Here is a 238,462-nt window from a genome sequence, read left to right as displayed (position 1 = left end):
GCGGAAGAAGATGATGATCATGAAAAGATAATTTCATGTGAAAATTACTTCGAGCATCGATTTTGACAAAATAAAAGTTCTAAAGATAGAACTGTAAGGGAAAAAAAATTTTTCGAATTTTTTTTATATTCTAATCAGTAATTTGGATCAACATAAGGCAATTTAATTGATCACCAACTTAATTCTGATCCAAGTATCTAATTAATTTACAATTAGTATCATCTAATGATTAAACAATTGATTATGATGAAGATTTAATCATTTTGAAAATCAGTTGTGAAAGATTTGTGATTAAAGTTGATCGCTAATTGTTGGCTTGATTTAGATTGTTGATCTCTTCAATAATAACAGCTCATCGAGCAATCAGTTAATTGTTGTCCAGAGTAAGTCAAACAAGTTCATCTTAAGGAAGAGGAAGACAAATGATGACTTTTACCTGAAAACCCAGGTAACCTTGACATGGAAAAGAAGAAAGAAAATTTCTCTCTCATTGTTTATCTTCCTAGAAGATGAAGATGATGGATAAGGATGATAAAAGTTCTAGGGCAAATGAAAGGCTTTGAAAGTTAATTGTATTAGTAAATCAAATTGTTATATTTAACTAACCCTTCAATTAGAGTTGAGCAAAGTTTTAGCATCTTTAACTGATAAAGGATAATGAAGATGAGGATGATAATCATCTTGAAAAAAAAGGATAATAATCTATGTCAATGTTAATGATTAACTAATAAATCTTATCTCAATTAACTAATATAATTAACTCAAGACCAATCAAGTTACCTAAGAAATTAAAATGAACCATTTTCAAGAGCATTTGTTTATTATTGATCAAGAGACTCCCGATGTCTTTTCATCATCTGTGAGGGAGTAACACAAGAGTGAGTATTAGTGAGAGAGGAATCCAAGTTATCATCTCACCCATTTCTCATCTGTCGCTGTTTCTCATAATAAAGAGAGAGAGAGAGAGAGAGAGAGAGAGAGAGAGAGAGAGAGAGAGAGAGAGAGAGATGATGAGAGGAAAAGGCTGAAGATGAGGATGAAAATTACACATGCTTTCACTTCCGTTGTGAGTTACTTGTGGTTAGGAAAGTAACTATTTCTTTAACAATTAACTTGATCCGGTTCGTGTTTTTTGTTTCTTCTGTTTGATGTTTCATGAATTTTAATTGCTCGAAAGAGAGAGAGAGGTTAAAATTTACCTTTGTCAACGATCATTGATTACAATTAACATTAATTAGCATCGCAACTGATTATGTCAACAATTGGGTGAACAAGGGAAATCCATAAACAATATGGAATCAGTTGATTGTGTAAAAGGTGTAAAGCGAAACGAAGTTAAACTTAAATGATTACCTATTTTTATGCTGTTTTTTTCTCCTTCATCATGATGAGAATCATCATCATCTTTATAAATCCATAGTCGAAATAAGGTGAACATATTTGAACAACTTCCGTTGAGCAGCGATTGATGCGAATCCAACTTCCGATTATTAGATGTTAAACTTAAGTGTTAACATATGAACATACATAAAGTGAAGATGAGAAAGATGATGACGATAATTATCATAAAAAAGAAGAAGAAAAGAGAAACTTTCGGTTCTAATTTGGTCTTTTTCTAATATACAAGTTCGATAATCTTTTCGGTTCTATGAGCTTCACGGTCAACAGGTAGTCCCTCAACTCGAAGGCCAAGTTTTCATCCGAACTCAATAGTTAACTTAATTTTGTTCAATTCGATGACTAGGAAACTGTTTCTCAGCCATTTTAAAGCTGCTCTTCTCGTAATTAATATTCACAATCAGTTGTTACCTTGTTTCCGGTTGTTAGTCTAAAATATCATAAACTTAATCATCTCGACTAATTAATAATTGATATTCTTCAGCATTGATTTGTAAAAGTTAACGATAAATTATCAATTTTTATGAAATTCAAGTTCAATTTAAGCTACACGACTTTGATTGTTCATCGATGTTTTTTTTAATTGTTATGTTATTGATTTCTAGTTGAAGTGTATTGATAGATATTTGATTGTTAATCCTAATGATTAGTGCGACAATTGATAACTAATTAGATTGTGATTGTAGGAATTTATATAAATATTATTAGAATTTTTTCTTCCTCTTTTACTATTAGTAGAATCTACGTTTTTTTCATCTTCATCATCTGTTCAACTTTCACTTTTACATCCTCCTTTCATCGTTATCTTCATCATCTGTATCATCATCTGCGATATCATCTGCATCTTCATTCTCATCTTCAGAATTTTTCTCTTTCTCTATTCTATTTCCTTCTGATCTATTCTGAGCGCTCATCGTTTTTTACTTCATCAAATCAACTTCCGGAGGCTCTCTAAGACTTCCCACTCCCACCTTCTCCTCCTCCTCCTACTCTATCTCCCACAGTCTCTCTTGCAATTACATTAGACTCCATAAAGATCATCACCATCATCATGTATTTTCACCGGAAACAGATAAGCAGCAAATTAACATGGACTTTTTTTTTCTCAAAACGCAAACAAAAACAAACATCAACAATATCGGTGACAAGAGACAAGGTCATTAATTATATTGAATCAATGGCCTTTAATTGTCACAATTAGATAGCAATCGGTGTTGATGAGACTGATAATTTGTATCCACGAGGAAAAATTGAAAAGTTGATCATGATAATGATCACAATTAACTAACCAGATTGAAAATTTCACAGTGAAAAACATGGTAACCATTTGTATTTGAAAGCCACTGGTTCGTTTGCTATTCTGATGATACAATTGAATTGGTTGGACTTTGTTGTTGATGTTACCATTTTGTGTCAACATTTGTCAACTTCCGGTCAGCATACGAGAAAAAGTAAAAGAAAAGAAAGAAAAAATAATAATAAAAGATGAAAAAAGCTTAAGGGTGAGGCTGGAAACCTTTGGTCATCGAGAAAAAAGCGAAGAAGAGAAAGAGAACAAAAAAATTCTAATCTAATCTTTTGCTTCTCATCCTTTCAACTTTATCATATGTTTCCTAGTATGATGATGATGATAAACAAATGTCATCCTGATAATAGTTGTACTAAAACAACAATCGTCTATTTTGTCAAATAGACTGAATTTAACATAATTTCAACAATCAAAGAAAAAATTATCAACAGTAATTAATGAAAAAAAGTAAAAAGATTCTTTAAAACAAAAAGCATCCTCATCACTTGGGTTTCCATGGCAACTTGAACCCTTAACATGAAAGTCTTTCTTAAGTAAACAATTTCATTTCCTCAGGGCATCAAGGCTCAATGTTTCATCATTCTCTCAATATTATCCATCTTATCATCAAGTTCATCAGTAATAATGATCAATAATATAAATAATACAAGAGAGAGAGAGAGAGAGAGAGAGAGAGAGAGAAGGTAAATAATTTATTACCTTTGGAAAAGCAAAACTTATTGGAGAAAATTTTCTGATTAATGTTTTTCTTGTAGCAATTTCCATACACTTTTGTGTCATTATTTAAATTGCAATCAATTTCTCTGATGATTTGAATTAATAATCAACAGCAAAAATTTGTCATCACAGTCTGATAATAATCCAAAATTCATCCAATGATAATTTCCCAACAGGATTAAAAGCATTACAATTAAACTCCCAGTTCTTTGTTTTTTTTTGTTTGACAAAATGCTAGAAAACAGCCAAGAGGGCGACACCATCTGTCAATTGTTTATATATATTCATATGTCTATATGAGCTCGAAAATCCCACCCGGTCAATACCCACCACCCACTACCCACCATCTTCAAAGGTTCATGTTATGGGAATTAAATCCAATTATTAATCATCACTTATCATCATAGTACATTTAATATAATAAATTGGATAATATTACAAATCCACCAGCTAATATATGATAACTCATAATATGAAAGAGGAAAAATTTTTTTATCCCTAATCACAATTAACCAAATTGTTACTACATGATGATTAATTTAATCACATTTCCTTTGACCCTTGTACATGTAATATTAGATAATCATTAATTGTTAATCCATTGACAGATGTAAATTGTTGATCAGTTGATATTATTACAATTCCCATGTTAATTTAGATACAAGTAAACACGTGGCTTAATCATTAATCTAATAATAATGTTGATCAATTGATTGTTAATATTTATTATAGTTAAGATCAATATTGATTATTTAACAGCAATTGTCCGATTGTTAAGTTTTAATTAGACTGAAATTGTTGTGATACTTTTTAATCATCACCATTATTTCAAAGTTAATTGTCTTCATGTTTTATGGTTAATTGTTGATAAATTTTGAAGCGTTAAAATTGATCATTGATCCATTAGTTTGACGATAATTTTGTTTTCATGTTATGATTAGTTTGATGATTGATTTAATTGTAGTTGGATTCAACCTGTTGTTTTTTCAAGGGTTAATTGTATTAGTTTAAATTTAAAATCAGTCTGATGATCATTTGAATACTTAATAGTTGATAATTAACTGAATTCTCATGATAATGATAATGATGGTGAGAGAATCTGAACATTTCAACAATTCAATCATGTTTGAAACTGAATCTTCTAGGTAATTGTTAAGCTAATTGTTGACTAAATCAATGGATTGAAAATTATACAATAAACTAACAAAGTGTTACCTGTGATAATAATAAATCTTAATGATGATCAACATCATCATCATCATGTTGAGATGATTAAGTTGATTGTTACGATGAAAGAAATGCTTAAGAATGACTTAGATTCTTGAACCGGAAAGTGAGGTAAACTATTGGATAGAAATCGTGATCAACAGTAATTAAAATTTTCTATGTATTCATTTGCTGTTTCCTTTTACTCGGATCACTTGTTAATTGTTGTTGTTAAGCTTCAATAATTAATTGTAATCATATGAACAAATATTCAAATTATCGGGTAACAAAAAGGCAACTAAACTTTACCTCAATCTTTTTCTGTATCAACTCATATTTCCATAAATGATTCTCATGGATACCAATTAACTGTTTCCGATTTAATTACTCACACAGAAATCACATTCTGCTAATTATAATCAACTAATCAACTAATTATTGTCATCAAGTTCTCGAAAAAGTCAACTAGCTCCATCTATCGATCAGAATATCAACTGAAGTTCGGTGAAAATTTTAATTGTCCAAATGATCAATTAATTTTTTTTTCCATTTTGATTATGATTAATAATTAGCGATTGTTTTTTTTTTGTTTAATTGTAACAATTTATTTTTGTCAATAGTTGAATCATTGGCTAACACATTGAGAAGACAATTGAAAAGAGGAAGGCCTCATTAGCGAATTGGTAAATTTGTATATTAATCAAACTGAATTAAAGTTAATTATGATTAAGAGAGAGACAATTTGTTTGTTTTGTTTAATTTGTTTCGCTGTTGAATATTACAATTTGTCACTAATTAATTGAAATTGTTTAATTTAAATGATCGTTGTAATCAATGAAACAATTAGTTTACAATTTGATTTCATTTAAATCAACTCGCAATTTTCCTCACACATTCAATTGAATTAATCATAATTAAACAATTAATTAGTTTAATTGTACAATCACTATTATTTATTATATATATATATAGTATTTCATTTAATTAAAAGGTTAATCAGTAAGATGAAACAATTAACTAGTTTTTTTTTCTTGATTGTAATTCAGTTCAATTGAGATTTACGATTTGATGGATTTGTTGATAAACTTTCAAAAAAGGTAAATTGATAATTAATTAATTGTGATGATTAAAGATGAGTTTGTTGATGATGATGAAGATGACGATGATTGGAAGATTATGATAATCATGATTTAATTGTGAACAATTTGAAAATGATTATGAAACCATAGGAAGAGTTAATTATTTTAATCCAAAAGTTGATTTTAAAACAGATTGATAACAATTAAGATGATTTCTGGTAATTAATAACAATTTATGATGATGAAGATGATGATTAAAAACCAATTACAGCTGATTAATGAAAATTTATTAATTATATTGTATATCAGGCAGTGAGCAGTTAATTGCATTGCAATTGATCAAATTGTTTTGAGGTTAATTGTTAATCTCTCTCTCTCTCTCTCTCTTTTAATTCAGTAATTTAGTTAATCAATCAGTTGATTTCCTTTAATCTGGTTTCATGATAATTATGAGCGAGTTGATTTATAAAGTTTTCCAGGACTTTTGCTTGACCAATGTCCACTTTTTGAATTAAAAAATGTCCAAACTAACGAGAGTAAAGTAATGACTTAATTATAACAATTTAATTGTTGTTAATGAAGATGATTAAAGATGAAAATTGGCCATTGTAATAGATTTCCAGACAATTGCAATTTAAAAAAAGATTTTCTCAAAGCCAAACAATTAAATTAACAATCAGCAATCAGTTTGAAAATGTTGCACAAACATCAGCAATTACAATTAAAGAAAGAGAGAAATTAAATTAAATTTGATTCGATTCTTTTAAACCAAACTTTCAATTCAATTTGAATTAAAGTTAAAGATGAAGATGATTAAGTAGATGAAGATGAGGATGATGATGATGGAGATAATCAATTAAATGGTTAACAATTAGCTGATCATCTTTGTCGTTGTCGTTAGTTGTCAATTTGATTGAGTTTTTTTTGTTTTGTTTTTGTAATGTAATTGAATTGATAATAAACAGTATTGGCTTAATTGTTTGGCAATTTTACCGCAAGATTTGATGATTAATTGGTTGGCATTGTTAACAATTTAGAATCAATTACAATTACTGGCAGAGGATTAATGTTTTCGTTTCCCAAATGAAAAAAACATTTAATTACTAAAAAGTTTTCACTCCATAGGCTTGAAGGCTTGCCATTAGTAAGTAAAAAAGCCACAGGCAAACAAATAGGATGGTCGTAGCCGCTTTCCAGGCCATAGGGCCGCCAAGCTCACCGCCGATGATTACCCAACGTCGGAGTAGTAGGATAGCGCAACAAAATCCGGCACAGATACAGAAAAGTGTCACCGAATAGGCAAGATCACCAGGGTCAACTCGGAACACTTCACCGTGCCAAGTGTGATGGGCAGCGGCGATGAACCAAGCGATACCAATTCCAAGGAAAACGTTAACTGCATTAGAACCCGTTACATTACCAATCGACGAATCGGCATATTTATCATTTATCGCGGCGACTTTACTGGCAAAAGTATCTATTGGGGCGGAAAAAAAAGGTTACGATCAACTCTGGACAAGAAAATGTGACTTAAAGAGTTAAAATCTTCAACTGACCTGGTACACTAGTACCAAGAGCGACAAATGAAATGGCCGTTAGACTGTCCTTTAAACCAACGGAGCAACCAAAATGGGAAGCACAATCACCAATAATTGCGGTCAAGGCACCAATCACAATAATGCTTGTTACGAAACAGGCCCAACCACCCCAAATATCTGTAAACATATCAAGGTCAAGGTTAATTCTGATAATAATCTTACTGGACACTGGTCAGTTTTATTTTTATAATTACCTGTGGGTGGTACAAAAGCAAATAATACTTTCCAAAATAAAGTTATAAAGTGCATAACATAATCTGAGCAAGAGGGCATTTTTTGTTCACCATCATCTTCACCATCATCGTCACCTAGTTGCATGATTAATTAGATTGATTTAGTTGAATATTAGCTGAGAGATTAGTAATATATCAGATTAAATCACTTACCTGGACTCACGGTTATCGCTTCGACAAACTGATCCCACCAAGATGAGGCTCCCATTATTGAGGTACTATTTTTTTGGAATAATTTATCAACAGTATTCTAATAATGGAGAAGGAAAAATTTTTGTTATTTAATTAGTTTAGTTTCAATTTTTCGACTTTAGTAATCAGCTAATTACCTTAAATTCTTTACTTTCTCTAACTCGAATTTCGATTTTCGATATTTCTCCTAACTTTGGGCGACCTTGCAGAGCGATCTCTTTCTCTTGGCGTGATAATGTTGACTTTGGAGATTCAGGTTCATCTATTGAATCAAAGATAAAATCAAAACAATCAATTAATCAATAACTTAAATATCTTCTAACAATCAAACTCACCAGATTCCAAAATTGGTTCACCCAATTCAATGTAAAAAACTTGATTTTTTTCGTAACTTTCATTGTCTATTATTTGAATGTCAATAAATTTACTATTTAATTGTAACAAAGAGAGAGAGAGAGAGAGAGAGAGAGAGATTGTTATTATTAATCAAATCGTTAAACTTTTCCGTTGAAAATTAATTTTTATTTCCATTTAATCAAAGAAATTGAAAAGAAAAGTTGATAATTCTATCACTAGATGGAGACTGTGTACAGAACTTTCTGTTAAGTTTACATTTTATCATTTCTTTTTCACTCTTGATATTTTATTGAATAGATGATTGTTTTTTAAAGAGATGTTGGGGATAATAGAGTTGAAAAAGAGATGATAATGTGTTCCAAGAAGGATAAATAAGCACGAGTTCATTTAATGTTCGGTTCAATGGATGAGTCATAAATCGAAACTCAAAAATTTTCTTCCAATGAAAATTCATTCGAGGAAAAGAAAAGAGAGATGAAGTGATGAAGAAATAACGGTAAAACGTGAAGAGAGAAAAGGAAAAAAAGGAACAGAAAATTCTCATCAATCAACAATTCATTTCTCGAGTTTCGCGAAAAAAAAACAACCAACCAAATGTGAAACACGAAAAGATCATGTTATCGAAAGAGAATTGGAATCATTGATAAAGATAAATAGGAATATGAATATTGGATAGATAGAGAAAAGAAAAATGTCAAAGAGACACTTTGATGGTTTCGATTAGAACTTTTTTTCACTTCGCTTTTAACTTTAAATTTCGAGATTAATGTTAAATTGATACGAAAGAAAATGATGATTATGCTTAAGATGAAGATAAGAAAAGATGATAAATAAAATGAAGAATGGTGATGATGATAAAGTGAAAAGGATAATCAGACAATAAGAACTTTATTATCAAGAAGATGAGAATCAACATTGTAGATGAAAATGATTAGGATCCAATCGGAATTATAATCATGAAAAGTTTGCGAACTCAAAGTGATGATGAGACAAAACTACGATGGAAAAGTTAATCTGAATTAATTGAATCTACTAGAAAATGGATGCAATTAATGATGAAGATAAATTGTTGGCTGATAAAACAATAGTTTCTCTTTGAAATCCAATTCCAGTAAATCATCTGATATCTTATTCAATCACAAGCCTCTAATATCAATTGACCTAGAAAACTAGGACAGTAAAGATGATTATTAGGATGATTGTTTATCGTCACCATGATTATCATCATTGTTGATCATCAGATCATGATAATAATTCATTTGAAAACCCAATCGCTTGATTAACTTGAAATTAAGAAAATCATTTGTTTCCAATAGCAAGACAATTGTATCATCGTCCAAAATTATTAAATTAAATTAAATATAATTCAATTACTTTGATGATCTTTTCTGGTTATTTCATCATTAAATTAATCAAATCACTAATTGTTGAAACAAACTAACGGTAAACAATTATTATTATTATTAATATCGTTAATCATCATCTAATTGTACTAATAATAAGCTGATTACGATGAGAATGATATTACTCTATGAATCTAATAGCTGTAAACGCTAATTGAATATTAATTATGATAACAATTAGTATTAATTATCTTTAGACAAATTAAGTGGGAGGAAAAGTAGTGAAAAAAAAAGTTTTTTTTTCCTCGAAACAATTAAATCGCTTGATTGTTTAATAATTATATTAACAGTTAATTGTTGTACCATAAATGAAGATAGTTAAATGATCATTACATGAGCAATTAAATTTTGTCAATTTTTAATTGTTTGTATGGTTTCAATGTGACAATTTCAATACAAAGTCAATAACAATTAACAAACATCCAATGTAGTTGATTAAATTTCAAAATTCTTGAAGGACTATCAACCTTTAATTTGTATTAACTGTTGAAAGTTTAATTATCACAATTAACAGTTAATTGATTATGACATTGAACACACCCAAGAATTAAATGAAAATATCAAATTGCCAACTAAGGAAAAAAGTTATAATAATAATCAGATTAAGAGATAATCATAATTATAATCATTAAGTAAATGAATTATTTTCAGTTGGACATGAAAGTTGATCATCAACTGATTGTAAGCTGAAACAATCAAGATAATCAAAGATAATTAATGTAATAATAACCAGCAATTTACTGTTAAGTATCATTGATGATAATTATTACCAATAGTAGATTATTATTATCATGAATCATTATCATTGATGTGATGATTAAGTAAATGATTTTAGGTCTCAATTGTAAATCAGATTTAAAATCAATCTCAATGGTGAAACTTTATTAATCATATTGAAAGTAATTCAATCAGATTGTTGAAAAAGTGTCAACAATTGAGTTTTATATTGTTTAACATTTTACTATATTTGTTAACTAGATGATAAAATAATTCAATCCAATTTGTAAATTGTTCAAGTGATTTATGTTTCAATGATGATAATATACTGAGATGAATTAATATCATGGAAACGATTACATGTAATATACATCAGCCATTTGAATATGAATATACAATTTCAATGGACCTCTTGAAAATCATGATGCAATTTATCATGAAAACGATGATATTAATAGTCATCATGACTCTGAATAGTTTCAACTGAATTTAAAACTATTTTTTTTTATTGTTCCCATTCACTGGTTATTATTATCATGCTATTAACAAATTGATATCTTTTTGATTACTGTGATTAAATATCTGAATGAAAGTTAGTTAGATAAAGACTGTTAATTCAGTTATTAAATGTTGAATGAATCATTATTACAACAATTGATCATCAATCAATTACTCTGACAATTTAAATGGTTATCTCATTAGTAGACCATGAAAAATATCAATTTCATTTCATGAAACATTTTAATTATTGCCTGTATATTATCATCAAAATTGCTATTAATTAACTATTATTATCATTGGAATTATAGTTGATAATTAATTGTTATCAAAATCGTTAACTGATGCTCATGATAATTCATTTGGTAAGTTGATTGGTGAAATTGTGATATATTCATCGCTATTATCAGAATTATCAGAATTATTATTGCAGAATTTGTCTCTCTATTCATCTTCTCATGATGAATAAACTATGGTGAGTTATTAATTTCTTTTGAGAATTTAATTCTTATATTCTGTTATCATATTTTCTTCCTATTCGCCTTTTTAGTTTCCATTGTTCCAATTGATTCCAATTCTGAATAAATCATTTGCTTGAGTGGTAAAAAGATAAAGCAATCAACAGAAATGTTTGAAACTGGAAATATTTTCAAGTTACAAACAAATTTACATACAATTTGTAATGTAAATGCAAAGAAATATATACAATTATCATTCAACTATTCAAAGTAAGAATCAGATTTTCCCTGATTAGTTCAGATTCCAAATAATTGATTCGCTGAATAGAAACAAAAGTGTGATATTAAATGAAAAGATTCACTTGATGAGCTTTACGAGCAACGAATCAAATTGACCGCCTTTTCCAGTCAATTTCAATTTCCACCGGTTAAGACTCAGCTGATTTCATGTGTTTATCTGTTATAATTTTAGAAAATTGAATCAAAATTTCGATAATCGTACAGTGATAAACAATTAACATGAGAGAAGTTATCTCAATGTTATTCAAGTTTCTCTCCGTGGAGATTGAAATTTGAGCATCACCATAATGAGTAATTACCATGTACATCCAGTATTAAGGGCATTTGACTCATGAAACAAAATCATTCACCATGAGACTAATGAACGACAATGTTCAGAGTTCATGATGATGGAAAGAAAATCGTATACACACAACAATGTAACCGATTTTTTTGCTCATCTCTTTCGTAGAAGGAAAAAATCTCTCATTCAGAGCGAAACGAAAGGTAAATTTTCTGGATGAAAGTGAGAAGATAATTTTGATTAATGAATCACCCTGAAGAGAGATAGAGATAGAGACAGAGACAGAGTATGGAACTGAAAATCCACTTGTAACATGAATATTTAGTCTTTTTCATAGTTGATTCAGTTGTTTTCATGATGAAATTTTCTAACATTTTATATATTCAATTATTTCCAGTGACATGTATTCAAATTATAATGGGAGTAAATGGGTGAAGGAGCAAAAAAGAAATACAATTTTGTACAATATCTTTCATTAGATTTTAATCTTGACACAATAATTTTTTTCTTCTTTTCCTCGTTCATTTTTTATTCTGCTCATGGTGAAAAGTGGGAAAATCATCTAAGCTAATTTGTCTATCATCCAGTGAACCAACAACCCACCACCAGCATTCATAAATATAATGAATTCAGCAGAAATTTTCATCAAATGATTGATATTTATATTATATTTATCATGTGGATCATAATCATCATCATCATCCTTTATCTTTATCATGAAAATGTTCAATTTCACCTTTATCATGAATCTTGTTCCATTTTTTTGTGTTCCTTTTATTTCATCGTTCTGATTAAATCATAAGCTTGAAAACCCCATGGATCAGATAAGTGGAGTGGGTGAAAACTTGAATGAAACATGAAATTAAGATTCTCCAAGATTTTGATGGATTAACCAGAACAAAAAAAATAAACCATCAGAATAAGGAAGTAAACAAAAAATAAGATTGAGAACATGAAACATATTAATCTGATTGGATTTATATTAATGAATGAAAATCATCATAATAATAATTACTGAATGAAATGGAACTCAGGAAAATCGTATATTAATCTTTGTGATAATAATTTGATGCTGTAAATGAAATTCATCAATTCCAAAGGATTTAATTTCCACCCCCTCCGCCCATTGATCATTAACATTGAGTATTAATAATTGGAAGGCGTAACTGAATTAACACAAATTCCAAGTGAAAGATAATTATAATCAAGATTCCAAGATTAATCTTTTCCGTATTCTATCATGAAGGTTTGAGATGAACGAGAGAGAGGCGGAGAGAAAAAAGTTCTGATATTATCGAAATGGACTGAATTCAAAGGAATTAGAAAGTTTTGATCTAATCTCTTGTTTGTTTGGTTCTAATTTTTTTGCTCATCTTAATTTAGTTAGTCAATTAACATGTCCAACTAATCAACAAATTGCAAATTAATCAGATAACAGATTTGAGCTTGAAATTTGACTTTGATTGGCAAGACAATTAGTTAACTATATTGATAGAGTAGCTTTTAAATTCATGATCATTTTCATGGAGAAAACAAAAAATAGTCCAAAAGTATCAGGAATTTACTTTCCAACCTTGAGATTGATTTGATGTTAACAATTAACTTTGAAAGGAAAAAAGTTCATATCATTATAAATTTTTCTACATGGTGTTTACATGGTAGGAATTTATTTCTTCTCTCTCCATTTTAGCCCCAGTTCTGTAAGGGATTCATGATAAAAGTTAACAGAATCTGATTAGTAATAAACTTTCAGAAATCAAATATAATCTGATTACTTAGGAATTCAAAAGTTGAAAATCAAATTATTTGAGAAATAATTTCAACTTCTTTCAGAATATTTATATTTTCATGATCATCTCATGGAGATAATTATTTCACACCAAGAAATAGATAGAGATAAGTTTACAATTGAAGGAAGTTGCAGTTACTGGAGACTATTTTATTACTCTAATCATGATAATTGATTTAACGTTCCATTGATTGTAATCATTATTTTTAATTTCATTTCGACTTAAAATAAAGATTATCATCTATTATCTCTATTGTATTAGATTCTAATCAATTCTCTCGAAACTTTTTCCTCTTCGTTCCCATGTAACTTTCTCCATCTTTAACATCTATCTAAATGGTCTCGATTCAATTTGGAGGTCAAAATGATGAAGATGAAAATGAGGATAAACATGAAGACGATAAAGGGATGATAAGAGATGCTAGATAATGAGCCATGCAATGAAAATAACATTAACATTCCTTCATCTTGGAACTTTTTTCCTCTCATCTTCTCATCTTCTTTCCTCTTCCTCCATTGTCTTCGTATTTGTTTTACAATTATCATCTTCATCCTTTAGCTTCTCATCATCGTCTTTAACATTCCAGACTTGATCTTCTTTATCAAGAAAAAGAAAACCAGAAAAGGAAGAAGAAAAAATAAGAGATCAGAACTTTTTTCCCTCTTCGATCTTTACTCTGTATTCAGAACTTGACCATCAATAGTTGACCATATACACTTTTATTTATCATGACGATTATAATCAAAATTCAATCCCCTAATCTTATTTTATTTACTTGATCAGTTGAAGTAAATGTGAAATTGATTGATGATAAATAATCACCAATGATGAACCAGAATCCAACATGATAATATCACCTATCAGGGTGATAATGATAATAATAAACAATATTTAGCTCAAAGTGACAGTTATAATATAATGTATTGATTACACACACACACAAAGAAACTTAATATAATCAATTTTTAATATTAATCACATTTCAATGTAAACAATAATGATCAACAAATGATGATGACGATGGTTATGATTGTCAACTAATTGTTATCATCAAGAAAAATGTCAACTAATAATCAATATGATGACCATCATGAAAAACTGAACATGAGGATAACCTTTATGATATTTCCCATGGATGGATTGATGAAAAATTCTGAATCTATTATTATGATTCAAGTCTATTATATTATCAATTCTTGAAACTTTAATAATAATGATAATCATCTTGTCACCATTCTGATCATCACCATGAAAGAGCATGATTTATTCAATGAATAGCAAATCATCAGAAGCGTTGTATCAAAAAGTTTTCAGAATACATCGAGTGTAGTAGTTAGTTTATCAAAATGGAATATTAAATTTAGAACAAAAGAGAAGAAAGAAAAAAAATTCTAAATTCAAGTAATATATATTTTCCAGGGTGGGGGGAAGTGTAAACATGAGAAAATATCAACCAGAACTTTTTTACTTCTCTTCGAGTAATATGATGATGATGATAAGGAATAAGAACGAAGGAGGAAATATTTTATTCGATGAAACTTATATGAATCCCTTTTATTCAGAATATGAATAATATTCTTAGATATTCATGATAATATTCAGTTTGGTTCTGGTCTAGAGAATAGACGATTCTCATTTTCTTTCATGAGCAAATCTATTCTTTCTCATGAAATCTCATTCTCAAGTTATCGTTTCTCTCAAGCCTCAAGTTCAAGACGTGTATTCATTTCAATACAGAATAAATCATGAAACATATTTCATTTTATTTCCTTTGAACTTGAAACATCCTCTTTATCTTACTCAGCTTTTACCTCTCCATGATAATCATGGTAATCGTCATCATTATGGGTCCACCATCATCATCATCATCATCATCATGTTAAGGATATAAAATTCTGATTCCAATTTGAACCAATAATTTCATTCCCTTTTGATTCTGAATATGAAACAATATGTTTTTCAGTTGATGATAAAATTGAACATTCACTCAACATGATCATCATGGTTTTGTTTTCTTCCAAGATGAAAAAGTTCATAAAATCAACCAGGGTTATCAGAACTGAACATGAATCTATCTAATATATTTTTACAAGCAAAATTATATCAACTGTATTATTTGGCGTTTAATTGTTTTCACCTAATTGAATCAAGTGAGAATTAAATTATCAGAGTAATTTGAAACATTGTAATAATATTCATCATAATTGTGAGCAAATAAATGGGTTGAGAAAATTTCATCTTCTTTGTTCAGTTGAGTTGAGTTTTTCTTGCTTCTCATCTGTCTGAAGATAACTGTAGAATCCTATCAAGTTAAATTCACCCTGAAATGATTGATTCTCATGAATTGTCTGTTTATCGGTCTGGTTCATATTATTCAATCTGATTGTTAACTAAATTGCAAGTTCAATCTTCATGTAAAAATTTATTTTCCAAAAAGTGAAATTCAATAGAAGGAGAAAAAAAAATCTCATGTTAAAATGCTATGAAAAGATAATAATATTTATCGTGGATCATCATGAAAAATATTTCATTTCTGAATAATCATTTTTATTGAACGATCCAGGATGAAAATTTGCTTACAGTTGTCGATAAAAGTTTATGAACGACATGTAATTCAATATAAAATTCAGATTCTTAAGGCTACAAGAGCTGAGATTTTTAGAACTGAATTTATCAGATTAACGTGTTCAGAGTATTTATGACTCATATTTTCAGTTCATTTCGTTTAATTAACTGAATATCATGTTAGTTTAATGGGTTAAGATTATGATATTTTCTAACAAAAGGTTGACTATTAGGGGACGGAAAGTTTTTCACCATGGAAACAAAACTCAAGATGAAAGATAAACAGAATTGAAATTGGGAGAGGAAAAGAAGACACAAAATATCAGTTATACTTTTGTTCATTGTTGATGTTTATACTCATAGTAAATAATAATAACAATCATGATAATCTGGATAGTGTAGTGAGTAAGTTCAGTTTAATTTCATAGTTCGTTTATTTTTTCTGGACTGAAGGTGAGCTAAGGCAAAAAAGGTTAGATTATCGTTTTGTTGGATCGAATCTGCTTCAGGGCTGATACATTCAGTTAGAGAAAGGTAAATATAAGGATGAGGATAAAAAGAGAAGATAAAGGTGAGAACAAAAAATTGATTCTATTTACAGAAACTGTCAACAAGAAAATAAGAGAGAGAGAGAGAGAAATTGACTCTCCCCTGTAGATCAGTTTGCATGGAGATCATTGAATTCACACAATGTTTATCTTCTTTATCATCTTCATCTCCACTTCCCACCATTACCTGTCATCTTTCATGACTCTCTCTCTCTCTCTTTCTCTCTCTCTCTCTCTCGTTTCATCTTGACGATTATTTGATCTTCCAAGCAGCTCATTGATTGACTTTATTAAAGTTATACAATGTCACTATAACCCCCTCAGGCTATTTGACTTTGTGCCAATCTGATGATGATGTTTATCAGAGTGTCGTTAAAGTGAAGGCGATTAAAATGAAAGTGACATTTATTGAATAATCAATTGTTTGTTTTTGTTTTCATTTTCATCTAATTCAATTTTCCCTGATCCAAATTAATTGTGTTTAATCATGATAATTATGAAATCCCACCAGAAGATAAAATTAATGAAATTCAATTCAATTCAATTAATTGATCGATATTATATCAAAATAAAAAATCCCGATGAGTTTACAATCATTTATCAAATAGATTTGACTTTGAATTGTTACAACAATTATTCATAAGTAAATACATTATCCTATTACAAGTAACAAACAATCAATTTAAATTTAGATGAACAATTAATTTTCATATACTATTAACAAGTGTAAACAATTAACAACTAATTGATTTGTTGGTTGGTGATTACAATGTAAATGTTTCTCAATGAAAATTAATGATGACCAAATTAAATATTGACTCAATTGTTCAAGTTGACAGTTTATTTTTTTTTACTTCCATGATAATCTCCTGAATGATTGAGTGTTACAATTAACTTTTAATCATTTTGATTCAGTTTCAAGATGATAATGATAATATGAGTATGAGCTCAATCAATAATCAACAATTAAGTGTTTACAATAAACTAATAATAATCTCAAAGTTGAACTTTTGAAAGTTTATTTTCTTGTAACGAAATCCATGTAACCGTATTTTCAATGAGTATAAAATTTTCATGAGAATCAGCAGAATCTTGAAAAAGTTGATAAGTTTCAGAGCATTTTTCTATCACTTGGAACATTATCTAATAATAACAATAAAGGTAACTGATATCATGAACTTTTCGATTAGAACCAATTCTGTCCGAACAAAGTTTCCAGTGGAAACTGAATTAATAATAGTTGATTTAATAAGAGAAAAGTTTTTTTTTTCGTCGATTTTTGTTGTTTTTTTTTCTTCTCCTCAAATTCGAGAAATGTTATTACTATTACATGGACAATAGAATGAGTCTGGTCAGCAATGTTTTAATATGTTACGATAATAGTTCTGGATAATAGATGAGGAGGAAAGTGGGTGATGTGGGTTGGTAACTTGTCAGGTTTCGAGGAAAATTGTTCGAGAGTGAAAATGTATACATATAAGTTTTTTTCCTCTATGAATCGAATGGGGTGAAAATAAAAAAGTTCTCAAAAATTCTGGTTATCATTATAATGGCTCTGAAAAACATCATGAACCCTCAGCATGAGCATCAATGGTAATGAGTTACGGTTTCAAATTCAAAGTTGTTCAACGATTTATCATCATTAAAGTCATCAAATTGATCATCATCATGAGCATCATCATCATCTTACTCATAATCATTATGATGATATTAATCATGATAAAAATGATAATAATAATTACGTTAAGTGAGAGCGAAAAAAAAATTGCAAAATATTCAAGAGAAAAGAAGATGAGAGAAAAAGTTCCAACTGAACTTTTCTCTTTCGTTTCTGATAATTTCAAGATAATTTTAACTTCATCGTAATCATTCATTCGGTAGATGAACTTTCACCCTGATCGATAATAATTAGACGATTTATGGAAATTTTGCGGATTTGTTGATGAGAGAGAGAAAATGTTACTTACCTTGTCTCATTGTTTTCGAAAATTAGTTCTCCATCATGTAGGACGAAATCACGATCATGACGAGCTGTTCCTTCAATTGTTTTAAAGGGAAGTATAACTTGCCCTCTAGCACCGGACACTCGGTTTACTTGAATGGGACAAGGTCCAACTGATTCTGAGATTTCAACCAAAGACTCTTTGAATCCAAATACACCAGAATGATCATCATCCAGAATCATTACCGTTGCAATCGGCGGTGTATCCAAATGTAGCCTAGGCCAATCCTTGTCTCCCTTTCCCAATTCTCGTCCATCATTATTAACATATCGAGGATTTGACAATCGACAGTAAAAATGTTCATCTTCCTCGAAAACATCATCGTCGATAACATGAATCGTTACCTAGAAAAATCAATTGAATCGTAAAAATTATTATCATTTCCAAAACAAAAAGTAATAACAATCGACTTTCCAAAATCCAATTAAATCATGAAAAACTAAATCTTAATCACATTTTGATTGTAGTTATTAAATTTTCACCGAAACTGATTGAACAAAATTCAATTGTTTTGTGTACATACAGTTGAATAGAATAATTTTTTATCCGATAAAAAGTTAAATCGTCAACGATGTGAATCAAATGTCTACATCAATACTAAAGTTACAGGATCAATAACTGTCATTTATTGATTGTTTACCTTGATTGTTAGCACGACAATTGAGTAAACTTGCAAGCAAGTGATGAATGGATTGGGTGACTTACCTGTTTCTGGATTTCTCCAGGAAAAAAAACAATCGTCTCCGAAACACCAATATAATCAGAACCGGCATTTGCTGTTCCATCCTCGGTGGTAAAATCGATGGCGATTGACCGAGCGGTATCACCTTCTCGATTAACGGTAACGTAAAAGTGACCAACATTTTCCATGACCGTATAATGAGCTGGATCGAAAAAAATTCTGATCAAGTTTTCATCCTTCTTTCCAAGTCCATCTTTTTTATCTTCCACCTTTTCCACTCTTCTCTTGACCATAGCCGAACCACCGGTCAACTTTTTGGTAGCCTAAAGGTACCAAAAAAAGAATGGGAAATTAATTGAGTTAACAAAGCTTAAAATGGACAAAACAATCAATGGAAATAAATTGGATCGATAATAACATGCAAGTAAAGAAACAATTCAAATGTAACAATTTACTGATTGTTCATTAACTGTGATTATGATGGTGATCAATTTTGTAGAGACTTAAGCTTAATCCTTTACATTGTGAGTTTTACTAATCAAAGTTAATTGGTTAGATTTTGATCACACATCTAATTGGAGGACTGGTAATGTTTTGACATTAAATTGTGTTACCAGATTAATGAATTCAAGTTAATTCGTAACTTAATTGTTCATCATCATGTTGATTACCAGTAGATTCATTCTGATCATAATCAGATGAAAACATCTAGATCTTTTTGTGTTTCATTATTACAACAATTTGCAACATGATGAGAAAAACTCATTGAAAGAGAAAGACAGATAATACTAACATTTAATGACCATGAAAGTTAAGGACTAATGTAAATGGACAATGGTCAAGATATGTAACATGTAATAAGTATTTGGGATAAGATCAAATTTTGTTTCTTTTTTGCTTTCAAGATTAACAACCGGACTTTGGATAAACAAAATCATCAAAAGAATCATCATCATCATCATCATCATCGGGATGAGATGGAAACTGTGACGAAGAAAAAACGATGACCATGGAAAAAGTTATTCCATGAATCTAAGAATCTGTACGAATGAGAAGAGAAAAACAAAATGGAGTCGAAAATGAAAGTTACATATTCCATCATGGTAATGGTTATAAATCTAATCAAGATTTGGAACTTTATAGACAGTAAATTCGAAAGAGAAATTGTAAAGATAAACATGATAAGAGAGAAAGAGAAATTCGAATGAGTTGAGTTTGTAAATGAATTTTTTTCTTTTTGGCAGAACTTTTATTTTTTTTTCTCGTCCCTTCATGTTGACATTATTCCAAAATGATGAATTTAGGTTATCCATGATAAGGTTCAGTCTATTTTCAGATTTTATCTTCATGTGATTATCTTCATCTTCAATTGTATCTCCTAAATTGTGTAACTTTACCTTTGAAAAGATTCCACCATGATAATCATCATCATCATGTTGGAAATTATCATTTCAATGAACTAAACTTGAAGTTCTAGTTTTTTTTTATATCCAAATAATATTATCAATCTGATACATTTAACTTTGAATTTAAAGTTAATGATAATCATTGTCAATTTGATGACCAGCGGATTATAATGATTAAATTGTTGACCCATGAATGATTTTTAGCTTTTAACAATTGGGATTAACTAGAAAATTCAATTTCCATTTTCAAAAAAAATTTAAAATTCTACATGGAAAAAGTTTCCATGATGATCTTTCAACTAAATATAACAGAAAATATCACAATTGATATTGACAGGATATGAGATAAACTTGTTTATATTGGTGACTTTCAATCAATACTTGTTGACAGATTATAATCATCTTATCATCCTCATCATCTTCAGGATGAGGATGATAACTATTAATATCATCATGTTATCATCTTCATCTTCATCTCCATCAATATGATGAAAAATGATTACAGAAAATCTTGTTTTCGATAGATATTTTTTTCCTTTTCTTTTAATTGAATATACCTTTGATATCTTTGATTAAAAATGATTGTTGACATTGATTTAATTGTTTGGATAACAAATTGTGATCAATTACAATGAAATCTAATATATATCATTGGGATGAACGGAAAATTTGATCAAACCAATCAAATGATTTAACTGGAAACCAATTAAATGATTAAATTGTTTAACTGGACATTGAATTTAATTGAATCACAAACTTAACAGCTAAAAATGTTTCTTCACAATTAACAATCAACAATCATTTAATTGTAGGATTGTTTTTACCTCTCCAATATGAGAATTAATTAAACACAATCAGTTGATTGAAAGTAATTTATAAATAAGTTTCCATACGATTGGCTAATATGGTTGAACGATTTTCAAAATCATCTCAACAATTTAAATCACCTGACAAATCATTAGAAATCAAATAACAAATCAAATCAAATTAATTCAGTTTATATTTGAATAGCAATTGATTGATCAACTGTTGAACCAAATCTATTATTATGATTAAATTATAATCTCTGTTAATTAACTTGAATTGGTTAAATAAACTGATAATCAAATTGTTGATAAGTTTTGATTGTCTACCAAATTTTAATAAGATGATTATGATCAATATCTTGAGGATAATCAATATATCATCTTCATGATAAGTATTGATATTTTTCAAGGTCAAGTGATTCTTGAATTAGTCAATACGAGAGATATATAAGAATCATGGTGATAATTCATTCATGAGGAGCCTGGAAACTCATGGACAAAGGTGATAAATAGTAGAGATGAAAATTGTGTTAATCATTATCATGAAATTCATGGTTGAAATCTGAAGAGTCTCTTGGATAGTATTTAAGTTAAAACTCAATAATATTAATCAAGATGAACCATTCTGAAAGTTTCCATCATGAATTTACCATGGAAAAAAACTCAGAAATGATTGATGGATATTATCATCATTCATATTCACATCTTCATCTTAACCACACCGTCATTATCCCTTTTTTTTATATCCATCAACTTAATCATCATGATAAAACTTTAAACCATCACTCATGATAACCTTAGTTAATAATGATAATTGATACAATTTAATTGTCTATTTAATATTGGAAAAAAATTTCCAATTTCCCGCCAAAAAAAATTCATTTTTCAAAAAGTTCTGATGAGAAAATCAGTCCTAGAATCGCTTCTGAATCATTATTCTCGATTCATCCTGTCTACCTTTTCTCTACCTGTTCCCGCATCTTTTTTCACCTAAATTGTTCATTTAATTTTCAATTGAATCTAATGAGTGTGAGAAAACAGATTATAACAATTTAACCTTGTTAAAAATTCATCATGAAACTTTTTTTCATTTCATGATGATTAATTAATCGGTGAGCTTAATACAATTAAAGCTTATTAACTTTCATTTGTAATTAAGTCACTGAAATGATTAGTGAATCAAGATGAGGATGGAAAATGTTTCAAAAAGTAATTCATTTTCATGATTATTTCCAGTGATCATCATGTTGATACAAACTTGAAGATATTATTGGAATAACTTGTTTTTGGAATAAAATATTTCACCTCATCCTTTTATCCTCATCCTCATCCTCCTCTTCATTTTCATTCTCAATTTAGACCTTGACTGTTTATTGATAACATTTTCATCTCTTCCAGAACTATTACTCATTCAGTCTCAGTCTTTTTTTCCATGGTGATTCCAAGGTAAAAGCTCATCATTAACTTTAGTTTTCCACAGATTGAAAATAGAGAATAAAAAAAAATTTCAATTCAATGAGAAAATTTTTCTTCTCTCCAATCATAATAATCATCATCATGGTCATGTTAACATTATCTTCATCTTATTCCATGTATTCACTGAATCTATTCAACTGAACAGTTTTCTATTATTATCGTTCCAAGTGTCTCCCTTTGCAAAGAAGTGAGAGAAAAAAATTCAAAATCTGGGTCAACCATTTGAACGAGAAATAAAAAAAAACAAATCACCGACAATTTAAAGGTAACCAATTGTGTTGACCAGTGGTCATCACACTTGGAAATAACAGTTTCGAATCAATTGAATAAATTGACTTTTCCAATATCTTTTCAATATGACAACACCCAAAATCCTATGAAAAATCCCTTTGACCTATTGATTGATTTTTCTCATTAAATTTTTCGATAATTTAAATGATTGATGTTGATTATCATTGATTATCGATTCATTTTAATAATATTAATACCTGGGAGTTGGGGAGAGAGTCAGAGTTAGATGAGATTAACTGAATAACCAAGAAATCGTAACGATAAAAGTGAATGAAACAAAAAAGATAATCAATCTTGACTTACAAAAGAATGAAAAAAAGAGAAAATAAAGAAAATATATTAATGGAAGATGGAATATTAATATTACTCATAATTTTCTGAATCTTTAAGAATCAGAATTTTCCCTGAATCTGGAATTCATAGGATCTTCCAACTCAACTTTTCTTTAATCATTATATGGTAAACGATAAAATCGTAATGTCCAGTTGATTGTTTCCTTGTTATTATTAATGTTTTTTTTTCGAGGTCAAAAGTCAAGGTTAACTTTATATTAGATGAATGGAAAAAAAGTTCTGAACAATATGAATCATTTTTCAGAATAAATCGTTGAAATCAATTTCCGTCCACTTTTGACCTTCCTGTCATTGTTCATAGTTGGATAATAATCAATTTCATCAAATTGTCATGAAATTTATTCTCTCTCTCTCTCTTTCTTTCTTCTTCTTCTTCATTTCTTATTCCTTGTTATCATCGAGAATTGAAACTCGAATTGCCTCAGGGTATAAACTGAAAGTAAACATTGGAAAGTTAAGAAATAGAAAAAGTAAAAAATACTTCTAAACTTTCATTCTGAATAATCTGATATATTTTCAGTTGATGGTAAATAAAAAAAATTGATACTTGTAAATATAAACCATTCATGTTACTTTATATTAGTTCAATTCTATTCATGACCATCAGGAATTAGGATTCGATATCAATCATATTATTAGTTATCAACTTGCACTTATAACAAAACTGAATCAACACTTAATCAACTTGATTTATTGATTGTGATGAAGATAAAGAGAGAGAGAGAGAGAGAGAGAGAGAGAGAGAGAGAGAGAGAGAGAGATAATATCAAAGTAATTTCTTAACTCAATGAATGATTCATGTAAGAAGCTATTGAGACATGATAAATAATTCATTGTTGATTAACATGAACCAATAAGTTCATTGGGTGTGAGGGCTGAGTGAATGATTAAGGTAAAAAAGGAAATTGTTGAAACAATAAGATAATCAGATGATTAAGGATATTTGCAATAATAAGAATCAACTAATTGTATATGACAACTAATGGATTCTCAAAGATAAGGTCATATAATATATGTATCGAAAATGATTTGAGAGAGAGAGAGAGAGAAAATCAAGTTTTACCTGAAGACGATAAAAGGCTCGACTTTTAGGTCCACGATTTATTATCTCTTCTCTTGCCATGTACTCAATATCTTCCATTGGTGCTTCAGGGTGTTTTTTCGAAGCTCACGAAGTATTCCAATAAATTCTCGGCGATGCTCTTCAAATTCTTTGGCATCTTCATTAACCTCAATATCTTCATCGGTCACTTTGAACATTCCACCATGATGATGATGATGATGATTCGATGAGGTGTTTACAGTTAATCCACTTTGATCATCAATATGATTTGAAATCATTTTATCTCCCATTTCAACATCTTCCCCATCACCACCTTCACCCTGTACAATTACACCTCGTCTATTCATACGGTAGTTTTTGGACAGGTATTTGTAGATTAGAAGACGACGATCGGCAATCCAAGCGGTTAACACGGTGGCCGGGAAGAAGGCAAAAGTAAGAAAGGCTTCCCACAGGTCAACAATTCCAGGTGAGATAACGGATAGAATTATAAAAAGCCAAATGTAGGCGAAAACTGACCAAACCATGGTAACAAAAAATACCCTTAGGTGTTTAATTTTTTTCACTTCAGTTGAGGGGACAACCCAAACACAAACAGCGATAATGACAAACATATTAAAAGCCGCTGAGCCGACAATTGTTCCAGGTCCAAGTTCACCGGCCTCATAGTTTTGTGCATAAACTTCAATAATTGATAATAATATTTCGGGTGCCGATGAGCCAAGAGCCATAAGGGTTAAATTGGAAACTGTTTCATTCCATATACGAACTGAGATGACTTGATACTCTCCGTTGGCCTTTTTTATTTTAACATCTCGTTCCTGGGAAGTGATCACCTCAATAGCGGCCATAAATTTATCCGCTATAATGGAAACACCAACAAAAAGGTAGACAAGGCTAAAAAAATAGAGTAATCCTCGGACGATCACATCGCCGCTGGAAAGGTTTTCCAATGGCCGCCAAACGGGTAAAACTAGGCCATCTTTACAGCTTAATCGATGGACAGATGAGGTTCGATTAGAGTAAACATTTGATGATGAAGATAACGATAGATCTGAAGTGAGTGAGTTAATCGATGAAGGTGCAATTAATAGGGATGAAAATGATGATTGAATATCTGATGTTGATTCAAATGATGATAATACAGAAGATAATAGAGATAAAGATGAAGATGATACTTGTTGTTGGGATGATGATGTTGAAGATGATTGTGATGGTGGTTGAGAAGAGGATGATAAAGGTGAAGGTGAAGATGAAGGTGAAAATGATGAAAATGATGTGGGATCTAAAGTTGATGAGGATAAAATTTTATCATCTAATTGTTCACGTGAAGAGATGTCGCTTAAACTATTAGGGTCAATATTGATTCCAATGGCTACTTGTTGTTGTCCATCAGCTGATTGACCCTCAATTGATACAGGTAAACAAATTAGAGTAATTAACAGTAATAATGATAATGAAGATGATAACAAAAGGCTTCCAAATGGTTTTAACGTTTTAATTACATGTTGAGTTAAATTGATTAATCCAGATGATTTCATCATGAAATTATCGGAGACACGATTAATTGGATGGTCGTGGTGATGATGTTTACTAATTGAACACAATTCAATCCTATGGGAAGATAATTAAGGAATGTAGAATCAGTTTAAATTGTAATCAATTCATTTCAAATGAAAATCAAGATTCAAATGATTAAATGGTCACAGAAAAAAAAGAGTATTAATAATTAAAAGTACTTTTAATCGTTGGTTAAATTGAATATTAATCTAAATGGTTAATTAACGGGATTTAGTTGAATTTTTTTCTACTCCATATTTGAACATTTAACATTGGAAAGATGGTGAAGACGATTAACATTTAAATGAGTTCATGAAGATGAGCATCTTCATCTTCATCATCATCATCATCATCATCAGCTGATTATAAGTAAACTTGGATCAGTCTCTAGATTTAAATGTTAACATAATCAATTATTGGACGAAAATCAAATGTTAAACAATTGGCGCCTTCTAGTGAACCTTAATTGTAATTTAATCTCAACAATTTACTGATTGTTGGCTCATCTTAATCTTTGACGAAACTCTTATTTCCATCAGTTGATTGTAAATGATTTAATAAAATCTATCTGATTGTGCATGTTGATCATTTAAACTAATCAATTGATTGATAACCAACATTGAATGTTAATCAGCAATTAAAATCCAAACTGATTGTTTGTTAATTAAACTAAAAGTCTTCTCCTTTTTTTTATTATTATTTTCATTAAAAAAAACAATAGAAAACGTTTACTATCATCAATGTTTAACAATTAACTCTGTTAATCTTTATATTGTGTCTCTATCTTAATCATGATTATCTCAACTGAGCTAAAATACAATCAAGTTGATTGCTGATCAACAAAAAAGTTCAATTAATATTCAAGTGGTTTAATCATAAATCAGAATGATTCTCAATTGAGATAATTTTGTTTCCCAATTTTAGTTCACGTTGTTGCCGATTTACTTGATTGTTTTTTTCTTAATCACAATTAAATCAACTGATTAAAAGGTGAGAGTAACATTTCTCATTCTATCTCATTGGTGGTAATTATAAATTGAAGGTGAAAAAAAAAGTTCTGAGCTCACAAGTTCAGACGGTATCGATTACTTTTTTTTACCATAAAGATCAGATGAGTATCATGAATCTCGGTGAAAAAAGTTCTGATAGCTCAGAGATCGTCTCTTGATCTGTGTATTGCTTTTTTTAATGTTACTTCTTAGTCTTTTAATTCCAACCCTTATCATGTCGTGGAGGAAAAAGTTTTCCCACTCTCCTCCTCTTCTTCCTCCTCCTGTTCATCTATTTGTTCACAATCTCAGTCAAAATGAACTTTGTTCAAGTTTCCATGATAATGATAGTTGAGAACATGATCAAAATCAATTGGAAGGATATATTATATCCTTATATCTATCTTGATGATGATCTTCATCCAGAATTTACCCTGCAACTCATTTTCTCCTTCCTTATATATATATAAGTTTCTCATCACTTTCATGGTAGTAGTTTTTTTCTTCTCACTCTAATCTGTGGGTGTGAAAATAGGTTCATGATAATTTCTCGTTGTGTTCATGGAACTGATGAGTCTGGAAAATTTAAATCAACTCTGAACTTTTTTTTCTCTTCTCAACTTTTCATCATGAAATTTGAACAAAATGTATCAAGTTTGTTAGAAAGTTTAAAAAGAGATCGTAATGAAAAAAAAGTTCTGTGAGAATAATCTATCTGGTTCAGTATTAATTATCTAACAATTAACATGAGAATCATGTAAGAATAGAAGGAAGAGAAACTTTAAAATTCTCAGAATTGGAAATGTTCATAATTTCATGGAAAAGATAATACATTTCGAACTTTTGATTGAAGAGAATTGGTTTTCTTCTTTCTTTTTTTCTCCACCATTAAAACTTACCCAGTGCTGAGTTTTTTACACTTGGACAGATAGACATTCTCATCTGGTTCATCATCCAGTTGGTGAGAATTTGAGTTTATAGTTGAATCTTCCATGAAATGGAATCAAATATTTTCAAAACTCTGACAATTTCAGTTGATAGGTTTTATCATGATTCCATGGACATTGTAATGCTCAGCCCAGATCGAAAGTTAGATCACATCAGAACGAATCAACTGTGAGAAGAATCGAGAGGAAAAAGTTAAAACGCTATTTATTTGTATTTGCGATTGGAAATATTTTAAAATTCTGAGAAAAAATCAGCATACTGGACATTGAATAGTGACCATTTTCCAATGAATGACAATCCATTATTTACACTAAATTAAAGTTCATTTATCATTTACTATAAGAAATCTGAGAAAAGAAAATCTTTTATCTTCTTTTTAGAACCTTGTTCATTCTGATTCCATCATCATGAAATTACCATGGTTTTTATTTAACTTTCTCTTGGTTGATTTTGAAATTCTATTCACAGTAAACATTTCACTTTTTCTCATTGAGATAATCGTCATTATGATTACATCTAAATTGGAATTGGATTCATTATTTAGATTAAGTTTCCATCTCAATATCTTTGACCTTCTTCCTAATGTGGTTTCCTCTTTATCTCCATATGAATGAAATCAGATGCCCATGAAATTTTCATTTTCCCTGTTAAGATTCACATTATGAACCCATAGAAAATCATAAGGTAGAAATTCAATTCATCATGTACATAATCATTTCTTTTCTAATGTTCATGATAGAGGGAGAAGAGGAAAAGATAGAAAAATAAAAAAAAGTTCATTTCGATTAACAATGGAAACACCAGAATTGATTAAGATCAATTTACACCATGAAGCAAGTGAGAGAAAAAAAATCCATGATATTCAATTAAAATGGAACAGAAGATTTTGTTAAAGAAAAATAAAAGTTCTGAACATTATCATAAACCTCGAAGATTTGAATTGTAAAGATAATCAAAATGATGCTCAAAAGTATCACAGTTAACGCAATAATCAACAAAAGAAATCAAATTATTGACCTTAATCAAATTTAGTTGGATTATATTATCTCTATCCTTTGAGAAAATTCAGACAATCATTCAGAATTATTCATCTTAGTATCATCACCATGACATCAGTTCATGATAATATTAACATTCAAATGATTTAATAAAAAAAGTTGCAATTCTTAACCTTGGTTTGTATTTAGAGAAAAATTTTTCTTTGTTCAAATAATCAAATGCTCAGTATTTGGTGCAAATAATATTATCACCATGATTATTGTTGTTATCATTATGACTATTGTGATATTTATTATGATTACGTGAACTTTTTTGATTCGCTGAAAAAATAAAAGTTCAAATACTTTCGAAAATAAATAAAAATGAAAAATATTTTCTTTTTTCTTCAGCTATCTCCATGAAAATGTTATCTATTTTCATGAGAGGTTTTTTCTTCTTCGTATTATCATTGTTACTATTTGTAAACTAGCAAATTTAATTCAGTCATTCGCTGATAAATAATGTTCATTTGTTATTGCAAATCTTGTTTGCATGTTCTATAACTGAATTCAGTTCTAAGTCAAGTTGTTAAAAATGTTTTCAATTGGCAAGGTAAAGAGTTGAGTGAATGTTTAATCAGAATAATCTTCGAAAAATTTTTCGTTTCACTTATAACAATCGTTTCAAGAGTTATGATCTAAATACAGTCGTCCCAACCAAAAAGAAACAGTTTGCAACGAGCAAGAAACGGGGGTGGGGAAGAATTTATTACACTTGTCTTCCAACCTAAAGGTTATGACCTCTACAAAAGCATGAAATAGTGAATAAGATGAGTGAATGGTTAGGTTGAAACTGCAGCAATGGATGATTTAGTTGATAAAATTAAAGAAAATTACGATATCGATGTTTGCCAATCAACTGTACGTTGCAGTGGAGATATAGTGGATTTCATTTTCTTCAGTAGATCATTTGTACCTGTTAGAAGGAATACACCTGGATTGAAGGATTATCGTTACAATTATGCTATTGATTTTTTACGATTAGATACTAGTGATCGTGATAAGAACTTTTTCTTAGATGAAACTGGAATACAAGTTCATGCTGGATTAAGATACGGTTGGTCAAAGCAAGGTAATAGAGCTAATCTCGGTGTTGGTGCTGTTCGCGATAAAAGTTTCTCAATTTCCGCGGCAATGAACCACCTGCAATTGTTTTTCTACGAGTGTAAAGAAACCGCTTACAATTCAGCAAGTTTCATTGAGTATCTTCAACAATTCATTCAATTATTGAATATCGAAGTATTCGAAACAATTACATAAACAGTATGTTTGGTTCAAAAATTATCGCTCTAGGCTATCAAAAATTCTGCGGGAATGGAATAGACTGGCCACCTTATAGCCCTGATTTAAACCCATTCGACTTTTTATGGGGATTTTTTAAGGATAGAGTTTATGCTCATAAACCAAAAAATACTAGAAAGTGCAAACAAATCTGCGGTTAAAACTATCGATAATGATATGCGGAATCGGGCATTTCTCTCATTTGTAAGAAGGCTTGTATTTTCTGCAAACTCAAATGGCGGTCACTTTGAGTACATCAAACATTAACCGCAAAGTGTTAGCAATCGTTCTGTTGAGTTTTTAGCACAAAAATCGGCAAAGTAGAAATAAAGATGCCACTCAAAAAAGCCACATATAATTGTCACCCTGTACGCTCAGGTGGCAGATATTCAACGAAGCTTTGCTAATGACGAACCAGACTCTCCTACACCTTCGGCGCTGTAACTCAAGGTGTTTGTGTCACAATCGCACCAGAGTTATGTGAATTCGAAACACCTAAATATCGCGATGAAATGTAAGTACTTGATATTTTCTGTAATTATCTTCAGAGAAACAGTTCGGACTATTCTTAAATACCAAGTCTGGAAAAACTCAATCACAACATTACCTGAGCTCAAAAATGCCATAATCTCAGCTTTTAATTCTGTCAAAAAATATACTTGTAATGCAGTAATTCAAAACGTTGAAAAACGGCTTACTTCGGTTATCGGTCGCGATAGAGATATTTTTGACCCATAAAATAATTTAAGCATACTAGCAAATGCTCAATGCAAAATTTTGGTAATATTATGGGGTTCATAGCAAAACGCACCAAACTGCCCGCGCTGTAGTTTTTTTTTGTAAAGTAGGTAGAGACACTAAACCTTGTATTTCTAACAATTCAAGTGTGCTCTTTTTTTTATGAAGTTAATTTTTTTTCTGCATGATGGATCGAATAAAATTAATTGCAGAAGCTACATCAGGCTATGATCAACGTCTAATTGCTCGACATTACCTCGCTCTTGGTAAAAGATTGGTTGAAACTCGTCAAAATCTACGGAGGGATGGCCTTAAGTGAACCTACACTGAAAAGAGTGTCTAAAAATAAGGAATGGCAACGCTGATATGAAAGACTAAAGAGGAGGTTAAGGATCCTGAAATTATAGAACAACGTGGAGTCTATAGAGGCAATAAACGCATCGAGACATTGGTCTTTGAAGGTCTTATCAGCAAAATTTCAAATTCCTAAATCAGCCATAGGCAAATATATTGTCACAAAATTAATATTAGATAAAAAAGAATGATTAAATGGTGTGTGATCAAATCAACAAACAATTAAAAAACTAATAAATTCAATCATGATTAACAATCAGCAATTAATTATTGATTGGTAATTAAGATAACGATGATGAGAAAACAACATGAGAATGTTGATGATTATGATGAAACATGATGTTCTGGTGATGATGATGAGAAAACAAATGATTATGATGATGATAATGATAATGATACTGTAATGATGATGATGAGATTGTGGTGGCTATAAGTCACCATCATTTCCATAATCAACAACAATTAATTGTGACAATTAATCAATCAACAGTAATAGTCAACAGTACAATCAACAGTAACAATCCACAGTAATAATCATCGTTATCATCGTCATGAAACCATCATCATCATCGTCGAGGTTGGTTCTTTTCCTTTCTTTCTTTCTTTCTCCTTCTCTTCCTCCTTAAACTCATTGTCGGGTAGTCCGATAATTGAGTTTATCCTTTCCCTTTTCTTTCGTTCTGATCGAGATCGGGAGTCCGATCTGGTAGACTGACTTGATGAGTTTCTCATTCTTTTTCTCTTTCTTTTGGTTCTCTTTCTCTCTTTATCTTTTCGAAGATATTCCATTATCTAAGTGATTGAAAGATTGGATAAATTGTTTGATCGTGTAGAACGATCGATAATGATCAAGTTCGAACCTGACCTCCCCACAGATATTATATTCAACTCTTAATCAATTAATTGACATTCTTAATTGTTAATCTCGATCTTAATTGTTATTCCTTATTATTAATTATTCGATTATTGTACCAAGGTGGAGGAAATTAATGATACCGTTTTCGGAATTTTTTATTTAAGAATCAGAATATTCAAGAATTATGAAAAATTGTGAATAGAGAGCTGAAAGTCTCAACTTTCGAAATAAGTTGAAAAAATTATTAAAAAATCAGTAGTTTTGTTAATTAATTAATTTTTCTAAAAATGTCCATTTTGAAAAATTTTAATTTGAAAAGTCCCATAGACTTAACATGGAGGAAAAGTTCAATTTAACATGTAAAAATTTTCCTCTTCAACTTTTCCGGTTTTTTGTATCCTTTTCTATGTTAAAACTCTAAAAAATTTAAAAAGAGGTAATTGCACTAAATGGACAATTGCGAGGATATTATTTAATTAACGAAAAAATTAATTTCAGATTTATTAATTTGACATACGAGAGCAGCATAATAATCAAAAAAATCATTTCTATCAATAGTTTTCGAAACATAATTAATTTTCAAAATCGGTATCATTAATTTCCTCCACCTTGGTAATCCTCTTCATCTTAATGTAATCTCAGTTAATTAATTATTCTCAGGTGGTCAATTTGACGATTAATTCTCTCTAATTCTCCCGAATTTTCCGAGAAAAGGTATAAAAGAAAATAGTTTCGATAGAATTGATAAGAGAAGAATAATTATCATTAACTCTTAACCCACAAAGTCCATTAATTATCCTGTTTAACTTTATGTATTGTTTTATTATTCACTGTGTTTCGACATTAAAGTTCATTTAATCAAGAAGATCACTTTCTACTTTCAACATTGTGCTCGTCATAATTTTATATGACAGATGTAAAATGATTAAAGGTGAATAAGGTGAGAGAGAAAACAATAAACGTTAGTTTATTTAAACAAAATTTTAATTAAAATTAAAACAAAACAGTCGACAAAGCACAATTAGCAAAAACCGAAATCAAACTTTTGTTCAAATCAAACTGTTGTAGATGTATTTTCAATCTGAACTCTCTTTCTTTCTTTCTCTCTTTTATCCTCAAAACCGAACAAAAGGATGGGGAAGGGAACATGCGTTTAAGGTCATGGCAGATGGTTACTCGGATAAAGGTCATAATTTAACATTAGGGTCTGACATTAACTATCGTCAGTCCAGGGTCTGACAATAAATTATCATAAAATTTGACAGGTTTGACTTAAATGAGGGTAATTTATGAGGTTAATCTTTATCGTTGTATTCACTATTTTACCTTATTTGATGTTCTTAAAGTTAAAATGATTTAACCTTAATCTCAATTCTGAATGCTCATCCATTTACTTTTCTTGGAAACATTAAGTTGAATTACCAAATTTTTTACACCTTTTCCCAGGCCTTACAATATTCGCCAAGAACTGAAGATGCCTAAAAGGCTTGGTAAGTGGGTGCCCCATCTTTTGAACGATTTTCAAAAGGAAACCCGTGCCATAACATGCCGATTGAATCTCAGAACACTGGAAGATGATCTAGATTGCCTACAAAAAACTCTAACTATAGATGAGACATGGGTCTCACTATACATGGCCCTTATAGAGAACAAAGGAAAACTTGGGGGCGAAGCGATGAACCATTGCCCGAATATGTAGTGCAAAATATCCACGGGGAAAAAAGGATGCTAATAATGGCAATGGATATCAATGAAATTGCTTTCTGGCGGATACTACCCCCTAGATCTACTGTGAATTGGGAAGTCTATAGACAATTCCTTATTGATCATATGCCTACTTGGATGAACAAAAACAAACATCGACGACCCTATCTGCTTCATGATAATGCGCGACCGCACAAACATAAAGAGCTTGTGACATTTCTAGAAAAGAAGGGTGTGACTGTTTGGCCCCACCCCCTTATTCTCCTTACATCTCTCCTCTAGATTTTAATTGTTTTGGCCATTTGAAGAACGCTCTAAGAGCTATCAATTCCCCTGATTGGAATCAATTTGAAGATAACTTAAATAATGTAGTTCTTAAATAATATAGTAAATAATGTAACCTCAACACCAGGGGGCTTATGGATGGGGTAAGTAAGCTGCCCAGCTGATCTCATCTCGAAGAATGATGAATACTTGTAACACATACAAAATTTCATGAAAATGTGACCAAGTTATAAGCAAAAACTCTTGGTTCGTTTTGCTAATATATCTATTGTTTTCATAGTTATTAAGCAACAAAAACCGTAAGTAACCGCTGCGCCACCCAGTACTACTGACCAATTTTTTGCCAAAAAATAACATTATTTCAAGTAATACTTGATATAAAAATTCATTTGAGATAATCATAACTATCTAGAAAAAATATTTGTTGCATTTTTGTCATCGAAAAGGAAAACGAATTTTTCTGGTCGGTACATAGTTTAACTTAGAAGCTTCATGGACCAGACTGGAGCGGTCGGAGTGACCAGTTAAATCTTATTAATCAGAAATTGAAACGTAAATAGCAAAGATTCGGAAATCATATAACCTTTTTACCATTTTCTCAAGATTAATTCACTGTTTCTGAACCTGAATCGGGATTAAAAAGACGATTCGTTAATAAAGATGGTGAAAGAACAAACTTGTAGGGTTCGAAACGACATTTACGATCATGAATACAGAGAAATTCAGTTATTTTGCACATTTTCTTTTGCAATTATTCAAAATTTGATGGCAAATAGGCTCCATGCTTTGTCTATGGAAATTTGCTCGATACTTGTTGTTTGGTACAGTTCATGATAATTCAGCACAGAACTCATTTTACGAACTTTTTGGTAACAAAAAAGTTCTCCATATTTGCAAAGCTGAATTTAAGTTTCGTTTGACTTGCTAACTTTTAAACTTAATTGAAAAAAATTCATTTGTGTGGATGAAGGCATTCTTGATGTTTTTTGAAATAAATCAAATTTATTTAGTGAATTTTGAGATTTTCCCATCATCGTGATAAGAATGACTTAATGTGTGAATTGACCTGAAAATTCAGGATCAGAGCCTTTCCATGAATCAAGGAGAGGGATTGAGACACAAAGAAACAAAAAATACGCAGATGTAGAGAACGAAACTTAGTTTTCGATGGATGAAACTGAATTCAATTCATAGAGTAAAGACCATTGAAATATTTGGAAGGTAGAAAATTGATTTACAGTTATAACTTGATACAAGACGAATATAGGATAGTAAAGGTAAATATTACACACTTTTAATTCAATAAGAATCTCATGGGGAATATTTGATTTTACTCTATGAAACCTTGCAGTTATTATCTTGTGTTCCGATGAATTGAGAACTTTTTTCTCTTGTTGATTTAACTTTTACTTCTTTCTAAAAAAGAAACAAATATTCCTCTTCAATTCTCAGGTTCTCCCATGAGGCTTTATGATTTGGTTTTTGAAACAAAATTCAGAATGAAGATGTTCATCAGCTGACATAATAATCTATTTACATCATGAATGATTATTTGATCAATGAAAAGTAGAATACAATTTACCTGTAATCAGATTATCGGGTTAATTTGAAAAGAACGAAAAATTTTGGATTTTCATCTTTGTTTACAATTTAATAGTATTTTGATTATCATCATGTTAGAGAGTTGGTTTAGATTTGCCACTTCTGTTGACTCGAAAATGCTGAGATTAGTTGATTGTTTCTCAGAACTTTTTTCACTCCCGATTTTCTTATTTCAATATTTCTTTAGAAGCCTTCAGGTTAATTTTTCATGTTCGAAAACTCAGAATTATGTTGTATACTTTGTGTCTTCCGGGTTATGATCCTATGAACGTATTAGTATCGGTTAAATGGTCTCAATGTTTGTATTGTATTTTCTGTTTATATTCTCGATCAAAAGATCAAATTTTTCATCATAATCTCTCTGATGTTTTTTGCTTCGAAATTTTTTATTCTTTTCTCTTTATTTAGAGAAAGTTTATCATAAAGAATGGAGAAATATTCAGCGAAGAGATTTGTTCTAACTGGGAGTGAATTCAGAGAAATATCAAGAAAGAGGAAATAAGTATAAAAGGTAAATAGGTTTTTGCTTCTCAATAAAGTTTTTACCACCATCACCTCATCATCTGTTTCATCTTCCTCCATCTCTCAATATTGGCGCTCGAATAAGATGATGATGATGATGATGAGGTTGAGGATGAAAGGGAAATCTAAGTAAGCTTGGAGGTTGGCCTAAAGGTTTTACTTGAAAATTCCCATGGGAATCTACATGGTACCAAGAATCATATTTCATGGCAATAATGGTTGTCGTTTCTGTACCGATACTGATAGTAGAATATATTGATAATTCTGTATTAAGAAAAGTTCTTGTTTCTTCTTGGAGGGAGAGAGAGAAAAGATGGATTTTCCAAAAGGGAGAGAAAGATCATTCCAATGCAAAAGTAATAATATAAAGATGATGAGGATGAAAAAGAAATTCTTTTTCTCTGCTCAAGATATGACCAAGTTTTTCGTCTTCATCCTAATCACCGAAACCTTGTTTTCTTTCATTCTCTTCAACTACGATATTATTATTTTGGAAAAATAGCTCAGGCAACTAAAGAATCGTAATACACTCATTTTACTATGGAGAAGATGATGAAGATGATGATGATGAAAAGAATGATGAGAAAATAAGAAACAAGTCAAGAAAAAACGAGTAGCTTCATTTATCAGAAAAAGAGAATAGGGAATAATATTTTCTGATAGGGACAGAACTTTATCAGAGTAAATTATATTTTCACCATTATTATCATGTTCCTTGATCGATAAGTTTTTATTTACTTTCTATCCATCTAACTTTCATTTGCAATCGAATATAATTCAATTGTTATTGTTATCTCATTGAGGTTTCGATAACAATATTTGGAGAAACATTTTTTTTCCTTTGTTTCTATTCCCAATTCTAAGTGATAATTCACAATTAATTATTATTATAACTTTTCTCATGGAATATTAAATTACGTTATCATGAGAGTTTACATTGTTTACGAATGATCCTGATGATCTTGAGAATGATAATGATCAAAAGTAGCCAGAATATTTTAAGTGTTCGAACTATTTAGAAATTTGACCTAAAAAGTAAATTTTTTCTCTTCGAATTTTCATTTTCTATTTCATCTAAATTGTTCTAGTCTTGATACTTTTTCTCTGTTCTTTTAAAATGACAAGAGCTGTTTCGTTCTTCTCATGCTTATAATGGTAATGACGATAATTTGAAGTAAATTATCAACAATCAACTGATTTTGATCGGTTTCATTGTTTGGTAATAGTTACAATCAAATGTTATGGTATCAAAAAGTTTGATGAAAATAAAGTTTATCTTCATTGATTGTTGTCCATTTTTGACCAGAAAACCAAACTAACTGACCAAATGGTTTTCTTTGGATGGACTTTATATATTATCACTATTAACTTTCATTGTTAGGAAAAAAGTACAAACTTGATTGGTTGAAATTGGTTAGAAAATTGAGTTTACTGGATGGACAATAATGGCCAGAAAATAGTGTCGCAAGTAGATATAATTATAATTAATCATTTTCGATCAATACTAATTACAGGTTAGTCAACTTTTAGTAAATTTTCTAGCAAAAAGTTAATTGTTGTCATAGAGAAAACTTTTTAAAAATAGATTCGATTCTGTATTAATTAGCTTTAATCATCTAAACATCAGAATGATTATCATGCTGATTTTCATGGGTGAAAAAAACTGAATAACAATTTAGGACAAGGAAATGATAATGGTTGATAATATGTTATATGAATATGATTAGTGGTCTAAATTTTTATCGTAATAATTAATTATCATCATTGAAAGTCAGATGAACTTTTATCATGATACATGAAGGGAAAATCTCTCAGTTGTCTTGCTAACGAACCATATCTATTAGTACATTCGAAGCTTTTTCTTTCTTTTTTGCTTCTTTCGAAAATAGAAAAAGATGAAAAAAAGTTCTAATAATGATAATAACTCGACTGATGATGATAATGAAGGTAATGATGATAGAAGATGATAAAATATAAACATGATTCTTGTTTTGTGTGGTGATTTAACTTGAATTAAAACTGAATTGTCACTTAATTGAGCATGAAAAATACATTAATATTTGTGTTTCTCATTTGCTTGCATGAATAACCTGGATAATCATATTAATTGTAATTCTGAAACGATGAAATAACAATCAGCCGGAATTACTATCAGAATTGAAATTATTTGATGATCTTCCGATTTGAATTGAAATTTATAATCAACGGATGATGAGGAGATGATCAATTGATTAGTAATTTGAGAAAATTTTATTTCTTTTGCTTTTGATTATTTTTATAACAATTAACTAACTCGATTCGTTTGATGGATTCATCTTGAGCCATGATTATGGTTAATTTAATTTCAGTCTATTTTCGAAAGTGATTCTGATTGTTTTTTGAGTTTGTTCTGAAAAATTCAGGATCCATGATGTTAAAAATTTATAATTCTGGTGAAAACAGTGAGAGGATAAGAAGTGGGTGAGGTGGAATGGGAGAAAGTGTTCAAGAAACTTGACACGAAAACCTCTTAATCTTGAGGAGAAATTTTTTCTTCCATTGAAAAATATTATCATTTATAAGCATCATTCTGATTCTGAGATGATTATGTTGATGAAGATGATGCGTGATAATATTCACAGGAACGAGGAAGATAAAGAGATAAGGTAACACACAAGAGATGATGAGGTATCATGAGGTGGGGAGTAAAATGATGTTGATGAAGAAGGAGGTTGATTATGATTGAATGTCATGATAGAAAAATGAATTGAACCAGAATTTATCATCACCATGATAAACTTTTGTTTTCTCACAGCTGATCAAGTGTTACCCATAAAAAACAAGAGCTGAGCTCAATTTTTGCCTCTTCCAACTTTCATCAGCAGAAACAACTCAACAACAACAACAATTAGCCAAACTTTTGAAATAAACTTAATCAACATTAATTAGTCAACCTTGGAATCCAGTAAATTAGTTCAATGTTATTCCAAATACTATTAATAACAATCAAAAAGCCTGAACATTTAAATTTAATCAATTCTATCATCATATTATGTTTGGTAGTTGACATTTTTTATTTTTGCCATCAAAAGTCAAGACAAAAGTTTTGATTGTCAAGGCGTTTACTTGATTATTTTTAGAGATTTAAATTGTTATTCTTGATTGTTACCATAGAAATGAACTTGATCAGAATCTTGATCATTATCATGATCATAATATGAATCATTTTCTTTTGGGTGTTACAAATGAACTTATTCAATCCATTACGATGATAATGGTTGCCTGATTTGTTTTTTTCCCTCTTCACATCATTATCATGAGTCGTTCATAAATAATATCATCATGATATTAATCAGAAAAAGATTTCATCTCATTTGAAATTCACCAGAATGATATTGATTATCTTTCCTGATTGATAATAGCGTCTTTTTCCCGATTTAAGATTTAAATTTCATTCCTTAAATTTGCTAATAATTTCTCAATGAAATGGAAACACAAACATTAACCTAAAGCTTATATTCTTTGATTAAATTGATTGTGAAGTAAATTTCAACTGTACGATAGTTAAATTGACCATTAAGTTAACTTTAAATCAGCCCATTTAATAGTAACCAATTAGCTTTAATTGAATGGTAGATTTGAATAATCGAGCGCGAAGAAAAAGTTAAGCTAAAAATTTTTTTTTTCTTTCATTAGAACTTTTTTATTTTCCTTTTCAGTTCTAATTCTTGAAAAGATTTTCTCTTCCGGGTAGATTGACAGTCAACAAAAAATGTTCACCATGTTTAACATGATGTCTTTTTCAGTCGTAACTTGAAACTGTTATAATAATATTATCATGAGAGTTGAAAAGACTGAACAGTTTTCATGACGATTCAGATTCAAAGATATATATAATGAATGAAACATTTTGATTCACCTTTGATGTGTTGATGTAATAACAATGTTGTTGTTGAACAAATTGTAACTGTTTTTTTGCTTGGGCCTTGTTTTCAATGTTAACAATAACTGTCTCTCTATCATTGTCATCGTTATCATCGTCAGAGCAAAAAAAAGAGGAAGACAAATTGATGAGAAACCTTTTGATGGTGAAAATTACCTGAACTTTTTGAATAGTTGTCTTGTTACATTGAAACTGACTCATTGGCGGAAAAGGAAAAGGATGAAGATGAAATTTTTCATGGTGATGAAAATGATAAGCAACAAAAAAGTTGAATGGAAACTTTTCCACAGATGATTTAATACCTCTGAATGAATTTCTTTTCATTATTATCTTTTAGAGTTAAGAAAAGATATTGAATAGTAAAAGATGAAAATTGAATAAGATATTGGGATTCATCATGAGAGATAAAATGTTATCATGAAACAAGAATTTGTATCAATGTAAGACCATGAATGATGAGAGATTGGGTCAGAAATGAAAAACTAACGATGCAAAAGGATAATCATGATGAAAATATGAAGAGAAATAAATTTTATCATTTTGATTGTTATCACCATGATGATGATGAGATTTTTGAAATGGCAGGGGGAGATGTGACATAAATTGGGCTCCCATGGGATAGAGAAGATGAATTAAGACTCAGGATGAGAATGAGGAAGATGAAATAAAATTGAATGTAACATTTAACTCTCACTGAGCAATTTGATGGTATCACCATGAAAACTCATGATACTGGAAAGCGGGAATAGTTTCATGGATATAAATCGTTTTCGATTCTCACTGTTTTTTGTTTCTTTCGACAGAACTTTTTTTTTCTCCTTCCAGAACTTTGAAAAGATTAAAAAATGATGAGTAGCAGATGATGATGATTATGATCAGAATCTATCATGTCTTTTTCCTTTCTGATTTTGACATTTTCTTCCCATTCTCTCTGTAACTATTTCCAATCTCTGATAGCTCACTGATAGAAAAATCTTTGACTCCTCGTCCGATGGACTTTTCTCTCTCAATGATTCCGGAAGAAAAGGAGATAATGTTCAGTTGACATTATTTACACCACCGTGAGAATAGAAATCTGATGATGTAACAAAAATGAATTTCGAAGCCCAAGATAAAAAGAAAAACTCGTTCTTTCATCTTTCTTTGAGCTTGTTTGCTTTTATTCCATGAGATGGATCATCACAGTTCTGTAAACGATTCCAAGTCATCCATAGATTTCAGGGTTACAACAATTTCCACCCATTAAGAGGTTTAGATTTTTTTTTTCTTCAAGTTCTTTACAGAATTTTAAAATGAAATTCTACTCTGGTATAAGCCTTTCCCCTTCGACCCACTAAAAGTCATTTTCATGTCTTTGTTTTATCAGAGAAAGTGGAAACTTGGTTGGATAAAAAGTCAAACGACTCTAACTGATTGTTTGTATATGAGAAGATGAAGTTAAAAGATCACCTTATAATGATGAATTCTGAGGATGGAAGATGATGAGACTCGGATGATAATGGAGAAGAAAGGAAATCAATGGGTGGGTAAGATTGAGATTCTTTCTGGTGAAGATACAAAGAGTTGATTCGATATTAAATCGAGAAGCAAAAAGTGAAACTCATGTGGGAGTTAAATTCATTCGCATGGTATATATCTCTCTCTCTCTCTCTCTCTCTCTCTCTCTCTCTCTCTCTCTCTCTCCTGTACCATTCGAAAGACTCTGGGCCAAGTATGAATTCATATTATCATCAAAGAGTGAACATTAATATAATGCTTATCATCTCAATTTTTTTCTTCCCTCCAACTACTTTATCATCACTCTAACTATTATCTTCTCTTTGTTCAGCATTCTCATGATAATATGACGAGAGAAGTTAAAAAAAAGAGAATAGAATCTGAACTAAGATTTTTTTTTCTTTTCAAAATCATGTCAATCTATCATGGATTCTTAATATAATGGTATTCAAATGAAAATCTAATACATGATGATGAAGAAAAATAATGAAATGAGGTGACCAAGCACATGGAGATAAATGTCAACCCTTTGTCATGTATTATACTGAGAAATCATCATGACAATGAACAGGTAAGAATAAGAAAAGTTCATGATTTGTGTTGGAAATTTCTCTCTCTCTCTCTCTAGTTTCTGCTCTTGAAATTTTCATGATTGTTCAACAAAGAAAAGATGAAATTCTGTCATGAAACCTTTTCTCATCACCATGTAATGAACAGATGGATATGGTGATAGGGAGAGTGGGAGTTTACAAGGGTGGGCATGAAAATGTGATATTAATATTTGATGATATTGTAATAATAATAAGTTATTATTATCCAGGTAACCATGATAATACTCATTACTTTTCAACCAGAATTAATGTTTCAATGTATAATAATAACAATCAACTGAGTCATTCAGTCAATCAATATTGATCATAAGATGGTTACAATTTTATCTCAATGAACTTGTTTCCATTTACCACCCTCTGAGTTATATTATAAATCCCGAGCTCTTTCAGAATCAATCATGATGATCATGAAAGTGTTCACCAGATTAGTTATTCAGTAAATGAATCAGATCCAGAAAAGGGATTATCATTTTTTGTTGCTTCTATTAATACCTTACCAACGTTTTCCCTCCCACTCAATTTTCAAGCTAATTCATGAGTTTTTCATGATAAAATATCTCATCAACTATTCAATGATTCAGTTTGATTTTGATTATCAAAATTTTTCGAGAAAAAATTTCACTTGTATTAGTTTAATTACCTTCATTGTGATCAATCAATTGGATCTTTTCCTCTGTTAATTGTTGCTGGTTGTTATTAACCCGTAATTTGATTGATTAACTGATTGTTTATCGTAATCAGGATTAGATTGTCATTTTTTTCCTCTTGATTAACAGCGTCTCATGATTAATTGTTGGCCACAGTTAATTGTATCCAAAGCAGAGCAAATTAAAGTCCATTAACTTTTTTTTGCTTCCCTGTTAATCGTTATAATTAAAAAAAAAAGAGTCAATTATTAAAAATTAAGGTCAATGGTTATTGTTAATTGCTATTCATTTGATAAATACAATTAAGCAATTGTGCTATTGATCAACTGTAATTACGCAACGATGATGATACCAAAATAATAATTGTAACTCTGCCACTAATTGTTGATAGGTTACTGTTTTTAATTGTAATTAGTTGATAATAATTATGATCAACTGAAAAAAAATAAATTATACTAAATTAAAATTGATCACAATCAACGAGTTTACCATTAATTTTTGTCTATATTATCATTAAGCTAATTACAATTTACTAATTATTACGTGACCCGGTGAATCAAATTAATGACGTTAAACAAAATTTTCAACCGCAACAATTAACTAACCAGATATCATTTAAATGATTGCCCATTAAGTTAACTACTCAGCTGATGATTAGTAAAAGTTATCGGTCAAAATTTGGGTGGAAATATTTTTCGAAGTGAAGAAAATAAAAGTTCTGAATTCAGTGAATTGTTTTTTTCACTTGGATTTAAAATAAACATGATTCCAAGTTGTTTCTTCATGATAAGATGTATCATGAACAAGGTATTCATGTTTAATCATGTGAACATAAACTCTTGGTGAAATTGTTCATAGATCATGTTACTGAATTTTACTTGAATCAGGGAACCGAAATGTTGGAAAAAAAATTGATTCAATTCTGAGGGAATCGGTCAGGGTGAATTGAGATGATAATTAAATGTCAGATTATGATGAAAAAGTGTAAATTGTGATAAGCTTGATGATTGAATTAAATCAAAGTGAGTTGAAATTTCATGAGTGGAATTGATTTCAAATGTTCAATATGATTTTTTTTTCTCGTGGTTCATTGTATTGTCTTTATCGTTTGATTTGATCATCATGACGATGATCAACATTATAATAATGAACAATTAAAATGCTGAACACAAAGAGATTGGGTGGTGAATAGTTGCCACCCTGATAAAATATTTTGGAAATGTGATCAGAATTTAATCATTCCCTGTATTTATTATTAGATGAACTTTTTAATATAAATCACAACAATCAGCGGAATTGTGATCAACAATTTGTTGTGATATCAATATGAAAAGATTGATAAATTAGTTGATTGTTGTGATGCACAATTAGTTTTGAAGATGGTGATTGTTGAGAGTCAATATTTTTGAATAAAATTATATCATGATAATATAATAAGATGGAAATTCTGAAAATTTTTTCTCATACCTTTGGATTGAGGAAGAAAAAAATTCTGGACTCATGATGGATGCTGAGAATGTATTATCATGATGTGAAAAAATGATGAATATGAAATGAAAATTGAAGAGATAAAAATATCTACAACAAGGTGTAAGGTTAACTTGGTAACTCAGACCTTTTCTCAGGTAAACTTATTTGAATTTATCATGAAAATTAACATGAATTGAAAAGTGTTTGGGTGGGAAAAGTTATCAAGAGAGTGGAAGTTAAAGTCCACTTTATGTTGATGCCGATAATAATAATAACATGATAAAGCTTTCAAATATGAAATAAATTATTACCCAAAATCTATCAAGTGTATTATCATGAAAGTTACTCAGGGCTGGGAGAGATTGAAGGTGGAAAGTGGGTAGAAAAATGTAATATTCAGTAATTTTCATATTCTTTCATGGTGAAAGAAAAAGATTGTCATTCAGATTATATTTTCCTCTCTCTCTCCCTCTCTCTCTCTCTTCATTTCTCTTTCTACCTCATCTTTTTATCCAATTTCCATCATTACCATTAATGGTTTGATTCGGTGGTGGAGGTTGTGGTGAGGAGAAAATTTGAAGGCAGACGGAGAGAGAGAGAGAGAGACAGAGAGAGAGAGAGAAGATAAGTGGAAGATGAGATTGATGATGAATTTCATCTGAGAGTCTATGAATTGAATCCATCACATGAATCATGATCTGAATTTGAAAACTTCTTAATCAAAGAAAAGTCAAACTTTTCTAACATGAATTTTATCATTTCAATGAAAATAATTAACTTTAATTGTGGACAGTCAAATAATCCTGATTGCCTCCAGTTTTATTATTTGTCATAATTATTACCACCACCCTCATAAGCCCATTTTGGTTATCCTTTTTATAACCACCACAACTTTCATCATGAATAACTGTTAATGATAAAATATGAATCATTGTCATTAGTTAATTATCATGATTTATTATATGATTTAGATGTAAACAATGTAAGTCTATTCAGTTTTCTCAATCATGTGTCAATTCTGGTTAATATTAATGTTTATCATCATAATCAACTTTAATTAACGTAAATCATTCAGCCAATAACCAGAATCAGTTCATGATTAACCCTGAATTTAGTTTCTCTTATTATTAATTACAATTATTATCATTATTATTAAGATAATTAACTTGATGACTTAATATTATTTCTCATTTTCACAATTAATATCCGATTATTAATGAATGATTTAACAATTTAAAATGCAAAGTGAAACTAATTGTAAACTTTAATCAATTGGATATTAAAACTATTACAACATTAATTAAATTATTATTTTAATTTGATTGTTAATGTTGATTTAAAGATGATAATAAATTGTTTCCTGGCTCAAGATTTATCATTAATTTAATCCAATAGTTAATGATGAGCAAAAATGATTAACGAGACTATTATATTTACTTGATTAAGAGATGATTTAATTTTATCATTGTTAATCTTTCATCACTTTTACTAGATGGTCAAGTTAATATCACAATCTAACTGACCATTACATTGATGGTATATAAAAGGTTCACCTTGTACATTAAACATTGTGTGTCCATTGGTCAGTTGTTTACACTTGGTTTAATCTGATGATGACCATTGAAACTTGTTAACTTGCTTTTAAAAGTTTTGTGTATTACATTTTTGTTTTTACAAAGCTTATTATCAACTAATTGTTGATTGTTGATTGTTGATTGTATACCATTGAAGTTGATTGTTATTATTATCACTGTTTAAGGGAAAAACAAAATCAAGTTCAACTCTCAAAGGTAAACAATAAAACATGGAAACAATTTACCTGAATCGGTTAAATTAACTTGTAACATTAATTAACTTGTTTATTGTTAACTGTTAACTTATTATTATTATAATAATAAACTATTGAAATGAGGAAAAAGTTTACCGTTATCTTTTATTATGATTACGTTATTTGACCAATATCATCAATTTTATTGATTTTTCATAATGATAATTGCTGTTGAATGTAATAATAAACAATTGATTATGATTGAGTAGTAATAATTAATTGATTGATTGATTCTGGTGCATATAAGTATTGGTCAAGTGATCAAACTAATTGGTCAAGTGAGGATTAGTGACTTTTATCCTTCCTTATCTTGCCAAAAATATGAAAACATTTTTTTTTGTTTATTGGGTTAAATTGTTAATTCTGATTCTGATTCTGGTGATTACTCTGATTTTTACATGATGATAATGGTTGTGATGATGTTAAATCTTGAAGATGATGTTTGTTGTTGTTGTTGTTTTAATAATGATTAGCAATATGAGAGAGGGAGAAAGTCATGAAGATGATGGTTTATGATGAGAATCATAAATTCAGTCTCAGAATGTATTCCATGAGGAAATGCAACTGAATAAGCTGAAAGTTTCATCATCATCATTCCCCCTGGTTTTCTGTTCATCTTCCATGGAAAGATAATCTTCTTTGTGATCACGTGATTAGAGTTTGATAAAAGGTAATGATGACGATGATGATGATGATGATGATGGCAAGGGAAGAAGATGATTATGATTATAACTGAGATGTTGTTGTTGTAGATTTTGTTGAATCAATCGATTGAGTCTTTTCAGCTGAAATCTCATTTCTATGGGAATTTTTTTTCTCATCATTATTATGCTTGTAATTCTGATCATCATCATGATCATCATCGCTATTACTATTGATTCAGGTAATAACGATAATCAGAATTGTTGGTTGGATAAAAAAGGTTAACAATATATTTTCAGTTTCCAGTAATTCAAATTCAAACATTTTCCATCCTCTTCATGGTTCCATCATTTTCATCACCATAATACTTCATGATGATGGGTTTTCCTTAAGATAACAATTTTGATCATCTTCAAAAAGCCCTTGATTATCATCATCAGAATCTATTATCCCCATTAATCAGTTTGATTCAGTCTAATCAACATTCAATTTGAAATACTTCAACTTGTTCACCTTTACCATCTCATCAGTTTAAATGAATGATAATCTATTATTCAATCAATTGTAATTAACGTGAAACTTTGAAACTAATCAAGTGATTGTCTGAATAATGTGAATGGATTATGATTAGAACTTTTTTTCGATCCCTTCACCTCCTTGATTCAAGTTCTCGAATATCTTTTCCTTTCTTCTGTTGCTCGAACTCGAAAAGTTCTAACTTCTTAATCAGTGATGTTTCCAAATTTTCATTCAATCCAATTGATTATTTGTATTCCAACTTCCCTGTTTATTTGGATCGTTTATTATCATTACCTTTTTTTTTACTATTTCTGTTTCCTTTCAGTCAACATGATAAAGGTAACATGGGATAAGGAAACAACTGAATTAAATTGAGACTCTAAATGGTTGTAACTGTTTTTTTTTCTCGCTATTCCAATGATAATGGTTTCTCATTTTCATTCAATTGTTTCTATTCACTTCTTTGGGTTAGATTATTTGCTTTATTTTCAAAGTTCATCCCTGAAATCTCATGATTTTCATGGAGATTCTGTCACTTTGTTATCCTGTTAGTTGATCATCATCATCTGATAATGGGAATTACATTCATAAGGAAAACAAAACAAACAAACAGGTAAACAAAAAGTTCTGTCGTAACATTCAGCTCAAAACTCTCAATCAACTTAATCTGAAATCATGATAATGGAAACTAATCATCATGATCATTCAGTAGGTATACTGAATAAATTCAGGGAGGAAAAGGAAGAGATAAATTTTCTGGATTCAGAATCAATGGTTTGGTGAAAAAAAATGAGGTTAACTTGAAGTCTACTGGTTAGTGTTGTTGTTGTATTGGTGGTTGGACTTGCAAACATGATAACCAATCATCCACACCCACCATCAGTGAGTCAATTCATGTTCATGATGAATAAAAAGTTATCAGCTGATTGAATGTTGAATTAATTTAGAATGAAAAAAAAAAGTTCTGATCCAATAAAAATCTCAAATCAACTGAAAATTTCCACCTCTTTACCTTCCCATTTATCCCTCCCTGGTAACGAGAAAACAATTTCTATCAATAAGCTTTTCATTGATTGATATTAGGACAATTCGATTGCAATTTAATTACAGTTAATTGTATTAATCAATTTAGATGGAAAAGTAAAAATAAAAAATTTCGAAATCGTTTTTTTTTTCGTTTCTCAATTTTAACTGTTAATCTCAATGGATTGGTGGCAATTCAAGTGATCGTCATGATGGTGAAACATTTTCATCTTCCTGAAAAATGGTTGAAAACAATTAATTAACTTGTGCCTGTTATAGTTTATCAGATTATCATCAACAATTTAATCCAATTCTCTAATATAATTACATCAACATTAATAAAATCAGTAATAAAATGGTTGGTACATTTAACTGAAACCATCAAGTGAAACCGTTTAACTTTCATCATCATCATCATGCTTCATGGTCATCATGTTATTTCATGGTCAGTATTTGTTATCATCCGGATAACAGAGTTTCATCATCTTCTCAGTAATGATTTACTCTTTAATTCAGAATCTCATTTATTTATTATATGTTCCATGTTTTCACTTCTCTTATATTCTGTTATTGTTCAGATTCTTTATTCTGGTTTACTCAAGATTCAGCTGATTTATTTATCACTCTTGTGACTTTTTTTATCATGTTTACCTTTTGATAAACATTGACACTGTCATGGTGATGATTATACTCATGGAAAGATTTCTGATAACAAATTAACTTTTTTTTATATTCTTGAGACTCATGGAAACTCATATAATATTATATATACGCTTTCTCCTTGATATTAGAAGCAAAAGTTCAGAGCTCAGAACTTTTTTCCTTCTTCTTTTTTTTCCAATTGGAAAAATAATCTAGATAAATTGATGATCATGATGATGATGATGATTCAAGGATTCAGATAGTAGATTTCTAGATGCAACAACAACTGAATTAGTTTATTTTAATGATGATTCTCATGATAAATCAATAGGATTCAATTGAAAGTCACTTTTCAGTTTTGATAATTTTTTTCAACTCTACTGTTTGATTAGTGGTTGTAATTTAATCATGTTTAATCTGAAAGTATTGGAAATTTAAATTTATAATGTTGTACAATCAAAATTAATCCAGAATGAATAATTTTATCAAACGATAAGTTCAAAAGTTCATGAATAAAGTTCATTCATAATCATTATGATGATAATATGAAAATAACACTATGAATAAATGTTGAGCATTTTATTCATTGCAATTGCAATTGGAACTTTTTTTTTTGATTGTGATTAAATTTTTGATTACTTTAGATTAACATAATACTAAATTAATTGTATTGCTGCAATAAGGTATTTTGGTTAAACAATTAACCAGAAAACCAGTTATTATTATCAATCGAAACAATTAAATAGATTTCAAGTTGGAAACTGTAAAAGTTAATTGATTATTTGATCTGATTGTTGGAAAGGAGATAAACAATTAAATGATAATTACCTTGATTTTCAATTGATTAGATTGGATATTTTTTTTTTCATGATAATAGGAATGGGATTTAGATGAGTAAACATTTGATTGTAACTGTTTATTGCGATTAATTGAGTTGATTTAGTTTGAGATTTTTTGATTACAAGGTGAGTTAAGGTGGACACTCGGTTATTCAGTTACAGGGGAGATGCAAATTGTTGAGGTTTTTGAGTAAATAATTGATTCACTTTCTCTTGACCAGACTGAATATTAAGTTACATTAATGGTGAATAACAGGAAATGGATACTTATCTGAATCAGAACTTTTATCCAGAAACTTTTTCAACATTCTAAGTGCATCTTGACATGCAAACACTTTAAGGTTACCATGTTTATCATGATGATGGTGATGAAACTCTGAGCACCCAAGGAGATTATAATATTTAATAACTTGAAAGTTTTTCTTTCTGGAGAAGTAAAAAATTGTTTTCTTTTTCATTTCGATAAATTTTCATCATGATTAACTTGGTGGAAAATTTTCTCAACAAAATTTAAGATTGATGACTTTTCATAGATTATATTTTGATCAATAATAATATCAAATAGATTGCTTTTTATTTTTAATTATCAATGATTGATTGATTAGTAACAAAAAAAATCATATCGATCTGTACAATCATTATTACAATTGATATTGGACTTTATTTTTAATTGGTTGATAACGATTCCGATGATGATATTAGTTAATTAGTTTCCTTGATGATGGAAACATATGATCCAAGGTTAATCTGTATAATTAATATCATTGGAAATGTCGAAACCATTTTATTGATTAACAATCATGCTTGACAATTAGGTTACATCATCAGTAGGTGACATTATGTAACTTGAGGTGTGTTGAATATAATTATTAATATTACTTATTGGTGGGAAAATTTTTCGATTCGAATTTTTTTTTCTCTAAATTTCGAAAATTTTCAACCTTGACCCCCTTATTTTTCCTGGCTTTTTTCAGAATTTCTTCCAATCCAATGAAATATAATCCATGATAATGGAATCATGTTGTTCAATGAATACATGGTGAGGATTCGCATCAAGAGGGTGGGATAAAAGTTTCCACCGAGTAAAATGTTTTTCCCTGTTACTTTTTTCTTCTTCATGGAATTGAATTTTCTGTGAGTAAATATCATGGAAATTATTGAACCTGAAATAATTTATCGATCACAATTCAAGAAAAATTTGGACTGACGATCGATCGATGATCACAATTGGAAACAAAGTCCAAACCTGATTAAGGACATTATGACATTTTCCAATCCACTTTTTCATCATCATTCAGGCTCCACGATTCGGACATCATCATGATCATCATGTCTATCTCATATACTGGTCAGCCTAATGTTGACCATAAGCCTAACTGATTCATCTTAAGTTGATGATGATCAATATTTTTTTTTGTCTACATCAGAATTACAATGACGATGATTAAACTAAATACTCAATAGATCAATGTCAACATTGAACAACTTTATTTCCACTGGGACAATTTTTAGATTGACAATCAACTAATCCTGTCAGAGGATCAAGACAATCTCAAGGTAGGATATAAAGTGGACAGTGTCCAAGAAAATATTATTATTATATCAGAAAATGAAGATTAACCCGAGAATAAAAAAAAGTCCAATATCATTTAATAGAAAGTGTAACCTCTTATTTTTAATTAAATATAAACATCACTCAATAACCGCTAATCCGATTGTGATTAATATGATTAATCACTGATTCTATTTATGAGCAAGACCAATGATAAACAATTAAAATGTATCTTAATTAACTTGTTTAAATGTTTCAAGCGTAAATCAAGTTGTTGTTGTCATTGTCATTTGTTTGTGTCACTATCATGTTACAAATTGTATCTTATAAATAATCAACCCATTAATTGTGTATAATATTTAATTCATTGTATAAAAAAGACAACTCATAATAATCAATTTAACATTAATCTAAACCTATCACTTTGTTGTTAATATGATCATGATTAACTTTAATCTTCATAAAGATTAAGCTTAACCAGATTATCATTTTAAAAATAAAATGTTACTTTTATTGTGAAAATTGGGTGGAAAAAAAATTTAATTGTTAACTGTGGATGAAGATTAAGTATCAACTCTGATAATGGAAAGTAATCTAATATTCAAATGGTGATGATAATGATTAACCTGAATTCTTGAATGCTCATGTCACATGCGGAAGTAAAACTAACAATAACATAGACACTAAAATTCTGGTTATTGGGAGGTGAAGGGAGAGATGATGATGATGGTATTGATAGAAAAGTGAATATATTTTCTTTGGTTGATTTCAGCATCTTCCATGTAGAATCAGAGCAAATTCCCAGATGAATATTGAGTGAACGCCAAGTCGTGTTTCCAAAGTGATTTGATTTGGAAAAGGATAGAAATGTAGAGAGAGAGAGAGAGAGAGAGAGAGAGAGAGAGAGAGAGGAAGAGGATGCAAGGTGAATGGAAGATGAGGATGAGGATGAGAAGAAGATGAATATAAAGACTATGGAGGTCAAAATGAATTAGATAAGTTATCTAACTGAACAGGGAGTGAAATAAACACCACCCTCATTGTCTAACGGCTCATTAGCTACTCAAGATAAGTCAAAACCTTCAACTTGTTAAAAACTATTTTCCCACTTTCCATCCTCATTCAGTTTCATTATGAATACATGATGAAACATTTTCCTCATCCTTTTTCATACTCTTCTCTCTCTCTCTCTCTCTCTCTCTCTCTCTCTCTCTCTCTCTCTCTCTCTCTCTCTCTCTTTATTATCCACTCTTCATTATATCTCTTCCTATTAAACTACCCATTAAAATGATTCCATGTTCAACAAAACCCTTCATCAGGATCATCATGTATAATATTGTGATATATTGTTTACTAATATACATATCAAGTGAAACTGAAACCGGAAGTAATTCTAAATCAGCATCACCATGTGGTATTATCATTTTCATAGATATACGTGTATATGGGTGTGTTTTTATCATCTTCATCTTTCATTTAGCATCTTCATCCTTTTTTTTCATTGAGAAAAAAAATCTAATCAACTTTGGTGAAAGTTTTAATGGATTAATGTATTTACCTCAAACTGTTAAACTCAAATTGAATGCAAAAAGCTAAATGGTTTTATTACATTATCATAACAATTAACTACTAAGCAATTTTATCAATTGCTGCTTTTTCAGCTCATTGTGATCAAGGTGATGATGATAATGATGATGATGGTGATGATGGTGATAAGGATAAGACCTACTCTTTATGTTTATACTCCTTCATCAGCATCATCATCATGATAATTTATCTGACAATTAATGTCTATTAATATGGTGAAAAAGATAAGATCAATAAACTACAGGGAATCAAATTTGATCCAATTGCTTTTTTCTTTCCAAGGTAATCATGATGAAGAAAAAAAAAGATGATGATGAGAGATGATGATGATTATATCATGTTGAGGATGATAATGATCATCATGGGATGATATTACTTGCTAGTATTGATTATGGTTCCCAATCTTAATCCAATGATGAATGTGTAAGATGATCAAACGGAAGGAGGAAGAAACAAAAATACATCTAACCTTTGATAGTGATTAAGAGATAATCTGAAATTGTATTATTTCATTAATCTGAAATTCAGCTTCATCATGAAATTTAGATCCAGGAAAATGAGATTACAATTATCATTTAGTGTCACAATAATAACATTCAATCAATAATATATGTCAATGTTATTACTTGTCTTCTTTTTTTTACATGAAACTTGAATTCATCATGAAAATTGATTTATTTTTCAATCAATTAGTGATTATGATTGATCACTTTTTCTAGCTCATGATTGAGATACTCAATTCGAGGACTTTTTCAATTCGATTGTTGTGCTCAACAATTAGAATGGACAATATTTCGAACAGGCCAAGAAAGAAGGATTTTTCTCCATGGAGAATACTGAATGATATTCTGATTCCATGAATTCAACTGACTGAAAAGTTCATTTTTCTACTTGACAGTCATGAGGATTCACGAATATATTAAACTCTGGAAATTGGGAAAGAGCTTTAACTTTGAACAGTTCGAAAGTAAAAAAAAAGTCGGATAACTTTTCTTCTCATTTTCTTTATCTATTGTTACCATGAATTTTCAGGGAGAAATTTTTCCATCATGAGATATATTTGAATATCTTTACAAAAAAATAGATTGAAAATTCTGGTTACCTTTATTATCGTTTCCAGGTTTAATAAACAATGAGATATAATGATGAGAGAGGAAATGGGAAACCCGGAAGTCAATGAATTCTGATCAGTTGAAGTTTTAGTTTTCGATTCTGCATAAACATTTAATTTGGTTCCAGGCAGAATTTACTATTGTCAAGTTAATTGAATCAACCAGAGAGTAAGATAAATATTATCATGATGATCAAATTAAAATGATTAATTGTCTTGATGCTTTTCCATGATGATAATAATATCTCATGATGATTGTGATGAGTATACTTTGAATACTAATCTGATTTAAAACTGAATCACACTCATCATCAAGTTTATTGTTTATCATGATGATAAATATCCGGTAAGATAATTTGACAGTTAATTTTTTTCCATAAAATTAAAGCTCTTTATCATGATCAAGATGAAATTATTACCATGGTTAAGATGAACTGAATTAAGATAATGAAACAATTGACTGGAAGGGATTGATGAATAAGATGGACAATTATGATCCGAGTACCTCGATTATGTCAATCATAATTAAATTAACTCTCTCTCTCTCTTTAATTAGAGCTTGAATTCTGTTGACTTTCATCATGAAGGTTGAAATAAAATCCACCTCATGAATTTCATTTCCACCCTCACAATTGATTCCTTCAGGTAACTGTTTCCATTCATGATGAGAATGATTAACTCGATAATCAAAAAATAGATTCTTTTTTTCTTTCATATTAAGTTTTCTGTTCAAGGTAAGTTTAATAATCGCCTCAGGCTATTCTTGAACCGATGAACACTTTTTCCTCGGATAAATTTATCTCTCGTGTTGACACACGACAAAATTTTCATGACATTCAATAACTTTCCATCTCATTTCCATGCTAATGATGTTTAATTGTTTTAAAATCAGTTGATTTCTTTAATTTGATTAACATTTCAATAGATTAAAATTTCATCTTGTTTCCTGATTCAATTAACTCCCAATTTATTGAATCTTTTCACTGAGTTTCATGAGATAAATATTATATTAACTTTATTTCATTTGATTAACTTAATTACTTGAAGGTAATTTATTAATGGTAATAATAATAATTGCTAACAATCAATGTGATTTAATTACAATCATTGAAGGAAATTGGGTCAATCAGTTACATTGAAAGTTTATCTTGATTCATGATGAGACTTGAATATTATTATGATTGTTCATTGATCATGATAATTAATCAGGAAGATATTTTGTTAATTATTGTCACTCTTTCATCTTTAGATGCTGATTAATCAATTTGACTTTCTTTTTCCTCCATCATTGTTGTTAATTAATTGTTAACTTACAACAATCAGCAAGAAGAAAAAAACTCAGGTAATGAACAGAGAAGTAGAAAAAAATTTACCCTCAGGGCTTTTCGCTCATTAATTAGTGAAACTTTTTGATTGTGATGATAATCAAAACCGATTCAACAATTAAATCATTTCATTGATGAGTAAACAACAATAATAAGGATCAATGATAACCTAATAATCAACGGTTACTATGAGATTTACAGTTAACAATTAAATTTGATTATTACTTTTAAATTGATTCTTTATTGATATTTATCATATTATGATGACAGTCAATTGCTAAATTGTTATTACATTAACAGTTATCAATTATTTTCAATTTAAAAGATATAAAATTAATAATTTTAATCATTGAACAATATAATCTGACAATTTAATCATGATGATTATTTAATTTGATAATTTAATGTCTCTCTAAATGGGTGTGATGATTAATAACTATTTTGGGACAAAATGGTTTTGTCAATCCATCACATTGGTAAATGTTAATCAATAACAATTAACTCATTGAAATGGGAAAAAGTGAAAAATCAATTGTCAAATAGGTTTGACAATTTAGAAACAATTAGAGACAAAAACTACAATCAAGAGGTTTAATTTGTTTTTTAGTTTCATCTGTGGCTCTTGATTGTAATTGTAACGATATGATTGATAATAAGTTATTGATTGTTGGTGAGTAATTGATTTATATGCTTTTTTTGTTATCCATTAACTGTAACAATACAATTAAATGTAATCATGGGGATGCAATTAAATTATTGTTATTGTTATCAATTGAAGGGTAAACTAGGGATGGGTCAAAGTTGAAAGTTCTGAGAGTTCATTGAGTGAGATGAACATGGGAGAAAGTGAATGAATTGGAATAGAGATGAAAATGGAAATGAAAATCATCGAGAACGAGGTTATCATTATGTTCATAAAGATGATCAGAATGATGGTGATTATCATCATCATGGATTCAATTTAGTTCAAGGAATATATTTTTGGAAATTCATTGGGAGGGAAGAGAGAAAAAAAATTCTCTCTTATCATTCATGTTCCCCTGAAAGTTTCACAATTTTCAATTCCTAATCCAAGATAATCAATCAATTGTCTAATAATATATATTTTCACTATTTTGACAAGAGTCTGGAGCAATCAACTGACCTCTTGGTCTTATCATGATATTATATCTGAAATCCTGCTTCTTTTTTTTACTTGACCAGAACTTATCTCGTAAACAGTTATCATTTGGTTGCTTATTTCAACTGGTCAAGAGTGGACACTTTGGCTTAGGTGAATGAGATAAAAAAAAAGTTAGTCTTAAGTTTTTGTTATCTTTTTTTTTACTCTTGTTTGTTGTTGTTGTTGTTTTTTGTTTTGAGACTGGACAGTAATCATTGTAAGATATTATCCTTTTGGGTCAACTCTTCAGTCTAACTGACCAGTGAGGATAAAACTGGTTCGTGAGTGATAAGATGTTGTTGTTTATTATGTTTCAAAAAAAATAAACGAGCTTTAGTTTCAATGGCCTGTTAATATTGTCACAAATTTAATTCGGGAAGAAAATAAATGAAGAGAAACGGAGTAAAGATGAACATGATGAGAGAGAAAAACACAAACAATAATTTATTTAAAACAAATTCTTTAATTAAAACCGAAATTTAAATACACTAAAATCAGAAATCAACTGAAACCAAAGTCTTAACATAAACCGTTGTTCGCATACTTACACTCTGACCTCTCTTTCTTTCTTGCTCTCTTTTATCCTCAAACCAGACAAAGGAAGGGGAAGGGAACATGCACTTAAAGTCACAGCAGATGGTTACTCTGATAAAGGTCATAACTCAGGGTTAGGGTCTGACATTAATGATTGTCAGTTCAGGGTCTGACAATAAATTATCATACAATTTGACAAGTCTGACTTTAATGAGAGTAATTTATGGGGTCAATCTTTAACTTTGCGCTTACTATTTTATCTTATTTTATGTTCTTAAAGCCTCAATGATTAAATCTTAATCACAATCTTGATGACCATTCGTTTACCTTTTCTTCGAATTTCTAAGTTTAATCCACAACTTTAATGCCTTTTCCCAGGCCTTACATCTCTCTCCACCTTGAAAAGACCGAAGTCCCTTTCGGACGATTGATTTTCTTAATTCTAAACGTAAGCCTGACAATCTTACAATGGGTCTGACCATTAATCGTATGGTCTGACACCGTCTGAAATAGTACTTAATCTCATGACAAGGGCCATTTCATCCCAATTACACAAGCAAACCATTTACATCATCGACAAACATCTCTCACGTTTAATTATGGTGTCAAATTAACAATTCTAACAATTTCCTGATTAATCCACTTCAAAATTCGCGCACTTTTTAAATTAGTTCCAACTTTCATTAATAGGTGGCGCCACTTATGTGGTCAACCTCTGACCACAGGTCACTTCCATTTCCGTGTCAGGTCACTTCCATTGTCTTTGTACTCTCTACATTAAGTATTGATATTTTTGCCTCTGTGTTTTTTTTTAACAAAATGTCTGAGATCTCTAAAATGTTGGATAATCTAATTGATTATGTTGAATTCAGTGATTTACCAGAACCAATTGTATCCCTAAAACGTTTACCCTCTGATCAACTCAATGGTTATGGTCCTACTCCTGACCAGTGGCGGGTAATACTTTGCGATAAACTAATGGATTTCAAACAACATCGTTACACATGGTTATGGAACAAAATACAAGATAACCAGGATTTTGGTATTTGGTTTGGTTTTGATGTCACCAAGGAAGATCTGGTGTGCAGATTTTGCCGAAAAACTATAAATTTTCGTGAAACAAAACGTTGGCAAAATTTGGCAGAACATCTGGGCTATAACCATGCAGAACAAATACCCAATTCCAGAGGAATGAATCAAAAAGCGACTAAAGCCTGGCTTCGACAATTTTAATTGTTAATTTAAACAATAAAATCATTTCTTTTTGAACAAATAAAATAAAAAATTTTTTTTTTTTGATAAGATTAACTTGAATTTGTTTCCCTATTCATTTCCTTTAACCTCTTTCTTTCCCAGGTGATTCTTTGTTATGATCCATACAGATATCGATATCGGATACGGATCCGGATCCTGGCTATTTTAACCAAAAGATCCCTGTTTTAACGAAATGTATTATTTTTACATTAAATTGATTTAATTCAGGGTCTGACTATTAATTAATGATTATTTCAGTGTTTTTAATACCAAATAGTATTAATTAAATTAAATTAAGGATATATAATTGATTTTAACTTGAAAAGAATTATAAATTGTAACAAAATAATTATTTTTGGCTGTCAGACCTGGTCTTTTCCGTCAGACTGAGTATGTCCGCTTATAATTTCAAGAACTGACAATTTTTCTTTTTCTTTAATGATGATTTGAGATATAACTGATGGTGTTTACGAAGGATTCGGAACTAATTTCATATTATCTGAAGAAATATTTGAGGTCTGATTTCTCAATACTAGTGGTGTCAGACCTTGAAAATTGGTGATGAATTTCGTTATTTATTATTTTAATATTGATTGAGATTAAATTGAGTGATTAAATATGAGTAAAACTGATAACCTGAACTCCTAATGACTTGAATTACAAAGGTCTGACGGTGAAAATGAGGTCAGACCCGGATAAATGAAGCGGTTAGCTTTGGGAGACGGGGAGGGTCGACTTGATTAAGTTTTAGGCTTGAGGAAGAAGAGAGAGACTCTTATCACATTCATCGATAAATTCAACTCTCAGACCTAAACATTCGAAGTTGGGTTCAGTTTGTACAATACAATTATTTACATCCAAAGGGATAAATCCTTCAACAGTTTCTTGTTGATAACCCAAAAAAGGTGAACAATAATCAGGATTTAATAATGAATTAGGAGTGAACTTATCTTCCGTGATGACATTGGTCTGATGGATTTGCATTTTTCCTAAATCTAACTTCACGCTTGCGGCTTTATTAAAGTTGTTACCAAGTAATAAAGGATAGTTGAATTCATCGGTGACAACCAGAAGATTGGTCCAAACTGACATTGGTACTCCAGAAACTTTAATTAAACTTCGAGTTTTTCCAAGGATCGGGAGTTGATGCCCACTAGCCGATAAAACACGAGGTCCTTCATATTGTCGAATCAATTGTGGCTTTTCGATTGATGAAATCTTGGCGATTGAAACTGCTGAACCAGAGTCAATAATACACTTCACAGGTCTGTTATCAATCCATGCATCAGTAAACACATATGAGTCCGATTCACTACTCATATTATTCACTAGTGAGTTATGTATTTTCCGTTGAGGGTCTGAGAAGTTTTTCTCATCACTTTTAATGATTAATTCTTGAATTAATCTTCTTAATTCGGTGATTTCCTCTGAGGGGTTAACGGTCTGATCACCCTTTTCCAAGTTCTTAGCATGTTCACGGAATTCATGAACTGTCTTAGGTTTAGCGGCATAAAGAGATGATTTTAAGGTGGGTCTGACACCTCTAAATAAGTGTCGAAGTACCTCATTCTCTTCCATTTTACTATTTAATTTTAAACACAAGTCTTTAACATCAATAATATATCGAGTAACAGGTTCATGGTACTCTTGTTTTCGATTGTTGAGTTGTTCGATTACGAAGTCATCATAAGAAGAGGGAAGAAAAGTCTCTTTAAAGATTTTCACAAACTCAGACCAAGTGATTTCCTTGTCGCCAGACCGATTGATGATTTCCTGCTTATACCAGGACTGAGCGGTATCTTCTAAATAAAAACCAATTCGCGATAACTTTTCAATGTCAGACCAACTGTAAAACTTGGCTAAAGATTCAAATTTGTCAAGAAATTTCAGAACTTGAGCGGAAATACTTCCATCGAAATATTCAATTTTTGGACCCCTTGGTACAGCGACCACATTGGGTTTGATGTCTTTTATTTCATGATCGCTCATGATGAACAGCCGTTCAAGTGAATCTTTTATTGAGTTAACGCTTATAAAATCTAGAGATTTTGATCGTAACATAAACGATTAGTCGTGGAAAACCTATTAGTTTACTTAACGTTTTAATCAAGAATTTTATATGGAGAAAATGAATTAATTGTTTTTTTTTTACAAGGTTGAGACGTTTCGATTGAGTATTGTCAGACTTTCCAGTCAGACTCGCTTGGTCAGACCGAGTGTCTTAATTGTTCACAAAAGATTAATTAGAGGTGATTATGGGTCAGTTTATGATTTCTGGATGAGAGTTTTATCCAGAAGCAACAAATCTAACAGAATTTTTAGATTAATGAGGCGATGAAAACACAAAGAAAATCAGGGTGTGGCACTTTCTAGTCTGTTGTCAGACCAAAACTGTTAATACAAACACAAATAAAACAAAGATGTTTCACACCAGATGATCACAAATTTCACTGTTAAGAGAAAGATTATAAAAATTCATAAAGAATTAAATTGTCAGAAGAAACACAAGTTCTGGAGGCTTTCAATTGAAAGCTCTCGGTGGGACCTCCATTTTGTCACAAATTTAATTCGGGAAGAAAATAAATGAAGAGAAACGGAGTAAAGATGAACATGATGAGAGAGAAAAACACAAACAATAATTTATTTAAAACAAATTCTTTAATTAAAACCGAAATTTAAATACACTAAAATCAGAAATCAACTGAAACCAAAGTCTTAACATAAACCGTTGTTCGCATACCTCTGACCTCTCTTTTCTTGCTCTCTTTATCCTCAAACCAGACAAAGGAAGGGAAGGAACATGCACTTAAAGTCACAGCAGATGGTTACTCTGATAAAGGTCATAACTCAGGTTAGGTCTGACATTAATGATTGTCAGTTCAGGGTCTGACAATAAATTATCATACAATTTGACAAGTCTGACTTTAATGAGAGTAATTTATGGGGTCAATCTTTAACTTTGCGCTTACTATTTTATCTTATTTTATGTTCTTAAAGCCTCAATGATTAAATCTTAATCACAATCTTGATGACCATTCGTTTACCTTTTCTTCGAATTTCTAAGTTTAATCCACAACTTTAATGCCTTTTCCCAGGCCTTACAATATGATGACCAATCATTATGATGACAATAAAATTTAATAATAAATGATTGTAACAGTTAAAACTAATTATCATAGAGAATTCAATTCCTAAATGATATTAACAATTGAAAGAAAGATATTATTATTATTATTATCATTATTATTATCATCATCATGATAAGTAAATTGATTGAAATAATATGTACTGATTGTGATATATTGATTGAAATGACAATCGTTGCTGATGATGATTATGATTCTGGTTTTGATGATGAATAAAAGTAACCAGAAAATAACCAGATAATAAAGTGACTTGAATAGTAATTGGTATCACATGTAATAGTTATTATAATAAAGATGAAGATGGAGATAAGGATGAAAAGGACAATGAACATCATCATCATCATCATCATCTTCTTCATCCTTATCTACATGATGATGGTGATAAAATTTTCATTGAAAAGCAACATTTAACTAACTAATTCACATTGATTCACATCTCTCAGTGGGTTACCTTAATTTTGGTTACGATATATTTAGATATTGTTATTATATTACCGTTATTATTATCATCATCATCATCATCATTGTCACCATTATTATTATTGTGTATCCTCTGCTGGAGGTATTCACTATATCATATGAGAGTTTAATGTACATCGATTGATTTAATCATGACAATATAATATTATAACTAAATTATCAAATGAATCTGAATAATGGAACCTCAAATAATAATAGTTATCATCATGTTCATCATCATGATTAACATTGTTCACGTTTTCAAAATGAAAAGTTATTATCATTCATTCATAGATATTGGTGATTAGTTAAAGGAGAAATCATTTATTCATTTAATTCAGTTAATTTTGATTTTTTTTTCTTTCTCTCTATTCGCAATTAATCACTTTCACTAATTAATTTATTCCTTCCATACATGATGATTATACCTTGACAATTTAATTTAGTTACTGTAGTCAATTGTGTTTCTAATTTGATTTCTACTGTGGCGGTTAATTGTGATTCAATATTATTATTATTATCATTTAAGATTTCAGATTGTTTCTTGATTACTATGAGATTATAATTGCTTTTGATTAGCAATTTAATTAGTTTTACTTAATTTGGTTTCTCCTGTTTTTTTTTTGCTTGTTCATCTTTACTATTGATGATTAACTTGATAATCAATTTAGTTAATAGTTTATGTTTGATCAATAAATTAATAACGTTGATCATGATTAAGATATTATTTTTAATGAGAATTAGATTAAGTTTCCTTTTTAATCATAACTAATCAATAATTTTGTTTACTTTTTAATTTTCATGATAACTTATTGATTCAGTTGGAAGCTAATTTGTTGTTAGTTGATTTTTTTGTGCCAACAATTGATTCAGATTTGGAATACAATTATAATTGTTAACAATTGTGAATAAAGTATGATTGTGATTCAATGTATGATTTAAATTTGGTTCATTGTTAGTCAAGTAAATTGTTACATTGTTGATTCTAATTGTAATTCTTGATTCCTGATTCTGAGAGGAGATTATTTTTTTTTCTGTTACATCCCATTCGGAAATGAATGTTTGTCAAAGTCTATTCTCAGTGTTTACCATGAACATTTTATCATGAAATCCAATTGAAATTCTGAGTTTCCAATTGAATTTGGAAAGTTACTCCATTTAAAAAGGTTCGGTAAACATTTACAGTTTTTAATTACAGTTGACAATTTACTTAATCGTAAGGAGAGTTTAAAGTTTCAATTACTTACCTTGATGTTAGAAAGTAAATTTGATTTTTGAATCAATTTCCGTTTCTTGATTACTTGCAATTGAGAAACTTAATTGTTGAAGTCACTAAGGGATAAGATGATTAGTTAACACACACACAATTTGGAGTTGATTAAAATTCTGATGCGCTTTTATGGAGTTGATTAAGATTATTGGTAAACTTGGTTGTGGGAATGGTGAATATGATGATTAGTATTATGAAGGATGGTGAGAGTTGATTAAATTTTAGATTTTCATTTATTTTTCTCAATTCGGATTTATAACATTTTCGCAATCATTTATCATGGAAAAGATGAGAAAATATTGATTCACAATTAGATGTTAACTGATGTTCACTGAACTAATTTAGATTAAAGACCAATGGTACACAATAAATACGATCGACGAATTATTCTTCCAGATTTTTATTACAATTCGAATGCATTTTGTTGGCAGAAAGAAAATAATTCCAACTCTTTTTTTTTCTTGGTTCGATTTCATCTCTTCCACGCATATGACTCACAATTGCGCAATAGAATCGAATAGATTCCTGGTTAACTGTTATTTTCTCTTTTTTATTATATAAATTATGTTAACAATCAACCGGTGATAATAAAAGTAACTGGAATCATACGAATCATCTAGCGACTCTACGATTAACTAGAATTCAAAATTTGTTTCTCAATAGAAAAACAAGTCAACAGTTTGAGGGAAAAAAGAATCCGCTAGATGGAAGCAGCGAGAGGGAAAAAAATTTTTGTTCTCTCAAGTTGATTAACTGATTAATCAAATTAAAATTGACAATTTTAATCACGTCAATATCGACTGGTTAACACTTGGCTTGTTATTACGCGAATTAACATTTAAATTAGTCTAAGTTCTTCTGTGTCTGAAGTGAATCTTCCGATGAATGATGATTTATGAGAGAGTTGAGAATAATTTAAGTTGCTTAAAAATGGGAGTTGAAGATTTTGCTAATTAACGAGAGTGGGAAACAGTTAATTGAGCTAATCATCAGGACTCATTAAAGAAACTATTTATACAATAATCGAATAGATTATAGAAAAATTGAAAATAGAAAGTAAAGAGAAAATCGTTTACATCTAATGTTTATACTGTTGATGGTTTGAAAATGTTGGTGTGATTATGAATAGTCAAAGTTAATCAAGATTGAAGGGAAATATGATCAACATTGAATGTATATCAATAAATGGATCTTTATTAACTTAGACAATATCCATTTATTTGCTTTGCTCAGGCTTATCAAAAACAAATGTTAAACCACATTTTCCACAGTATTGTCGATCGAAGTGGCTTGCCATGAAAACACCGGCTCCACATTTATCATTGGTACATTCTCGTCTTAACCTATTGATTTTGCCATTTTCATCGACCTGAAAAGATTAAAAAAAAATGATTAGATAGAGATAACAAGAAAGGTTTAGCCAAAAGGCTAAGGGAATGTCGCTCAAGTGTGGAAAAGAAAAGCTAAATAATTTGGTGATTAGAAAATGGAAATTTAGACAAAATTGAATTACCTTGTAGTATCTAAGAACAGCTAATTTGACCTTCTTTTTCTTATGCTTGTTTTTCTTTGGTGTGGTGTAATTCTTCTTTTTCCTTTTCTTAGCACCACCAGCAAGACCGACAACAAAGTTTACAGTTGAACCCTCTTCGAGAGTTAATTCTGAAATAAGTTGCTCTTCATCAAGAATCAAACCACCAAAAACTAGGTGACCATCCTCCTCAAACGAAGAATCAATTTGTGTTAATTGATCTAATAAATCTTCAATCCTGTCAGTAGGTTCAACAGTCAGGGTCAAGGTTTCACCCTCGACATTTTTGACGAAAATTTGCATCTCAATGAAAACCTAAAGATCCCAAGCTTGGACCTAGAATAAGAAAAAAACAAGAACAAAAATTAATAAATAGAAGACAAAACACAGAAAACAAGAAACAAAAAAGATCCAACACATCAAAAAATCAAACCCATTCCAATGTAAAAGTAAACGATAAACCAAAAATAAACCGGAAAAGAAAAATTCTCAAACCCAAACACAAAAACCGAAAAGTAAAAACCAAACAGAGAAAAAACAAAACTGCCCAACCGATTATCAATATCAAAAATTAACTCACCTTATTCAATTGGAATCCAGTAAAATATTAACAAAACAATTAAACACTAAAAAGAATAATTTAATTTAAGTGAATCAATTCATCAAAAACTGCAAGAGAAACAAATGTGTGAATGGGAAACGGAAACCAACTGGTAATCCATCGTTCTAAATGTCACACTTTTCTCCGAATTGGCCAATCAGAGAGAAGAAAAAAGTGTCGCCATCCAGCGAAATTCTAAACAACCAATTTAGTGAATTTTTCGAAAACCAGATGCCGGTAACTGAGAATAGAAAATATCACAACATTGATTGGGAACATGCTCTTTATTTGAGATTAGGTTTGTTAAAGGTTAAGTTAGATTTTTCTCTTCCTTTAACTGAATTAGTTTTAATTTTGATAATAGTAAAAATAATTAATCTAATTAGTTTACTTTGTTAACTGATTGTTTTCTTTTGTTCTTCTGCAAACTGTTTAATTGTTTTCTTTTTTGTTTTTCTCTTCTCTTCTGCCTTTTGCTAGAAATTTTTTCTCTTTTTTTGTGATTTGTCTCTTTTCCTTTTTCATTAAGTGTTACTTTTTTTTTCCTTCTTCTTTTCTCCCTTTACCTTTGTTACTATGGCTCAAGTGGGTCCCTTATTGGTTACCAAGATGAGTGGTTTTGATGAGAAAATTGAGCCACGTGTTGACGAGGAAAAGGGTATCGAACAGAATGAATCATCATCAAGCCAAAATGGAGAAAGTGAAAGGTCAGATAGTCCGGCATCTTCTTCATCTGTAACACTATCATCGTTATCTGCTTCATCGAGTAACAATATAAACGGTGAATTGGTAAATGATGAACATGGTGATGATGATGATGAACATCATGGTGAAACTGTTGTTATCGTTGAGCCTAAAGAAAAGGAAAACAACAGCAATAATAATAATAATATCAAAGAAAATACTACAACTACAACTACTACTACATCAACTAAATGTACAGAAAATTCTGAATGTACTTCCGAAGTCAAATCTGATGTTATCGAAGGTCCATTTTTTGGACAATTAAATGGTCATTCGGCTGAAGAACCTGTTATTATTTATCAATTTGAATTGGCTCAATATTTATGTGGTCGATTGATTGGTCGAAGTGGACATTATGTTAATCAAATAAAAGAAAAATCTAATGCCAGTGTTGTTGTTAATCGTCATCCACTTACTCCTCTTTATAAAATATGTAGCATAGAAGGTGAGTTGATTTTATTTTATTCTTCTTTTTCATCTCTTTCTCTCTCATTAAGATTGCGTGGCTATTTTTAAGTCTTTGAGAATTTTCCTTAAAGAATAAAAAAGAAAAGGTTGTTACATCTTATAACTGGCCTTGGAATAGGAATCACTAATTCTCCCAATCAATAAGTGTTCTTTAAGTTTTCTTCTTGAAGATCAGTCTGAGAATTTACTTGATTCTAATTTATTCTATTTCATTCTATTCTATTCTATTCTATTCTATTCTATTCTTTTCTTTTCTTTAAACAACAGGAACTAGATCTGAAATTAGAAGAGCATTGCGATTGATTCGCACTAGATTTCCGATCTATGAATTTCCTGAAGTTACATTGCAACAGATTAATGTTATCAGTCCATTATTACAAGCTTGCCAAGTCACCGTACCTCAATCTTGTCAGGTAAGAGTTTTGTTTTTTTCTATCTCAAAATTAATTGTCTTTGATTATCATCTATTGTACACATTGTATTATTATTCCTAATTATTTATTTAATCATTATAACATTGATCATATCATCATCATTTTTTCTTCTTCTTCTTCTTTTACAATAAAAACAGCTCCATCTTCCAGAGGGAGTCTCATGTGATGTGATATTGTCCAACGTGGTTAACGCTGGACATATTTTCGTTCGTCAACCAACTCATCCAACTTATCCATCGTTAAGCCGGTTGGACCAATTCATGAATGCCACATACTCTGTTGAAACACCGCCAGTTCTTGCTCCTAATCGTTAGTATTTTCTCTCCCTTTTCCATCATCATTAATATTACTAAAGGAGAATTAAAAGTAAATACGGAAACGGAATCTCCCTCAAACTCTATATATACAATTGACGCAATATTCATGTGATTTTTTCTCTCTCTCTTTTCTCTCTCTTTTCTCTTTCTCTTTTTTAGCTGGTGATATTTGTGCTGTTAATATGTGCAGTGGATGGTACCGAGCGATGGTAGTCAATGTTTGGGATGATCATGAGGTCGAAGTCAAGTTTGTCGATTATGGTGGATATGCTCGAGCACCGATCTCATCTCTAAGGCAGATTCGTTATGATTTTATGTCCCTGCCTTTCCAAGCATCAGAATGTTATCTAGCTAATGTTAAGCCGACCGATGGTTAGTAAATTTTTTATTTACTCTAATTTAGTAATTTATATTTATATTTATATTATTATTATACTAATTTTTATCTATTTTGAATGCATTTATTTCACCTTTACAGAAGATCAAGGTTGGTCTAAGGAAGCTAACGTTGTTTTTCATGATCTCGCTCAAGGACAAATGTTACAAGCTAAAATTGTTGCTTATGCTGATGATGGTATACCACTAATCCATTTACACAAAATTCAAGGAGCTTCGGTAGGTTCACAACCAGTTCTAAACCATAAACATGAGAAAACAACAAGAAGCTACAATAACAACGACATTATAAATAGATAGCACAAGCCTTTAACTTTCTAATTGTCTGAAAACACAAAACGTACAAGCAAAAGCATTGAGACAGAAAATTTTTATTACCTCACAACTTTGTGGTCATTTATTAGTCTATTATTGTTACATTTTGATTCTTCTCGTGTCTGTTATTTATCTCTCTTTCTCTTTCTCCTTCATCACCATCATCATTATCATTAGTATCATCATCTATTTCTTACTTATATTGTCATCTTTTTCTCCTTCTCACCTTCTCCATTTTTTCTTTTATCTGCTTCATGGAACATTCAGTCGACTTTTTCTTTCAACAACCAAATTGAAGAAAATTTTAAGTCTGCCCTGCGTTTTTCCATCGCTTCAATGAGCTTTTCTTTTTTTCACTTTTTATACTCTCTCTCTCTCTCTCTCTCTCTCTCTCTTATTGCTCCATCTTCTCTCCATCGCTCACTCACCCAAGATCTTTTTTTTCTTCTTTCTATCTTTAAATCAGAAAAGATAGACTGAATTCTTATATTTCTCTTTCTTCTGCTCTCACAGTCAATGTTACAGGTAAAAAAAAAGGTACACAGAAATAAATAAGACCTAAAGATGCTCATCCTTAGGACTGGTTTGTCTTGCCTTAAGCCAGGTTAGGTTGACAGCCTCAGCTCAATGGAAACAGAAAATCTAGTTGAACAAGTTACAACGTGCCCCTAATGCATTAATGATTGAGCATTTTCATCTTTCTTTCCCTTTTGTCTTTCTTTCTTTTTCTTTTCCTTTCTTTTCTCTGTCTTTCTCTGAATTACACACACACACATATTAATATACAATCTCTATGCGTTTTCATCCCATGTTTAAAAACAACTTTTAATGTTATTTACTGAAAACGTGCTCTCTCCTTTACCCTTGTATCTCTTTCCCTTGCATCAGCTATTTCCTTGATGATAATGTTGTTTTCTGTATATTCCTGATTATTTAAAACTAATACTCTGGTTTAGAGGGAAGCAAATTGTTCATTTAATTCATTCTCTTCATCGATGACCAAATTGATGATGAGAAATGATAAATATAAATTGATTAGATTCCCTTTGAGAGAGTGGTATATATGTTATACTAATATTGTTACAGTTTTACTTGTAATGGTCTTTTTTTTTGTTGTTGTTATTATTATTACCTAAAAGCAATTAATCACTTTTCAATTTCTTTATTTGTTCGGCTTCGCTAGTATCAATTACTGATTGATTCAACAATTACGATTTCCTGATTAATTTACAGTCCACTTGCAATGAATTTTTTTCTTCCACACCTTTTTACTTTGATTGTTGTTTTCCCAACGATCTAATTTTAAATCTAATTCGTTGATCACTCTGGACTATTGATTCGATATTAACAACTAACTTTTTCTTTTCTTTTATTATCAACTTTTCAGAATATCTTCATTAACAAAGAACTTGTAAATCGTGGATTAGCACAATGGGTCGAACACCAAATGTGGGAATAATCATATTATGAAGAAAACAATCCTTAATAATTAACCGAAGACTGAAATATGATTTAAATGTTAAAAAATGTCAATCATCAATCATCAACAATTAACCGAAACTTTGATCATTATTCACATCACACCGACATCACTACTAAAACCAATTAAAGAGATGAAGCAAAATTATAACAATTTAAATGAAGAAAAGCAAATGGCAAACATAAAAGTGGAAAATCAACTGTTAGCAAAAAAAAACGTAAACTCAACAACGAAACACCTACAATATCAAGTGACGACAATTAATTGTTCAACTTTAATTTAAAAGATCTGAGCTGAAGATGAATCACTGAACATCTTTACTCTTCTCCCTTGTCTGATTTTCCTCTTATTGTGGTGGTTAAAAACCTGAGAGGAAGAAGAAGAAAAAACTTCATAGACTCTGATCGTTGACATTTTCATCACTAACCAGGGAAATTAATCATTCACCAGCATGCGCATCGATTTATAACAATCCAAATTGTAGTAAAAATATACACATATAAATCAACAGAAACATGTATATTTCTGCTCTATCTCTCCTATTATCTCTGCCTTGGAAATTAATTACTATTCAGCTCTTACCCCCATCATCATGATCATCAACATCATCAACAACACCACCACCAATAACCACAGTCTTACGAGTATAACAAAGGATTACGATTGATTAAGAAAATTGGTCGCAAAAAAAAATCGAAACCATATTAGCCTGTTGTCCGAATTTTCCCTTAAAGTGTCTTCGATTTGCATTTTCCTCATTCACTTTAATATGCATACGAATCCATCTCAACACCATCAATGCAACAAAAGCTCAACCTTAAAGAAAGACTTTTGAACCATCAAAATTGATCCTCTTTCCCTTAGTAATTTTCTGATTTCTCTTATTTCCTCTTTGTTGCTTTTTCGCAGAAAACAGCAACACAAATATTAGACTTCGATGATTACCAGGGGAAAAACAAAAGGTTACTTTATATCAATAAGCAATCTAATTAATCAGCAGGCTTAATCATAATTCAATCTCTAAATCATAATATTGATCGACTGTAAATACTTTGAGAAATTTTTTTTGCTTCTTTTTTTTTTGGTTCAACGACATAACTAAACTTGATATGTATTGTTAGTCCATTTTTACTTCTCATGAATAATTTTGGCTCTAACATTATGATTATGCCTTCTTTCTGACCTCCCTGGTCCCTTTTTCACAATTAACTTTTCACCATCTCTCCCTCTCCCACTATTCATTATTTTTTCTCCTCAATTCATATTATATTATTTTTTTGGTCTCTAATCTGATCCTAATCATAATTGAAACACAAAGACTATCTAATGTTACTCTGGTATTAATTATTATCTGTGCTATCATTGTAATGGCTATTTACCTTGTCCCTCTTTTTTTCATGTAATCATCATTTCTCTCTCTCTATCTTTATCTTAATTGTAACTACAATCAGTCAACAACTTTGATCTACAACCAACAGCAAAGGAGTAAAAGCCAAGGAAAACATCACATCTAAGCAACACTCAACTCGAATCACCATCAAACTACAATAATTTAATTTTACAATTTGGATGATTGGCAGAGGGAAAAGCTAATCAATTAAGGGAGATGTTTAATTTTCTCTAAATTGACCTAATAGTTGTAGATTATATTTTCTTCCTTTACTTTTTTCTCTCTCTCTCTCTTTTCTTGATTTCTTTTTCTTTTTGGTTTGTAGGTCAAACTTTATCGAAAATCAATCGATTTATGAAACAAAAAAAATCATTAACAAAAAAACGACTATAAAAATTAATCTCTAATTATGTGCCGATTATATATTGTCAGTTAATTATAATAGTATTTGGATATTTTTTGCTTGGATAATAATTTAAAAGTATAAATATAAATTAAAAAAAAATCGAATTGAAAATAATTCTAATTACTGATTACAAGTTTGATTTCTCATTTTTTTTCTAATTCTCTTCTCACAATTAAACCATTGATCGAATTGATTGATTTAATTCTGTCTATTAATATACATGCAATTCATTTTTAGGCTAAACAAAACTTGATTGTAATCCAATTTACTTAATAGTAATCAACTGATCCTCTAAAACATTATTAGCATAAGATTAACATTGGAAACAATGTTAATTTAATTGTTATTGCCAAGAAAATTGGAGATTGATTTTCTAAAGGTAACAATGTTTCATTGATTAATCAGATTCATGTTCCAATTAGATGATAAGTGATTGTAATTAGTCAATTGTTTGAGTAAAAAAAAAACCATGCTGGTTAAATGCAACATCATCAAGTCTGTACTGAGAGAGTCTGCTAATTGTAAACAAGTTTTTAGATCCATGTGGTTGAATGAAGAGCCACTGATTTGATTTGATTCGATTTATGTGATTAGTTGATTCAATTTTCTAATTTTAAACAGAAATAAATGTTTTTACAACTATTAAGAATTAGAATTGATTGAAAAGAAGATTTTGATTGATTTAATTAGTGAGAAAACTATTGTTTTAGAAAAGAACTGTAATTTTATTGTTACACTTTTGAGTATATAAGGGAGAGGAAAATCTATGGAAAGTTAAGATCATACTTCAAAGGATCATTTCTATAGTATGATTGGGACGATTCGTTGACAAAACGAAGTCCAACTCAGCCACGATGAAGATTTAAGGAGCTTCTTCCTGAGCGGGAAACCGAGTGTTCACCATTGACTTCGGTCTTTTGGCGACTCTCATTGATGACCGTTCCTGCCTGGGGTAACATCCAGGTGGGAGGGGATTAGCTCGATCTGAGTGGTAACACCATAAAATATAATTCAAAAAGTAGAAAGCATTTCAATCAATCTAAAAGGAATAATAATTTTTTTTTCTTTTGATTTTGATTTTCCAAATTGGAATTTTAAAAATTAACTCCATCAATTAGATTCTTATTATGATGATTCTTTCTTATTTCGAAATTAATGTTTTGATAGTTTTATGTGGAATTTTCAATAATTCGATTTTAGTTTTTGAGCTTAAAAGCTCATATTTTGTTTAATTGTTTCTTTTTTCTTTGCATTAGTTAAGGAAGAGTAGGAAATCTTATTGTTTAGGACAATTTTAAGAGAAAGATAAATAATAGAACATGATTTATGAAATCGAAAGAGTTTGGAGAGAGAGAGAGAGAGAAGGCAATTAATTGAAAGGTAATTTTTTTAGAGGGGAAGAAGATGATGATCACGATGATGATGATAGTAGTTTAGTAGTAATAATAATAATAATTAATCAATAATTATAATATTAAAGGTTTTGCTTTTATGTATAAGAAGAGTTAATCTCAATGTTTAAACCATTTTAATCCAAATAATCCTTTCTTTTTAACTCTTTCTGGATTAGAATTGGATCTAGAGTTTTCTTTTTGTGATGAGCTATTTTTATCATCATTCCTTGAACTGTAATTGTTTTCACTTCTATTACTTGTTGTTGATATACTGTTATTGTAACCGGTCTTTTGGGAGGATGAGGCAGAGGAGGAAGATGGTGATAGTGTTGAGTCAACCTTATCGAAAGGAAGGTCAACTTTCTTTGGATTGTCTGATAGACCGAGGCCCAATAAAAGACCTTCATGAAGACCTGGTTCGATATCGTCGTAGTTTAGGCAAGATATTCTAGATTCTAATAGATAATCTTCTCTATCTAGATATCTAGTTAATGGACTTTCTTCAAGATATAAGGTTGACCATCTTGTTTGTGGATATGAAGTTGATTGGCTATAGAAACCAGATCCATGGTGGTTAGATGAGAGTGGAGGTGGTGACATTGTTGGCTTTATTTTCCCTATTGTTGTTGTTGTTGTTGTTGTTGGAGGTGATGGTGATGAAGTGGTTGTTGTTTTTCTTGTTGTTGTTGAGGTTGATGACAATATTGGTGGTGATTTTTGCATTCTGTTTGTTACTATCACTTTAGGTGGTTGAGAAAGTTCAGTAAAAAAAGGATGAGCTCTTATTGATGGATATGAACCAAGGGTGAAATCATCTGAAGCTCCTAGACGTTCACATGGATCAACGATGAGTAATGATTGGATTAAATCTTTAGCTTGTGGATTAATTTTATCCTCTGGAAAAGTTAAATTAACGGCAAGTATCTTTTGAAAGATGAGGAAATCTGTTGCATCATTAAATGGTGGATTACCAACTAACATTTGATAAATTATACAACCATAAGCCCATAGATCTGAGCTTGTGAATGCATTTTTGTATTTAAGCATTTCAGGTGATACATATTGAGCTGTACCGACAAATGAATTACTCCGAGAGTTACGCTTATCATTTTGTTCACGTCGCGATTGTTTCAATCGCTTTGACTCGTCCTCTGAACTGTTTATTTCATCTTTAGAGATTTCTTTGTTTTCGATACCATCATTGTCATCAGTCTCTTTATCATTATCATTATCATTAACATGTTCTTTTTTTTCTGCTTCATCCTCCTCTTCTGGATCATTTTTATCTGATTCGGTTAGTCCATTTTTAATTGCTTCTTTACTTCGAGATGAGGTTATCCTTTTCCTTTGATTAGAATCACAGTTATAAGGTTTAATCGATGTCGTGCTTCCTAAAAAAGCTGATCCGAAATCGGTTATCTGAATATGTAGTTTTTCATTTAAAAGTAAATTCTCAGGCTTTAGATCTCTGTTTGATAGAAAAAGAGAGAAAAATAGATTAGTATTCAGAACAAGAATTTTGATAAAATAAGTTAAGGGTTAGAAAACTACCTGTGTATTATTCCCAATTTGTGGAGATACTCCAAGGCAAGTAGAATCTGAGCTGAATAGAATCTGGTACATTCTTCGTTGAAACCAGATAATTTATTGATGTATGTCAACAATTCTCCTCCTCTGGCAAAACTGAGTCCAAAAACTAGAGTAAAAGTGGAAGAATAGAGAAGAGAAAATAAGATATCAATTAGTCAATCAGAAAGGTAGTTAAAGGAAAAAGAAACAAATGTCAGGGGAGAAGAAAAAAAGAGAAACAGAGTAATTATATAGATGGTAAACAGAGATAGACACAAATAGATAGAATTGAGGATATGATGATGGTGAAAGACAAAAGAAACAAAATCGCAAAAGAAAATAACAAGAAACTCACATAACCGGTAAGCGTCTTGGAAAGAGAAATGCAATCTGATGAAATAGGGACTTGAATGTAAATCCAATAGATTTAGAATATCTTTCTCCCTCATGATTGCTTTATCCTTTTTCTCTTTCAAAAGTTGCCTTTTCTCACAGATTTTGATTGCATACTTTTGTTTGGTGTTTATATCAACAGCCAAGGCCACCATGGAAAATGAACCTTCCCCAATTAGACCGATAAACTTAAAATCTTTTGCACATTTTTTTTTAACCGGAAGATTATTAGTAGACTGTGAATTCGGTGTTAATGTTTTATCTGTTGTTGTTTTTGTTGCTGATGAAGATGATGATGGTGATGGTGAAGTTACGGTATTATTAGTAGAAGTTATTGTTTTTGTGTTATTAGAAGATGATGTTAACAATGGAGGTGATGATGAGGATGAAATGACTGCTGTTGGTGGTGAAGATGATGAGTTATTCATTTGGAGTTGTTGTTGTTGTTGTTGATTCTTTTACTTGTGTTAATTTTGAGAAATTTTCAAATCAAATTCTCGAAAGGTTTTTGGTTTGTAGAGATTGAATTTAAAGGGCCAAAAACACTGGAAAGAAATTACAATTCATATAGAAACAGGTAAGCCGGTAAAGGTGAAAATGAAAGAGTAAGATGAGAGAGAGGTAAGAGAGATAGAATTGATTCTAAAATAGAGAAAGAGACAGATAGAGAGAGAGAGAGAGAGAGAGAGAGAAAGAGAAAACAGTAAACAGAAAACTGTAAACAGAGTGAGAGAAAGAGAGAAAAGATTCATTCATTCACCCATAATAGAATAAGAAATCAGATCAAAGCGAAGCTGATGAATAATAAAAGTAAAGTAAAGCACAATCAGAAAACGAAATTAACAAAAACAAAACACTCAAAACTCAAACTTATCAATTATAATAGAAATTGATTAATCAATTCAGAAACAAAATGAATTAAATGTAAAGATAGCGAAGGTAAAGCCAAGTCAATGGAAGCCGAAAATTGGCTAGAAAAGAATAAACCAAAATGAAGCTTAAAGTTGACAAAGATTCTTTTCTATTCACTGCAAAACAAAAGTGAGAATAAATCTCTCTAAATAATAGTAATTAAAGTTAATTATCAACGGACGAAATTAAATTAAACAACAATAATTTAAAAATCTCAGCGAGCAAACAACAATCAGCTTAATAGTATCTTTGGATCGAGTAAAAGTCAAAAAGATCCATTGGATCAGATCTTCGATTAATCGATTAATTTGTTTCCGATTGTTAAACAAAAACATTTTCATTTTTATTTTCTCAAAGTTTTGTTTAGTTTATCAACTTTTGTTTGTTTTATTTTTTTTTCACCCATTTAAATGAATTAGTAACAATTAATTTATTTTTTATTGTAAATTTGTTACATTCATTGGGTAATCAAGAAACGATGAGAGTTTACGCTTATCAATTTGATTACTTTTCCTTAAAACCTTAGCTGTTTATCTTGTACCTTTTTGTTTGTTACTCCAACTTTGGTTTTTTTTTGTTCACTATAATTGAATTGATTCATCATGGATTTAACCAAAATCACATTACTCTTTTTGCGATTTGTAATTTTCAAATTGTTTCTAACAATTGGATTTGTAATTTGTGACAACAATCAACAGTGTCAGAATATTACCCAATGTGAACTTCTAGAAAACACTTCTTGCTTGGCTGTTACTTTACCTTATAGAGCAACTAAAGTTGGTTATTTTGTTGGTGGTAATTCATACGACAATGAATACAAAGTTAAACAATATCTTGCTAAATGGAGAGTCTTACAAAGTGTACCTCGTTGTTGGACCTCATTACAATCATTTCTTTGTACATTATACCTTCCCAAATGTGATAATGATCGTGTTCACTTACCTTCCTATGATATGTGTAACTCAGCGAGACACAATTGTAAATTTATCGAAATGTACTTTGGGTAAGAATCAAATTGATTCCATCTTCTCCGAAACTCTCTCTCTCTCTCTCTCTCTCTCTCTCTCTCTCAACCTTCTCTGCCTCTTTCTCCATCTAAACCTATCATTAGCTTGAGTATTTAATTTCCATTTCTTATTTTTTCTAATCTGTTTTTTTTTCTTTCTCTCTTCTTACAGACATGATAATGTGCCACCATTTCTCAATTGTAGCCAAAATTACATGAAGTCCAATTGTAGTAACGGTTATCAAGATTTGAAGTTCAATTCTTTCTCAGCAAAATGTAAATATCCATTAACACCCACAGATGACAGCAATATTTGGTACCCAGGAATTGATGGTTGTGGTTTACAATGTGATTTATCATTAATATCAACGGAAGAACAGACAAATCTTCAAAATATCATTTGGTATGGAGGTTTAAGTAGTTCACTTGTACTTTTTATTTGCTTTTTCACCTTTCGAGTTGATTGGAAAAGTGCTGATCGTTATCCCTCGGTGGCAGTTTATTACCTCATTATTTGTCTAATCTTCCATAATCTTGGATGGATGATACAATTTTTTATCTCAAAACAATCAATCGTTTGTCGACTTGACAATACTCGTCGATACAGTGAATCTTCATCACCAGGATCTGCATCATGTCTCATTGTTTTCTTTCTCATCTACTATTTCTCAATTGCTGCCGCTATTTGGGTCGCTGTTTTATCCTTCCTATGGTTTCATAAACTTAAAGTATCAAACGGTAATTTCAATGATCTAATTGAAAGGAAACGTCAACCCTTTCATGTAGCTGCTTGGAGTGTCCCTTTTGTATTATGTGTTATCATCATTTGTATCAACAAAGTTGATAGTAGTCCAATGTTGGGTATTTGTTATGTTGGTTTTGACAATCCAATTATGAGAATAACTTTTGTCCTAATACCGATAATCTCATCTATTTTAATCAGTGTCTTCTACTTAATTAAAACCATGCTCGCCTTGATTAAAGCAAAATCAATTGCTGTCTCTCATCTTGATAAGAGACGAAAACGTGACACCATCAACAGATTACTCTCTAGATTAGGTAATTAATTGCAACAATTTACTTTCTCTTTTTTTTCTTCTCGCTTACAATTCACTAATTTTTTCATTTTCTTTTTCTCTTGTTCTTTTTTTTTCTTTTACCAGGAATCTTTTCGATATGGTTGATTTTAGCCTTAATTGGAACTACTTATGCTCATATACTAGAATACTTGAGTTCCGACAAATGGAAGCAAACTCTTGACAGTCGTGTATTGTAAGTTAATTTAATTGTTCCTTTTGTTTACACTTTCTTTCAATTTATTCTGTTTCCTAATAATATTTACTAATTACCGTGTTAATTTCAATTATTTTCAGATGTGCATTAGATCTGATACCTGTTTTCGCCCCAAGTAGAGCAAATGAATGCGAAACAAATGTCTCATCACCGAGTCTGCTTCATGTAAAAATCCATCTAATCATGGTACTAAGTTCTGGTTTTAGTATTGTTATTTGGTTACTCACTCGAGCTTCGTGGGAGGCATGGAGAAGATTTTTCCTGAAAAAATGTGATGCATACATAATCGGCCGCTCGGGACGTAAACACAAGATGCTGGCTAAAGCTTATACTTGTGGTAACGCTGCTATTTACAATCAAGAATCACTTCATGGTGATCCGGTTGATATGAATTTAACCTCTGCTACTTCACAAGAAATTTCAACTGAATGGGTTAATAATTTACCTAAATTTATTCAACGACGAGCAGCTATAGTTAAACTTAACAATGCTAATCATTATCTACCTCGATACAGAAATTATACCAATAATAATAATTCATCAGCCTCAGAGATTAGTATGCAACAAGGAATGTCTATTGGTTCAATGGTATCTAATCAGCAATCACTTGATTCGCAAGTTAGTAATGATGGTACCATTTATGATGCACCAAGACATCAAGTAAGACGAAAAACTAAATCTGAACGTGTTCGTCTCTCCTCTCGACTTAATCATGCTCTTTGGAGGCGAAGAGGAAGCGACTCATCAATACAAAGTAATAATCTTGCAGTTGTCGGTAATTTGGTCCGTCAACATGAAGGTGTAACTCGAGCAACAAGTACCGGTGATTTACAGTTACCCGGTCCATCAATATTACCCACTGTGTGTAACTATCTACCTCCCACTTTTCCCTTACCTGCACCATCATTTCCACATCCTTCCGGTTATCCTGTTATTTCACCCACAGTTTCGGTAATTAGTAGACCGAGAACTGAAAAACCCTCTTCTAATCATCCCTTTACTCATGGGATGTCTCAACAAGGAGATTCACTTATTAATCCTTTACAAGAGAGACGACGACCCGATAGTCGTACCAATGGACACAGTGTTAGTCCACCAAATGACCGATCAGCATCACAGCAGAATCAAAATCTAGGAGTAGGATATCTTAATTCATTTAATTGCGCTGTGCCCATGTCAGGTCAACCATTAGGCTCTTTTGCCAATCCAAATCTTTTGGTCAACGGTTGTGGTCCACCCAATGGATTACCCAATTATTATGGTTTCCAAGCTCGAACACCATTCGCTCAACACCAACAACCAGCACCATCAATCTATAATTATTATCCATCAATGGTTCCTTGTGCACCTCCATTCACAAATGGTGTCAGCAATTTAGGTGATTTAGCTCGTGCTCGGGAAGCTCTTCTACCCCTTGTGACCGGTGTTGACACGGGAAGTGAAAACGGTGATTCCCTTTTCAGGCCAATAATAATCTCAGATTCAGAAGGTTTTACCGATGGTGGTTTTGGTCCATCAGTAAGTCGTCCTGCCAGTCGTTCAGCTCATCGTTTTGCTAAATAGTTCAACTTTTATGCTCAAAGAAAAACACTTCAAATCAGACAATCAAGACAAAGAAAGTGATCAAAGATATTGGGATAAAAAAGCAAACACAATCAAGTTGATCAACTTTAAACGCTCAATTAAATTAACCAGTGCTCAAGAAAATACGACCAGTACTTAATTGTATTCATCCAATTTGTGTCTTCCTATTCAACCATCAAGATCTTTCCTTTTTGTTTAATTCTTCATTTAATTTTATCGTATTAGATTGATATTGTTTGAAACATGAAATTGCACCAACAATTAACTGTTAACCATGACATTAACAGTTATTACATAATTAAACATGATAATGTCATAATCATGTTAAAAATTTTGTTTTTTATCAACATCCTATTTTTAAATTTATATCTCAATTAATATCGTTGGTAAATTGTTTCAACATTGTCAAATTAACTCAGACAAACCATTTTGTTAAATTAGTTGAGATTTCCGTTTATAACTGCAATCTAAATTTAAACTAATTGTTTGTCAAGTTAATCAACTTTCAAAAAAACTGCCTTAATCTTTTGTCTCTTTGATTCCCTAATTTATTGTTTAATTACCAAATTTAACTTAACAACTTTATCAATGATCGATGTTTCCAAAACGAGTGAACTGTATTCAATTTAATTAGTATTTAGTTAATTGATTGTATTCATATTGACTTGTTAGTTTTACATTTAATTTTATCAATTTTAACTATTGGTTAAATATTAGCAGAAAATAATTGTTAACAATTACAAATACTCACAAGTCAACAAACGTTTGATTAACTAAATAGTAATATTAATTATCCTTTTCAAAACTGTTACCATACATGAGAATAGACCAAATAATCAAGGTTAATTGTGCCTTTAATTTGCTAAGTTTTTTTTTGTATAAATTTCTATTGATTAATGTACTTCATATTTATCGCAATTAGTCTTCTAAATTTAATCATCTTGATTAATTTTCTCTCATTGTATTACCTGGCGAATCCTCATCATCTCCATCATCACTGATTTTCTCAGATTCTTGATTTAATTGCTCTCTCTCTCTCTTTCTTTCTGTCAATAAATTTCTACCAATTACTTGTAATTAAATATCAGAGTTTTTGAATCGCGGGCCCATGGCTATCTCTTTGTTTTCATTAATACAAAACTAATTGAATTAATAGTTAATCATTTTATTTGGTTGGGAAACACAAATCAACAGATCAACTGGAACAATTAACAAGAGTAATAATAGATTTTCAGAAAACTTTGAGGAAAAGTTGATTTTGTCTTTCAAAGTTCCATAGATTTAAATTGTCTCTGCCAATCCATATCTATTTACGATACCAAGTGATCGAGTTTCATTCGTTTTAATTGGGATATTCTTTAATTACTGATGATTGTAGTTGGACTGAAAAGGAAATTCAGAACAACCCGATAGAATTTTCATCTACTAATATTTAATTCTATCTCATTTAATAAAGAAATCGTCTCAGTGGTTGAATTCACTGATTTTCATCTAAATTATGTAAAAATGATGAAACAATTTAATCTTTCATAACAAATATCTAAATGATAACAAAGGATAACCAAATAATAATGATGGCCTCAAGTTTATGGATTGACGTTAATCTGATAAATCCTCCAATCATTGGAGTCAAATTCACTATCCATATTTGTATTGTAAACGGAATGATTAGTAATTAACAAAAGTTAATTGTAGATTAGTAGTAGATAAAAAAATGGATGCACTGAGCCACGAAAGAGAACCAAAATAAAAGAGAGATAGATTAGATGAAATTCAGATTCTCGATTCCAATTATTGTAAAAATTAATATTATCATTTAAAAAGATAAATGAATATCAGTTAATTATTTTATTTGGAATTTGAATTTGCTCTTTGAAAAAAGCGCCTTCAGATTCACCGAAATGTAAACAATAGTTTTCTTAATCGGTTTCATGTTCATGGGATTTCAATTGATTTGCTTACTTTTGATTTCTAATTAAATTGTTACCACAATGAAAGCGATCGTTCAAAGAGTGGCCTCAGCTTCGGTGACGGGTAATTGTTTCTTTCTAAATAAAATGGTAGAAATGTAGCAATTAATTGAATTGATTTTTGATTCTCTTTGATTAGTTAACAATGAGATCATTTCTGAAATTGGTAAAGGAATTTGTGTTCTCGTTGGTTTATCTAGAGATGATTCGGTGGCCGATGTTGATTATTTGTAAGTTTTTTCCATTGTTTTGACTTGATTGTTAATTGTTTTCACTTTATTTAGAGTCCGTAAGTTGATCAATATGAGGATATTTGAAGGTGATGATGGTAAAAAGTGGAACCTCAGTGTTAAAGATAAAGGTTACGAAGTCCTTTGTTGTAGTCAAGTAAGAGTTTTTTGATTCTTTCATCATTTATTAATTTCTATTGATCTTTTTATTTTTATTCCTTCCTCAATCACTAATTTAGTTTACCTTGTATGCTTTAATGAAAGGTAATAAGCCTGATTTTCATCAGTCAATGGCACCAGATAAATCTCGTGAATTGTATCAACTTTTTGTGGACAAAATGAAGCAAAATTATAAACCTGATCTAGTCAAAGGTTTGTTCAAATTATACATCCTACTGATTAAACAAAACAATTTAACTACAATTGAATTAATCCTGTTTACAGAGGGAAGATTTCAGACTTTTTGTCATGTGAATATTGTCAATGATGGTCCTGTAACAATTTGCTTGGAATCGCCTAAGGCCAAAAGCTCAACTGATGAAATTAAAGATAATGATTCTTGATGATGATGATTCCAAATTCAGAATTATATTAATTCAATCATCATTTTGTACTTTTCAAAGTTCATCACCAATCTCTAATAGTTAAACAGACAAACCTCAATATGAAATCACAACAATTTGATTGATTAATTTTCCGTAATTTCTAAAACAAAATGATTGATTGTGATAAAATTGAAATGAAAAAATTCCGATTGACATTTTTTTCATATTTCGCGCGAAATTGTAAACAAAATTTTCAACTAACAATTAATTGATTATTAAACCAATTTGAACTTTACTGATTTAGAAAATCGATGTTAATCTAATCACTGAACTTCATTCTAGTATTAAAATTAAAATTTTCCCATAAATTGTCGATTCAACGAAACTTTAAAGTCCAAATTTCTAGAATTTCAAACTTTAAGGTTAAAGAATTAAAATTTTGATTAATTATCAATAATTAGATGAAATGGACGATAAAATAATTAAATTTAGAACTTAAATTGTTTAGATTGATCAAGAGAACGATAAAAAAAATTGAATCACAAATTCGACCTTAAGAAAAGCGATTGTTAATCAACATCAACAATTTAATTTTCTTTTCGTTTTTCCTTCTGTTGATTTTTTCTTTTTTTTCTTCTCTGCTTTTGTTTACATTTTTTTTTCTTTATTCTCTCAGTTTGATTTTCACTCTCTCATCAACAGTTTTATTATTTCTCTTCTAAATGGTTTTATTTTTCTTTCTAATCTAAATTGTATTGTGTTTATTTCTAAATTTGAAGTTAATCACGTCATGTAACAATCTGATTATTTGATTAACCATAAATTCATATCTCAGTGAATCTGTTTTCAATTTGCTTTTCTGTTTTTGTTGCTTCTTCAGCTGAGTTTCTGTCTGTATTTTCCTGTCTCTCTCTCTCTCTCTCTCTCTCATTTACTCTCTTTTAATCTCCCTCATTCATTTTATTAATCCATTAATATGATCGGGTCAAAACATTTAGTCTCCTTCTTTTATTTAATTTGATTGTTCACTTTTTTTTATGTTATATCATCATCACAATCAATCCTTACTCTTGCTGATGCTTTTGTTTTGACAAAAGGTTTAGAGTGACAATTAAAAAGGATGTCCGATTCTCGTCTTGCTGGTGATTGTCAAGTTAATTGGACTACTGATTTATTAGGAAATTGTTCATTTCTCTTGTTTATTATTGTTACTAATTTCACCGATTGTTAATGTAGATCATTTTTTGACAATATCTCTTTCCTTTGTCTTCATTTGTCTCTCTTCTCATTTCTTCCCTCTCATTTCTATCTATCTCTTTATCTTTCTTTTTTTCTCTCTCTCTCCTTGTATATTTTTATAATTCATTTGAAATTTCTTTCTGAAACCTGGTGATTCCTGTTGATTTGGTTAACATATTTTGTGTCAATCGAAAAGCCAAATCAAAATGTCTACTCGATGGAGTAATGAGAAAGTAACTGCTGAACATAAAGACATCGAAGCTGATGTTATGTGTATCCATTCAATGGGTCGTTATATTGCCTTATCCAATCCAAGGAATATTTATATTATCGATATTGACAATCCATCCAAAATCGCCCGATCAATTGCCCGATCTTCCAAATGGGATGTGACCGCTTCCGAATGGAGTCCACACCAAACCAGCCTCCTAGGTCTCAGTTATTATCAATATGTTGCTGTTTATTCATTTGCTGGTAAATATCAATGACATCGTCGGATCATTGACTTGACGTTAATTCTTCCTGTCACCTAAAAAAACTATTAGTTTATTCATGTTTATTGTTGTTCCATTTCATTAATTTCCATTTTTCTTCTTTCGATAGATGTTAATTCAGATAAAGGGATTGTCAGTGATACCCGAAGATTCCAGCGAAACCCTGAACCTGAAATATTGTTGAAAGGACATCGACGAGTTGTGACCGACTTTAATTGGGCTCCGTTCGATCCTAACATTTTAGCATCATGTTCCATGGATACTTTTGTCTATGTTTGGGATCTCAGGGAGCATAGGAGACCCTGTTTAGGATTTTCATCCGTTGGTAAGAAATTATTTGAGGATAATGAGGGGGAAACAAAGAAAATACTAAAAAGAATCAAGGTTATTTTGTTACTATGGGTCTTTGTTTATCCTTCTGATTTTGTTTCCATTTCTATTTCTTAACCACTTTATGATCTAACAATAGACAAATTATCCTTTTCTCTGCTTCAGTTGGCCCGAGTCAAGTCAAATGGTCCAAATCGGATGAGAACATCATAGCAACAGCATTAGAAGGTGATATTAGAATTTGGGATAAACGGGTAAGCAGAACAGAAAAGAAAGAGAAATAGATCTCAAATAGTTTTATCAATTTATGTTTTTAATGATTATAATCAAATTGTTATGTTTTCCTTTTGCAGAAAGTTGCCAATCCTGTTCACTATATTTCGGCTCATGATCAACGTATCCATGGACTTGATTGGAATCCTTATAATGGTTCACAATTTGCAACCTGTAGTCAAGATTGTACAGTAAAATTTTGGGAACTTTCAACTGTCGGTCAACAAGATCCGGTCATTTTATCGACAAAATTGCCTGTTTGGCGAGCTAAGTTTACCCCCTTTAGAAATGGTCTAATCACGGTTGTTGTACCTCAACTTAGACGAACGGGTGATATTAATTCACTTTGGTTATGGAATACTAATAATCTCGAGCAACCAGTTCACTCTTTCTTTGGTCCAACCGATGTAGTTATCGACTTTGGTTGGCGTTGGAGGCCAGATTTGGGTGCTGCCGATCTAGTCACTTGGTCCAAGGATAGTACACTTCGTATCTGGTCTGTTGATAAGCCGATTCTTTCGTTATTTAATGAAGTTAATCAAGATGATTCCCTTGAATATTCACCAGCTGAGGAAGCTGAAAATAGGAATATATTTATTTGTAATACAATTAACACTGTTCCCCAAGTACAACAAGAGAGAAGCGACTCCATCCGACTGATAGACGATAATGTAGTGCAATACACAACGAATGCCGATCTGATTGACCGGGGTAATACCCCTGATCGTGGGAAAATACCTTTATCGGATATAAACAATTTAGCCAAATCCAGTGAATCTAAGGACGTTGTCATTAATTATAAATCAAAGTCATTTTCACCTTCATCAACTAAACCTCAAAATTATAAAACATCAACAGTTGAACCAATTTCATCTGGATTACTCACTCCACCTGATCTTCAAGAAGAATTTGCTCTTATGAATTTGGACAATTATCAATTTACTAGTTCTAATTTAAGAATTGAAGACTTTAACCCAATCAAGCGATACTGTATTGTGAGCGTTGAAACGGCTTTCAAATCTGGTCTACGAGTTAAACTTAAAGTGACCTTTCCAAACTCTTATCCCAATGGGATAGCACCAACATTTGAGATTCTCGATGAAGGTGAATTGGAGAAATCAAAACGAAATGAGATACTACGTATTCTTATCAACACAGCATCGAAACAAGTTAAACAAAATCGACCTTGTTTGGAATATTGTTTAAGAGATTTTGCCGCTTCTTTAGACCGAAAAGCTCATCTTAATGTTAGTTCACTTCCAAACAATCCAACCAACACTTCAGAATCAGATTATTCAACTCTCTATGGTAGTTTCCACGATGCTCAGGTTCCTTTTCCTAAAATTTGCGGAGGTCGTTTTTGTGGAGCTGATTTATTAGTTTGTTTCGGGAAAATGTCCTACTTTCAGCGAATCAACGATTCCAATGATCATACACCTCGAGCTTTGTCAGATCTTTCTGCTTATTTACAGACTAACTATCGTCCTCTCGCCCCAATGCCAGTTAAATCATTTGATTTCGGCTCGTTCAAAGACAATTATTCAATATCATCATTCCCATACTATTATGGTGATGACTTGAAATTCCGTCGATTTCAATCCCAAGGAAAGGAACGTTCCTACATATCGTTAGCGTCGATGCGCTGTGGTCCAATAACGATTTACAATGCATCCGAATTGATGCCTTGCAGTCGATCTCTAGCAGAAAAGTATATTTTTAATTATCAAAGTAGAATTGAAATGTGTAAGAAAAACGCAATTTTGGCTCTTGAAGAAAGTCGTAAAGATCTTCACCAAACCTGGAATCTTGCGACACTTTCTTGTGATCCAATTCTCGCCTACACTTCTCACGATCATCTTAACATTGACGCTCCTTGGGCAACTCATCCTTTTGGTCGGAAAATGATTCAATCACTAATCGATTATTATCTTAAAACTATGGGCGATGTTCAAATGGCCGCAATGTTATGTTGCGTTTTCTCATCTCGATGTGAAGTTTGCGGAAAAATGGGCTGCCTACAACGAAACTGCTCTTCTGATTACGACTCAAGTCCCAGTAGTTACGGAGTAAGTTAATTATCCTTTCTAACCTACATCCAATCAAGAGTAATTCATAAATCAATTAACATTTATCCCCATCATCAACTAAATCATAATCTTTTCTCAATCTTTGCTTAACTTTAGCTGCCCAAAATTTTCAGAAAACTATTGAAGGTATTGAATCTTAAACTGATTCTACTTTTATTGATCAATTTAATTTCATCGATTCTATTTTATTTTCATTTCTTTTTTACTTCTTGATTGTAATTTAATTCTGGCGATTAACTGATTGTGCTTTACTTTACAGCCTGGTGAATCGCCATATCACACAATTTCAGGACAATCAACCTCAACTACCACACCGGTCGTATCAAAAATAGCTGATGAATGGAATATAAGTAAGTTAAAGTCGAGAATTTTTTGATTAATCAGATTAACTAATTGTTCATTTTCTTGATTCTAAATTTGCAGTTTCAGCGATAAAAAACTTCAAAAGAAATCGTTCAAACTCTTGGAGTGATTTAGGTGAAAGTGAAGCTCCCTCATCACCTTATTTTATACTTAATTCAAATCGGATGAACGAGATAAATTTACTTCGAGATCAACGGGAAATTGAAAAGACTCACATGTTTAATAAAATGTTGGATCCACAATTAAACCTTTACTTTGATTGTATCAAACAAATTTACGGTGATTTGTTACTTCGTTGGGGTTTACTTGGTAAACGAGCACAATTAATGAAATTTGTTCAAGAAAATTTTAACTTTCAACAAGATGACTCTTCTTTACGATCAGTTAATTTTGCTTCAATTTGTCAACATTGTTCAGTCAAGTGTTCAACATCATCTTCAAGTCAATGTAATCAATGTAAAAAGTTAAATCTTAATTGTTCCCTATGTAATATATCTGTTCGTGGTTTAGTCACTTTCTGTCATCTCTGTGGCCACGGTGGACACACCGAACATATATTCAATTGGTTCACCAATAACGATAACTGTCCCACTGGATGTGGATGTAAATGTGTTTTAGAGTAGAAAACAAAAACTAATTTCATACAATAACTACAAAAATATTCCCAATCTAATCATGAGAACTAAATTTATATTAATCAATACCAATGATCAACTATCATAATTATGATATTTTTTTTATTCCTTTGTAAAAACTAGCACATTTTGATATTAAAGAGTATCACTAACTTAAAGTATAAATGAAAAATTTTCCATTCTATCCTATTTTCATACTTAATATCACTCTAAACAATCAACAAACAATTAAGGAACAATTAACTCGATTCGAGAATTTTTTTTTCAATTCTATACACATAATAGTCGATAGATAGCAGCACTGATTTGTTTTCTTTTTTTTCGAGATTTTTTTTTCTCATCAACATAAATATTTACCTTTGGTGTTTTGAATGTTTTCTTGATTAATTAATTGTTTTTTTCTTTTCTTTTGTTTTATTGGAGTTTTAAGTTGATTATATTTAGTGTATTTAGAATCAATTTCAATCATGGTCTCACCTGGAGAGGAACTTAATTTGGAGAGTGATATTAAAAGAGCAGTTGAGTTACTTGGGAAGCTTCAACGGACCGAGTATTCTGTCTGGATGGGTTCCGATGTTGATCAGAATAAATTGGCTGCTCTTCAGAAGATTTTGGAATCTGATTTTTTCAATGCAATTCGTGAAGTCTACGAACGTGTCTATGAAACTGTCGACATCACTGGTTCACCCGATATCAGAGCCTCTGCTACAGCAAAAGCTACGGTTGCAGTGTTTGCTGCAAGTGAGGGTCATTCTCATCCCAGAATTGTTGAACTACCAAAAACTGATGAAGGTTTGTATTTAAATCTGACTGATGAGTTAATCTGGTCCTTGATTCAATTATCACTTACCTGTGTGTTTTTATCGTTGTTTTTTTCACTCTCTTCTCATTGAATTTCAGGTCTTGGTTTTAACTTGATGGGTGGAAGGGAACAAAATTCACCAATTTACATTTCACGAATCATTCCTGGTGGAGTTGCCGATAGACAAAGTGGCCTAAAACGTGGTGATCAGTTGATTTCCGTCAATGGGGTAAATGTAGAAGGTGAAGATCACGAAAAGGCTGTTGAACTTTTGAAACTTGCCCAAGGAAAAGTGACTCTGGTTGTCCGATATACACCAAAAGTATTAGAAGAAATGGAAATGCGATTTGACAAACAACGAATGGTTCGTCGAAGTAAAAATTAGTTACCAAACATTGACCATTAGCGCGATTGAGACCAATCAAAATGACCAAATCTGATTAATTCCATCATCCTCGCCTCTCATCTCACGTTTTTTTTATTAATCACCAAATCCACTGTCACATCAATTCTTCCAAGTGAATCAACGTGAATCAATTACCTTTACAATTAACTCATCCTCCTTTTCGCGTGTATAGTTAATTGTCAAAACACTTCTAGATTAAAAATCAAATTTTCTAACAATCTTTTTCTCAAGTACGAACCTTAATTGCGTGTTAACCTTTTGTTTCTACCAAAAGATGTACAATAAATTATTCTTCACAGTAATTAGATAACAATTACTATTTATAGTTACCTATTGTTCATTGTTAATAACTGAATTTAAATTGATGAAAAAAGACCAATGTAATTATTAGAATGGTCTCATAATTCATTCATGCAAATCAATGGAATGTTTAATTCATCAAATTACATCTGAACAATTAGATGAAAAATAGACATGAATTGCAAGCAATGAAGAGAATTGATTAATTATATGAAACATGATTAAATTATTCTCATCGATAATTTAATGTACATACCCGGAGATTCTTGATGATTCGTTTGATGTTTGTCTCTAAATCGACTAAATTTCCTAAGTAATTAATTTGCATGGTAACAACACTTAATGGAAATAGAGAGTAAGATTTTGATAGTATATTATTAATAAACTATCGTTAATAGTTACTATTTAATAGATGATGATTAGAGTGAAAGCCTCACTCACTCAAGGAGGTTGTGATGAAATTAGAAACACAGAGAAAAAAATTAAGTTAATCAATAACAACAATTCATAATCTGTTCTCACACCACCACCTGATTGAGTGAGGAAGGCTTGATGATGTTGATGATAAATTGAATCCGAATGTTGAGAGAAAGAGAGAGAAAAAAATAAAAAGCCAAAGATCAACGAATGATTAAGTTAATTGCGATACTACTGTTGTGAGAAAACAGTTAGATTGATTCTCATGGTGAATATGTATTGAGAGAAATAAGAGAAACCATTGACAAGCAAAGATAATTAATAAACATTTATGATGATCATCAATCGAAAAGTGGAACTGTTGAGAGAAGAGAGAGAAAAACAAAAATTCAGATAAGTTAATTATCTTATTAAAATATCAAGGTGAATAGAAGAAGATAATTAACAAAGGAGAACAATTAATAATTACCCATAATTGCGACAGAATAATCAGACACCATTTCACTGTTGAGTTTCCACTTCTGATAGAAGATATAAAATGAAGACTATTAAAGATAAATATAGAATTGTTTACATTAAATTAGTAATAATTAAGTGTAAAGATTGAAATTACATTTGATTAACTTAAATTAGAAGATGAGAAGTTAAATCACTGAGAGTATGGAAAAGATAGAATCAAGAATAGGAGATGAAGAGAATGTGAAATTAATGAAGTGAACAAAACCTCGGGTTGGAACAGGAAAAGAACCCAAAAGAAGAAGAAGAAAAAAATAACAAGTGAATTATTATTCTAATCGTTGATGAAAAAAGGATAATGACATGGATATGAATCGATAGGAACTATTCAAATGTTTAGGTGGGATCATCATGTAGATTAAACATGGAGATAAGATAATCGATTACAAGGTGTATTCACTTTAACAAAAAGCTAAAATTAACCAAATGATTAGTGATTAGGATGTTTATTGGTGGGAAACACAACCGATGAGAATCAAGTGGAGACTGAAAGTCGAAGAGACAAAGAGAGAATATGAGTCAAGGGGGAAAATGACATAGAGAATAAAAAATTAGAGGAACAGGATTAAGATGTTTATTGGACAGTTGAAATTAAGTAAATTTTGGTTTGCAAGGGCTTCCTCTTTCTTCTGGATCATCTCTCATCATCATTCTAATCATCATCCTTTTCTCTCTCTCTCTCTGTTTTTTTCAATCTCATTCTCTCCCCTCTCGATCGGAGCAAGAGCAAGAGCAAGGATTTAAAAAGTGATAGGCGAAGAAAGATGGTTAACATTTGGAAGAGAAACTATGGAAGATGAAGAGAAAAATAGAGAGAGAGAGACATGGGTGAAGATGATGAAAGGAAGAAGATGATGAGATGGATGATAATAATACACAGAGAGATCGAACCATGGTTTATGAACAGAGAGTAAAGGGAAAGTCTGATGGTGAGAGAGAGAGAAAAAGCTGAAAGTACTTTCAGGAATAGGAGAGGGAGAGAGAGAAAAAAATTGATACTAACTTGTAAGGACTCCATAGACACCGAGAAGATGAAGATGAGGATGAGGATGAGGATGAGAAAGCATAATGATGATGATGTATCACTAATATTACGAAGATGGTTGTGATTATGATGAACAAAAACTAATGTCAGATACATTTACAGGTTTACTGACTTACTAGAGATTTATTGAGATTGGGATAAAGAGAGAGATCGGATGATAAGATAATAGAATAAATTAATCTTTTCGCTTGGCATAATGAAGAACAACAATTAAAGATTGAACAGTTAATTAGTTGATGAGAACAAATAAAAAAAGAAAAACTGTAATATAATCAAACCAGAAGAAAAAAAGAAAAAAACAACAAGACTATTAAAGAGAAAACAAAGGAAATGTTAGACTTGGTGGAAAAGAGAAAAGAACAAAAATTGTTAGAAATAAAAATATTCTTTTCTAAAATTGATATTCTATTCCATTCCAATAAAGGTTGATTTTTTCTTCTCTTCCAAAGACAAAATGAACCTCAGCAAGATTGCCCACTGGTCAAGAGAAAAAGGTTAAAAGTCAATCACTGAATTACTTTTGTCCGCAGAGTTGAAAGGTAACATAAGTGATTAGAAATAAACAATTGAACTATAACTGGATAAAAAAAGGATAAAGAATCAATTTTGATTGTTGGAAGCACAAGGGAACGAAGACAGAGTGTGAAAGAGACGAAGAAAGAGGAATTAGGGTGAGAAGAGAGAGAGAAAGATGATAAGAAAGAAAAGTGAATAAGTCGATCGATAATCAGCCTTTTCTATGGTTACTTTCCAATTGTATTCGATAGAGAAGAGGAAGAAGGTCAATTCGAAGAGAGAAAATGGAATTGATTAAATGGCGAATTTAAGAAATCGAATCAAGGCTCAGATTATCTTCTTCTTCTTCTTCATCTTTATCATTTTTTTCTTTTCATTGACATGAGAGACAGAGAAAAACTCACCTAATTGTATATTCTCTTGATTACCGTTATCTTTTCTTCCATTCGGTTAATTGTTATGGTTTCTTTTTCCATTCTCATCTAAATATCGAATGGAAAAATATTCTTAAAGTAAATTGGGTTTAAATGTTTTCCTTTTTGTTTTGAGAAATTAAATTGCTCCCAGAAAGGAAACTAATTGTTAGTTGATTAGGTTAATTGGGAGTGAAGAAAAAATCAAGTGAACATTTTTACGAATAAACAAATTAACTGATTGTTGGGAATTGATTGTGGTTCCATCTTTTGTTTATTGGAGTTTCTATTGGAACAATTAACTTAATCATTATTAGGGAAAAGTTTTACTATTCGGCTCGATAGAATCAAGAAAAGTTAATTAACTCAATCGAATGATAGTCTTTCAAAAGCTTAATTATTGTAAGAAAAATTCGAAAAAAATTAAATCGAATGTTTGAAATGATCAAAGTTTCGATTTGTATTTGAATACAATTCAAATTTGCTTCTTGTAAATTGCGAATGTAATTGTATTGTAATAATTGGAATAGTTGATTGTAAGGATAAGAAATGTTTTATTTTCATTCTTAAATTGAAACGAACAAAAAAATTCGATAGTAATTAAGTGGGTGGGAAGAGGTGTAATTGTTTTCTATTGTTTTTCCATTTACAATGAACAAAAGAAATGAGGAAGATTTTGTTTAGATTGAGATTCACAAATTAAAAAGATAAAGAGAGAATATAAGATGGAACCTGTTCTGATTTAGATAAATCAGATTGAATTATATCACAGAGCAATTAACAGAATCTCTGATTAACTGCCACAATCCACAAATTAGAAAAACTTGTTATGTTATCCATCTGATTTTCAGTTTTACATGGTATCAACTTTGTAATTTGGAGCAAAGTTTTTTTTTGTTACAATTGTGCTTAGTATTAATGTTGTATATTTGCTTGACAATTTGTTGATTGATTGGTTTTGACTAAATTATGTACAACTAAACATTGCGTTTCGTTAATTTGTTTTTCATTAAGAAATGTGTGTAAAGGTGTTTGTGTGTGTGTGTGAGCTGAGTAAACTCAGTGGCAAAGGAAAAGAGATTGAGAGTAAAGTTGCATTAGTAGTAGATGTTGATGAGAATGATGAAGATGGTGATGATTATAAACAAAGAAAAAAGATAAATTTAACTAGAAGAAGATGATGAGAAAGATGAAGACAATCGAAAAGTATTTGTAAATAAGAAATTGACGAAAAAATCTTTTGACAGTTATTGTTGCTTGTGTGTTTTTTGGCATGTCTTGAAAGGTGATGAATGATGATGAGAAAAAGAGATTCTCATTTAAATTTCATTTATACGTATTAAATTAAATGTGGATGAGATGAGATAATAGTTAAATTATGAGAGGGATAATTTATGTTGCGTCATTGAATATTGGATTGGTGATTATTGTGAATTGATTGATGGCATCCAGTAAGTAGGGAAACTGCATCTTTCCTTGTGACACTAAGAAGAGCAGCATTTGATGATTCAAGGTGATGTTGTCCTTCAAATTTGGCTAATTCAATTTGTGATAGAATTAAAGATTGATTAAGTGAGCCTCGATTAATGTTATTATTCACTTCACGCGCTCTTCTTTCCGCTGCAGCGCAACTAAGAACGATTTGAGCCTCGAATTGATGCCTTGGATTTGTTCTCATTTGTTCCATATGATTTAAGAAATCTGAAGAGAGAGAGAGAGATTAATGATCAGAATGTTGCGATTATAATTTCAACTGAATTGGAGGAGGGTGAGAAACAGGGAGTATTACCTGAGTGTGTGGCAAAATTAATATTGCAAATGGTACATGTTGTGAAATTGTTATTGTTGAATGATGAATTATTTTGTGTTAAATTAAATGCATCAGCATGAACTGTCGATAAATGTTTACGAAGAGATCCTTCATTGGAGTAGCTTCGACCACAAACTGGACAATAATGGACTGCGGGTGGTGGTGGATGTTGATTTCTCTCTGTTTAAGATGTGGTTGAAGGATGATTGTTTTGCAAATGCAATTTTTCATTAGAATGATTAATAAATTAATTGATGTATGAGAAAGAAAGGGATAAAATAGAGAAAGGAGATTACTTATTTAGGAACTTAAGTGAAAGTAATAATAATTATGGATGAAGAATAAAAATCTTTAAGATTTGTATCTTTAAAAGTCAAGCATGTGAATCATGTTTGTGTGTTTTTTAACTTAGAATAGTTGATTACTTGAGTTTTCGTAATTAAATTCGTGTTCCTCTCTCAGGTGATTGATCAGAAGCTGCTTAGATTGGTATTCAACTGAACAAACGGGACAAATATTGCTTGTTGGATTTCTATGGGTACCAGATCCTTTTTGCTGAAAAATCGTGAATAAGAAGCGCACAGGTCAGAGAGAAAAATTAATGACAAGTATATAAATTATCATGGAAACAACATTATTTGTTGATGATAATAAAATATCAACAAAACAAAAGAGCTTAAAGATAATGGCCTCGACCAGAAAAGGATCAATAAACAATTTGGACAGTTTGTTAATCGGATGACGATACACACTAAGAGTAGAGTTGAATAAATAAACAGAAATGATAAAAACTAATGTACTAAGAAGGAGAGAGAGAGAGAAAAAATATGATTTGAAACAAGAAAAACATTACAACACGGGTTGAAGAAGGAAATTGAATAGTTCGACAGGGAGAGAGAGAGAAAATGATTTTTACCAATGAAAAATCATTCGGTTTAAAATGAGTGAAAATGATTGATTGATGGCGAAAGGAAAAGAGTGTTCATTGCATAGCCATAGGTCCTTTTAGTAAAATAAATCTTCAATTATCAAAATGTTTTCGTCAGTTAAACTGTTTGTCCAATTATCCTTATCAAAAGGTCTAAGTGAGGCCAAATATCGATAATATCGGAACGAATCTTACTTTACACTTGTGGGTTAGCAGATTTGCTTGAGCTTTGAAACCCTTTCTGCAAATAACACAATAGTGACACTTATCCCGATCCTTTTCCATTTTTTCTTGGCTTGTCATGTGAGTTCTCATGTGTTGCTGTAAATTACTCAATTGAATAAAGGTACGTCCACAATCAAGATTCGGACATTTATAAGGTCGCTCTCCTGGGTTGGAAAAGAGAAAGTATTGAAAATAAAGAAGAAAAAACATTAGAATCAACGATGAAAAAGATGAAAAAAAACAAAGAATAAAATGAATTGAAATGAGGTGAATAATGAATGAGGCAATAATCATCTGTTAATTGTTTACCTGTGTGTAGCCTTGTGTGCTGTTGAAGATGGCTTAATTGTTTGAAAGATTTATCACAGAATTGACATTTATAAGGTTTCTCTCCAGTATGGATTCTCGAGTGTTGAGCCAATTGGTGGCTGGATGCAAATGATTTAGTACAATTAGCACATTGATGTGGTTTCCGAGAACAATTAACATCAGATGACATGATGAGATGTTTGTTAGAGTAGAATGAGAATTGGCACCGATCTCCTACTTATTACTTTTTTTCTCCCATAAACACACGAACAATTTTTCTATCCTCTATCTCTATCTCTATCTCTCTTTCTACCCAGTTTTAGGTTTTAACTGGTTATCTTCTTGTGGATAAAATGGTAAAAAAAATAGAAAGAAGAAGAGAAGAGAAAAGAAAAGAGAATAGAAAAATAATTCTCATCAAAATGATTCTCCGTCCTGATTGTTGCTGTTTTTTTGTGGTTTGAGATGAAAAGAAAACAAATAAAAAGAAACAACTGTTCACAACCAATGAAGACACAGAATTCAAATTTCAGGGGTAACCCAATGATCGCAATTAACTCCAAGTGATAAACACAGAAAAAGATGAAGAAAAGAAAATCAAATTGACACAAAAAAGAGAGAGAGAGAAAGGGAAGCAGAAGAAAATACAAGCCTAAAAAACTGGTTTTCTAAAAAAGAAAAAGAAGAAGTAAAAAAGAGAGAAAAATAGAAAGAGATGAAAATAGAGAGAAAGAGAGAGAAAGATGATGAGAGATGAAAACAGACAAGGAAAAAAAGAGAGGGAGAGAAGCTTAAAAAAAGCAATTCTCTTGTTTCTCTCTCACTCTCACTCTCTCTTCTGGAAGAGAAAAACTCAAACATGAGTTAATATTTTTATTAAAAAAATTCTCTTTTTCTATAAAAATCTTCTTTCATTTTCTTTTTGTAGAAAAGAATAACTTTTTGTTCTCTTTCTCTCTTTTTTCATTGTTAACGGATAAAAGTACAAACCTAATCGCTGAATTTTGTTTTAATTACTAATCACGAGTAAATCAAATTGTTGATTGTTAATCATTGGTGAACCAAAAATAAGTGAATTTAATTGATCCCTTGCTTGGTTGTAACATTTTCATTTGTAAATATATGAAATGAAATAATCAATGTTTGTATTGTGATCGATGGAGATCAACATGCTAATTAGATGATAATTAAGTGGAATCACAGTTTAAATCACTAGTAATGGTTTTCCAAATTTCACTAGTTTGTAAGAACAATTAATCACATTTTCATACGTTTACTTTTAATTACCTTCATTAAGAAATTGTCATGATAATTGAAAGAAACTAAATGTAAACAAAGAAGATGACAAGAGAAAATAGAATCAATTATCTTCATCATCTTTATTATCTTCTTGTTTTTATCGACATTGAGAGAGAAAAAAACTCACCTAATTGTAGATTCTCTTGATTACCGTTATCTTTTCTTCCATTCGGTTAATTGTTATGGTTTCTCTTTCCATTCTCATCTAAATATCGAATGGAAAAATATTCTTAAAGTAAATTGGGTTTAAATGTTTTCCTTTTTGTTTTGAGAAATTTAATTGCTCCCAGAAAGGAAACTAATTGTTAGTTGATTAGGTTAATTGGGAGTAAAGAGAAAATCAAGTGAATCTTTTTGCAATTAATAAACAAATTAACTGATTGTTGCGAATTTAAATTGATTGTGGTTCCATCTTTTGTTTATTGGAGTTTCTATTGGATGGAACAATTTAAATTTCCAATCTGATTTTTTTAACTCTTGTTAATTCAGTCCAATTAATCTTGGAAATTTGTATTTTTTTTTAATTATTAAAGAGCAAATTGTTGGAGGTAATAAAGTGTGAAACATATTTATATTCATGTAATGGATCAGCCATTTCCATTAATGTTTGATTTGTTTTTTTGTTTAGTTAATTTGCCTTAATAAAAGCGATGATTAGAAAATTTTTATAATCCTTTCTGTTTAAGATTAACATGGTTTTCACTTGGCTGCCACCACTGGTGTTAAATTGTTCTGACCAGTAACAGAATTTGTTCCTTCATCTCCTCTTAATTGTGGTGGACTTCGAACTAAAATATTTCCATTTTCCAACATGGCCGATCTCAGAATCAAAGCTTTCGTTTTCTTTTGCCATTCTTTTCCCATGTTAAATGCTTTCTCAAAGGTAACTGTCCGTTGGTCAACGTCTTTAGCGTAAAGTATTTTATTGTGGGAATCAATACGAGCCTGTTTGAGAGAAGGAGAAAATAAAACAATTTAGAAATGAGAAAAAGATGATTAGGAGAATATCGGAGGAAAAATGTCTACCTGAATTTGTCCGTCCAATATGAGTTGCATCAACTCATTTTCCAAAGCATTTACATTAGTGTTAAATGCTGAGGCCATTTTATTCATATCGGCTGATAAGTAAGGTGAAAAGTATTGTACCAATGCTAGATTACGAATCATATTGTAGAGTATTTTCACATGTGGAGCGAGATAAATGTCTAATAAAAGATTATCCTTCATTTCAGATAATATGGAAAGGCAAGTAGCATATTTAGAGTCGTAAAATTTGGAGATGGCATCTCGTAGTTGAGGTTCCAATTCGAGGAATAATTTAAACGATGAACTTGAGATAACCATTTTGTAAAGATCATTCCTGTTGAAACTAGCAAGTGCACAAAGTCCTCCGTAAATGGCAACATTATTTGGACCTAAAATCTCCCAATAATCTGGTGTGAAATGATCAAAATTAGCAGCTAGGAAATGTTTAGCGGCTGCGATATACTTTTTATTAGCCAAATCAGCTAAACCTGCAGCACAGTTAAGCTTTGTAGCTATGGGACTATTGGATGAATATTCTGGAGTTCCTTCAGCTTTGGATACATAGCTCATCACATGATTCCAATTTTGAGCATAAATACTGACTTTAATCACATTCAAGCACATATTAACTACATGTTTACCACTGGTACAATAGTCTCTTGACCTTGAATAACTTTTCAAGGCATTACTTATGTCACCCATTTTAAGATAATGATCACCGAGATCGTCATGACCACGACGAACACTTTCCTTTATAGAATTGGCTTTATAGTTTTTAAGATCAGTGTCAAGCTTTTCTAAATTACTGGCACCTTTTTTACTTCTTGATTCAATCCAACCAGAATCAATTGGACCAATAATGTTCTCAGGATTTGAGCCTTGTTGTTTAAGAGCTTCAATAAGGCGACAATAGATTTGAGTGTATAAGGTTGTATTAAAGGTTTTCTCTTTAATATAATTGAGAGCCATTTTAAGAGAATCAACTCGAAGGGAGACACAATGATCGGCAATAAATACGAGACGTTGAATTTTAGCCAAATCGGTGTAACAAGAAGCATAACTTTCCAAGTCAAGGGTTGGATTGTCGACCAGATAATTGGAAGAATAAGCTGTATCATTCCAAGTCGAACCAATGTCACCACCTTCAGCAGAACTTCCATCATCCATTGGTAAATCCAATTGCATGGGTTCAACGTTATTAGATGTCATCTTAATTAATTTCAATTAAATTCTCAAAACCAATTCAAATAAAAACAGAGAAAAAAACATTGAAGAAAATAAAGAAAATGAATATCCCAAACCAACCACCAGATGGAAGCACAAAAAATTCTAATGTAGCTTTTGCCATCTTGTGTTACATTTGTTAACTAGAAAAAATCTCGAAATCGTAACAATTTAATTGTTCAATCTGATTTTAAGATGCTGTAAAATACTCTCATATGAATACGTTTGACCACAAATGTCACCTACAAGTCTCTTACGAAAGAAATAATTATGAAACCATTTATTCCAATGTATCGGGGAACCATTACCGTTGATGGAAAATATTTCATTGATATTGACAATTTATTGTGTTCCTTTGAAAACCCAATTATTGTGGACATTAAAATGAGATCAAGGGACAATAATCAAGTTAAAATATATGCAATTAAGAGAACAATTAAGTTCCTCATCAAATCTCGGGTTCCATATTGAAGCAATTAAGGTGAGCAACTTGAAGAAAAACACAAAATAACTTGAAACACAATGTTAAAGTTTAGGTCTTAGCTAAGAATTATCTTTCTCTCTCTTAGCTTCAATTGAGACGACAGAATCAAAACCCTCTACAATCAAAAACTTTTCCTGAGTGAAAACTCGTGATGAGGTGGAAAACGTTTTCCATGAGTTTCTTCCTACTCGGCGGGACCAGTTAAATGCTCTTGCTGGTCAAAATTCAATCAATACACGGATCACATAACATGGGGCTCTAAAGGAGTTTCGGCCGGTTAATCTTAAATTATTTGCAAATGTTTCTATTATTTATAGTATTTAAGATCATCATTTTTGATAAATGTACGAAGATTAGTTATTTTTGCTTAATAATTATAAATTCTTATCATTTCTAGCCAATAACTTCAAATTTTCGAAGAAAAATTGACAATTGTTTCTCGATCAGTTTTAAAAACGTTACAGTTTTTATTTTTCGATGATTGATTTAATCGATTTTTTAATTGTCTAATATTATTTCTTAGATTAGTAAGCATCGCTTTAATTATCATGATACACTTTTTCTTTTTTTGATTACGATGAGATTTCATGAGTAATTCGTGAGTAATTCGTAAGTTTCATGAGTTTTAATGAAGAGAGAGAGAGAGAGAGAGACAAGATTTTTGTAATAATTAGATGAATAACTAACTTAATCCATATCGAATCGCCTTGTTATTGTAAGAGATACCTCGACGTTCAGCAATCTCCATTAATAGACGGGCAATATCGCCCGCTTTCAACTGAGCTTCCGGATATTTTTTCCATTTTTTGCCACCCTTGTATCGAACCTTTTCCTGCATTGAGCCACTTCGTAGCTTTCGTGATTTACTCTGACCATTTCCTGCTCTTTTACCTTCCGATGTTATTGTTGTCATGATAAGTCCGAAAGGTTCACCAGAGGAGGAGGAATATGATTGTAAAGGTGAAGATGAGGGGGATGAGTGTGATTCTTGAACATGGCGATAAAGTTGGTCAACATTTCGCAAACTATCAGGAATAAATGTCGGAAAACCATTGGCGTTAATTAGATAAGATTGTCTTGAATCCAATTTATCATCTATCACATTATTAACTGATTCCGAAACTTAAATTATCGAACAACGAAAAAGACAAAAAGTTAATCATTTGCTTTAGAAATTAAAGTCGATTATTCAACTTACCTGGATAATCAATCGCACCATCCACCTTGTTGGTACACTCAAAGATTTGGTAAAACAATAATGTCAATTGGAAGATACCAAATGAGTACGATAAGTGTAAGGTCATTTTGCCGAACCAAATGAAAGAAAGGGGGGAAAAGTGTAACTTTTGGGAAAATTTAAAATTTTCGAATCACAGAAATGTAAAGTTCTAATTCATATCAATATCAACAATACAATTAACGAAATGAAACAATTTATTAATATTTTTCCATGAGATTTGAACAAACTGTTTAAACTTATATTGTGTTAACGAAATGTTTTATCTTTGAATCTGTTTGATTGTTGGTTGATGATCACAATCAAAAAGTGACCTTAACGATTTCGACGCATGAATTTAAAGACAAAAAAAGTGAGAGGTAGAAAATACTGACCATCGGTCAAGGAAGATTTTTATTTTTAGTTAATCAGACTAAAGGACTAAAAGCAAGAACGAGAAATAGCAATTTTGGACAATTACATTTTCGATGATTAAAATTATCGGGAGAAAGGTTTTTCTTTTCTTGACCACTCAAAGTAAACTCAATCATCGTTTTATTTAATGGTAAAAGTATAACAAACACATCAAGTTAATCACTTTAATAATTGTTGACATTGGTCATCAAAAGTAAAGGTCAACCCTGTAGAGAAATTATTTCTTCCACTGTGTCAACTTTTACCGTTATCTTTTCACCTGACAAATTATAAGTTCACCTTAAGGTAATATTTACTCAGCTAATTCTTGACAAACTTACATTGATAATCCAATGGAATCAATTGTTTCGGTTAATCTTTGTTCACAATTGTTTTACTGATTAATTTTTCTTTTCATTTTACTACTTTAATTAGACACAATTCTCGAGCTAATCAATCGATGTCTCTGAACAATTAGCTTTCTAACGAAACATTTTCATTTATCATTATTTTCCCTTTTAGAGTTCTCATAATTTAATAATGAATAGAGTAGTTTATTGCTGCTTTTGTTTTAAGTTTCAAGTTAAAATCTATGATTTAATTTGATTTCATTTCAATCAACAGTCAATTTTATCAGTCTAATTGTTTTTTGATTTTATTACGAGTCAATAAATTTCAAGATCAAGGTGATTGGGTCAAAATTGAAGCTCCGTTTTTTTAATGTTAACGTTTTTAATGGTTTTTAAATTGTCCATCTAACAATTATCTTCAATTTGAAACACCTCAATTATTATTAATAATGGAGACTTAATTAAGTCTCAATGAAAGGAAGAGATGGAAAATCTAATCATTTATTTTTACGCCAATAGGCTAATGCTTTGCACTTTTACTCTTTCTGAGAAATGAGACCCCGAGGGCACTGAACTGACCGTTTAATTGACTTGATTCATTCCTTGAAATAGTGGATCCAATTGACTTGTTGGTTTGTTTCGAGTTTTAATTTCTCTTTGTTCGTTTACGAGAGTTAATTCGGTAGACATATTTAATTTTGGAAGTTTAAATTTTCCAATAACAAGTAACAAGTACTCATCGAGTTTTCATTTCTTATTTTAGTTAACTGATAGATAATAATTGATTGTTAGATGTCATTTGATGTCCGAGAAAAAGTTACTCTTATTAGGATGAAGATAATTATTGAATAATCATGGAGCCATAAAGTAATAGGAAAACGAAAACTTTATCAACAATTAGATGTTAGCATAAGCGTTTGGTTTTCGATCTCAATTCGGTCGGTAATGCAATCGCTTTCGAGCAAATCCTGAATCTTTTATTCAAATATTTAGAAGGGTTCGAAGCAGATCAGATCTTGACAATTGAATCGAGTTTCTAGGACTCATGGTTAACGGGAAAATCCAAAGCAAAAGTTGCTGAATTTCCCTCAAGCAGAATAAGAATTCAGGTAAGTAGCTCCATCTATTGGCGATGGAAATAAATATTCACCAGTTTTTCTAAAATCGTTGAAACAATTAACGAATGTTTGATTTAATTGTTCAATAATTAACTTATCATCATTTGTCAATTAAAATTAATCTATTTAAAAGTGATTGACAATCTTTACTGTCAATCTGGTGATAAATTCTCGACCAATTTAAATTTAATTCAACAGTTAAAACGAATCTAATCTTTGTCAATTTCTATTCGATTGATCAATTCACAAATTTTTCTCACCTTTTCTATATTTATAACAATTACTACATTTTATTACTTCTTTAACTTAATTAAAAGTGAACATTGAAACAACAACTGTGATGATGATTACGTGATTAATTAAGGGAAAAAATTTCGCAAAAAGTTAATCAACATGAAAGAGAATTAAATTCTTTTCTTGTTGACATTTTCATCGATTCAATATGGAGGAAAAATCAAAGTATCGATATTCTATTCGATCCTTTTGGTATCTTTTTCTTCTTTGTGATTCAACAACAAAAGCAAAAATTTTCTTTCTTTCGGGTTTCATTGATTAGAGAAAATCATCTGTGATTTAAAATCCACTTTTGGTTTTAATTCTTTTTAATTAATCTGAAAGTGGACTAATTTACTGTTCTCTCTTGGAGAATATTTTCTTTTTTCCTTGTGTTATTTCAATCGATCAATTTGATTGTGAACTATTTTTTTTTTATAGAAACAAAAAGAAAATTGGAAAATGAGTCACGAACGAAACTTGATTCGGAAAGCATCTCATTCTGAAACTTGGTATACCTCATCAGAAAGAGAATTAAGGTCACAATTGGACAATTGGCTGACCCGAGCTGGAGAAAGTGTTTATGGTCCTGCCAGGGCGATTATCGCTCCACACGCAGGTTACCAATACTGTGGTTCTTGTGCTGCTCATGCATATAAAGAAATTAATCCAACCATCGTAAAGAGAATATTTATTCTTGGACCTTCCCATCATGTAAGATTATCTGGTTGTGCTCTTTCTCCAGCCAAATCATGTAAAACCCCGTTAGGTGATCTAAAAGTGGACCGAGCTACTTACGAAACACTTTACAAAACTGGAGCCTTTGAAGAGATGTCCCTTGAAACGGATGAAGATGAACATAGTATTGAGATGCATTTACCATTTATTGCCAAAGTAATGGAAGGACATGATTTCCAAATAGTACCCGTGATGGTTGGTTCATTGTCTAGTGAAAAAGAAGCTTTGTATGGCCGATTATTTGCTCCATTCCTTTCAAATGAAGAGAATTTTTTTGTCATTTCATCGGATTTTTGTCACTGGGGATCCCGATTTAAGTATCAATACTATGATCCTTCTTGGGGAGAAATTTATCAATCCATTCAGAAACTTGATGAAATGGGAATGAAAATAATCGAGAAAACCTCACCCAAAGAGTTTACCTCTTACCTTAAAGACTATGGTAATACCATTTGTGGCCGTCATCCAATAGGAGTTTTACTCAACGCTATTCATCATTTAAACACCAATGAGAATCACAATATAACAATTAAATTTCTCAACTATGCCCAATCAACCCGATGTGTCTACAAACAAGATTCATCTGTCAGTTATGCTGCTGCTTCTATCCGATTTAATCGATGATAATCAAATCAACAAATTTCATACAAATTTACAAAAACCTAAAGTTCAATAATGTGACCAAAATAACCGTTACCTTATTGAGATATGAGATACAAAAAAAACAGAGCTCAGTCTTTGATTTCCTTTTCTACTACAGGTACTTATCATTAAATCAACTAACCATATAAATAGCAATGGTCATCATAATCATCTTTAAATCATCAACAAAAAAGACCATAATAACAAATACACTCACATACAAATCAACTTTAATCCAACTGTAATAAAGAACCAAAAACAATAACTCAACAATAACAAAAAGAAACATTTTAACTTAAGTGCCTGTAAATGATTAATATTCAACGGAAATAATATAAGAAATTAATTTAACCTTCATGGAATCAGGTCTTTGGGTGAATGAACAATTTACTGTTAACAAAGAAGAAAAAAATAGAAAAAAAACTTCTTTTACTATTTTTTTGTCGTCGTTCTAATGGATTAATTTGACAATAGAAACAAAAATCAACAATTAACCAGATAGAATTAACCTTGATTAATTAGGTCCTTGGGTGAATGAACATAAATCTGATAATAGCAATACCATTTAATTGTCACAACCCAAAGATAAAACCGTTAAAGGTACTAAATTATTGTACGGAAAACACCAATAGTTTTCATGGTCTCACCTGGATCATCATAATCTTAATCTCTCCCTCCCTCTCACTCACTCACTCTCCCTGATTAAACTCAAATCTAATCATTAAAAAAAGATTAATGAATTCAAGGTGGACAAGAAATTCAATATCACCAAGCACGTTGATAGTAAACATAATTATCTTCCCAAAGATTGAACTCACTTTTCCTCTGGTAATTTAACAAACAATTAACAAAACGAAGAGAGAGAGAGAGAGAGAGAATTAAAATAAATTAATTTGATACTTTTCTCCAGGTAAGTGATTAATATATAAACCAAATTAACAGACGTCATTTAACCAGTTTCGTTGATCGGATGTTGTTGTTGTTGTTGTTGTTGATTTGATCGCATGTTGATTGTTAAACTAAAAATAAATTCACTGATTAATGTTAATTGGAGACAATTAGAAAAAGGTAAACAAAGAAAAGAAAGTGACCAAGGTGAATACGTTTTCTAATATTAAATGAAATTGTCTCCTCCTTTTTTCATTCTCATTTTCCAATTAATATTAATACTTTTTTCATCTCTACTTTCTGTTGATTTTCAAGTTTACTCGCGAGAGAAACATTAATCTGTATCTTTCTGCCATTTCGTCTCACTTTCCCTTGTTAATTTAATTCTCTTCCATTGGAATAATTTAAAAATCTATCGTAATTAATTTATATCTTTTCCATCAATTTTTCCATCAAAATGAAACATCTCTTCGTGTTTACAGTTCTCAGTTTTCTCCAGCCATTAATAGTTCATGCATCGTTCATGATGATTCTTACATTTCTCCAAAAGGTTCGTTCATGGTTTGGAATCGGTGACACTGGACCAAGAATAATTGACTATCCAATGGCTCTATCATAACCCTTGACCCTTTAACCGTTTCTCTATTCCAACAAATGACCTTTTCCTCTCAACGAACCGGTGAATCGATCATCAAACCGTAACTTTGTCTTTCAATCTCAAAGCTCATTCTCAGTCTCTCTCTTGTTTACCTCCATTGGAGATAAGTTGATGATGAGAAAATCAAGTCAATGACATAAACTTTTTTTCTTCTTCTATTCAATTAATTGTGTGTACTTATTGTTTGTTTAGTTTAATTAATCGACAATTGATCTCACAATAGTTTCCTTATTCTTATTTAACAGTCAAAAGTAAAACTGACCATTAACGTCACCATTAAGATTGACCATTGATGACATTTCTCTCCATCAGCTTTTACTATTTACAAATGTTTATCTCATCATTTTCTATTGTTGGTAATTAACTAATTGTGTCGCTATGGATTCCAGTTTATGTGCATCATACAAATATTAGGAGAAAAAAAATTATCTATTATGATCAATTTGTTAGTGACCTACAACTTTTGTTGTAATTGTGATTTCCATTCATCATCAACATGTTAAAACAATCATCAGTCTCATCATCGGCCAACAATCAACTAAATTAGTTAAACAGGATCAACAACAACAAACCCAACTGGTTATTCAACAAAAAGCAACAACAACAACACCTTTACGTTGTTAGGATAGAGTTTCAATCAACATTGAATTTCATTGTGTCGCTCAAACAATTAGCTGATTTTCCATCGATAATTTCTATCACAATTACAATTGTCAATCGACAATAGATTTGTAATCATTTCTCTCTCTCTCTCTCTCTCATTATCTGTGTATATATTAATTGACTCTCGATATCATCTATGTTTCAGATGATTAAATAAATGGGTGTGATGAGGATAAAATAATAACCTAATGATTTTCCCTGTAAAAAACTTGGTCTCACTCAATTGAAAGAACAACAATCAACTAAACCATGGAGTTAACGATAACAATTAACTAATAGCGATGGAAATTGAATCGACAATAAATTTTATATATTAAACAACAACAACAACAAGAGTAAATGTGATCAGCTTTGATGGAAATGATTAACCGATTTTAATCTGTAATTCATATGATTACTATTCATCAATTCACTTGTAATTTATTAATTATCATCATTAACTTTCATGACTAATAACAATTATTTTCATTTTTGTTTCCCTGTTTGTATTGATTATTTTATGGTAACTAAACAAAAACTTAATTTTCTATCAAATAAAAACTTTTATATTAGTTAATCTTGACAATTGCGAAGGTGAATTAAGAGATTTTAGTTAATCATCGTTAGTTAATGATATGTTATTAGTGAAATAATCAGCAAAAAGTAAGGGAAAAAAAGACAAAACAAAAAAAGATAAAGTTGATGAGTCGATGAAGATGAAGATAAAACTGATGAGGATGAAGATGAACAGGTAACTTTTTTCCTTCTTTCTCTCTAATTGTTGACCAAAAATGACATGAAAAGTGACAATTTACCATCATGATGATGAGAAGAAGAAGATAACAAACCTACAGTGTGGCTCTTTATGCTGAAGTGAAGTTTAAAGTCACTTGGACGATCGCGTTTTTAAAAGGTTCGAACTCTGGTTGGAAGAAAAAATGAAAAAGTTCGAGCCGATCAATGAACAGTCCAGTGAACTTTTCTTCTAGGTGGTAAAAAGATCTAAACCCACATCACTAAGAATTAGCTGTAAGGTTCGAACATTTATTCTGTTCGATAAATTGTTTCGCAACGAACGTGCAAGTTGATCTTTGCTCAATCAACAATTGACTCGCAATTGTAAGTCAATCGAAAAGCATTTGATGGATTCTAAGGTTGGCTCATGAAATTATCTTCATATTTACAATCGCTGGTGAGTTTCGGTTCGTTGATTACTTTAGGTCACCGATTTCGTAGGGTCGATAAAACAAATCCACTGATTCAAAACTAATATTCAAATTTAAAGTTTTTCTTTCACAATTATCTCAATATGAGCTCTTTAAGAGATGATAAAAAGTGAATGATAACTTAACCATAATACAAGTGAACAATTAAAAATTGATTTCAAACAAATTCTAAGGTATTCAGATGATTTATTTGATTCACTTGATAATCTCTATAAAGTAATCTACCGATTTACGATTACAATGAAAACACCCTAAGGGCGATTGTCACCCGGTAGAAGCCATGATTATGTTTACAAAGTTAATACAAGTAAAATTCAATGGCAGAAATGGACGGTGATATCGTTTAATCATCATGGTGATTAAATTAATTCGGTTAGTAGGAATTGGAATGAGATAAGAATGATCAGTTTGAGAAAGAGGGAGAAGATGATAAAACTTAAGAGCATAAATGTATATATGTGTGTGTGTGGATGAGAAAACAAGATGATGATGACGATGACGATGACGATGAGAAAGAAGAAAAAAACTTTTTGCCAGCGAGAAAGAAAAGTAAGAGAAGATAAATAAGAAGATGAAGAGGGAGGAAAGGGAGAGAGAGAGAGAGAGAAAGGAAAAAAAGAGAAATAAAATTTTCAGTAAGAAGATGAGGAGGAGGAAAAGGTCGTTAACATGAAGAGATGAAGTAGCTAATGTGCAACTAAACGTGAAAAGATGTTGGGAAGAGGAAGAACCAGTTCGTATGATGAAGACAGGGAGGGAAATGGTGGTGATGGTGGTTGGAGTTGAAGATTAGTTGACTGAGAGATGAGGAGTTTCTTGAATACAAGAATTGTTCATGTTTACAATCAACTGATTGTGTGTGTGAAAGAGGATGAAGAAAATGTCAACATCATCAATTACATGTAATGAGATGAGATTTTCTGTTCGCCTCTTCGCATGAAACAATGAGAAGAAAATCTTGTTGATATTTTTGTTTTTCTTTCTTTTTTCAAATTTTTCTGTTCTTTTCCATTTTAAAATCAATTTTTGTCCATTTAAATTCAATGGTAATTGTTGTTAATTTGATGTATTGGAAGGTCATTTTCAGGATTATCGTTTTGGTTTTACAATTTTCTTTATAAATTAATTGTTTTCATTTTTTTATCATCAGCTGAACTTTTCAAGATTTTTCCATCTCAATGAAATACTTTGTGAAAAGTTGATTTGGTTTTAAGTATTTCAAAGGTTGACAATTAATCCATTTTTTTTGTTTCATTTTAAATGAAATTTACACAGTTTTTTAGTTTGGTTTCTTTTTTTGTTCAATGAAAATAATATTCAATTGATAGGGAGAGAGAGAGAAAGAAAGAAGATAATGGATAAAGTTGTGAATGATTGGGTGGGTCATTTGGTTAAGATGGAAAATGAACAAACAGATATTCGAAATTGTTGTTTCAAGAATTGATTAGAAGAGAGAATAAAAGAAAAAGAGAGAGAGAGAGAGAGACTGTTGTATGATTCGTCTTTTAGAGTTGATGCCAAATCTTATTAGAAGGGAGTGAATAATTTAGTTGATTTAACTCCAGGCGATGATGAGATGAGACGATAAGTTTATCTCGCAAATTGGTGCAAATGTTGTAATAATTTTCTATTTTTTTCTTTCTCAGAAAAAGATTGATGCTTTTTCTTCACAGCAAAAAAAAGTGAAAAATATAAGAGATAAAGTCAAGCATATGTATAAAACAACAGATTAGAAAATGAGTTTTTTGTTGTTGTGTGTATGATGAATGGTGTTGATAGTTGTGTGTGTGTTTGTTAAATGTTACGTGTGATGATTGAATGAAGGAGAAGCGTGAAGAAAGAGAGAGAGAGAGAGAAAAGTCAAAATGATTTAGATTCCCATCAACGGATAGAGCTTTTTGAGAAGATGTTGTGTTTGGTGGTTAAACTGATTTTCCAATATATATTTTTGCATTTTTTTAGTCATGATATTGTTGAATTTAAGGTAATAATGATTAACGTAGATTAGTTGATAAAGAACGACAAATGATAAATATATGTTAGTTGTCTAAAGTTGATTAATTTGGAGACATCAATCGATTCGAGATTTTTTTTCTAATGATCCATTGTCTTCCAGTCCATCACCATCACTAGATGTTATCTCTTCCAAAGGTCTTTTTATACTGTTACTTGATACAACCAATCCATCAACCGATGAACAAACGGTATTACAATTAATTTCACTATCAATTTTATCAATCTTTTTACAATCATCTCCATTACTATTACTAATAACAGAGTGGCCATTGATAATCGATGAGCTTGCATCACCTTCGGTAATATCCACTGGGACTGCTACTTGATGAGGTGGTAATGGTAAAGGTGGTAAACAAGATGAGGTTGTCGATACATCAGAAGAGGTAATAACATTGATATTAATGTTATTACTGTTCATGTTCATGTTCATGTTCATGTTCATGTTACTGTTACTGTTATTCATATTATTCATATTGTTGTTGGTGTTGTAGTAATTACTCATATTGTTGATGTTTAGAGTTGTGGTTGTGGGGATATTCAAGGTGGTAGTTGTAGTTGTAGATGCCGATGATGATAGAGATGAAGATGATGATGAAGATGAAGAAGTAGTAGTGGTAGTATTATTATTAGTACTAATCATTGAAAGGTTGGTGGGTCCATCCAAAGTATTATCGGCTGTATTATCTGTTGTACTGTTATTCAAATCATCAGAACTTAAATTTGAGTAACTCAAGTTACTACTATTATCTCCATTTGTAATTAATTGTTGACGACAATTATCATCTCCTCCTCCTCCTACAATACATCTCATCACTTCTCATACCATCTTTACTATCCTCAATACAATTATAAGCGCTATTATTATTATTACTATTACTACAATTTCTGTTGTTATTTGTAGTGTTGTTACTCTTGTTAGTCATTCTATTAGAATTGGTTCCATTATTTTTACGAACCTCATCTAAACTTCGACTATCCTCATCTTCCACTTCAGAAGCGTTAGAAACTCCCAAAGATATATTGGAATCTTCGTCTAATACTTTGTCACCATTTCTTCTAGAAGTAGATGTTGTGGTTGTTGTTGTTGTTGCTGATGTTGTTTCTGAAGACGATGCTGATGCTGAGACTGATGTTGCTGATGAAGATGATGATGATTTAACATGAGAATCACCATTGTTTTTACTTAAATTTTTTACTTCAACTTCATCTGATCCTGTTTCCTCTATTTCATCTTCCAATCCTTCAGGAGTAGGCATGTTATCCAATAAATTAAGTTTCATCTCTTTAATCCAATAATGTGTCCATAAAGTCAATTCTACCTTGTGTGGTGTCCATTTAGCACTTGGATCTATTATTACAATTAATTAATTAATTAAATAGAATAATAATAAGTATTTAATATTCTAATTAAAATACAAAATAATAATATTTAGTTAAATTGAAATGACCTTTAAGATACACTCAATTCTGTATTCACTATAACACTTATATAATAAATGGTATGGAAGCATTTTTACCAGAATTTATTCCGGTTCAACTTATCCACAAATATATTAACATTTCAATCACTGAAATATTGTAGTAAATTAATATTGCGATGATAAGAAATTGATTATGATATTTACCTGCAGCTTGTAGCCTCTCACAACAGGCTTTAATTTGGTCAGCAAAAGCCATAAATTCATTGATGGAATAATTTGTATTCTCAATTCCTGGTACAGAGACTAAACATTCATCTGCCATGAAAGGACAAATCTCTGGGAAACAAGCACATAGAATAGCTGAAAAAAATCAAAAAGAAAAAACATATAAAATCACCCGTATCGATTATTTTTTACTTTCAGCATAAGACCAAAAGTGCTGAGTTACTGTTACTTTGTAATATTTTCGCCGATAATATGAAAGAATATCTATGATGAAAAGCGAAAAATAAGATAAGTTAGTTACCTGATGCCGTGGCAACACCAATTCCTTTAAGGTTAACAAGGGCGGAAATAGCGCCTTGGAGATTCGTTGGACATTTCTTAAAAGCTTTGGTGGAGGCTTGTTTCACGGCGAGTTCAGTGTTTATCCGAACCAGATCCAAAAGACCAGCCCGATTTTTGGTTCGCAAAAATTTCCACTTAGTAATCTGAACCAATTCCTCATACCTTACATGTTTATCTTTACGCGACTGTAATATTTTCGGCAATTCTTCTTGATACCTAAACAAGAAATAAAACCGGTAAAATTGATTAAAACAACAACAACAAGAAAAAACGAAAAAAAAATCAAAGAGAAAAATAGAAAAAAGAAACGAGAGAATATATAAAATGGGAAGAAAGACAGAGCAAGTTAAGAGAAAACCAAAGAGAAGAAGAGAAAAAACCCAATTTAGACAAAGAAGAGAAAGAGAAAAAGGAAAGAGAGAAAGAAAGAAAAGAGAGAGAAAGAAAATGGAAAAAGAGAAAAAGAATAAAACAAAAAGACTTACCAATCATCCAATTTAATCGCATCTTGAGGTCCACTTTTTTTCGATCCTCTGGTTACCTGAGCTCGAATCTTAAACACTTGTTTGTATTGTGACAAAACAAAAAGCCATTGATCACAATTCGCTTTAGAAAAAAACTTAACCGTAGAATCGTTAATAGAAGCAGCCATTGGAGCCATCATAGAGTAGAGACTAAAAAGAGATGATCATCATCCAAACTGATTTTCTCTTCTCTTCTTCTCTTCTTCTCTTCTCTTCTCCTCTCACTGAAAACCTGCTCTACCGGGTGGGTTACAGTTTCTCTCAAGCCCAGCCTCTTTTGGATGCGTAAACAGAGTGGATTTTGAGTGGAAAGAGAGAGAGAGAGAGACAACATACAGTCAACACGAAAGAGAAAAACTCATTTTCTATTCTATTCTACATTAGAATGGCTTCCATTGAAGATTCTTCAGTCAAGTTTTTTTCTAAAGCGAATTGTGATCAATGGCTTTTTGTTTTGTCACAATACAAACAAGTGTTTAAGATTCGAGCTCAGGTAACCAGAGGATCGAAAAAAAGTGGACCTCAAGATGCGATTAAATTGGATGATTGGTAAGTTCTTTTTTTGTTTTATTTCTTTTTTTTGTTTGCCATTTTTTCTCTCTCTTTTCTTTCTTTCTCTCTTTCTTTTTTCTCTTTCTACTTCTTTTTCTCTTTCTATTCTTTGTCTAAATTGGGTTTCTCTCTTTGGTTTAGCTCTGTCTTTCTTCCCTTTTTTTTCTCTTTTTACATTTTTATTCTCTTCTCGTTTTTTTTCTATTTGCTCTCATTCGTTTTTTTTTCTGCTTCATCGTTTTTGGTTTTTGCCTCTTTAATCAATTTTACCGGTTTTATTTCTGTTTAGGTATCAAGAAGAATTGCCGAAAATATTACAGTCTCGTAAAGATAAACATGTAAGGTATGAGGAATTGGTTCAGATTACTAAGTGGAAATTTTTGCGAACCAAAAGTCGGGCTGGTCTTTTGGATCTGGTTCGGATAAACACTGAACTCGCCGTGAAACAAGCCTCCACCAAAGCTTTTAAGAAATGTCCAACGAATCTCCAAGGCGCTATTTCCGCCCTTGTTAACCTTAAAGGAATTGGTGTTGCCACGGCATCAGGTATGAAAGCTTAATCTTTTCTCCATTATTCTGGTTTATTTTTTTTGTCCTTTCGAATTCATCATTTAATTGTTATTCGATTGTTACGAGAGATTTTTTTCTCAGTTTCTAATACTATCAGTAAAAATGTTAATCAATTTTTGCTGTCACCTTTCATTGTTTGACTATAATTCTTGATAGAAATCTTTTCGCGATCGATTGGTTGCTCAGTACCGGTTATTTAATATTTTTCTTTTTGATTTTTTTTCAGCTATTCTATGTGCTTGTTTCCCAGAGATTTGTCCTTTCATGGCAGATGAATGTTTAGTCTCTGTACCAGGAATTGAGAATACAAATTATTCCATCAATGAATTTATGGCTTTTGCTGACCAAATTAAAGCCTGTTGTGAGAGGCTACAAGCTGCAGGTAAATATCATAATCAATTTCTTATCATCGCAATATTAATTTACTACAATATTTCAGTGATTGAAATGTTAATATATTGGATAGTGGATAAGTTGAACCGGAATAAATTCTGGTAAAAATGCTTCCATACCATTTATTACATAAGTTTTATAGTGAATACAGAATTGAGTGTATCTTAAAGGTCATTTCAATTTAACTAAATATTATTATTTTGTATTTTAATTAGAATATTAAATACTTATTATTATTCTATTTAATTAATTAATTAATTGTAATAATAGATCCAAGTGCTAAATGGACACCACACAAGGTAGAATTGACTTTATGGACACATTATTGGATTAAAGAGATGAAACTTAATTTATTGGATAACATGCCTACTCCTGAAGGATTGGAAGATGAAATAGAGGAAACAGGATCAGATGAAGTTGAAGTAAAAAATTTAAGTAAAAACAATGGTGATTCTCATGTTAAATCATCATCATCTTCATCAGCAACATCAGTCTCAGCATCAGCATCGTCTTCAGAAACAACATCAGCAACAACAACAACAACCACAACATCTACTTCTAGAAGAAATGGTGACAAAGTATTAGACGAAGATTCCAATATATCTTTGGGAGTTTCTAACGCTTCTGAAGTGGAAGATGAGGATAGTCGAAGTTTAGATGAGGTTCGTAAAAATAATGGAACCAATTCTAATAGAATGACTAACAAGAGTAACAACACTACAAATAACAACAGAAATTGTAGTAATAGTAATAATAATAATAGCGCTTATAATTGTATTGAGGATAGTAAAGATGGTATGAGAAGTGATGAGAGATGTATTGTAGGAGGAGGAGGAGATGATAATTGTCGTCAACAATTAATTACAAATGGAGATAATAGTAGTAACTTGAGTTACTCAAATTTAAGTTCTGATGATTTGAATAACAGTACAACAGATAATACAGCCGATAATACTTTGGATGGACCCACCAACCTTTCAATGATTAGTACTAATAATAATACTACCACTACTACTTCTTCATCTTCATCATCATCTTCATCTCTATCATCATCGGCATCTACAACTACAACTACCACCTTGAATATCCCCACAACCACAACTCTAAACATCAACAATATGAGTAATTACTACAACACCAACAACAATATGAATAATATGAATAACAATAACAGTAACATGAACATGAACATGAACATGAACAGTAATAACATTAATATCAATGTTATTACCTCTTCTGATGTATCGACAACCTCATCTTGTTTACCACCTTTACCATTACCACCTCATCAAGTAGCAGTCCCAGTGGATATTACCGAAGGTGATGCAAGCTCATCGATTATCAATGGCCACTCTGTTATTAGTAATAGTAATGGAGATGATTGTAAAAAGATTGATAAAATTGATAGTGAAATTAATTGTAATACCGTTTGTTCATCGGTTGATGGATTGGTTGTATCAAGTAACAGTATAAAAAGACCTTTGGAAGAGATAACATCTAGTGATGGTGATGGACTGGAAGACAATGGATCATTAGAAAAAAAATCTCGAATCGATTGACATTGGTCATTAACTAACTCAATCACAACTAATCACTATCACACTCTCACCATCATTACCCGTATTCACACATGAAATTTTTTTGTCTTTTCTTTATTCTATTACCTTATGTTAATCATTCTTTACACATCTTCTAAATTTATTAATACATGTATCATTACTAAAATGCAAAAAAAAAGGTATAACGGAAAACAAATCAACTTCACTGTCCACAAACAACAAGGACAAAAAATCAACTTCGCAGCAACATCGCAACAAGTGAAGAAACTGCAAACACTTACAACCGGTTAATTGGTCAATTTAAACCAACTAAAATCATAATTGTGGTTCTCTGAATATATTTAAACCTTTTTCTTAAACAATCAAATTGCAGACAAACCAAATCAACTGATTGTGTTGCTTATGTGTTTTGTGTAATCAATTCACTTTTTTAATTTCTCATCAACTATAAAGGAAACAAAACTAAAACGATCATTTGTTCAGAAATAGAAAAATGAAAATGAAATAAACAATAAATAAACCAAAAAGAATCTCAAATTTTCACAATCATTCTAATCATCAACCCAAAATGATTCTCATTTATCAAACTTTTAATTTTCTTCTCGTTTACCAAAATGTTAATTTACTAATTTGTCAAAAAGACAATTGACTTTAATGTCAAACTCGGAGAGACTCAATTGCTCATAAAGAAAATTTTTCCAAAATCATTTACCCAATTTAAAGAGAGTAACAATTGAGAATAAAGAGAAAATGAAACACGATAATTACAATTAGAAATGAAAAGGAGAGAGAGAGACAATTAAAATTCAATGTATAAGATGCATATATTGCACAACAATCTCTTATAAATTTTAGCTTACAATTATTAGATATTAATCGCAATTTGTATTGTGAAATTTTTACAAAAGGAGGGAGAGAGAAAAATATAAACAGCATAGGTCCAAATATAACTCTGTCATTTCTTTGTGTGTTATGTGGTTTAGTTTTTTTGTTGATTTTTATATATATATATGAATATGATGGTTGTGTGTGTTGGTGTTGTGGTGGTGGTGGTGGTGTGTGTGTTTATGTAGTTTTTGTATGATAGGGGAGTGGGTAGTATGTAATTTTGTTATGTGTGTGTGTGTGTATGTTTGTATGTGTGTGTTTTGTTTTAATGTAATGTGTTGATTTTGTTTTTCTCTTTGTTTTAATTCCATTAAAAACGATTTCGCATGTTTTGGTTAATTGTTGTCCAATTGTTGTCTGCGTTAATTTGATTTATTTACATTATTTGTTGGTGTTGGTTTTTCTTTTAATTCATCCATTTACGGCAATTAGGTGCTCCACAGAGACAAGGGATCTTAGAGGCATCATCTTCCACGTCAAAACGATAATCATATGTTAACTGTAAATATGATGATTGATAATTAGTTGATTAGTTTACTATTTAAATTGTTTGATTTTTTTTCTGTGTTAATGATGTTTTTTTTCATGTTACTGATACTAACCTCTTCACCTCTTGCTATTTTACGACTTGCAATGATCAGGATTTTATTTTCTCGGTCAATTTGAACAATTTCAGCGACACAATTTGGATTACAGGAGTGATTAATGTATCGAGCCAAACCGCCTCTTAATGTGGCATCAACAACACGATTCTCGTCCAATCTGAACATATAAACACCTCGACGATTCTGTAAGATAAAAGGATAAAATTAATTTAAATGAAACAATCGAAATTCGGTAAGAGTTTAAGCATTTTGTTAACTAGTTAATTGTCTTACCTGTGTTTCATATAATCTCTCGTTTCTCTCAGCAATTTCATTTCTTATCAGCTGACCAATATACTCAATGATCATTGTGTGTTTTTCAATATCTCGAGCAGCATAAAGACCAAGTCCAGCTATTCGAGATCGAGCAAGGTAAACATTGTATCTCCATTCAACTTTCATTTTCTTATATTGCTGAGATTTTGAGTGGAAAAATTGTTTGATATATGGAGACTGTTCCTCGCAACAAGCCAGTGATGATTGTAAAGATGATCTAGTAGCTGATCGTGTTTGAAGGGTATGAACACGTTTATAGGGAACTAGAAGACGAGGTTCCGTTCGAGCACAACCAGTTGGATTGATGGGTAAAGGTAATTCTAGTAAATCGGATCGAGTGTGTCGAAAATTGTAGTCACTTAAACTATCAACACCAGGTAATGATTCTAAAATTCGAATCACAGAATGTTCTGAAAGGCCAAAAAGATCCTCTCCGGTAATGAATTCGGTGAAAACTTTAATTATACCTGCATCCTCTCTGATCTTAACAATTGCCGATAAAATGTCTTTCCAAACAGATTTAGGTGAATCAGCTCGATAAACAACCTTTTCATAACCTTCCTCTTCAACCTCGACAACAAACTCAGGTCGCCCATCCTTTTCCTGGATCATGCAAATGTATTTACAGCGTTTGGTCAACTCTCTCATGCTCCAATAAAACCTATTGATCTTGTAACCAACTGGATAAATGGCGGTCGGGCTATGGAAAGAGGATAACTGATGTGGTAATAGTTGACCAATGTTTAAAAATACTAGACTTCCGATTCGCATCAAGTTTGTTCCATCAGAATTGATCATTCGAGCCATTTGTTTATCCTCATCACGATGAACATGAACTCGACGAGGAACAGTAAAACTTTCCATAACCTCTTTCTTTTTGGGAATATGTTGTGGACAGTAAATTGATTTGTCCTTGTAAAAAATGCAACGATCATCAACCGCACATGGAAAATGGTAAACACTTGTACACTTTGGTTTAAAGCATTTCAATGATGCACCCACTTTATGACACCTTATACATTCAGTTGTTATCCCTCGTCGACAAGCGGCATCAACGTTAATCAAAAATCCATTACATGTTTCAAATACTTCGGGTGACCAGAGGACACAATTTAAATGAACCCATTTACCAACATCCATGTTCAAAAGTCGAGCACTTCCGTCAGTTTTACCATCTCCATTGAGTTGACACAAAACACATTTACGAACATCAGTTGGTAACACTTTGGGTCGATAAGACATATCAAAATTTTCTTTAATCTTTGGATAAAATTCATTTGAATTCTCGGGTTCCGGTCTTTTTGGCTCTTCGAATAAATCAGATTTCCAAAGTTTGTATCTAACTCCAAACCATTGTTTAGATTGTGTCGACGATCCAGCTGATGATGATCTACCAGGATCTTCCTCTGTCCACGGTCGCCGTTTACCGTCTTTCTCGGTTGGTGTTAAAGATGTTAATTGGGTGGGTGACATTGTTATCGAGCGACTTTCTCCCTCATTGATTTCATCTTCCTCCATCATTGGACTCATTGGTGGTAAAATGTCCATTGGTGTTTCATGCATTAATTGGTCATCGCTAATTGATTGATCGCCCCAATGACCTACAACGGGTCCTGCTTCTTTATGTTCTGATTGGGAAGCAGATCCATGGGAAAGAACAAATTTCATGTAACAATTTGTACTACAAAAAGTGATCTCCTCTTCGTCTGAATCTTCACGAGCTGAGGGTGGAAAGTCGCTAAGCTTTTTCTTAAATCCAGTATTGATAACAACAACTTCACAGAAACGACAAAATTTCATATTCTCGCCAAGAATACTGTCCATATCAGCATCTTCGTTTCTATTGCTATTATCATCTATACAATTATCTTGTTTCTGATCAGATGAACATGGTGATGTGGTTCGATCAACAACTTCCCAACGTAAAGGGATCTTAATTTGAAGCATATCAGCTACTCGTGATAAAACAGATTCAACATCATCGGAAGAGGATAAGGTCAAAATAACAGGAATATTTCCCGAATCTGGAGATGGCACTAAAGGGGCTCGAGAGGAAGAAACTTTTTTCCTATTCAAAGCAAGAGTATCTCGGTCAACATTTTCCTTGTTCGGATCAACATCTGAATAACAAGGCGAAAGTCTGTTGATGATTGAATCACTTGTCTTCTCACAAAGCGGTTGACTCGATGAAGATTTGACAAGTTTCAATGGGATCGGTCTTAATAAGGGTATTGAAGGGGAGGCTCGACTTTCTTCATTAGGTTTATCCTCTTCGCAATCCTCGAAAGCTGGTAACACTTTGAACCAACAATCAGACTCTTCGTAAAGACAACATTCAGGGGACGATGATGATATTACACTATCAGGACTATCACAGTCTCGAATCAGTCGTTGAGTTGATGAATTAATTTGACCAAAAATAAATTGAGATCCTTGTAAAGTATTGGATGAAAATTCTTGACTGTACCAGCTACGCTCAGATGAACGATTTTGTGGTAATGATGATTCAATTAAAGCCGATGTTTGTCCGGGAATTAATTTTTTCAGACTTTTAGTTGAATAGTGATCATGGTTACCTGGAATATAAGCTCTACCATAGACTCCTTTTAAACTTGATTGGGATGCATTAAGATCACCACTTCCTACAATTGGACAAACATTGTAATTTGGACTAATTTCAGGCTCTTGTACCTGGACAGGCTCTAATTTTCTTAATTGAGTCATTAAATTTGATATGTATAGTTCGTAGCTTTCATCATTTCGATTAGTTGATGATTTTCTAGATCTCTTTTTGGGTATTCCTCCTGGTTCATTTACTTTAGACTCTTTTCGTTTTCCTGGTCTTTTCTTTTTCGGTTTAATCTCTTCCGGTGGAGGAGTCGGCTCTCGTTCTAGTTGAGCCCGTCGTATATCAAGAGATGATACTTTTTTCTTTGTCACAGTCATCGGACTCTGAGGTATCTGTTGTTGTTGTTGTTGTTGTTGCTGCTGTTGCTGTTGCTGTTGCAATTGCGGTTGTTGTTGTTGTTGTTGTTGTATTTGCTGTTGCTGAGGTGTTGATGATGGCTGAGGTTGAACTTGAAGTTTTGATTGAATTTGCTGTAACTGTATCTGAGGTTGGTGCTGTAAATGTTGATGTTGTTGCACTAAATGTTGAAATTGGTGTTGATTAAATTGCTGCGACTGAGGATGTTGAGTTACTTGTTGTGGATGATGTTGATAAGGAAACGATTGTTGTTGTTGCTGCTGCTGTTGCTGTTGCTGTTGTTGTTGTCCCTGTAACTGTACTTGAGATTGTTGCTGTAGTTGTTGAGTTTGCAACTGCTGCTGGTGAAGCATGGGTTGTTGAGGTGGCTGTTGATTTTGATTTGGTCTTATAATAAGCTGTGGCTGTGGCTGAGACTGAGACTGAGGTTGAGGTTGAGGCTGAGGCTGAGGCTGAGGCTGCGGTTGTGGCTGTGAAGCTTGTTGAAGTTGCGGTTGAATAGATTGCACTGAAACTTGAGGTGGATGTTGGATTTGAATTTGTGTTTGTACTTGTGGTTGAGTCTGTGTTGATGGCTGTGGCTGCGTTTGAGGTTGAAGTTGAATCGGTGGTTGAGGCTGAGGCTGTAACTGTAGTTGGACTGATGGTTGAGATTGTGGTTTACGTTGAAACTGAGTCAATTGTTGAGATAAAACAGTTTGATTTTGTGAAGGTAATTGCATAGTTGGTACCGAGGTCTGTATAAGAATAGGCTGAATTTTGTTAACTTCTTGACCAATTGAAATATTTACAATTGAAGCTTGGGTGGTAACAGCTTCACTTGTTGGTATTGAAGGAGTTTTGGTTTCTGAAATCGGAATCACTGGAATAGGTTTTGGTTTGAGTTCGAGAGAGATTTCATTATCTTTCGATGATATATTGAATTCAGTTTGATCCGGCAATAAGCTTGAACTACTTGAACTCTGGGAATCAGCAGACTGACAATCTTTTAACAACTGTTTCAACAACACATAACCCTTGGAGTAAGTTCGGTTAGGGCCAACATTATTATTGTTACTTGATGGGTCAGTAACTTGCAAACGATTATTAGTAAGGTCTTTACTAATATCATAAAAAACTGGATTAACCTTGGTTGTAGTATCAGACTTCAAAACTTGGTCTTCTTTTTCCTCTTTTACAAACCTCGAACTGTTTAATGTATCAATAGTTGGTTTACTTTCAGTTAATTGAGTGACTGTTGGATTAGTTAGAATGTTAATCTCAGTTCGAGTAATAGTTGTTTGATTAAATTCGACTGGATTATTTTTATCAGCTGGGAGATGATTCAAAGTCTAAATAAGAAATAAAAAGGAAAAATTTAAAAATTTAAAAGAAAAATCAAATGACAGAAAAATTAAATAATAAAAAACTTACCCTGTGCAAAGATTCATTTTGAGTTAATTTGTTGTCCACATTATCAATATTTGGTTTTTGATTGATTTTGATTTCAGTTGAATTTATTGTTATTGAATTGTTTTCAGTTGATTGTTGTTGATTAGTTGATGTTTCTGTTTTAACCAATTGAACATAATTCACGTTATTGATCATATGTGAAGTCTCTGGCTTTTCAACCTTAGAGTAGATCTTATTTTTATCCAGTAAAATTGATCCTTGGATTGAGTTGATACGATCATTTGAACGAAGAGTTTGCTCTAAAAAATTACTTTTCACTAGATCAACTTTCTCAATCTCCATTGGTCTTGGTTGATCAGAATTGATCATCTCTTGTTTAATCTGATGGTCAATACGATTAACCATATTAGTTGATGAAACCAAATTAGAAATATCATTGTGATGAGATTGGCTAAGCTCTTTTGTACTCGATGTTTGCAAAGGAGATTCATGTGAAATATTTACAACATTAGTCGATTCAGCAATTAACATCACTGGTTCATTAACAGATTGATTATCTTTCATCAGCTGCTTTGGCATCTCGTTTTGATGATCACTATCAATCTCCATTGGTGTTTCAAGTTGTCCCGATTGTTGGTCAACATTATTTTCAATTTTAGTTGATGAATCTTTAGCATCAGCCTTTGGATTCAATGGATTTTGCCCTGTTAATGGATTCAATCCACTCGATTGACCTTCTTGATTGATACCATGTTCAGTTGACGAAGTTTTCTTCTCAATTAAAGGGTCATTAACAGCGTCATTGTCAACTCCACTTCCTTGTTCTTCAAAATGTAACTGGAAAGATGTTCGTGCCTCTCCAACATCACTCGAATCCGTTGGTGTAGTAATCACAGTTGCATTATTAAGTTGCTGTTGTTGAGAGTGACGTTGTGTATGTTGGTGTTGAAATTGATTTTGCTGCTGTTGTTGTTGTTGCATTTGTTGTTTTTGTTGTTTCTTGACAGCCTCTAACTTTTTCCTGATGCTTTCTCGCTCAGCATTTATTTTATCCAAATCAGCTTGATCGGTGTCTGACAGTTCACTGCCATTCTTTTTTCTTGCTCTCTGACGAGCGTTTATTGTTTTCTTTGCCTTTAATAATCTCGCTTTCTCGGCTTCAAGAGTCTTCTGAAGTTCAGCAAGAGTTTGTGGCTGCTGCGGTTGCTGCTGTGGTGGTGGCTGTTGATTATTCCATTGATTACCATGAAATTGGTCACTTGGTGGTTGAACATTTGGTTGGTTAGTAGGTGGCCCAGCATTTGAACCAAAGGGATGAGACTGTGGTGGATTCAACGTTGGACTTTGAAGATTAGTATTCGGTGAGATCATACCAGGCTGATTAATTGGAATATGATTCATGTGAGGAGTCTGTTGACGGGGGTTCTGTTGCATGGCATATGCACCAGCCATTCGAGGAGGCGGTGGTCCTTGGAACATCATCACAGGGTGACGTTGACCTGGATGGCGTGGTCCTAAATAGTGTTGTTGTCCAGCTCCTTGGGGAGGAAGTTGTTGATGTATTTGGGGCATTCGTGGATCTTTATGAACCTCTGACCATGGATGTTGTTGTGGTACTTGATGACCGTAGGAAGATGAAGGCTGAGGAGGTTGTGGTGGTGGTGGTTGAATATTTGGTGTTATCAGTGAGTTTTGTATTAATGGTCCAGCTGTAACTGTAGCTAAAGTGTCATCAGACAATATTTCAGCCTTGAGTCTTTCAAATTCTAAGTCACTTAATAAAGCATCACCTTGGCCAATGAAACCATCTCCATGAGGAGCGGGCATTGGACCAGAGGTGGGAATTTGAGAGCGAAGTAATCCCGATCCAGAAGCAACAGGTTCTTCCATTGGTGGAAACCCATGAGACTGTTGTGGACCAGCTTTCGTGGGATAAGGTGGAGGAAGTGAACTGTTTGATGTTCCTGGATATGGAGGAGGTGGTGGATGCATATTTGAACTTATATCAGTTGATGTTGGAGGAATGACCACCAAAGAGGTATCAAGTGATTTCATTGTCTCTTCTTTGATTAGATTGCCACTGACTGAAACACTCGTTTCATCACTAGATTTTTTGTTCTCAGACTCTTTTTCACTTGGATTAAATTTACCTGGACCTTTATGATCCTCATTGTCTGCTTTAGCTTTCTCACCATCCTCGTCTTTATCACAGATTTCATCAAAATGTTCATCGAAAATATTATTTTTACTTCCTGCTGCACCTCCAATAACTTGATCAAGCTCTGGATCAGCATATTCTAAGATATTAAAATCATTACCAAGACCTAATAATTCATCATCATCTAAATCTTCAGGAGCAGCATCCTCTTCATTAAGAACGGATTCTTGTACATGTTTGACTAGTTCGATAGTGAATGGAGTTTTAACATCTTCTTCAGATTTAGAAGGAGACTTGGTGATGGATGCATCACGTTGACCCGTCGAGGGCACAACTTGAACTTCGACAACCCTATCCATTGAAACGATTTCCCCTGGATTGACGGCGGCAATATTGGCACTGTTTTGAGATTGCTGATTAAATGATGAGATATTTGCCTGGTTTGGAGCAAATTGAGGATTTGTAGCTGGCTTTCCAGTCGGAGAGGGAGCAGAGCTACTGTTAGCACTGTTTGGTTGGCTGAAACTGAAATGTTCAGTTTGAGGTGATTGGTGATGGTGAGGAGATTGAGTTTGATTTGGCCGCATAGCAAGGGAGGGAGAAGAGGGTGAACTTGGTGGTTGTAGAGGAGCTGGGACACGTTTCATTCCTTGCATTATCTGCATCCTTTGCATTTGCAATTGATGAGAAGTCATCGGGCCCATTTGTGGTCTTTGCATTCTAGCCCATTGTTGTTGTTGCTGTTGTGAAGGTGGTCCACCTCGAACCATTTGTTGTTGATGGTGTTGTTGTTGAGGGTGTAAATGAGGGGATAAAGGTTGTTGTTGCTGTTGTTGTGGTTGTTGAGGGTAAGGTTGTGAAGAAACCATAGGAACACGAACACCTCTTGGGTCTGGTCCTCGTTGCAAATGATGCATTCGGGGATCACCTGGATGTCTGAACACTTGATAACCAGGATTAGTGACCATCCTTTGTCTTGGAATAGTTCCTGGTGGAAATGGTGGTCTGAATCCATCGGTTTGCATCCGAGGAGATTGAGGACCCAAAGGCACATTCATAGAGCCATAATTTGCTTGTTGCTGTTGTGGCTGTTGATGTTGTTGGTGTTGTTGCTGCTGTTGTTGTTGTTGATGTTGGTGTTGAAGTTGCATCTGTTGTTGTTGGTGTTGTAACTGTTGTTGATGTTGTTGTTGTTGCAGTTGATCATTCCAAGAAATGTTATTTTCTGGCTGATCAGAACGAGGCCTTTGTTTTTGAAGTAAATCACGATTTTGTGCCTGAATATCATTAGAATTGTCTTGATTAACTGGCCCAAAAGACGTCGGAGTTAAAGGTCCTTTATCAAAACCATGAGGTGAGGGCATTGGTGTCATTGGTTGTTGTGCATATGGGTCAATAGGACTTTGAGGGGCTGGAGAAGACTGTGAACTTCCTGAATGATGTCGCTGAGCACCAACTGGTCCTTGAGTAGCTATATGAGTTGGAAGATGTGAAACTGGTCGTGGAGTCATCGGTTGATAGGCATATGGATCTTGAGGAGCATTTGGCCTTGGTGTACCGATTGGACGAGCGTAAGGATCATTCATATTAGATGCTCTTGGAGTAGAAACTTGCCTAGAATAAGGATTATTATTATCATATTGCTGTGGTCTTGGAGTCATCGGAGGTTGAGCATAAGGATCTGATGAAACGGACGATGAAACATTTGGTTGAGATTGATTGAAATCGGGTTGTTGATGAGAACTCGTTGAAACTGATGGTGACTGAGGAGTAGTTGGCTGTTGTGAATAAGGATCAACCCGTGAAGGTGTCATTCGGTGTGTTGATGATGGCGAATGCATTGTTTCATTTACTCTAGATTGTTGTACTTGAACAGATGGACCATGGTGAGAAGATGCTTGGAATCCAGGCCGTGGAGTTGCTGGTTGGTAAGCATACGGATCTTGAGGCATTTGTGGCCTAGGAGTACCCATCGGCCTGACATAAGTATCATTCATAGATGAAGCTCTTGGTGTAGGTACTTGTCTTGAATAAGGATTATTGTTATCGTACAATTGTGGTCGAGGTGTCATTGGAGGCTGAGCGTAAGGATCTGATGTTTGTTGAATTTGATTAAAGTCTTGTGAATGTGCAACACTTTGTGTTGTTGCCGGAGACTGTGGAGTGGCAGGTTGTTGGGCATATGGATCAGAAGACCGAGATGGAGTCATTCGGTGTGTGGAAGGTGATGGTGGATGCATTATCTCTGTACTGCCTGGATGATTAAGCAGCGGTCTGTTGAGTTGATTATGATGAGGACCCATTTGTGGACCTTGTCTCGGTGTTGGCGGTTGATAAGAATATGGATCTTGTGGAGACAGATTCGATCTTGGTGTACCGATTGGCCGAGCATAAGGATCAACCATAGATGGTGTTCGTGGAGTGGAAACTTGTCGTGCATATGTATTATCAAATTGAGGTCTCGGTGTCATTGGTGGTTGAGAGTATGGATCTGATGGTACTGATTGTACCATTGTCGCTACTTGAGACTGCATGAAATCAGGTTGATGAGAGCTCACTGAAATTGAAGGAGACTGAGGTGTGTTAGGCTCCTGTGAATAAGGATCCGAAGATCTTGAAGGTGTCATTCGTTGAGTGGGAGTTGATGGTGAGAAAGAATCGTTTCCCATTTGGGGCACTTGACCAGCAGTAGCCATTGGTGATTGAGCAATTGGTCTTGGTGTAGACGGAGTTTGAGAATATGGATCAGGAGTTGGACAAGACTTATTTGTATTCGGCGAGAAAGGACTATTAGCAGGAACAGGAGTACCGGGTTGCTGAATGTAAGGATTAGGATGATGAACAGGTTGTTGTTGTTGCTGCTGTTGCTGTTGTTGTTGTTGTAATTGTTGCACATTGGATTTGTTATTGCTCGAATAAGTTTCATTTAATTGAGGTCTTGGTGTTGGTGGTTGATAATTGTCTACCAAATTAACACGAGGAGGATACTGATTAGCTGGAGATGATGGTGCACAAGTTACCCCAGTTGGAAGGTGTTGCATCAAAGATGGTCGATATCCTTCTGGATGAGAGTTTCCAGTTGGGAAAGCGATTCTATTAGGATCTATCGGTGGCCTAACTCTAGACACAATTAGAGGACTCTTTTGAGGTCCAGTTAAAGGCAGTCTCTGATGTTGTCCAATCATCGGACTAGAGGGTGTTAAAGTGGTTGATCTAATCAAATTAGAGGAATCATTTGTTGGAGCAGTTGAAGTTACACTAGGATCATGTTGTTGACCGTACGGTTCATCTCCCGAAAGACAAAATTGTTGATTACCATCAATTTCACTAGGATTCTGAGGCAGATAAACTGAGTTATTATTTTCTTGACTTTCATTACCAAAACTATTAGTTAATTTATGATCATTATCAAATGATCCCGGTTTCTGTACAGTTAATAGTGATTGTTGCCTCTGTTCTTGTAGTAATTGTTGTTCTTGCATTTGTTGTTGCTGACGAGCATTTTGCACTTGTTTCCATTGCATTTCTTGATCGCTTTCACGACGAACATTAATAATATTGTTAGGCCTTTCAAAAAGAGAAGAAAAAACAAAATAAATGTTAGTCAATGTAATTAAATAAAAGTTTCTCTTCGTGTAAAAAAAGAGAGGAAAAATTAAAAACGTGAAAAATTGACGATGTTGCGCATAAGAAGATTTCATACCTATTATCTTTGTAACTTCCCTTATTTTGCTCTTGTTGAGCTTTTTGCGCTCGATTTTGGCGATTTTCTTTGGCCTTTTGACGAAACGGAGATCGGTTTTCATCAGACAATTGGCGCCAAAATTTGAATATTTGTTTATGACGCTCATTGCTGTCAGGATAATCCTTTTTAAGATCGGGATAATTAATGTTGGCATATAATACAGCTGAGATGGTTGCATTTGGACCAAGAGCTTCTTCATCTTCTAACTTTTGTAATTTCTGTTCTTCCTCAGTGGGAGTTTGCACTTTGGATGGAGGTGGTGGCACTGGAAGCTGTTGAGAAGATATTGCTCTGATTTGTGGCTGTTGTTGAAGTTGAGGTTGTTGCTGTACTGGTGGTGGTGGAGGAGGAGGAGGAGGTTGAGGCTGTGGTCCAGGGAAAGGTGGTCGAAGAGAAAATTGTGATTCCACTACTGGTGAATTGTTTCCTGGTGATTGAAGGAATGTATTTGCTGGCATCCTGATGGGTTCACGATTAAATGTTGTCGGTCTAATGGCCAGAGTTGAGGGTGACATTTGTTGTAACTGTTGCTGTTGCTGTTGTTGTTGTTGCTGCTGTTGCTGCTGCTGGAGTTGCGGTTGTGGTTGAGATTGTGGTGGCATATGATGGGGTAATTGTTGTTGTTGTTGATGCTGAGGATGTTGTCCATGCGGATGAGGATGCTGTTGATGTGGATGAATCTGAGACTGTGGTTGAGACTGAAGAAGTTGATGAAGATGTGAATGTTGAGGTCGAGGATGAATGTGCTGTGAATGTTGTTGATGAGGTTGAGGTTGTTGCTGTAAAATTTGTTGATGTTGTAATTGTTGCTGTAATGGTAATGGTGGAGGAGGATGAGGAGGGTGAGGGTGAGAATGAGGATGTTGTTGTTGTTGTTGTTGGTGATGATGTTTAATTTGATTAGATCGATCAACGATCATTTCTACTTGTCTTGGCCCTGTTGTATCTTTGACTGAAGTGACAACAGAGTTATTAATTGTTGTTGGCAATAAAGATGTAAATGAAGGAAATTCATCGATAATTTGATTTTGGTCATTTACAGTAACTGGGGGTTGACTTAAAACACCTTGAAACACATCTTCAACGTCTTTACTATCCATATGGGGTAATCCACTATCCACAACAATTGTTTCCAAATTGAAATTGGTATTTAATATAACTGAATCAATACCATCAACTTTAGAATCATTAACAGTTTTATCTACAATTGGAGTATCACCGAGAACTTCATCAGTTTTATCGAGATCATCATCTTCATAAAGGATATTCATCAGTTCGTCATCCTGTGGAAGATCTTGAGGTAACAATCCATTCAAATCATCGTCGTCCATTGTTACTGAATTAGATGCATCATCAGACGATTTACGAGTTTCACTTAGCTTAACCTTAGTGAAGGGTGACTTAGTTATGGGAGTATCAGAACGATTTAATGTAACCATTTGGTCGTTTGTTATTCTAGTTGAAAGAGATGAACTTTCATCAAGTAATGGTGGACATTTAGAGTTGATACTTGATTCTGGCACCGAACTAATTTGGTCTGATACGTTTGAAGGAGGCTCTTTACTTGAATCTAGTAAACCCTTTCCAAAAAAAGCTTCTTGAAGATATGAAGGAAAACTGTCATGAAGTTGACTCTTTTTCTTCATTCTTCTTCGTCTTTTAGGTTTTTCACTTTGTATTCCACTTGATTCAAGCTCAGCTGGAGCATTTTCAATTGCTTCACCATCATCATCCTTACTCCAACGGGTACGATTTTTAACACAGAAACCACCAATTCCCAATCGTTGAATTTTCCTCTGTCTCCCAATTTTCTTCTTATCATTAGCGTCTAATAGATCGATCTTACTGGAAGAACCATCTTCCGTCATTTTAAAATCTTCATTATCTTCATCTCTACCATCTTCACCATCTCCACTTGCCAGGTTAGCTTTACTTGATCTTTTCGCTCTCGGTCTTTTAGGTGCTTCTAATAGAAGAGATTTTATAAGCAACATGCCGCCTTCAGACAAAGGTACACCATCAAGGTTAAATTGACTTTGATATTTGTTATTATTTGACTTTAAAGCTGATGAATTTGCAGATGATTCAGTAGAAGGCACCAAAGAAGCTTGAGAAGAAAAAGTCGATGATGCATTAACATTTGGTACCAAATCACGACCTGTACAAGATGCATCCTTAATTGCATTTGATGAAACATTTCCGTTAACAAGAAATGGTATGGACCCATTATTATTATCAAGAGAACTGGCCAATTTACCAGAGACGGAATCAACAGAAGAACGAGGCGAAATTAAAGGAGATGCGCGTGAAACATTGCCTGTTCCTCCTAGGCTACCTTCAATACTTAAAGCTCTAAGTCTTTTCGTTGGCATTGCATTGAGTTTAAGAGCTGGATAGAAGTTTGTAGAAAAAAAAATAAAGATACAGATAGAGGAGAAAAAAAAGAAAATTAGACCATTAGATATTATGAAATATTTATATTCTTTTTAAAAGAAAAGGATACATATGAGATGGATACTTGAGTGGAATATAAAAAGAGAGAGAGAGAGAAAAAAAGCAATTACCTTGTAAATGAGCGGATGGTTCATCTTTAGGGCGACATAATATACACTTATAACCATAATCTGCGGCACCTTCACAATCATCTTCATTGCTCATCCCATCACATTTCGAATGTAACCATCTACCAAAATAAGAGAAGAGATTTTATAAAATTAAAAGTTAGTTAGCTATTGACAATATGAGGTGATTAAAAGGAGGAGAGGAAAATTAAAAGCAACATAGGAAAAGGTAGAGAAGGAAAATAGAGAGAAGAGATAGCTAGAGATAGAGAAAGAGAGAAAGGCAGAGAGAGAGAGAGAGAAAGAAGAAAGGGAGAGAGTGAAAGAGAAAGACAGAAGAAGAAGAAGAAGAGTCTAAATGAAAAGAAAAATATCAAATTAAATTTACCGTTTACAGTGAATACACTGAATTATGAGATCATTTTCAACATAATCTGCGTAACACACTGGACATGAAGTTTGACTACTACAAGGGCCACATTCGGTATAATTTTTTTGCCACAATGAATTAACCCCGGGAGATATGGAACCACATTTTATACACACTACACACCATTTACACTTCCATGTCCCGACTGGTATATCATCCAAGGGTGGATCGAGGCAATATGTATGGTAACTTATGTCACACTCATCACAAAGTAGTAACCTACCTTCATCATTAGCTTTGCCACAGCCTTCACAAACAGTACATTCAAGGCACCTCCAACCTTTACTTAATATAACCTTAGTTACTTTAATATTAGCACAATAAGGATGATAACACTGACCACATTGAGAACATATGATTAACCATCCTTCTTCACCTTTACCCAAGCTTCCACAGATAACACATAAATCTTGGGACAACAGGAATTCATCCTTAACTGAACAAAAGACCATATGATTTTCCATTAGGATTCATGTAGTGATCTTTAGTTTTTTTTGTTTAAATTTTGATCAACTTTTAGAGGGTCTTTAAAATCACTGAAAAGGTTGAGCCTTTGATAATCACAAGTTAATAATAATATCAATAATAATATAATAATTATAATAATAATAATAATATAATTTTTTCTTTTACTCTCCCTCGCTCTCAACAAGAAAAAAAAAATTTTTGTATATACACACACACACTAACTGGTGACACTTGCAATCACTCAATTAAAAAGGGCCGGCAGGAACCGTCCGGTTCACATGAATTACAATCACAACAACTTTCTTCCATCATGGTAACTCATTCTACAAAATATAAACTGACAATTAATTTAATTAGAAGTAGATTAAAAAAATTAATTCACAAAATCAAAATTGAAGAAATTTGCCCAATGTGTCGGCCATCTTACTTTTCAAGAATTATGTTTACTTACCAGCGACATCTCTCTTCGTATTGGGTTACAAAAATTCGAAAACTAACGCCATCTGTCGGTTGGAAGTTCAACTGTTCTGGAGATTTTTCATTTTTCGATTAATTTGATTTCCATTAACAATTAAATTTAATTTGGTTTACCTTTTGTATTTTTCTCTCTATGGTCATTTAATTTGGAATATCAATGATCAAATTTGTTGATTTCATTTGATTTCGTTTTTGGATTGTTGTTTGTATTGACCAATTACTGACCGATTATTGTTTGGGTTTTAATTTGATTGTTTTTTTTTATGTTTTGATCAACTTAATTGTTGATTTTTCTTTATCAATATCAACCGTTGAGTTAATATGTTGATGTCAATTGATGATGTTATTAAAATATTTTTCACAATCATTACAATTTGGATATTTATATAAAGGTAAATTTGACTTTTCATTTTTTTTTATCAATTCTTTTCAATTTTTGTTCAATTAGATTCCTTCATTTAAGTTGATGTAATGGTTTGGGAAAAAAAAGATTTTTAATTGTGTTTATCAATTGATTTGATTCCCTTTTCTTTGTTTTATCCTTTGGTTTTTTTTATATTCTTTCAGGTTCCTTAAGGCAATCAAAACAATTCGTCTAGAAGATATATTATTGAGATGAATATGTTTTCTTTTTTTCTCTCTGGGAACAAGGAATAAGCCTGAGCTTTTCTTATCATGGAATTGTTAATTGTTGAATCTTTGAGTTGAACTTTTTGCATCTTTTTGATTGTGTTTTTCTTTTTTCTTTTATCACATGTTTCGCAGTTTCGCTAATCTTTGGCTTAAATCATCTTGCTCTGAAGCGGCGATGCTTGATTCACCAATACTTGCAGTTTCCTCTCTTGGTAACTCCATTTTCAATTCGATTCTAGATGAAAGATGAAATAGAAATAGGAAAAGAAAATGATGATTAGATAACTGGATGGAAATGACTCACAATCAGTGAAATTATTTGATGACTAAACTTACCCAGCTTCTTCGGCAACTTGTTTCATCAGATTATCGACATCATTTTGTGGTACTGAAAGTGTTGTTGTCGAGCTCATAGTATCTTCCATGACGGATGATTGTACATCAAGATCTTCAAATTGTTTCTCAAATTTATCCATAACGGAAGATATTTTTTCCAAATTCATACTTTTCATGGCAGCGTCCATCGCTTTAACAACACCGGTCATACTTTGAGTTACTTTTCTAGTGGTCAGAGCAGTTTGTACACGACTGGCCACCGCATCAACCCGAGCACTCATACGAAGATAATTAAGTGATTGATTCTTTTGTCTGATAGCATTTTCAGCATGAATTTTTCCAGCTTCATAGTTGTTTTTCTGAATGGCCATTTTACATTTCTCTTTCTCCTTCTTCTCCTCCTTTTCACATTTCTTTGAATTCCTCAGTAAATCCTTTGACGCAAATTTCAAGTTGAACAAATGTTCTAAAAGAAGAAAACAAAATCACAATTAAAATACCCAGAAAAAAAGTACAAAATCACATCAATCACCAAAACAAATAATGAAGATAAAAAAAAACCTCAGGCTCAACATGAAAATATTGAAGACAAACAAAGAAGTCAAATTAAATCAGTAAAAAGAGAAACAAAAGTAACAATCTACTTACTTTCCATGTTTGCTACAGACATTAGGATTCAGATAGTTAATTAATTGGTCAATAATTAAAAGTAATTACACAAATAAACAGAATTAATTGAGAGATAAAAAAATTTGATTTTCTTTGACAATTCAACAAAAAGGTTGGATTTTTTGGATTGTTTACTTTAGATCGATAGTATCGAAGAAAAAAAACAATCGATTCGATTATAGTCACTTGAATGAATCATTGATTGGAAACTTTAATTGTCTGGTTGACATTTGTTGAAGATTTTTGTTAATTAGTTTCATCTTTAATTATGGCAATTACATTATATAACCTATTTGAATCAATTCTATTAATAGTCAATGGAATTGCAATTCTCCATGAGGAAAGATTTCTCAAAAAAAGTGAGTTACTTTTATTCATTTTCAATTTTCCATTAATGTGTTTGCTTGTTTATTATTTTTAATTTTGTTTTCATTTTTGTCTTCGGCTTTTTTTTAATTGTTTAGTTGGATGTGGTCGAGATCAGAATAATATCAATTTTAATCAACCTTATGGAATTCCACCACCTCAACCTGGTGTAAAAGCCAACGTTTTAAATTTGATTCACTCAATAAGAACTGTAATGAGAGGTTAGTTGATTTATTCATTTTTTTTTCTAATTTCTTAATTGATTAATCTATTTTTCTTTCTCATTTCCTTTTCTAGTGCCTTTGATTTTCTTCAATGTTGTAACAATTGTATTTAAGCTTCTCATTGGTTAAGGAAAAGAAGAGGTTTAAATGGTGTTACTATTGTCAAATCGAATGGAATAAATATTCATATTTTTACATATTCTCTTGGTCTTTTTTTTTCTTGACACGTAGTTAATTGTCATTCGGTGAAAATTGAGAGGACAAATTGGACTGGATTAAAGAGAAGAAAAATTGTAGCTTTATTTAAATTAAACCAAAAGAACAGCATTTATACAACCATCGTTTTCAGGGTGATTAGTTACTTGGGCATATTTACCCCAAATTACTCTACCAGATTGAGTAACTAAACCCAATTCGGAAACATTAACTTCAATTATTGTTCCTTTGGTGATAACACCTAAACTGGTAAACATTTGTGAACTTGGATTCTTTTTAACACCAATTATTGGAAGATGGAAAGTTGTCTTAAGTTCAGGGTGGGTTACATGAGCTGTTTTAAATCTTAAACCCATTGGTCTTATAAAACGTTCAAATTTAGGAGGTTTTCGCGTGAAACCTTCACCAACATAACAAGCTTTGGTTACCATTCTTTTCCAAGCTTTCTTTTTCCTTTTACCAGTTTTGATTACTTTGAAAACTTCAGAATCTGATTGAGCTTTAACTTTTGGAATTGGAACATCCCATTTACCAGCTTTTTCTTTCCTCTTTTGTTTAATCATATTAGAAAGTACCTTAGCTCGGCTTTGTCCTTCTCTGTCCAATAAATATGCTGGAACAGCACCTTCTTTAACCTCTTCTTCAGTCTTTTTCTTTGATTTTTTCATCTCGTGCATCCTTTGAGTCTTCTTCATTTGAATCTTTTCCTTAAATCTTTCCCTGTTGAACATCTTGGCCTTCAATTTCCTCAAAGTTCTCGCCTTATGGGCAATATCACGATGAGATCGGGCCTCCTTTTTACGCTTTCGCTCAGCATAATCCAGACGTCGACCATAACGCTTCCTATGAAGCTCAATGTGGTTATTTTGTGGCATGTTTGCTACCACAAGAAGCACTAAACACTATTCTATCAAAAATACAACAATTAAAATTAAGACACAAAACAATTAATCAATTAATTAACTTAAATCCAATCAAATTAACCAAAACAATATTTTCGGGTTAAAACCAAACCCACGTTTAAATGGTCTCAGGGACCGTTTCCTAATTTCGAATAGAAAATTTTCTAAACCGAAACTAATTAACCAATTGAACTTTAATTTTAATTAAAAGAAATTAATTTGCATTGAATTTGATTTTTCAAATTAAATTTATTGATGTTTAATAGAGTTTTACATTTTACATCTGAAATGTTTACTTGTCAAAGGTAATTAGGTCAAGGTTTATATGAGAAGGAAAATTAAATTGAGTGAACTTTTTAACTCTCTCGTTTTTTTTAATTGTTTCAATCAATTTGGATAATGTTTTAATTTGTTTAACATATTGGGCAATCGATGATGATTATCCATATGATATTGATGAAGTAATACAATTATTAAGATGAACAAAATAAACGAGAAAATGAAAACAATCAACTTCATAAACATAAAGTTGAAACAAGGAATCATTGGAAACAATTTAGATTCACAATCAGAATTAAGGGAATTATTTAAATTACCTGATTCTATGTTGGTCTTTTTTAGACTCATTTTAATTAAGAATATCGTTAAAGATAATTAACAAAGAAGAAACAAATTTTCAAAAGGTTAATTTGAACACTTTGATCAGGAACAAATTTTCAAAGTAAATCAAGAAAAAAAAATGATCAATATAAAATTCAACTGATTGTTGAACAAAAGTTTCAATGATTGGTAATCAAATTTGATTCTAATTGTTCATTTTTCTCATTCTCTTTGATTTTACCAATTGAAAATCAAATATTTTGATTATCTCATCAATTTAAATCGAATCAAGGTGAAAATTGATTACAATCAATTTCTGATAAACTATTGTTCCATCAATCTGATTGTTTGGGTTAATTGTTGATTTTTTAATGTTGATTGTTGATCAGATTTCATGTAAGATTATTGTAATTAGAACATGATTTAAATTTCTTTTAATAATAATAGGAAGGAAAATTTTTCTTTGCTCTTACAATGAAAAGTGTAACCTGGAATAATAATTAAGTTAATGTAAAGTAATTAAAAAAATTTCCCACTTCCCAATGATAAAATTAATTATGGCAAAAGGGAAACTAATTAAGGCAATGTAGTTGAATTTGTGTGACAATGTTGAGCGATATAAAATTAAGAAATTACAATATAAAAAAAATCAATTAATACAAAATAAATAAAATCCTCTTTTCTTGATCTCACTTTTTTTTCTTGCTGAGAATTAAATTGTGATTAAAAGATAAGTGATTAATAGTAAATTGTTAAGATGAATCTTCAATTTTTCGCCAGATAACATTGCATAAACCTTTCACAATGGCTTTATGTTGATCGGTGATCACTTCGTTGGTATTATCACTAATCGTATTTGGGTTGGTTCGATTGTTGTTCTCGATTGTGGTGGTTGAACAATTAACATTATTGTTGGTGTTTGGGGTGAAATTAGTGGTTGAACTTTTAGGATTCTCGGTGGTTCCAAGATCTTCTTGAATTTTAAGCGCTTGCATTGCCACCAACAAGGGCTGAGGGCACATTGGTACTGATCCAGGTTGATGATTACGATTGTGTTCATCATTATCGAGAGCGGGATTACTTTTACTATTAAGGACACTTGTGTTTTCATAGGTACTTTCATTGTTTATTTTTCTGGCCTTTTCCGTTTCCAGTTGTTTTATCCGATCTTCTAGTGATCTAATATATTCCAATATTTGTTGGCTCAAAATAACTCGATGTTGAGGTTGAACATTGGTCTCGTTTTTGTTCAATGTACTATTAGTAGCACTCTTGATGGCTTTAGCTCTCACTGAGAAAGAAAATAACATTAATCAATATAATTGAGAATCTTTTTTTCTATCATTAAGTAATAGATTAATACTTACATGCGAAAGATGAATTAACTTTTGCTAATCCATTTGAATTAACTGTTGTTGTTGTTGTTCCAATACTAGATGGATTATGAGGTTCGATTGAAGATAATAATGAGCTTTCTGAACCTTCTCGAGTTGATAATTCATTATCTAAAGTGAGACAAAGTTGTTTTAATTCAAAATTTTCTCGTACCAATTCAAATTGTTTGCCTTCCAATTGAGTTAATTTGTTTGAATAATTAGTTACTTCATGTCTCATAACTCTTGACATATGAGTACCAAAGGATTGCCATTCTCGAGCAATTGATCGACATCTCGTTCGTTCATCCTCCAAGAAACAGGCCAATTCCCGAAGCTCATTGTTTTCTGCGATAAGATGATAATTTTGCTGTTTCAATTGTTGCAATGAAGATAAATGATGGTTAATATCTTTGGTCATTGAACCATTGTCATAAAGAAGTTTCCTATTTTTAGTTTCTAAACTTCGAATCCGTGAGATTAACTCATCCAATGAAAGTTGACCCAGAAGTTCATCATCAGGAGTGGGTGTTGCAGGGGTGGTAATTGAAGAAGTCACTGGACTCCAAACATCGGCTCTTTGTGCATAAACGGTTGAACCATGAGGGTGATTTGTGGTTGAAGAGTTGGTACCCTGATGTGCCTGAGAAACTTGATAAACCGATGAAGATGATGGTTTACCAAGAGGAAGAGGAAGATTCTTATAATGAGAGTCAACTGGTTGTTGTTGTTGTGGCTTAGGTTGATGATGAGAAGGCTGCTGCTGCTGCTGCTGCTGCTGTTGGTGATGGTGATGATGATGATGATGAAGATGATGAGTTGACCCTGCTAAAGAACCTGAGGCCTGAGGAGGTAAAGGTGGAGGTTGGCCAACAACTTGATGACTAACCTCATCACCTCCAAGTATATTGGATGCAGATGAACTAGACATTTGGGTCAAAGGTAACACAGTGATCAAAAGGTATCATGGAATATCTTAGAAAGAAGAAAAAGAAAAACAATTAAAAAAAGAAAAGAAAAAAAATTAGTCAATAATAAAGAGAAAAAAATCCCGCGACTTGTCTTGTCATCTAAAGGTGTAAACTGTCAAACACAAAGCTGGAAGAAAACAATTCAAATATATTGAAACAAATACTCACCCTAGAATCTCCTCTTAGTCCCAAGACAACTAATTCTCTTCCAATCAATAAATTAATTAAGAAACATAATTAATAGAAACAAAATAGAAAAACTTTTTGAGAGAAAAAAAAATTTGATAAGAAAATAAGTCAACGCAACAAGAAAGGAAAAGAAATTCAAGTGACATCTGGTGTTCTTTTTTTCAAGTTTTCTCTCTTTCAAGAGAAAAACTAATCACAATTAAATCAAATTCTACAATTAACCTAATCTTTTTATTTTTCCATATTCTATTGTAAATAGATTGATGATCATGGAGATGGAGGATAATCGATTAATTAATTTGATCTGTAAACTTGTTGATCTAATTTCTTCTCAATCAATGGGCTTGCATCAATTTCTAATTGATTAATTGTATTGATTTGATTTCCTTTAAAGGAAATTTCTTGTCATACAATTTGATCCAATTGTTGATGATTAACTCTCTGATGGATTATTCCTGATTGTTGTTGTTATTATTAGGGATGAGAATTGTTAATATTCTCAATTTATTTCCTTCTCGCCATAATAATTATCCAATTGTTGAAAAGTTTTTCTGTTTCCATTGGAATTGTCCAGTGTTGAACAATCGTGTTTTTTTTATTCCTTACAATTAGCTAGAAACCTAATTAAGGTGAGATGTTGATTATAATCATCTAATCATCCACATTCAATGGTAAATAACTTGGGAATGGACAACCAAACATCGGTACGTCATTGACAATAATTGGTTAAATCTACCGAAGAGAAATATTTGTTTACATGTTTTCGTGTTGATTATCAATTTCCTTGAGAATAATTTAGAGTTAACTACTAATTTGGTTTGGAAATTGATTTAATTGTGTCCACCAATGTCAAGGATTGGAAAGAAAAAAATTTCTTTTATTCTTCTACTAATTTCTTTGGATTAAATCAACGAGTTCTAAATCAATATTGATCATTATTGGCGGAGAAAAAAGTTAATCATTGAAACAATTGAATATGATTAATAGACTAGGACACAGGAATTAATAATTTAATGATAAAAATTGATTCAATTGTCATTTATGGATAATCAAAATAATAGAAACGGGAAAATACCTGTGAGATGTTCATGACAATTAAATCAATTGATCGTCAGCATTTCCTTAAATTGTTCCGTCCAGAGTATAATTTAAGAGAGACACAAACGATCAATCTGAGTGTAAATGATTAAAAACTAAAAACAATTATGAAACAATTTAATTCCAATAAGATAATTGATTCATTAAGAAGAGAGAAAGTAAATTAACTATCAGAATCATATGATCAATATTAATAGAAAGTAACAATTAAATTTAATCACAAAGGAACTCATTCAATGAGAAAATCATTTCTAATAAAATTTCAATATGATCTAAACAATTTAATCTTGTTAGGCTAATAACCTTAACACTTTGATTGTGGTTCAACAATTAACTGATCACCTTTGCCAACACTTAATCGGTTAACCAAATACTAAGTATAACAATGTAAACAATTAAAAAAGAATCTCAATTACCAGGGAAGATTTTGTGAATATCAAGAGAGAGAGAGAGAGAGATAGAAAATCGTGTAACAATCAACTAATTATGAATTAATTTTCTTAATCATTACGATTATTAGAAAAGTCCAGTGGGAAATTTTCACGCTCTCCATAAGTGGTCATCGGGTAAATATGAACGGGGAATTGTAAAGGTAAAGGAAAGAAGGAGAAAAACAAATTTTGATTTAATTGCGATAATAATGATTGTCTATTATTGACCCAACATCTTAAATTGTAAGCGACGTCAATGTTTAATTTGTATTATAAATTATTCACCACCGGTGGGAAAAGTATGATAATAATAATGAAAGATGAACAACATTGAACAAGAATCAAGTTTCTCAATTTCTTGCCAAGGGCAATCTCCTTATTACCTGAGAAGATGTTAATTGTTGCTTGATTGTTGTTAAGAAGGATATGTGACAGTAGAGGAGGGAATTAGAACTCTGAGAGGAGGAGATGATTCTGTAAATTGTAAATTCTATATAAAAGGCCGAGGAAATTTCGTTAATCAACATAAACATCGTTTTCGCTTTTCGATTCTCATCTAAACGTTTACCTGAAGAAAAAAAGTTCCAATCAAATCTTAAAATGGATTCTAAACTTTTCTATCTAATTACCTTGTGTATTTTCACATTTGTCACATTCACTTATGTCTCAGGTATTAATTGTTGTTCTTTCGGTTAATTGATTTACTTAATTGTCTTTTTATTCTCGTTTCGTTCCAACCACAGGTCAACGTAATAAGAATTGTGATCAAACTTTAGTCGAAGCTGATAAATGTCTTAAGAAGCTTCTTTATGTCGGCGATTGGAATCTGACCTTTATCCAGAACGAAAGTGATCTTGCTGCTCATTGTCGGTAAGTAATTAACTGATTCCCTATTAGTTAATCATCTTAATTGTGTTTCTAATCTTGTATTCAGTGAAAGTAAAAAGGACATGGTTTGTATTAAACGATACCAAAAGTGTTTAACTAATTTCCCTCGTGAAGTATTTAATTTAATGTCACGAAATGCCCGACAATTAAATAAGGAAAGATGTGAAGACAATAAAGGAAAAGCTGGTAAGTTAATTAATCTAATTGTTTATCACAATTAATCATTCAACTGATTAGCCCTTTTTACTGATCAATTGAATTACTTTCGAGTGAATTTTTTCCCAATCGTTATGGTTAATTGATTGCCTATTGGTTGAATCTTATTAAAGGTTCATCGGTGATTATCAATATCGATATGAATCAATTGGTTGATACAATTTATTGATTGTTTCAATTGTTTATCTTTGTTTTTTTTTTGCTTCTGATTGTCAGAGTTTTTGAGACACATCAAGTGTATGGATAATACAACAATTAACGTGAACATTTGTATGGACAAAGTAATTATCTTACTCGATTATATCGCAAATAATATTAAAGGTGATCGGGAGGTCGTTCTTGGGTCTACTTGTTGTGCCGTTCATTTGGGTCTTGATTGTTTCACCACTAAAGTAGCGGCAAATTGTGCCAAGAAAACGGGTGCAGACACGGCCGCTTATGTGACCTCAAAGATCAATCAAATGGTTGCCGATGTTTTTGACTTGGCCTGCGCTAAAATGCCCGATGTTAAATCTTGTGATAAATCAGTTCCCGATTTAATGAAAACTTATCGTAGTTTAATTGAACCACCGACAATAATTAAACGTCAAAATATTTCACCGTTGATTCCGTTGATGAAAGTTGTCAAAAAGATTGAGATCTAAGGTGATTTACATCAAAATCGCAAAAAAATTAAGGAAATAATTGCAATCAGCAATTGATAGAAAAACAATTTATTTGATTATAATCATTTCAATGTGTCAATCAATTTGCTTTCAATCCTTAATTGTTTTATTTTCAAAATTTTGTTACTCTCCAAATGTTTATCATTCAACCAAACACAATCAACTAATTTTTTTATTCAATGGAAACAATCAAATCAACCCACCCACAATTTAATTGAATTAATAGTTTCTTTGTAATGTTTCAATTTGATTCTCTCAAATAACTAAATTGTTTAGTGTTCTTTAAACAATTCTAATTGTTGTGTAAAACAATTTAATAAAAACAATTTTAATTATATTGACTTTCTCTCTTTTTTTCTGAACAATTTGCTCATGATTTGCATTACAATTAAATTGCTGGGGAATTGACTCTTAATTGTTAAGATATTGGACCTTGAAAATTAAGAAAATGTTTGACTTGGCATGAGTTAATTGTCAACAATTTAAATATTCTATGAGTATAACTTGAAGTAATGAGAAAATATATTAACGTATTATCGATAAGAGTTAATTGTCAATCAATTGTTGAATAATTGTTGACTTTCACTATCTTGTTATCGGAAGAAGAGATTTGAAAGGAATAATAATTAAACACTAATTATTATTATTAGAATGTAATTTCCATTATAGGAGACAATTGATTTAATTGTCACTTTTGTCCATGTTTGCTGATCTCTCGGTGAGAATTGACAAAATATCACATTTCAACAGTTTCTCCAATTCTTCTGGATTGTTTGATGATCGATGAGGGAAGACACACCTTTCTAAATCATTTAACAATTTACTCGGATTAAGACCATGTGAATCAACAGGATTATCCAATTCTTGATTATCCAATGTACTACATTCATTTGAATGGAAATTGGATAGAAAATCTTCCTTGGCAGAATTTAAACATTTCAGAATCTCTTTGGTTGAAGGTTCACGATCACTTCCTTTAATCTTTTTCAATCTAGACTCTGAAACAATAAACATCAACGAAAAAACAAATTAAAAACAAATTAAAAATCAATCATATCAATTTAGAAACAAAACAATTAAAGTGAAAATTTTACTCACCCAATTTATTCAGATATTCATCTCTGTCATTCATTGGTTCAAATGATTCACTTGGTTCGAAATGATTATCGAATTTTAATTTCTCCTCAGCCAGGTGATCAACTGAACCCCAAATATTAGACATCTTACAAAATAATCAAAATAAATTAAAGGTAATTAAACTGGTTAATCAAACAATCGATTGGAAAATTAATTTCTACTAAAAAACTCAAATTCTTTTGTTTTCTATCTTAGTTCATCTATAGAACGACAGGTGTCGCTGTGTGTTCTCTTTTTTCTTTGATTTGGTTGAATTAAATTCTTGTTGTTGATGAGATTGAAAAAAGATTCCAATTAGATTTAAACTCATTAAATTACAACTTGATTACAATTTAGTTGATCAACTTTTTCAATTTATCGTTAAACTGTAACCAAAGCAATAAAAATCTTTAAATCGGTGAATTGGTGAGTCTAAAATTTGGTGATCTCTTTAAGTGTCTCTTCATCTTCCAGTTTATTGTGTTTGTTTTGGGCTTTGACATTTGATGAATTTCCTTGGTTCCATCATGTTTTCATCCTAGATTATTATTAGTAAAAAAATTATTGATTCTCATTAAAGTTGATGATTAACTAATATTCTTGGTTATCGTAAAAAAGAATAAATTAATTCCATTTTATTTGGTAAGTTAACCGGATTAGAATGAAACGGTTGAGTAGATTCGGTCAATCAATTTCTCTCTTATCCAGACTGGAACATCTTTACTCTCTTCTTACCTGTGCATAGAATTTTCTTTTTTTTTCTAAGAACAAAAGATTTTCTATTCTAAATATTTTTTTCTCTTTTTTTCTTCAACAGTTACTGGTGTTAATTTACTCAAGTTATAAAAGATTAAATCAGAGTTGCCAGAATTATAAACCCGTCCAACAACCAATTTCATCTAATATTTGGTTTTACAAGAAGAAGGAGAGAGAAAAAATTACTGGCAGCTTATTTGATTTTTTTTCCTTTATCATCATTTCCAAAAGATTAGATGATCCACCAAAAATAGAATTTAATTCTACTGCTCAAATTATTAATAACAATCAGTTATTTATAAAGATTTTCTATTGTTATTGTTGCTGTTACTTCGTGACAAGAAAAACATAAGCAACTTTTTTGTAGGTGATGCACAATGGCGGCTGCTTATAGACCTTATAAAGATGAAGACAGTTGTGATAATCTGAATGTTCTTGATGACGATGGTCTTAACTGGCCTGACAATGAACCTGCTTCTCTACAAATCTATGAACGAACTACGGAAGATCTTCCCTTTCCCAGTAATCGTCGTTATTTAATCGCTTGCCTTGGATTGGCTTCGATTTCCATGTTTATCGGTTTAATGATTGGTTATTTTGCTCATTCCTCTCACAATGAATGTATTCCAAATTTTGCTGTTTCTCTTCATTCAGTGAGACATGAAGATCCCTCAATTAGTGAGAAACTTTTAAATTCAATTGATGTTAATAATTTAGAGAAATTGGTTCGTGAATTTAGTGAGGAACCAAGGATACCAGGATCACCGAGAGATCGATACTTGGTCTCCAAGATACACAATTATTTTTTAGATTCTTCATTCGATAAAGTAATCATTCATAATTATACTGTTCTACTATCTCTTCCGGATGAAACTGCACCCAATTCAATACAAATAATCAATAGTAACAACAAACAAGTGAGCTTTGATTCCCTTGACACTTTGAAATTGGATGCGAAGCAACTTCATCCATACAGTGCCTATTCACCAAGTGCCGATTTACAGGTGATTAATTGTTGTAACCTTTAAATGTTACAATTTACACATGAGTAATTGGAGAGTTTTAATTGACTGATTAACATAAATTTATTTATTTATCTCTTTCCAGGGTGATTTGGTTTTTGTAAATAATGGTAATTCCGATGATTATCGTCTATTGGAAGAAAAATTTAAGATCGACTTTATTGGTAAAATTGTTCTAGTTAAACTTGGTGAATTACCTTTGGATCAAATTGTTCTAATTGCGTCTCATTATCAAGTATCTGCGGTCATTTTTTTCCCTGACCACAAGTTTTTCGAGGTAAATCATTCGGAATTTAAATTTCCAAGTGATGCAATCAAATGGGAATCAGCTCTTTGGACAGAATTTGGTGATCCAATGTCACCTAATTATCCATCAACAGATCATGCATATCGGAAAGTTTCCAGCTCTCATGTAGCTAAAATTCCGGTTCAACCGATTAGTAGTAATCAAGCTATGATGTTGCTCCATCTTCTCGGTGGTAACAAATCACCACCCGATTGGAACTCAGGGTCAAATTTTTCCCACTCAATCGGCCCTGGATTTGCAAATGGAAGCCTTAAAATCCGAGTCAAAGTGAACAATTATCTCAAAAACGAAACGGTTTCCAATGTATTGGGCTACATAAAGGGTCGAGTTGAACCTGATCGTTACGTTTTGGTTGGTTCTCATCGAGATTCTCTTACAAAGGGAGCCATGGATGCGGCCAGTGGAACTGGTGTCATGTTGGAAGTCGCTCGTGCTTTCGGCCAACTTCTGAAAAAAGGATGGAGACCACGACGAACTATTGTCTTCTGTTCATGGGGAGCCGAAGAATTCAATCTCCAAGGGTCAACCGAATGGTTAGAAGATAAATACAAGATTCTTCACTCTCGAGGTTTGGTCTACATTAACGCAGATACAGTAGTTTCGGGTAACGATTCATTTCGAGCCTTTGCCTCGCCTCTTCTTCATCACGCGATTTTAAATGCTACAAAATTGGTTTCCAATCCCGACAAGACTGATAATCAACATAAAACTGTTTTCGACAAATGGTTTAATACATTTCCTCTTATTCGTAATGAAACTTTCATCAAAGAATCATCTGATATTCATCATAAGAATACTCAAGAAATGGATCTTTTCTCATCTGAACAAGATACTTTTACCGATTTACTCAACAAAGAAGAGACTTTGGCTCATCTCAGTCACACCAATACAACTTATCTACTCTCTTATATTGACGGCGTCATTTCAGCCCGTCAACCACAAATACTTCCCATTCAGGGTCGATCAGTTTACTCAATATTCACATCGTCCTTAGGAATACCCTCAATGGATCTAAGTTATGTTTCTGCAAATCAAAATTACAACTCAAAATCATCTCTGTCAGCTTATAGTCTGATACATACTCAATATGATACTTTTGATATATTTAAATCATCAATTGATCCTGATTTTAAATACCACCAATCGATGGCACAAATTTATGCTGAAATTATAAGAGATTTTTCTGAATCTTTATTCATTCCCTTTAATTTATTTCACTATGTCCAGTTTATTCAGAGTGTCCATCTCAAGATCTACTATCAATCTCAACATCTTTTCCCTAAAGGAGGTTTTGACACTGGTGAGATTTTATTTCTCTCACTAACAAACTTTAATTGTTACAAAACTTAAACAATTATCATTCTAATAATTTCTCTCCAATTTCAGATGTACTCAGTTCAGCAATTCACAATTTCACCGAATCAGTTTATAACTTTCACTTACGCCAAGGATCAATTGATTTCTCTGAGTAAGTTAATCACTATAAGAAAATTAAATCGAACCACAATTAATTTGTTTCTCTCTCTTTTCTCCCTTAAAACAGTCCAATGGCAATACGAACAATTAATGACCAACTTCTCTTATTGGAAAGAGTTTTTCTTGACCCGGTTCAACTTTATATCGTGAATAATGTTCATCTAATTCAAAGTCCAGAAGGATTATACTCAGGAGAGAATCAAACCTTAATCGGATTAATTAATTCACTTTCACAAATTTTCAACAGTACGCATATCAATGATGTGAGCATCGGAAAGGATTTAACATCAGTACTAGAAAATGGATTAAAACCTCGACTCTCAATTCTAGTCCATGCTATTCAAAATGCTGCTGATATTATAAACAACGTCGTTGTCTAAATTCACAATTAATGGTTGATGGGGAGACACAATTAAGGAAGATACATCTCTCTCACTCTAAATTATAATAATTTCCAATAGATGTTTGTCCATTGGTCATTTACAGTCCATTTACTTTAAAAGACTGAAAAATTACTTAAATTCATTTTAAACTCTCTGTAAATTTGATCCACTGGTTATTAATGGCATGATGGTGTTAATTTAATTTAATCAATCAACTATTAGAATCTCAAAAAGCATGAAAGCATCTCTACCCAAAGAATTCCATCCGTAATATCTTATTAATTAATTGTACAGAACAATTTATCTCCAATAATTTACTCAAATACTAATCAACACACAATCAACGGCAAGGAAAAAAAAAATGTAAATCAATTAACTTTAAATCTCTTTTCATCTCAATCAACTCATCTTGTTGACAATTCACTTGTGTGACCCAATGTTATTGTGATTGATTATTTTACCAATCACAATTAAATTTATCAAATATTTTGACTTATATAATTAAAATGACAAATTTACAATATAATAATCAAGCTCGACATTTATTTCAATCAACCAAAATCAAATCAACGACAAAAATAAAGAAATGATCAGAAGGGTGGATTTTTTTTCCTTAATCATTTTTTTTAATTTCCTTAATTAGATTAATCATTTAAAACGAATCACAGATTTTGATTTTAATTGTTCAAAAAAAAACAAACTAAATTTGACTTTTTTATTATGATTTTTATTATGAAATCGGAACTTAATTAGGTCAACTTCATTAGAAATCAGCTTAATTGTTTTCTTTAATTACAATTTGCTAATCTCATTTTCAAAGGCAAGATGATTCAAATTAGATTAGAACTAAACAATTAACTCCTTCGCAATTAAGTGAAAAGTAGGATTCACTTCTCATATGTCAAGTTAACTATTTTTCCTAGGAAACAATTAAAAACCAGCAATTAGAACCTACAAGTTAATCTAATCAGTAAATTTCTCGAGTTTTTATATTTGGCTCTTTAGTCTTGGTCCTCAAGTTGATCAATAGACATAAACAATTTCTAAGTTAGAAATGGAAACTCCAATAATGTTTTCTATGTTTATTAATAATAGGGTTTCGACTGAGGAATCAAATTCATCTCAATTATCATCTACTTCATCTGTTAACTCTTTGCAACCTCAACAATCAACATCCTCATCCGGTCCACTAACCAATGGACAAGTTAATCGGTGTTTTCCATTTACAATTGGCGAGAAAATTAAAGTGATCGCCATAAGTGTTGATCAACTGAGATCATTGAGACAAAATCACAATCGAACAGAGGAATCAAAGGAAGCTCAATTCATCGATAAGATTGGAACTGTCAATCGAATTGGTGAAAATGGTGAAGTTATCGTTCAATTCGATGATTCACAAATTGTTTGGTCCTCGAATTTCAGCTCGAAAAAGGGACATGTTGACCATCAGGTCGATGATGTGGTTCAAGTTATCGATGATGAAAATGAGATGAAAAAACTTCAACGAGGTCATGGTGAGTTCTTACCTGAGATGAGTAATTATCTCGGTTTCAAAGGTGTGATTGTTAATTTATTCACTGACGGTGATTTAAGGGTTGCCTTTGATGGTGGAACCTGGATTTTGAATCCTGATTGTGTCATTAATTTGTCAGGTAAGTTAATCGAAAATCAATTCGATCAAACACTCATCAATATCAATTCGATAATTGAACCTCGATTATTTTGTCATTTTCCTTTTATAGCAATCGAAAGAGAGAAATCAACCTCAGCCGCTGAATCAACGGTTCCAGAAATTGTCGACCTCGAATCATCTGACCAAGAAACAGCTTCGTCCTCGAGTACAAATTTAGAAAACGCTAATAACCCGACCCCATTCACGGTCGGTGATCAAGTTAAAGTGATCTCCGTGTCTTCCAATGTCCTCAAAGCAATTCACTTACCTCCATCCATTTGGAATCCACAAATGTCACAATTCATCGGCAAAACGGGAATAGTTATCAAAGTGATCGATAAACACAACGTAACAGTTAAATTTGACTCGTCACGAAAACAATGTACTTTCAGTCCAGTGGCTTTGGTCAAGCATTACATTGGCGATCTAATCAAAGTGAATAATATCAAAGAGCAAGAAACTGTTGAAAGTTTACTCGTAAATGAAAATTACTCAGTCGAAATGTTCAAAATTATTGGATCAACTGGAATAGTTATCGACGCTGAAAACAATGGCGATTTCATTATAAACTTGCGAGGTCAAATTTGGACTTTAAATCCTTCCTGTGTAACTAATTTATCTGGTAAATATTAATTATTATCTTAATAACCATTGGGAAACTGTTCTAATTGTTTTGTCTTTTCAATTTCTCACAGAAATTGTAAGATCCAAAAAAAGTGTTGATACAATGGCCAAGAAACAAGGGGTTTATACCTGGAAAGATTGGATTGACCAGTTGGCTGTTATTGGTGACGATTCAAGGCCAGTGACCACGATTGACTCCCGTGATCATCTTTGTGTTAAAAGTGATGAAGATACAAACATAACGGTACTAGTTGAGCGCCAACATCTCCTCGAATCAAAAATGCGCAAATTTGAAGAGGAAAATACTTGTGGCATTTGTTGGATCAATGAAAAGAAGATCATTTTTTCCTGTGGCCATGGTGCTTGTAGCGACTGTGCCGACATCATTGAAGATTGTCACCTCTGTCGAGCTTCAATTAACGAAAAAATTTCAATGTATTAAACGTTAAAACTAATTAGCTGGACGATTTCACTGATTAAACCAAACTAATTGTATTACCAAGTGAACAATTTTCTGCTTTAGCATTTAAATAAAACTTTTTTTATCTTTGTTTAGTTACAATCTAACAAATGATGATTGAATCAGCAGATAATTCAATAGTTGTTGATCATCATTGAAATTGGTTGTTAGTAACATTTTATTGTTGATTTCTCAGCAGATAATTATAAAAGGTAATCAGTTAACCAGGTGGGGGGAGAGAGTAGCTCTGGTAATTGGCAGTTAATTGTTAGTTACATGAGCTGATCAACAACATAATCGTTTATTGCAAAAATCAATTGATATTTGTTTATGTCTACTCAAGTTACCATCACTTGTGATTAGGAGGATCTCGTTAATAACAACAATTTAACTAACGGATTATCATCATGGGAGTAACATCATCTTCGCACGGCCGTAGTCAGCCTGCGACCATCCGACCTTCGACTTCTCATTGGCCAGACTGGGATGAAGATGAAGGTGAATATGAACCCGTTTATGTAACTGAATTTGATTCAGATCTTAGACGAACTCGTCCACAGCAACAGATATCTAGCGAGTCTCATAATAGTTACTCGTCTCCTGTCAGATCACAATATTTGGTGACTTCGACAACGGAATCGACTCCAACAACATTGTCACCAATATCAACGGTCGCAAATCGTCCTATTGAGCTACAAGGTGCTATTAGACCTTACATTTCTTGCACGGTTCATCCACCGTCAAGAACAACAATGCAAACATTGACACCGATATCAACGCCATCAACTAAAGCATCAACGCCCAAACCACAGCCCAAACCACAGCCCACACCACCACCAACTACAACTCAACAAAGACTTTCATCCAGCGCTTCTGTCGTAGCAAAAGTGAACGGTTGTCCATTCATAAAAGGCGATAAAATCAAAGTGATCGCGATTTCAATCAACGAACTCAAACTGCTCGCAAATGGTCAAAAGGAATGGAATCCAAAGACGGTAAAATACATGAGCAAAAATGGAATAATCAATGGAATCAGTGAAAACAGTGAAATAGATGTCAAGTTTGAAGATTCACGAATTGCTTGGACATTTGAGAACGAACTGGAAGTTGAACATCGTGTTGGTGATGTTGTCGAATTGATCGATTCCGAAAGTCAAGTGAAAAAACTTCAACAAGGTCATGGGGAATTCGTTCCTGATATGAAAAATTTTCTCGGTAAAAAGGGAATCGTTTTCAAAGTGTTTTCGGATGGTGATCTAAGTGTCACTTTCGATGGTGGTACATGGCAATTGAATCCTAAATGTATCGTAAGTTTAGTGCGAAGTCCAAAAAAACCCAGACGAATCAATCAAAGTGCCAATAATAGTCCAATCAAAGATAAAAGATCTCGAAAAAAACAAAAGAAATCACCTGATATACCACAACCACCACCGACGGAAGAACAACATTCATTTGCGACTGGAGATCGAGTGAAAGTGATCGCCATCAAGTACGAACAGCTCAAAGAGCTTCAACAAGGACACGGAGGTTGGAATCCACGAATGGCTCAAGCAATCAACAAAACGGGAATCGTAATGAGCATCACCGAGACTAAAGATGTTAACGTTTTATTCAATCACAGTCGATTAAGTTGGACATTCAATCCGCTGGTTTTGAGGAAACATTATGCCGGCGATATTGTTAAGGTCATTAAAGATAATAAAAAAGTGAAAAAAATTCTCGACGAAAATGACAAATACTCACCAGAGATAATGAAAATTCGGGGTGAATGTGGTATCGTAATGGACACCGACAATGACGGTGACCTGATTGTCCATTTTGGTAAACAAACATACATACTGAATCCATCATGTGTTATGAATATTTCAGGTAATTGAGACAAAAAAAAGTTCTGTAATCAAGTCAATTTAAATCTTTATTTTCTTTTCGAATAGAATTGGCTAAATCTCGTCAGAAAATGAAAGAAATCAAGAAAATCGCAAAGGAATCAGATGAGATGTCATGGAGAAAATGGATCAGTGAATTCGTCGATCTTGATGATTCTCAAGTTATTCCAACACTAGACCAAAGAAAATTCTATACTAAAACTGAAACTGATTCGAACATTTCATATTTAGTTGATAAAATTCGAATTCTTGAGAAAAAATTAACTGCGATCGAAGATGCGAATAACTGTTCGATTTGTTTGGAAAATTCGAAGAACGTAATTTTCCTCTGTGGCCACGGTTCGTGTTCCGTTTGTTGCACTAACCTTTCAGTGTGTCACATGTGCCGAAAGTACATAACATATAAGATCACAATCTACTGAACAATCAACATCGGCATCTCGAAATTCATTTCCATCCATTGATCAACTTTTGCATTGATCAATTTAAAGAGAACCGTTAATCCAACTCACCTTGTTAATTTCCAACCTCTGATGAAATTTTAATCACTTAATGATAAATTATCACTTGAAGACATTTTCTTTTAATCCTGATTGCTGATTGAACAATTAGTTAAAGATAAGATTGAATCGAATCAAAGAAAAACAACTTATTCTCATTTAAGATTTTTTTGTTAACTAAAGGAAACACAATTAAAATCATTCTCTGGCAATTAATCTATTTAAATTGTTCCTCATTATTTTGAAGCCATTAATCCAATGGATTAACTTTCAGTTGATTTAGATGGATTAAGTTTCTACTCTAAATGGAAACCTAAATGTTTCATTTTGTATGAGAGAAACAAATTTACTTTGAATGTACGAATCTCATCTTGACCATCACAATGTCACCTTCATTTGTAGTATTGTTCATTTTGTTTACCTTTAGTCAATCATTTTCCGTTGACCAGTGTCCATCTTTTAAAGATGAACAGGCTACTCTTGGGGTCGATGAAAATCATTGTTACGCTTTTTTCACCAACGAATTGACCTTTAGTGGTTCTCATGAATTCTGCAGCCAGAGAGATGGAATCGTTCCCTATTCTTCATCACAGTCTTCGTTTTTTCTTTATAAAAATATTCGACTCTCAAGTGGAATGGAAAAAAATGGCCTCAAATCGCTTAACTTTTGGACTCAAGGGATATTCAATTGTGCTAAAATCGACATTGCCACTGGGAAATTTGCTCATGAAGTTTCGTGTTCTGGTACGAGGCATGTTGCTTGCCAGTTCGAACCGACATCTCAATGGACCTCATCTTCGACCTCATCTTCGATCTCATATTGGACTTCATCTTCACCCTCACTAGCTCCATCATCTTTATCTCTGTCATCATCATCATCATCATCTCCATCTTCACCAATACATTCAACCAATTTAACCCTCAAAGATATTGGGATCTGCTCAGTTATCATACTAATTGTTTCAACTTTAGTGTTGATATTAATTATTAGAAGGTAAATAACCGTTTGATTTAACTCATAGCAATCAAGACAATCAACCAAATAATCAACTAACTCTTTTCTTTTCTACAGTCGATCGCGACCAATGTCAACTCAACTCGTTCATCCCAAATACGTGGACATTTCAACGATAGTCGATATTGATTCCATACACCAAGAAGCTCAAACACTAAATTTCAGCAACTATTTTTCGAGACCTTGATCCACCTAATCAACAATTTAATTTAATAATCTGCAACATATCATCTGATTCAGAGACATGATAAATTATTTGACATGAAAAGAGTTCTAATTGTAATTTAATTTACTAATATATAAGTGAAAATATTAAACACATCACGTATTATTATCATTACTAAATTGTTCGAGACCTTGTGGTTCAATTTATTTGATTACTAAGAAATGGATCAGATAAGTTGATCAGATCCTCTGAAAGAATTAGATTTAATTTAGTTACAATCCAATCTGAATCGTGAATAAAATGTCAACTCTTGAACCTGGTGAAAAGATTAAGCCAAATATTGATATCGATTCAGCTGAAAAATTGGTTGATAAATTGTTTAACTTTAAAGTGATTAAGATAATCGAGATTGATTCTTACGATGATCGTAATTACCTGATTGAGATTGAGTCTGATTTTCATGATCATGGAAAAAAATTCGTCTTGAAAATAACCAATTCTCTGGATTCATCATTCCCTCGATTAATTGGTGAGTAATTAAAGTCACTAGTTCCGATACTGTTTTGATTAATCAATCTTGTTAATTGTTCAGAGGCCGTTAATGAGATCACAAATTATGTTAAATCCTCGACGAGCCTCAAGGTTCCCTATCCAATACCCGATTGTAATGGACAATTAGTATCACGAATTAGTTTAAATTCATCATTGCCCGAGGAACAATTTGCAATTAGATTGTTGAATTTTGTTCCGGGAACAATTATGAATCAAGTTGATTACACTGAGAATATTTTATTCCAAGTTGGTGAAACTCTGGCAACTTTGACAAAGGAATTAAAGGTAAATTAACAATTAATTGTTCTCGGTGATGATTATGTTTTAATTATTCTGTTCTCGAATTATTTTTCTTAGAATTTCACCAATTCGGTTCTCGAGAAACGGAAAACAATTTGGTCCCTTTCGAGTGTCGACAAATTGGACAAATTTTTGTTCGCTGTCGATAATGATGATCATCGATCGTTGATTTCAGGTGTAATTAAGAAATTTAAACAACAGGTAATTGACAAAATCGACGAGTTTCCAGTTTCCATTATTCATGGTGATGTAAATGAACAGAATATTGTCTTGGACAAGGTGGACACTAATCGATGGTCAGTTATTGGTCTAATTGATTTCGCCGATTCTCATCAAGCTCCAACTATTTTTGATCTGGCGATTCTTTGTTGTTATGTTACACTTGATTCGAAATTAATTGATCCAATTAAAGCTCCAGGATATGTTATCTCAGGTTATCACAGAGTAATTCAAATTAGTGACCAGGAATGGAATATATTACCGGTCAGTTTATCGATCATCTTAATCGCTTCGAACTTATCATCATTTTCAATTTTCGTTTCTTCCTTAGATAAGTATCATGGCTCGATTGGCTCAATCGTTGACCCTTGGTGCTTATAGTTATCGTGAGAATCAAGGAAATGAGTACATCTTGTCTTCCGCTCGAAGGGCTGGTCAATTCTGGAAAGATTGACCTCATATGAAGATGGCCTATTGAAGGAAATGTGGCAAAAAACAGTGAATGAGTGATGACCAAAGAGTAGATTGGTCAATATTCAAGCTATTAGAAACTTATATTACTAAAAACTTCAAGAATTTATGTTTATCGAATAAAAAATTACTGATTTACCAAAAAACTGTTTAAATTATCAAATGAGAGTTCCAATGACCTGAAGTTGATTTTATATGGAAAAGTAAAAGAAAATCCATTTTCGAAAAGATTAACAATTAACAGCGAGTTAACTTAATCTTTTGAATTTTTCTCTCTAATCCTCTGACCACATCTTCCACCTGAATGGTCACTCTAATCCTTTGGTCCAAATCTTTTAAGAGAGAAGAAAAAAAAATCCAAAGAAAGTGGACATAACTCAGTAGTTATACTGTCTTTTCAGTGGTCACTTTATAATTTTGTTTCTTTCTCTCTATTGAGTAAAATTGAAAATGAAAATTTTGATTTTCTTTTTAATTATAACAAAAGTTATATTGACTTCTGAATGTTTCATTGGTCGTCGATTCGTTAGAAATTTATCTCACCTTGATGATGATTCTGACGAGAAACTAGAGGTCGATTCAACGAACTCAGATCGGGCTGATGAGAGTGAAAATAGTGACCATCTAAGCGGAAATTTGCATCGACCCTTTTGGAATTCATTTAGATTATCGAGAAAATTCAATTTGAATCGACCAGTTTTCTTCAAACCTAAAACACGAGCTCCTCAAATTGAACCAAAGTTAACAGTGAAAAAACAATTACCCTCAACAACTAAGCCCTTAATCAACAATGACCCACAACCTCCAATCCCTAAACAATCAAAATCAATTATTTCACCCAAAAAAATTAGTAAATTGGATAAGAAATTGATCCCAACACCAAAGATGCCAACAACCTTATCAGCTTCTCGGCCAACCACAACATCAACCACATCATCAACAACAACCACAACCACAACAACACCAACCACGACACCAACCCCAACATCAACTACTCAGCCAACCACACCATCGACAACTACACCAACCACAACCACAACATCATCTACCACAACTTCAACTACTCGACCAACCAGATCATCGACCACAACCACAACTGAATCACCTCCAGTCACTGGTTCCATTTTGATTGTTTCAAGCGATTCTGATGCTGATTTAGGTTTCGATTTCACCACAAGCATGATCACTGAATCTTTGCTGACAGTTAATTAACCTAATTGATTGTAATCTTTCAAGTTGATATTAAACTTGTTTCATTTTTCTTCCTTTAAGTTTATTAGATAAAAAAAAGTTCAATTGATTAACAATTCGAGTCTTCCAACTGAATTTGATCCGTTCAGAGAAATACAATTTACATAAAACATTGATTCCCACAAAAAATAGTCAAACTTAAATTGATTAGTAAATGGATATGATTAAATTTCTAATCATTAATCTCTACGTTTGGTTAGTTAATTTGATGGTAATTGAGTTGATTGATTTAACTTTTTCTAACACCACCGGTGACCTTTTTCAAGAGGAATTGGTAAGCATAAGAAAAGTCTTTCTCTCCGTGTCCATTGTTGGTCATTGCTTTGTAAATGGACAAGGCCAAGGCGCCCATAGGAGTGGGGGCATCGGTTAAACTGGCACAAGACTGAGAAATACCCAAATCTTTGGCGATAAGTTCGACCTTAAATCCTGGTTTATAATCTCTCGATGCCGGAACATTTTCCATTATACCGGGAACAGGATTATAAGTATCCGAGCACCAGGTTCGACCTGAGCTAATGTTAAGAATCTCTGTCATCTGTTTAGGATCCAAACCAAGACCTTGGGCAAGGTTAAGTGTCTCTGAGGTACCGATCATGGAGATGGCGAGCATCATGTTATTACAGATTTTGGCTGCCGATCCAGCGCCAACGTCACCACAATGGATAACCCGACGACCCATACAAAGTAAAAGTGATTCAATCTTCTTGACTACATCGGCTTTACCTCCGCACATAAAGGTAAGTGTACCAGCATTAGCGGCAGGAACAGCACCAGCGACCGGAGTGTCCAGAAAATCAACACCAGCGGCATTGCTTAGTTCAAGTAACTTTTTCGATGTGTTTGGATGGACAGTTGAACAATCCATGAGAATGGTTCCTTTAGAGGCTTTGGTCAAGAGTCCATTGGAACCGGAGAAAACTTCAATTACGTAAGGATCAGCGGGAACCATGGTGAACACTCGGTCACATTTTTCGGCAACTTCGGCAGGACTGGAAGCGACAATGGCACCTTTAGCCTTGAAAGATTCAACAGCCGATGAATTGACATCATAAACAACCAAAGAATTGCCTTTGTTGATCAAATGAGTCGCCATTGGAGTTCCCATGAAACCGAGACCAATCCAACCAACATGAGCTTGACATCGTTGAACTAAAGGAAAACACAAAAATCAACCAACAATTAAATTGAGAAAACATCAACAACAATTTACTAAATCACAGATTGAAAAATAAACAAACAAAAGGTTTTGTTGTTGTTGTGACAGAAAAAGCAACAAGTCAATGAAAATGAAAATCTACTCACAATAAAATCCTTGGTTCAGTGAATTGGCAGTTGATTTAACTATTTGTCGTAATGTGAACATGATTGTAAATTTCTTTCTAATTAACTGGACTAAATTGTTACAATTAACTGAAGATTAATCAACCAGAGACAAGGTGAGATTGAGTTACTATGAGGCTTAGACAACAACTTCCAATGTGATGTTTTCTAGTTGAAGGAAACAGCAAATGAAATTCAACTCATCAAGGACACAATCAATTTGCAATTGTATCTTCAATCTGATTACAATTATCTTTGATTCTCAGAGATTTAATTGATTAATTATCATCTTGCTGATTCTCTCTTAATTGCTACCAGATAATACTTCAAATAAGGTGAAAATTTGCCAAATCTAACAAGTAAATCAATGTAACTTTGATTGACTCAATTTCTTGTATTTTTCATTATTTTACTTTTGATTTAATTGTTTCAATCTTCATGTTTAAAGTTGCTAATTGTTGAGTTAATTGTTGTTTGGGAAAATTTGTTACGTTTGGTTATCATTGATTATCCTAATTTGATTATTTCCAGACAATTATCAGTTAATCTGTTAATAGTGATAAGGACATTAAGTCAAAGTGATTAGATTAATTTGTTAATTATCTAAAGACTATTTTCATTCAATCAACTAAACAATCAATCAATTTGATTTTTTAACGACAACAATTTGTGTTGATCAAAAATCGTTTAATTAACCGAATTAATTTCCCTGAGTTAATTTTAAATCAAATTGTTTTACTGATTTAAATTCATCGTGAAAGAAACAATTGAATTTACATTAACAACAATTTCGATAGATTAATTGTCTTAATTTACTTGGATCCAAAGAAACGTATTAATCTGATTGAATTGAATAGTTAATCATGAGAAATATTGGTCCACATTGACAATTAGGAAGAGAGTGATTAACAATTAGGAGGAGAGAAAACAATTTAATTTGTTTCCGCAATTTTGAGAGATTTCGATCAACTTAAATCTCAAGTTGATGGAAAATTATAAATAGTGAATTTAATTATCTCTTATTTTAAACTGTTGTAATCAAGTTGTAATATTGATTGTTACGAATTGATTTTATCATTGAAACGGGAAGAAGATAATTAAGTTCAAAACTGGAGTAAAAGATGAGGATGGGAATAAAAATAATCTTATTTAGCCTTTTCTCTTTCATGTGTTAATTATAAATCTATCAGAATTAAAAGTCGTATCACAGTAGAGACAATTAATTTTGATTGCGACGAGTACTTTTTTTACTCGATGCTTTCGGTGAATCATTGAGTAGCTCCCAGAAATCATCTTCCTCGGTTTTTTTGGAACTTTTTTTACTAGAATTTCCTTCACCAAAGTTGATTAGTGTTCTTTCCTCCCTACTAATACTACTCGTTGATGATTTAGTTGTTTTCTGAGTAGTGGTTATCTGATTGCTCGTTGTTTTATTGTTCGTTGAGCTTTTACTAGTTTCTCTATTTTCATCAGCATTTGAAGAGCTATTTTGTTGTTTATGTTGAATATTAGGCGACGATTTTGACGATGAAAGGAGAGTCGATGATTCCTTTTTTCCGGCTCCTTCGTCTCGATAATCATTGTTATCTTTATAACCCTCCTGGTAACTTGCACCTTGCTCTCCGCTTCCATACTCGTAATAATTGCTCTCAGAATTAGGATCACTATAGAGAGAAGCTTTGTTATTGAAGAGAGTCGATAAATCGGTCCATCCTCTTTTAGAAACATCAACGACCTAAAATGTGTCAAAGAGTAAAAAAAAACACTCGAAATTAGTAAATATTAGTAGTCGTCAATCCAGATGATTACAACCTTAGAACCAATTGTTGTTGCTTGGGAGGATAGAGTATCAACTAAGGTGCCTTCTTTCACCTTGTTTAGGGATCGGAAATCGAACGAAAAATAATGATAATGTAACCAAATCAAAAACAGAAATTAACATGAGGAAAAAAAATCGAAAAAAAAATCGATAGGTTATAATGAAGTGCTTATGATGTGGAGAAAAAATTCAAATTGATTTACCTTCTCATTCAGAGTTCCTGCAAGTTCAGCAGCTTTTTGTGAAGCTATGGATCCAATTTTCAAAGCCTAATTGTAATTAGAAATCAAATCATGATGATAGAGTTAAGATACTGATCAACGAAACAATCGTTAGTACTTACATTTTCAGAGGCTTTAGATGCGACTTTAGTTGCTGTACTTGCTATCGATGACAGAGAAGTCTGAAAGTGATGATGAGAAGATGATTAGATTGGTTAGAGATTGAGAGAGTGACAATTAATATTTACAATTGAGAAACCCCAAGAATCTATTCCGTAATCAGATTGACTTCTAGTGGGCTGAGCACTGTAACCGAACCCTGAATATTTTCCTCCTTGACTTGGCGGGAGATCACTGGAAAGAAATAGAGAACGGATAACTTTTTAATAGGCAATTGTTTGAAGATTGGAAGATGTCATTATTCAAAAGCAAATTAACCATTTCAATTAATGGAAATCAAATTTAATGGTGTAACAAGCAAAAGAGTACACGTAATATTAGAAAGATACTTACTCTGGTCGAGAAGCATTTTCTTGTTGCTTCTTCGCAAAGAACTGTTCCTTTTGACGAGATACATTCTCGGGATTATAACTATGAAATTGTAAACATAAATAGCGAAATAGAGAAAAAGAGATGTTCGGTACAATTTAAGTATAAATATATTGTTGGGAAATATAAATAAAATTGAGATTCGATGTTTATGATGATGATTGATGATTGATGAAGCTGATAAATGTAAAAACGTTATCATTGTTTTATAGATGCCTGATGAAGATTTTATCATTTTAGTACCTTTGATAACTGCTTGAAGCCCATTCATCTTCATCCCATGTTGATTGTTTAGTTGTGTTTGAAGATGAATTGGAAGATGAACCCGCCGAGTATTTAGGAATGGCTCTAGAGACATAATCTTTCGCTTGAGAAGTTTCAATGGACCAACTTTTACCGGTGGCTTCAGTTGCAATCTATAAGAAATCAATCAATGAAAAACAAAGTTACACATACAATTTGATTAGACTGATCCATCTCTCTCACACACACAAAATTGTATCTGAATTTAATCATCAATTACTAAGACCTTTACCTTATCACGATACAAAGCAGCAGCCTTTGAATTATATCTTTCACTCATTGGCATATTAGGATCCCAATCAGATTGACTGGTAAGAAATTCCTTTGCTTTCTTATTACCCCCAGCCTTCATTTTGGCTAATTCAATATCCTTCCATTTATCCATGGTAATTGAACGGACAAAACTAACGTTGAGTAGAGAAGATAAATAGAAAGGCCAAATTAATATAGAAAAAAAAATGAAATAACATAACATAAAAGCCAAAAAATCCAATTGACCAACATGAATGTGAATGTACCTTAAATGGACACCAAGTCCTCTATGTTTTCCGGAACAATCTAAACATATCCAAATACCATAGGTAACACTGACCCATTGTGGGTTTAAAGCTCCACACTCAAAACAACTCTAAAAAAAGAGAAAATAAATTAAAGAAAAATATTAGAAATTGGTCTGTCAAAGAAGAGAATCATTTGTGAGAAGAAAAGAAAACATATTGATGAGAACATATGAGAAAAGAGAAGAGAATAAAAAAAACAATAATAGAAAAAAAGAATTAAATTTTTCTCTACTTACATTATTTTCATTAGTTGGACGTAATTCCTGAAGGATTCTTCTTGTTCGTGGACTAGCCATAGTTAACTAATTCTTTAAATGGTAACAATCAACGTAGAATAATCAAAATCACAGAAAATAAAAAAGGCAGAATAGTAAAGTAAATTAAACCAGTTGGCAGAATTTGACAAGAAAGAGAAGCAAAAATAGACAGAGAAAAGAAAGAGAATGTTGAATGGTGACGACAGCAGAGTTTTAGTTTCTATTGGAAAGAGACAGTGAATGGAAAAGAGAAGAAAATTATTTAACCCGAACAATTAATCAAATTAAAATCGATAATTAATTACTCGCCCAACTAATTGTGATCAAATGAAAACACCAGTTGATTGTTAACTTGACAGTTTCAATCTGATTTCCAAATGATTTTCACTAATCCTTTTTAACGTTTTTTCTGTTTACTTTTTTTCTTTCAACTATTTTCCATTTTAATTTCATTTCGACAATTAATTGAGTTTAATTGTCCAATTCATTAATTAGAAAGAATAAATTTAATTCTAATTATTGGAGAGAAAAAGAGAAAAACTCAATTCTATTGATTGATTTTCTTTTTTTGAAAGAACCGCTTTTTTTCTTATTCTTTTTCTTTTTTGTTTGTTTATGTTTATTAAAAGTCTTTTTGTCAACATTAATTGTTGAGAGTTTCCTTTATTTCCTAAATTGATTTTGTTTCAGAAATTTGTTTAAATTGGTTGTTAATTGTTAACTGAATTCTTTTTTTTTCTTTGTTCATTCGTTTATGTATATGGTGGACTGTTTGTTGGTTGTTTTGTTGTCTTGGTAGTTTTTTTTTCGTTTTCTATTTTTGATTTTTGTTCTGATTTGGTTGATAGTTTAATTTTCTTATCATGTCTGATTCTCGGCGAATTAGTCCAATTAAAGATTTTATTGCTGGTGGTTTTGGGGGAGTTTGTTTGGTAACTGCTGGTCATCCTTTAGATACAATTAAGGTTCGTCTTCAAACTATGCCTAAACCTGCTCCGGGACAAGCTCCATTGTACCGAGGAACTCTTGATTGTGCTAAGCAAATTGTTAACAAAGAGGGTTTTCTTGGTCTCTATCGTGGTATGAGTGCTCCTATTGCTGGAGTAGCTCCAATGTGTGCTGTTTGTTTTTTCGGCTTTGGAATTGGTAAAAAGTTACAGCAAACCCACCCCGATGAGGAATTGACTCTTGTTCAGTTATTTAAGGCCGGAATGTTAGCCGGTGTTTTTACCACTGGAATTATGGCTCCTGGTAAGATTAATTTTAAAGAAAAATTAAGGTCTAAAAAAATTAAATTCCTTATTCGAATGTATCAAATTTAATCTCTAGGTGAACGAATTAAATGTTTACTACAAGTTCAAGCTGCTAATCCAAATGCTGTGCAACAATTTAAAGGGCCAGTTGATTGTGCTAAAGCGCTTTATCGTCAAGGTGGAATTCGTAGTATTTACAAAGGAACTGCAGCCACTTTATTGCGAGATGTTCCTGCTAGTGGTGCTTATTTCATGGGCTATGAATGGATTCAAAGAGTTCTTACTCCAGAGGGTAAATCAAGAAGTGACCTGAGCGCTGGTCGAACCATAATTGCCGGTGGAATGGCTGGAATATTCAATTGGATGGTCGCAATTCCTGCTGATGTACTCAAATCAAGATTACAAACCGCTCCTGAAGGTACTTATCCCAAAGGAATTCGTGATGTTTTCAAACAATTAATGAAAGAGGAAGGAGCTAAAGCCCTTTACAAAGGTGCGACACCGGTTTTCCTCAGAGCTTTCCCAGCCAATGCTGCCTGTTTCTTGGGTTACGAATTTGCAATTAAACTACTCAACTGGTTAGCACCCGATCTTTAGGCCAAAACCTGAAATGCAATTTATTTTACAATGAGTTGCAATATATAAAATTAATCTATTATTATACACAACCGAACAATTAGATTAATAGTCTATATCTATTGCCTTTTCTCTGCCAACTTTTTTTTACAAATAATTAATTTTTATCCAATGTTTTTGATTTTAAATCGCAAGAAGAAACTAAAAATCAAAGAAATGAAACAAAAGCCAAGGTAACAAAACGACCAATGTTGTTGTAAGAAAAACAAAGATGATAATTATTTTGATCAATTTGTTGTGACTTATCATTAAATGTATTTATCATTCCTCTTCCAGTGTAATAACAATGAAAATCAAATCTAATTGATTTCCAGTCCTTTATTTACATTTTTCTATAATCAATTGTTACGTTAATTGCGACAAGAAAAGATTGTGACTGTTTAACTCTACGGGGAAGAAAAGAAAATGAAGAAAAATTTTCAAATGGTTAAATTAATTTCTAATCCAATGGAGGCATTTTCGATAGAGTTGGTTTGATTCCTGTTCGCGATTTGTCAATTGAATTAACGGCGTGAATGAAATCTTCCATCGTGATCGATCTTAACTCTGGAGTTTGCGATAGAATTTCTCTTGCATTCGATGAAATTGAGCCTTGGGTAGGTGAACATTCAACCGAATTGGAATTGGAACTGTTTTCGGAGGTCACATCTCTCGAAAGAGAGAAAAGGTTTCTATTTAGTTCTTTAAGACTTTTCATGGCCGCTCTTCGGCACAAGTCTTTTAGGTCACTTCCAGAGTATCCATGGGTCAGCGCGGCGATTTCACTGAGATCAACATTTTCATGAAGATCTTCATGTTTCAAGGTTAATTCCAAAATTTGTCTTCGTTCTGTTTCTTTAGGTAAATCGATTTGAAACATACAAGGCATTCGTCGTAAAACGGCCTTATCAACGTCCTGAGGTCGATTAGTAGCACCAATTAGAACAATCTATTCGATTAAATGAAGAAAATTGAAAAGAAAAATTTATTCCAAATGATAAAACTATTGTAATCTAACCTTTTCTTACCTGAGATTTTTTTGAAGATAAAATTCCTTCCCAAAGTGTCATGAATTGAGCTTTCATCATGGCTGTTGCTTCATGATCATGGGAATCTCTTGATCGCAGAAATGAATCAATCTCATCAATGAATATAATGCAAGGTTGTATCTTCATGGCTAAAGTGAAAACAGCCTGGGCCAATTTCTGTGATTCTCCATACCATTTATCGGTCAAAGCGGAAACACTCAAATTCATGAATCTAAAGGAAAACAGAAAATCAAAAGAAACCAAAGTTGATTCATATATAAATTTAAGAAATTAGGTCAAGATGCTCTTAATTACCTGACGTTTGCCTGTTTAGCGATCGCTTTAGCCAACATTGTCTTTCCACACCCTGGGGGCCCATGGAATAGAACACCTCTTGGTGGTTGTCTCAGATTCGATTCAAAATATTCTGGATGGATCAGCGGTAGAATAACCTGAAGATTCAATTCTTCAATTATATTATCCAAACCTGCGATATCATTAAAAGTAACATCAATTTCCGTTGGATTTAACAGATCACTGGCAATGGTGAATTCGTGTTCATTTAGATCATCACTTTTATCACTAATTCCAAGATTCCTGAGAATCTCAATCGCCTTGTTTTTGGCTTTCTTTTTCTGTGACATCGTTGGATCCATAAGATTAACTGCTAATTTAATTCCATAATAAGTGATCACACCAGCGACTGCCGAACGGATTAGAAGAGCAATTAACTCAGGTTTTAATGAGGAATTGGGATCCATTTGGATAAATGAGAAAATGGAAACAAAATCAACCACAAAGATGAATTAAAACAATAAACAAACAGCATGAGAGAGTCGGAGATCAGCTGGTTTGGTGACGACAGCATTGAGAAAGCAAATGTTACCTTCACATTTGATTTCTACTTCTTCGTGTTGACTAATATTTATATTTTATTTTCTATTTTAATTTGTTAATTTTCGCAAATTTTTCTCACAATTTATTGATCTTAATCATGGGTAAAGGTCAGAGAACCAAAGGAAATACTCGGGTAAGAATATAAATGTCATTTGTTTTCGTTTTTTCTTATTCTTTTTCTCTTTGTTATGTATTGATAATTTTGTTTTTCTATCTCTGATTTTTTTTCTCTTTCTTTTCTCTTTCTTTTGTTTTTCTTTTGTTTTTCTATTATGTTCTATTAGCCGGCTAATTCATTAAGATCTGCTGAATTATTATCTTCTACACTTGGAAGTGCACCGATTAATACATTTATTGGATTTGATGCTTTAAAAGAGCCAAATGATTCATCTACAATTGGCAGTTCCAATGTTGGATCTTTACCTGATCTTGAAGAAGAGGTTGATTCAGATTTTAAATTGACAATTAAGCAAATGTATAAGAAGGATTCTATCACCAAGATCAAGGCCTTACAGAAATTTGCTGAATATTGTAATGAAAAGGAATATAATTTAGTCAAATCTGTCCTGTCAATGTGGCCTAGAGTTTTCAACAAGTTGGCAATAGTAAGTCTAGTTGATCGAATCAATTTGTATTCTAATTCCTTGTCTCCATTTATTTATCTTCTTCCTTCATGATAGGATAACGATTTCCGAGTTAGAGAGACCACTTTTCAAGCTCAGGAGGCATTGGTAAAGAAATTAGGTAAAAATATTGCCCCAATTCTCAAGCAAATCATTGCGACCTGGGTGATTTCGCTTCATGACACCTACGTCGTTTCTGCGAGCGCAGCTAAATCCTCTTTCGCTGCATCATTTTCGCCAGCCAAACAATCAGAGGTTCTAACATTCTGTAAGGATGAAATAATCAACGTAAGTATCATCATCATCATCATCATCAGCAAATTAGCCACTAATTCATTTAATCTATTTGCCTTCAATAGTATTGTAAAGATATCCTTTTAATTCAAACAATTGCAACCATTGATGATCCAAGGTAAGTGATTTATGGTTAATTGTATATTTGTAAACTTGACTAACGGATTATTGGTTTACCTCTTCATTTAAAGTTGTGTGAACAATATTGATAGAGAATCAAAATACCATCGACTGGTCAGTTGTTGTTTACAAGGGTTGACCCTTCTTATAGCATCTTTAAATCAACCAGATACAATCAAAGATGAAATTGAAAAATTAATCAATCATGATAATTTTTGGAAATTGGCAAAATATGAAGACCTTAATGTAAGCTGATTATTACAATACAATATATATAAGCTCGTTAATTTGATTACTGATTATTTCTCATTACAGGTTAAAGTTAATTGGTACAGATTTAAATCAACGATTTGTGAAAAATATCCAACAATAATTAAAACGAATGAAGCAAAATTTGTATCATCAACTTTACTTCAAATCGCTGAGAAGGATCAACTTTTATCAGGAGCTATTTGGGATAATGTCCTTTGGATTCTTGTAACTGTTGAAGTAATTAGTTAATAATCGATGTATGATAGAAACAATTATCTAATTGTCAACTTTTTTTCAATGACAGGAATGGTGGAAACACATAAATCTAACCAAAGGTTTTCTTCCGCATCTTCGTAAATACATCAAAGAAGGCGGATACGGAAACGCTTCCTCGATATTCCCCAATCTCTTACCAATGCTGAGTAAATTTCCATTCGATCATTTCGATAATACGGCCAAATTTTGCGACGATTTCATCGAATCTTTTGAACTCTGGTTAGTAATCGATTACTACAAATGCAATCATTCAAAGTTCTAATTGTGATTCTCTCATATTCTTTACAATTATCATTTAGCATTAACAATCCTAATCATTCAACTAAAGAATATGCTAGTATAGTTAAATCCTACTTCGAGTGTGTTCAGTATTTACTAATTGATAGAAAATTGGATAAATCATTGGAGAAATTAAACTCAACCGTTCCTGAAAGAGTAAGTAATTAGTAATCAATGAAACGTGTTAATTTTTGTCTAATTGATTGATTTTGTCTCTCTGTTTCAGATTATAAATTTTGTTGATCAAATGTTACACCAATGGGCTGATATCTATGGTTTATATTTCAATGAATTAACTATTTTCATTACTAATTCAAAGGATCCTGAACTATCGAGTGGATTAATTACTTCAATTGAGGTTAAAATATTGGAAATAATTGAGGAAGCAATTGATGATGGAAACAAATTGGACATGTTGATTAAATTGTTAACCTCAATGTTACGAATAAGTAATGATAAATCATCTCGTCGGGTGAAATTTGAAGAGGATGAAGATGAGGAATCATCACCAATGGAAATGAATAAAATCAAAATCAACGGAATTATTTTCAAAGATTCATTGTACAAAATTTGGGAACGATCATTGGAATTGTCATTGAAACGAGAAAATCAAACTTCATGGCTTAATTGTTTACGACAACTTCAAGAATTGTGTATAACCGTTAACCAAGAATCAACCGGTTGTTTCATTGCTCACAAATATCTTGACCAATTGAAGGAACTGTTAAATGGTCAAACAAAATTCACTTCGGTGTCAACTCGAAACATTAACTACAAGCATATAATCAGCATGCTGCTTAATTGTTGTGACTCACTTCCACGCAATAAGAGTGAAATTATCTTCTATTTATCATCTCATGATGATTCTTATGTTAGGAGTAATTTCTATGAAATTTTACCCACAAGAATTGAGAAAGATTCATTTCTTCAGGAATGGTTTACCACTCCAGAAGTAACTCCATTATTTGATTCAATCATAATCAGTATATTGGGTGGATTTAAACACGATGGTAACAATCAACCGATTGTTAATGATTCTTACATTGGTTTTATCAACTTCTCGTTTCAAATTGAAAACATCCACTTTCCAACAATTAACATGATTACAACTCTTCTTGCCGATGGTCTGATTAATTCATCAATGGAAAATCAATCCCTGTTAATTGTTGGTATAATCAAAAAGCTTTTTGATCAATATCCACATTCGGATCAACTTGACTCATTTTCAACACTAATTAATCAAATTGGTTCATTATCCCTTGATCTAAACATCTCAGATGAATCTTATTCACTTTACCAATCAACATTATCTTCTGGATTAAAAGTTATCTTCAAATCTAATGATTATAATGAATCTCAATTGTTAGAGTTGATTGATAATATGGCTCAGATGATTAAGAACAAAATAATTGATGAAAATATTTCATGGGAAATGTAAGTAACTTTTTCTAATGAAAATTAACGAGCAATTAATTTACTTTTATCCTTTTAATTATTTAAGGTCTCAAAGATTGGAATCAATTGTCCATATATTCATTACAACAATTGAAAATGAAAGAAATCTAGACGGACAATCAACGCTTACAATTAACTTTCTGTTGAAAATTATTCCAGATACTGATTATTTGATTGCGAAAGTTTCAGCAATTGGAATTAAAGTTTTCTATCCATTATGGATTAAAAGGGTAATGATGATTCCAACTGGATTAAAATTCACCTCGGATCAATTTGGATTTGATGAGAAATTTACTTTCACCATAATTACAATTACAAAGATACTAAAATCAATCCAATACCAATTGAATTAACAATCAAACAATTACCATTCATCATTTATGCCTTATCAACACTACAGTTGGCTCCAAAAGATTTAAACTTAAATAACAAAAAATTAATTGTTCAACAATTAAGCGACTATGTTAAGCAAACAATTGACCAATTGGATAAAAATTCGATGGTCAAAATATTCCAAGATATAATTGATTACAGTAAATCTAAAGGTGTCATTGGATTAATCATTGGCCTTGAATTGCTCTTCAACTCATCGTCAAAATTAATTACAGTTAACCCTTGGAAACTTGAAGAGTAAGAACAACAATTTAATGAAGAAAAGAATCAGTACTAATCGGGATTAATTGTTCACTTTCAGATTTGATGTTCCATCGATAACAATATTTCAATTGTTGAATAATTATTGCGATTCAGATTATATAATTGATTTATCACAAGAAACATTGAAATATTTACTTTCTCAGGAAGAACCTGATAAATTACACCAATGTTATGGTCGATTGTCCATTTTGAACACTTGCCTCAACTACTCGACAGTGGATCTCCCTCGAAATGATTTGGTTTGCCAATTAATGGATCATTTAATCACAATTAAGGAAAAATCCGAAAGTGCTCTTTTACTAGAATGGTAAGTTTTGCATTTAAAGAAAAATTTTCCTTCGATTTGATTAAATTTAATTTTCTTTCTATTTTTTTCGATTATTTTAGTTCGTTGGACAATCAACAGGAATTAGCAATACTTTTCACAATCGAAGTGATGAAAATTTACAAAACAATCATTACCAAATTCAATAAACATCTAACCTCCGAACAGAAAGATTTAATTGTCATCTCAATTACCGCTTGGTCAATATCATTAGCCACAAGTGATCCTAAATCATTTACTAATCCAGTTAAGATGATACTTTATTGTTCATATTGTGACCTTTTCCTTTCCGTTCAGGAAATAATTGAATGGCAAGGCGATGAATTCAGTTCTGTCCGGGAATGGACTGATTTTCATCTTATCCGAATTGCTGATTCTTTGGTTCCTCTAATATTTCACCTTAATGGACTTGATTTTTCTGGTTATCAACTTAATTTTATTTCACGTCTTGGATCAACAATTGGTTGTCTCTCAGTCTTTGATATTGCTCAATTAGAAAATGAATTGCGACAATTTAATTATCAAGATAAAACTATTCAAGATCTCGATGAGAAAACTGTTCCATGTCCACTTCCCAAAGAGTACGAATCACTTTTCTCAAAGCTTAATCATCTTTATATTAACAAATATTCAGCTTTCTATTTATGTGCACATCAATTTACTCAAAGGTAAAATTAATTTAACTAAATTGTTCCACAATGATCAACAATTAACCTTCATTTCTTTAAATAATCAACAGATTAATACCAATGATGGTTTCATCTTGTTCCGTTTTTGATTCAACTTTTGATTATTTGTAAGTAAATCATTATTATAAGTCAATTTTTCTGTTTGTTTTAAATTTTAATTATTAATTTAATTGTTTTCCAATTTATTGACAGAGCTCCACCTAAACCATTTTTAATCAAATTACAAGAAACTGATCTAATTGTTGACACTTTACTCTCTGAATATTCATTGGGAACTACATGTTGTTTAATCAAACCAGGAACCGATTCATTTTGTTACACAATTGCTTATCTGCTTAATTGGTTACAAATATTAACGTTTTTCAGTCAATTAAATGATGAAAATAGATCATCATTAGCTGGATATTTAACTGATTCAGGGTATATTTCAAATCTGTTGAACAATTTATTCAAATTGATGCCAATTGCTCCTGATGAATACAAATTTATCCGAAGAGTTTTATCCATAACTCTTGATCGTATCAATGAGACTAATCATATCCAGGCCATTTCATGTTTAGTTTACTTTCATATTTTACGTAAAATGCCGGCATGTGTCCGAATGTGGTTAAGTAAACTGGACAAACGGACATCTGACCTTGTCAATCGATTCACAATCTCCACAATGAGTGAACTAATACGTACAGAGGAGTTTCTTGCAATCCAAAATGCTGATTCGGATAAATTTAAGAACATCAAAATTAAAGCTCGTCATTCAGCTCGTGAAGTTGTAACAATTTACGAGATTGAAGATATGTCCATAGAATTAACAATTAAATTAGCCGATAATCATCCATTAACACCAGTTACAATTGATGGCGGAAGACGAGTTGGTGTTAGTGTACCCGAATGGAGGAATTGGCTTCTTCAAGTTACCTCGTTCTTAACTCATCAGGTAACAATCAACTGATTTTATTGTTTCTTTTTTCCTAAATATTGATTATATTTCATATCTTATATTTTAATTGTCTAATCTTAATTACAGAATGGAACAGTTTTGGATGGATTAGTACTTTGGAACAGGAATATGAGTAAAAGATTCGAGGGACTAGAAGAGTGTGTAATCTGTTACTTCATCTTACACGGTTCTAATTGTCAAGTTCCTAAATTAACTTGTAGAAATTGTAAAAAGAAATTCCATTCAGCTTGTTTGGTAATTATCACAATTAACTAATCATCAATTGATTGATTCCCTTTTCAATCTCACTAATTGTTTACTTTTTTTCTCCTTCCTCAAAACAGTATAAATGGTTTGAGAAAAGCAACCAATCATCATGTCCACTCTGTAGGAATCCATTTGATTTCAATAAATCCCAAAGACCTGGTGGTTCATCTGGTCCATTCAATCAGCATCATCATAATCATCATCAACAACAACAACAACAGCAGCAACAAAATTTACGAGAATTTCAAGATTTCATTTAGAAGTCCCAACAAAACAATTTGCACATTAGCTGGAAAATTATATTCTAATCCCAAAGTAAAAGCATCTTTGATTATATCTGTTAATCAACAGATTAACCTTTTTTTTCACACCCAATTCAAACTGAATTAAATTATTAATACAACAATCAAATTACAAGAAAGTTTCCAAACTTATTATTAGATAAACCTATTGGTAAGTTTAAGTTTTAACTGGAAAAAAAACTTTTCTTCTCGTGTTTATTTTTCAAATTACGAAGCCGTGATGGTCACTAAGGCGACTAATGGACATTGTCCAGTGAAAATGTCCAACTCTTTCAATATGTTGATTAGATAAAGGGTTTAAATGGACGACAATAAGTAAATACATATACCACTTTCTCAGGCTTCTTATTATTGGCCAGTTTAATTTTGACCTGTTTTGGTTAATCTCTGGTCCAATTTACGTTCTCTAGCAACTGACCAGTGGTCATTTTATCAAGTAAACAATGAAAACCGGTTACTGGTTAGAACTGCAAGTCCAAACAAAGTGAATTGTATTTTAGACTTTCATTCATTTGGTCAATTTTTCATTTGTAACAATTTACTACTACTAATCATCACAATCATAGATAACTTTTTACCTTCATTCAAAGGATTAATTCCCTGATTCCCTGCAGGCTTTTCTAATCTTTTCAGCTTAATCTTCAATTAAATTAATAATTAAAAGTAAACGAGAAAAATTGACCAAATGAATTCCCTTTAAAAGTGAACCTTTTTTTTCAGCCATTTTATTGTTCGTGTTTGTGTCTTTCTCTCGCTCGCTCGATTATTGTTAAACTTTAAATTGTGTAGAAAATTAATCGCAATCGGCCAACAATTAACACCATGAGTGATTATAAAATTCCATCATATTATTTTGATATTCTTTCCGAAAGAGCCAATGTTTTCCAGAGGCGATTTTTTCTACTCACTCAGAAACACTTTCGACCAACAATTCGATTTTCATATTTCGCTGAAGTTTACAATAGTTTAATTGTCGACATAAATGAAATTAAATCGCTTAGATTAGTCAAGTTTATGTACGAACTATGCTCATCTCATTCGCGAGAAGGTAAAATTAACTTCGATTCAAAGAAAGAATTCCAATCGTGTATATTACCTTTTCCAAATTTCTCGAACGAGGTAATCAAACGATGTGAAAATGCTTTCGTTAGAATTACATTGATACATTTTCCGTTTCGAGATTTGGACTTTAATTATTTGGCTGATGTTCTAAGTGGATTCCAATTACATAGAGAAACTTATGTAACACCCAGGGAGGCCCAGGCCATTTTCTACAAGGGCACTTTCATCGGTCATCCGGTTGTTCATCATTTCATCGATGATGCGAATATATTTCAACGAGGTTTCATTTATTGTGCTGCTAAACATTTCGCAATTAATATTGATTTTGCTTACCTGATTACGACTTTCAATGGGCTGACAATTGACGCTCAAGTTGATTCTCAGGTTAAAATTGATACTTATCATGATGAAGATCATGATTTTGATGTGATTGTGAAAAGTGATCAAGGTTTTCCTCCTGATTGGATTGTTGATTATTACAAATCGCTATTAAGATTACCTTTGCTGGTTCCAGAACGAAATGAATGTCATCCAAGTGATGTGGTTAATTATATGCAAATGAAATTCGTTAGATTAACCAAACAGTTTAGTAAACATGTTGATTACAATTTCGCTACTGATGTGATCAACTTTTTCCGTGAGAATAATAAAAAAACACCCGAACAAGTTGAAGCGATGTTTTGTCAAACACCTTCGATTTCATGTTCTGTATCTTAATCGACTTGATAACTTATATCAACAAAGATCAACACAAACATCATTTACACTTCGATAATAATAATAAACATTTAATCAACAATCATTCCCAATAAGTATTAATACATAACAATTACAACAATTTCATCATTTGTCTTGCGCTTGTTGCATAATTAAATTAAAATAAACTCCTTTCTTTTTGATCAATTCTGAATGCGATCCTGTCTCGATTATTTTACCCTTCGATAGGACCACAATTTTATCGGCATTTTGAATTGTACTAAGACGATGGGCAATAATCAGAACTGTTTTTCCCTTCATTACTTTTTCAAGTGCTTCTTGAATTGATTTCTCGGCCGAAGCGTCAAGGGCACTTGTCGCTTCGTCAAGGATTAAAATTGTTGGATTTTTGAGTATCGCTCGAGCGATTGCAATCCGCTGCTTTTGTCCACCCGAAACGGCCAATCCTCTTTCGCCAACTTGAGTATCATAACCATCGGGAAATTGTTTTATAAACTCATCGGCATTTGCTAATTTAGCGGCTTCGTAAACTTCATCATCTGATGCATCGGGTTTTCCGAATCTAATATTTTCTCTAATTGTTGTTGCAAATAAAGTTGGTTCTTGATTTATGTAACCAATCAAGGAACCTCGTAACCAGCGACAGTCTAAACATTTAACATCAGTACCATCAATTTTAATCGAACCTCCATTTACATCGTAAAATCTTTCAATCAATCCAGCGATTGTCGATTTACCAGATCCTGATAGTCCACAAATTGCAGTTACGGTTCCGTGTTGAAGGTCAAGGTTGAAATTGTTTAGAACAGTTTGACCAGGACGAGTGGGGTATGCAAATTGGACATTTTCAAATTGAATGTCACCGGTGGGAAAGGCTAAAGTTGATCCACCAATAGCTGGAATTTTATGCTTGGAATCAATAAACTCGAAGATCCTTTCACCAGCACTACAAGCGCGAATATATTGACCAATAAGGAGAGACAATTGAGCTAATGACCGTTGGACAGTTTGACTGATTAAAAAGAAAATGAAAACAATTAAATGTTACAAGTTGAAAAAATCCATTCGACAGAAGATTAAATCACCTCGCTACAAGAAAAGACATCAAACTTCCTGGAGTAACATCGCCGATCGAAACAAGATAACCTCCCATCATTAGTGTCCCAAGAACTAATCCATTAAGAGCTAAATTGGTGATTCCCCTGAAAATGCCGATTCCAATTCCAAGAGAAACGTTCATTTGATTAGTTAAACTCATCTCATGAGAGAAAGATTGAAATTCCTGATCTTCCAAAGCGAATGCTTTAACAGTTCTAATATCTCCAATTGATTCATTCGCAACCTCGGTGGCTCTTGCAATCTGATGAACAATACAAAACCAAAGGATCAGTTAAGCGGATACAATATTCTTGTAACAATTAAGAAAAAGTCTATTATTATTATGACCTGTTTTTGACATTCGTTTGATAATTGCTTCAAATAGAGTCCAAAATTCTGCCGATCGAAACCATCGCCGGTAGAACTAGTCCCAAAGTGAGCGTCATTTTAGACGAAAGTGAATAAAGTGAAATCGCTGAACCAACAACCTAATTAATTGGAAATCAATGAATTTAGTGAATTGTTCGTGAAAAGAAATTGAATTACCTGAGTTATGCTTCTGATTCCTTGAGAAATAATCAATTTAAATGAACTTTTAAATTCTTGGACATCAGTTGTTAGCCGACTAATTATATCACCGGTTGAATGTTGATCGAAAAATTCAACATCCTGATCAAGAATACATTGGAACAATTTAATTCTTAGATTAAGAGCCATTCGCTCACCGATAATTGATAATGTCGATAGATTGATGAATGTACCTAAGCTCTGAGGGAATGGAAAAATAATAAATAACAATTAGAATAAGATTTAAATTAGCAAATTAAGATTATCAACAAAACCTGTAAGATGTAAAGGAAAGTAAAGTATAAACTGGACTCTTAATTTCGGATAACAATTCACTAATTGACCATTGATTAGTTCCATTAATGTATTTGCTCAGGTCATTGATGATCGATCCAAGTGCCAATGGGATTTTAATGTTGAGCATAGCGACACAAAACGCACTCTGGTTGTGTGAAGAAAAAGTTGATTAGTGATATTGATCTGTTTTTATGCTAGTTAATTAACTCACAGCAATTGAAACAATTAGTAAAATGTAATCGTTTGCTATGAAAGTCCAAATTCTTGACCATCTAAAGTGGTCACTCGTTTCATCCTTTTCGGGGACAGTTTTGGACTCGATGATTTGAGTTACATCAGTTTCGACATGTTGACCAATTTCACAATTAACTCGAACTAAATTGGCCAGGGAATAACCAGAAAGACCAATTAAAGTGGAAGCGAAACTCAATTTAAGTCCATGGGCTTTTAATTGTTGACCAACATTTGATTTGAACTGGAAAACTTTTGAAGGTTTAATAAGCCTGGACACATTTGAATGCCAACTGGACACAATTAACAAATGATTAGATATCAAGAGTAATTAGTTAATCAGTCAACTTACCTTCGGGAAATAGTCAATAAATTGTTTGATCCATGTGAACGAAGCAATTTAACCCCGACAATTAACATGTTGTCAACAAATAAACAAAACTAAAAAAACCAAAACCAAAAACAATAACAATCAATCAGCTGATTAACAGTTCGGTAACTACGGTAACCATTTAAACTTAAATTTAGTTACGCAATTGATTTAATTGGTGAGTTTGAATGTGAATTGAGTTGCTCATTGTACTTTGATTGACTTTTACTGGAAAATTTGAAAGCAATTAAAGGTCATCCAAATGTTCAGTTCGTTGATTATTCAAGACTAATTTAGAACAGTTTTCGGACTTTGATTAGTCCAATTGATCCATTATAGTGTAGATCTTAATATGGATGAATATTTGATTTCGAGAAATAATTAACTGATTGTTTAAGGTGTGGCCCTTTTGAATTGTGGGATTTTTCTTTGCTCTCTTTGTTGGTTTGTCTTTTATTTGGTTAATTGCTCTTGACCATTAACCAAAAATTATTAAGATTATGAAAACTCACAAAGAAATTAGTCTAAATAGTTAATTGAAAATCTATCAAACCAGTGTTATGATAAATATGATAGATATTGTTTACTTTTTTAATTGAATTGGTGATTTAACAAATAATCAAGTTTCATCTGATACGATTTGATTGTTTCCACTTTTACACTGAATGTTGTTGTATTTACAATTTATATCACACGCACACACAATTTGATTATACAAATTTGATCTCATCGAATGATTCAATTGAGGGGAATCTTAAAGTAGTATCTGAATCAACCTCAACATTTCCTGGTCGATAAACAATAATTGAAGTAAATCCAGCGGCTTGAGCTGCGACAGCTTCTTTGGGGACATCAGTTAGAAACAAGAAATCATCAGGCTGACGATTTATCACATTTGCAATCTTGGTGTAACTGGAACTTTCTTGTTTTGGTCCAGTAGTTGTATCAAAATGACCAGAAATGAGCTGTTGAAGAAAAAGAAAACAAAGAATATGATTAATCTCAATAGATAAGAAAGAATCATTTTGATTAATCCAAATCAACTTACCGGCAGCAAATTACCATGAACCGAATGGCCAAAGTGTAATTTTTGCGCTTCTATGCTACCAGATGAGTAGATGTAAATATCACATTGATGATCATTTTTCCACGATTCCAAAGCTTTAGGAACATCATCAAAAACATGTCCTTTAATTGTTCCAGATTCAAATCCATTTTTCCAAATGTGCCCTTGCAATTGTTTGAGAGCAGTACACTTCCTATCAGCAGAGATTAAACCTCTGACATAATTAACCAATTCTCTTCTGAACAACCTCGGCTCCTTATCATCCACACTTCCAGTTAAAGGTTTACCAATTAATCCATCATTAAAATCATCAACTGATTGTTGTCTAATTAACTCAATGTCCTCTCGTAATTGCTCACTGGTCCAATTACTAATAACATGAGACTCCAAATTGTCCTCAGCGTATGGAAATAAAATATCTTTGACAAAGGAAAGTGATGTTGTGGTCCCTTCAATGTCCAACAGGAATACACGATTTCCAGTAACCTTAATCATCGTAAACAAATATAAATAAATGAATAAAAAACGGTAACAATTAAGAGGAGTAAAAAATAACAACAATCAAATCAAATGATTGAAAAAATTTCAAAAACATTTGTTTATTTTTCCAGGGGCTGTCTTCATATTGCAGCTTTTTGGTTAACCGATTTTCCCAAAAATCGTAACAATCAAATTTAATTGCGATTAATATTCAATCTTGTTGAGACAAGAACTTTAATCTCAGTGGATCAGGTTAACTTTCAGATTTGAGAATAAAATTATCATGAAAGTTTCTCTTTGAGTAATGAAAAAAAAAATTGGGAAGAAACAAGAAAATTAAATTTAATCATAATCAATGAATTTACCTTTTCAATCATTTAAATTGTTAAATTATCGCTGATTATGAATGAAAAATTTTTTTCTATCACTTTCAATGTCTTATTATCATCTAAAATTAGTCTTCCTGGAATAAGATGAACATGAAGAAGTGAAAGTTACAGTTAATAAGTTAATTGGACAGTTTTTAGCCCGAGGCACTTCCTGATTAAATCCGGTCACTTAAATCAACTCTATTTTAATATTATCATCATCATCAGATTGATGATGATTGTTCAATTAGTTAACAGTGATACTGATTAATTGAAAATTCGGGTAAAAAGTAAAAGTGGCCTCCGCCTCTTTGATACACCAAACCCACCAGAATCGAGAATCAACTCTTCCGGATTTCTTGGAATTAACTTTTTAATCAAATCTAATTTTACATTCACCAATCAACGAGTCATAATCATAACTGTAAACAACAATCAACATTAATAACGATTAAAGGTAAAGATAAGATTTGGGACAATTTGTTTCTCCAGTGTAAATATCAGTCCAAACAATGAGACTTGTCAACTTTTTCTGTGCTTTTATTGTTTTCATAATTGTCACCGATCAATGTGAGGCCATTTTACGGCCAATCATCCGACTACGTCCGAAAATTGTTCTTGGTAAACATGACCTGATGGACGGAGGTGACGATGATTCTCTTAAAATTTATCGTTCCATTGCTAAGACCGTTATTTCTGGTTATCTATTTGGTGCCCTTCGTCGTCCCTTTATGGGTCCTTGGGGTGCTGGTGGTTGGGACGGTGTTTCACCTTTAAGTGTGACCTTTGCCGTTGGTGGTAAAAGGCCAGGTTATAATCATGGATCGTCTTGTGAGTCCTCGGAATGTGATAAATCACCGAAAGTTGAGAAGATCAAAATTATCGAGAAAGAGAAAGAAAAACCAGTTAAACACATTGTGATCTCTCATAAGATTCTTGGTCCACCAGCGAGTTCAATGTCGGTGACCGGTGGTCATTTGATTCCCAGTATGCTGGAAGAATCAGCAATGGCCGCACTTGGACCAGAATTTTCATCTCCTTGGAGTGAAACTCAAACCAAATACTCAACCTTAGATTCAAGTGGATCTTCAAGTGATTATGGTTTACCTGAAGCTCTGGACACTTCTAAACGAGTGAAAATTGTTAGAGTTAAAGAATCAACTGATTCCAGTGATGATGATGAATACACAGGAGATGATGAAGATGATACAAGTCGCAGTTATCGAGTAATCAAGCGACAAGTTTACACATACAAAGATAAATCAACTGATGATGAACCACAATCATCTAAATATGGCTACAAACCGAATTACCCTGAGGGTGAACATGCAATGGCCGAATCAACCCAAGCCCATGTAATCAGAATGGAAAATTCAACAGAAGAAGTTGATATTTCTACAGAGAATCCAATTAAATCAACCACATCCCTTCCAACCTCTTCCACCTCAACACCCACAACCCCAACCACAACCACCACTCAGCCCCAACTACAACACGAAGCCCGAAAGTGAACCAAATTACAACCGAAACTTCAATTAAAAAATCAAAGAGAAAAAGTTCCTCATCAACGACAATCAGTCCCATTCCATTGACGACAACGAAAACTGTTTCATCTACAGTCAAGACAATTAAAAGTGAATCAACTAATTCGAGTAAATTAATAGTCGGCTCATCTAAACGATCAACTGTTAAATCACCTAAAGAATCAGTGGAAATTGTTGACGATCCTTGGTTAGATTATCTTAATCAAAAAGAGGCTCAAGAAAGTCAATCAACTGGTTCCAAACAATCAACTGTAATCACTGGAGAACCGATTATTGTTAATAAGAAAAAATCAAGAAAAAATAATCGAAGTCAACTAGCAAATCGAAAATCAAAAAAATCTAAATCACAATCGAACAGTAATTCCAGAAATGGTGACCCAATTAACTACAATTGGGATGAACAATTAACTAATCCGAAGATTAATTCAGTGAAAGCTTTTGGAGATGGTTGGGTTTCAAGACGAAGATATCGAAGTAAAAATAAATCAAATCGACGTCGATCATCAAAATCGAGAAGCAAAAAGAACAAAAATCAATCCAAATTTCGAGTAATCAGATTACCAAATTTAGATTCAACTCAAGGGCTTCCCTTTAATCAACTAATTGCTTTACCCTCATCATCTTCACAATCAAGACCAATTGTTTTCCCAGCAACAATCAACCGATCCTATTTAGATTCAAATCCAATTCTTATGCCAACATCAATGTTATCAAAGCAAATGTTCAAAAGGAGATCATCATTATCACCATATTCATTTTAATTGTTAGTCATTAAATTAATTAATCAATCATTCATCTTCATCATTGAATCAATCTTCATCAAATCACCATCACTTTAGACATCAACTTAATCACTTGGATTTCATCAATTTTCCTAATCGTTTTTATTGTAATTTCTTAATTGTTTTTCTTTTTATTTCTTCTAATTGTAAATATTTTCAATTCATTTTCCAATCATGTTGATATTAATACAACATTAAAAAAGAGATAAAAACAAATCAACTCAGTGAAAATCGACTTTCTCTAAGCGATATCACCTCCATAAATGTTTCTTCTGTAGGGAAAATAAGTTCGGTACGATCGGTGGATAGAAACTAAATCATTAATTTGGCAATAATTCCCACCTGTATAGTTGTGTTTCTAATTCGATTGGTGCTGAAGTCGTTGAGGGTGTTTGTGGCCTTACAACGATTTTTGAACGGCTTGACTTGTTTGCATTTCCAAGATAATTGAATTTAGAATAAAAAAGATCGACAATTTTTTTCACTTTTTCAGAACAATTTCGATCTCATCCTTTCTATTATCGATAGTTTTCTGGGGACACGGTTGATAGTGATAGTGATAATTCTGGCAATCTGATTCAACCGTCGGTAAACTATATCGGTAATTTACTAATGGTTCCAATTTGGCCTTAGCAAGAGACGCTGATAACTTTTGTAATCGACTATTGTCTTGATCAGTTTCCTTTTTCTCCAAATCATCCAAGTAGTTTTTGATCATCTGATTGGTTTCAATGATTAAAGGATCGTTGTCTTTACTTTTAGATCTGGCGATTACCTGATCTACATTATTGGCCATTTCCAGTTCCCATTTTGAGTCTAATTGTGATTGAATTGGAAACATCTCAAGATTCATGGTAAATTGTTCAATATATTGTTTTATTTTTTCGGTTCCATCGTAATCAAAGTAATCAGCTTTTTCCATTGCAGTTAAATGTTGATCCAAAATTGATAAACTTTTCTCAGCTAAAGTTAATGTATCTCGGTTAGACTTATCCAAATAGATTTGATTACTTTTAGTTTTCTTAATTGTTTCCAAATTTGTGTTAATCCTTTCATGTAGAAAGTTAATTGCCATCGATACACTATATTGATCAAGAACCTCATCTAAGAGAGTTGATTCCTCCAGTGATAAAACTGATTGACATGTTGTTACTCCTGAAAAATATTCAAAGAAATTGAATGAAAACTGAATTAAATCAGTTTATAATTGTTCACTTACCCAACAGAGTTAAAAGGATAATCACTTTGATTGTCATTGTTGGATCAGATTAATAACCGATTTAAATACACAGAAATCACAGAAATTCAATCAAAAAGTAATTCTATTGATAGTTAATCAATTAGGATTAACAGAGTTGCAGTTGCAATTATAAACTAATACTGAATCAATCCAATCTTGATCATCAATACACTCAAAAAGAGTTTTAATCAGGATAATATTTAAGACAAACACTTAATTACAATCAACTATGATCTATCAACATATCAACTCAGGATCTTCAAATAACGAGATTGATAATTAGGTTTTAATCTTTTATTGATTTTCACAATTAAGTAGACATTTTTTCATTTGATAGTTGATCATATTGAGAGTAAAAAAAATCAGAAATTGTTTTCAACTTTTTTAAATTGTTTCCAATTTGATGATTTTCCGATCCAGAAACATAATTAAATTCAAGCAACGATTTTAATTTAGCTTTTGTCATAGTAAGAGATAATTGTTGAATTATATTGTTACCAACAATCAACTCCTTTGATTCAGTATCGTTGATATAACTTTTGATTAAGATGTTGGTTTCGTTGATTAAATGAATTGCTGGTTTTACATTTAATTGACTAATTAACTCATCAGGAGTCATCGGAACCTTAACCATACCAAAGGAACCAAATCCGATTGGATACAATTCATCTTGTAAAACAAATTGTTCAATGAAATAATTAACCTTGTTTGAACCATCGGTGTCAAAATAATCAGCATCTTTCAGAGTAATTAGTTGATTAACCATCACAGAGTAAAATTTTTCATTCAAATCAAACAAATCGCGTCTTGATTGGTCCAAATTAACAGTTAGATTCTTAATCTTTCCGATCATTTCCTTATTATAATTGATTCGAGTTTTCAAAAATGATACAACCAACGACGGACTGTACTTCTTGACTACACTTCGCAAAAAATCAGCCTCTTTTATTGATGAACTTGTACCTGAACAGAAAACACCAACAATTAGTACTAATTGTTTGAAACTTTACAATCAATTGAACTTACCTATGGTCAAAGTGATTAAAAACACAATCAGAACCCATGAAACTTTAATCATATTCACAATTTAATTGAGTCAGTTGTTTACAATTAAGTAGCACAATCAGTAAGTTATTAACATCTACTATTAATAATTTTGATTGTAATTGACTTACCAATCAAAAAGATAATTATTAATAACACTTGAGTAGTTAATTGTTATCATTGATTTGATTTGTTTTCATTTCTTAGATTAAGTCAATGTTTAAAAAAATGTGCTCCTTAATTGTGTTTGGTTAATTGTAGTTTTTTCCTCAATCCAATTCAATAATTAGCAGTGAATTAACAAAGAAATGTTTTTAATTGATTTCTGAGCGATCAAAAGTTAATTGTACAATTTGTATCTTCTTAATTATTTTGATTTCGAAACTAAATATTATCTTGATGATGATGATAATTGATAACAGTTAAAACTAATAACTGGATCTTTTAAATTTAACTTTTTCGTTACTAATCAAGAAACTAATTAGTTCCGGATGAACATTAAATCGTTTGAGATTCACCGGAAGAGTTGATTATTGTGATACAATTAAAACATCGTTTAAGGTATTAATTACTTAAGTTCCAACTATTAAGTTAAACTATTAATTGTTGAGAATCGTAGCTAATAAAATGTGATAGATTTTAACAGGGAAAATACAATTAAGAGTATAAACTTTGTTAATGATGATGATTTATAAATGGTTTACACTTTAAATTGTTGAACGATTTTTGGAAAAAAAAATTCATGATTAATTATAGTTTTATGGTGATTAACCATTTTAATAATAATTTCATTTGTTTTTGAGCCTTTGATCCAATTCTCAATCAAAGGTAGTGGGAATGGGATTAAATCAAATCGGCAATTATTACAATTAAAGGTTAATTGTAAATAATTTTACTCTTTCTCGTAATTATTTGTTGATTCTCACTTTTGATTAGGAATGGAAAAAAACAAAATAGGATTAGGATTAGGATTAGGACTATGGGATTGGGATTATTTTTTATGCTGTGATGTATTCTGATGGGAAAACTTTTATCGAGATAAATTGTTAGTTAATTGTTTACAGTTGATCGTCCTACAACAGCAGCAAAGTAACAATTGGTTGATTTGTATTTGTTTTTGGCAGAAGAAAATTAATTTCTTGTAAGTAAACAGCTGATTGGGAAGGAGGAAAACAATTTTTGTTATGAAATGTCCAGAAAAGTGAGCAATTCAATTGTAGGAATTAGTGGTTCATGATGATTTCAATTGTAGTAGAAATTGTAATTATAATGGTAAATTAGAAGTAATTTGTTTGATTGCATTGAATATCCTTTCCTTTTTTAGTTCACCTAAACAATTACCCCATTGATTTACCCGAAGACTGTCAAAAAAAAGAAACAAAAATTTAACTGTTTACATGGGTATTTATCAGCATTATTAACACAATCAATGGATAATTAAACAATCTTAATCATTATTAACAGTTATCATTAATAGTTGTTTTGTATGTCCGTCATTTGGTGTTTGTAGTAACTGGAATGATGTATCTTTATATAAGGTTCTGCGGTTGCAAATGAAGAAAGGTAAGATTTTTTGGATTCCCTGATAATTACTATAAATGATAAGTTGATATCATTTATCATAATACTGAGAATATATATTGAGAATATCCAATCAGTCTTTAAAGATCTTTTCTTTTGATACCCGACAATTTGATGTTTTCCTTAATTCAAATACAACAGCAGAAAAATGAGTGAAGACACAAACAGAATGATGAAGACGGATTTAAATTAATGATTTAGGCTGAACATGGAATTGTTAAGGTAACAGTGATTGAGTAGCCCGATCAAGATCCCAATTATTTGATGATAATGCAACTCGAGCTTGATGTTCACTACAACTCATGACTTCACATAGTTTAGCTATTTTAGCATCGAAATCAGGATTGAACCATTTTTCTTTATCATTTTCGGGCCGAGCATAAACTGAGGTCCAGTGTTTAGCTGTTTGAGCAAACAGTTGATAATTTTCCTTAAACTGCTTGGCAACCACAGCATCCTGAGGATCATCCGGTTCAGCTGCGGCTAATAAAGCTTGTAAACTGAGTAAAACTGTCCTTATGGTCATTGCAGCTGCCCACTGATCTTTCAAAATATCCAAACAAATTGCGCCGGTAACTGATGAAATATTTGGATGCCAAATTTTGGTTGTGAATCTCATCTTAGGAGGATTAAATGGATAAGTTTGAGGTATTTTAATTTCTAAATTGAATACACCTCCTTCATATGGAGTATCAGGAGGACCTAAAGGAGATGAAGAGTAAAGAAGAAAATATTAGAATAGAAAATATCAAGTTAGTTGAATCTTCCTAAGGTTAAAGATTTCATCAGAAAGAGATTAATAACTGAGAGTTTAGGTGACAATGGATTTAAGATTGTATCAAGAAAACAACAAATTATCTTGTCATTGTTGGTTAAATTGATACAATTGGTGTGCTTAAAAATAATCAACACAGAGAGAAGGACTTGGATCAATGATCTCTGTAAGAGTTGAGAGAGAGACAGAGAAGCCTTTTTGGATTAGCAATACACTAAAGAACTCAATTTTTGCAGGTTAAATTAAAGAAAGGGAGAGAGAACACATAACAAGTAATGTAGAAGGGAAAAAGAAATTGTTTGATCAGCAGAGAGAGAGAGAGAGATTAAGCTTACCTGTGATTTTTCCTGTGAATTCTAATAAACTACCATTTACTAGTTCTATAGAAATTGATTTTCGCTGAGCTTCGTCAAATTTGGCCACCTCGTTCAACTCACGTTGTATCCTTTGGGTCGCAATATTGGCCATTATTAAAACGAAAACGAGAAAAAATCAAAGGTAAACACACAGAGATAGTTAGATAAGTAAATAGAGATAGAAAATGCGAAAGAGAGAAAGAGAGAGAGAGAGAGGAAGAGAAGGAGAGATGGAGAGATTTTTGAAAATGTGACCAAAAGAAGTGGAAAACAGAGGAAGAAAGGAAAAGAGAAAGAGAAAGAGAGAAAGGGAGAGAGAGAGAGAGAGAGTCACTCAGAAAACAGAATAGAATATCTAACACCAGAATTTTCTACAGAATTTGAAACAAAATGATGAAAAGATGAAGAAGATTAAAAGAAAGAAAGAGAAAGAGAGAGAGAGAGATAGAGAGAGAGCGTGTGTTTTATGAAGAGAAAGAGAGCGAGAGAGAAAAAAAGAAAAGAAAAAATAATGAAGACAGAAGGTAGAAAGAGAGAAAACGCAAAAGAATAACAATTGTATCGTATTGAAAATGTTTTAACACAAAATTAAGAACGAAGGTTAATTGTTAACCAATTTAATCACAGACTGTTAATAGTTAATAAATTTAGGTGACAATTAAAAGAAGAGAAAAAAATCAAGAGTAAAGATGATGAATGAATACCGACAGAAAAAAAGAAACAAAATTTCTCGGTTCCTCTAAAAGCTTTTCACCTGCTCAGATGTTGGGGGAAATTCCAATTCCACCCCCAACTACAAATTCTCTGTTTTTGAGTAGCAACAAATTAGAACTTTAATTATTAATTACAATTAAATTCTATTCTTTTTGTTTAATTGTGAATTATTTTAACCGAATTACATTGAACGGCTGAAGGAAAGTCATTTATTCTTACCACTGGTTTCGATTAATATCTAATCTTAAAGAAAGAAGTGAAAACCTCTCACTTTGTATATTCACTTCACTTGTTGATTTGTTTTTTTTTTCTCACTGTGATAACAATTTCCAAGGTTGATTTAATTTACTCTAATTGTGATTACTTGATCATCACCATCACCATCACCATAATCTGTTTATCAATTGATGAAATAGTTTCAAAATTCAAAGAGATCAGGAAACAATAAATTGATTGATTTTCGGAGCCACAGTTGGTATGTTTTCCTTTGTTTATTCTGGTTTATTTTGGTTCTTTTCTATTTTCTTAATTGTTGTTCTTTATTTTCTCTAATTATCTGATTCTTTTGTGTGATTTTCTAATCTCAGGTGTGTCCATTCTGTTTCCATCGGAATTCTATTGGAATCAATTACTTACCAGCGAATAAAATGGAAGATATTTTTTCGTTTGACAAAAATCACGATGACAATTACTACAAGATTCTTGGGTGTGATCGATTATCCAATGTATGTTAATATTAATTAGTCGAAGATTGTAATTGCCCAACTAATTCTTAATAAGTTTACCAAATTGCTGAAAGATGAAAGTGATTAAACATCTCGTTGATAGAGTTGACCAGCTATCTGATATTCTGGTTGATTCTGTATGAATTTCTCCTTGAAATTCAATTTATTCAATTGATCCAGTTTAGTGAATTTTACAATATTTATAAAATTGATTTTCATTCACATCGAACCATTTAATTGTGATTATATAAACAGTCACCATCAACGATAATCACAAAGATACATTAACAATAAGTGCTCATCAAGTGGTTTTGCAATAATATCACTGACATAGTCTCACCAAGCAAATTTATCTTCCTGTTTTCTTTATCCAACAATTAACTCAACTGATTGTGATTGTTTTATTTTTTTCTTTGTCTATTTACAGGTTGATCAAATTTTGAAAGAATATCGACTTCGAGCAATTAAATGTCACCCAGATAAACATCCTGACGACGCAACAGCAACTCAAGAATTTGAGAAACTACAAAAGGCCAAAGAAGTTCTAACCGATGCTGAGAATCGTAAACAATACGATAAATGGCTCGATTCAGGAATTTCTCTTCCATTCGATAAATGGACTAATGTTTCTCGTAATGTTCACACTTCGCTCCACTGGATGAATCGACGAACCACCAACCCAATGATTTCCTTACCTGATGATAGTCAAACTTTTAAATCAAATCAATTTACTTGGGAACGCGATTATGATGATGACGAAGTTCTTAGAAAATTTCGTAATTATGAACTTTAAGCTGACAAATTTCCATAAAAAATCACCAATTTACTTCCATAAATTTCACTTGTTGTGATTAGTTAATAGAATTTACAATTATCTATAATAATTTATGTTCTAATTATTGAAAGTTTATCATCCATTTGACCAAAAATCTTTACGAAAATTGTTAATCTTTTCTCAGAATTTAATGTTACGATCAATTAATTGCTCTCTATCCTTGTATCCGCACAATTATTTTTCTCAACAACAATTTCCTTATAATTAAGTTGAAATTAATTGATTAAAACGAGAAAATCAAAATTAGATTTAACTTTTGTTTAATATCATTTGATACAAAGTGTTCTTATCAAAAGATCAATTGAACTCAATAGAGGAAAAGACAGTTAGCAAAATTAAGTTAAATAGTAAAAAAAAAAGTACAATTAACAGTTATAAACTGACGATTAGGATGATGATGATAATTGTGAATGAAATTGATGTGAAAATGTTGATTGGGTCATTTAAAATAATAAAGAAATACAGAAATAAAGATAAACATTAATGGTTGATGTGAGAAAGAGGTATCAAAGTTGATTATGATGAGAAGATGTTTGATTAAATCTCCAATATTATCTTGCTTTAAATCATGTTTATGATTATAATTAAATCCAGTGAGTGTGTGTGTGTTAATCGTCAATCAACGGATAAAGAAAATAAAAAAACAAAACACAAATTAAATCCACTTTAAGATTTGTAACTGTTTTTTCATCCATTTTTTATAAAGTAGAAACTGTGATTAACTTTGATTATCATCTTAAGAGGATGTGATTAAAAATGATTATGATGATGATCATGATGATTATGATGATGTTTGATGGCCCCTCTTTTTTTTGCAAACAAAATGTAAACAGAATTCAATCAATCAGGGTTATCCTTAATTAGATTGCGACGATGATTTGTGACATTAATGAGTTACAACAATTAATAGAAATTAATTTCTTTTTCTTTCTTTTTGCTTTTCGTTATGAGGTAATAGCGGGAGGTCTCGCGTAGGCTTTGGGTATGAAACCATATTTACGCACTTTGGGTGCGTAAGCCCAAAGCCAACCATCAACTGTTTGATTATTGTAATTAGCGTAAATCCAATCACCTCTTCTGACACTAAGATCATCTGGTGCTTGAGCTTTATAATCATATAACATGACCAACTCGGTTCCATGAGGACGACCTCCTTCAATCAACGGTGTCATTAAAAGTCCACCACCACCATAAGTACCATCATCATCTTGAGATGGAGGTGGAGGTGGAGGACTGGATGAGATAACATCATGATCACCATTCAATAAGTTATGATTAATAAATGAATGATTATTATTATTATTATGTTGATGATTTAAAACTCCAAATGATCCTAAATTTACTCCTCCAAGAATCCCAACACTTTCTTCACCTCCCCCACCTACACCACCACCACCACCACCTCCTCCACCTCCTCCTCCACTTCCAGCACCACTTTCAGCTCCATTTCCATTGGGCAATCGGTTTATTGAGCTACATGAATTACCATTTGAGGTGGGCGCTGAGGAGTTTGCTGCCTGCTGATGAACCATACTGGGGTCTGAATATCAAGGGCACAGGTAAGAGTAGAAGGAAAAAAAAAGATCATTAGTTGAGTTCTTGAAACTTGGATTTCTCTCTTCTTTTTTTTATTTCTTCATCTTTTTCATCTTTTTCTCTCTTTTTACTTCTTCTTCATCACCATCACCATCATCTTCATCTTATTCTCATTTAATTGCTACAGCCTTGTCTCGTCTTCAGGTAAACTCTCTTCGGATCGTTAATACGTTACCCCAGACACCTTATCCTCAGTTGATTTAATACACTAAACTTGAAAAAGGTTAAATTTTACATTCTGGGCGGATCAGTGAAGTTTTTTATGTAACCGGCGTGTTTCTTGATTGAAACCATATTGTATGTATAGATAAAGAAGAGAAAAAGATGATGATGATGATGGTTAACAAGAAGAACAAGAAACAAGAACTAGAAAAAGAAAAAGATGATTTTGATGATAGTGGAGAAGAAAAAAGAGCTGAGAATGGAAAAGGAATAGATAGTTGGTTAGGAAAAGAAGAGAGAATAAAAATAGGGAGGGAGAATAGAAAAGGAGAAGGAGGAAACAAGAAAAAAAAAAAACAACGAAAATTGGGCGAGGATTAAAGGTAAAAACACCATAATAGCGATTCGATGATCGGGATGATCATTTCATTACTTTTCTTGTCAGACTTTTATCATCAACTACTCTGTTTGATTTTGTTTCTCACCATAATCAAATATCAGAAGCAGAGAATATATATAGACTGAACCAGCGGGAATCTTATTATTATTATGGTCAGTATAAGGTAAATATCAAGAGTCTGGAGGGTGGAGAAGATAAAGAGATGAGGATGAAAGATGCTCAGGAAAAGTTTACTTTTTCTCTATATTTTTTTATCTGTTTCTCTCTCTCTTTAAGTTACAATCACACATAAATCTTGGACAACCAACGCTACTATTACGATATGATCGAGTGAGAAGGGAGGAGAATTATGAGTGAGAGAGAGAGAAACGCTCTTAATTACTAGTTTTGTCTCTCTCACTCTCTTTCTCATCTTCTTCAAGATTTCTCCTACCGATATTTGACTTAAAAAGACCTGCCTAAGACACACACAGCGGTAAATAACTGTGAGACCGTAAAATGAGATAGTCTCACAAGAAGAGAAGACAAGGTCAAGATTGGGTAGTAAAAAACGGAGAACGGAGTTGACCTTACGTTTGTCTCTCTTTCATCCTCATCCTTATCTTCATCTTCACGGTAACAAGCATCAGCAGCAAAAAAGCACTTGTTTCAAATCTGGGTAGCTAAGTGGGTGTTTAAACTAGATTCAAATCAAATGAGAGAGAGAGAGAGAGAGAGAGATGAGGATGATTCAAAAGATGAGGAGAGAGAGACAAACATAAAGATGAGATGATGAGAGAAAGGTAGAAATTAAGATGAGATTTTTACAAAAAACGTTCTGCACGCAAACTTAAAACACTAAAAAAATAAAAGAAACAATCATCAATCCATTAAAAGGATTAAATCAACCTTTTAATCTTTAAGTTTATCTTCTTGTCCAATTTAATTGATAGACGTGTGAATGTTTAAAATATCAATGGAAAACAAGGTAATAAATAAAAGATTCTAGACACAATTATTAGTGACAATTCGTTGATTGTCAGATTATGTTGAACATTTAAAAAATAAAAAGTTCTCATTGATCGTTGTCGCGGTTTTTTTTTCTTTAGAAAAAGATAAAAGAGCGCAATGTTTGAAATGGAAAACTTTTCATTTTTTCTCGCAATTTGGTGAGAGAAAGAGGAGGGAAGAGAAGAAAAGAGAATTTATTTGCATCCTAGTAATTAACTGAGATTAATTCGAATAAGAGACATTCTTACCTTGTATCATTTCGAAGGGACAAAGAAAAGCTGATGGGACAAAACCTTCTTGACCATCTGATCGGACAATCCAATACCAATCAGAATCATCTTTATTTAACACAGTCACTGATTCACCTCTTTCAACACTAACGTCATTCTCATCGCGAGCGATAAATGTAAATAAAACAATATAATGACCAGAAGGATCCTTGTTAAATGGTGAAACCTCAATGGTTGGCGTTGAACTTTTGTTATCGGCGAGTTGACAACGATTTGAGTTTTTAATATCTTCTTCATGGCTTTGGTTACTATTGGAATAATGATGATTTAGATGATGAGAGGATGAATGATGATGATGATGATGGTGGTGATTAGATGAATGATGAGATAAATGAAAATTGCTAGAGTTGTGGTTATTATTGACATTTAGATTGCTATTGATGATATTATTGTTGTTATTTAGATTCTGAGTGCTACTACTGTTATTGGTATTGTGGTGATGATTGTGATGAGATGAGATATTAAGATAAGTTGAATGGTGATTATTATGATTAATTTCATTAGTTGACTCAAATGTGGTACCATTTGTGGTGTTTTCCAGTCTATGAGCTTTTTTGTGTTTCACATTTAACGCTAAATCTGCAAGATGACTGCCAATTGGTGAACAATACGAATGAGGTATGAAACCTTCCTGATTATTTTCGGCAATCACATAGATCCAACCTTTCTCTTGATATAAAATATCAACTATTTGGCCTCGTTTAACTTCAAGTTCATCATCAACACAGGGATTAAAATCATGTAGAACAACCATCTTGGAATCAGGTGATAAACCATTTTCTTTTTCAATACCAACACGCACAAGTGTCTCAATGGAAGCACTTCCAGTTATACGACCAAGGATCGGCTGACGAACCGGTGGTTTGTCTAAATCTAAACGATTGAGAAAAAAAGAGATACAATTCAATTTCAACAGTAAACAATCATGACGAAATATAGAGGGAAACAATGAGAAGAGAGAGAGAGAGAGTAAAGAAAGAACTTGTTGATTAAATGTTGAAGGAGAAAAATGAATAGAAAAACATTGGAAATGAATATAAACAAACCTTTGGTTTTCTTATTTCGTCTGACACGAGCAGAGCACAGGAAGGCCATTTCCGGTTCACCTGCTGACCAGTGATGATTCACAAAAAGAGGTTCACTGGCTAATTAGTTGTTCTAATTAGCAAAAACAAAACAATACGGAGAATGAGAGATGAAGAAAAAGATATTCAGGTGAAACAATAAGACACAAACATTGGAAGTTAAGGTAAATGTTGAGTAGAAAAGAAAAAAAAGGAAAAAAGTTTGAAAGTTCTTCTCATTCAGAGTGAGGATGTAGAGAGAAACAGTGGAAAATGAAGGATGATAGAAGAAGAGAAAGAAAGAGAGAAAAGGAAGAGATGATGAGAGAGAGAGAGAGAGAAGGTTGAACTTGCCTGAGGGCGATGAGATTGGAAGATTTACTGATGATCGTTCTCTTTTCTTCTCTCATCATCTCACTATTATTATCAACTTACCTTTTTCTTTTCTTTTGTCTTGAATAGAAGAAGAAGAAGAAAAAATCGTTGGTTAATATTAATAATAATCTCCAATGATAATTAATAAATTATGCTAATTCCAAATGAGAAGAAAAAAACAACACATAAACACTGATAGAAAAAAAAAGAAAGAGAAACAAAACAGAGAGAAAGAGAAAGAGAAAGAAAAAAAAAGAAACATGAAGAAAGAGAGAAAATCATAAGAGAGAAATAAAAATGATAGAAAAAGAGAGAGAGAAAGAGAAAAACAAAAAGCGAGGGAACATAAAAAAAAGCGAAGAGAAAAAAGTGAATCAACTCACCCAAGAGAAACAAATACAACTAAATTAACCATTTACATTGTAACAATCAATAAATTGTTAAAGTAGAAGTAATAAAAAACCATTGAGATGATTAAACGATTAGTTGAACAAATCAAGTTAAAAGAAAAGAGCAATTTAATTGTGAAGGCGAAACAAATTGACTCCAACACAGAGATGATCAAGAGACAACAACACAACATATGATTAAGAATTAAACATGAGTGGGAGTCTTTTGATAATCTCCCTCTCTCTCTCTCACTCACTCGCCCTTCATCATCTTCCTATTTACCTGGTGGGTTTAGATGGACAATCAATGTGAGTTAATTTGTATTCATGATTGTGGTTAAGATTGTCAATAATTTAAACCTACACTTTTCATTGATTGTGAAAATTAACCCAAGTGTAGAAATTAACTAACTAGTAAATTATCATTAACTTGGAGATGATTAAGATTAAATTAAATTTCTTATTCTTCCATGAATATGCTAATCAATTTGAAGAATTAATTTAATTAACATTTGAAAGCCGAAAAACAATACGTTCAATGTCCCAATGTTTTTCTTTCATCATATTAAAAGTTTTCTGATTTCGTTGGAAACTTTTTCGTAACAATTTAATTGTTTGTCATTTGTTTTGTCACTTTTTCTTTCATTCAATTTCAATGATCAATTTTCAATAAACTAATCGTAGTTTTCTAGTTGATTTGGTTAATCTTAATTGTTAACAATGAAAAGGTGAGTTTACCTTTTTTTCATCAATTGTTTGGGTTACTATTTGATTGGAAGGCTCGTCAATCAAATCATCATCATGTTAATAATCAAGTTAATCATTAAGATCAATGAACTGTGGCTATTATATTGGTTCAATTGGTTAGATGATGTTAATTTGATCATCATTATGATGATGAGGAAGATGATTAAGTCTTTAGTTTAATTGTAAAGTAAATTTATGTTTATGATTATGCATAATCCATTTATCATTAAATAAATTAGACTTGACCATCATTATCATCATCATAATGATTAACTTAATCATTAATTTACCTTTTGAGTCTCTAATTGTTAATATCATATAATATTAATAATAATAATCAGTATTCATATTGACAAAATAACAATTAAACTTTGTAAGATTATTAAACTCATTCAAAGTCCTTTGCATGTTTAGTTGATTATGATGATGATTAAGTTTCTCTCTCCTTTGTTAGTTAATTGTTAATCCATATCAGGTCAAATGCAACGGGAGTTTTAATTAATGAGTAATAATAAAATTAATTGTGAAAGACAATGTGAAAATTTAGATACACAAAAAATAATTTCATCACAAAAACAAAATGAGTTAATTATTTGTTAGTTAATTCAGAGGCAGTCATCAAATTTGTAATCAGTTCCAAGATAATCTTAATCCTCTTTTTTATCTGCAATAATCTGAATCAGATTAATATGATATAGTTGATTGTTCATTTTGTATTGTAAAGTTGAGATGTTTGGTGATAATTATCGTTGTTGATATTTTCTTTAATCCAAATTCATCTAACTGGTCAATAAGAAACGGAAATATGAGGTCAGATATTTGGTGATCGGATTATTGGTCTTCTTGGGGTCAACGATGGTTCCATTGGCTGGATATAAGGATTTACATCGGTCACTTGAGAATTGGAAATCTGATTGTTTGCAAACCATATCACTTAATCCGGCGAATGCTTTTTCCATGAAATTGTTCATTGCTTGTTTTCCAGCTCCTTGACATTTTTCACCGGTCATTCTGTTGAGAGATGATTAGGATTTAGTAGCGGTGGATTAGATTAATTCACTTGAACTGATTGTAACAATTTACTTACTGAAGGAGACAATTTTCCCATCGATTGTATGAACAACAGGTAAGATCAAGTCGATCGTCAAAATCTTCATGCTTGTTAACCTTATCGACTGAGGCCAAATAGGGTTGATTACATTTCGATTTGTATTCATCTTTACCTAAAACTTTCTCGGCGATACAAGGTGAATGCTTAAGGAAATCTAAAGAACAGAGAAATGATAACAATTAGGTTAATTGTTGAACGATGATAATTGTAATTAACATCATCTTACCGTCTCTTAAGGCACCAGGTTTACAGAATCGATCGATTGATTTTTCAAATTGATTAAGAACAAAGGAAAACATTTCAATCTGAATTGGTGTTCCACATTTGTCCATGTGATCTTTGAAACAATTAACACCTTCCAATGAATTACTTTAGAATAAAATTAACAATTAGTTTGGCGATTAATTTTGGAATCAATGTTAATTATAATACTTACGAGCAAATCTCATCGATTCCTCTGGAAGATGTAATTAGTTTGTATGATTGGGAATCATTTGTATAACGATCAAACTTTTCAATACAATCTTGTAACTCTTTCAGGTGACAATTAGCTTTGGGTCGTCTTCCTCGAAATTTGTTTGTGGCCTTTTTCTTGTCGGGAGCGGCACTGATTAAGGTAAGATAGAAAGTAATCACAATTAAGGCGATCAAAACTTTCTTCATCATAATCAATAAGTTTTGTGAATAATCAAGAGTAACAACAATTGAAGAAATCAAGTGAATGGAAACTTGCGAAAACTAGATGTTAACTAATTGACAGAAAATTTTCAAATGAAAGTTAAATTAGTTCGTAATTGTGTTCAAACTACAATCAGGATTGAGGTTTGATTGCTTAGGACAGAGGGAGACAAAGTGAGAGAGATGATGAGGAAAAAAAAAGTTATAATAATAAAGGAAAGAGTTGAATTTATTATGGTCCGAGTAATAGACGGACTGGAAATTAAAGGGAATCAAATTAATTCTAATGATGATGATGATGATGTTGATGTTGATGGTGTCGATGATTAAGAAATTGTTATTTTAAGAAAACAAATTGTTGTTGTCAACCAAATATATTCTAGTGGAAATCGAGTTGCAATCAAGAGAGACATACGTAATTACATTGGACACTTTTCTTAATGTTAATTTGTAAGTTAATCACCATTATCATTAGTATCGTGACTTGTAATCACCGAATTAAATCAAACCGGTTCTATACGTAAATATATTAATCATTTTTTCTTCTTCTCTATGAGTCCATCATTGTAATTGTTATGATTTGGAAAAACGATTCTATTGTAATAGAAACAATTAATATACTAACAAGAAATTAAGACTTACCCATGAAAATAATGGCGATGATTGAATGACCTTAACACTTTTCATTAGGTTTAATCCTTTTCTCACTTTTTGTTTTCTTCGAGTTGTGATTTGATTGTTGGTGATAATGGTGGTGGTGACTCATTGATTGTTACATGTAACATTGAATAATATTGTTCATTTAGATGAATTTTTATTCACAGGTAATGGTGAATAGGGAAAATAAAATGATCGTCTTCCTTAAACCATCAACCCCAAGGCCTTTTCTTTGCTTTCTATCACACTTAAAGTAACAATGATTGATCTGTTGTTGATTGTACTTTTGAGCGTTTTTTTCTTTGATTAAACAATTATCACAATGGTAAGTAGACCTTGGTAAACATCATTAAGGAATAATAAATTGTCTCCAGCAATTAACTTGGTGTTTAATTGACTCTTTCTATCCAGTCTTTTGTTCACATTGTGAGTGTATGTAAGTGTCCAGCTGATTGATTGGGTTAATCTAAAACCCGGCATTTTATCAGTAACTAGGAATATTTTCCGTCAAATAAGATGACAATTAACATATTCCAATAACTAATATTGTCTCAGTTTCGGGCAATTAGTTGATTTTCAGAAGTTATTAGAAAAAAAAAACTAAAAATGGAAACCACAATTCCCTTGAATATGAGTTGTTGCTACATCGTTGTTGAGGATTATTAAAAATTCCTGGAAACAAGAGATTAAAAATTCATTAAAATACAAGAATTAAGAGACTTACTTTAAAACAGAAGATGGTGAAGGTGACATTGAATTGAAAATTCAAACAAATCACACAATTGAATTAATCATGGATTAGAAAAAACTCAAACAATTTAGATAAACAAATGAATAAAGTTACATTGAAAATCCTTTGGTGATTTTTGTTGAACAGAAGATTTTGCAAAAAAAAGTCCAAAATCCATGAATTAACCTTGCAAATGATTAATAGTCGATCTAAATTTCACTAATTGACAACAATTAAAATCCGAATAAAACAATTAAATTAATTCTCAAATCGGATCAACAAAAGGAAAATTTTTCCATTCAGTAAGAGAAAAACTCTAAACCGAAATTAGTATAAGCCCCCTTTCTCAAATTCCAAATCCTAGACGTTGATGTTTTGGTTTTTAAAGAGATTTAATTGTCTTGATAGGGTCAATTAATTAAAGTGACCAATTCCAGTGATTACAAGTACGAGTACAATAGGACCAAGACACAAGAACGTGACAAAATGGAGACGACAATAAAAAGAATTGAACTGGTAACCTTGTCACTAAAGGACATTGGAAAATCAAGTGAACCAATATCAGGTAAACTCATAGAGAAACAATTTCTTTTGTTGCAAAAGATTTTCCTTAATTCATTCTAATATTAATCAGAATATTCCGATCATTCTAATTCTAATATTAATGATGATAATGATTAATTAATTGATTGAATTTGTATTTCAATTTTGTGATCTGTTTTGTTTTTTTCCTTCTTATTTTGCTTTTTAAAGAAATATGGTGATGCAATAGATGAACAGGTAAACCTTGAAACTGCTCGAAGTTCAATTAAATGCCTGTGAAATGATCTAGAGCGTGAGAGAAAAGCTCATGCAATAACCAAAGATAAATTACCTCAACGTGGAAATGAATTTATTAATTTAAAAAATTATCTACTACTGGTAAGGTTGAAGGTTACATCGCTTCAGGCCAAATTAAAGGAAGCAAATTGATGACACAGACAAATAATCAAACGAAAACACTGATGGAAACAAAACAATTTAAGTAACCACCGCATCTCCATCCCCACACACACACATACACTCATAAATACATACACATAAACACACAAACGAAAAAATTGGCGAAAAAAAGACGTGCGAATTCACATAGAAAAGAAAAAGAAAAATTCTACAAAAAGAAGAGCTACTATTTTTTTACGAAACTCGAAACACGCAAAACTCAAAACTTCAACGAAGAAATTCAAAGGTGAAAATTTCTCTCTAAAGTGCTAAAGAATTACAACTATAAACAATTAAAAAAGAAAACAAACAAACAAATTCTTATGAATGAAAAGAAATTTAAAAAAAACTTCTAAGGTGAATTAAGGTGATGATTACAACTCAACGTCTTTCTTATTTATTATAAAATCTTTTTTTTTTGTTTTCTGTTTCACAAGAACTACAACAATTAACTAACAATCAAACAGCTTTTTCTGTTCCTTGTCCTCTTCAAATCCTCAATTTTAATCCATTACCTGTAATCATCTGATCCTCTTTTCCCGAACATTTCATATTCCATCAAACCAATTATATATTTAACTATATATCTGATAACTTAGTAACTTTATCATTCCCTTTTTTGAGATGAAACAAAACAAAATCTATTTCCTCTGTTTCCTTTTTTCGTTTCCTTATTTAAATTAGAAAATAATTCTTGATTGATTAAGAAAAACATCAACAAATGTCACTGTAAAAATCCTTTTCTCTCTCTCTCTCTCTTTCTTACTCTTACTCTTAATATTTTGAAGAAAAAAGTCCAACATCCATGAATTAACCTTGCAAATGATTAATAGTTGATCTAAATTTCACTAATTGACAACAATGGAACAATTAAAAGCCGAATAAAACAATTAAATTAATTCTCAAATCGGATCAACAAAAGGAAAATTTTTCCATTCAGTAAGAGAAAAACTCTGACCGAAATTAGTATAAGCCCCTTTCTCAAATTCTACCAAATCTAATCCTAGACGTTGATGTTTTGGTTTTTTAAAGAGATTTAATTGTCTTGATAGGGTCAATTAATTGTTCTATTAATTTAGATCGACCAGTTTAATGTTTTTGGACCATTTTCATCTAATACTCATCGTTTAATCAATTAATTACCATCCAGTTGATTATTGGGTTAACATTTTCTCTGTTTTTCTCTAGGCCTCAACAATTTACTTACTTCAAGGTTGCCTCTTTCTTTTTCTCTCTTTCTCTTTCTTTTACTCTCTTTCTTTTTTCTTCTTCTCTTTCTTCATCTTCTTTCAAGGATCGGGATCAGCTACCTGATCCTGTTATACCTTCAGTGTATCGGCCATTTTCTGTATCACTTTGAATTATTCTTCCAATTAATTTAATTTGATTACGGTAAGTTTACAATTTAAATTCTTCTCTTTGTTATTCTGTGATTTTGTGGTGTCTCTTTTGTTTTAAAAGATTTTCCTTAATTCATTCTATTGATTTTGGAAACTCCTCTCATTTGTTTTCTTCTGTTTTTGTTTTACTTTTAATCAAGTTTTTTAATTTTGTACCGTTATTTCTTTTTAAATTGCTCTCTGGTATTTAAATTTTTTTCCTTTTTATATGTATGATTTCTTATAATTGTTTTTCTTTCGTTTCTCTTTTATTTATTTGCAGTTTTATCTTGAAATGTCTTCAGAATCGTCTCGTAAATTACCCACTATGCTTTCGGAAGGCGGTGATGGCGATAATTGTAATAACGATAATTTATTAGGATGTAACTTGAACGACAAAACTATCAATGGTAAAAATGTTGTTGTTACTACGAATGACGATTTTAAATCACTGAATGAAGCCAGTAGTAGTAATAATAGTAGGGATAGTTGGACTACTATTGATAGTGATAAAGTATGTGATGGAGCAACATCAGCTGAAGATACTAGAGAAACCGGTGAATCAAGTCGAAGTGGAGATCAACCAAAATCACCAGTTAGTGAATTATCTTGTGGAAGCTCATTTTCGAGTGAAAGTGAAGACAAATGGAGACCCACCTCTGGTCCAATGCAATGGCTTCAACAACAAATGATACTCGGCACTGATCCACGAAACGTTTTACGAGAAGTTTTACCCGAAGCTTTAGAACATTTACCTCCTCGAGTTGACAATCTAATTCTTTGGAAAATTCTACTTAACTTGTTCTCAGAGCCTCCACCACGTAAAAAGCTACCCCATGTTAATACCTTGGACGATGTTGTCGATTTAATCAGAAACTGTAGTAACATCATTGTACTAACTGGTGCCGGTGTCTCCGTATCCTGTGGGATTCCTGATTTCAGGTCAGCCAATGGTGTTTATGCCAGATTGAGGAAAGTATTCCCTGATCTACCTGATCCTCAGGCAATGTTTGATATTCAATATTTCAAAGAAGATCCTAGACCTTTCTTCAAGTTTGCCAAGGAAATTTATCCTGGTCAATTTCAACCTTCCATTGCTCACAAATTCATCAAATTGATTGAAGAACAGAACAAATTACTTCGAAATTACACCCAGAATATTGATACCTTGGAGAAAGCTGCTGGTATTGAAAAAGTTATTACTTGCCATGGCTCTTTTGCTACAGCGACTTGTATGCGATGTGGATACAAAACAAATTCTGATGCAATCAAGGCGGATATTTTCGCCCAAAATTTACCACTGTGCCCCGAATGTCCCGAAGACTCTGAACCCCTGCCAGTAATCAAACCTGATATCGTTTTCTTTGGTGAAGGTTTATCTGATGAGTTTCATGATTCTATGGCTTTGGATAAAGATAAATGTGATCTATTAATTGTTATGGGATCTTCAATGAAAGTACGACCAGTAGCTTTAATTCCTAATGCAATACCACCCGATGTACCACGAGTTTTAATTAATCGAGAACCTTTGGAACATATTTGTTTCGATGTTGAACTTCTCGGCGATTGTGATGACGTAATACAGCAAATAAGTCGTAAACTCGGTGGAGTTTGGTTAAATTTATGTGAATCGGATTCTAAAGCTTCCTCATCATCCGAAAGACAACAAGGTAGAGGTTTAGATGATACTAATAACAATAGTGACATCGACTCTTCAGAATCCAGCTCTTCGGATACATTTAAATCATCTTCCTCAATATCATCCCCAGTTGCTCCAATTAAAGAAGAAACCTCAGCATCGATGTTAACAATCCCAGAAACATCTAATTGTGACGATGACTCTATGGAGCCTGGTCCAAGTCATGAAGCCTCATCATCCTCATCTTTAATCTGAACATCATCCAAACAAATGCCTTGTTGACATCTTATCATCAAGTCTCATTTCTTATCTCCATTTCACTCTTGTTTATCTTCATTTTTACCCTTAACCCTTAACCCTTACGATCAAACAACAAAGGGATTCTCCTGAAAAGTTCATCTCTCTATCTAATATCTATTTAGTTTCGTTGACACAGAGAAAAGTACACACAAGATTAAGTTCAATCAGATTTAAAGATAAATTTGATTGATTGTAAATTTTACTAATTTGTCTGGATAGTGCAAGACTTAACCTCTAATTGAATACTAACAAAGATAGAAACAAAAAACTTTCCACTTCTCTTCAATACTTTATATTATAATATAAGAGTTAATTTGTTAGGTTCTGGTGATAGAAAATCCCATTTACAATTAATCTCTTCACCATTAAATTCTGCATTTCTTTTAACTTCTTCAAAATTAATCCAATTCTACCTGCGACAATCATCAACTTGCTTTTCCGAAGCCAATCAAATTATCTTCACCCGATTGATTAATTAAACCTCATTTTCGATATAAAAAATAATTCTTGGACTGGTCTCATACTTTGGACTCTAGATGACCATTGACCAGCGATTAACTGTTTTTTTTATTGTAAAAACAAATGAGAAGGACAAAATTTATTAATCACCATCAATCTTCATCATCATCATCAATTTCATCATTGGATTTCCTTAATATACTCTCATCAATGTTTTTTATTTAAAAGGTAAACATCAAACCAAAAGAAATGAAAAAACTTCCATTTTATCAGTTAATAATTTTCGATCTTTAAATTTAAAGACAAAATTATTCTTTCTTTATCTCTTTCGTTCTTTCTCTTCAAAATCATATACATATGTATATCTAAATTGATTCAACGAGGATAAACAATTAATCTCGTTGTGGATAAATTTTATTCTTAAATTATTATGATCACCGACACACCTTTTAAAGCCTGTTACTATTCACTAATAATCGTCCATTGTTGAACCAAAGTGTAGTATCTTTTTTGATGGACAAGTGAGAGTACAAAACGATAAATTTATGAATAATACCTAATGTTCAATACTTTTAATTCATCAAGATAAACCACAGAAAACAAACCTAACTAATTAATCATAAAATCTTTAATATCAAATAAAAGTAAAAAGTACAGTTAACATACTGAAAAAGCTCTTCTCTAATTGTACCATGATTGTTATTGGAAGAGATTTAAATTAGCTTTGAAGAGAACTTTTTTTCTTCTCATTTTTGATCAACTCGAAAAAAAGTAAATTGAGTTAATTGAAATTTACTTTTTACGAGAGAAAAATTTCATCATGGCCTGGGTGAAATCGGGAGATAACCAAGTTTCTGCGAGGATTTGACATTCGATTTTATTGACCTTCTTTAATTGTTGTCTCTCCTCTTCAGTTCTAATTAAGGGTTTTCCTTTGGTCCAAGTGATTGTTGAACCGAAACTTAGTAATCCTTTTTCACCATATAACCAAGAATCAAGATAATTGTTCAATTGTTCATGAGGAATCACTTTAGAAACGAAACCGGCTTGTAAAGCTTCTTGAGCTGTTAATGGCTGATTAAAGAGTAACATGGAATTGGCTTTAGCTGTTCCCATGATTCGAGGGAAGGTGTAAGTTGAACATCCCTCGGGCGTTTGTGAGGTCGACATGAATGGAGTCTGGAACGTGGCCTTATCGGAACAAATCACATTATCACAAAGAGCAAGAGTTGTAACCATGATTCCGAAAGCAGGTCCATTAATAACGGCGACCAAGGGCTTAGGGAAATCGATGAAAGAATTGACAAAGTTTTCCAATAATAAGGCTGAATCTTTAGCGAGTTTGACAATATCATCAGTTGGTTTAATTTGGAAATTTGCTGTAAAATAGAAGAGAGAGAGAAATTTATTAATTGCTGATTCTTTTCAAAGTTATGGAGAAAAATTTAGGTCTAAAATGTTAATTGTATTGAAATTAAATATTCGATGCTGTTGAAGACTTACTTTCATCTTTATTTTGAGTCTTGATTTGAGATGAAACAACTTTTGAGCCAAGACCTTTCTCTACAAGAAATTAGGATGATCGTTAATCAATCAAATCAAAAACAAATCAACTGATCATAACATAACTTGATCTTTGTACTTGCGATATAAAGTACAAAGAAAATCAGTTGCTATTCTTATCAAAGTAAAGAGATAAAATCATCCTTAGTACAATTAGAGCAATTTAAGAGCAAAAATGATCAACTATATTAATCAACTAATCAGTCAATTTACCAAGTCAACATAGAGCATCAAAATGGTGAAAGAGTCAAAGGTAAATATGAGTAACTTACTTAAATCATTTCCACTAGAAAAGTAGTCACCAGTACCAGTGATGATAATCATTTTTACATTATCATCATTAGCAGAATCATTGAGAGTTTTGGTAATTTGATGATACATTTCAGTTAGAAGAGCATTTTTCTTATCCGGCCGATTTAACCTCATCGTTAGTACTCCTTGTTTATTGGTAATCACTAAGGGATCAGTTGATGATGATGATGATTGTGCCGATGGATTGGAATCTGTTTTACCAACATTATTATCAAGTTCACCTTCAACCAGGCCAATTGATTTAATTAGACTTTCAACCAAGTTGATATATTCTTTCATGGAATCATTTTTACTTTTCTCACCCAAATTGGACCAAGCTTCCCATTTATACTTAGCAACAACATCAAACATCCCTGGTTTGGTAGCATTACAAGGCCCAACGGTTGATTGTTTATACAAAGCGTATAGTTTCAACTTCACTTCATTACCTGGTTCAGATCGAAGACCATTAACCTGAGTAACGGCCATTTTGAAAGTATCTTCAACAGATGAATCAGAAGAAGATGAAAACAAACGTCTTCCTGAATGAACAAAATTATCACTTAAATGACCAATTGATTGATGATATTTCGCAACCATTGGAACTCTAAATGTACGCAGAGCATTTCTAATAGAATGACCAACAAAAGCCATCATGAAATTAAAGAAAGAATAAAAATAATAACCCAAGAAGATAAGGAAAATAATTAAATCAAAAGGAAAAAAATAGAAACAATTAATTAAAAAACATTTTCTTATCTTCAAGTTGACAAATTGGAAAAAAAGAAAAAAAGATAACAAAACTTTTCGAATGGCGGGCAATTCAAATTGAGTTTATCTCTTTTCTTTTAACAATTAAATTATCTTAAATTGTAAATTAAACAAAAGGGATGCTATTAAATTGTTATTCGATTACCTTTTCTCCAATAGTTAAGTTAATTGATAGAAAATAGAATCAATTCCAAATGGTTTTTATTCCCTTTCATTGGAAGTCAAAAATCAGCTGTCAGTCCATTTTTCGCTTAATCAAACGGTTGTAAAGACAAAGAATCTTAATCAGAAGATGGTTTTCTTTTAATTGTATTGGTTGTATTTGCTCGTTAAAATAATGTTTCCATTTTGTGTGTTAATTGTTCTTCTAATTAGGTTGGAATATGGATTGTCCATGGTCTCTAGATTTGCGTTGTTACTACAATCGGAAGGAACGACCAGTGGGACTACCGAAAATCCAAATGGATCTTTTCCTTCAACGACTCCTTTGTCTCCACCAAGTCATTCGGTTAATTCGTTTGGAGAATTTTTTTTTACTCTATTGATTATGGTTTTATTTGTTCTTTTGATGGTTTGGTGTTCATTTCGACGGTGGGTTGAAACTAAACAGCAACAGAATGAGATCATTGTCCATGTTTTAGAGCAGCAAGAAGCTTCTGGTCAACGAAACGCTGCCCCGGTCAGAATTTTCGATGAAAAATTAACAAACGATTTTTCAAGTGAACTACCAACTAAATCAACGGCCCGTTTATCGGCCAAAACTCTTGAGCCAATCAGTCAACAGGCTACCGGCTTCTTTTCATCGGGAATCCAAGATGCAGTCGTTAAACTTGAAGGGGCAACATCGACCGTTACCAAAGGGAAATCTAAATCTGAACCAACAACTGTACCATCGCTGCCCGATTTAACTGTTGAACCAAGTGGCCGAACCTGTATGAGGCCTAAAAAAGGATCTAAAAAGACGACAAGTGAAATTTCAAAAAGTTTCATCTGATTAGTTAATTTGGATAAACAACCGAATCAATTTTACCTCAACCTTAAATGGCGCTTACCGAATTTGTAACAATAATAATCCCTAATTGGGAACCATCGCCCTAATTGTTGTATTTGATTATGATTATTACAACTCTTTTTGTCTCTCAATTGTACTTACAATTAGTACTCAATTCATTCAAATGATTAACTTTGCCAACAATTTAAAACATTCATTCTGCTGTTAATTGTGACAATTTATCTAATCATTTTTAAACGCAACAATCTAAAATCATCAAATCATATGATACATTTCACTAATTGTTCACTAATTTCCCGATGACTTTGACATTATTTTTAAGTGTTCAATTATAACCCCATTAATTAATCATGTTCATTGAATTTAGTAAACTGGTTGGTTAGGTGATACAATTAATTAATTACATGTATAATCAGTTTTTTCTGCGATTTTTGTTCATAAATATAATTAATTTAATCAGATTAATGAGTTTATTTACTTTACAATGATGATTGTAATTGTTCAATGAATGAGTGGATAATTAAATCAAACAATAGTAAATTGTTGTTTTCATGTCAATAATCAAAAATTTCAATCAATGTTATTAAAGCAACAGAAAAATAATATCATTATAATTACACAATTAGTTAATCAGGTGAACACAAGATTTCAAAAAACCTAAACTTGTGGTAATTAGGCAACAATTAAGAGATTTCATCTAATTATAATATTGAATCAAGTGTTGATCGATTAATTTTTGATAAAATTGAATTTGGCTATTTGATTGTTTGTCAAATAAATGGCAGAGAGACAGAGAGGCAAAGATTAGAAATAAACAATTAGCAGAAATGAAATTGTCGATCAAGATTGAGAATTACAATTAAAAAACGAATATAATGGAATTGTGATAATAGAGAGAGAGAGAGAGATAAATGATAATCGGACAGTTAATTGTTGGCTGATGAAAAGTAGAAAGTGCACTTAATTTGATTTAGATTTTATCCTTGATTCCTTCTTTCAATTTCTTCTTGTGAATACTCAGATAAACCTCTTTCTCGATGTTAATTGGTTCCATGTTCAAGTGTTTAAACATGAAATTAAGTGAAAGTGCCGAAGTTAAATCATGAGCGGTGAAAAAGTTGCGAGATGAATTGGCCCCGATCATCGCTCGAACGGCCCAAGGTAAAACGAAAGGTATATCCGATTGATTGTAGTGAACAGTATTTTTGATTGTGATAACTTTCCGTTCAATTAGTTGATTGTCTGTTTCTCCTTCAGCATTTGACCCACGGCGACTTGGAAATTCATCTGGACGATCATAATTGGACACTTTGAGTAATTGTTTCATCGCTCTAAGGTTTTCCTTTGTATGGAAAGATTGAGTATTAATAAAGAGAACGGGCTGAGTGACAAAGTCAAAATTTTCCTTATAAATTGGGTACATCCAAGCGTCTAAACAAATTCCAAGTTTAAATCGTAATTCAGTTGATAAACTCATCAGGGTTGTCGCACCACCAAAAGAATGACCCATAATCACGGCTCTATCAATATCGATTAAATTTTCAAATTCTGTTGGATCTAAAAGTGGATCAAGTAGATTTTGTACCTCGTAACCAGCGTTTAAAGCTTCAAGTAAATCTAGTGTTCTAATGCACTCTTTGACTCGTCGGTGAATTTGCTTATTCCGTAAATTGTACCGACCCTCCTTAACGGGTAAATAGGGAATCCAGTCCGTTGTTATGTGAGGGATTATCGCTGAATTGGATAAAGCTTTAGGGGGAACATAATTTGGATCATCTATTTCATCATAACCATCTTCTTCGTCGTCAGTGAACTTTAATGGCCCATCAACGGCGTGAAGGTTCATATTAGAGGCCGAAATGGGCATACGAGTTTCCTTCGCATAGAAGGTACAACAAGCTGAACCATCTCGATGTTCAACCGCTGGAGAAAAAAAAATCACAAGAAAATAAGAAAAAATTAATCGATTTGGTTGAAAGAGAAACACTTTTCTTCCGAAGACAAATATTGATGATATTGTAATTTTCTCAAAAGAAATTGAAATCACCATGATTTCATGAATTCGCCCTTGAAAAATATTGTTGCACTTTCAATTAAATAAGACAATTAATAACCTGAGAAACAACTAAATGAAGGACATGAACATTTACCAAAAGAAAACAACAATAGTCATTATAGAGAAAGCATCACAATTGTTTGGGTGTAATTTGATTGTTATGAGTGTTTACCTGCGACAATATAACCATGTGAAGCGAATTCAAGACACAGGGCTGAGTAACTTGACCTACACCCGCCGATACCATGGGAGAAAACAATCAACGGCATTTTCCGATCTCTCAAAGGTTTAGCTTTAGTCAAAGCAGGAATAAAGGAATCACCAGTATACCAACGGAGTAACTTTTTAAAAGGTGACCATCTAATACCACCGACGGACATTAAACCTTCACGATAATTTTCATGGGGTAACCAGTTAGGCCACATGAGGTGTTGACCTTTAATTGGAACACTGTTTGCCGCTGGATAGTAAAGTCTGACCATAATTCCAGAGATGCGAGAGAAACCAATCATTATATCACGAATTCCAATATTCTGATAAGGTCCAGTTGGAAGTGGAATATGTTGACGGCCATTGGTCATTAAACAACGGTCACGTTTAACCTTAATTGTTTTCGTCATGATGGTGTTAATGAGAGATTTAAAAAAGGCCACTTTGTAGTCCAACAATTGTAAATGGAAATGAAGAAAACAAGAAAATGTAACAATAACAACACAGAGTAAATGAACTTGTCTTTAGCTTGACTCCATCTAAACTGAGGCAATGAGAGGAATGGAAAGAGAGACCAAAAGAAAGTGAGAAAAGAAAGAGAGAAAGGAAAGAGAGAGAAAAATGAAAGATAAAGAGAACAGGGAAAATGAAGAGATAGTTATTATTAGACAATTACCATGGTGTTGATCAGCATGAATGGAAATAGGATTGAGTTAATTTAGTCGATTATCTGAATCACTGAAAATGGAAAGTGAGATAAACATTTGAAACACTGAACTAATTTGAAAGAAAAATGATTTAACTATGAATTCGTGGTTAACCTCAATATGACAGCTGCCTTGGCAATCAAATTAACAACAACAACAGGTTAGTTGATTAGTTAACAATCAACTACTCAACATTCAATAATCATCATGAACAATTGTTGTTTCTTGACCAACATTGAACAGAAAGTGAAAGGTAAAGGTAAACAATAACAAAGTTTTTCCTTCAACAACAACAACAAACTTTTGACACAACATGATGGCAAAGGATACAATTAATTTATTGGAACAATTAACTTACACTCAGAGAGCCTTAATTAAGACACACAATTAAATAATTGATCATTTTTTCTTTGTTTTTACACAAAAATATTCAATTCAATTCAATTGTCACTCAATTGAAAACATATTCACACAAATGGTGACACTAAGAAAATAAGAGTTAATCAAAAACTCACCTTGAAATTTAGTTAATTGTCCAAACTTATTGTCCAAGTTTTAAGAGAATATTGTTTATAATAGTGAATACAGTTAATGCAAACAATTAAGTTAAGAATAACTAATTTATAATTGATGGGAACGGAAAACATTTGAAATTAGTTGCAAGTATTTCAACATAAGGAAACTGATTGTAGGTGTTAACAGATTTAAACCATTTCTTAATCACTTAAAAATCTTAATAGAAAATGTTAATTAGCGGATGGAAAGATAAACAACAGATAAATCAACAAAGATAAAAAGAAAACATTGGACAAATATTAGTTTTCTATTCTAAGAAAATGGTTAATTATCGAGTTCTAATTGGAAAACAAAAGTTTTCATTCACCATAAACTTTTAAAGGTAAATTGAGTAGATTGGTTTGGTTACAATTAGTCAACTAATCTAAATCAATTGGCTCAGTGAAAAGATGAATGAAAATCATCAAAATGAGACAATAAAGTTTATTACAATTTGATTAAATAAAGATTCATTTAGTTATTGATAAATAAGGTATTTACACATCTTACAAGATTAGTGATTATCTCTGTGATGATTAGCTCATCTCAATACAAAATGATTAGTTTCTCTTTTTTTTTGAACAATCATTAAGTTAATTGCTTTGAATCTCTCTGATTGCACAAATCATTCAATTATCTTATTGATTCAGCAGTAATTCAATGATTGGTAAGGGAAAGAGTTGCTTGTGTTTCTTTTTGTTACTAGAGTTTTGTTGTTTCCAAATTAAATTATAACACAGGTAATTAATTTGATTGTGAGAGACTATCCAAAGGTGAAAGTATATTTTCCACCGAATTGTTGAAAATGGAATGGATTAAATCCGTTAAATCCTTGATTAGATTGAGACTCAGGGTCTAATGGATCTTCTCCGGCATCGAATTTTCTTCTCTTCTCCGGGTCGGTTAGAACTTCTTTGGCTGAAGCAATATCGATAAATTTCTTCTCAGCTGATACTTTTTCGTCTCCTTGGAAATTATCAGGATGCCATTTTTGGGCCAATTTTCGATAAGCTTTTAATATGTCCTTTTTACCGGCGTTTCTATATTGAAAAGAAAGGTAAAAACGATAAGTTAACAAAAGGAAAAGGATATAAGGTTACAATTGATGAATAGATTATTCGTAATTAAGTAATCAGCGGTTGATTGATTGATTGAAAATTACCTTCTAACTCCGAGTATTTTATAATAGTCTCTAGCTTGACGCTGACGTCCTTTGACACCTTTCAAACCTTCTTGGGCTCGTTTAAGATCGGGATCAATTTCACGGGCACGAGCGAAATCAGCTTGTGCTGTGGAAAGGAAAGTTTTTTTTTCACAAAGAAAATTAGTACAACAGTTAACCCATTAATCCATGGAAAGTATATTGTTTTACCTCGATCGAAATCTTCATTGTTAAGGTAAGCATCGGCTCTATCACAGAGAGTAGCTGCATCGTTTGGATCGAGTTCTAAAGCTTCTGTACAAACTTCTATGGCTTGGGGTGGATTTTCGAGCTGGGAGAGAGAGAGAGAATGAGAATGAGAATGACAATTAGTGAAATAGGAAAATTATATGAGTGAGAATGATAAATTTACCTTTGAAAGGCAATGACACGATTTTTTCTTGATTAATTGTACAATGTTGATAACTTGTGATTCCACTTTAAGAGCAGCATTTGCTTTGGTAACACATTCGTTAAATTGTTCTGTTTGTGAAAATTCATTCATCGATTTAAAATGTCCGGCTAACTTTTTAACCTTCTTATAATGTTCCCAACATTGTTTATGATCTGGATCAAGTTTAAGGCATTCTCTAATTGTTGTTAGAGATTCTTCAACATCACCAATATTGTAATGAAGTTTACTCAATTTTAGATAACCATCAGTGTTATCTACTTTTAACTTGGTTGATGCTCTTAAATCACTGATTGCGTTGAAATAATCACCAACATTTTCAAAACAAGTAGCTCTCATTTCACGAAGTTTAACATCCCAAGGTAATTCATGGATTAATTTGGTTAAAACGTCAATAGCCATTGGCCAAGATTCATCGTTATAGAGTAAGTAAGCATTTTGAAGATCATGTTTCACTGGTTCGATTGAAGTGTACAATCGAGTTGCCTCTTCATTATAAGGATCAGCTCTCAACACCCATTCAAGATCAATATGAGCTTCATCAAGGAATCCTTGTTTCATCAAAACTCCACCTCGTTGTAATCGAGCTGATTGAAAATCTGGCTTCAACTGAATGACTTGATTTAAATCTTCCAAAGCTGGTTTAGATTTGCCTAATGCTAAATAAACGGTTGCTCGTTTGAAGTAAGTTAAATAGTTCTTGGGATCCGCCTCTGAGGAATAAAAGAGAAAAGAGAAAATTAAAAAAAAAAGAAACAATGACAACAATTAACAAGCAAACAAAAAGATGACCAACACTCATCCGATTACATGAGAAAATTACTCACCAATAGCAGCATGATAATGAGACAATGCATCACTATATTGTCCTCTGGCTACCATTTGTTTTCCCAATTCAAGATGACTATCAATTTCATCATTAGATAGACAATCAAGACCTAAAAGAAAACCAGAAAAAAGATTAAATCAAAGAACCAGAAAATCCATCATCTTAAAAATTGAACCAATTCATTTACACTTACCATCGAAACTGTTTAAAATAAGAATTATCCAAACAGATAGTAAATTGCTGAGATAAACTCTTTCAAGTAGAGTATTAATTACAGGTATTTGATGTATATACATATTGTCAAAAAGATACAACAAAATAAACAATCAAAACAAAAAACAAAAAATTCAGTTTTAGATTTTCCTTTTGTTGGGTCGATGAAATTGTTATTTACAATAACTGTCAATGTCCACAATAAAACACTGTGATGACCAAAATCCTTAAACACTCATAATCAATTTAATTTGCGGACACAAATCAATTGAAATGACAAACAATTTAATCCACCGTCAATGAATTAAAATCCCAAGAATCAAGCAAACAAAACAAACTTACATGTGTTCGCCTCTGATTGGTTGAAATAGTAAACAGATTGAAGAAAAGCGCCAAAAACAAACATTTGAATTTTCGTTTTTTCCAAATTCAATTGAACTTTTTTAATGGTGGAAACTCATTTAATTTTAAGAAAATGAATTAATTGGTGATTATTTTCGACTTCATTTCGATGTTGAGATCAAACATCGTCAAAGTAGTTGTGAGAAAAAAGTAAATTGTTTCTTCGAGTGATCAAAGGGAAAGGTCACTTTTGAAAATTTCTTTCCGTTTCCGTTGATCGGGAAAAATATTATTCCAACTATTGAAATTAAGTAAATTGGATTGATGGTTTTTATTTGGGAATTTGATGATTAAATCATTTGGTGGATTTGGTCAGATTATTGGTCAGATTTTTATTATTACAGTTTAGAATTACAATTAAAATTAAATTACAGTTTGACAATTTTTGATTGTGATTTTAACAATTTCAAATTATTGGAGGAATAAAAAAAAAGAGTTAATTGTCAATGGACAAAAATTTGAGTAAATTAAAATAAAACGGAGGAAAAAAAGATCAGGCTGATGTTGGCTGATTGGAGTGATTTGTTAATTGTTTAGAGACGACATTTCTTAATATTGTTGGTCTTTTTACATTTAAATGCTTCATTAAATGGAGCAAATTGTTTGACTATAAAGTTAATTGGTACTTTATCGGCTTTATCATTGGCGCAGAACATCTGATAATTAAAGAAATGGACAATTGATTAGTATTTGATAAACAGAAAGTTAATTATGATTGTCAAGAGAAATTACCAATCAACTCTTACCTGAGCATAAGAGATGAAAAATATTTGCTCCAAAGAGTAATTTTTAATGTCCTTTGGTATACGAACGTCCCTCGAACTTGCAACTAGATCGTTAAAGGCCTCAAATGCTATTCGAAGCCCTTCAACGTCTCGAATTACTTGTTCTAACGATCGATTATTCCAGCCGACAATTGAATCGTAAACATTGTCAAAACATCTCGCATAACTGTGGTAATTAGTTGAAGCTTTAGTGGTCCACCAATTACGTTTAGCTCCACTTTCGTCGATTTCAGAGCCTTTCAGGTCAATAGAGGAAATTAAATCTCTACCAATGATTGAACCAATTGCTCCGTAATTTATTGGCAATGGTGCATCAGCATTAAATATTGGTGTTTGTAATAAACCAGGAGAGTAAACTGTAAACAATTAAGAAAAGTTTCCAAATTAGTTCATCCAATCAACCTAAATCTATTTATACTACAGTCAAGCTCAAAAGTTTGGAAAAGATAGAAATGATTTGATTAAACTTGAGCCAATGAAAAACACCAAAAATCAACTAATTACTTAATTTAATTCAGTTGGTAAGGGATGAGCACATTGATCCGTTTGTAAACAATCAACCTCCGTGAGACCTAATTGTTACCTTGGTTTGGTTTTGTTGCCTTTAATTGTAACTAAGTTACATCAAATTGTTGACCGTTTCCAAACTTTGAGCTTGAATTTATAATTGAAAAAAACTTACCTAATTTCAAAGTTTCCTGATCAAAAAATGCGTCCATTGAAAGGATACCAGGAACATCACTAAACAATGACAATAAATCAAAAGTTATAGTCGATAAAACTTTTAATTGTAATTACATTAAAGCTACTTACGGATTAGGAATTTGTTTGCTGAACTTTTGTCTTAATCGTCTCAACTCTTTGAACGTTTGTCCAGTAACAACATCGACGATACTTCCTAGATATTTACGATCAGCGTAATCAGGAATATCTGAATAATAGTCTTCGACTTTATCTTTCTTGGCGATCCAATCATCGTAACCAACTAAGGTCTCAATTTTTTCCAGCTAACGAAACAATTTAGAAGTAAACAATCAATTAAATTATCAAGAAAAAGAAAATTTCATGATAATCTTACTTTTCTTTTGATTCGATTCCTCATTTCTCGATCTTTATCAGCCATTGAAAGTGTCTTTAAATTATTGATCAAATATTGTTTAATTGTCTTGACAATTGTACCAACTCTGTTCTTTGAGGTTGAATCAAAATACTTTTCAACATAGAGTCTTTTCAATGCATGACTGTAGTGTTGAAATGTTGCCCTAAGGCAATAAGATTCTCGAGCCTTTTCATCAACAGGTAAATCATTCAAATGTCCACCATATTGTGATACAAATTTCCAGCCAATGTAGGTTGTAATTACTCTGTTAATTGTTAAGAAAAGTAGATAATATTCAATTAGTTTGATTCAGTTGATGTATTAATTTAGTTTTAAACTCACTTGTTAGAGGTAGTTGCAATTATCTCATCAAGTCTTTGGTAATATGATTGATGGGACAATAAGATGGGCTCGGTTTTTGTCAGAGTAATATTAACATTTGCAAACACATCTCGTAATAATGATTCCCATGGAATCTAAACAATTAAATCAAGGTAATTAGTTTGATATTAATTGAAGGTTTTAAATGATGGAAAATACAAATTGACATCATTTACCTTTCGGTCTGGACTAGTTTCAATCAGCTCACCAAGACTCATGAATTTATCTTCAGATTTATCTGACATTGAATTCTTATGAGCTTTTGCTAATTCAGTTTCAAATTTAATCATTTCATCAATTAATTGATTGTCCATTTGACCTCGTTTTCGTCCCATCTTTTCAACCCAACCTCGAATTGAGTTCTTGTATTCATCGATTTTATTATTAATCTCTGTTGAATTATCTTCATTAATCAAAGTATCCCAAATGGTTGATCTTTCAGGTAAATCAATCTGAAGGTTAAAAGAGAAATATATTAATTTAATTAACAAAATTATAATTATTCTTCTCATTCTGGTTCTTAATTGTTCACCTTGATTATATATTTTGTCTTATATTTTGGATTGACTATAACTTGCATTCCAATTATCCAATTACCATTCCATTCAGTTCTTGCTTTAACATAACTATCAGTCCAATTAAGATTTGTGTTAATTGTTTCATCAGAATCACCATTGTTTTCACCATCTTCACTAATTGTGGTGGTTTCATCCTGATTGTTAGCAATTAAAGGCCATCCTCCAATATCTTGTAGCTCTTCATCAAGCCATTTGGCAGCATAATAAGGAGCTAAAAACAAAAGTTAATTAATTATAAACTAATCAATTGCAACACCAAATTAAAGGATAATTTAAATCAATTGATTAACAATTAACTTTACCTGCATCCAAACAATTTTTATAAAATGTTGAGGCAAGTTGAACGGGAACTGGACTCCGAACCAAACTTGTACCTAATAGAGCTGTAAATTGAAATTATTAGTAATTGATTGCAACAATTAGTAAATTGTTTTGATTTACAATGTAACATATTAATAAATTGAGCAAAAAGTGAAAAAATAATTGCATAATTTGTTAATTGTAGGTGATGAGATCACCGTAATTACAAGTCAATTGGTCAATTGAATAATCAAATTAACTATCAACCAGTTGAACAACAATTGAATGGTAAGTTAAATGATCAACAATCAAAAAGTATAAGAGGTTAATTGTAACTCCTTGATCAATGATTAGGACAGATAAACAAACTAATCAAAACCTTGGATAATAAATGCTGTTGATTGTTTGACTGACCAAATATGCAATTGATTATATTGTTTGCATAGCCTTGATCATTACTATTAACTATTAACACTAATCATCAATATTATCACTATCATAGTGATTAACAATTAACTTTGTCATTTATGTAGTTAACTACATAAAAACTAGTTAACCTTGACTATCTTGAATCAATCTTACAATTGATTTTTTTTCTTACACTAATAACAATTAACGTTTAAATTGTCCCGCAATTGATTATCATGATTTATACCATTAGATGTTAATTGTTGATTGTGAATTGATTTAAAAGTGTTCCTTTCATTTGTTTCAATTAAGAAGGTGAAAAAAAAACTCCCAACAATTAAGATTCCCATAAGGAACTGAATGTTTCACAGATAAAGGTAACAATTAACTAATAACTATTGTAGACTTTTATATTTGATTAAATTGACAATTAAATTGCAGTTGATTTTCATAAAATTAACATTATCACTGATTTACTGAAAGGTAATTAAGTGATAACAAAAATTAAGTTTCCTGGTTAATTAACTAAACTATTAATAAGTTAATCAATTTAAATGATCAAAAAACTTTAATTGTAAAAATTTACTTTTGTCAATTACTAATCAATAATATGTTGCAACAATCAATTTTCACTTTCTAATTATTCATCTGAAATATAATCTTAATTATGAATTACTATTAATAACTTTACTAATTATTTGTTGATCAGAATTAACTAATCACTATACAAATCAAAGTCGATTTAGATCAAAGTTACTTAATATTCACCAAGTGTAAAATCTGTTTGATTGTGATAATCAATTGATCAGTTTAATTAACAGCAATTAATCAAAAATAAAAAGCTCGAGGATTTTAAAGTTAATTTAAATTGCTCCAAGTAATTAGATTAATTTAGTTCAACTAAATCCAGTTTAGAGATTGTGAAGAGAGTAACAATTAAGATGCTCTTAATGTTTTTTTTTCATCTCATCGATTGGAAACATTTTACTTTCGAGAAGCAAAAAATGATTAACCGAATTGATTAATTAGTTTAATTGTTGTACTTACTTTTCACTTGCTTAATTAAAGTTTCTTCAAGTTCATCTCTAATTGAATAATTTCTTGGCTTCTCTAATATAATCCATTTACCACAAGCGAGTTGATATAAATCGTTACAAGGATCAGCGTCTTTATCGAGATATTTAAGCATTTGTTTACCTGTTTAAAGATAATTGAATTAATTAATCAGTTAAATTGGATTAAGGCTCGTAATTAAATTGCAATCAAAGTTGACAGAGCTTGAATCAATGTCAAATAAATATTCATTATTATTATCAATCAAAATGATGAAATTTCAACCGCATCAGTGGCTGAATACCAAACAATCAATTGGTGATTGATGAAGTTTAATTAGCGACTCATTTGATCGATTTACTTAATTGTTTAATTTAAATTGTATTCTATCAAAACTTATCGAGACAATCGAGTAAAATTTTAGACCAATGGTCAATTTATCTATTACAAGTCAATTAAAGGGTAAATTGTCTAATTGTAAATTGATATGATTAAACGAAATTAAGGAAAAAAGTTCAACTGATTTTCTTGGATTTAGTTTTCATTTCTTGATGATTTTGATTGATGATTAACTGATTGTCGGAATTTTTGTTGTTTCAGTTAATCATTTTACTGATTACCTGTTGATTGTAATTGTTGTTTACGTTGATTAATTGTTGTCAATAATCAGCAGAAAAACAACAAAAAACAGTATTAGTTTGGCACAGAAAGAAAAATTTACTTCTAAAAACCATATCCAATCAAGTGAAACAATTTGACAATTAATTCATGGTTAATCTAACCATTAGTAATTTACCTTAATCACTTAACTTTTATTTTCAACAAACGCACCAAGTTAATCACAATTAACTTTGATATATTGAAAAATATTAAGAACCCCAATCACCCACAAAATTAACAGTTAACCTAATTGATAAAACTCTTTAATAATTTCTCTCTAATCATTAATTGTTAATTCATATTCATATAAACTTAATTATAATGAAATTAAACAACATATACTCTAATAGAGTTGATGAAAGGTTAAGTAAATGTAACAATTTAGTTTGAATCAACTTAATTGTAACCTTAACCTTTAATCAATTGGTAAAAAAGTTGAATCGTTGTAACGAAAGGATTAATTTTTCACCATAGAAAAGTTGAATTAACTTTATCAAATTGTGAAAGTTATTGATTAAATTATCGATAGTGGATTGGAATAGCAATTAAATTAACTAAAACTGGTTCTTTGAGATTCTGGTCAATGTCATTGTGATTAACTAATTGAAGATGACGATTGTGACGACACAATCATTTAAATAGTAAACATATTTAACTTTGAGGAGGAAAATGATTAACATTTTAATTCCTTGATTGTTGATAGATTTTTTAATCATTTTCTCTCTCCAAAGACATTGATTAAAATTTCTTGCGGCCACTTTTCCTCGTACTTAATCATTTCAAGTAAAATCAATTAACTAATCATAATATTCAATCTTAAAGGATAATCTTGTTAACCATTCTGAGTTTCTCAAATAAATAAATACATGATTAGTATGATTAAAACGATTACAAGTTGAAAATAATTTCACAATTTTATGTTATCATAATAAACTATCAACAATTAAGTATATTTACAATTCCTTGATTGTTGTAAGTAAATTATCAGGTTAAAAAAGGTAAATCCAAATAACTTACCGGAAGCTTTACATCCTTCTGACCTGCAGATACCTGTTGGTGAGATGAAAAAAAGAAAACGATAAAATAATGAATTAAAATGGACAATTGATGAATGGATTAACGGATAAATGGATTACCTATCTTCCTATTTTCGTTGCCTGATTTGGCTACTAATAAAATGACCAGAAGTAAAAGTACTAAAGATGCGAAAATAGCATAGACCCATTTTTTTCCCATTGTGTAAAGTTAATTTCTAATAAATTGTAATAGAAACAGGGACACAGTTAATAATCACAATTAAAAGTGTAAACTGATCAAGTGATTAAAATATAAACATAAACACAAGATTAACTAATAAATCCAGAAACACAGACACACGAACAGATTAACGCTATGGTTATGTTATTAATCACAGATGATGATGAGTTTGTTGTTTATGGAGAGAACAGAAAAGCAACAATTAACTGGAAACAATTATAAATCCATATGATTAGATGAAAGCACTTGAATTATGTTTACAATTACCGGTGGATGTGAACAATTTGAAACATTAATCAGGTAAGAAAAAAAAGTTAATAAAAATTGTTCGTTTCTTTGCTATTTGGTTGACAAGGGGCAATGATGGTACAATTAATCCTGGGAAACAGTGATGATGTTCACATTGAGCGTTAATCCGATTGTTTATTAAACACGAGGTTATCCTGGTTAATGGCGGTGGTGGTGATTCGATACAAAGAGAAAAAGAAAGAGAATTTGGAATGTGATTTGGTGGACAAAATGAATAATTTTTTCCTTATTGAGTAAGAGAGAGAGAGAGAACAGTTGATTAAGAGGTTGGAGAATTTTTTTTTCTTCTCTTCTCTTCCTTTTCCCCAAAACAAGGTTACTTTTCTATTCACATACAAAAGACTTGCGGGCACATTCAGTGGTTTCTTAAAATGATGATGAGGATGATGAGGATGATGATGGAGATGTTGATGGTGGAGAAACTGAAAAATAAGAAGAAAAGTAAGAGAAAATTAGAAAAGTTGGAAGAGAGGGAGAGAGAAAGTGAAATGTATTAGTGTGGTGGTGAGAAGGAAAAAAAAACACTCAAATATCCAGTGAGTTTGAGATTCGATTGACGATGTTGATGATTACATTTGATTCACTTTTCTACTAACCTTTTTATTTTCACTTTCTTTTAATCATCATCATTATTTTATCTTCTCTTTCTTTAGTCTTCACTTTATCGTGACTCTCACTGGAACGGGTTTTCACCTTGTAATACGAGTTTCCACCAAGAGACACACATAAGAGAAACGAACAGGAAAATTTCCAAAACAGAGAGAAAATTTGGTTTATATTATTTGAAGATTTTCCACTTGTAATCCACTAGAAGATGATGATCTCAACGGCGATAAAATGATGTTACAGAAGATGCAGAAGATAAGGATTAACAAGAAGAAGAAGGAAACAAAAAGAAAGAGGTAAAAATAGAAAAGAATAAAAAAAAGAGAGGGAAAATAGAGATAATCAAAATGGCGACAATTTCAATATTCTAAAGAAAATGTGTAATCATCAATGGGAGATTCTAATTGTTCACCTTAATCAGTGAGAATTTCAATGCGAATTGAAAGTAAATCAGTTTAACGTTTGATCGTTGACACTAATTGTTGAAAAGGGAGATTAAGAAAGAAAGAGAAAAGTAGACAGAGAAGAAAGAAAATTGAGTTTCTCTTTCTTTTCAATGTTTTCGTTTTTTTATCTGTTCACTTTTACTGTTTTCTTGTTTTTCTCATTTGGTGAAAACTTGATTTCAGATTAGACCGGAAAAATTGGATAACTAATTAAGCTACAATTTAATTTGATTCCTTCTTCTCTTACTCAATCAACTGTCTACAATTTAATTCTCTTTCTAAATTGTCTTTCTATCTTCTTTTTTCATCATCATCTCACTTTTTCTTCATTCTCCTTACCTTTAAGGTGGAAGAGAGAAAAAAAATCTTTCCTCTTCTAACCTCTTTTTCGTTTTTTTTTCAAATGTTCGCAATTTTTTTCACATCTTTCATCGTTAATCGTTAATCACTTAACTGTTAAACCACTTTGATTGTCAACAATTAACTTCCATCGTCTTCGGTTAATCACCCAACCTGTTGAATGTAAGCTAACCCAATGTTCACCTGTTAATCTCTATGGACATGATTGTTTGTATTTCTTTATATAGAAAATTATTTAGATTTTCAATAATTTGATTAATTGTATTGATTTTTTTTTCTTCTTCTTTTAAGGTACAATTGAATTGATACTCTTTAATTGTTGTTCCATTGATGGTCATATATTTCTGTTTTCATGGTTCCTTTAATCTGATGTTTTGGTGGATTGATGAATCCACAAGGAGATTAACAATCAAATAGATTCAAGGTAAGTTAAAATATTGTTTGATTGTAGTTATAATTAACTTTGGTACATTAATATTGATTCAATTGTTTGTCATTAATATCATAACTAAACATTTGATCATGGTAATTATATAATTTTAAACAATTGATTTGATTCACCTTAAAACAGATGAAGTTTATGTATATTTTATGATTAACATTTGTTTTTTTTACTTTTTCTTTCAAAAATTATTTCATCTCTTTCAGAATTCAAATTAAATTATGAATCGGATTTACAACAATTGGACTGGAATCGAATTGATTTTTTAACAAGATGCTGATTTCAGAGGAAAAAGATGATTATTTTGGTTGAGAAAATTGAGAAAAAAACATGAAAAGAGTCAAAGTTTGTGGCTGTTTGATGGTTTGATTGGTTTACTGGACATCAACAGTTTCTGGTCATCGGATTACATAACAAGAAGAAGATGAAAACCAACAATCTAATCATTTGAATGTATTCATGGTGTTTTATGGACTCGAGAATCAAAATCTTCCATTGAATCAACCCAAGCATAATAAGCACAAGCCACTAAAACAAATGCAATTGGAAAGATTATCTTGGAATAAGCATCAACTTGATTATTTTCTTGGCCAAATTTTCTTAATCCTCGGAACAATTTTGCAAAGAAACACGAAGGCTTATGGACATCACACCTTCTTCCACCTTCCAAAGATTTGTGGTTCGTTTTCTGATAAGATAAACGGTGAATAATAATGGCAGAGGAATTAATCACCATGACAATTAAACAAAAATGTCAAGTCAAACAAATGAAAAAAAGAGTTCGATAATCAATCAATCAATCTTACCGTTTGATTGATGTTACTATTATCCCAACAAGTCGCAATGATAAACTCAATTAATCCAAGGAAGACAAAAGTTGTACAAATATTATTCCAAATGTGAATTGAAATAATATAAGAAGCATAAATGTGAACAGTTTGAACCTGTTGGGTAATTAATGAAAGTAATGAGGTAACAATTAAGGTAACTCGAGCAGGATAACTATGAGATGGAATCCAGAATCCGATGAATGAAGTGGACACAATGATAAACGAGGGAACGTATTTTCTGGACACAAAATATCCTAATCCACGGTCAAGAATTAAAGCAGTTTGAAGACAAGCAAAAGCTCCTGTTAAATAGGTGACACATTTGAGAGAGAAGAACAAAATTTGATAATGAAAACATATTCGACTTTAGATTCTGACCATTGGTCACTCTATAATAATACCAGCAATGATCATTTGGCTATTCATTTACTTGTTTGTGTTATTTTACTTGCTTACAACTGATAACCACAAATCTAATTGATTGTAAATGTTTTCTTAATCACCTCACATTAATCAACATGTAACAATCGTAGATTTATATTGGAATCCAATTAATTTAATCGTTGGTCAATCAGATGATCCTCAATTGGACAACATCGATTAGAATGTTTGAAATTTTCTCTTCTTTCTATCAATACTTTTCTCTTATTCTACCTTACGTTTTCTGATATTTCTCTTGTAATGGTCAACTAATGAGAAAACAATATGGACAACACTTACTTGGATTATCATAATTGGTACAATCAACAGAATCACTTTGATTCAAACTGACCATATAATCCGTATTGTAAAGATCTGAAGATAATTCAGTTTTACTCCATTTTAATCGGACAGTTTTGATTCTATGAGACACTAATGATGGTCAATAAATAGACAAGGACAAAGAAAGAGAAAGAGAGAGCAACATTATAAGAATCAAATTAAGTTGATTAATTGGAGAAAAATTTTGATTAATCAATTGATACTCAACTCATTCCAATGTTGATGGCACAAGAGTGTTTATCATGAGGATATTTACGGAAACTCATGTGGCAGAATAAAACAACTGAAACTCTGGTCAAGTCGAAAAAGAATATTAATTTTTTCTTTGATCATCGAGTTTTTCTTATGGTCAGTTTTCTATTCTTACCTTTGGGTCATTTGTACACTTTTATTTGGGAAAATTTCAAAATAGGACATTGGTGATTTTTCGAGATACATGTCACCACGAATTCCATTCTTAAAGAAAACCGATGGACACCAAAGTTTCTTATCCCAAGTTTTATCTAAAATCAACTGGTCAGTTATCGCCGATAATGTGATATTGGTTATATTCAATCGAGGTTCGAACCATTTTAATTTAATGAACAAATCAATCGTAATGGACTTTGATGAGAAAAAGATGAAAAACAAAAATCAATCGAAAGATAATCAAACAACTTAATCACTGACAACAATTTAGTGACTTTTCATCATTGAGTATTAACTATGAGAATAGTTAATTCATTGATTAACACAAACACCAATATGATTGACAATTAATTATCTTAAACATCAAACATCATTTTTGATATCCAACTAATAAATTGTTGAATATTTTTTCTTCTTCTTCTTTAAATTGTAACTATGGTTGAATGTTTGGTTCGTCGAACATGAAAGAAGAAAAAAGTTCTAATGGTGACCTTGATAATAGAAGCAAGAATTTGAACTTATCCAATGTAACTTGATATTTTCTCTTGGTTTCCAGAGTAAAACTCAATGATCCCAAAGGAATCTTTTAATTTTGACTGATAACAATATAAAAGAAATGCTAATAATATTATTCTTGACCATAGTCTTGACCACTTCTCTTTAATCATCTCAACCATATATCTTAATATTATTGTCATGCTTATTTAGAACTTTCAATTTCTCTTCCTTTCTAATGTTAATTTAATCCATTTATTTAGGGTTAACATTATAATCTAATGATGATGATGATTTTAAGTTAATTAATTCATTAGAATCGAGAGAGAAAAAAATGGAACAATTAACTTTAATTTCTTACCAATTCACCTTCATTTACAGTAATCAGTCTAAGATCAGTAATCTCCACATCTACATTTATGGGTCCTCCTTAATCAAAGGGATTAACAATTAATTAAACTGTTAATTGTGACAGTTGATTGATTTATTTTCTTCTATCAAAATCAATTAACCAACAAGTTAATATATTAATTTGATTAACTTACCTTTCGGTTTGGGTGGGATGATTAAATCATAAGTACTTGGTAAAAGGTACTTGCGAATTGATCTGGAAAAGTAAAAAAAACAATTAGAATTGATTGTTGTTTGGATGATCAACAATTAACAGAAAATTAAAACTTACGCAAAAGTCCTGTAATCAAAAAATAGGCTGACAATCAATAAATTTAGTACAATTAATCGTAGATAAGGCATTGTGATCAGAATTGATGGTTAAGTTAATTGTTAGAATTCGTTCTTGATTACAGAGATTAAATATAATAATAATCGATGATAACAACAATCAAATAATTTATTTAATTGCAGCATAAATTGTTGATATGATCAACAAACAAGACACAGACACAATGTAACTAATTAGAAATGGTCAACACAATTTGGAAACAATTTTAGGTGAAACAATTAAAGTTAATCAACTCGATGGACATTTTTGATTTTTGTCAACAATTAAATTTGATGATTTCTAGTTAAATTGATCAGATGATAAAGTGATTATGATGATAAAAGGAGGTGGAGGATTAAAACTTGAGAGGAAGTTGAATGACGATGATCATCTGATGGAGATGGTCAGTGAGTGACCAGTGAGATTAAAATGGATGATAGATCATCTTTTCATCATCCAATTCATGTTCATTGTATTCATTTTGATGGACATGATTAACAAATGATATTAATAATAAGCTGAATACTTGATGATTAAATGTTGAATATGCGTCGCAATCAATTGAATGACAAACAAAAAATATACAATCAACATGATCACATCATCTTAATCATGATGATTATCATTTTAATCTAATATCAACAGTTGGGATTAATCAATGACCAGGATTTAATTTGATCAACATTAACATTGATCATCAATAAGTAAACAAAATTTATTCAATTAACTTTGATTTCCTTTCACCTTCAACCCTTTCCAAATGTATAACCAATTAACTTAATTATTTATCACCAATGTCAATCCTTTAATTTAATTTGGTTCACTTTTGTTTCCTCATTGTTTGAAAACACGGGTTACAATTAAGTTACAATTAACTTACAATTGATTTAATTTGATTCTCTGTCTAATGTATTGGTTAAATCTCACAAATTCATCAAAATCTGGGATCTTTTCATTTCTCTTTCTTTTCATCTTATTTATCATCTTTATCTTCATCTTCATCTTCATCTCCATCCTCATCATTACCATAGTTACGTTAACCATTCATTCATTGATAATCTAATCAAATAATTGTGAATTTATTAATTGTCTCAAGAGAGATTAATAATATGATATAAATAACCTTTGATTTAACAATTCTGATCAACAATCAAAAAGCAGCAATTAACTTTTTCTCACAATGAAAATTAAATCACTGATTGTTGATCAGTTCCAATGATTGTCAATTGTGAGCAAAATAATCAATAAAAATTAAATTGCTTATTGAAAAAGAAAAACGATAATTAAACAAATCTAATTAAATAATAAGACTAATCAAATATTTACACTGATTTTAATTAACTGTGAAAATAATCTGATGTAATAAGAATCGGGAATCAAACTAACAATTTTATTTCCAATTCGATGTTGAAATTGAAAGTGAATTTAATCACAATTAAGCTTATCAATGTCAATCCAATTGCACAACATTTACTCAACACAATCAGTGAACAATTAAAAATCAAACCTCTACCAAAGGAAAACAACAACAACAACAACAACAATTAACTTGTCAAGACTCTAAAAGCATCAGGTTGATTTCCAATGACTAATTAACTAATCACTACGACGATTTTAAATTGTCAGAATAAAAACTCAACATGATAACTAAGAAAGTACATGTAAGTGTATTCGAGGGAAAAAAAGTTCTGAATCAAGTTCCATGCGCCATGTTGCTGATTATTCACCAAACAATGAACAAAAATGTTGAACAGTTACAACTCGAGACACAATCAGTTTAAACTAGTTGAGTTCCAATAGCAATCAAAATGATACTATTAACTTTTAATCAGTGAATTAAATTAACCCGGAAAGTGATCAAATAATAATCATAATTTTCATAATATAAGTTCAACAATAATAACCCAATGAAAACTGTTTCATTAAAAAATAAATTGTTTAGAGTTAAATTGATCAAAATCAATAATAATCATCATCTTCATCATCTTCAAATAGTAACAATTAATTTTATTTTCATTAACTAATAATAAATATTACGACCATGTAGTTATCAACAATTAGAAACTGAATTGTCAACAAATCAACACAATTAATGGTTAATTGTCAAAGTGTTTCGATAAATGTTTCAAGTTAATATGAACCTGATGATTTTGATTACAATCAAGTAATCAATCAATCGACAATTAAATGAATCCTGAAAGGAAAATGTCAATTATCGTTTGGATTGGAACAGTTTTCTCATTAGGAATTATATTATTATTCATAATATCATTTTCCCTTTATTGTGATCCAATTAAATCAACTACTGGAAACCAGAATACGATATGTTTAACTGCTGATTGTGTGAAAACAGGTAAACATTGAATAGATTTAATTGCTAATCGAAATTAATTACTCTTTCTCCACAATCAATTTAATCAGCTTCATCTCTATTAAGTTCAATGGACACTTCGGCTGACCCTTGTAATGATTTCTTTCAATATGCATGCGGAAGTTGGAATAAGAAACACATAATTCCGGAAGATCGTTCATCGATCAGTACATTTGAAGTTCTGGCTGAAAATCTTCAAATTATTTTAAGAAGTAATTTACCTTGTTAATTGTTCCTTTATTTGATTTGATTCTAACAAGAAAAATGATCAATACATAAATTATTATTATTATTATCAGATCTTCTTGAGGAACCGGCTTCAAGTCATGATAATAGTGCAACAATTAAGGCTAAAATCTTTTACAAATCATGTATGAATATTGGTAAGTTCGTAAGTTGATTTAGTTGATTAGTTGATTAGTTGATCTGTTATTGTTTTTAATTGTTGACAGAGGAGGTTGATAAAGTGGCTGATGTCCCATTGAAAAAGACACTCAGTGGACTTGGAGGATGGCCAGTGACCAATAAGAGCTGGACAAAGCCCAGTTGGTCATTCGAGGAGTTGTTAGGTAAATTACGAGGTGATTACAATCAAGGAATCATAATTGAACAATGGGTTGGGGTGGATGATCGTAATTCATCATTACACATAATCCAGGTAAGGACAATGAACACACAATGAACAAAATTTAAATAAATATAATATATGAATGAATGAATCAAACTGAACATCACCAATAACATGAACATTGATGAAAAATGATTACATGATGATGGATACGGAAATATGAGCAAATTATCATCTCTGTCTTTCTCTCTTTCTTTTACAATAAGAAAACGGAATCGAATGTAATTTCAATATAAAATTAGACTTCTGGAATCTCTTGTTACCTGAGAAAAATCAACCAGGTAAAGAAATTACATGATCGAGGAGAGAGAAAAGAATACGAGAAACAAGAAGAAAAATTCATTCTTTCAACAGAGAAATCGACTTTTTCTCCCTGATATTAGATTTTCTCGTATTCTATTTCAATAATATATTCCCAAAAATGATATAACATGTTAGAAAATAATATCTACCTTTCGAGGATAAAAATCGGGAGGGAAACTCATATATGGAGGAGAAAGAAACAAAAAATTATTAATAACAACAAGTTACCAGAGTGCAATCAGTTGATTGTGATTTCCAATTGTTTGGAAACAATTTTGAAACATCATCATGATAACAATCATTTGTAATTCAATGTCGATATTGTTTCTTGTGATATATTTTTCATTACACCACAACAATCAAAACAATTTATAACAACAATTAGCATTTCAACACAACAGTTAATAAACTATTGATATTATACCTTTTTGATTACGATTATTATGGTTGATTTGATTCACTGAAACAGAGATTTGATCGTTGATAATTGTTTTTTTCTCTCTCTCTCTCTTATCATTATTTACCTTGATTTAATTGTAGATTGATCAAATGTCATTGGGTTTACCAAGTCAAGATTATTATCTTAATCCAAGTAGCAAAAAGGATAAGGAAGCTTATCTCAAACTAATGGTGGATATTGCGATTTTGCTTGGCGCTGATTCTGATTATGCTAAATCGCAAATGCAACAAGTTTTAACCTTTGAAACTAAACTTGCCAATGTGAGTAAATAGTTGGTCATTTAATTGTTACAATTGGTCAATCAATCTATTGGGTGAATTTGATTGCTATCAAGGGGAAAACAATTTAAGTGTTTCAATCGTTTCGATATATTCATGTTTACATTAGGACTAAATGATTATGCGTATAAATAATATCTTTAAGATTCTGATTCTGATTCTGATTCTGAATTTTCCAGGGTAAATAATATGAATAAACAGTTAGAATTTGATTGTTATTATCTGATTAAACTATTGAATTGTATGTTTATTTTGATTATCACATTTATGCTGATTTACAAGTTATTTGTTCAACTTTCTAACTTAATCATTAATAATAATTTCTCCTTCCAACAATTTAACTTTACTATGCTAATCAAGATTAACTATTATTACTAATTTGATGATGATGATGATGATATATCATTGATTTAATCAATATATAACATGTTAAATTATCATATTTGTAGTTATAACTATTCATTAATTAACTTAGCACAACAAAAGTCTGTTACTTACAAAATTTAACTCATTTATTGATGAGTATTTATTTTCATTATTGAATCAATTTAATTGTTGCTAATTGTTGATAACTTGTTTTAAATTTTCTTCCCTTACAATTAATAATAATAACCAGGCAAGTCTTCCCGAATCCGAGCGTCAAGATACAAGCGCAATTTACGCTAAATTAACAATCCAACAATTAACTGATTTAATTCCAGAATTTAATTGGCTACTTTATCTAAATACCTTTTTACCTGTAAAGGTAAACTCAAGTGAGCCCCTTGTGGTCTACTGTATGCCCTACCTTTTAAATCTGAAAAGTATTCTAATTGAAACCGAGCCTCATGTATTATACAATTACGCCATTTGGAGATTAGTTAATTATGTCACCATTTACATGGGAGGTGATTATCAAAATCGACGAGGTGAATTTCGTAAAGTAATTGCCGGTATAACCGCTGAGAGATTAAGGTGGTCATCGTGTGTAGAAATGATCAACAAGCGCCTTGGAACCGCCGTTGGGTCTTTATTCATTCGAGAAAATTTTGACCATGAAAGTAAACGAACGGTAAATATCATCGATCATCAAATCTATTTCCATATTGATAATGTTTCCGTTTCCATCCTCTCATCTAATTCATACACTTACAGATTATCTTAATTGCCTGAGGCTTAAAAACAGATTAACGTTTTTCTTTTCTCATTGTTTTCCTTTTTCTTTATTACCTCAATTTTAGATTGAAACTTTTCCTCTCAATATCTTCACTTTTTTTTCTAGTCTTAATTAAGTTTCTCTCGCTTTCTCTTAATCTCATGGATTAAGATTAAATCTTTAATCATTTTAAGCTTCTTATCAAGTTTCATCATCATCTTTTTGTTTGTTTCTTGCTACGATATTGAAAGATTATCATCATCAGTAGTTTGTAACTGTTTCTGTTTAAGCTTAACGGTAAATTGTTGATCTGATTTCCTTTTCATTTAACCTGAGTGTGTATCTCTTTGTATTGAATTTGTATTAACTTTGATTTACAGGGTCAATTCAAAATACCCTTCAGGCTATTTTAATACCTACGATTTACAAGTTGTTACAATTAACTTTCAGTCTTTCAAAAGTGTAATAATGTTTTCTCATTTTCAATAGTTTCTAATAGTATTTAAGCTTAAAGATTTTGATATTATCATCGGATTTTATCATCTTCTCATATTGTTGATTATCAAACAATGAATCAGACTTTGGCCTCAGGTCTTAATCCGATGTTACATCATTTGTATCAATCATCAATTCTGATTCTCAGTTTATTTTTCACTCTTTTGTAGACTGAAACATTTTTCTCGATTCATTTAGGAGAAAAAATTAGAATTGAATTGTTTCAATTCAATTTATATTCTCGATTCAATGTTGATGTTGATGTTTAATTTATTAATTAACAGGCATTAGAGATGATTCATAATATTCGTATAGCTTTTAATGAATTAATCGATGAAAATGATTGGATGGACAATGAGACGAAAATAGTTGCAAAAGAAAAGGCAAATGCAATGAATGAACGTATTGGTTACTCTGAAACATTAACTAATTCAGTTGAAGTATCCAAAGAATATGAAAAGGTAAATCAGTTAATAAAATTGGAAAATTTCTCTTAATTGTTCTGTTCAATTAATTTAATTGCTGTTACAATTTTCTTCTTCTTCTTCTTCTCTTTTAAGCTTCAAGTTTATGAATCGCAATTCTTGTTAAATATTTTACTACTTCTTAAATTTGAATCAATGAGAAATCTTGAGAAATTAAGGAAACCCGTTGATAAGGACAAATGGACAACCGAACCCGCAGTGGTCAATGCATTTTACAATCCAAATAAAAATGATATCGTTTTCCCGGCGGGAATATTACAACCTAATTTTTATAGTCACTTTTATCCAAAGTAATCATAGTAAAGTTGATTCGTCGAATTGTTCAATTTATTTCATTGGTTTTCTTTTCTATTCCTTTTAATTAACCTTCTAGGTCACTCAATTATGGAGGAATCGGTGTGGTCATTGGCCATGAGATTACTCATGGATTCGATGCTAAGGGTCGACAGTTCGATAAAGATGGAAATCTGAAAGAATGGTGGAACAACGCAACAGTTCAGACATTTTACCAACGAACTCAATGTATCATTGATCAGTATTCGAGTTACGTTCTTCAAGAAGTTGGCCTTAACATTAACGGTAAAATGACCCAAGGCGAAAACATCGCAGATAATGGTGGCTTAAAACAGGCATATAGAGTGAGTTGATACGTTCAAAAGTTTCGAGTTTAGAGTTTCGAGTTGATGGAATTAAATTTGTTTCCTATTTTGATATTTATCTAATTTAGGCCTTTAAAAAATGGGAGAAACACAATGGAAAAGAACCACTGTTACCAGGCTTAGATCTTAATCATGATCAACTTTTCTTTCTTAATTATGCACAGGTAAGAATTAATTGAATTTACTAATTAGAAGTGAAAAAGTTGTCGTGATCATATTAATCTAATTGCTTGTCAACTCTTCAAGTGCTTTCATTTAATGAGACAATTTCAAGATTAAAGTTTAGACTCTTTACTCCATCTAACGGATTGAAAAGTAAACTCACGAGTTTGGACAAAGTTAATTATCAACACAATCGAATCGAATTGATTTAATTTTTATATTTCATTGATTTTAATTTAGATCTGGTGTGGATCTATGAGATATCAAGACGCTTTGAGTAAAATTCGTACCTCAGCTCACAGTCCTGGACCAATAAGGTAATTTGATTGATCGTAACAATCAACTAATTGTCATTTCGAAATTAACTTTTTCTCCCTTAATTTCTTCAGAGTTCTTGGACCTTTGTCAAACTCTTACGATTTCGCTAGAGCATATAACTGTCCATTAGGAAGTCGAATGAATCCGAAAAAAAAGTGTTCAGTTTGGTAAACAATCAAAATCGAAAGAAATTAAATTTAATCCAGTTAAACAATTTAACGTAAATTCAATCAACTACCAATTAGCAAATCTTTTAATTAAACCAATCAAACATCACCAACAAGAGCAACAGAAAGAAACAATTAGTTTAAATTGTTACAATTAATCAGCAATACAATTAAATGTAAGAAATAATTTCTTTTATAAAAAAAATCAATCTTATATAATTAATAATGATCTAAATTAATTGTGATTAGTTTTTCATCATTTTATCATGATAATTATCATATGATATTAGTTTTAACAGCGAAAGTTATTTATCATTGATATTGATTAATTAGCAATAGAATTAATTTTTCTGCCTAGTTAATTAACCTTCAATTAAATCAAATTATTTCGGTGTCAATCGGGTCACTAATTAAAAACCTAAAAAACCATTTAAATTATTGATTGTTGGTTTAATTGTATTAGAAATTAATTATTTCTCTATGTCAATGTACATTAATAATCATTTTGACTTTTTAATTGTCAATTGCGTTAATCAACAACTCGAAACTTAATTGTAATCACATTTGTAAATTACGTTTGTAGTTATTAATAATTGATACGAATATAAAATAAAATTATACAGGGAATTTGGCTCAGTTTCCAAAAACTTTTTTCGAAAATTTTTCTTTTTCGATTTCGATACTTAGAACTTTCCATTCGAGTTCTGAGAGTTGGATTGATATTCAATTGTCAATCAAAGTGACCTCGAACTCTAAATATGACAATTGATTAATTGCTACGAAAAAGCCCTGATAATGAGGTCTATGATTACCTTGATTGTTGGTTTACCGATACAACAATTAACTTATTACAATTAATGATGAGAAAAAAAAACAATCTCAAGACCTTGATTCAATTAAATCGTCGATAATAAAAGTGAAACAAAACATGACGTTAATAGCAATCAATTAATCACAATTAGATGTCCACATGATCAATTGATTACATAATGTTGATGAAAAATAATCAATGATTAAGTTAATCACTAGTCTTTTTTTTCTTATCACAATTAAGAGTATATATTAATTGTTAGGTAGACAAAAATCTTTTGCCATTTATCACCTTAAATTAAAAGTAATCAACAGTTTGACAATTAGATTTGTAAGTTGATGATGATTTACAAATGACAATTAACAGAGGGAGAAGAAAAACAAAACAATTAAGTTATAATTAAGGGAAGTTAATTATTTACAATTAAAAAAGGATCCAAATGAGATACAATATAATTATTATTTTATATAATCAATCCAAAAGAAAATGAAGAAAAAAAAAAGTTAATCAACTGGAGATGATGAGGCCAAGCAACTTGATGAATGCTAATTAACTTAATTACTTTGTTTTTTTCCTCTCCTTTGAGATTGTAAATAGTTAATCAATTGCTTTAATCAACGTTAATTAATACAATATTTGAAAGGAAAATGATTTTTGACAATCAGCTGAGATTAAATCTCATCATCAATGAGATTTTAATGGAAACCTGAATGGGATGTGTTTACGTTTTTCTCGTAAATTTGACTAATTAGTCGTAAAACTAATTAACGTCTCATGAAATTGTTGAGAACTGCAAAACCACAGATGAAGAAAAGGATGACCAGTGAGACGATAATGGCGACCACTAACCAGAAAGGGAAATCACAATCGGACATTTCCTGATAAGATGAACAGTAACCATCTTGAAGTAATTTCTTATTTACCGTTAACTCTTGATCGTTAACGTAAAGTTTTGATTGATTAGTTGAACACGATGAAAGTACCAATTTAATTAGACACTCATCGGCTTCCCAGAATGAACAACAGGTCGATTTAATATCATCATCGGAAAGTGGCCCCCACTTTTTTTCCGAATTGTAAACACAATCGGCCAAAGCTCGATTCTTATTGCTCATGCAACTTTTCAAGTTCGTGGTCAGTTTATTGAAACTTATATTGTAAAGATAATGAATGTCCACTGTTTCACTTTTAACCTCAAGGTTAATCTCATTTATATTTGGTTCCTTTGGACTTACATGTAGATAATGTTGTTGATGATCACATGAAACTGATGAACAATTGATTGAGTAAAAAATGAACAGAATCACAAGAAACGGTGAACAGGTGAGTTTACATTTCCATGGTGTTGAATTTGATGAGCCAACACTAAATTGGAACATATTGATTTCTATTGTTTGTTATTCACTTAATTAACTAACTAAACAATTAATTTCTCTTCTTCTTTCTTCTCATCATTAGTCTTACCTTGTTCTTATCAAAAGAAAATAAATCTCTCTCTCTCTCTCATCTTCCTTTCTTTCCTCATCATGGTAACAGGTAAATGTCGACAATTAAGACTAGAGAATGAAAGAAATCAACACTAATCCTTAATCATCTTACAAGAATTAAATATAATTGATAAGATACTCCGACTTGAACCATCTTCATGATGATCATTTAATCAAATGCCATTTAATTGTAATCATGATTGTAATTGAAAAACAAATAGATTATCAGTTGGAAAGGTTAATAGTTTACTAATTAGTTTTTCATTTTTTTTTGTTTAAAGTGTACGTTCATTGAATGATCATCAATCTGATTAATATGATTAACCGATAATTAACCGTTGATTGTTGAATATGGTTATGTGAGTTGATTAACATCGATAGTATTAATTATCGAGAGAGAGAGAGAGAGAGAAAAGTAAATTAATCTAATCAACTTGAGAGTCTTTTGGGTGTTTTTAATTAGTAAACAAAAAGCAAAGACTTTTGTTTTATTATAACATTGACGTTAATTGTTGGTACTAATTGTTGAGGAGAAATAATTTTCATTTACAGATAATTAGTATTGCATAATTATTGATTATCGTGTTGATTAATTGATAATATGAATGAAATAAGGTTTGCAGGATAATTAAAGTAATTTAGTTTGATAATTGAATATGAAAGTTTGGTGATGATTAAATTAATTGTTTTGTTGACAGTTACAATTGTTTACGATATCATATTAATGATTGAGGTCAATGATTGATTAATTTTAAATTGGTTAATTGTTGAGACTTGGTTTTATGGGTATTTATTGATGAAATTAGATGTTAATTAAACTAATTCTGAAAAGAAAAAAAAATTAGTGATAATCACATGGATTCTGAAAAAAATATTGGTAATTTGTTGGTTCTCAGTTAATTGTTGTTAAATTGTTGATGGTGATGAGGTAGTGATCATGCTAATGAAGATATTTTGGTAAATTGTTGAGGTAAATTAGACTTTTTATCATCACAATCAACTAATTTCAAGCTTCCACGCCGTCGTAAGCAAAGAGTAATCAACACGATTATTAAGATGATTAAGATTAGACAAGCAATTAACACGACCAATGTTATCATCCAAAAAGACATTAGGTAAATACACTCGTTTAATTGTTGATAAGATGAACAATAACCATCACGAATAAATTGTCGAGCTAAAATTAAATCATCATCATTGATGTAAAGAATTGATTTGTCTTTTGGACACAATTCTGTGATCAATTGATTAATACATTGATCTGATTCCCAGAAAGAGCAACATGATAATTTAATCTCATCACTTTTGATTAATTGTTTCCATTTGGAATCTGAATTGTAAACACAATCAGCAAATGCACGTTGATTGTTGGACAAACAACTATTAACATGGGTTTTCAGTTTAACGTAACTAAGATTGTACAAATCGGACGTTTCGATTGTCTGTCTAGTTAGAATTTCAGCTTTTCTTATTGATTCCTTTGGCACTGAACTGATTACAATCGTTGACTGAACAATTAACCAAATCACTTTGGCCAATAATGAAACTGTTAACCTGTTGAATGAGAAACTATGAAACATGATGAAAATTTGGTTTGAAAAGTAACTAAACAAATAAAAGTTAATTTAAATAAAAGCTCAACACAATTAAGTGTTACATTGATACAGTTACTGCGCTAGTTTAATTGAAAAAAACGCCTTCGCGAGTCAATTTTTAGTTTAATTATCCATGAATGGTAATTAATCATACTGGGAAAAATGAAACCAACACGATGATTTTAATTACTACCATAGATTTGCATAATTTGGCAATCAAATTGTTATCACAATAAATACAATTCTCGTCAAAATTAAGGACGAATATCAATTGATCGTAATTTCAGTTCTGATTGAGATAAATTGAAAACTTTTCACAAATATGTTATTTCAAATTGTAAGTTTCAAAATTGAAAAGAAAATTTTATAATAATGTTGAGTAGCAATTCAGAGCATTTTGATAAGTTTCAATCAATTCTTTACTATTACAAAAATTAGGGATTTTAATGAATTACTGTCCTGAATGATTTGAATTCGGATGCAACTTAGATATAACTGGATGGCGGTTATAAAGGTTATTCAGCAAAGCCATTGAAGGTTATTTGAAGGATTTTCTAGTTCTACCTGTGAGGTTTTACTCATCATTGTCTTTTTAAATATGAATAGAAAAATATTCGTTGATTATAAGACTAGTTATTAATATCGTCAAGTATACCTGGTTTCAAGAAGGCAACATTGTTATGAGAAAACTCATCACCTTAAAATGACCTTGAAACATGTGAGTTCGCCAAACAATCTTAATCTTTCAAATACTAATTAGTGTTCAGATGGAAAATGCTGACAATCCTGATAAAAGACAATGTCATGGATTTCGGACATCGACTTACATGGACAGTTAAGCGAAACTTTTAAACTATGGAATAGTCAACGGATAAAACAGTAGATCAAATTTCGATTCTTGAAATGCTGAATTTTTCTTATTTTCATGAGGTAAACTGAAAATTTGGAGCCTCTATAACGACACAAGTTCTTTTAATTGTGTTATTACAGTTATTGGCATAATTTACTTGAAATCTTCTGCAACTTCTACTTGTTCAGGTCCATTTCAAATCCAATAATATATTAATATAATAAGATCGTCACCAGATATGTAATATTTTGCCACACATGAGAGAAAAACTCGAAATCAAATTAGGAATCATTTGCTTCACATTGAAATGAAAAAATTATCTCAGAAAAACCTTGACTTATCTTCTAGTAGGTAAGAATGGATTCAGTTCTAAATATAATCAAGACCTTTTGACATTTATCATCTCCATGTAAACTCATGAGCCCAAAGGTGAATAATATTTATCCATAGCGAACGCAAACTCCATGGGATTTAGTTTACTCCCAGAATTTACTCCAGGTAAATGTTAGATTTGATAATCAGTCGATTAGAGCAACAGTTTGTTGTTAGATTAACTTTTTTTTGGCTCATTCATTATACAAATTGTGTGATTTAAGTTAATTATTTTAAAAGAGAAAAGCTGAAAACTTTGACAAAGTGATTGAAAGTCTCAATATGTCAACAGTCAACAATAAAAGTGAATCAAAAACTGATAATCAAAATGTAACTGAAAATATTGAAGGTAAAGATATTAACAACAATGATAATAAAGTTAATTGTGTTAATAATAATATTCATCAATCGTCAAGTAAACCAGTTATCAATAATAACGGTACTTCAAAAGGTTCAACTAATTGTCAACAATCAACATCAAAGGATAAAGGTAAACGTTTTAGATTACCTTTTTTCAATAAGAAATCAAATAAATCAGGTAAACCAATGGACGAAACAATCAACGAGGAAGGTCAGTTTGTGTCTGGAAGACGTCGGACCTCATCGGTCAGCGAAAAGGACATGGAAGCAGTTCGAAAAAATTCCAAGGCCTTAGCCATTCGAAGAGGTCCTCATGGTATCGAACCTGAATCACAATCAGCTCCAGTTTTTAATTAGCGTGCAAAAATATAATTCGTTTCATTTAATTAGCTGTCACTGTTTCTCTCAAATTTAAATCAATTAAATGTCCATCTTAATGGTCATTCTGTTTAATGTTTCATTGTTTATCCATTCAAATCAAACCCAATTTGGTTATCAATCTACCAGCAGATATCAGTATCATCGTCCGATTCATTATTAATTCAGTGATTTCAATGACAACAATCAAGTTAATTCAATTGTAAATTATGATCATTATCCATTTGATCATCTACGATCAACTGACCAACAATTAACGTTCAAGTTTCACTTGCTAATCTTAAATTAGCCATTGAGTTATTAATTGTTATTGTGTCCAAACAAATTAACCTTTAATGTATTATAACCAATAAGTGATTAATTGTCTTAATTGTTGTAACTAATCATATGGAATTATATAAAATATAATTATTTAAATGTGAACACAATAAAGGAAAATCTTAACTTCTAATCTTAATTGGTAATAATTAGATTAGATTGTTATTTGTCTTGCTACAATTAAATGGAAATTAAAATCAAGTCCGATCATCGAGACACAATTTAATCCTCTAATCTGTGAAAGTATAGTAATTAACTTAATTGTATTAATATTTAAGTGAAAAATAATGATTGAAAAAAATATGAATGAAAATTTTTGATCAACAAAAATCTAATTCTAGTCGATTGATTATTGATTAGTAAATTATAAACACATTAAAAGTTAACAGTTAACAGTTTGTTTACCTTATTAATCAATTGACTGATTGCTATTTAATATCCAATCAATTAGTAAAGTGTAACATTTAATTGTGATTAAGAAAAACTTTTCACCTTCACAGTTTCAAGGTTTGAGATGAAAATAAATTTTTAATGACAATTGAATGTCAACAAGTGTAAACATTGTCAAGTTGATTAAATTGCTGAGTACATGAGTTAATTGTTGACAATAGACAGGAATAAATAAATTGTTGAAAAATTTCATATCACAATTATGTAATCAGAATATTAAATGATCACAATTAAATAGGTAAAAGTCAACATAATCATTTAAAAGCATCTTGATGATAACAATTAACATCATCTCCTTGAGGCTTTAAATGATGATAATAATCATGGTAATCATGTAAATAGGAATAACAATTAACTGAATTAATCATCTTAAACATTAATTTACATTTATATTCAAATGTCTTCAGGTTTTGTTGGGAAAAAAAAGTGTCTCGAAAAAAGTAATCAGTAAATTGTTGTCAATTTATTTGCTCTCTCTTTGTTTTAATAAGATCTAAATTGTTGATTGTAATTACGAATATGATGTTGATTGGGTTAATTGTTTGTCCTTGTTGATGATGATGATAATCTAGAAGGAGAGAGAAAGAAAAAAAAATTAACTTTTCCATCAAGTTTATTAATAATTGTTGATTCTAAATGAACATTGATTATCATGATGATGATGATAATTAACTGAATCATGATTTGTTGATTGTTACCTTTGAATTTGAGGTGATTAATGTTAGGAAATTATTAGTTGATTGTAAGTGTAACAGAAAAATGTAATTAATTTCCGATTCTATTTGATGTCTTCGTGATTCTTTCCAATTCTTGATTCCATGGAGACTAAACTTTTCTCACTTTGTTTCAATCACAATTACGATTAACAGGAAATCAAGATGATTAGATAATAATAAATTGACGATAAAACGAATGAGCAGAAAGAGAGAGAAAACAATTAAATCTAATTGTTAACATTGTTCATAGAACAACATTGGTACTAAATTCGTTTCGAAAGTTTCAGTGTTTGACAAATACTTTTCGAAATCGGTTCGAATTTGACATTTTCGATCTTCTTTCAATTCGAAACTTGTTAAACTTGTTCATTTATCACCCATTAATTGCCAATTAGTTTTCTACCAGAGATTCTAATCAATACATATTAAGAATCATCATCAAATAATTGATCAATAAGAGTTGATAACTTCTAATATTTGGTTAGAACTTTTTATCAAACTGAATTATATTAACCACATTGCCGCGAGGTTCAACAATTTAATCTCACTTGCTGATTAAATGTTGGAGATGTTTAATTTTCTTGATTAATTAACTGTTTTTCTGTTATGATGATCATTATTAATTATCATTTAGTTATCATAGTATTCATCTGAAATCATCAGTAATCAAATGATATGAAAACAAGAAAAGTTCATCATAATAACTAAACTTAAATACCTTTTACTTTTGTAATCATCGTTTAATTATTTACTGTTAAAGTTGATTATCTTGATGACCTTCAATACATATAATTGAGATCATTTTAATTGTGACTTTTTTAATATTCGTAATGATTAATTTTAACCATCATCAGGGTGTCTTCATTTACCACTCTGGAGTTAAGATCGCCTCAAGCAATAGGGAAATCAAATATTCATCATTGTCATTGAT

The 238,462-nt window shown here is 31.4% G+C and overlaps 44 protein-coding genes, 3 long non-coding RNA genes, 1 other non-coding gene and 1 pseudogene across 58 annotated transcripts; 21 read left to right on the top strand and 28 right to left on the bottom strand.

Annotated features, from left to right (window-relative positions):
• Nucleotides 1-5,845: 5,845 nt before the first annotated feature.
• On the bottom strand, nt 5,846-64,677 carry LOC128395449 (sodium/calcium exchanger 3-like). Its single transcript, XM_053355877.1, is given in 13 exon segments — nt 5,846-7,186; nt 7,266-7,424; nt 7,502-7,615; nt 7,694-7,790; nt 7,870-7,994; nt 8,068-8,159; nt 18,619-18,998; nt 19,360-19,659; nt 24,732-24,826; nt 24,829-26,345; nt 28,180-28,394; nt 43,278-43,494; nt 63,625-64,677. Coding segments are annotated over 11 exon segments (3,348 nt in total). The 5' UTR covers nt 28,275-28,394; nt 43,278-43,494; nt 63,625-64,677; the 3' UTR covers nt 5,846-6,812.
• A 144-nt stretch (nt 64,678-64,821) lies between these two features.
• On the bottom strand, nt 64,822-65,916 carry LOC128395475 (ubiquitin-40S ribosomal protein S27a-like). Its single transcript, XM_053355904.1, has 3 exons — nt 65,759-65,916; nt 65,161-65,514; nt 64,822-65,016 (listed from the first exon to the last, which is right to left on the bottom strand). Exons 2-3 carry the CDS (start codon nt 65,479-65,481, stop codon nt 64,864-64,866), a joined length of 474 nt encoding a protein of 157 aa, XP_053211879.1. The 5' UTR covers nt 65,482-65,514; nt 65,759-65,916; the 3' UTR covers nt 64,822-64,863.
• A 157-nt stretch (nt 65,917-66,073) lies between these two features.
• On the top strand, nt 66,074-71,843 carry LOC128395461 (A-kinase anchor protein 1, mitochondrial-like). The gene is made up of 6 exons (XM_053355890.1): nt 66,074-66,968; nt 67,259-67,404; nt 67,563-67,734; nt 67,902-68,114; nt 68,221-68,357; nt 69,841-71,843. The coding sequence occupies exons 1-6, from the start codon at nt 66,356-66,358 to the stop codon at nt 69,910-69,912; spliced, it is 1,353 nt and encodes a 450-aa protein (XP_053211865.1). The 5' UTR covers nt 66,074-66,355; the 3' UTR covers nt 69,913-71,843.
• Nucleotides 71,844-72,505: 662 nt separating this feature from the next.
• Nucleotides 72,506-72,722, top strand: LOC128395860 (small nucleolar RNA U3). The gene has a single exon (XR_008326737.1). It is a non-coding gene; the product is annotated as a small nucleolar RNA U3 (small nucleolar RNA).
• A 201-nt stretch (nt 72,723-72,923) lies between these two features.
• On the bottom strand, nt 72,924-76,204 carry LOC128395453 (3-phosphoinositide-dependent protein kinase 1-like). Its single transcript, XM_053355882.1, has 3 exons — nt 75,048-76,204; nt 74,675-74,819; nt 72,924-74,591 (listed from the first exon to the last, which is right to left on the bottom strand). Exons 1-3 carry the CDS (start codon nt 75,511-75,513, stop codon nt 73,241-73,243), a joined length of 1,962 nt encoding a protein of 653 aa, XP_053211857.1. The 5' UTR covers nt 75,514-76,204; the 3' UTR covers nt 72,924-73,240.
• A 134-nt stretch (nt 76,205-76,338) lies between these two features.
• On the top strand, nt 76,339-80,982 carry LOC128395451 (smoothened homolog). Its single transcript, XM_053355880.1, has 4 exons — nt 76,339-77,000; nt 77,176-78,062; nt 78,167-78,275; nt 78,377-80,982. Exons 1-4 carry the CDS (start codon nt 76,600-76,602, stop codon nt 79,857-79,859), a joined length of 2,880 nt encoding a protein of 959 aa, XP_053211855.1. The 5' UTR covers nt 76,339-76,599; the 3' UTR covers nt 79,860-80,982.
• Nucleotides 80,983-81,758: 776 nt separating this feature from the next.
• LOC128395474 (D-aminoacyl-tRNA deacylase-like) lies at nt 81,759-82,920 on the top strand. Its single transcript, XM_053355903.1, has 5 exons — nt 81,759-81,914; nt 81,990-82,080; nt 82,135-82,237; nt 82,320-82,452; nt 82,525-82,920. The coding sequence occupies exons 1-5, from the start codon at nt 81,872-81,874 to the stop codon at nt 82,641-82,643; spliced, it is 489 nt and encodes a 162-aa protein (XP_053211878.1). The 5' UTR covers nt 81,759-81,871; the 3' UTR covers nt 82,644-82,920.
• Nucleotides 82,921-83,292: 372 nt separating this feature from the next.
• LOC128395450 (GATOR complex protein WDR59-like) lies at nt 83,293-88,218 on the top strand. Its single transcript, XM_053355878.1, has 6 exons — nt 83,293-84,338; nt 84,468-84,683; nt 84,854-84,942; nt 85,042-87,027; nt 87,308-87,398; nt 87,472-88,218. Exons 1-6 carry the CDS (start codon nt 84,071-84,073, stop codon nt 88,032-88,034), a joined length of 3,213 nt encoding a protein of 1,070 aa, XP_053211853.1. The 5' UTR covers nt 83,293-84,070; the 3' UTR covers nt 88,035-88,218.
• A 169-nt stretch (nt 88,219-88,387) lies between these two features.
• Nucleotides 88,388-89,472, top strand: LOC128395471 (protein lin-7 homolog C-like). The gene is made up of 2 exons (XM_053355899.1): nt 88,388-88,838; nt 88,947-89,472. Exons 1-2 carry the CDS (start codon nt 88,514-88,516, stop codon nt 89,231-89,233), a joined length of 612 nt encoding a protein of 203 aa, XP_053211874.1. The 5' UTR covers nt 88,388-88,513; the 3' UTR covers nt 89,234-89,472.
• Nucleotides 89,473-89,566: 94 nt separating this feature from the next.
• LOC128395480 (uncharacterized) lies at nt 89,567-91,478 on the bottom strand. Its single transcript, XR_008326663.1, has 3 exons — nt 90,441-91,478; nt 89,811-90,329; nt 89,567-89,703 (listed from the first exon to the last, which is right to left on the bottom strand). It is a non-coding gene; the product is annotated as an uncharacterized LOC128395480 (long non-coding RNA).
• A 1,583-nt stretch (nt 91,479-93,061) lies between these two features.
• LOC128395464 (zinc finger protein 629-like) lies at nt 93,062-97,045 on the bottom strand. Its single transcript, XM_053355893.1, has 6 exons — nt 96,724-97,045; nt 95,734-96,401; nt 95,395-95,588; nt 94,697-94,826; nt 94,251-94,451; nt 93,062-94,162 (listed from the first exon to the last, which is right to left on the bottom strand). Exons 2-6 carry the CDS (start codon nt 95,921-95,923, stop codon nt 93,864-93,866), a joined length of 1,014 nt encoding a protein of 337 aa, XP_053211868.1. The 5' UTR covers nt 95,924-96,401; nt 96,724-97,045; the 3' UTR covers nt 93,062-93,863.
• Nucleotides 97,046-97,422: 377 nt separating this feature from the next.
• On the bottom strand, nt 97,423-99,341 carry LOC128395459 (COP9 signalosome complex subunit 1-like). Its single transcript, XM_053355887.1, has 2 exons — nt 98,059-99,341; nt 97,423-97,977 (listed from the first exon to the last, which is right to left on the bottom strand). Exons 1-2 carry the CDS (start codon nt 99,265-99,267, stop codon nt 97,732-97,734), a joined length of 1,455 nt encoding a protein of 484 aa, XP_053211862.1. The 5' UTR covers nt 99,268-99,341; the 3' UTR covers nt 97,423-97,731.
• Nucleotides 99,342-100,216: 875 nt separating this feature from the next.
• LOC128395473 (uncharacterized) lies at nt 100,217-101,522 on the bottom strand. Its single transcript, XM_053355901.1, has 2 exons — nt 100,965-101,522; nt 100,217-100,888 (listed from the first exon to the last, which is right to left on the bottom strand). Exons 1-2 carry the CDS (start codon nt 101,068-101,070, stop codon nt 100,449-100,451), a joined length of 546 nt encoding a protein of 181 aa, XP_053211876.1. The 5' UTR covers nt 101,071-101,522; the 3' UTR covers nt 100,217-100,448.
• A 1,835-nt stretch (nt 101,523-103,357) lies between these two features.
• On the top strand, nt 103,358-104,879 carry LOC128395467 (protein MEMO1-like). The gene has a single exon (XM_053355896.1). It carries the CDS (start codon nt 103,600-103,602, stop codon nt 104,497-104,499), a length of 900 nt encoding a protein of 299 aa, XP_053211871.1. The 5' UTR covers nt 103,358-103,599; the 3' UTR covers nt 104,500-104,879.
• Nucleotides 104,880-105,378: 499 nt separating this feature from the next.
• Nucleotides 105,379-107,282, top strand: LOC128395479 (uncharacterized). Its single transcript, XR_008326662.1, has 2 exons — nt 105,379-105,612; nt 105,721-107,282. It is a non-coding gene; the product is annotated as an uncharacterized LOC128395479 (long non-coding RNA).
• An 815-nt stretch (nt 107,283-108,097) lies between these two features.
• On the bottom strand, nt 108,098-112,690 carry LOC128395478 (putative uncharacterized protein DDB_G0282133). Its single transcript, XM_053355907.1, has 5 exons — nt 112,421-112,690; nt 111,895-112,151; nt 111,573-111,728; nt 110,771-111,295; nt 108,098-110,739 (listed from the first exon to the last, which is right to left on the bottom strand). Exons 1-5 carry the CDS (start codon nt 112,597-112,599, stop codon nt 110,003-110,005), a joined length of 1,854 nt encoding a protein of 617 aa, XP_053211882.1. The 5' UTR covers nt 112,600-112,690; the 3' UTR covers nt 108,098-110,002.
• Nucleotides 112,691-112,726: 36 nt separating this feature from the next.
• On the top strand, nt 112,727-116,063 carry LOC128395454 (putative uncharacterized protein DDB_G0282133). The gene is made up of 4 exons (XM_053355883.1): nt 112,727-113,008; nt 113,301-113,557; nt 113,808-113,963; nt 114,245-116,063. The coding sequence occupies exons 1-4, from the start codon at nt 112,845-112,847 to the stop codon at nt 115,531-115,533; spliced, it is 1,866 nt and encodes a 621-aa protein (XP_053211858.1). The 5' UTR covers nt 112,727-112,844; the 3' UTR covers nt 115,534-116,063.
• Nucleotides 116,064-116,338: 275 nt separating this feature from the next.
• Nucleotides 116,339-131,525, bottom strand: LOC128395446 (histone-lysine N-methyltransferase 2D-like). Its single transcript, XM_053355875.1, has 7 exons — nt 130,572-131,525; nt 130,187-130,305; nt 127,581-130,011; nt 121,741-127,444; nt 117,300-121,658; nt 117,024-117,209; nt 116,339-116,920 (listed from the first exon to the last, which is right to left on the bottom strand). Exons 1-7 carry the CDS (start codon nt 131,075-131,077, stop codon nt 116,828-116,830), a joined length of 13,398 nt encoding a protein of 4,465 aa, XP_053211850.1. The 5' UTR covers nt 131,078-131,525; the 3' UTR covers nt 116,339-116,827.
• A 355-nt stretch (nt 131,526-131,880) lies between these two features.
• LOC128395472 (charged multivesicular body protein 1B1-like) lies at nt 131,881-133,335 on the bottom strand. The gene is made up of 3 exons (XM_053355900.1): nt 133,176-133,335; nt 132,528-132,993; nt 131,881-132,426 (listed from the first exon to the last, which is right to left on the bottom strand). The coding sequence occupies exons 1-3, from the start codon at nt 133,195-133,197 to the stop codon at nt 132,309-132,311; spliced, it is 606 nt and encodes a 201-aa protein (XP_053211875.1). The 5' UTR covers nt 133,198-133,335; the 3' UTR covers nt 131,881-132,308.
• Nucleotides 133,336-133,378: 43 nt separating this feature from the next.
• LOC128395477 (immediate early response 3-interacting protein 1-like) lies at nt 133,379-133,985 on the top strand. Its single transcript, XM_053355906.1, has 3 exons — nt 133,379-133,555; nt 133,661-133,783; nt 133,860-133,985. Exons 1-3 carry the CDS (start codon nt 133,465-133,467, stop codon nt 133,913-133,915), a joined length of 270 nt encoding a protein of 89 aa, XP_053211881.1. The 5' UTR covers nt 133,379-133,464; the 3' UTR covers nt 133,916-133,985.
• A 76-nt stretch (nt 133,986-134,061) lies between these two features.
• LOC128395468 (ribosome biogenesis protein NSA2 homolog) lies at nt 134,062-135,033 on the bottom strand. The gene has a single exon (XM_053355897.1). The coding sequence runs from the start codon at nt 134,875-134,877 to the stop codon at nt 134,095-134,097; it is 783 nt and encodes a 260-aa protein (XP_053211872.1). The 5' UTR covers nt 134,878-135,033; the 3' UTR covers nt 134,062-134,094.
• An 886-nt stretch (nt 135,034-135,919) lies between these two features.
• LOC128395457 (coiled-coil domain-containing protein 85C-like) lies at nt 135,920-138,174 on the bottom strand. The gene is made up of 3 exons (XM_053355886.1): nt 138,017-138,174; nt 136,872-137,852; nt 135,920-136,795 (listed from the first exon to the last, which is right to left on the bottom strand). The coding sequence occupies exons 2-3, from the start codon at nt 137,806-137,808 to the stop codon at nt 136,257-136,259; spliced, it is 1,476 nt and encodes a 491-aa protein (XP_053211861.1). The 5' UTR covers nt 137,809-137,852; nt 138,017-138,174; the 3' UTR covers nt 135,920-136,256.
• A 1,903-nt stretch (nt 138,175-140,077) lies between these two features.
• On the top strand, nt 140,078-141,672 carry LOC128395469 (uncharacterized). The gene is made up of 4 exons (XM_053355898.1): nt 140,078-140,236; nt 140,310-140,436; nt 140,501-140,640; nt 140,887-141,672. Exons 1-4 carry the CDS (start codon nt 140,167-140,169, stop codon nt 141,312-141,314), a joined length of 765 nt encoding a protein of 254 aa, XP_053211873.1. The 5' UTR covers nt 140,078-140,166; the 3' UTR covers nt 141,315-141,672.
• Nucleotides 141,632-142,650, bottom strand: LOC128395476 (coiled-coil domain-containing protein 32-like). Its single transcript, XM_053355905.1, has 2 exons — nt 142,434-142,650; nt 141,632-142,333 (listed from the first exon to the last, which is right to left on the bottom strand). Exons 1-2 carry the CDS (start codon nt 142,555-142,557, stop codon nt 142,017-142,019), a joined length of 441 nt encoding a protein of 146 aa, XP_053211880.1. The 5' UTR covers nt 142,558-142,650; the 3' UTR covers nt 141,632-142,016.
• A 110-nt stretch (nt 142,651-142,760) lies between these two features.
• On the top strand, nt 142,761-146,924 carry LOC128395452 (glutamate carboxypeptidase 2-like). Its single transcript, XM_053355881.1, has 5 exons — nt 142,761-143,093; nt 143,269-144,211; nt 144,315-145,836; nt 145,923-146,004; nt 146,080-146,924. The coding sequence occupies exons 2-5, from the start codon at nt 143,585-143,587 to the stop codon at nt 146,390-146,392; spliced, it is 2,544 nt and encodes an 847-aa protein (XP_053211856.1). The 5' UTR covers nt 142,761-143,093; nt 143,269-143,584; the 3' UTR covers nt 146,393-146,924.
• A 398-nt stretch (nt 146,925-147,322) lies between these two features.
• On the top strand, nt 147,323-149,193 carry LOC128395456 (E3 ubiquitin-protein ligase mib1-like). Its single transcript, XM_053355885.1, has 3 exons — nt 147,323-148,047; nt 148,138-148,689; nt 148,763-149,193. The coding sequence occupies exons 1-3, from the start codon at nt 147,450-147,452 to the stop codon at nt 149,131-149,133; spliced, it is 1,521 nt and encodes a 506-aa protein (XP_053211860.1). The 5' UTR covers nt 147,323-147,449; the 3' UTR covers nt 149,134-149,193.
• A 207-nt stretch (nt 149,194-149,400) lies between these two features.
• On the top strand, nt 149,401-152,897 carry LOC128395455 (uncharacterized). The gene is made up of 3 exons (XM_053355884.1): nt 149,401-151,020; nt 151,086-152,531; nt 152,610-152,897. Exons 1-2 carry the CDS (start codon nt 149,559-149,561, stop codon nt 151,457-151,459), a joined length of 1,836 nt encoding a protein of 611 aa, XP_053211859.1. The 5' UTR covers nt 149,401-149,558; the 3' UTR covers nt 151,460-152,531; nt 152,610-152,897.
• A 121-nt stretch (nt 152,898-153,018) lies between these two features.
• Nucleotides 153,019-154,243, top strand: LOC128395068 (hydroxylysine kinase-like). Its single transcript, XM_053355450.1, has 4 exons — nt 153,019-153,247; nt 153,311-153,555; nt 153,628-154,053; nt 154,121-154,243. The coding sequence occupies exons 1-4, from the start codon at nt 153,019-153,021 to the stop codon at nt 154,241-154,243; spliced, it is 1,023 nt and encodes a 340-aa protein (XP_053211425.1).
• A 1,259-nt stretch (nt 154,244-155,502) lies between these two features.
• Nucleotides 155,503-157,035, bottom strand: LOC128395465 (3-hydroxyisobutyrate dehydrogenase, mitochondrial-like). The gene is made up of 2 exons (XM_053355894.1): nt 156,817-157,035; nt 155,503-156,663 (listed from the first exon to the last, which is right to left on the bottom strand). Exons 1-2 carry the CDS (start codon nt 156,875-156,877, stop codon nt 155,741-155,743), a joined length of 984 nt encoding a protein of 327 aa, XP_053211869.1. The 5' UTR covers nt 156,878-157,035; the 3' UTR covers nt 155,503-155,740.
• A 517-nt stretch (nt 157,036-157,552) lies between these two features.
• On the bottom strand, nt 157,553-160,902 carry LOC128395460 (ADP-ribosylation factor GTPase-activating protein 1-like). 2 transcript variants are annotated; one of them, XM_053355888.1, is made up of 10 exons: nt 160,523-160,899; nt 160,245-160,354; nt 159,959-160,130; nt 159,667-159,839; nt 159,388-159,465; nt 159,123-159,228; nt 158,997-159,056; nt 158,857-158,922; nt 158,647-158,706; nt 157,553-158,569 (listed from the first exon to the last, which is right to left on the bottom strand). In XM_053355888.1, exons 1-10 carry the CDS (start codon nt 160,580-160,582, stop codon nt 158,054-158,056), a joined length of 1,401 nt encoding a protein of 466 aa, XP_053211863.1. In that variant the 5' UTR covers nt 160,583-160,899; the 3' UTR covers nt 157,553-158,053. The 2 variants fall into 2 exon arrangements, with proteins under 2 accessions (XP_053211863.1, XP_053211864.1); XM_053355889.1 differs by lacking the exon at nt 158,647-158,706 and having other exon boundaries at nt 160,523-160,902.
• A 280-nt stretch (nt 160,903-161,182) lies between these two features.
• Nucleotides 161,183-162,735, top strand: LOC128395466 (mitochondrial carnitine/acylcarnitine carrier protein-like). The gene is made up of 2 exons (XM_053355895.1): nt 161,183-161,794; nt 161,873-162,735. Exons 1-2 carry the CDS (start codon nt 161,407-161,409, stop codon nt 162,391-162,393), a joined length of 909 nt encoding a protein of 302 aa, XP_053211870.1. The 5' UTR covers nt 161,183-161,406; the 3' UTR covers nt 162,394-162,735.
• On the bottom strand, nt 162,703-164,306 carry LOC128395463 (outer mitochondrial transmembrane helix translocase-like). Its single transcript, XM_053355892.1, has 3 exons — nt 163,755-164,306; nt 163,440-163,671; nt 162,703-163,360 (listed from the first exon to the last, which is right to left on the bottom strand). The coding sequence occupies exons 1-3, from the start codon at nt 164,198-164,200 to the stop codon at nt 162,872-162,874; spliced, it is 1,167 nt and encodes a 388-aa protein (XP_053211867.1). The 5' UTR covers nt 164,201-164,306; the 3' UTR covers nt 162,703-162,871.
• On the top strand, nt 164,298-170,921 carry LOC128395448 (E3 ubiquitin-protein ligase listerin-like). The gene is given in 17 exon segments (XM_053355876.1): nt 164,298-164,469; nt 164,621-164,941; nt 165,017-165,247; nt 165,319-165,371; nt 165,445-165,619; nt 165,689-165,862; nt 165,930-166,120; nt 166,201-166,336; nt 166,407-167,614; nt 167,682-167,956; nt 167,959-168,265; nt 168,330-168,599; nt 168,680-169,285; nt 169,357-169,413; nt 169,499-170,240; nt 170,331-170,498; nt 170,588-170,921. Coding segments are annotated over 17 exon segments (5,133 nt in total). The 5' UTR covers nt 164,298-164,433; the 3' UTR covers nt 170,771-170,921.
• Nucleotides 170,922-172,634: 1,713 nt separating this feature from the next.
• Nucleotides 172,635-175,300, bottom strand: LOC128395358 (mitochondrial potassium channel ATP-binding subunit-like). The gene is given in 9 exon segments (XM_053355770.1): nt 172,635-173,603; nt 173,677-173,951; nt 174,038-174,084; nt 174,087-174,177; nt 174,236-174,457; nt 174,532-174,548; nt 174,551-174,698; nt 174,765-175,077; nt 175,137-175,300. Coding segments are annotated over 9 exon segments (2,067 nt in total). The 5' UTR covers nt 175,205-175,300; the 3' UTR covers nt 172,635-172,717.
• Nucleotides 175,301-175,686: 386 nt separating this feature from the next.
• LOC128395367 (enolase-phosphatase E1-like) lies at nt 175,687-176,817 on the bottom strand. The gene is made up of 2 exons (XM_053355786.1): nt 176,203-176,817; nt 175,687-176,119 (listed from the first exon to the last, which is right to left on the bottom strand). Exons 1-2 carry the CDS (start codon nt 176,713-176,715, stop codon nt 175,865-175,867), a joined length of 768 nt encoding a protein of 255 aa, XP_053211761.1. The 5' UTR covers nt 176,716-176,817; the 3' UTR covers nt 175,687-175,864.
• Nucleotides 176,818-179,712: 2,895 nt separating this feature from the next.
• On the bottom strand, nt 179,713-180,794 carry LOC128395365 (uncharacterized; annotated as a pseudogene).
• A 119-nt stretch (nt 180,795-180,913) lies between these two features.
• On the bottom strand, nt 180,914-181,816 carry LOC128395368 (uncharacterized). Its single transcript, XM_053355787.1, has 2 exons — nt 181,661-181,816; nt 180,914-181,597 (listed from the first exon to the last, which is right to left on the bottom strand). The coding sequence occupies exons 1-2, from the start codon at nt 181,710-181,712 to the stop codon at nt 180,945-180,947; spliced, it is 705 nt and encodes a 234-aa protein (XP_053211762.1). The 5' UTR covers nt 181,713-181,816; the 3' UTR covers nt 180,914-180,944.
• Nucleotides 181,817-182,428: 612 nt separating this feature from the next.
• LOC128395369 (ubiquitin-conjugating enzyme E2-22 kDa-like) lies at nt 182,429-184,884 on the bottom strand. Its single transcript, XM_053355788.1, has 2 exons — nt 184,370-184,884; nt 182,429-183,961 (listed from the first exon to the last, which is right to left on the bottom strand). Exons 1-2 carry the CDS (start codon nt 184,500-184,502, stop codon nt 183,477-183,479), a joined length of 618 nt encoding a protein of 205 aa, XP_053211763.1. The 5' UTR covers nt 184,503-184,884; the 3' UTR covers nt 182,429-183,476.
• A 379-nt stretch (nt 184,885-185,263) lies between these two features.
• Nucleotides 185,264-186,910, top strand: LOC128395370 (dnaJ homolog subfamily C member 12-like). The gene is made up of 3 exons (XM_053355789.1): nt 185,264-185,579; nt 185,692-185,829; nt 186,257-186,910. Exons 2-3 carry the CDS (start codon nt 185,752-185,754, stop codon nt 186,620-186,622), a joined length of 444 nt encoding a protein of 147 aa, XP_053211764.1. The 5' UTR covers nt 185,264-185,579; nt 185,692-185,751; the 3' UTR covers nt 186,623-186,910.
• Nucleotides 186,908-192,122, bottom strand: LOC128395360 (SH3 domain-containing protein Dlish-like). 3 transcript variants are annotated; one of them, XM_053355776.1, is made up of 5 exons: nt 191,925-192,122; nt 191,602-191,733; nt 191,149-191,260; nt 190,061-190,975; nt 186,908-188,204 (listed from the first exon to the last, which is right to left on the bottom strand). In XM_053355776.1, the coding sequence occupies exons 3-5, from the start codon at nt 191,195-191,197 to the stop codon at nt 187,609-187,611; spliced, it is 1,560 nt and encodes a 519-aa protein (XP_053211751.1). In that variant the 5' UTR covers nt 191,198-191,260; nt 191,602-191,733; nt 191,925-192,122; the 3' UTR covers nt 186,908-187,608. The 3 variants fall into 3 exon arrangements, with proteins under 3 accessions (XP_053211751.1, XP_053211752.1, XP_053211753.1); XM_053355777.1 differs by having other exon boundaries at nt 191,602-191,619; XM_053355778.1 differs by lacking the exon at nt 191,925-192,122 and having other exon boundaries at nt 191,521-191,615.
• A 1,031-nt stretch (nt 192,123-193,153) lies between these two features.
• LOC128395366 (uncharacterized) lies at nt 193,154-194,719 on the bottom strand. The gene is made up of 4 exons (XM_053355784.1): nt 194,225-194,719; nt 194,015-194,157; nt 193,765-193,942; nt 193,154-193,688 (listed from the first exon to the last, which is right to left on the bottom strand). Exons 1-4 carry the CDS (start codon nt 194,452-194,454, stop codon nt 193,457-193,459), a joined length of 783 nt encoding a protein of 260 aa, XP_053211759.1. The 5' UTR covers nt 194,455-194,719; the 3' UTR covers nt 193,154-193,456.
• A 1,481-nt stretch (nt 194,720-196,200) lies between these two features.
• LOC128395359 (NAD-dependent protein deacetylase sirtuin-1-like) lies at nt 196,201-201,284 on the top strand. Of its 4 annotated transcripts, XM_053355772.1 has the most exons (4): nt 196,201-196,418; nt 196,607-196,633; nt 196,780-198,226; nt 198,497-201,284. In XM_053355772.1, the coding sequence occupies exon 4, from the start codon at nt 198,509-198,511 to the stop codon at nt 200,105-200,107; it is 1,599 nt and encodes a 532-aa protein (XP_053211747.1). In that variant the 5' UTR covers nt 196,201-196,418; nt 196,607-196,633; nt 196,780-198,226; nt 198,497-198,508; the 3' UTR covers nt 200,108-201,284. The 4 variants fall into 4 exon arrangements, with proteins under 4 accessions (XP_053211747.1, XP_053211749.1, XP_053211746.1 ...); XM_053355774.1 differs by lacking the exon at nt 196,607-196,633; XM_053355771.1 differs by having other exon boundaries at nt 196,607-198,226.
• LOC128395364 (enoyl-CoA delta isomerase 2-like) lies at nt 201,225-203,231 on the bottom strand. 2 transcript variants are annotated; one of them, XM_053355782.1, is made up of 3 exons: nt 202,447-203,231; nt 202,115-202,174; nt 201,225-201,990 (listed from the first exon to the last, which is right to left on the bottom strand). In XM_053355782.1, the coding sequence occupies exons 1-3, from the start codon at nt 203,120-203,122 to the stop codon at nt 201,404-201,406; spliced, it is 1,323 nt and encodes a 440-aa protein (XP_053211757.1). In that variant the 5' UTR covers nt 203,123-203,231; the 3' UTR covers nt 201,225-201,403. The 2 variants fall into 2 exon arrangements, with proteins under 2 accessions (XP_053211757.1, XP_053211758.1); XM_053355783.1 differs by lacking the exon at nt 202,115-202,174 and having other exon boundaries at nt 202,447-203,230.
• Nucleotides 203,232-204,788: 1,557 nt separating this feature from the next.
• Nucleotides 204,789-207,424, bottom strand: LOC128395362 (platelet-activating factor acetylhydrolase 2, cytoplasmic-like). 2 transcript variants are annotated; one of them, XM_053355780.1, is made up of 3 exons: nt 207,191-207,424; nt 206,477-207,058; nt 204,789-206,171 (listed from the first exon to the last, which is right to left on the bottom strand). In XM_053355780.1, exons 2-3 carry the CDS (start codon nt 206,922-206,924, stop codon nt 205,219-205,221), a joined length of 1,401 nt encoding a protein of 466 aa, XP_053211755.1. In that variant the 5' UTR covers nt 206,925-207,058; nt 207,191-207,424; the 3' UTR covers nt 204,789-205,218. The 2 variants fall into 2 exon arrangements, with proteins under 2 accessions (XP_053211755.1, XP_053211756.1); XM_053355781.1 differs by having other exon boundaries at nt 206,477-207,053.
• A 767-nt stretch (nt 207,425-208,191) lies between these two features.
• LOC128395361 (dnaJ homolog subfamily C member 3-like) lies at nt 208,192-210,764 on the bottom strand. Its single transcript, XM_053355779.1, has 6 exons — nt 210,412-210,764; nt 210,217-210,327; nt 209,351-210,102; nt 209,149-209,269; nt 208,939-209,065; nt 208,192-208,816 (listed from the first exon to the last, which is right to left on the bottom strand). Exons 1-6 carry the CDS (start codon nt 210,512-210,514, stop codon nt 208,540-208,542), a joined length of 1,491 nt encoding a protein of 496 aa, XP_053211754.1. The 5' UTR covers nt 210,515-210,764; the 3' UTR covers nt 208,192-208,539.
• Nucleotides 210,765-211,140: 376 nt separating this feature from the next.
• Nucleotides 211,141-218,817, bottom strand: LOC128395357 (membrane metallo-endopeptidase-like 1). Of its 2 annotated transcripts, XM_053355769.1 has the most exons (14): nt 218,260-218,817; nt 218,000-218,085; nt 217,234-217,797; nt 217,115-217,147; nt 215,432-215,581; nt 213,979-214,059; nt 213,631-213,887; nt 213,275-213,550; nt 213,060-213,193; nt 212,697-212,982; nt 212,432-212,625; nt 212,301-212,359; nt 211,580-211,974; nt 211,141-211,489 (listed from the first exon to the last, which is right to left on the bottom strand). In XM_053355769.1, exons 3-14 carry the CDS (start codon nt 217,331-217,333, stop codon nt 211,367-211,369), a joined length of 2,088 nt encoding a protein of 695 aa, XP_053211744.1. In that variant the 5' UTR covers nt 217,334-217,797; nt 218,000-218,085; nt 218,260-218,817; the 3' UTR covers nt 211,141-211,366. The 2 variants fall into 2 exon arrangements, with proteins under 2 accessions (XP_053211744.1, XP_053211743.1); XM_053355768.1 differs by having other exon boundaries at nt 217,234-218,085.
• A 94-nt stretch (nt 218,818-218,911) lies between these two features.
• On the top strand, nt 218,912-219,848 carry LOC128395372 (uncharacterized). 2 transcript variants are annotated; one of them, XR_008326619.1, is made up of 3 exons: nt 218,912-219,237; nt 219,367-219,499; nt 219,724-219,848. It is a non-coding gene; the product is annotated as an uncharacterized LOC128395372 (long non-coding RNA). The 2 variants fall into 2 exon arrangements; XR_008326620.1 differs by having other exon boundaries at nt 218,912-219,282.
• Nucleotides 219,849-219,961: 113 nt separating this feature from the next.
• LOC128395371 (glutamate-gated chloride channel subunit beta-like) lies at nt 219,962-223,270 on the bottom strand. The gene is made up of 8 exons (XM_053355790.1): nt 222,695-223,270; nt 222,558-222,619; nt 222,374-222,441; nt 221,477-221,712; nt 221,318-221,400; nt 221,068-221,199; nt 220,324-220,649; nt 219,962-220,205 (listed from the first exon to the last, which is right to left on the bottom strand). Exons 1-8 carry the CDS (start codon nt 222,763-222,765, stop codon nt 219,975-219,977), a joined length of 1,209 nt encoding a protein of 402 aa, XP_053211765.1. The 5' UTR covers nt 222,766-223,270; the 3' UTR covers nt 219,962-219,974.
• A 1,076-nt stretch (nt 223,271-224,346) lies between these two features.
• On the top strand, nt 224,347-230,797 carry LOC128395352 (neprilysin-1-like). The gene is made up of 12 exons (XM_053355763.1): nt 224,347-225,086; nt 225,155-225,316; nt 225,404-225,487; nt 225,557-225,762; nt 226,576-226,755; nt 227,390-227,824; nt 228,688-228,864; nt 228,964-229,178; nt 229,262-229,526; nt 229,616-229,711; nt 229,950-230,026; nt 230,099-230,797. Exons 1-12 carry the CDS (start codon nt 224,921-224,923, stop codon nt 230,196-230,198), a joined length of 2,163 nt encoding a protein of 720 aa, XP_053211738.1. The 5' UTR covers nt 224,347-224,920; the 3' UTR covers nt 230,199-230,797.
• Nucleotides 230,798-238,462: the final 7,665 nt, after the last annotated feature.

Source organism: Panonychus citri, unplaced genomic scaffold (genome assembly GCF_014898815.1).
Source record: "Panonychus citri isolate SS breed McGregor unplaced genomic scaffold, ASM1489881v1 Contig00141, whole genome shotgun sequence".
Taxonomy (NCBI): domain Eukaryota; kingdom Metazoa; phylum Arthropoda; class Arachnida; order Trombidiformes; family Tetranychidae; genus Panonychus; species Panonychus citri.
This window is presented reverse-complemented; position numbering and strand designations above follow the sequence as displayed.

Bases quoted from the DNA above. Each gene is read 5' to 3' on its own strand.
- LOC128395474 (XM_053355903.1), top strand. From the start codon at position 81,872: ATGAAAGCGATCGTTCAAAGAGTGGCCTCAGCTTCGGTGACGG. The intron at 82,081-82,134 runs GTAAGTTTTTTC...CACTTTATTTAG, and splicing joins GTGGCCGATGTTGATTATTT to AGTCCGTAAGTTGATCAATA. The intron at 82,238-82,319 runs GTAAGAGTTTTT...TCACTAATTTAG, and splicing joins AAGTCCTTTGTTGTAGTCAA to TTTACCTTGTATGCTTTAAT.
- LOC128395472 (XM_053355900.1), bottom strand. From the start codon at position 133,197: ATGTCTGTAGCAAACATGGAAA. The intron at 132,994-133,175 runs GTAAGTAGATTG...TTCTTCTTTTAG, and splicing joins GTCTGTAGCAAACATGGAAA to AACATTTGTTCAACTTGAAA. The intron at 132,427-132,527 runs GTAAGTTTAGTC...TCTTTCATCTAG, and splicing joins CAAGTTGCCGAAGAAGCTGG to AATCGAATTGAAAATGGAGT.
- LOC128395463 (XM_053355892.1), bottom strand. From the start codon at position 164,200: ATGGATCCCAATTCCTCATTAAAACCTGAGTTAATTGCTCTTCTAATC. The intron at 163,672-163,754 runs GTAATTAAGAGC...GTTTTCCTTTAG, and splicing joins GCTAAACAGGCAAACGTCAG to ATTCATGAATTTGAGTGTTT. The intron at 163,361-163,439 runs GTAAGAAAAGGT...TTAATCGAATAG, and splicing joins TATCTTCAAAAAAATCTCAG to ATTGTTCTAATTGGTGCTAC.
- LOC128395362 (XM_053355780.1), bottom strand. From the start codon at position 206,924: ATGACGAAAACAATTAAGGTTAAACGTGACCGTTGTTTAATGACCAAT. The intron at 206,172-206,476 runs GTAAACACTCAT...TTTTTTCTCCAG, and splicing joins ACATGGTTATATTGTCGCAG to CGGTTGAACATCGAGATGGT.
- LOC128395357 (XM_053355768.1), bottom strand. From the start codon at position 217,333: ATGGGAAAAAAATGGGTCTATGCTATTTTCGCATCTTTAGTACTTTTA. The intron at 215,582-217,114 runs GTAAGTTATTTG...ATCTTTAAACAG, and splicing joins AGAAGGATGTAAAGCTTCCG to GTAAACAAATGCTTAAATAT. The intron at 211,975-212,300 runs GTAAGTTTTTTT...AATTGTTTACAG, and splicing joins TCAGGAAACTTTGAAATTAG to TTTACTCTCCTGGTTTATTA.
- LOC128395361 (XM_053355779.1), bottom strand. From the start codon at position 210,514: ATGTATATACATCAAATACCTGTAATTAATACTCTACTTGAAAGAGTT. The intron at 209,270-209,350 runs GTAAATTTATCA...TCTCTCTCCCAG, and splicing joins CGTGTCATTGCCTTTCAAAG to CTCGAAAATCCACCCCAAGC. The intron at 208,817-208,938 runs GTAATTTTCAAT...TTTTCAATATAG, and splicing joins AAAATACTCGGAGTTAGAAG to AAACGCCGGTAAAAAGGACA.
- LOC128395461 (XM_053355890.1), top strand. From the start codon at position 66,356: ATGGCTCAAGTGGGTCCCTTATTGGTTACCAAGATGAGTGGTTTTGAT. The intron at 67,735-67,901 runs GTTAGTATTTTC...TCTCTTTTTTAG, and splicing joins GCCAGTTCTTGCTCCTAATC to CTGGTGATATTTGTGCTGTT. The intron at 68,358-69,840 runs GTAGGTTCACAA...TCAACTTTTCAG, and splicing joins ACAAAATTCAAGGAGCTTCG to AATATCTTCATTAACAAAGA.
- LOC128395451 (XM_053355880.1), top strand. From the start codon at position 76,600: ATGGATTTAACCAAAATCACATTACTCTTTTTGCGATTTGTAATTTTC. The intron at 77,001-77,175 runs GTAAGAATCAAA...CTCTTCTTACAG, and splicing joins TTTATCGAAATGTACTTTGG to ACATGATAATGTGCCACCAT. The intron at 78,063-78,166 runs GTAATTAATTGC...TTCTTTTACCAG, and splicing joins CAGATTACTCTCTAGATTAG to GAATCTTTTCGATATGGTTG.
- LOC128395457 (XM_053355886.1), bottom strand. From the start codon at position 137,808: ATGTCTAGTTCATCTGCATCCAATATACTTGGAGGTGATGAGGTTAGT. The intron at 136,796-136,871 runs GTAAGTATTAAT...TTTCTTTCTCAG, and splicing joins AGTTAATTCATCTTTCGCAT to TGAGAGCTAAAGCCATCAAG.
- LOC128395467 (XM_053355896.1), top strand. From the start codon at position 103,600: ATGAGTCACGAACGAAACTTGATTCGGAAAGCATCTCATTCTGAAACT.
- LOC128395367 (XM_053355786.1), bottom strand. From the start codon at position 176,715: ATGATTAAGGTTACTGGAAATCGTGTATTCCTGTTGGACATTGAAGGG. The intron at 176,120-176,202 runs GTAAGTTGATTT...TTTCTTCAACAG, and splicing joins TTCATGGTAATTTGCTGCCG to CTCATTTCTGGTCATTTTGA.
- LOC128395471 (XM_053355899.1), top strand. From the start codon at position 88,514: ATGGTCTCACCTGGAGAGGAACTTAATTTGGAGAGTGATATTAAAAGA. The intron at 88,839-88,946 runs GTTTGTATTTAA...ATTGAATTTCAG, and splicing joins ACTACCAAAAACTGATGAAG to GTCTTGGTTTTAACTTGATG.
- LOC128395352 (XM_053355763.1), top strand. From the start codon at position 224,921: ATGAATCCTGAAAGGAAAATGTCAATTATCGTTTGGATTGGAACAGTT. The intron at 225,763-226,575 runs GTAAGGACAATG...ATTTAATTGTAG, and splicing joins CATCATTACACATAATCCAG to ATTGATCAAATGTCATTGGG. The intron at 229,179-229,261 runs GTAATCATAGTA...TTAACCTTCTAG, and splicing joins TATAGTCACTTTTATCCAAA to GTCACTCAATTATGGAGGAA.
- LOC128395364 (XM_053355782.1), bottom strand. From the start codon at position 203,122: ATGATGGCTTTTGTTGGTCATTCTATTAGAAATGCTCTGCGTACATTT. The intron at 202,175-202,446 runs GTAAGTTACTCA...AATTTCTTGTAG, and splicing joins TTCTAGTGGAAATGATTTAA to AGAAAGGTCTTGGCTCAAAA. The intron at 201,991-202,114 runs GTAAGTCTTCAA...TCTATTTTACAG, and splicing joins GACTCAAAATAAAGATGAAA to CAAATTTCCAAATTAAACCA.
- LOC128395477 (XM_053355906.1), top strand. From the start codon at position 133,465: ATGGCAATTACATTATATAACCTATTTGAATCAATTCTATTAATAGTC. The intron at 133,556-133,660 runs GTGAGTTACTTT...TTAATTGTTTAG, and splicing joins GGAAAGATTTCTCAAAAAAA to TTGGATGTGGTCGAGATCAG. The intron at 133,784-133,859 runs GTTAGTTGATTT...TTCCTTTTCTAG, and splicing joins AATAAGAACTGTAATGAGAG to TGCCTTTGATTTTCTTCAAT.
- LOC128395452 (XM_053355881.1), top strand. From the start codon at position 143,585: ATGGCGGCTGCTTATAGACCTTATAAAGATGAAGACAGTTGTGATAAT. The intron at 144,212-144,314 runs GTGATTAATTGT...ATCTCTTTCCAG, and splicing joins CACCAAGTGCCGATTTACAG to GGTGATTTGGTTTTTGTAAA. The intron at 146,005-146,079 runs GTAAGTTAATCA...CCCTTAAAACAG, and splicing joins GGATCAATTGATTTCTCTGA to TCCAATGGCAATACGAACAA.
- LOC128395475 (XM_053355904.1), bottom strand. From the start codon at position 65,481: ATGCAAATTTTCGTCAAAAATGTCGAGGGTGAAACCTTGACCCTGACT. The intron at 65,017-65,160 runs GTAATTCAATTT...TAATCTTTTCAG, and splicing joins CTGTTCTTAGATACTACAAG to GTCGATGAAAATGGCAAAAT.
- LOC128395368 (XM_053355787.1), bottom strand. From the start codon at position 181,712: ATGATTAAAGTTTCATGGGTTCTGATTGTGTTTTTAATCACTTTGACC. The intron at 181,598-181,660 runs GTAAGTTCAATT...TTTTCTGTTCAG, and splicing joins TTTAATCACTTTGACCATAG to GTACAAGTTCATCAATAAAA.
- LOC128395465 (XM_053355894.1), bottom strand. From the start codon at position 156,877: ATGTTCACATTACGACAAATAGTTAAATCAACTGCCAATTCACTGAAC. The intron at 156,664-156,816 runs GTGAGTAGATTT...GTTTTCCTTTAG, and splicing joins ACTGAACCAAGGATTTTATT to TTCAACGATGTCAAGCTCAT.
- LOC128395450 (XM_053355878.1), top strand. From the start codon at position 84,071: ATGTCTACTCGATGGAGTAATGAGAAAGTAACTGCTGAACATAAAGAC. The intron at 84,943-85,041 runs GTAAGCAGAACA...TTCCTTTTGCAG, and splicing joins TTAGAATTTGGGATAAACGG to AAAGTTGCCAATCCTGTTCA. The intron at 87,028-87,307 runs GTAAGTTAATTA...TTTACTTTACAG, and splicing joins CAAGTCCCAGTAGTTACGGA to CCTGGTGAATCGCCATATCA.
- LOC128395068 (XM_053355450.1), top strand. From the start codon at position 153,019: ATGTCAACTCTTGAACCTGGTGAAAAGATTAAGCCAAATATTGATATC. The intron at 153,556-153,627 runs GTAAATTAACAA...TATTTTTCTTAG, and splicing joins CTTTGACAAAGGAATTAAAG to AATTTCACCAATTCGGTTCT. The intron at 154,054-154,120 runs GTCAGTTTATCG...TTTCTTCCTTAG, and splicing joins AGGAATGGAATATATTACCG to ATAAGTATCATGGCTCGATT.
- LOC128395370 (XM_053355789.1), top strand. From the start codon at position 185,752: ATGGAAGATATTTTTTCGTTTGACAAAAATCACGATGACAATTACTAC. The intron at 185,830-186,256 runs GTATGTTAATAT...GTCTATTTACAG, and splicing joins GGTGTGATCGATTATCCAAT to GTTGATCAAATTTTGAAAGA.
- LOC128395446 (XM_053355875.1), bottom strand. From the start codon at position 131,077: ATGGAAAATCATATGGTCTTTTGTTCAGTTAAGGATGAATTCCTGTTG. The intron at 127,445-127,580 runs GTATGAAATCTT...TCTTTTTGAAAG, and splicing joins GGAAGTTACAAAGATAATAG to GCCTAACAATATTATTAATG. The intron at 117,210-117,299 runs GTAAGACAATTA...TTTATCTTACAG, and splicing joins AGAGATTATATGAAACACAG to AATCGTCGAGGTGTTTATAT.
- LOC128395371 (XM_053355790.1), bottom strand. From the start codon at position 222,765: ATGCCTTATCTACGATTAATTGTACTAAATTTATTGATTGTCAGCCTA. The intron at 221,200-221,317 runs GTTGAGTATCAA...GACCATCATTAG, and splicing joins TGCCATCAACATTGGAATGA to TGTCTCATAGAATCAAAACT. The intron at 220,650-221,067 runs GTAAGTGTTGTC...CCTATTTAACAG, and splicing joins TACCAATTATGATAATCCAA to GAGCTTTTGCTTGTCTTCAA.
- LOC128395476 (XM_053355905.1), bottom strand. From the start codon at position 142,557: ATGTCTAATATTTGGGGTTCAGTTGATCACCTGGCTGAGGAGAAATTA. The intron at 142,334-142,433 runs GTGAGTAAAATT...TTATTGTTTCAG, and splicing joins TGAATATCTGAATAAATTGG to AGTCTAGATTGAAAAAGATT.
- LOC128395468 (XM_053355897.1), bottom strand. From the start codon at position 134,877: ATGCCACAAAATAACCACATTGAGCTTCATAGGAAGCGTTATGGTCGA.
- LOC128395369 (XM_053355788.1), bottom strand. From the start codon at position 184,502: ATGGCCAATATTGCGACCCAAAGGATACAACGTGAGTTGAACGAGGTG. The intron at 183,962-184,369 runs GTAAGCTTAATC...CATCTCCTTTAG, and splicing joins ATTCACAGGAAAAATCACAG to GTCCTCCTGATACTCCATAT.
- LOC128395460 (XM_053355888.1), bottom strand. From the start codon at position 160,582: ATGGCTAGTCCACGAACAAGAAGAATCCTTCAGGAATTACGTCCAACT. The intron at 160,355-160,522 runs GTAAGTAGAGAA...CTCTTTTTTTAG, and splicing joins GTCCAACTAATGAAAATAAT to AGTTGTTTTGAGTGTGGAGC. The intron at 160,131-160,244 runs GTACATTCACAT...ACTCAACGTTAG, and splicing joins GGACTTGGTGTCCATTTAAG to TTTTGTCCGTTCAATTACCA.
- LOC128395466 (XM_053355895.1), top strand. From the start codon at position 161,407: ATGTCTGATTCTCGGCGAATTAGTCCAATTAAAGATTTTATTGCTGGT. The intron at 161,795-161,872 runs GTAAGATTAATT...TTTAATCTCTAG, and splicing joins CACTGGAATTATGGCTCCTG to GTGAACGAATTAAATGTTTA.
- LOC128395454 (XM_053355883.1), top strand. From the start codon at position 112,845: ATGGCTTCCATTGAAGATTCTTCAGTCAAGTTTTTTTCTAAAGCGAAT. The intron at 113,558-113,807 runs GTATGAAAGCTT...ATTTTTTTTCAG, and splicing joins TGGTGTTGCCACGGCATCAG to CTATTCTATGTGCTTGTTTC. The intron at 113,964-114,244 runs GTAAATATCATA...TTGTAATAATAG, and splicing joins TGAGAGGCTACAAGCTGCAG to ATCCAAGTGCTAAATGGACA.
- LOC128395459 (XM_053355887.1), bottom strand. From the start codon at position 99,267: ATGACATCTAATAACGTTGAACCCATGCAATTGGATTTACCAATGGAT. The intron at 97,978-98,058 runs GTAGACATTTTT...TCTCTCAAACAG, and splicing joins TATTGGACGGACAAATTCAG to GCTCGTATTGATTCCCACAA.
- LOC128395478 (XM_053355907.1), bottom strand. From the start codon at position 112,599: ATGATGGCTCCAATGGCTGCTTCTATTAACGATTCTACGGTTAAGTTT. The intron at 111,729-111,894 runs GTAACTAACTTA...GATTTTTTTCAG, and splicing joins TGGTGTTGCCACGGCATCAG to CTATTCTATGTGCTTGTTTC. The intron at 110,740-110,770 runs GTATGAGAAGTG...GTATTGTAGGAG, and splicing joins TATTGAGGATAGTAAAGATG to GAGGAGGAGATGATAATTGT.
- LOC128395360 (XM_053355776.1), bottom strand. From the start codon at position 191,197: ATGGCCTTCCTGTGCTCTGCTCGTGTCAGACGAAATAAGAAAACCAAA. The intron at 190,976-191,148 runs GTTTGTTTATAT...TCAATCGTTTAG, and splicing joins ACGAAATAAGAAAACCAAAG to ATTTAGACAAACCACCGGTT. The intron at 188,205-190,060 runs GTAAGAATGTCT...CTTGATATTCAG, and splicing joins TCCCTTCGAAATGATACAAG to ACCCCAGTATGGTTCATCAG.
- LOC128395455 (XM_053355884.1), top strand. From the start codon at position 149,559: ATGGGAGTAACATCATCTTCGCACGGCCGTAGTCAGCCTGCGACCATC. The intron at 151,021-151,085 runs GTAATTGAGACA...CTTTTCGAATAG, and splicing joins ATGTGTTATGAATATTTCAG to AATTGGCTAAATCTCGTCAG.
- LOC128395464 (XM_053355893.1), bottom strand. From the start codon at position 95,923: ATGTCATCTGATGTTAATTGTTCTCGGAAACCACATCAATGTGCTAAT. The intron at 94,827-95,394 runs GTAAGATTCGTT...ACGATTTTTCAG, and splicing joins TGCTAACCCACAAGTGTAAA to CAAAAAGGATCTGGTACCCA. The intron at 94,452-94,696 runs GTAATCAACTAT...CATCTTAAACAG, and splicing joins ATTTAATTACGAAAACTCAA to AGAGAAATCAACATCCACCA.
- LOC128395359 (XM_053355774.1), top strand. From the start codon at position 198,509: ATGTCTTCAGAATCGTCTCGTAAATTACCCACTATGCTTTCGGAAGGC.
- LOC128395453 (XM_053355882.1), bottom strand. From the start codon at position 75,513: ATGAATAACTCATCATCTTCACCACCAACAGCAGTCATTTCATCCTCA. The intron at 74,820-75,047 runs GTGAGTTTCTTG...CTTTTACTCTAG, and splicing joins CCAAGACGCTTACCGGTTAT to TTTTTGGACTCAGTTTTGCC. The intron at 74,592-74,674 runs GTAGTTTTCTAA...TCTATCAAACAG, and splicing joins AAATTGGGAATAATACACAG to AGATCTAAAGCCTGAGAATT.
- LOC128395469 (XM_053355898.1), top strand. From the start codon at position 140,167: ATGGATTCTAAACTTTTCTATCTAATTACCTTGTGTATTTTCACATTT. The intron at 140,237-140,309 runs GTATTAATTGTT...TTCCAACCACAG, and splicing joins CACATTCACTTATGTCTCAG to GTCAACGTAATAAGAATTGT. The intron at 140,641-140,886 runs GTAAGTTAATTA...TCTGATTGTCAG, and splicing joins AGACAATAAAGGAAAAGCTG to AGTTTTTGAGACACATCAAG.
- LOC128395366 (XM_053355784.1), bottom strand. From the start codon at position 194,454: ATGATGAAGAAAGTTTTGATCGCCTTAATTGTGATTACTTTCTATCTT. The intron at 194,158-194,224 runs GTAAGTATTATA...TTTATTCTAAAG, and splicing joins GGAATCGATGAGATTTGCTC to TAATTCATTGGAAGGTGTTA. The intron at 193,943-194,014 runs GTAAGATGATGT...TCTGTTCTTTAG, and splicing joins ACCTGGTGCCTTAAGAGACG to ATTTCCTTAAGCATTCACCT.
- LOC128395456 (XM_053355885.1), top strand. From the start codon at position 147,450: ATGGAAACTCCAATAATGTTTTCTATGTTTATTAATAATAGGGTTTCG. The intron at 148,048-148,137 runs GTAAGTTAATCG...TTCCTTTTATAG, and splicing joins TTGTGTCATTAATTTGTCAG to CAATCGAAAGAGAGAAATCA. The intron at 148,690-148,762 runs GTAAATATTAAT...AATTTCTCACAG, and splicing joins CTGTGTAACTAATTTATCTG to AAATTGTAAGATCCAAAAAA.
- LOC128395473 (XM_053355901.1), bottom strand. From the start codon at position 101,070: ATGACCTTACACTTATCGTACTCATTTGGTATCTTCCAATTGACATTA. The intron at 100,889-100,964 runs GTAAGTTGAATA...CGATAATTTAAG, and splicing joins TGGTGCGATTGATTATCCAG to TTTCGGAATCAGTTAATAAT.